Source organism: Ictidomys tridecemlineatus, chromosome 11 (assembly GCF_052094955.1).
Source record: "Ictidomys tridecemlineatus isolate mIctTri1 chromosome 11, mIctTri1.hap1, whole genome shotgun sequence".
Classification (NCBI taxonomy): Eukaryota; Metazoa; Chordata; class Mammalia; order Rodentia; family Sciuridae; genus Ictidomys; species Ictidomys tridecemlineatus.
In genome coordinates this window covers 71,921,752-72,160,863 of record NC_135487.1, presented here as the reverse complement: position 1 = coordinate 72,160,863, position 239,112 = coordinate 71,921,752, and the positions used below count along the sequence as shown (strand labels likewise).

The window sequence follows — 239,112 nt, the reverse complement described above, 5'->3', positions numbered from 1 at the left end:
GATAGGAAAGACATACACAGACTGAAGGTGAAAGGTTGGGAAAAATCATACCACTCAGACTGCAGAAGCAAGCGGGGTTTTCCATACTCATATCAAATAGACATCAAGCCAAGATTAATCAAAAGGGATAAAGATGGACAAACTTTATGAAAACTACACCATTCACAATAGCCTTACATACTGCTCAAGGGAATCATACCCCAACAATACATAACAATCATAAATATATATGTCCCAAACAATGGTGCAGCTATGTTCATCAAACAAAGTCTTCTCAAGTTCAAGAGTCAAATTGACCACAACACAATAATCTTGGGTGACTTTAACATGCCTGTCTCACCACTGGATAGATTTTGCAAATAAAAGTTGAATAAAGAAACTATAGATCTCAATAACACAATCAATAACTTAGAATTAACTGACATATACATAATATTTCAACCTGCATCAAGCAGATGCACTTTCTTCTCAGCAGCACATGGATCCTTCTCTAAATAGACCATATCCTATGTCACAAAGCAACTCTTAGCAAATACAAAAAAAGTAGAGATACTACCATGCATTTTATCAGATTATAATGGAATGGAGTTGGAAATGAATGACAGAATAAAAAATAAAAATTTCTCCATTACCTGAAGACTAAACAATATGCTACTGAATAAACAATAGGTCACAGTAGACATGAAGGAGGAGATTTGAAAATTATTAGAGGTAAATAAGAACACAGACACAACATATCAAACTCTCTGGGACATTATAAAAGCAGTACTAAGAGGAAAATTCATTGCATGGAGTTCATTCCTTAAAAAAAGAAAAAGTCAACAAATAAATGACCTCACACTATGTCTCAAAGCCCTAGAAAAAGAAGAATAAACCAGCAGCAAAAGCAGTAAATGGCAAGAAACAATTAAAATTAGAGCTGAAATCAATAAAATCAACACAAAAGAAACAATTGAAAAACTTGACAAAATGAAAAGTTGGTTCTTTGAAAAAATAAATAAAATTGACAGATCCTTAACCACACTAATGAAGAGAAGGTGAGAGAGAACTCAGATTACCAGCATTCATGATGAAAAAGGTAATATCACAACACACACTACAGAAATACAGAGGATAATTAGAAATTATTTTGAAAACTTATACTCCAATAAAATAGAAGACATTGAAGACATCAACAAATTTCTAACTCATACGATTTGCCCAGATTGAGTCAGGAATATATAGACAATTTAAAAAGACCAATATCAAGTGAGGAAATAGAAGAAGCCATTAAAAGATTACCAACCAAGAAACGCCCAGGACTAGATGGATACACAGCCAAGTTCTACAAGACCTTTAAAGAAGAACTAATACCAATACTCTTCAATTTATCTTAGGAAGTAGAAAAGGAGGCAGTAATTCCAAACTCATTCTGAGGCCAATATCACCCTGATCCCAAAACCAGGCAAAGACACATCAAAGAAAGAAAAACTTCAGACCAATATCTCTAATGAACATAGATGCAAATATTCTCAATGAAATCCTGGCAAATTGAATAAAAAAACATATCAAAAAATTGTGCACCATGATCAAGTGGGATTCATCCCATGGATGCAAGGTTGGTACAACATATAGAAATCAATAAATGTAATGTATCATATCGATAGACTTAAAGGTAAGAAACAAATGATCATCTCAATAGACACAGAAAAAGCATTTGACAAAATAACCCACCCCTTTATGTTCAAAACACTAGAAAAAATAGGGATGACAGGAATATATCTCAACAACATAAAGGCTATCTACGCTAAGCCTCAGGCCAACATCATTCTAAATGGAGAAAAATTGAATACATTCCCTCTAAAAACTGGAACAAGACAGGGATGCCCTCTTTCACCACTTCTATTCAATATAGTTCTTGAAACACTGGCCAGACCAATTAGATAGACAAAAGATATCAAAGGGATGTGTATAGGAAAAGATGAATTTACATTAGCACTATTTGCTGACGATATGATTCTATATCTAGAGGACCAAAAAAACTCCACCACAAAATTTCTAGAACTAGTAAATGAATTCAGCAAAGTAGCAGGATATAAAATCAACACCCATAAATCAAAGGCATTTCTGTACTCGTGACAAAGCCTCTGAGAAAAAAATGAGAATAACTACCCCATTCACAATAACCTCAAAAAACAAATAAGATACTTGGGAATCAACTTAATGGAAAAGGTGAAAGATCTATACAATAAAAAAATATAGAACCCTAAATAAAGAAATTAAAGAAGACTTTAGAGTATGGAACGATCTCCCTTGATCCTGGATAGGCAGAATTAATATTATCATAATGACCATACTACCAAAAGCACTACAAAGATTTAATGCAATTCTGTAAAATCTAAATCCCAATGGCATTCCTAATAGAAACAGAAAAAGCAAACATGAAATTCATCTGGAAAAATAAGAGACCCAGAATAGCTAAAGCAATCCTTAGCAGGAAGAGTGAAGCAGGTGGCATTGCTATACCAAATCTTAAACTATACTACAGAGTAAGAGTAACAAAAACAGCATGATATTGGCACCAAATCAGACTGGTAGACCAATGGTAAAGATTAGAGGACACAGAGACTAACCCACTAAATTACAATTATCTTATATTAGACAGAGGTGCTAGAAACATGCATTGGAGAAAAGATAGCATCTTCAACAAATGGTGCTGGGAAAACTGGAAATCTATATGCAACAAAATGAAATTAAACCCATATCTCTCACCACGTGCAAAACTTAACTGAAAATGGATCAAGGACCTAGGAATTAAACCAGAGACTCTGTGTCTAATAGAAGAAAAAATAGGCCTAATCTTCATCATGTGGGATTAGTTCCCAACTTCCTTAATAAGACTCCTATAGCACAAGAATTAAAACCAAGAATTGATAAATGGGATGGAATCAAACTAAAACGTTTTTTCTAAGCAAAAGAAACAATATATAAGATGAACAGAGAGCCTAGATCCTGCGAGCAAATTTTTACCCCTCACACATCTGATAGAGCTCTATCTCTAGGGTATATAAATAACTCAAAAAGCTAAACACCGAAAAAACAAATAACCCAATAAATAAATGGGCCAAGTACCTGAACAGACACTTCTCAGATGAGGATATACAATTAATCAACAAATACATGAAAAAATGTTCATTATCTCTAGCAATTAGAGAAATGCAAATCAAAATTACTCTAAGATATCACCTCACTCCAGTCAGTATGGCAGCTATTATGAAGACAAACAACAATACGTGTTGGTGAAGATATGGGGGAAAAGATACATTCATACATTGCTGGTGGGACTGCAAATTGGTACAGCCAATATCAAAAGCAGTATGGAGATTACTTAGAAATCTGGGAATGGAACCACTATTTGACCCAGCTATCCAACTCCTCGAACTATACCTAAAGGACTTAAAAACAGCATACTACAGGGACACAGCCACATCATGTTTATAGCAGCACAATTCACAATAGCTAAACTGTAGAGCCAACCTAGATGCCCTTCAGTGGATAAATGGATAAAAAAATGTGGCATATATACACAATGGAATTTTACTCAGTAATAAAAGAGAATAAAATCATGGCATTTGCAGATAAATGGATGACGTTAGAGAAGATAATGCTAAGTAAAGTTAGCCAATCCCCCCAAAACAAATGCAAAATATTTTCTCTGATATAAGGAGGATGACTTATAGTGGTGTAGGGAGGGGAAGCATGGGAGGATAGATGAATTACAGATAGGGAAGAGGGGTGGGAGGGGAAGGGAGGAGGTGGGGAATATGTAAGGATAGTGGAATGTGATGGATATCATTATCCAAAGTACATGTATGAAGACACAACCTATTTTATATACAAACAGAAATATGAAAAATTGTGGTATATATGTGTAATAAGAATTGTAATGCATTCCACTGTTGTGTATTTAAAAAAATAAAATCAATAAATAAATAAATAAGGAAGGTACTTGTATAGTTGAGGTGAAAGAAGAGAGAATGACTAACTTTACACTATATATTCTTTCATGACTTTAGCACTTCATATGGATTTGTTATATTCAAACAAATATAAATACAATTACCAAAATTAAAATGAAATAATATGTGCCTGGGAAAATCCCAGCACAGAATGAAAATGTTTAATACTACTAGAAATAGCAAAAGTCAGCTCAACTAGAAAAGTCTGCTCCTGACAACAGGGGACTAGAGAGCACAAGACATCCTGATATTTTGTTTTTCATTATGACCTTTCAATATGGGACCAGTATACGTTCAGATAAAAGTCTCATGTGATATTGACTTGATATTAATAAATCATATTAATAAAGGAGAGAATTTTTTTCATTAGAGTCAACTCAACATTTATAGGAATTCTTCTTTCTTTTTTTTTCCTGTGTGGCTAGGGATTGAACCCATGGTCTTGCATGCCAGGCAAGTACTGTATCAACTAAGCTAAATCCCCAGGCCAACATTTTAGTAATTATTTCCAGGTGTCTAGTTCTTCAGACTTACAGCCAGAATGAACTGCTAGTAATTCTACAAGCTGGGCATGCTCTCGTGACTCTGGACCTTTACAGATACACAGAGGCTTCCTCATCAGCCCAGCTTCCTCACTTCATCCTTTATTTGCCAACCTATGGGTACTCCTTGATGCTTCCTATCTCTGACTTCCTGAGACAGGATGGGGCATGCCTCTTCTGTGCTGCCACTGTGCCATATTGTCACTCCTACTCTAGAACTTATTTTTATATAATTGTGACATGGAAAATGCCTTTGTGCTTCTGTCCATCACCTCTTGATCTCAGGTATATGGTCTTCTTCATCACCCAATCTTTACTTCCAAATACAAAGGCCATAAGTACCAGGTGTGGACTGTTTAAACACATGAGATGCCCTTCAGTAGGGCCCCAGTTGACCATGTCTCCACCACATTTCTCAATTTCTAGGGCTCTCCAGATAAAGGAAATATTTGAGGAACTTGTGCAGAAGGGACTCACTGCAACAGAGGGGACCTACCTGTACAGTGAAATGAAACTGCTGCCTATTATCTCTGCAGGACTGGACACCCCATGTCCCTGAGATCCTCAAGTTTTTTACTCATAGTAAATACCCAGGAATGAAGTCACTGCTTTAATTCCTAGCAAAAATATGATTTTAATATAATAGTCAAAGTGCCCTAATCACATAAACCTCACTTCTGCCCTATTCTTTCTATCAGTCCAGGTTGGTTCTACTGAAATAAAATCAGGCATTTTATATGAAGATAAAAATCTCACTGAAAATAATACCCACAGGCTGTGGTTTTATTATAATATTATAATTTTATTTATAATATTATTATGTGGAATCTGCATATTGTCCACAGAACCGGGAGACAGCAGCATTGTAAATACTCTGTATTTCATCCTTCCCATTAAGGTCCTTAGAGCACACCTGTGCTATCTTAGGGTCTTAAAGTAATGGTCAGTCACCTTCAGTTTGCCCAACTAAAGCATGTAAACTGAGGCTTCTTCCACTGGCAACAGAATTCCTGCTGCAGAGCTTGCTGATCTCTCTAAGGAATCCCCTGAACACTGCACATTGGGATGGTCTGGTGAAGGACAATGAGGGGGCAGGCAAAAGCTCTAGTGCCCCATCACATCTCTCCAACTCACATGACCAGCAATTCAATATGAAACCCTCAACAAGGAAATGTTGGCATATAATTATAGCTATTTTTATATAAGGATGGGGTCAGAAGTGAGGTTAAAAAAAAATTGTAAAAGAAGAGTAAAAAGACTTCCCCACCCACCCAGTTTAAATCTTAGATATAATTTGTCATCTGTTGGGTTAACGTTTATGGACACCCAAAAGAAGTTTGTAGGCAGAAGACCCCTCGCATACTTGAAAATAAACTATTTCAAGCACTTCTCAACAATTTTGTAGGAAGACAACTGTGCACCACATGTCTACAATGGTATTTGGCCATTTCCAAAATGCCTTGTGCATTTTACCAGATTGTGTCCATATCCCACCCTGCCACCTTCTCACCTGTTGGGCTGAATTTGAGCAATTTCCAATAATTGGTGACTTTAAGAATCTTTTCTCTGTTGGAGTTGAAATTAGGGTTGGGAATGTGTTTGGAATGCAAAGAAAAACTGAGCAGATCTCTGAATACTAGCAGTGGAAGTAACATAAGGAAGCAGGAACGCTGAGACAGTTGCATGGTCTCCTTGTGGCCTCCTCAGGCTCAGATTACATTCTGTCACACAAGCAAATGTCCCTCAGAGGGGGGAAGTAAGACCATGTGACCAAGCTGCCTGCATCCCCCTGAGAGGCCTATGTGAAGCAAGGTCTCTTCTAGGGGGAACTTGGAGAGGTTCTGAGGAAGGTTTTCTAGCCTTTTAATTAGACCAAAAGCAGCATCCTCTGTGGAGTGAGGGGTCCCCTTCAGTCCCTGGAACATGGCACAAGTGCAGTGAGCTTCTAGGACAGCTGTGCCTTCTGTCATGTTCAAGCACCTCCTTACTTCTCTTAAGTAATCACGTCCTGAATCCCACACGAGGAAGCCCACTGACTTCATTATTTCCTTCATTTCCTGTGTGACTGAGAGTCTGAGGGATGATGAAGTCAAGCACACAACAACCAATGGGCTGAGTTGTGAGCAGTCTAGATGGTTGTTACTCACACAAGTGGGCCACTGACTATCTGCTTGGACAGTTGGGACAGATTCAGAGAACTTACTATGTGGCTGTCTCAAAGGCAAAAACAGAGGATGATTAAACTCAGGTCATTGTAGGGAAATCAGTTATGGGAGACATTTGGAGTTATGTGTAAAACAAAGCTGTCACAATGTATCCTGTGACTGCCCAGTGTCCTCTGTCATTTCCAGGCAATGGTGAGCTGATGAACTGGTGAGATAAGATGGCTGGAGGAAGCCCTAGGAGAAGAAATTTCTGCTTGGCTACAGTGTAGCTTAAAGCATGCAGGACAAAAGAGTGTGAGCAGTTGGGACATGCTGGGGACTGCCCATTAAATGTCTGATGTTGGTGAATACCAGAACCCCCTTGCCTGCTCTCAGTGCTACTTTCAATGACTAGATGCCACCAAGGGGCATATCAAACTAAGTGACCCTCTGCAGTGATGTCAGATGGACTACATGGGCCCTCTCTCATTATGGACACTTGAAAGTTTGAGGTCAATCTGCTATCAGTCAAAAGTTAGGAGACTGATCTGGGTGCAATTCTCTGGAAACTTCCCTGGGACCCCCAATAATACTGGAGGGAGGAGACATATGCTGTCCCTCTCCTCTTTAAGAGAACCCACTTTCTTCCTTGGGAGTATCACTCATTTCCTTTTCCTATTCCTTCTAATAAACTCATGTCTGTTACTCTGAGTGATAAATCTGAAATCTTTTTTTACTTGACTGTGTGTTTGAAAGGGGGCCTTCATGCTCTCTCAGTTTCCTAGATATCGCAGCCCTATAACAGAGAGATTTTCGTTTTAATCAGATGGATTTCCAACTCTGAATCTCGTTCAGTGACTTGCTTGGTGTAGTTCAGTGGATTTAGGAAGACATACATCACTTACCTCCTTTCTGATCTGTTTTCTTGCTTGGCAAAAAGGAAAATATACACCTCATTTCATGAAGCAACACAGTGAGGTCTAAATGATATATGTACAGAATGTGGCATTAAAAAGCAGTTGCTGAATAGCAAAGATAATTGTTATTCACTCAACAAACAGAAGCATTTTAGAGAAGTTCATGATAGCGTGGGTTTTGAAACAAGACATCTTGGGTTCAAATTTTGTTTATTAGGTCTACTATTTTAACAAGTTGTTAAATTTCTCTGTAACATTGTGGTAAAAGAATTTATTTCAAGAATAAAATAGGACAATGTCTGTAAAGATTATCATAGTCACATGTGCAGTAAGTGAAAGTGATCCTCATCTTTTTTCATTACATATTAAATATTAAGTGCCAGGATTTGGGTTAGGTGCTTAGAATCAGAGGTGGTTAAGATGTAGACGTATCCCTCAAGGCACTTACAGTCCTCGGTTACTAAACAAGGGTAACTAGATCCATTGTGAATGAATCCCTGGGATTACAGGTATGTGCAACTGTACCTAGTGGGCAAACAGATTTTAGGATCTCTTCCCATTGTGTTTCCAAGTGGCTCTATTACCACCCTGGAGGAAAGAGGCTAGGCTACAAGGTTGCTGCTCCAGAAATATTCAGAGTCAAATTGGTAGTAAAATAGACTTTATCCAAAACCAACTTTAAAGGAACAGAGAGAAAATTTATTTACTTCAAAATGTTCCATTTTTGAAATACCTGAAAGTGAGCAGAGGTTTAAAGGAGGGGAGGCAGGGGAGAAGGGACATGAGACAAAAGGCAGGAGATGTTCATGTGTGGATTTGGTTGGCCTGTGTTAGCCTGAACTGTGGGACAATCTCTGCTCCCAAGCAGCTTCTCTGGAGCCTGGGGGGGTCGGAGGGGGACACACACAGCCTCATCCACAGCCTCCACTCTCAGCCTGAGGAAGCCACTCCCAATTTCAGATGGAAGGCATCCAAATTCAGCCTGTCTCAAATGGAAGGTTGAAACTGAGAAATCCTATAAAATCCTCCCATCCGCATTCTCTGGAATTTCTCTTACGGCTGCTAAGTCATTGTTTTGTATTCAGTTCTTTCACTTGCCTGTTAGATTCTTTTTTTTCCAGAAATAACTTTTTGTATAAATGTCTCCTCATCAGTTCACTGAAGGTAGTCTGCAAAGTCCCAGGAGCAGTAAGGTAATAAAACAAAGTGGCAGAGAAAGAGGAATGAGAAAGCAGTGTGGCCAAACTGAGAAGGGAAGGAGCCCATCAGCACTCTTCACCTCCTGGAGGCTGCCTTCTCCCCAGCTCTAAAGGTTCCTCACTCCAGGTGAGACTAGGGCAGGGGTGGGACATGGTTCATCAGGTGAATTGGTTCTCTCTGAAATGGATGTGTCCCAGAGAGGCTACTCCGGAGCCAGATGTGGGAGAGGAGCTCCCTTACAATCCTGGGGATATCAAGAGGTAGCCTGTCATTCGTTTATATCTCCATTCTACAGATTTTTTATTTCTTTTATCCTATCTCACTTATGGGAGACTTTTACACTCCTTTTAATTTTATGAAATTTACAAATTATTCAATTCTCTAGCTCTGGTTAAAGAGGAAGTATCAGCATTTGTGTATATGACACTCTATACAAAACTGAGTTCACAGGAACACCAAGCCTGATTCATCAGCCCATATTGTAATAATGTCTTCATAACCTGAAATAAACAGCAAATGAGGATAATAAGCAGTAAATAAAAAACAGTAAATCTTCATCCAATGAGAATACAAATTCTGGTAACACAACAGAGCCAAAAGTCAACAGACTAAAGGTCAGACTTGAGACACAGGCTCCAGTGAAAGGCTGGTGAATGCTGAGGCATAGCAAAGAGTTAAGAAGGAGCGAGTGGGCAGCAGAAGGGCCCTGGGAGATTGGCAGGCTCTGCACAGCCAGAGGAGGCAGCCACTGGGGAGCCTGAGTCCCGCAGTCTGACCAGACCCTGCCCAAGAACAGGCCTGCAAGAAACCAGGATCAAGTCTGGGATGCAGTCTATGTTACAGAGAGAGATTTGGCCCTACATTCTCCCAATGAAGGTAGCACTAATGGAGGGAAGTGGGCGTCCCAATGTTCACTGCTCCAGAAATCTTCATCATCTACTTTATATAAAAAAAGAGTTTTTATTAAAAAAAAAAAACAGATTTGAAGGAAAAGAGAAGAAACTTATTGTTTGTAAAGTTCCTTTTCTCTCATAGCAGAAGCAAGAGCAAAATAAGGGGAGAAAAATGGCAGGGGGAGAATCCCCTGAAAACCAAAGGGGAGATCAGCAGAGTAGAGGCAAGGGATTGAGGGGCAGGGAGGACAGAGGGGAAAAAGGAAGGAACAGTCAAAGGATTTGACCAAATTATCTTGTGTAAATATATGAATATACCACAGTGAATTCCACCTTTGTGTCTATCTATAAAGCACCATCAACTAAACAGAAGGAAGACCTGTAGGGTAGAGGAAGAGGAAAGAGGGGAGAAAAAGAGAATGTACTAGAACTGAAATGGAGGAAACTATATTCCATGCATATATGATTATATCAAACCCCACTATAATACATAACTGTAATGCTCTAATAAAAACATTAAGAAAAAAAGAAGAAGAAGATATAGGTCATGTTTCTCCTATAACAACTTGGCTTAGCTTAGATTTTGCAACTACAAGGTAAATGAGACCATATATCACAAATTTCATAAAACCCATGTACTTGAAATAAGCATCTTGGCAAAATTACAGATGTTGTATTTCAAAAGAGCAAAATTGAAAATAAAATGAACAAGTATAAAGTGATACTAAAAAAAAATCCCTCTTGTAAATCTCTGAAGGTGAGCAAAGCTTTTAAAGGAGAAGAGGCAGTGAGGTGGGACAAAAGGCAGGGATACACACATGCAGATTTCACCTGTGCTAGACAGGCCTGGTGAGGGGCAATCTCCATTCTCAGCTTCCTGGGCACCAATTAGGCTGTGGAGTGATTGGTCAACCACTCAGCTTCTATTCTCAGAATAAGGAACTTGTTCTCAATTTTAGGGCAGGGTAAATGTAATCCATTTTAATATTTCCATTTAATGTGTAAATTCAGACAATTCTGCTTTGGTTAGTCCAAAGATGTATGTATGAACAGGAATGGCCTCCAAAAGATTTGGGGAAATTCTGGGCAGCAAGATCAAGTTTTCTGATTTATATTTATACCTATCTTTCTGAGTATTTTTTTTAAAAAAAATGCATTGGGTTCTATTAGGGAAGTAATTATAAGGTAGCTCCTCTTTGTAATTGTTTAGTTTTAATTGGGGACTGATTATGGCAGTGGAAATGGTCAAAGTGGATCACATCTGAACATGTTTTGAATGTCAAATCCAAAATGCTTGATAATGAAGGGAATATGGATGTATGGAGGAAATAAGAAGAATGTTTTCAGCCTATCTCCACAGTTTCAAGCTCAACAACGACTCAGATGGTATACTACTTACTGCCATAGTAATAGCAGGAGGACTAGGTTTTCAGAGTGGATGCAGTCGTTTTTATTTATTTAATCTGGAGTTTCATGTGATGTATATAGTAAGGGATATCATACAGGCATTTAAATATACAAATCCAGAATTTAAAGAAGGAAAGACAAATCACAAGTCATACATAGAGAAATTACTTATTACTATAGAAAGAGCAGGCCCAGAATGGAGTTGCGAAGTGCTGTTTCTTGTAGTATGACAGCTACTCTAACTTACCTGAGGCTAAGTTTTACTGGGGTGAGAGGTTTTCAGGGCTGCAACCAGCAATGCCCTAGTAAAACTGGGTAAACTGGTCACCTATCAGAACTCTCGTAAGAGCATATTTGGGAAGACCCATTTATATAGACCAGACACAGGGCTGGTTACCTATACTACAAGGAAAGAAAAAAAAGCACTGAATTTTCTCCTTGCCCTTTTTTATACATAGCAACAAAAGGAAATTGGAAGTAAAGGGGAGAAAAGAAGTGAAAAAATAACTATGAAGGGTTATAAAAGACATATACCTAATATCTAGGTCCTAAAAATATTTACCCTGATCCATTTGACCCAAATCTTCCTTTTAGGAAAAAAGGGACAAAAAGAAGGTTTAATCTCCTGTGAACCTAGAGATTAACAGATTATTCCATCATTGTTATTCCTAATGAAATTGTTAAAATTATTTTTTGTGACCCTTGCATGAAACTATAATGAGTACTCTGTCCAGTCACTATTTTTAAAAATTATTTTTATAGGTCTACACAGCCTGGTGTTGACCTATATCAATGCCATCAGCAGTGGGGATCTGCCCTGCATGGAAAATGTAGTCCTGGCCCTGGCCCAGATAGAGAATTCTGCTGCTGTGCAGAAGGCCCTTGCCCACTATAACCAGCAGGTGGGCCAGAAGGTGCAGCTGCCCACAGAGACCCTCAAGGGACTGTTGGACATGCACAAGGACTGTGAGAGAGAGGCCATACAAGTCTTCATGAAGAACTCTTTTAAGGATGTTGGCCAAAAGTTCCAGAAGGAATTAGGGGTATGTTTGGTGTTCTGTGTCATGACAGGCAGAAAAATATTGGTCCTTCTTGAGAAAAGTATTCTTCTTGGACCACAGAACAGTAAAACTCATTGATGTATACATATTTGCAATCATTATTGAAAGATTATGCCTAGTCTTCACTCTATAAAAATCCAAGATTCCCACAAAAATTATTTTTGTTTATTTCTCAACAGTGCATTTTATGCTTTTAGCAATTACCTAAATTGTACAATGCATTTATAAAAAGATTCTTAATTTAGTTTTGTTCTTTTACAGTGAAAGAAGACACATTATTGTTGTGTTCCCTGCTAGTTATCTGGGGGAATGAAATTCTTTTTAAAATAATCCTAATAATTTATTGCTTTTTATGTATGCTGACAGAAAAAAAATAGAAAACCAAGAGAGATACACTGATAATAAGATCTTTTTTTTTTTTTTTTTTTTTTTTTTTTTTTTTTTTATTGATTGTTCAAAACATTACAGAGCTCAAGACATATCATCTTTCATACATTCGACTCAATTGAGATTTGAACTCCCCAAATACATAATACAGACTCACTTCTGTTACATACTGACGTTTTTACATAATGGCATATTAGTGACTGTTGTATTCTGCTACCTTTCCTATCCCCTACTATCCCCCCTCCCCTCCCCTCCCCTCCCATCTTCCCTCTCTACCTCCTCTGCTGTTGTTCAGTTCTCTCCCCTTTTTTCCCCCCACCCCCTTTCCCCTCATAACCTCTTATAATTTTGTGTATCACTGAAGGTCTCCTACCATTTCCATATGTTTTCCCTTCTCTCTTCCTTTCTCTCCCCCCATTCGTCTTAGTTTACTGGTAGTCTTTTCCTCATGCTCTTCCTTCCTGTTCTATTCTTAGTGGCTCTCTTTATATCAAAGAAGACATTTGACATTTGTTTTTTAGGGCTTGGCTAGCTTCACTTAGCATAATCTGCTCTAATGCCATCCATTTCCCTGCAAATTCTATGATTTTGTCGTTTCTTAGTGCTGCATAATACTCCATTGTGTATAGCTGCGATAATAAGATCTTTATGTAAAAAAATGTCCATTTTTGTTAATTTTTCCACCATGGAATCCATATCTTTCACAACAAAGTGTATAATTATGATATAATCATCATTACTTCATTAGCCTATTATAAAATATTATAAAATATTCTCATATTAAAGAATGTATTAATTAATTATTTATTTTTACTCAGTACTTCTAGAAAGTCACCCTGGCCTACAGTCTGCATCACCTCATATAATCTACAGGATGGTTATTGCTCCTTCTGGTTCACAGACATGGAATCCTCAGTCCATACACATCAAGGTCACAAAGTCCCAGTGAGGTGGGTTCAGAAAATCCATGTAGGCTTGCCTCACTCCCATGCCTGTGCTCTGAAATAGTCCTGAAATTAGAAACCTGAAAGATAAATGCTTCATATGAAATAATACCTGTGCTTTAGAATGACTCTCTGAAAGCAGGAAATCTAGGGGAAGACAGCTTCAGAAAATCACACATAAAAAATTTTTGCAGCAAGCACTTTTCTTAGGGATGTTATAGGATGTCATGGTGAAGTGAAGAGAATGTTCCCATTTAGATGCCACAGTTTCTACAGGAGAAGCATTTCCCAGTAGCTGTGATTAGCCTTCTGCTCAGGGGTTCACTTTTCTGACTGTGCTGTTTGGTAGCTTTACAGGTCCAACTGGAAGGAAAGCGAGAGGACTCTTGTAAGCAAAACAGGGAAGCATCACCAGATAGTTGCACAACTTTATTTCAGGATATTTTTGGTCCTCTAGGAGAAGAAGTGAAGTGGGGGACATTTTCTAAACCAGGTGGTTACCATCTCTTTATTTAGAAAAAATAAGAGCTGAAGAAAAACTAATATCAGGATCGTGGAAAGGGGATAGATGTAGCTGGTACCATCTCGGGGGAGAGTCTGTAAGGAAAATAATAAGAGACACAGAGACAAGATGCAGAGGCAGGAAAAATGGCTGCTTGTCCAAGTGGCCAGGTTTATGTATATCAATAAGTTACATTAGATCATTAGTACCATAACTACATTATTGTATATTCTATCAGTAAGATTGCTTATTTTGTAGTTACATTTTACAGTTACAATATGTAATGTCAGGAACTTTGTGCTGCTCTCAAGAAAGTCCATTGTTACTGTTAGGCAGGCAGAACCAGGAGCACTGGAGCCTGGTGAAACACTGTAGTTTCCTAACAAGCAAGTTCCTTTATTCCCAGAAACTATGTGCCTGAGATCAAAGTCGAGACTCATAAGACTCTAGCATAAAGCCTTCTCATACAGTCATTGCCACTGCAGCTAAATGTTGCACATTTTTTTAGTTATTTTACCAGTTCGTAGGAGAAACCACAGGGCATTCTAAGGGTGGGAAAGAGAGTTTATATTACCTCCCGGAAGTTTGCTCACCAGAGGAACACCTCTCTGTATATCTGCACAGTCAGAATCCCTTTAAGACTCTTTTAAATCCCCATGGAAACAAGGAAGACACTGGGCTTGGTATGCAGTACCTCTGCCTTTTATTTGCCCACTGACTGATTTATTCAGTAAGAGAGCTTACCATGAGAAACATAGGTTCTTTTTTGGAATCACAGAGTCCCCAAAGATGTTTATGAAATTCATTCATTCATCCAATCATCCAGCCATTCTCCAAGGATTCATTTTGACATGTGTGTAAGGTACTTGTCAAGTTGCTAGGAAAAAATAAATTTAAAGACAGAAATAAAAAGCAAATTCACTAAAGAAAAGTAAGTTCTTTCTAAGTACAAACAAGTAATAAACAAATTATATCTTACAAATAATTTTAATGACAGTAGCAATAAATACTTTTATTGCTCTTACTGTGTTCTAGAGTTTAAACCAATTAATCATCACATCAAATCAAAAAAAACTATTTATTATTAATATACCCATTAATTTAAAAAGAAAATTGAGGCACAGAAAAGTACAAGGACTGTCTCAAGATCACCCAGGTAACAAGTGGTACTGCTTGTATGCAAATCTGAGTGACATGATCTGAGCTGTTAACAATTTTTCTAGACTGGTATTCTCAGATTACATCAGTTAGAATAGGTTTGGCTACATATTATTTGAAGAGAAAAAGCACCAATGGCTTCAAAAGAGCAAAAGTTTCTTTCTTGCATCCAAGAAGTGAGGAGGAAAGCACCCAGTGCTTCTCTGATGATCCCATATTTGTCTTAGTCCCAGCATCTTTGTACAAGGTTTGCCTCAAACTGAGTTCATGTTTTAAGAGGGCTGTTTGTTTCAGCCTTTAGCTCCATTTTGTAGGTGGAAAAAAAGGAGGGGTGTGTTTTAAACAGGAGAAGGGCTATGATTAGACTCCCTTTAGGAACTTTCCAAGATTTACCGTGTAATATTTCTGATTATATTTTTGGCAAGAATTTAATCATTTGTGCACCCTAGCTGTAAGGGATGTTGAACATAAAATACAGTATTTTAACATGATTATATCAGATGAGGTAAAATTTCAGCAGATTATTCAAAGAAGCCAGTGAAACAAAAGGATATGTTGGAGAAGGAAGTTTCAAACAACAAAAAAGGTCCCTGAAGAATTCATTGGCTCATGTTCCAGGAGTAGCAAAAAAAAAATTATGTGCTGTGAGCAGGAAGCAAAGGAGAGTCTTCAGGAGATAAAACCAGAGGCCAGAAAAATGAGTGCTTCGAAGGACACTGAAATCAGCTTGAAATTCATTTGGCTGAACAGAAAGAACGTCAAAAGAAGGTTTTGAGTGTAAGAGTGATTTTTTTCTGAAAGTAATATGGCAAAACTCTTGTTGCTCTGAGGAGGACTGACTGTGGTAAGAGGTGATGATGCCTTGGGCTAGTGTATTTTGGTGCAATGCGTGACAAGTGACAGGTTCTGGTTATATGAGGGTGTGAAGGGAAAACAAGATATCAAGGATATAGTTGGATGAACTGTTACGAGTTGCTAAAACTGAAGTGACTGGGAAGGATCAGTTTGACGGGGAATCCAGGGTTAAGTTTTAGACCTAATCAATTTGAAATGCTACTTGAATTGTAAAGTAAATTGTTACATGGCTGGGAACACTTGAATTAAGAGATGTATTGCAGGTTGGTTTTTCTTTAATCCATAGTCTCTATTTCCTAATTTGAATGCTCCTGTTTAGGCTGAAAAGATGTTGCAAAAATACTTGGATTCAAAGGAGGAAGTGGCAGATTCACTCCTACAAACTGATCACTCATTCACAGAAAAAGAAAAAGAGGTTGCAGGTGAAAACAACCGAAAACACTGAGACTAGTTGGAAAGCCTAGAAGTGTTTGTTGACAGTATTGGTCCACATGAAATTATCATTATAAAGAAACAATAGCAGAAGGCGTGGTGGCCCATGACCCTAATTCAAGTAACTGGGGTGGTTGATGTAGGTGCATCAGGAGTTCAAAGCCAGCCTCAGCAGATAAGTGAGGCACTTAGCAACTCAAGAAGATTCTGTCACTAAATAAAATATTAAAAAGGGCTGGAGATGTGGCTCAGTGGTTAAGCACCCCCTGTTTTCAATCCCCAGTACCAAAAAGGAAAGAAAGAATGGAAGGAAGGAAGGAAGGAAGGAAGGAAGGAAGGAAGGAAGGAAGGAAGGAAGGGAGGGAGGGAGGGAGGGAGGGAGGGAGGGAGGGAGGGAGGGAGGAAGGAGGGAGGGAGAGAGGAAGAAAAGAAGGAAGAGAATAGCAAGTATCATTCTTAGTTATCTGGAAGTTTTACCTTAACTGGCATGTTCAATCATCGATCTTCTGATGCAAAATTTACCACAATTCTCAATGATATAAGAATTTTTTTAAAGGGTAAAAACACAAGAAATATGTACAACTTAACATCTGTATTTCTTTGCTTTTCTTCCTCAGTGGAACATATGAAGGCTGAATATGCAGAAGCTACAAAGAAAATGTTGGAAGAAATACAAAGGAAGAATGAGCAGATCATGGAACAGAAAGAAAAGAGTTACCAGGAACATGTGAATCAGTTGACTGAGAAGATGCAGCAGGACAGGGCCCGGGCAATGGGGGAGCAAGAGAGGACTCCAGCTCTGAAATTTCTGGTATTTGACCACAACATCTCAGTTTTCTCTTCCAGTGCCCCAAGTCAAAAAGAAAGTGTAAGGATGAGAACTTCATGCCTCCAAAAGAAGAATATCCCATCCAGTTACGCTACTACATTTCTCATCTCCCATCTGCTTTTATCTCTGTCCATCTCTGGTTATGAAAGTTTATCCAGTTGCTGAATAAAATACCATGAAATTTTTCCTTATGACATTGTTATTAAACAGTAGTTATTAATTACTAAGCATAGCACAAGTGCTGTAAGGCACTTGTGATCAAATCCTCACCTAATGGCTCAGAGACCATTATTTTCTCATTTGCTAAATAAGGACACTTTGATTCCATGAGCTATAGATAACCTTTTTACATCTGACTGCATAGTGATATACCCATCCTACTAAGCAGGATTTTTGTTTCTCCCAAAACTAGTATAACTTGATATCTGGGAGCATAATAGTGAGTAGAAGACTCTTGACAAACTACCCATTTTTTAAGTAAATTGGCTGAGTGTTCATATGGCCAATACATTCTGACTATCTGAGCACTACTACACTTTTGTACTGAATCTACATATTGGCCCAGGAATATCCTATGGGCTATTTCAGGCTCCGGTGGTTTCAACTTACTTCTGTTGCATCTGCCACCCAAACTTTGGAGACTTGTACTAAATTCTGATTCTGCATCACATAGCTACCTTCCCATTGCATTTTGTCTGTCCTTCTTACCTGGCTATACATGTGTTAATCAGAGATAAGGATATATATATATATATTTGTGATTGTGTGTGTGTATATATACACACACACAACCACAAATTGTGTTGAATATGAGTGAAGGGATTCAAGAATGGAATTATAGGCCATAGATATTTTAGAAATTATAAGACAACATCATTTCTGAAGCTGGAGCAAGCCCAGGGAAAATGTTAGCTGGAATAGGAAACTCAGGAGAAACTAAGACAGAGGGGGCAGGGGAGATGCAAGTTAAGGGAGGAAAGAATGTCAAGAACAAGTGTGAAAAGTTCTTGAGGGATTAATGGAAATACCCAAAGGGGAACTAAGAAGGCAATGTGGGAATCACAGTAAGCTGTACAAGTTTCCTTTAGGAACAGGATTGACTTCTCAAAGAGGGATTCAAGAATGAGAGCATGAAACTTCAGCAACAGATAAATCAAATCAGATGGAAAGCAGCAAACCATTAGCCATACCCACACCCTACCCTTTCCCATACCATGTAACATACTCTAAAGATCCAAGGAAGAAAAGAACTCTGTCCAGTCCCCTCTTCCCAGGGAATAAATCAAGCAGGGAACTTTAGAATGTGAAACAACTGCCACTCAACCAAACTGGCAATCAAGATGCATTTCTGTTGGACCATCAGAGTTAAAGTTTAAATATGAAAGCAATGTTTTCTTAACACCGATAATTGAAGCAATTTTATATTTGAAATCTTGAACCGGAACTCAAAAGAGAGATTAAATTGCATAACTGGGTTGCTTTCTACATTGAGGAGACGTCATGCAGTTCTGTTCAGAATGGATTGTTCCCCCCCACATGTTCCACCCTTTGATACTGTCATGCTGTTTTTCAAGATTTATTTTTGTTCTGGGACAAGATTAGAGTGTTTTCAACATGGGAAAATATCTGACAAAATTGAATAAACCTATTGGGCACATTGGAGTATCACACCTGACAAGTGGTCTTGGGTCTGTTAACACTGTCTGTTAAAACAGGGAAGATCCTGGACACCTCGCTTGGCTCCAGGACACACACAGTGGTCTCAGCTGGGTAGAGGCTGCATGGTCTGTAGGCAGTGATGGGACATCTGAGTACTGACAGAGGAAATTCCCCTGTTGAGAATGCAAGTCTGAGTGCAGGTTCCACTTCTCGGTTTAGTTATGTCCTTTGGGGAATTACTGCCTCATTCCTAGACCCTACATCTCTGTTTTCTAATCCCCAGTTTTTAGGTTTTTTTTTCCTTCCTACAGTTTAGAGAATAACTTCTACAATCACAAAACAAGAAGCTTTAATTCAAACTCAAAATAATTTCCTTTTTGTCCCTTTGAGAATCTTCACTATAATCTTATAAGATCTGAACCTTGCATCCTTTTATTCCTTCTGTCTTCCTACCATGACATCATTTCTTAAAAGTCACTTGGGTACATGTTTGCTATGACCTGATAACAGAATGTAAAATCAAGAATAATTTGTTGTTAAAATGTATTAACCCACCAAATAGTTTTAGAATGTGTATTGCTTAGGCTTCTCAATGGCTAATGACAATTTCCTTAGCAATTTATAAAAAAACTAATTTAATTTTTAAGAACTATAGGTAGCACACAGATATCCCAGAAGGATGAGAGAGTCAGACTCTCCAGCTGTTCCATCAAGAATGGTGCCACCATACAGTGAAGGTGTCTCAAGAGAGGATGCTAGAGCCACTAGGACCTGCCACCATGATCTCCAGATGAAAGGCCAGAAGCTCTCCAGTGGCGGCTTTCACTGCGTAGCTGCCTCCCCTTTCTCACATTTGCAATAACAAACACTACCCGCAAGGAAAAGTTGCATCTTGAGGTTGCTCATATCTCCAGATAAGTCCCACCAAAGTATATTTGCAAGGCAGAACCTCAATCACATGCCTCTCACAGGGAGTCTGGAAGGTAGTTTACTCTGTCTTCTACTTGGGGAAGCACACACACATACTGTGGGAAATGCTTCTCCACATTAAAGCCAACCAGGTCTTTCTCCACAAAGATCTCTGAAGATAAATCCTATGTTTCCTACAGTAGGAAAAATATTAGGCACTTTTCTATTTTCCTACACATCACATGCAACCCTCTTGATTTTTCATCTTTGTCTTGATAGTTTAATATTCTTTTTAATTTTTTCATTGTTTTGTAAGTCATACATTTTGTTAACATCTTTAGGTTATTCTTAACTTTTAAAAATCTGTTTTAATTAGTTTACTTGACAGCAGAATGCATTTTGACACATTATACACAAATGGAGCACAACTTCTCCTTGCTCTGGTTGTACATGGTGGTGAGTCACACGAGTATTGTAATCATACACATATATAGGTCCATCACATTGGATTATCTTTCGCATCCCCACATCCTCCTCACTCCCCTCTGCACAATCAAAAGTTCCTTCATTCTTCCCTACCTTTACCCCCATTATGGATAAGCATCCCTTTATCGGAGAAAACTTTGACCTTTGGTTTGTGGGGATTGGCTTATTTTGCTTAGCATAATATTCTACAGCTCCATCTATTTACCTGCAAATGCCATAATTTTATTGTTCTTTAAGGCTGAGTAATATTCCATTGTGTATATATACCACATTTTCTTGATCTATGTATTGTAACGAACACCTGTGGAGAAAACCTGTGAGGAGACGCACAAAAGAACAGATACAGGGTATAAGCAGGCAGACAGAAGTGGAGTGGAGAGGAGTGAAGTGAAGAAGACAAGTCTTTGCTCCTCCCCCCTGCTGAGTTTATTAAAAAAGGTTACATATTACTCATCACCATGACTACACTGCAATCAGTATTCCTTTAACCCTGAAGACTAGATAATTGAGATAAGGTCCAGGTTAATACAAACACAAAGCCTCTCACATCCAAGGACATAACTATGAAAACCAGGTAGTGCATCCCTATAGTTATCTTAATAGCCTCAGGGGAAAACTGCTGGGCATTCCAGTTGTGGGAATCAAGGCGCCAATTATCCCCTCCCCCCACCAGGAGTTTGCTCACCCGGGAGTGCTTCCCTGTCTGTTTCCACAGTCAGAATACCTACAATGCATCTCTTGGAAGGGCATCTAAGTTGGTTCCATAGTTTAGCTATTGCGAATTGTGCTGCTATAAACATTGATATGGCTGTGTCCCTGTGGTATGCTGTTTTTAAGTCCTTTCAGTATAAACCAAGGAGTGGAATGACTGGGTCAAATGGTGGTTCCACTCCAAGTTTTCTAAAGAATCTCCATATTGCTTTCCAGAGTGGTCAGACTAATTTTCAGTCCTACCAGCAATATATGAGTGGACCTTTTCTCCCACATCCTCACCAACACTTATTATGCTTGTATTCTTGATAATTGCCAATTCTGACTGGAGTGAGATGAAATCTTAGTTTTGATTTGCATTTGTCTAATTGCTAGAAATGTTGAACATTTTTTCATATATTTGTTGACTGTAGTTCTTCTTCAGTGAAGTGTCTGCTTAGTTCCTTAGCCTAATTGTTGATCAGGTTATTTATTTGTTTGTTTGTTGTTTTTAGTTCTTTTGGTGTTAAGTCATTTAGTTCTTTATATATCCTGGAAGTTAGTGCTATATCTGATGTGCGTGTGGTAATGATTTTCTCCCATTCTGTAGGCTCTCTCTTGATGTTCTTAATTGTTTCCTTTGCTGAGAAGAAGCCTTTTTAGTTTGAATCCATCAACATTTATTGATTCTTGATTTTACTTTTCACTCTTTTGGAGTCCTGTTAAGGAAATCAGGTCCTAAGCCAACATGATGAAGATTTGGGGTGACTTTTTCTCCTATTAGGCACAGGATGTCTGTTCTAGTGTCTACATCTTTGATCCTTAACAAAGCCTTTAAGGGAAAATAAAATAAGTTCATCCACTCCCACATTCATGACTTAGTATATTGTTTTCTATTTCAGATTTAGATTATTTTTGCTCCTCAAATTAGTTATTTTTCTTACTTTTAAAACAGTTCATATCTCGTTTTGTGAAAACAGACAGCAACTTTATTCTTTTTCAAAACATCCCTCTGATGTACTTTATCAGATCATTTTTCTTACCACTAGCTCATTAGTTATGCTCACATAGTATTTTACTTTCAAACAAACAAATAAGCAAAAAAGTTCCACTCGACTTAAATTTTAAAATCTCCTCTCAGATCTGCTTCTGAGTTTCCCAGCCCCTTGTTTCTGCTTTCCACTCACACACCACTAATACACACTGCTCAGGCCAGATTTGACCTCACAGGTAAATGGTTAAGAAGTATGGCACTTTCTTTTCATTTCTCAGCTCGGTCTCCCACCAAATAGACTAGTTCATGTTCATGATGCTTCAAGTTGTGGCCATGGAGTGCAGGGGATGCAGGAAAAGAAACCCTTCTTAGGGGAGGCATTACTTGATCTGCTGTTAGTGCCTTCTGGGAGTTAAAGAGGTTTCAGTTCTTTGCAGGGTCACCTGAGGTGATTTCCCACTAGCACTTTCCTATTGTAGTTTTTTTCTGATTCCTACCCTGAAACCCTGTCTTCTGGGGATCCACTCTTCCAATACAGTCTCCGTCTTGAGGTTGGTGCATCTTGCCAGGTAGACATCTTGGGCTGGGTTTCTCTAAAGGTGACCCAAGTCCAGAAACCCCCAGAGAATCCACCCAGGAGAAAAATTCATGTGCACATGCTTAGCTGTACATAGGGAAGGCAAAATGTCCACAACTTTAACCATCTTCTTCCCTATTTTGCCACAATCCACTTACATAGACTGATTTTGATATTTGGGGACATGAGTCATAAACCAATGCTACTGTCCCCTGTTCCAGGAAGCACCTGTCAGCCTTACAGAGGGTCTTTGCGTCCTCCCTTAGTTTATGAAGAGGACAGAAAGTGGCAACCCTCATTTCCCATAGGGAGGGAAGGACAGAAAGGGGAAGGTGGGTATCACTGCACACCAGTAAGTCAAAGGAATTCTCCACTGGTACTCTCTTCCATTACGTCTCTTCAGTTCCTCTTAGCCCATTTAAATTTGGTATAAGAGCAAAAAAATAAGATATAAAAAAATAAATTCACAATTACTTAGGCTATTCTTTTATAAAGTGGACAATCAAACTTTCAAAATTCAAGGGTGAAGATAGAGATAGATAGTATTAGAGTGTTCTAGTCCATTTTTTTCTAATCCAATTTTGAAGAATAATCAGCACTGGTTAAACTGAATTTTGACTTTCCTTTTTTAACACATTTGCTAATCATGTGAACCAAGTACAAGAGCTCTGTGTCATGATAAACTCCTATAGAAAGTATTCAAAATCCCTAAACTATGTTTTCTATAAAATGAGGATAATTACAGCTACAGAATTTGTACTGAGGAATACATTAAATTTAATGAGTAATGTCTGTAAAAAATTTAACATTATTACTACTGATCTAATAGGCTTGAAATGCAACATATATTTTAAGGTGAATATTTTCCTTTTTATGCATTTTGTTTTTTAATTATTGACATATATTAATTGTAGGAATTAATGGGACTTGCTGTGACATATTTATATGTGCATAGATCATGTCCATCCACTCTTATACTATATTCCTACTTCCTCTTTCAGGCCCCTGCTCTTGACCCCTCCCCAGTCCCTTATAGTCCCTCTTCTACTTTCAGGATACTTAAAGGAAATTTTGTTGTTATTGGGTTGTTTCAACAAATGGGAGAGAATATGTGACACTTTTCTTTCTACATCTAGCTTTTTCCATTTAACATGATGTCTTCCTTTGTCATCATTTTCCTACAAATGACAGGATTTCATTCTTCTTTATGACTGAATAATATTTACTGCATATTTATATATCACATTTCCTTTATCCATTCATCTGTTCAGGCACCTAGGCTGGTTCCATATTTTGCTGATTGTGAATAATGCCTCATTAAACATAGGTATGCAGGCATGTCTTTGGTGTGCTGACTTTGTTTTCTTCAGACATATACCCAAGAGTGGGATACTTGGATGATACAGTAGTTCTAGTTTTAGTTTCAGTTTTTGTGGGGGTATTTTTTAGGAACCTCCACTATTTTCCACAGCAGATGTTCTAATTCACATTTCTATAGACCACGAAGAAGTGTTCTTTTTCTCCTCATCCTCACTATCATTTGTTATTTTTATTATTTTTTTATAATAGCCATCCTACCTCAGGGAGATAGAATCACATTGTGCATTTGATATGCATTTTGCTAATGGTTGAAGATATTGAGCATTTTAATATGTCTATAGGCCATCTTAATTTCTCCTTTTAAGACATGTCTATTCAAATTATTGGCCCATTTTTTAAATTGGATTAATTTTTTGTTAAGTTTTTTTCAGTTCTTTATGTACTAAGATATTAATCCTCTGTCAGATGAATAGCTGACAAAGATTTTCTCCCATTCTGAAGGTTGTCTCTTCACTCTATTGATCATTTCCTTTGCTTTGTAGAAGCTTTTTAATTGGATGTAATCCCATCTGTTGATTCTTGCTTCTGTTTCCTATGCTTTCCAAGTCTTATCAAGGAAGTCATCATCATCTGTGCCAAGGTGGTAATGTGTTTCCCCTGTGGTCTCCCTCTGGTGGTTTCCGAGTTGCAGATCTTTCATTAAAGGTCTCTGATCTTGGAGGCTGGAGTTGTAGCTCAGTGGTAGGGCACTTACCTGGCAAGTAAGTGTGAGGCACTGGCTTCGAGCCTAGCACCACATAAAAACAAATAAAGGTATCGAGTCCATATACAACTTAAAAAAAATCTCTGATCTGTTTTCAGTTGATTTGCAGAGGGCAAGATTTGGGAATCTAAATTCAATTTCTACATGTGGATGTTATTTTCCAAACGCCATTTATTGAACAGATTATCCTTTGTCCAATGCATAATTTTGGCACCTTGGTCAAAAATCAGTTGACCTTTGATGCATGGCTTTTTTCTGGGTCCTCCATTGTGTTCCTGTGGTTTAGGTGTCCGTTTTTATGGCAATACCATGCTGTTTTTGTACTCTGGTCTTGCAATGTGCCTAGATATCAGGTATTGTGATGATGCCTCCTGCTCTGTTCTTTTTACTCAAGACTGCTGTGCCTATTCTGGATCTTTTGTGCCTCTGTGTGAATTTGGGGATTGTTTTAATCTAGTTCAGCGAAGGCAGTCATAGGTATTGTGATGAGGATGACATTTAATTTGAGATGTCTTTCAATAGTACAGCTGTTTTACCAATAACTCTCTCAGTCCATGAATATGGGAGGTCTTTTCATATTTTAATGTCTTCTTTATTTTCTTTATTCACTGTTGTATAATTTTCATTATAGAAGTTTTGCACAGTCTTAAGCATCTTTTGCCATTGACACAGACTATATGCTCTGTAGAGATATTCTCTGTCTTTCTCAGAGTAAATATCACCTCTTTTTGTCTTGATACTACAGCAGCAAAAGAAACATTATTTGATTTGTATTTAAAAAAAGGAATATATATATATATATATATATATATATATTTAAGAATATATGTATATACATATAAACACATATTGCATATCTACATATGTGTTTGTTATCACATGCATAAATCAATATTAGAGATATGTAATGAAAGTTTTTTCACATGTCATAATGAAATAATTTGGTTTCCAGCCTTCAGAGATAATCAGCAATATTTTGAACTTCTATTCCTTCCAGCACTCTTTGTATTTTTTCCCTTGGCCCAGCGTCTGTGCACCAGTGGTGAATTAATGAACTGGCATTAGCTAGGCCATTGTGAAGGCAGAATGGTAGACATATGTGTGAGAGCAATTGAAACCTCAAAAATAAATAAATAAATAAATACGACAACAGCTTCCATGACTAGAAATTGAGGCAGGAGAATTGTGAGTTCAAAGCCAGCCTTAGCAAAACCAAAGTGCTAAGCACCTCAGTGAGACTCAGTCTCTACATAAATACACACAAAAGGGGCTGGGGATATGGCTCAGTGATTGAGTGCCCCCGATTTCAATCCTTGGTACCCCTACCAAAAATGGGAGAAAATATCATTCTAAGAAAATTACAAATACTCTGTAAATTTGTCAAACCTCAATATATCTGATATCATCTGACTTTTTTTTCTATTTGGCACATGGGTATTGGTGACATTGTGGTTCATGCTTTTAAGGATTCTTCAAGTAAGCTGTGTGCAGTGGCACACACCTGTAATCCCAGTGGCTCAAGAAGCTGAGGCAGGAGGATCATAAGTGAAAAGACAGCCTCAGCAACTTAGTGAGGCTCTAAGCAACATAGCAAAACTCTATAACAAAATAAAAACTAAAAATGGCTGGAGATGTGGCTTAGTTTTGTTATATGATCCTTTTATTGGGGGTGAGATCTTTATATGTGTGTGTTTGTATATTCTTAATAGCTCCTTAGTGAAAATTCTGTTTTTATTTGTCAATTAAAACAAATTTACACTGTTTTCAATGCTTAAGTTTATATGACCATCTCTAGTTTTTGATAGCATGTTATCTCTAAATCATTTTCCAGTGCTTATTTTAGAGCCAACTTCAGGCAAAGAACTCAGATTCTGTACCTAAGATACTGTATCTTGACACATGAAATATGGTAAAGAATTTAGAGGATTACAAATGTTTTAGTCAGCTAGTTTGTTGCTGTGACCAAGAGACCTGAATAGAACAATTTTAGAGGAGGAAAAGTTTATTCGGGGGCTTATGGTTTCAAAGGTCTCAGTGCACAGACAGCCAACTCCATTGCTCTGAGCCTGAGGTAAGGCAGAACATCATGGCAGAATGGTGTGGTGGAGGAAAGCAGCTCAAGACATGACATTAGGAAGCAGAAAAAGACTAAGCTGGGCTCACAAAATATAAACCTTGAAGAAGACACACCTCCACTGACCAACTTCCTCTAGCCAAAGACTTCATGGCCAGAGATCCCACCCAGATAATCCATTCAAGTTGATTAATGCACTGATTAGATTAAGGATCTCATAACCCAGTCATTTCATCTCGGAACTTTCTTGAATTGTCTCACAAATGAGGTTTTGGAGGATACCTCATATCTATACCATAAAACTGAGACTCTTTGGCATGAGCCCTCATTCTCTTTCCTGTGAACATACATTGAGAGTTCTCTTCCACATACTAAGAATGGGGTACTTCTTCTCCCTGCTGGGACCCCAACTAGAACAAAAGCATTTCTCTAACTCAAACATGACATCTGAACTGTGTGCCCTCCCAACAAGGAGAGCATATCGAGGTATGATTTCCACAAACTTGCTGTGACCTTTGGGTGATTTCAGGGCTGACTGAGACCTTGCTGTCATCACCTGATCCTTACAGTATAACTTTTGCAGTCATGTTGAAGGTGAGTTCCCAGGTTTTACAGCAATCTGAGACAGAGATAGATACAGCACCTCCTGAAACCTCCATCCCCAAATGCAAGACTATCCAACAAACACATAGGAGTGTAGATTTTACAAAGTTGCAAGTTGGGAACATTCCTTTTCCCTATGTTTTTTTTTTTCCATGACAAATTTAGAGGAGAAACATGTCTCTGACTCCACAATAGCCGAGTCCATTTCCACCTTGTGGGTTCCCTCTCTTCTTCCCTATATTCTATTTTTTCCCCTCTATTCTACTTTGCTTCTCAAAACAAACAAAATTTCTCCATTAAAGGAAACTTACTTTTTCCTCATTGCTTAAGTTCTACTGATACTTACATTCTGATAATTACTCCTCTGTTTCAATAAGCATTTCAATCTATTTTTATACACATTCACATGTCTCTCACTATCAAGAATTTTGGAGCCAGGTGCAGCGGTGCATGCCTGTAATTCCAGCAGCTTTGGAGGCTTAAGCATGAGGATCCAACATCAAAGCCAGCCTCCACAACTTAGTGAGAACGTATGCAACTTGTTAAGACCATATCTTAAAATAAAAAATAAAAAGTAAAGGAGGAGCCAAGGATTTGGCTCAGTGGTTAAGCAGTCTCAAAATTTTAAAAAAATGAAAAGTAAAGGCAGGGCTGAGGATATGGCTCAGTAGTTAAGGATCCCTGGGTTCAACCCCCAGTACCCCCTCACAAATGCTGGGACACATGTTAAAATAATAAGCCTTGTTTATGTTTGTATAATTTGTTACTCCAGGAGCTACAAAGAATAAAAAGTCTCTGTAAATACTGTAAAACTGCACGTGGTACACAGACACCATTACTTGGGAAACTGTGAAGCTCTTTGGTGATGCTCTAGCCAAAGAGGAGCTGCATATTCCATGAAATTGTGCTGGCCCGTGAGAGAGACATAGTAGTACCCAGTGGGGAGAATGCCAGGTTCATGGGCACCTTCAGGAGAAGTGGTTTATTTTGTTGTTCTTGGATGCTTTTTTGCAGTTTGCTATAGATTTAAATTTTTAAAATCAAATTCTTATTTTTTTCCAAACAGAAAATAAACATGTTTCCTAGAATTGAGCCTATTATTACAAAGTAGCTCTTCACTGCTTTCAGTTTAAGTAGCATAGATTCAACATGAAATTATTTTCCTGGTAGAAAACATTTAGACAAGGCCATTTTGAAACATAGCAACCCAAAGTGCACATATTCTGGAGGGAACAAAATAACATTGTATTTAAGATCGAATGATAGCACTTTTTCTATGTTGTGGTTTTTCAAGAATGAGTAAAAGGCAGTCAGTACTTTTATTTTATTTTTTTTTTTCTTTAAAGAGAGAGTGAGAGAGGAGAGAGAGAATTTTTAATATTTATTTTTTAGTTCTCGGCGGACACAACATCTTTGTTGGTATGTGGTGCTGAGGATCGAACCCGGGCCGCCTGCATGCCAGGCGAGCGCGCTACCGCTGAGCCACATCCCCAGCCCCAGTACTTTTAAATCTACAAGAATCTGTTCAGTTGAGGAAACTCCACATGACCTGCCTAGGTGAATGGTACAATCGAAATCAATCTTCTGGGGCCTCTCACAATCAATCTACATACTGCAGTCATACTGAGTTTTACAAACATCATTGTGTAATGCACACAACACAGGATTATGCCTTTAACTATCTTCAAAGACACAATTCTTTGGCATGAAGTAAATGCCCTATGTCAAGCAACCTGACCAGTCTCTAGTTCCAGATTTTTTCATCACCTAAATAGAAATCCAAAATCCATTAAGCAATCCCTCTAGGTTCTTTCTCTTCCCCCAACCCCTGGAAAATACTAATATATTTTCTGTGCCTATTCTGTACATTTCATATGAATAAAATTTTATGATATGTGGTCGCCATCTATGTCTTTACTTAGTATAACATTTTGAGGTTCATCAGTGTTTAGGAGGTATCCATTTTTTGTTTTCTTGACAAATAACATTGTGTTTCATGGAGACCACATTTTAATCATTTTTCCATTGATGGACATTTATATTTTTCCATCTTTTAGCTTCTAAGAATATGCTATTATGAACACATATATATTTTTTTTATTTCTCTTGAGTACACACACAGGAGTGAAATCAGTAGATCATGTGGTAACTCTTTTATAATTTTGAGGAAATTCCAGACTTACATTCCCATGGGCAGTATGTAAGTGTTTGAATTTCTTCACATCCTCTCCAACACTCATAATCATGAATATTTTTAGTACAGCTATCCTAGCAGGAGGGAAGCAGCATTACATTGTGATTTTGATTGGCAGTTTCCTAATGGCCAATGACGTTGCACATCTTCAGTGTACTTCTTTGATACCTGTGCCCACTCTTTGAAGAAATGTTTATTCAAGTATTTTGCTCATTTTAATCAGGTTACGTTCTTTTTAAAATGCATTTTGAGTGCTTTATACGTTCTACATGTAATTCTCTTAACAAATATATGATTTTCAAAAAATTTGACAATTTCTTTTTTATATCTTTTTTTATTTGCTCTAATTAGTTATACAAAATAGGCTTCCACTCCCTCTCTTACATGGTGTTCTCTTGCCATCCAATGGTCTGTGAGATGTCAGGATGCAGCAAGAAAACCCTCATCAGCTGCCAGCACCGTGTTCTCAGACTTCCCAGCCTCCAGAACCATGAGCCAGAATAAGTCTCTTTCCTTTTAAATTACTCAGTCTGTGGTAATCTTTTTAGCAACATAAGATGTACTAAGACACCCAGTTTATTTTTTAGATTTTTAAAATTTGTTCTTTTTAGATATGCATGACAGTAGAGTGTATTTTGACATATTATACATACATGAAGTATAACTTCCCATTCTTGTGGTTGTGCATGATGTGGAGTTGCACTGGTGGTGTGTTCATATATGAACATAAGAAAGTTATGTCTAATTCATTCTACTGTCTTTATCATTCCCTTTCCTCCATTCCCCTTTGTCTAATCCAATGACCTTCTATTCTCCCTTACTCCTCATTGTGTATTAGCATTCACATATCAGAGAGAACATTGGGTCTTTGGATTTTGGGGATTTGTTTATTTCACTTAGCATGATAGTCTCCAGTTCCATCCAATTAACAGCAAATGCCATAATTTCATTCTTCTTTAAGGCTGGTATTCCACTGTATAAATATACCACATTTTCTTTATCCATTCATCTGTTGAAGGGCACCTAGATTGGCTACACAGCTTAGCTATTGTGAATTAAGCAGCTATAAACATTGATGTGGCCACGTAAGACACCCAGTTTTTTGTTTTGTTTTGTTTTTTAGTTATTGATGGACCTTTATTTTATTTATTTATATATGGTGCTGAGGATCAAATCCAATACTTCACACATGCTAGGCAAGCACTCTATCACTGAGCTGCAACCCCAGCCCAAGACATCCAATTTTGAGGTTACTTTGGAAACAGTTTGATCCTTTCAGGTTGTTTATGAGAATTGTTAGGCCCTGATCAGTCAGGGTTAATTATTCCCCATCCTGAGAGGAGACCCTTTGGTGTACTTTTCCTAATTGATTACTGCCCAATTCTGAGGAGAGACCTTTGGTGTACTTTCCCTAATTATCTAAGAATCTTGAAGTTGTCTAGGCTAGCTGGTGGGAACATCACTACTTCTAACTTCTATCCCATAAAGTTTTCTCTAATCCTTTTGGTAGGACTTCCTATAGCTGCACTGACCAGCATCCAGCAGATGCCAAGGTGGGCCCTACAGTGCTCCAGACATCTCCCTTGGCAGTTGGCTCCTTCTCTTGGGTACTGTGTACAGCATTCTAGTGCTTTTTCCTCTGTAGAATGTCAACTCCATCCCCTTAAACTGGGGACTCCACAGGACTAAGTTCTCTCCACCTGTGTCACTGTTTGAATCTCTCTTAAATCAGCAAGATGGACCATTCACACTCCCACTTTTGTTTGTTACAACTCTCAGGGATCACTATCACTAAAAATTGTTGTCTGATGTACAGGGTCTTGAAAATTGACGCTTCATCTATGTGGTGCTTTTTTGTGGTTTAGAAATGTGTATGTCTGGTGGTCCTTGCCCCACCGGGACAGAAGCAAACATCTCAACAAATTCTTTCCTAATGTAGAATAACAGTGGAAGATGGAACTCCTAAATAAAATATGTATGAATCACAACATAACTAATGTGTTAGTTATGCCAGAATCAATTCAGGATACAGGGATTGATATAGAGAAGTTAGAAAACCATATAAACAAAGAAACAGTTACAGCACTACTAGCAGAGACCATTACTCATTTCTTTTTTATCTTTTTTTAAAATTTTTATTGTTGGTTGTTCAAAACATTACATAGTTCTTGACATATTTCACACTTTGATTCAAGTGAGTTATGAACTCCCATTTTTAACCCGTATACAGATTGCAGAATCACATCGGTTACTCATCCACTGATATACATATTGCCATACTAGTGTCTGTTGTATTCTGCTGCCTTTCCTATCCTCTACTATCCCATTACTCATTTCTTATGTTTCACAATTTAAAAATTATTTTAAGTTCCATTAAAAAAACAGTGGTACAATTATGTATACTTTTCAAAAAGCATTGTTCAGAGAAAAAAATGTCATGGTTCATCACATTTAAATATGGTATTGGCTTTCTTTTCTGACTATTGCTCTTTATATGTATCTCTTAGGAGGCTCTTTCATAAGTGGGAAGCTGGGAAGTGAGTATAAAACATTACCAGAGCTGGAAATGGTGGTGCACATTGCAATCCCAGTGTCTCAGGATGCTGAGAAAGGATAATCACAAATTTGAGACCAGCCTCAGCAACATAGCAAAAATCTGTCTCAAAAAATAAAAAAAAGCTAAGAATGTAGCTCAATAAAGAAAAGTTTACTAGAGCAGAATTAAAATTTTTATTTTCTTTTTGTCCTCCTTGCTATGACAACTAAACCATTTGAGTTTTCTTGTAAAGTACCTAATGTGATCTGTGTGCTATGATTTCCTTAAATCATTAGACTATGTGTTTATCCAAAGTGACCTTTATCCCTCCCTCTTGTATCCTTACAATGGACAGAAGGAAAGTCCAGTAAGCAGCAGAGAGAAAGAATGACTCACAAGGCTCACTGACTGTGATACCACCAGAGAGATTCTTGGCATTGGAATCACTGATGATGTATGAATAGAACTCTACAACTTGTTCTACAAATTCAGGATTCAGATCTTTCTCCTCTAACTGCTCCAGCTCTTTAAGGTACTTCTTGTGAGCATTCTGGTCAAAGATGAAGCATTTTCTCTTTGGGAAGAACTTTCAAATGCATAACTAAGGCTCATTAAAGTTCTTCCTTTTTTATTAATAGCTGCAAGAGTAAAAATTCGATGCAATGAACTTTAAACTAATTCCTTCAAATATATTACCACTTCAACTTTATAACTTTTATATAAGTAAGGACAAAAATAATCTGATGATGAATGAGGAATACCAAAAGTTAAAGGAACAGGGAAAGAAAAGTCTTTCTCCAAGAAAATGTATATAATACCAATTTAAATTGGATCTAACTGATCGAGTTAAGCAATGTTTTCATTGCCTCTAACAGAACAGTCAGGATAACACAGCTACATAACTATAATCTTTAACATCTGCTTGGAAATTGTCATTAGTGTTTTGTTTTCTCTCTATTTTTAATCCAACCATCCATCAATCCCAGTAACTTTGTTTTAGCTTCAGTGCATGCTCCAGGTACTCATCAGCAGTGAAGGGTTTTCCCATCCGCTTCTACTTGCTGGGAGAAATCTCTCAGAGTCCACACAAAGTTTGGAAAGAAGCTCACAAAGTAGGCTGAGTCATCTACCTCACTATTCCCAGGTAAGGATTTGCCCTGATTCGATTTGTCAGCTCTGTCACTAGCCGAGATGTCACACTAACAAAATTACAGGGGAAAAAATGCCACTTTTTGGGATATCTTTGCTGCCAGTGCTTACCTAAGACAATGTTTTATATTTATTAGCTCACTCATATGTTCACAAACACTCACTCACAGAATTCACTCATTCATAAACACTTTTTGAACATCTACTTAAACTAGGCAATGTCCTAAGGATTAAAATCCTACAATCAATGAGACATCATAGTGATGGGGACTGACAATAAACAAGCCAACAAAATATAATACATCTAAACATTGATAATAATTATCTTGAAGAAAACTTAATGAGGCAAAAAGTTAGAAAATATCTGCATGTGTCAGTATGTGATGCTGATTGTGCAATGGTCCACAGAGATGAATGTGCTTTCAGCAGCAATCTAAATGAACCAAGGAAGCCATAAAATAATCCAGTGGAAGAACATTCCAGACAGAAGTCACATCACCTGCAAACTCTGAGGAAATCACTAGTGCATACAACCTATATCATGAAGTCTACTGTGATAGGGTAGGTGTCTTAAAAGAAATAGGGTTCAGGATGTATAATCTCTAAACCAAAGTAAGGAGTTTTAATTTAATCTAAACTAAACGAGTAGCCACTGTGGGGTTTGAGTAGAGAAAGAATATGATGGTATGGGTTTTTAAAAGGAACATACTGGCTGGGATTGTATCTGTCAAAGTCAAAATTATAAGCAAAAAATAAATAAAACAGGCAGTCAGGAACACAACCAACATGAGAGAGTGGAAGTGAGACTAAAACCCTCTAGGAGATACTGAGAATCAGTCAGTCTAGGGAAACAATTTTGCCAGTGCAGCTGAAAGGATTCATTGACTAATACTTTCAGGGATACAAGGGAAGAAATCATACCAGATGATTCCTAAGTTTATGATCTGAGCCTGTTTGTGAATGATGTGAGAATTTACTGTGTTGGAAATGATTGAGGAAAGAGTAGTTCCTGGACAGGAAATTAAGAGGAGTGTATTTTGAGCCTGAGACATCTCTTTCACATCTAAGTGGGGATTTTACATCAGCAGCTAAATACAAAAGTTGGAATTTGATTATAACTGGAAATACAAACTTGATGGTGACTGATAAATACTTGCAGCAAAAAGCTTTGAGATTGGCTGAGATCACCTAGGGACTAAGAGTAGAGAAAAAAAGAGAAGTATAATAATTAAAGAGTTACTAATTTCAGAGGCCATAATAAGGATGAGGATGCAGCAAAGGAATTAAAAGAAGGACTACCAATGAGGAACGTGGAATATTAGAAAGCTATGACATTCTGAATATAAAAAGAAGCAAGTGTTTTAGAAAAGTGGATGAGATCAATCAACCAGAGAGCAGATAAGATGAGAATTACCTAATAGTTACAGGAAAGTGAAAGTGAAATCAGTACAATGCTTGGAAGTTAAGGTCATGGAAATGCTGAAGTTGTGGATAATGACCTAGACTAAGAAATGAAGAAGGGTGGTGATAAATACATGAGGAGGTGAGGAAGTGAGGGAGTACAGAGACCAGAGTGTTATGAGTGTCTATGGGTTGCTCGTCTCTAAAAAATGCCAATAGCTAAAATCTTTGAGAGTGAAGGGTGTGTTTACTGTGTGGTTGGGAGATGAGGGCAAAAATGAAGGGCAGTGGGGTCTTCAAATGTATGTTGGGTGTGTGCTTCAAATGAGGTTCTCTTTTTAATGGTAGAGGGATAATAAACTGTAAACTAAGGGGCTGGGGATGTGACTCAAGCTCACCTGGCATGCGTGGGGCGCTGGGTTCAATCCTCAGCACCACATAAAGTAAAATAAAGATGTTGTGTCCACCGAAAACTAAAAATAAATATTAAAAAATTCTCTCTCTCTCTCTCTCTCTCTCTCTCTCTCTCTCTCTCTCTCTCTCTCTCTCTCTCTTAAGAAAAAAGAAAGTGTAAACTAATAAAGAGCTAGAAACACAACTAATTCTTTGATGTGCATGTCATTACATGCAAAGCATGGGATAAAAAGTCACCACCTATCAGTAATTGAGAGGTCTCTAGAGGAAGCAATGTCTATGGCATGCAGCTAGGTGTCAGAAGTTATATTTAGAGAAAATGATAAGAATGCAGAGATTTGCTGAAGTGAAGACATGGGTTCCAGAGAATGTAGAATGTTTGGACAAAGCGGGAGATTAAGTCAAACAGTGATGTTCTGAGTGTTATATGGCTGGGTGTTAAAGGATATGTGAGTCCAGCAAGCCTTGAACTTTGGGTGAGTATTGAGATGTTCAGCATAATTGGATTCTTCAGTACTTGTCTGCCTCTGTATTTGTGAAAAAAAAAAAGAAAAGAAAAAGCTGATTTTATATTTTAGTGCTATTCTGAACTGCAAAAACAAAAAAACAAAAAAACGGATACTGGCTTGGTCCCTGGCCTGCTGGTTGACGGTTCCTAGGCTATTGTAAATAAAGGAACTGCTCAGGAGGATTGCCAAGGCAAAGATCCATTCTGGTTGTCTCTCCAGAAGCCAGTGCAGAAGCCACACAGAAGAGTGACTGAAAATGTGCTTAGTTCAGAGGGACAAAGACTGAATTTTAGTTCTGTCTTCATTAGATGTAGAATAATGGGTAAGTCATTTTGACATGCAATAACTTTTTTCACTTGTGTAAATCAGACACCATATAAATGTATGTAAGAGTATGAAGTACAAAAGCACTTGATAATATTTTAGTAGCTATTTTTTATCAGCTACTAAAATTTAAAGTAGTATAATAAGGATATCCTACTTTAGTTCCTGACCCTATTCCATTTCCATGACTTCTCACAAAAAGAATGTTTTAGTAGTAGTTAAAACACATTCATTTAATAAGAGGTTTCCAAGCCTTAGATTTATAAGGGTAGTAATATGTATATATCTTTAATGAATGAAGATGTCATCATTAGATCTCATATTTTGCTTCTGTGAAAAAAGGGTATTCTTATCATCTTTATGGATCCACACAAAAAGTAAGGCATGTTTATGAAAACTATAGCCCAGTTTAGGGATGTCTTCAGTCACCTCACAAATATTTTACTATAATATGAAAAAAATGACTAAAAATAGCTGTCATTATTTTATAGATTGACCCATAATTAATCAATTGAAGTGAGTCTCTACTCTTAATGCATATACCAAGTAAATTCAAAGAATAATACTTTAATAAGATGAGTCAGAAGCATAAGTCAAGGAGTGGGAGTCACAAACTCAGAGCAGGGTATTGTCTGGTATGAGTAGAATCTGAAAGTTTTTCTTTTTACTTTCTCTATATATTGTAGTCTCTCAGTGTCAAGCAGAACTAGTCCCTCTGTGTGGTCTGGTTTCTGGGGAAGAGGTACACACCACATCTAGATTCCCTTGGTGTGTTACTGCACTGTATAGCCCAGAGAGAAACCTGCAGAGGAGAATAAGGATGACAAGGCGAAGAGACTGAGAAAAAGTTAATATACAGTTAAAAGAGATAAAAGAAATTGCAAGTAGTGATTTTAATTACAATCCTAGAAATAAGAAAACTAGAGTATCCAATGCAGTAGGAAGCCTTCATTTACCTTATAGCTCAAAGGAAGCTTGATGTTACTATATAAACATCCTACTAAATGTATCATAATGCATCATGATGTAAGCTTATTTTCTTCAATAATACATTATTTTTCCCATAAATACATACATACTTTTAAATAGGAAAATAATGTCAAAGTGAGATAAGTGAGTTAATTAACTCGAATTCTATACTCAGAATGTAAGGAGCCCACTGGTGGGTGGAAAGTTAGCTTTCACTGTCTCTCCCTGACTCTGTCTCCCCTCCATCCCCATGCTGGATGCCCACCATGCAGTGGACAGAGGGCTCAGCAGAGCTTTGCTGGTGACACCCACCCTTTTTCTTCCCAGCCAGCTGGTTCATCAGGTAGGATTTCCCTGTGCAGCAGGGGCCCATGATGGCCACCACCACTACAGGCTGTGTGATGGCTGACAGGATCTGCAGGGCTTCCTGCTTGACCACTAGATGCCCCTCTGGGTTCTCAATGTGGCACACAGGGCCTGGCATACCCATCTATGAGGCCATGTCTGGGATGTTACTTTGTCTGCAAGGGAAGAGGTGGTATGGGCAGCAATTTCTAGTCAGTAAGCTGAGCTGAATTTAACAGTATGGACTCAAATTTGGTCTTGCTCCCTGTACATTTTTAAAAGATCTGCCAGACTTAAAGGCTGTCCTATAGACTGATCTACTAGTTATCTTTTAAAATAGTTGTTATTTTGAAATAGATTTCCAAAATAGTTACACAATGGTATTAGAGAGTTTTCATATACCATTTCTGTAGCTTCCCCTACTGTTAATATGGTATATAACCATAGAACAATGGCTGAAGCCAGGATGTCAACAGTAGTTCAATTCCATTAACTCACCTACACACTTTATTCACAGTTTACTGGTTTTCCTCTAATGTTCTTTTCTGCTCCATATTCCAATTCAGGACTCCTCACTGCAAGTCTTTAGTCTCCTCTCATCTTAGGAGCTCCTAATTCTTCATCTTTTATGACTTTGACATTTCAGAAGATTACAAGCCTGTCATTTTGTAGGCTGTTTTCAATTTGGGTATTTCTGATGTTTCCTTAATATTAGATTGAAATCACACACTTTGGGTAAGAATATCACGGGACTGGCATTCTACCTTTCTCTGAGGTTCACATAATGAGATTCATGATGTTGACATGATTTATCCTGATGCTATTAATCTTAACTTTGATCAATTGGCTAAGGTGCTATCTGAGAAATTCCTCCACTGTGAAGTACTATTACTATTTTATAATTTAAAAGTACCCTTTGGGGAGATAATCTTTAGACTATGCAAATATAGTCTCATACTCTCCTTTGTTGGCCACTAATTTTAGCATCCATTGATTAGCCCTGCTTGTAAATTAATTAGTATGGGATCTCCCTGAAAGTAATTTTCTTTTTCTTTTTCTTTTCTTTTCTTCTTCTTCTTCTTTTTTTTTTTTTTTTTTACTTTGGGAGTAGAATCCTGGGACACTTAACCACTGACATACATACCAGGCACTTTTTATTTTTTATTTTGAAATGGGGTCTCATGAAGTTGCTTAGGGCCTTGCTAAGTTGCTGAGTCTGGCTTTGAACTTGTAATCCTCCTGCCTCAGCCTCTCAAGTCACTGGAATTACAGGCATTCACTACAATGCTCAGCTAAAGGTGATTTTCTGTTCTCATCATCCCATACATTTATTAATTAGAATGCTACTGTAAGAATTTGTATATTCTCTTCCATTTATTTGTTTACTCATACATTTATTTAGTTGTATCAACGAAGACTTAACAATGTTTACTCTGTAGGTTTTAGGAATTTATGATTAGTATTTATTTTGTTGTTCAACTAGTCCCAGATTTCTTCATTAAGAGCTCCTACATTCTATATTCTCTTGACATACTTCTATTATATTTTCACTCTTTCTTTACTTTATGGTACTACAAGATATTTCAGGACCATATCATGTATTTCCTGCTTCAGTCCCAGAATTTACTCTTATTCCCAAATGCTGTGTTTCCTTTAATTTGATAAAGGAATTTAAGACACTGACATATCACACTAGACATGTTTGTTGTTTTTAGTCCATATCAAGGGGAAAGTTGAAATACAGGTAAGTATGCTAGCAATGTATATATATTCTACACCAGAATTTTGCCTACCCATTTCTCCATATAATTTGAGTTCCTGATAGTATTTCCAATTTAGTCTAACACAACTGAATTCATTCAAACTTCTGACATTCTTCATTTTCTTTCCTTTTACTAAGAGAGGACTGGTTGCCAACATACATAATAGATTTATCTATTTGCATTAATTCTAGGATTTTCCATCTGAAATATAGCATATTTTTAAAGTTTCTGATCCAAAGCTCTGGGAAAAATGAATTTGCTAATGACAGTACATTATGAGTGGACTATGTATTCCAATGTAGTTCTTTCATTCTTCGCCCTTTCATAGTGTGGTTAAATTGTAGAGGTAAATGAGGTTCAGGACACTTAGATCAGAAAGCAACACTTTATTAGTGGCCCCATGAGGGATAATTTACAAAGTCTGAGCCCTGAGCACAGTAGGGTTCATACTTTTATACATAAGCAAGTTTTGGATACATTAAGGCAAGGGAGTTGGTGCAATAATACTAGAAGATGCATTCTACATTTCTTATATGAATATAAGCTTTTCAACCACCTAGGAACTCTTAGCTCATACAGCTTAGGGACTTGTACTGCCTAAGCCTAAAGGGAGGCTGTTCTGTTCCCCATTGTTTCTTTTCTCATCTCTTCCACTGTGATTATCTATTAGGTACAAATTAGCTACTGTAAGCCTCTATACTTAAATGGCAGTAAGCAGAGCTGTTGTATGTCAATGTGTAAATCCACAGCCTGTCAGCTCTTAAACTGCTAACATTCCCATTTTGCTTCACCACAAATTTATTAATTTGTAGTATCATTAGAGTCATTATCATTGTTTCTGTTCCATTTGGACCTTATTTGTATCTTGATATTTTGGTTGATTTTAAGTATGTGTTTAATTTTTGCTTACGTTAAACACCATGATTCTAAAAGTCAGAGCATTCCACTGCTGTCATGTATTTTTAAAAAATAGAATCAATAAAAGATAAAATAAAAGAGGTAGTTAGAAAAATGTCACTTCATCTTACAGTCCATTCCAATTCCAGATGTCTTTCTCTTCTTTCCATCACATTCCTGCCCATCCTGTCAATACAATCTTTTTGTTGCTGGTTTATCCTTGGATTTCCTTTATAAAAAATGTGCATATACAAGTATATTTTCTTATTTACATTTTCTAACAGTAAGATCAAATGGTGTATAGATACATGAAAATCACTCCATATCAGTTCATTGAAAACTTCCTCAATATTTTTGACAGGTATCTGCTCCATTATGTGGATTTACACAAGTGTATATCCTTGCTACCTCACATTAAGGCCTGCTCCATATATAAGTATACTCAGGTGCTCAAGAAAGAGTGTCCTTCTAATCAAAGCAAAATTCTTTTGTTTAGACTTATTATTCGATGGCCATTTCAGTGTTTGAGAAGTTTCAAAACAGTTGCATTTCATTCAAGTCCATTCTGTCTCATTCACAGGTTGGGCTACCCAGTGTGCTATGTCCTGCACACTTCATTGCAGGAAGTTCTCAGAAGATCCAAAGTTAGTTGGCACAATACCTGCACCTCCATTGCCCAATCTAGGAATAGGTTACTTATTGCTAACCCAAGGAAAAGATGACAAATGTTTATTAGGCACCAATAATGGCAAATCAGCTCTCTAAGGCAGAATACAGACTACCATAAGATCCTGAGTTAGTAGTCTGCAACAGTGTTCCCTGGGCAAGTGTACCAGACCGGGTCTATATATTTGCACTTTGAGGGTATAGAAAGAATAAGACACATTTAGAATACATAACTGCCATAAACTGATAGAAAGTGCTCCTTAACACCTGTACTTGCCTAGGTATGGCTCCCAGGTTTACAAGCTTTCCTTGTAAATTTTAAAAATTTCCCTTCTCCAAGGGGTTAGCAAAGGGAACCATCAGGCACTTATTTGTACAGTACATGGCCAGCTAATGCTTCTGGTAATAAATGTGATATCTGGAGGAGCGACAACAATAAATTGTTCCTAGTACCCCTGACCAGTTTGAGAAGATGATCAGTGGATGTGCCCTTTATCTGTAATCTTAAGTGCCATGGGCATGTTAACACAGAATTGTTTGCAGGCTGCACATGCCTGGCACTCATGCAGGCACTAATGTCCTCAGTGCCTCAGGCAGACAATTCAACTCAACCAATAAAATAGAAGTATTTTCAGCCTCCAAGACTTTTTTTCAGCAGGTCATTAGTTCTATTATTTAATCCAGCCCCTGTTGGATTATATTTCAGATGGAAAATCCACAATATGTCCTCAAGTATATATTGTGAGAGTACTATGTGTCATGACTTGCAAAATGAGTTACTTGGTCATTCTCCGTTACTGTGGTGTGCCATTCACAGAACACAGTCAGACCAGCTCCTTAACAATGGCCCTTTCATTGGTTCTATTTGCTGGGGAAGGTTGGAAGTAAGCCTGTAATGTGTCCACACAGGTCAAAGCATATTTGTCCCCTTCTGATAACGGGAGAGGGCCCATGTAGTCCATCTGACATCATTGCAGAGGATCATTTAGTTTGATATGCCCCTTGGAGGCATCTAGTCATTGCAAGTAACACAGAGAGTAGGCAAGGGGGTTCTGGTATTCCACAACATCAGACATTTTATGGGCAATCCCTAAGCATGTCCCAACTGCCCACAATCTTTCATCCTGCGTGCTTTAATCTACAGTGTAACCAAGCAGCAATTTCTTCTGCCAAGGCTTCCTCCAGCCATCTTATTTTCACCAGTTCATCAGCTCACCTGGAAATTGCAGAGAGCACTGGGCAGTCATATGACACATTGTGACAGCTTTGTTATGCACATAACTCCAAATGTCTCCCATAACTGATTTCCCTACAATGACCTGAGTTTAATCATCCTCTGTGCCTTTGAGACAGCCACATAGTAAGTTCTCTGAATATGTCCCAACTGTCCAAGCAGATAGTTAATGGTTCATTTTTGTGAGTAGTAACCTTCTACCCTGCTCACAACTCAGCCCATTGGATGCTGTGTGCTTGTCCTTCATCATTCTCAGAGTCTCAGTCACACAGGAATTGAAAGAAATAATGAAGTCAGTGGGCTTCCTCATGTGGGATTCAGGATGTGATTACTTAAGAGAAGTAAGGAGGTGCTTGAACATGACAGAAGGCCCAGCCGTCCTAAAAGCCCACTGCACTTGTGCCATGTTCCAGGGACTGAAGGGGACCCCTCACTCCACAGAGGATGCTGCTTTTGGTATAATTATAAGGCTAGAAAACCTTCCTCAGAACCTCTCCAAGTTCCCCCTGGAAGAGACCTTGCTTCACAAAGGCCTCTTGGGGGATGCTTGGTCACGTGGTCTTACTTCCTCCCTCTGAGGGACATTTGCTTGTGTGATAGAATGTAATCTCCTATGAGGAGGCCACAAGGAGACCATGCAACTGTCTCAGCTTTCCTGCTTCCTTATGTTATTTCCATTGCTCTTATTCAGAGATCTGCTCAGTTCTTTAATTATTTATTCATTTCTAACACATTCCCACCCTTAATTTCAACTTCAACACAGAAAAGATTCTTGAAGTTACAAATTATTGCAATTTGCTTAAATTTAGTCCAACATGTGAGAAGGTGGCACTAGCAAGGTGGGATGTCGACACAATCTGGTAAAATGCACAAGGGGTTACGAAAATGGCCAAATACTATGTAGGCAAGTGGTGTGCAGTTGTTTTCCTACAAAATTGTTGAGAAGGTGATTGAAAAAATAGATCTGTTATACCATCAAAAATTCAACAAGTACTTATTTATTTTCAAGTATATGAGGGGCCTTCTGCGTACAAACTTCTTTTGGGTGTCTACAGACATTAACTCAACACATGACAACTTATGACAAAGATTTAAACTGGGTGGACAGGGAAGTCTTTTTACTCTTCTTTTATTATTTTTTTTTACCTCACTTCTGACCCTTTCCTTATGTACAAATAGCTATAATTATATGCCAACATTTCCTTATTGAGGGTTTCATATTGCATTGCTGGACAAATGTGTTGGGGAGATGTAATGGGCTACCAGAGCTTTTGCCTGCCCCCTCATTGTCCTTCACCAGACCATCCCAATGTGCAGTGTTCAGGGCATTCCTTAGAGAGACCAGCAAGCCCTTGGGGATTGACTAAGCAACAGGAATTCTGACAGGCTGTGGGTATTATTTTCAGTGAGATTTTTTATCTTTATATAAAATGTCTAGTTTTATTTCAGCAGAACCAGCCCAGACTGATAGAAAGACTATAGCAGAAGTGATATTTGCATGATTATGGCACTTTGTTTATTATATTAAAATCCTATTTTTGCTAGGAAATAAATCAGTGACTTTATTCTTGGGTAGTTACTATGAGTAAGAAGCTTGAAGATCTCAGGGACATGGGGTGTCCAGTCCTGCAGAGATAAAACAGAGTGGACAGGTCTTCTCTGTTTCAGTGAGTCCCTTCTGCACTAGTTCCTCAAATATTATCCTTTATTTTGAGAGCCTTAGAAATTGAGAAATATGGTGAGGACATTGTCAACTAGGGCCCTCCTGAAGGGCATCTCATGTATTTAAACAGTTCATACCTGATACTTATAGGCTCAGTACTTAGAACTAAAGATCAGGTGATGAAGAAGACCATGTCCCTCAGAGCAAGAGGTGGTAAAAAGAAGCAGATAGGCATTTTCAATTTCACAATTATATATATATTTTAAAAAGCTCTATGGTAGAGTGACAACATGGCACAATGAAAGCAGAGAGGAGGGACGCTCCATCCTATCTCAGGATGTTAGATAGGAGACATCATGGAATATCACAGGTTAACAAGTAAAGATAAGAGGTGAGGAAGCTGGGCTAATGATGAAGCCTCTGTGTATCTGTAAAGGTCCACAGTCACGAGAGCATGCCCAGCTTGTAGAATTACTAGGAGTTCATTCTGGCTGTAAGTCTGAAGCACTAGACACCTGGAAAGAATTACTAAAATGTTGGGCTGGGAATTTAGCTCAGTTGATACGGTACTTGCCTGGCATGCATAAGGCCATGGCTTCAATCCCCAGCAGCACAAAATAGTAATAATAATAATAATTATTATTATTATTCTATAAATGTTTATTAATGTGGGGCAGAATTTGTAGACCATTCAAGTCAAAATCCCAGGAGACTTCTATCTGAACATATACTGGGGAATAGATGTTAAAGGCCTTATTGAAAGGTCATAATGAAAAACAAAAATTCAGGATGTCTTGTGCTCTCTAGTTCCTTATTCTCAGGAGCAGACTTTTCTAGTTGAGCTGACTTTTGCTATTTCTAGTAGTATTAAACACTTTCCTCCTGTCCTGGGATTTCCCCAGTCATGTATTATTTCATTTTTAATTTTGCTAATTGAATTCATATTTGTTTGAATATAACAAATCCACAGGAAGTGTTAAGGCATGGAAGAAAATATAGTATAAAGTGAGTCATTCTGTCTTCTTTCACCTCAACTAGACAGGTGCCTTCCTATTGTGACATATATACTAGTTTATTTTGTATTTTCCACATGTAGGTTATACTATATGTACATACTCATTATTTTATAAATTATTCACACTTTCTATATTTTTTCACTTAAGATGACTCTTGGAGATGTTTTCCGACACATACAACTCCCACCCCCATCCTTTTAACAATCATTATAGGGTATTATTCTGAAAGCATGTCCAAAGATTTACCACATCAGTACCTGACAGAGGAACTTTCAGTTGCTTCCAGTCTTTTGTAATCATTATGATCCTGAAATAAGTCAACCACTACAAATATCATTTTCATTTGAGTGAAGAGATACATAAGAGAATGTCCTCTATGTGGAATTGCTAGATCAGAGGTATGTGCATTTTAAATTTTTATGTATATTATTAAACCTGTTCTTCACTACCCAATAAGAAGGCAAAACTATGTGCTTCACAGTTTTATTGTGCACACTTTTTTATTAGTAAATTTAAATTTTTTCTTATGTTTCTTTCCACTTAATGCAGTTGTTAGTCACTTCCCACAGAGCTCCTCGTATATGAATTTCAAATATTTTCTTCATATTGCTATTTAGCTTTTTGTTTTACTTAAAGTCTTCTCTAGAAATCATCTCATATTGTCTTAGTCATTTCTGATTTCTTCAATAAAGATTGTTTCTCTTAGAGTATGCTCTGATAATCTTTGATAATTGCTTTTTATTCTCGAACATCTTTTGAATGAAACTGAGAGGACACAGGTACCTTAAAAAGTAGCTATTCAAATAAAAGATGCCTCTTTTTATAGTTTCCTATCAGGAATCATCAGGTTATTCAAAAAGACTGCCTATGGCAGTCAACAGTGCACCAACTACTTTACCAGCCCCAGGGAGTACTGCAAGGAAAACACTGCCAACTCCAGTAAGGATCTGTGAAAATATCGAGCGACTGTTTCTTTTAGATGCTTCAATCTCTTCATTTAGTCGATTTATCTCTTTACTTAATGCCTCAGATTTTTCTTTAAATCCTTCAGTAAGAAATTCTTCTTGGACCTATAAGAGAGGAAGAGTCCACTTTTGAGAATCCCTGGTTATAAACCGCCAAGAGTTCTATATTTAAAAAATTCAACAGTTAAGCACCTGTGTCTATTTCTCTACCACCTTAGAAAATTCTTTGATATTTCCAGACCTTTGACCTGAAGAGAGGGAGTACCCAGGGCTTACACACTTGTGAGATTTCCTCACACTCACTGGAGGTGGAGAGGGATTTTATTCCAGCACAAAGGATGCTGTGTCGGGGAGAATGAGGTTGAATTCTGATTGATTCTTAGATCCACCAAGGTGGCATGGCTGTGATCCTCTAACAAGTCATGGGAAATCCTGCCCTTGTACAGAACACTGGTCATCAAGCTCCTGGTTGTGACACAGGTTTGTTGTACTCTACTTGTATAGAAGAATCAGGAAGACACAAAAGCAAGAGGAGCAATTTCTGATCTTTCACTGACCTTATCTTATATGAGGCCAAATCTGATGCATGCAGACCATAAGGATCTGTTCCAGGTCTCTTGGATGTTTGTGCCAGAATCCTCCTCAATTGGGGCACATAATTGCAACAAAGAATAATCCACCACCTGGGGGTTATTATCTGTACCCTCCAAAGTCTATCAATACACAGAGTATTGGAGTCTCCTAGATTTATAGGCTTCATTAGGATCCAGGTGCACTTGAGGTGTCTGTGTCAGTGAAACATTTACCTTCTGAGTGTCCCTTTGGAATGCTGTCTGTATCTAACATCTTATCCCATCCCATCCTGAGAAATCAGGCAGTGTCTGTCACATCCTGCCAGGCCCTGTAGAGACTCACCTTCAGCTTGTGCTCCAGCATCTTTTCCTGCTCTCTCAGAATGTTCTCCTTTTCTCTCTCCATCTTCTCCTTAAGCTGTTCCACATTTTCCCGGAAGCTTCTCTCTTGGGCCTCCATCTTTTCCTGCTGTTCCTTCTGCTGCTGTTTTAGCAGCTCCTGCTCCTTCTCGGCTGCCTCCTTCTTGGCCCGCTCAGCTGCTCCACAAAGATTTTAGAAGAGAGAAGAAACAAAAGGCTTGCATTCTAGCCTCCTAGGTTAGCACACCAAGGTGATTTCAGAAAAGGCAAGAGGGAAATCTCTCAATTTGCCCAATATCCATGATGCAAGAGTATATATTTGCAAATTTGTTGGAAAACTCATTTTCTGGACTCTCCTCTTGCTTTCAGATTTAGCAAGAAGGAGCTTCTGGTTTCAGGAAGGTTTTCCTGTCCAGCCAGCCAAGGTCTGTGCAGGAACCTCCCCACCCTCTGAGAGCTATGACCTCCCCTGTACCTGCTATGGCCTTCTCTCCCTTAGTGAGGGCTTCATCTGACTGCAGGATGGATTTTTCTATGACAGACTGTGACTGTAGGAAGCTCTGGAGGACCTCCATTGCCTGGGGAACAAAGAAGAAACCAAAACACTTTAGGGATCAAAGCTCTGTCTTCAGATGAGGAAGGTATGATTCAATAGATCACAAAACTGACTTTGAATTTTGCATCTTTTGCAGTAGGATCCTGTTGTGATTCCTTTCCTTCTGTGGATACAACAGAAGTCCATGCTCTTTGGTGAGACATGAAAACCCCATATCAGCCTTCTCTCCCATGAATGCTACTCATCAGCCACCCCAGGTTTCAGACCCAGTCAGACGTAGCAGCAGTTCTACAAATACACACCTCCTCCATTTTTGTAGTATGTGCATATCATTTTTCTGCATCTGTTCTAGCCTTTCTTATCTAGGGTCATGTCTACAGTTTCCTTGACTTGTATCTCCCCCCTCCTGTACCACAAAGCTTTCCTAGACTGCTTCTGAGTGTTTTTTCAGCTTTGTTGAGATTAACAAAATGGTGTACATTGAAAGTGTATAATATGATGTTTTGATATATGTCTGCATTATTAAATGTTTCCTACATCACATGATTACATTTTCCACTGTCATGAGAATGATGACATCTATTCTCTTAGTAACATTCAGGTACACAAGAGATTAGTTTAACTACAGTAATAGTGGTCCATCAGCTGTGCTGCACTTACTCATCTATAGCTGCATGTTTATATATTGACCAGTATCTCCCCTCCATGTACTCTCAGGTCTGGCTAATCACCATTCTCCTCTAACTCTACTCTATGTTAATATGAGCTGAACAGTGTTTTGCCCTTATTTGGGTGGTTGGTTTTTATGGTGCCAATGACCTTTAACCACACAGCATTTGTCTTTCTATGTCTGGCTCATTTCCTTTAGGGAAATATTCTTAGGGTAATCCATGTTGTCATTGGTAGAGCTTTTTTTTTTAAGACTGAATAATATTTTGTCACATATATGATATATATATAATTGTATTACTTAGTAATCACAACTGCATGCTACTGGCATAAACACAGACACAAAGACCAGTGGAACAGAATAGAGAGCCAGGAAAGAAAGAAATTGGACCATTGTCTTACTCCTTGTATGAAAATGAACTAAAATGCATTAAAGTTTTAAACATAAGACCTAAAACTATAAAACTCCTAGAAGAAAACCTGGTGGTGGGGGGGAACCTTTGACACGTGCCATCTCAGTGATTTCTTGGATTTAAAATTAAAAGACATAGGCAACAAAACCATAAATAAATAAGTAGGAAATATCAAACAAAAGTTTCTTCACCACCCACAAACGATCAACAAAATGAAAAATACAATGTAAAGAATGAGAGAAAATATTTGCAAACCATAAGGAGTCAATTTCAAAGTATATTAAAAATTCTATGACTCAACAGTTTAAAAAAATATATGTACCAGGGATCCAAGATGGTGGGCCAGAGAGAGGCAGTATACTGTGTCAATCCATGACATGGGACTCAAGGAGTGAGAATACTGCTTCTTTGCAAGCAATATTCCTGCCCCTGCACAAGAAGCACCATGCCTATACAGGGCTCCATGCCTCAGCGTCAAAGTCTCCCAACTACTCGCCCATACAAGATTTCCCTCACTCAGTATCCAAGAGAGACCATTGGCAGCAGCAGCACCTGAGAAGAACTGACCCAAGAAGAAATCACGAATGCTGTTCCCATGCAGGACACCTGGCAACTTCCCATCCCACTACCAGCGTGGGGCTCCCCCACCATCATCTTGGAACTCTTCCACCACAGAGATAGTCCCCTACACGCAGTATCCTGCCTGCACCCGAGAACTTCACACAGGCTCTGAAGTCAGCCATACTGCATGCCACAGAGCTCTTCTCTGAACTCATCATCCAGTGCCATCATCCGGTTCCCCTCACCTGATCTGACACCCCATCATTGAAAGCAGGCACCTTCATCTTGGGCCACCTTCATCACCATCTTCAGTGGGAGCAACTCCCAGGTTGGAACTCCAGCTGGCCAGGTACCCCTCTCCCCAGCAGCCGCTAAGCCAGCACAGTGACACCCTGGTTACCTTCACCATCCTGAGGGTAGGGATACCAGCTAATAACAGATGACCCCACCTATTGGATGAGAAGGGAAGCAGGAAAGATACTGATCTCCAACCAAAAAAAAAAATATATGTATTTCTTTCTTCAAGTTTTTTTTTCCCTCTCCCTTTCTTCTCCCTCACATCCCCAACATATGTGAAATGAAATACTTTGCATGAATCAGAATTTTGAGGACTGGAACATCTGAAGAGTATATTATAGTTGTGTTGTATATTCTTTATTTTTTTCATTGTTTTCATTTGTTTCTTTTATCCCACCAAAAAGACCAAATTTAAGAATTATCAGGATAGAGGAAGGCATAGAATTCCAAACCAAAGGAATGAGCAACCTATTAATAAAATAATATCAGAAAATTTTCTAAACATGAAGAATGAATTGGAAAACCAAATTCAGGATGCTTAAAGGACACCAAGTGTACGAAATCACAACAGATCCACACCAACGCACATTACAATGAAAATGCCTAACATACAGAATAAGAAGACAATATTAAAAGCCATGAGAGAAATGATTCAGATTCCATATAGGAGGAAACCAATTAGATTATGTGCAGATTTTTCAACTCAGACCCTGAAAGCTAGAAGATCCTGGAACAACATATATCAAGCTCTGAAAGAAAATGGACGCCAACCAAGAATCTTATATCGACCAAAATTAAGCTTTAGATTTGATGATGAAATAAAAACTTTCCATCATAAGCAAAAGTTAAAAGAATTTACAACTAGAAAGCCTACACTACAGAACATCTTCAGCAAAATCTTCCATCAAAAGGAAACAAAAAACAATAATGAAAATTAGCAAAGGGAGGTATTACACTAAAGGAAATACTAATCAAAGGAGAAACCAAGTCAAGTTAAATACCAAAAATAAACAAAAATAGCTGGACAAATCATGTCTCAGTATTAACTCAGAATGCTAATGGCCTAAACACATCAATCAAAAGACATAGACTGGCAGATTGGATTTAAAAAAAGAAGACCCAACAATATGCTGCCTCCAAGAGACTCATCTCATAAAAAAAGAAAAGACATCAACAGACTGAAGGTGAAAGGTTGGGAAAAATTTTACCACTCACGTGGTCTGCAGAAGCAAGCAGCAGTTTTCAACTTTATATCAAATAAAGAAAACTCCAAGCTAAAATTAATCAAAAAGTATAAAGAAAGATATTTAATACTGCTTAAGGGAACCATTCATCAATAAGACATAGCAATAATAAATTTATATGTCCCCCCAAAATGGAGCATCTACGTTCATCATACAAATTCTTCTCAAGTTCAAGAGACAAATAGACCACAACACAATAATTCTGAGTGACTTTAACACACCTCTTTTACCACTGGATAGATTATCCAAACAAAAGCTGAACAAAAAGAAACTATAGAACTCAATGACACAATCAATAACTTAAACTTAACTGATGTATATAGAAAATTTCATCCTTCAATGAGCGAATACACTTTCTTCTCAGCAGCACATGATCCTTCTCTAAAATAGACTATATATTATGCCACAAAGAAACTCCTAGCAAATATAAAAAAGGAGATACTACCCTGCATTCTATCAGATCACAATGGAATGAAATTAGAAATCAATGACAAAATAAGAAATAAAAGCTGCTCCAACCCTAGAGACTAAATAATATGCTTCCGAATGAACAATGGTTTGTAATAGATATCCAGGAGGAGACTAAAAAATTCTTAGAGGTGAATGAAAACATAGATACAACATATCAAAATCTCTGGGACAATATGAAGACCATACTAAAAGAAAAGCTCATTGCATGAAGTTCATTCCATAAAGGAAGAAAAATTCAACAAATAAATGACTTAACATTACATTTCAAAGCCCTAAAAAAAGAAGAACAAATCAACACCCAAAGCAGTAGAAGACAGGAAATAATTAAGATCAGAATTCAATGAAATTGAAAACAATAGAATCAATTTTAAAAATTGACAAAACAAAAAGTTGGTTCTCTGAAAAAATAAATAAAGTTGACAAACACTTAGCCATGCTAACAAAGGAAAGAGAAAACTCAATGTAATTACTAATATATGTGATGAAAAAGGAAATATCACACAGACACCACAGAAATAAGAAGATAATTAGAAATTATTATGAAAATTTGTATTCCAGTAAAATAGGAAATATCAAAGGCATTGAGAAATTTCTAGAGTCATATGATTTGCCCAAATTGGATCAAGATGATATACACAATATAAATAGGTCTATTTCAAGTGATGGACTAGAAGACACCATCAGAAGCCTATCAACCAAGAAAAGTCCAGGACCAGATGGATACATAGCCGAGTTCTTCAAGACCTTTAAAGAAAAACTAATACCAATACTCTTGAATTTATTTCAGGAAATAGAAAGAGGGAATACCTCCAAACTCATTCTATGAGGCCAATATCACCCTGATTCCAAAATAGGCAAAGACCCATCAAAGAAGGAAAACTTCAGATCAATATTTCTAATGAAAATAGATGCAAAATTTCTCAATAAAATTCTGACAAATCAAATAAAAAACATATCAAAAAGTTAGTGCACCATAATCAAGTGGGATTTATCCCAGGGATGCAAGGTTGATTCAACATAAGGAAATCAATAAATGTAATCCATCACATCAATAGACTTAAAGATAAGAACCATATGATCATCTCAACAGATAAAGAAAAAGCATCCAACAAAATATAGCACCCATTCATGTTCAAAACACTAGAAAAACTAGGGATAACAGGAAATATCTCAACATTGTAAAAGCTATCTATGCTAAGCCCCAAGCAAATATCATTCTAAATGGAGAAAAATTGAAAACATTCCCTCTAAAAACAGGAAAAAGACAGGGATGCTGTCTGATATTTAACAGAGTTCTTAAAAAACTGACCAGAGCAATTAGAAAGACTAAAGAAATTAAAGGGATACATATAGGAAAAGAAGAACTCAAATTAGCACTATTTGCCAATGATATGATTCTATACCTAGAAGATTCAAAAATTCTATCAGAAAACTTCTAAAACTAGTAAATGAATTCAGCAAAGTAGCAGGATAAAAACTCAACACCCATAAATCAAAGGCATTTCTGTACATCAGTGACAAAGACTCTGAAACAGAAACAAGGAAAAGTACCTCATTTACAATAGCCTCCAAAAAAAATACTTGGGAATCAGCCTCACAAAAGAGATGAAAGACCTTTACAACCAAAATTACAGAACATTAAATAAAAAAATTAAAGAAGACCTTAGAAGATAGAAAGATCGCCCTTGTTCTTGGATAGGTAGAATTAATATTGTTGAAATGACCATACTACCAAAAGCATCATACAGATTTAGTGCAATTCCAATCAAAATCCCAATGACATTCCTCATAGAAATAGAAAAAGCCATCATGAAATTCATCTGGAAAAATAAGAGACCCAGAATAGCTAAAGAAATCCTTTGCAAGAAGAGTGAAGCAGGTGACATCACTATACCAGACCTTAAACTATACTACAGAGCAAGACTAACAAAAACAGCATGGTATTGGCACCAAAATAGACTTGTAGACCAATGGTACAAAATAGAGGACACATAGACTAACTCACATAATTACAATTATCTTATATTAGAAAAAGGTGCCAAAAACATACATTGGAGAAAAGATAGCCTCTTCAACAACTGGCGCTGGGAAAACTGGAAATCCATATGTAACAAAATGAAATTAAACCCCTATCTCTCACCATGCACAAAACTCAACTCAAAGTGGATCAAGTACCTAGAAATTAAACCAGAGACCCTGCATCTAATAGAAAAAAAATGTACACCCACATCTCCATCATATTGAATTAGGCCCCTACTCCTTAATAAGAGTCCTATTACAGAAGAATTAAAATCAAGAATTAATAATGGGATGGATTCAAACAAAAAAGCTTCTTTTCAGCAAAAGAAACAATCAGTGAGGTGAATACAGAGCCTACAGCTTGGGAGTAAATTTTTACTGCTTAAACATCAGATAGAGCACTAAACTCTAGGGTATATAAAGAACTGAAAAAGCTAAACACACAAAAAACCCAAATAACCCAATCAATAAAGGGGCAAAGGAACTGAACAGACACTTCTCAGAAGATGATATACAATCAATTAACAAACATGTGAAAAAATGCCATTCTCTGTCTTTGTTTCACAAATAGTGCTGTGAAAAAATGTTCAAGTCTCTAGCAATTAGAGAAATGCAAATCAAAGCTACTTAAGATTTCATCTCACTCCAGTCAGAATGGCAGCTGTCAAGAATACAAACAACAGTAAGTGTTGGCAAGGATGTGGGGAAAAAGGCACACTCATACATTGCCGGTGGGACTGAAAAATGGTGCAGCCAATATGGAAAGCAGTATGGAGATTCCTTGGAAAACAGGGAATGGAACCACCATTTGACCCAGCTATCCCACTTCTCGGTTTATACCCAAAGGACTTAAAAACAGCATACTACAGGGACATAGCCACATCAATGTTTATAGCAGCACAATTCATAATAACTAAACTGTGGAACCAATCTATATGCCTTTCAGTAGATAAATGGATAAAGAAAATGTGGTATATATACATAATGGAATATTACTCAGCAATAAAAGAGAATAAAATCATGACATTTGTATGCAAATGGATGATGTTGAAGAATATAATGCTAAGTGAAGTTAGCCAAACCCAAAAAAACAAATGCCAAATGTTCTCTCTGATATAAGGAGTTTGATTCATAGTGGCGTTGGGAGTGGGAGCAAGGGAGGATTAGATGAACTCTAGATAGGGTAAAGGGGTGGGAGTGGAAAGGAGTGGGCATGGGGGTGGGAAAGATGGTGGAATGAGATGGATATCATTACCCTAAATTCATGTATGAAAACACGAATGGTGTGAATGTACTTTGTATACAACCAGAGATATGGAAAATTGTGCTCTATATGTGTAATATGAACTGTAATGCATTCTGCTATTATATATAACAAATTAAAATAAAAAATTAAATTAAAAAATACATAACCTGATTAAAAAATGGGGAAAGGATCTGAATGGATGTTTTTCAAAAGAAGAAATTAAAACATCATACAGATAATTATAAAACTGCTCAACATCACTAATACCAGTAAAACACAAATGAAAACCACAAAGAGATCCCAGCCCATCTGTGAGGATGGCTATTATCAATAAGACAAAGGAGAACAGAAGTTGCTGAGGATGTGGAGAAAAGGGAGCCTTGTAGAACAGCTGAGGGGATGTGAAGTGCTGCAGCCATCATGGAAAACAGCAGGAGGATTTTCAAAAGAAGAAAAGAATCCTGAGCTTCTAAAGGCTTCCCTATGAGCTCTGTCACTGGCTGGCTGTGTGATCTTCAGCCACTTATTAGATCCTCATGCATTACAATTCTTTACTGCATAAATATAGAAGAAAGTAGTACCTAGTTTCCATGAGTCTCAGAATTAAATTGGTAATGCAAGAAAATAACCTGGAACTGTACCTGGTGTAGGAAGTGAACGTTCAATGTCTGTTAACAACTGCTCCTCATCATCCTCAGTGTTACTATCAGCACACACCAGTTACCATCAACATATAGTATTAATCTACCATATCTAATTAAATATTATCTTACCCATTTGAAGTATGATACACTTCATAAAAACAAGGTTATTTCCTTTACATTATACCTACTTACTTGGCACAAATATATACACACACACACACACACACACACACACACACACACACACACACACATACTTTTGGAAAAATAAAAGAAATGGTTAGTTTTACCTGAATTCCTAGTTGCAAATTCTCTCTTGGAAGAACTATTTTCAGTATATTTAAGAGTGTCTAAAGAATAGTGCATATAAAATGTTATAAATGTCAATATATTGCCATTCTCTGTCTTTGTTTCACAAATAGTGCTGTGAGCATAGAGTTTGAAATGTAGCAACACAGACCCTGTGACCACACTCTGTAGGTCATCCCTATATCCTTACTCCTCACCTTCACTCCTTTCCTGGGCACTAGCTTGTAGTCAAGTTCCACCTTCTTCTTTGCTTCTAAGTAGAGCCTGTGGCCTCCAGGAACAGAGAATACTCCTCTTGAGATGCTTTGCATCAGGGCCTCTGAAAGCTGCTCCAGCAGAACCTGGCAGTATTTGACAGATGCCTCTTCATTCCGCAGCAAGAGAGCTTCCTTCTTTCTCTCTGTGGTTTCCTGGAAGGAAAATGTAGGGAAATAAAATAAGTTGTTAGAAGGAAGGTCCAGTGGGGATCCACTCAGAAGAAGCCTTCTGACAGCCTCAGAATGTCTAAGACCTGGAAACGAGTTGGGAGACATGCTTCAGTCGAAGGTTTGATCAATTCTCTGTGCAACTGAAAATTGCTAAAATGCCCCTGTAGTTAAGTTCTGTCTCTGTAAAACAATGGAGATGGAAGACATGATGTTGGTGGTTTATTTAGCTAAGATATTAACAGTGAGCCCAAACCCTAATAGTCACTAATAACAAGTAAATTTTTAGAAGGAGGGGAAGGAAGAGGATGATGAGGATAGTCACTAATAAAAAGTAAATTTGTGAGGGAATGTGGATTTCTGTGGTTGAAATTATATCCATGGCAAACAATTCTGAAGGAATGAATTGAGTGTATTCTGAACAGAATTTTGAGACCTTCATAAATTCTTTCAGTGAGGGTTTGAATGTGTGAGGATACAGAGATTGATTTATTGATTTATTGACTGTTTGCTGGTTCTTGTAAAGTAAAATCCAGTGGAATTTTCTCTAAGATTTTTTATAATGCTGTGTCAGTTCCAGATCGACTGAAGGACAAACTTCCAGTGAAGGTGCAGAATTAGGCAGTCCCTGACAGTTTTCTCCCTTAGTGTCCACACCCTGCCTTGTCCCTGGGCCTGTGAATGTGATGAATATTAATCCTATGATTATGTTACATAGCACAGGTTAACTTTAAAAAATTGAGAGTACTCCATTGGGCATCACCTAATCACATAAACTTTTAAAAGCAATTTTCTCTGACTGTGGCATAGAGGAAATCAGAGAGACTACAGAAGCATTTCATTGCTTGAAAGTGGAGAGGCCTTCCCCAGAGCACCAACACGAGAACTAAGGTCAAGTCACTCCCTGTTTTCCATGGATGGTGGGTGCACTGAGCAGAGCAGTCATATACCCTGTGCAAAGATCTGACTATGAGCTAAGACATTCTTATTGTGTTAAGCTGCTAATCACTGGATAATTTGTCTTGCAGCAATACTAAATTAAGGGTGAACAGTATCCTGAAGAGCCCTGTTGCCCACAAAAATAAATAAATAAATAAATACATAAATACAAATAAATAAAACAGGTTCTTTCTATGATGAGAATGATGCAAACTCTGGAATCAAAAATATAGAGTCAAGTTTCATTCCAGAAGGAGAGGAATAAGGAAGGATGAATAAAAATTCAATTACAATAAGCTTCTTCTGGAACTCATGATTGTCGTCCTTGAAGGAGTGCTCCATGAAGACTGCGATGGCTTCCTTCTCACAAGCTGTGTGCACCTCCAGCAGCTCCTGGAGTGTGTCTGTGGGGAACTGCACCCGCTGGGCCATCTGCTCACTGTAGTGGTCGGCTGCCATTTGCAGGGCAGCTGAGTTCTCACGCTGGGCCAGAGTGATGACTGCATTCTCCAAGCAAGGAATGGTTCCTTTGTTGATGGCATTCACGTAAGTTTCCACCAGAGTCCCCAACCCTAAGTGACAGGGAATACGTGGGAAGTCTTACCCATCATTTTTACAGACTTTAAGCATTGTCTTTACAATAACAACAAACACTCTATTTGTCTCAATTTTCCTTCTGTACTTCTTTCTTGTTCTTCCTTGGTTATCTCCTCTCTGAATTAATCACAATTTAATAACACTGTTTTTCCTGTACATTCTTTCTTTTATAGTTCTCACATTCTCCTCATTAAGTAATTACTAATTGCAACCAAGAGGTTTTTAGTGTTTCCTAGAAAAATACTTTCTTTTTTAAATAAAGTAAAAGAGTCTATCATAAAGTAAATTACATAATTTGTGAGTCTTGATTTAAGATAAAAATGAAAGTTCCCTTGTAAAAAATATTATCAAAAATTTACAGAAAGCAACATAGAGTTTGGAAACAAACCTAGGCCCACATCGAGACTTCATTATTGCTTGGAACACATGCTCCTGAAACCAGTGCTATTTAAATTTGTTTCTCAAACACAATGAGCTGGCCTGGGACTCACGACCTGCTGATTCTTTTCTGACTAGTTTCAATTCATAAAATATCTTGTATATTCTCACAGGGAAATATTCAATCCTATGGGATTTTCCCTCTACATGCAGATTTCTCTCCTTAGTAGTAGCTTCTGATGAGTACACTTCCTTAAGGTGCTCATTTTGTGAGATGTGTTAGACTTCAACAAGTCCTCAGATATGAAAACTTTTAAGAAAAATGCATTTCTGTGTGTGGCACGAATGTCTGTTTCTCTACATTTCTTACAAAAGCAAACAGAATTACTGACAAACTCACAAAAGAATCACAGTGTTATCGTACATACTGAACCCCCCAGAGACACGTGCTGGGACAACAGAAACTCACGATTTCCAGTGACAATGATTCCCCCTCTCAGGGTCTTGGTCTTTGCATTGGTGAAGACATAGGAACAGAAGTTCTTTGATTGCACCTGAAAATTCTTTTCCAGCTGGTTTTGTGGAACCTTATCAATGTGGGATAACAGACTTCTGTCATTTGTAGGCCGGTCAAAGACAAAGCACTTTCGTTTTGGAAAGAAACATCTAATACTCTCTCTAGAGTTATTGGATTTTTGGATTTTGTCATTATTTCCTATAAAAAAGAACACTTATTCAGGAGACAAGCCTTCAGGCAAAGAGATTGAGATTTTCTCTATGAATCTTTGTCTAAATGTAACTCTCAAGCCTGTTGATCTTTTCTTTTTTAATTTCTTTTTTTTTTTTTTGTAGTTGTAGATGGACAGCATGACTTTATTTTTTATTTTATTTTTATGTGGTGCTGAGGTTTGAACCCAGTGCCTCACACGTGCAAGACAAGCACTATGCCACTGAGCTGTAGCCCCAGCCCAAGCCTGTTTATCTTTATTCAATCATAGAAAGCAGTGTTATGCTAACGTAAACATCCATTTTTTTTTATCAGAGCTCAGAGTCAAGGAAGTATTTTTGGAGAGAAAGAAGAGATACTCATCTCAAATGGAGAAACTTGTAAATGGTCTCCTTAACCCTTGTATAGAGGTAAACCCACTGTAAAGTATTTATTAAAAATTTGAAATGACTGATTAATCACAAAAATTGTCAGAAAGACTTTTCTGATATTGTAGTCCCATGTCATAAAGAAGATGTAGGCTCCTCACTAAAGTAATGCTAGAAATAAGGACAGATGTTGCTGGGAGGACAGATGATACCCAGAACTGTATAGAAAAAATGTTTCTCAATCAAAGCCCCAAGTCCACACATCATAATTTCAGCAGAAAACTGCATTAAAGTGAATTTCAATTTAATTTGTACTTCTTGATGTTGGATTATTTTGGACTTGAGTTTGTCTCACAGAGATTCTGTGGCATAAATCAGCTGTTCAAATAGATGTTAATTTAAAGAATGAATACACATGAGTACTGATAAGTACCAGTACTTATCTACTCTGTTAAACATACTCCATGTGATTACATTTGTAATAGTAGCATGATACCATGTAAGTCTGTGGGATAAATAAGGTGATGTTGTCAAAAAGGTAAAATGAAAGGTTATACAATATTCCTGGAATTATGTGTTGCTTCCCCCTCTACCCATGAATGATTCATTATACAAACATCTTTTCTCTGAAGGATGTAACTATCTATTTTAGTATAATGAGTGAAATATTTTTAAAAGTAATTCCTTATATTTCCTGTGATTCTAGGTTTACTCATATCTAGTGTGATAAACTCTTTTCCTCAAAATACAAAAAGCAGTAACACTTCATAAGTAACAAATATATGAGCCTTAAAAGTGGTAGCATTGACTGTAATCCTCATTATTTTCATTGTACTATTGTTCTAACATACATGGGTGCAACAATGAGGCCTAAATTTCCTTAGTGAATTTAAATTTGGGCCTCTGAAGATTTTTATAAAATAAACATAAAAATCATGGTCATTTGTCAATCGTCAATCATCATTAGCAAGGACCTCAATCCATTTGAAAATAAACAGGTATATCAAGCACTAAAAGACAGGGCTTAGTTAATCCCACTTCTTTATTGAACCTCCCCACACCAAGGCCACCCTCGGATACCTGAAATCAGCTTCAAAGCATTCTCCAGGTACTCATCTTCTGTGATGGGGTGTTCATCCAACTTTAGTTCCAGTGTGAAATCTCGAACAGTCCAAACAAAGTCTGGAAAGAAACTTACAAACTCAGAGGAGTCCTCGACTTCATCTGGTGTGGGGTCAGATTTTGCCCTGATTAGTTTTGTTAGTTCAGTCACATAGCTGGGATCCTAGCTAAGGAATGAGAAGCACCACAATTTCCAGATCTCCCTTAGAAACAAGTTTTATAAATATTCTTTTCTCCTCATGTCCATTCTTTTTTAATATATATATATTTAGTTGTAGATGGACACAATACCTTTAATTTATTTATTTGTTTGTTTTTTTGCTTGTTTATTTATTTATTTATTTTTATGTGGTGCCCAGGATCAAACCCAGTGCCTCACACATGCTAGGCAAGCACTCTACCACTGAGCCACAACCCTGGCACCCCATGTCCATTCTTACTCAATCAAGACAATTAAGTTAGAAGAAAGAAGAAACAGCCCGAGTTGCCATTCTCTTAACCTCAATGAGACATAGTTGTTTGGTTCTTGGAAGGATACTGTAGATGCTCCAGGGCATGTTGGTCGATGGTGCCCATGCTGTTGTAGACAAATGTGCTGCTGAGAAGCACGGCCAGGGCAAAGATCCAGGAGTCATTCTTAGGGTCACCCTAGAAATCACATGGGAACAAAGAATTTAGTAGTCCACTCTTCATTCCATCATTTATGTAGTTTTCATTCCTTCTTTTTTTGTGTGCAGGGGAGGGTACTAGGGATTGAACTCAGGGGCACTCGACCACTGAGCCACATCCCCAGTCCTATTTTGAATTTTATTTAGAGACAGGGTCTTAGCACCTTGCTTTGGCTATGGCTGGCTTTGAACTCATTATCCTCCTGCCTCAGCCTCCCCAGTACTGGGATTACGGCACGCACCACTCCTCTTGGCTTCATTCCTTCTTTTAGCTATATTATTTCTGAATATAGGGGAAATAACAAAATTATAAAATAATGCTAAATTCAAATCTCTTTATTGATATTTATATTGGTCCCTCTCAGAATATTAGTTTGTTTAGCTATGAAGGCAAATGAAGGTCATTCTCAGTGTGCATAAAATAGTTTTAAAAATGCCTAGAACATAGTAGATGTCCCATAATATGTGGGCAATTGTTATTACAAATTTCATCATAATCATGGTTATACTAAGGATGCAAGTAGTATCCAATTAAGTTCAACATCCCTTTTTTCAACATCTGACAAAATGCCAGACCTGCATTTGATTTTTGTAGATACAAAGTTTCCATATGATAGTCCCTTCTCATAGGAATATCACCTTATGAAGGCAAAGATACGTGTAACAACATATAAACACAGCTCAAATGGTAATCTGTGAGGAGAGGGAACCAAAGTTATTTAAAAAGAAAAAGAAAATAGCAGAGTGGAGAGGCCCATGAATGTGAATAATTGCTCTGGGAGTTCAGAGCAAGCAATCATTAGCTGAGGTTTAAAGAGCTGATAGAATAGGGACTTGTAGAGATGCAGGGGTCCAGCAAGTGGAAGGACCAGCAGCAGCAAGTCTCACTGGTTAGAACACAAGTTTCTTTTATTTCCCTGAAGCAGTGAATGTGCAGGCCAGAGTGAAAAGAGGCCTGAAATGAGATAACAGCAAGACTTAAAAGGCTTTGAAATAGATCCAGATCCTGTTACAAGTTCTAACATCAGCCATCGGTTTTGCTGCCTTCGGGTTATGTTTTATTCTCTTGAAAATTGCAATTAGATGTAGAGAAAGTGTTTTATGCAAACTACAACATATTACAAATCAATGAGATTCAAACTAATATAAATTAGGAGAAAAGACTGATTGCAACTAATAATGTAAAGATGAGTTATCTAAAATTTTACCATTTGCTATATTTTTGTTGGATCTAACTCATGCTTTTAGATGGTGAAAATTTCATCCGGAGCTCAGAGACCTGGACCAAAATCTTAATGATAAAACTGAAGATTATTAAAATGGATTCCTTCACCAAAAGGCTATTTTCATGGCCTCTACCTTTAAAGGTACCAACCCATTGACCTCACAGGTGAGAGCTTTCTTCAGGAAGCTTTCCCTAACTCTCATGGCTGGATCAGTTTCCCACATTTTGCATTTCTTTCCTTCTACTGATTTCATTCCATATTTCTTGTCTCTACAACCAGGCTCTAAGTCTTTACCTTATTAAGTGATATATTTATAGTACTTAGCACAGAGCCCTGGACTTCAGCTATTTAATGTATACTTATTAAATTAAATTGCACATCTCAGTATTAAAAATAAAAGATCTGTCCTAATTTACCAAAGTAATGGTTTGGATACGGGGTGTTTCCCAAAAGCTTATGTGTGAAATAATGCAAGAAGGTTCAAAGGAAATATGATTGGGTTATCAAAGGCCTAATATTCTCTCTAATGTGCACATGCTGAGGTGAGGGAGGGCAGAGTGGACAGACATAACTTTTCTATGTTCCTGTATGAATACATGAGCAGTGTATCTCCACATCATGGACAAGCACAAAAATGGGAAGTTACACTCCATGTATATCTGGTATGTCCAAATACATTCTACTATCGTATATAACTAAAAATAGTAAATAACAATTAAAAAAATTAGAAGAACTGGGGCTGTAGCTCAGTGGTAAACACCCCTGGGTTTAGTCCCAGTATTGGAAAAACAACAGTTACAACAACATAAAGCCCGTTTATATTCTCTCATAGAGATAGAAAATATAGAGAGGTTCAGTTTATATTTCATGATACTAGTTTTTGATAATAAGATGTGTTGGAATTAACCTGATTTTTGAATATGAAGTTTTTGTGTTTTTGAAAGAAAATTGTTACTTCTTTAAAGAAAAAAAAAAGAAAGAAATGATTAGGTTATGAGAATCTTAACCAATCAGTGAATTAATCCCCTGATGGATAACTGAGTGGTAACTGAAGATGGGTAGGTTATGGTTGTAGGAGGTGGATCTGTGGGGGTGTGTCTTTGGTGTGCAAATCTGTATTTGAAGAGTGGAGTCTCTTTCTCTGTTTCCTGATCATCCTGTGAGCCACTTCCCTCTGCCGCATCTTGCACATGATGTTCTGCCTCACCTCCAGCTCTGAGGAATGGAGCTGGCTGTTGTGAGTGCTCAGATAAACTTTTCCTCCTAAAATTGTTGTTGTCAGGTATTTTTTTTCACAGCAGTAAAAAAAAAGAAAAAAAGAAAAAAAAACTGACTCCAACAACCAAGGTATTTTAAGTTGCTAGGGAAGTTTGAGGAAATGGAATTCAGCCTCTTTATTCATAATTGGATTGCAAGTATAGGAATATGACCTGGTAGTCAAACTGAGGTGACCAATTGAATGGCACATGAATAAAGAGTACAGCACATTCTCTGCCTCACCTTTTCCACATCCCCCAGACCCTCAGTGTCCAGGAGGACCAGGGTGTGGTTTGGCTTGCTGGGGTGGGGCACACACCACATCCAGATGCCCTTGGTCTCAGCCCTCACTGTGGAGCCCAGGGGGAAGCCTGTGAGGAAAGAGGAGAAAACAACATAGAGTGAAGCTGAGAGGAAAAGCTGCCAGGGGAATGTACAGTGTCGAGCAAGGATACTGTTTGCCAGTATTTCACAAGGATAAATAATCCATGTGTTGTCTATCTTTCTCAAAAAACACTTCATGCTCCAAATTCACATTATGCTTTCAAGTGCTTGAATTATTTCACCTTAAGAATTAGTGTAAAATCTGTCATCCTGTGCTGTCATCCTATGTATTTTTACCTGACCAGGAAGAACTGCAGTGTCCTCTGGCTGCAGGCTGAGTTCAACCAGTTGGAAACCCCAGTGGGAGACCAGAAGGCAGGCATGTGTTCCTCCAGCTTCCATTGTGCTGGGCCACAGTGTCCCAGGGGCTTGTTCCTCTACCTCAGGTCACTATTCCTTTCCTGTAGGTCCATCCAATAGTTCTTCTCTTTGCCACACCATGGCATCCACTCTAAACTCACCTCCTCAGTGTACCAGAGGCCACTGCTACTGCCACTCACCAGGTTCTTTATCACACTTGCTAGATTCCTTTACTCAGAATCTGACCTTGGAAATAGTTCCTCCATTCAATGCTCAATTACCCTGTGAATGGGTGCTATGGGTTGGATCCAGAATGTCTCCAAAGACCCAAGTGTTTAAGTCTTGGCCCCCAGTTTGACACTACTGGGTGGAACCTTTAACAGGTGGGGCCTAGTGGGAGGACTTCACATTATTGGGTATGGGGGAAGGGGTGCCCTTGAAGGGGATTGTGGGGTCCTGATCTCTTCCTTCTTTCTTTTTGTCTTCTCTTTGGTTTGCCATGAGGTGAGCAGACTCTTGCTTTTCCATAAGCTTCTTGCCATGATATGTTCCCTAACCACAGGCCCAAAGCATCAGAGCAAATCAATCATGAAACCTCCACAACTGTGAGTCAACATTTTATCTCCATCAGTTTAATTATCTCAGGTATTTCTTATAGTGATGGAAAGAGAATAATTTGGTCAGCTGTGGCCTGCAAAGACCTGTATTGAAACATAAGCTTTTGCAGGTTTCCTCTCCCCCTTTCTCCCTCCCTATTGAGTTTTTTTTTTTCTTTCTCCTATGAACTGTGCTTCATTGTCCCATCAGGAGGATATAAATGAAAGGAAAGCAGGAAAGACCTGTGACATCTGTTGACTTTCTTTACAAACAGTTAATTCCCACAGGAGAAAGGATTTGAAGACTACTCCTGGTCATATCAGTGGCTGATATGACCTGTCTAGCAGTCCAAGACTTTGACCACCTGCATACAGTAATGCTTCCTTCCTTCAACAGGGAGTAGAAAGGAAGTGACAAAAATTACTAGAGGATTGTTTCAGCATGACCTGGGCCTTCCCATTTCCACAGCCTCTGTGAGTTCCATAAATAGGTAGGAAGTCTACAGTTTCTTATATGATGGTAGCATCTGATTTCTGATTGGTATGGAGTAAGCCTAACTCCCAGCCTAACTTTAGAGAGGACAAAGTGTGGTGAGAAATCATCACTCTCAAGAATCCAAGGTATAATCAAAGGAAAATGAGTCATCCACAAAGAGGGAAATAATGGCCTGGTTTTGCTTTTGAACCTCAACTGGAAGTGAATCAATTTCTTTCTTTCATTATTATGACACTATGATGTGGAAGGTTGGAGAGTCACAGTTGAGATGTTTAAAGTACTTTGGAACCATAAATTCCCTTAGCAGAGCATTGGCAATGATCTCATTGTTGCCTAATGTTGTTGTTATTATAATTATTATTATTATTGTTGTTGTTGTTGTTGTTGTTGTTAGATGGACAGAATGCCTTTATTGTATTTATTTTATTTTTATGTGGTGCTGAGGATTGAACCCAATGCCTCACACATGCTAGGTAAGCGCCCTGTTGCTGAGCCACTGTCCCAATCCACTTGATGTTATCTTGAGTAGAAAATAAGAACAATACTGCTGAAACTTCCTTTCTATTGTCTGTCCCTTAGGGTCTCAACTCTTTCATCTCTCAAAATATGGCTTATTAATTTGTTTCTTACAGGTAAGAAAAAAGTGTCTTTCCTTGATTGATGAAATCAGGACAACAATCCCATTTACAATAACTTAAAAAATAAAAATACTTTGGAGTAAATCTAACCGAGGAAGTAAAAGCCCTCTATAATGAAAACTATAGAATGAAAGAATATAAAAGAATGGGAAGACAAAATGCTTTGTTTAGGCCACAGTGGAAGAATGGCCAAAAGAGAAGAGGGGAGAAAAGCAGAGAGGGAAAATGGAAGGAAGGGAGAGAGGTAGAAAAACAGAACAAGGGAGGGGAGGAAGGAGGAGTGGAGGGAGAGAGAGAAGGTTCAGGAGACCCCAGAGATTAGAAGACTGTCTTTTGTGAACAAGTTCACATAATAGGAAATATAAATTTCCAGGTGCTTGCCTGTATTTATAGTGAGATAGATAATGTATAACTATCCAGGTCATAGATCAGTAAGAGTTAAGAGTTTGTCTTGCGTTACCAATTATTTTCAGGATGTGTGGAAACCTAAGAAAAAGAATGTAAATGGCACAAAAGTATGAAGACATATATGGAAACTGCAATCCAGAAATTCCACTTCTGGATATAAGGCACAGAAGAAGTTTTTGTACATGTGCACACCAGGATAGAAATATAAGAATATTCATAACTACTATATTCATTAAAGATAAAACCTAGAAATAACACCACTGCTCATCAACAACTAATGGATAAATAAACTGGTACAAGCATACTCTAAAGTACTGAAAACAAGTAAATTACAGATATGTGTGACAGAGGATGCTCATAAACTTCTTGTTGAGCAAAAGAAGCAAGACACACAAAGATACATACGCCACAGTCCCTTTTACATAAAAGTCAAAACAAAGTTGAACTAAGATATTTTGTAGACTGAATAATAGACTATAGAAACATTATTTAGAAGCAAGAGTAGAGTGTCCCCTGAAAACCCAAATATTGATGAGCTTTGGTGAGAGTATGAGAGGATATGATTTGGACTTTTGAATGTTGGTTAGGTTTTATTTCCTGATGTGCATAGTGATTATATAATTGTTCACTTTGTATTTATTAACTACATTGTACTCTGTTATAGTTTGCATGATACAAAAAACTAAGCAAAGAGAGCAGCATGTTAATTTGTCAAAGATTTGCTATAAAATAGAGGAAAAAGAATTGACTGGTAGCTCAATTTGGACATTGGATATGAAGAGATCCTATTGTGCCCATTCATTTTTTTAAGGACATACTTAATTATATTTGCATGCTACATAAAATGGCCATGTTGCTTGGACAAAAGGATTCAGATAGGGGAAAGGGAGTGATTGCTACAGCTCAACTCCTGAGAAGGTGAGAGTGGATGGCATCAGGAAGAACAGTGAAGCAGGTATTTTGATAAGATTGAGAAGCTCTTTATTAATGGACAAAAGAATGAGATAATTTTGGATAGGTGAGAGGTTATAAATATGCTGGTAAGAATTAGAAATTTTCCTTAGTGGAAAGGATTAATTAGCCTCTTCCTTAAGATGACCCTAGAAAAAGTGAGATCAACTTGTCCTATTTGTAGTTAGAAGCAACTTCCCTTGCCCCAGGACCACACTCACCATGGTTCTGTCCTGCAAGTTGATTCATGAGGTAGGATTTCCCCGTACGATATGTCCCCACAATGGCCACCACCACCACAGGTTGACATATCTTGTCAAGAATCCTCAAGGCTTCTGAATTCACTGTCAGCTGCTCATTCCAGTTTTCCACTAAACAAATGGGGGACTTCATGGTAGATTCAGATGCCATGGTCACCTGTAACTCAGAAAAGTCACTCAGTGAATCCCAGGATCTTGACATCATCTCTGATAGCTATTGACATGCACTTTCATGTCAATTCTCTGCTTGTGGAATGTTTATATTAACTTTCTAAATTTTGTATGTTTTTAAAAGAAAAATACACTATCTAGCATGTCAAGTTCTGGTATAAATGACTTATATACATTATTTTTTATTTCCAATACAGACTCAAAAAGTGTGGCCTGCCAAGAAAAAGAAATACCAGGGATAAAAATAGGGAGGGAAGAAGTCAAATTATTCCTGCTTGCAGATCATATGATCTTATACCTAGAAGATGCAAAACATTCCACCAAAAGACTGCTAGAGCTAATAAACATATTTGGCAAAGTAGCAGGTTACAAAATTAATATACAGAAATCAATAGATTTCCTATATATAATAATAAATCTGCAGAAGAAGAAATCAGGACAACAATCCCATTTACAATAACCTAAAAAAAATTACTTTGGAGTAAATTTAACCAAGGAAGTAAAATACCTCTATAATGAAAACTATAGAAAACTGAAGAAAGAAATTGAAGAAAACTCAGAAGATAGAGAGAATTCCCATGTTCATGGATCCATAGGCTTAATATTAATTAGAATAATTAGAATTAATTAATTATAAGAATATTGTGAAAATGGCCATACTACCAAAATGATATATGATTCAATGCAAATCCCATTAAAATACCAATGTTATTCCTCATAGAACTAGAAAAAATAGTCCTAAAATTTATTTAGAAGATGAAAAATCCAGAGTAGTCAAAACAATTGTAAGCAAGTGAAAAAATAAAGCAATGCTAGAAGCATCACAATACCTGCTTTAAATTATACTTAGAGATATAATAACAAAAATTGCATGTTAATGGCATAAAAGCAGGTACACAGACCAATGGTACAGAGAAGACACAGAAACAAACACCCACTGATATGGTCATCTTATCCATGACAAATGTCAATACCAAAAACATAAACTAGGGGGGCTGGGGATGTGGCTCAACCAGTAGCGCCTGGCATGTGTGCGGCCCAGGTTTGATCCTCAGCACCACATACAAGAAAAGATATTGTGTCCACCAGAAAGTAAAAATAAATATTAAAAAAAAACATAAACTGGGAAAAAAGACAGCCTTTTTAACAAACGATGCTGAGGTAACTGATTATCCACATGTAGAAGAATGAAACAAGACCCTTTCCTCTCATATTGCACAAACATCAACTGAAAATGCACCAAAGAACTAAGAATTAGACCCAAAACTGTAACTCCTATAAGAAAACATAAGATCAACATTTCAGCATACAGGCACAAGCAATGACTTTCTCAATAGGGCCCCTAAAGCTCAGGAAATAAGGCCAAGAGTTAATTAATGGGATGATATAAATTAAAAGTCTCTGACCACAAAAGGAAACAATTAAGAATGTGAAGAAAGAACCTACAGAGTGGGAAAAAAATCTTTCCTAGCTAATCTTCCAACAGAAGATTAATATCCAAAATATATACACTGAAAAACAAACAAAAAAACCTAACTAATGAATGGGCAAATCATCCAAACAGAGGCTTCTAAAAAGAAGAAATATAAATGGCTAATGAATACATGAAAACGTGGTCAATATAGTTTTTAATTAGGGAAATGCAATTTGAAATCTCAAAGCTACACTGAGATTTCATCTCATACCAGTCAGAATGGGCAGTCATCAAGAACACAAATGCTAATAAATACAGGAGAGGGTGTGAAAAGAAAGGAACACTTTTACACTGTTGGTGGGAAGGTAAATTAGTACAATCACTTTGGAAATCAGTATTGAGGTTCCTCAAAAGACTAGTCATAGAACCACTATATGAGCTAACTATACCACTTCTTGGTATTTACCCTGAAGAATTAAAGTCAACATACTGTAGTGATACACCCATAACCATGTTTATAGCAGCACAGTTCATGATCCCAAACTATGAAACTAGCCTGGGTAACCATAAACAAATGAACGAATAAAGAGAGTGTGATATATATGTACACTGGAGATACATTCAGTCATTTAAAAAAATGAATCATGTCATTTGCAGGAAAATAAATAGAACATGAGACCATTATGTTCAGCAAAATAAGTCTAACTGAGGAGATTAAGAGGAGTGCTAGGGAGTTAAATTGACCAAATTATATTATATATTATGTGTATGTACAAATATTTAATAATAAATATCATCATTATGTACCACTATAATGCACCAATTTAAAAAATGTGGAGTGAGGTCTGGGGTTGTAGCTCAGAGATAGAGCGCTCACCTAGCACGCGTGAGGCACTGGGTTCGATCCTGAGCACCATATAAAAATAAAATAAAGGTATTGTGTCCACCTACAACTTAAAAGATAAATAGTTTTTTAAAATGTGGAGAGAGTACTAGAAGCATTGCCTGAGATTTTTCAGAAGAGATTGAGGAAAGCAAAGCACTGATGTCAGAGCCCTGAGAATATGAATATTTTTAGGTAAGTAGAGGCAGAATGAGAAATGGTAGAGATGAACACTGGTTAGAAATATTGTTAGGCATTACAAAAGAACTTCTTCTCTCACTAAGTCAAGTAATATGTTTTGAGTACTTGCCACATGCTGGATACTGTTCTAGAGATCCATTATCAAGGAACTTACTGAGTGAATGCAAATTGCTGTCTCAAGGATCTCTGTTCCTGTGGGGAAACAGATACTGAACAAAATAATCAACCTTTATCTGATCATGAGAAGTCCTCAGAAGAACATAAGCAGGGAATAAGGTAAGGCCTCCAGGAAAATGAAAGAAAATGCAGGTTCTCATAGACTGTGTTGAGGGCAGGTATAGGAATAAGTCAGGAGACTACTGAGGACAGGAGGAGGGAGCACACTTCCCCTGCCTGCTGCCTCTGCAGAGATAGCAGCTGAGCTGGGGGTGGGAGGGGTACAGAGCCCTTGTCAAATGCCAGAGGACTCTTCCCAGTGGCCTCCCATGGTCTTCCTGCACATTGCAATGCAACCCCAGAATGGAATTTGCTGTTGTTTTTAGTTGAGGGACAAGTTCATGGGTGGCAGGTCTGCAGCAAACTCACCTGGCAGGGGCTCTGCACGTTCTCAGTTGTCTTTATTCACTGCTTATGATTCCTCCTCAGCTGGCTCCTCAGAAAACTAACACTTCTTCTTAGGAGCTGAAAAGCAAACAGCATATTACAACCAGTCAAAAAGCAAGTTAAAATAAATAGAACTGAAATCGAAACTACAAGCATTTCTTCCTGCATTAACCATTGAGGTTTCACACTATTCCTGAAGAAGCAGGAAATGGAGTCTGTGAGATGAGGCGCAGGGTTGTGGGGAAGTTTGCAACCTCAAGGACCAGAATCTGAAGATGCTCTGTTATTTCTCACAGATCAGCACAACTTTCCCTGCCGAAGAGGCTACCATTAAATCAGATGTTGGCACAATACCACATCAGTGATGGGGTCACTGCACTCCCCAGGGTACCACCCCACTCCTGGGCATTCTGAGTCCCCTAGGAAATGGGTTCACTGACTTGCACAGAGCCTGATGGCAAAGCCCCTCATCCTTCTGGGGACAGTAAGATGCACTTGGGGAGAGTCCTGTGTGGGGCCTGATGTGCACTGAGTGGTCTGCATGTGGACAATGTACATGTCTCCAGGCCACCCTCAGAGGCTCCCCTTTACACACTTGCACCACCTGTCAGGGATCCTGCATTTTAAGTGGAAGAACTTTTAAATTTGTGACTCGATGACAGATTTCATTGTTGGAAAATGCTCACTCCAAACCCTCCCCAGTACCACTGAAAAGAGAAATAAATTGTTTTGGAATGACAGAATTTTCTTTTCATTTCTTGAGGCCAAAGATCTCACAAAATCAAAATTAACAGACTTTGATACAGAGGTGGGCACAGAGAATTTGTTCATAGCTCCTATGTCACAGTACAAAACAGGATCCACCCAAGAACTCAGCATCCACATGTCTGTCCCTGGTGCTTGGCAAGGACTAACACCAGATCAGAATCTGGGATTTTCATCCAGTGCTGCTGGATCCCTAAGCCTCTGGGATCTGGACAGCTGCCTACATCAACAGTGTTCACCTCCTGCCTCCTTCCCTCTACTACTTATTAGAGTGAAGTGCTCACCTCCAGCCTCCCTCCCTCCACTACTCACCTGTGGTGAAGCAGTGACCTCCCAGATGGAGCAGCAGAGAGCAGCACTTCCACAGCTGGCACCAGGGTGTGTCCCTGCAACAGCACGTGGCTCCCTGGTCTGCCAGCTGGACCCCACACTCTCCTCTTTTTTCTTGTTTTCAGTAGGCTTTGAGGGAAAGAGAAACTGCACTGGTGGCCTGACATGATCCTGCTCTGATTAGGGAGTGAAGGTGACTCCTCTAGGCCAGTCTATTTTCCCCTTTTTCTCTTTTTTAGTGTCCCATTTCTTCAAAACCCTCACCTGCTGTCAGCTGCCCATTCTGTTCCTGTAGCCTAAGCTGTCGTCATCACAATGGGGAAAATTTGTAGACAAAGTGATAATTTCTAGGGCAGCCAGCTGTTGAAGGACAGCATGGAAATCTTAAGGAATGAGACTTCTTTTCTTCCAAAGGTAATGAGCTGTTCTCAGTTCAGTTCTTGTGCCCCTTCACCAAGTAATTAGTGTCATATACACAATATTGAATGTCATTAGAATGAGAATGTTGTTATTGGGTGCTCTGTTCAAGTACTATGTGTTCTCAATGATCCCATTATCCTCTACCTCGATCGTATTTGATAGGTAACCTGATGGCAAATCAAGCATGGTTAGCCCTCTGACCCTGACCTTAGTCTTTTAATATTTTAGTCACCATCCAAAATAAGGCCTGAAAAACAAGGTGAGTACCTTGGCCTTCAAGATGTTATGTTCCACCCAAATTAATCAGTTAATAGAATTCCTGATGAGCTACAACAGGCAATGATTAGATATTAGCTGCATTCACATATCATTAACCCATTGCTGAGCAGGTCAAATTCTTCACAGAAATGATTTGAATATTCAGCTTTTTCCTTGACCTCATAAAATAATATATTTTGCCACTGGAAAAATGAATTTGATCATATGAGACATTTTGCCAACAAACTGTGCAAGGGACAGCATTTCTAAGACATTTCATATTCATATCAGCCCATTATGTTATGTTCAACTTGCACCCCAGAGGGGGAATATAAACTCACTTTAAGATTGTTCTTTTAAATTGAGGACAAATGAAAAGGACACAAGTTTCCACTTGAATCTAACCCAGAACCTGAAGCTTGCCTTCTGTAGCCATTGAGTCAAAGAGCAGGTAGGAGGTAAGAGTTCTTATAATCTATTCACTTACATTGCGTGTCATCATGCAATACTATTGTAGTAAAATCTGGCTAATAAAGTTTCCTGTCTCTCTTCCAAAGAGTTGCAGCTTCCCCCAACAATTCAGTCTGGGCAGATGACTAGATTCTCATTCCTGCTTTTCTTTGCCTTGGCAATTTCTGGAATGTTGTAGGAAATGTTAATAAAAAACAACTGAAGGAGGATGGAACAATCACTTATTGATTACCAATAAGTATGGCTGTGTCTGTTGACAAGGGAGAAATCCCTACTTGATGGCAATCCAAAGGAAAACTAGAAAACTTCTGAATGTTGACATTGGGGAGTGTATTGACAAATGAAACCTGTTTGTTGTATCTATAATAATGCTTTTCTATACTGTACCTTGATTTGATGATCACACATTGTATACATGTACCTAAAGACCTCAGTGTACACCAAAAATATGTACAATTAAAATAATAATTAACAAAATACATTATAGATATCAATATAAATTACATGTATCAAAAATGAATTTTTAATTAATTATCATTTGGGGCATGTTTGGGTGTACAAATCACATAATTTCTGTTACTTTTCTTCCTTTATTTCCTTTGTTTTTGGAGATACAGTGTTGAATATAACCCAATGTATACCTTCCCCATATTTCAATGTGTATTACAGATAGATTTAACTGCTTTTGTGAAGAATAGAAAAATCACAGGAAATTACTGTATGAAGATAGTTTTTGGGTCTTTTGTTTGTATCTTTTTCTTTTTTTAAGTTTTATGTGTAAGACCAAAGGTAAGAGACAGACTGGTATTGGGTCTCTGCTTGATAAAATCAGTGGAGACATAAAACTCTTCTTGAAAAGTCACTCACACTAGACTTTCAGTCACTGACTCAGTGAACCTGAGTAGGACACTAAAATCAAAAGTCACAGCAATCCTTGTTTTTCAAAATTTATTAGAGCAGACAGGCCAGTACCAGTGGGTTGCAGAAAGTGCATGAAGGAAGGGAGATGGAAAGGACACATTTGCCAGTACTCAGGCTTCAGCAATTCCATGTAGATTTTCTTCCCTAGATCCTCCCAAGTCAGACATATGACCATTTTTTTCTGTACCTTTTACCATTGACTTAAAGACCCTTGGCATATAAGATAACATAGAGACAATAATATTTCAAGTGCTTATTACTTAAAGTCACTGTTTGGGTAATACAATAGTTAGAAAAGATATTTCCATGATTTTCAATTTTTTTGTTTGTTCAGTAATGATTTGATAAGTAATTATTTTTTTAAATAAAATAATTAAGCAAGTGAGCCAAGATGATGAAAAGTTTCTCACTTTAAAATTTTACATGTCTGTTGACTTAGAAAACTTTCCACAGAATAGCTCCGTACATTCAGTGATTTTTTCTCATTTAGTGCATACAGAATTATGTCTATTTCTATATGGTAGGACATATATATAACCTGATATGACTTCCTGCCTCCCTGGGGAAGAGGTTATGAGCAAGGAAGATTGAATAATCAGACAAATTAGCTCTTGGAGGTTACATACAATCTGAGGGCAGATAGAGTTGGTTGTGTAAGTGGGAAGGGGGGAGTAGAAATTATTCTTGGCAGAGTTTACAGAATATCAAGGTCTAGTTGCAAATGTGGGTTTAAACATTAATTTCTCAGCTGGTTGTGCCTCTGTACCTCTGACCCCATTAAAAGATCATCCTTTATTTATTTCACATCAGTGATGGTGACAGACACTACCTGTGAGTATAGTCCTCAAGTCTGGGTCATTCCTCATTCCATGAGTAACATATTCAGTGAGAATAACCGGAAAAAACATCTTCTCTGTTGGTTCCAAGATCCTACTCATAAAGTTTAAAAAGAGATACTTTAGTCTCCCCCTGTAGTCTGTGATATCTGATTTGTGGTAGTGAAATACTTCAGTAGATTATTATTAACCTTTACTGCAAAAAGTGCTCCTCATATATGTTTTCAAAATTTGTCGGAGATGATCAATTGCAGATTATGAAGTTTTTAAATGTTGACTTTAGTAACAGATCAATAAGACTATTTGATAAAATTTACTCATTTACATTTTTCCTATTTATTATTATTCCAAAGCATTCAGACCAGCATTAGTGCAGAGAGAGAGAGAGAGAGAGAGAGAGAGAGAGAGAGAGAGAGAAAACACCCAATAGCTCTCTAAGGGTTAGGCCCAGAATAGCCTGGATTCCAGTTATTAAAAGAACTTTTCTCATATTTTATAGAAGTTTGGCAGAATGTACATTGTTTCTTCCATCCCATTATTCTTTCTCTCTATTCTCTTCATCTTTTCCTCTGTACTCCAGCACCTGCTTCTCTAGATACTTACAGAAACGGTTTAATCACAAATTTTAGTTATAGAAAAGATCATTCCAGTCATTATTTTGCTAGTTTCCATTGCACATCATTTCCAAACTAATAGATTCAATATAAAGAGGTAAAATCATTACAAATACACAAATTATTATCCCTCCTTGAAAGCTATTTCTGTTTTAGAAAGTGTTGTAATTTTGAGTTAAAGTACACATTGGACAACTTAATGTTTTAAATTATATCATAAGTTGAATTAATGGGCCCTTTGAGTGGCCACTTGATACCTTATTATACATCTGACAGATATGTTTTCATGTGCACATATAAAACTCACTGAAAATAATAATAGCAGGAATATTTATAAGAGCTCCAAAGTGAAAGCATTGTAAGTGTTCATCTGCCATTGCAGGGAAACAAATCATTGTATATTGGTTAAATGATTTGTAGTAATGAAAATTTCCAGTCTGTAGTTCAACCAAACAAAAGGTATAAACAGCACAATCAAAATGTTGAGCAGAATAAATGAATTCTAGATCAGGCAGAGGGGTGGGAGGGCAAAGGAGGGAACAGGGGATTAGCAAGGATGGTGGAATGTGATAGACATCATGATCCAAAGTACATGTATGAAGACACAAATTGGTGTCAACATACTCTATATATAACCAGATATATGAAAAATTGTGCTATATATGTGTAATAAGAATTGTGATGCATTCTGCTGTCATTTATTTTTAAAAAAAATAAATTTAAAAATGTTGAGCAGACTAACTAGATACACATATACAGCAGACTAACTAGACACACATATACTAGATACAGTAGAACAGAAACTGTGTGAGTCTACTTATGTAAATACATGAACTGACAAATCTAATGTTTGTTTTGAAGTCAGAACCATTGCTTGTCCTATGTCTCAGTCATCTCATGGTATTTGGAGTCATTTTTGAATCACTGGATGATTTAAAGCCCAAACTCAAAATAAGATTCTTTCATAGACTATCACTAAGAAGGGTTGCCAATTTGTTCTCACCTTCTTTAACTTTTTTAACCTGTCAGCTTCCTGTTTTTGTAAATGATAAACAACAAAGTTATTCCCAGACTTTCCTGAAATAAATTCCAGGGTCCATTTTAGGACATAAATTAAAACTTTAATTTCTCCTTATAAGTGAGATTGAAAGTGAAAGTAGGGCCAGGCTACTTTGAAAAGGGTGTAATACTAGGAAATCAGCTGCATTTCCTTCAGACCAATAAAATTTATGTTTCTCTCAAGCAAATCAAAAAGAGTTCTAGGGAAAATTGAATCTTTTTGTGATATTTACATGTAAAGGAACTGAATTTTTCACCTATCCATTAAAATTGTTTCCAGATAAAGTAAATTTATTGTCTGAAAATAAATTTGGAAATATTGGTTAAGAATGACTTACTTTTAGGTCCATTTAGTGTGCTTTCATCTGGAAAAAAGTACTTATGAATTCATCATGATAAAACCTCAGAAGAATATATACTCTTAAATTTACAAAATCGTCAGCTAATTGAAGGGGTCAGTGAGTTTTGTTTATTTTTTTTCTGAGTTTTCCTGTATTATGAGTTTATTTTCAATGAAGTATTTTTTAATAATAGAAATATGCATAGAAAAGAAGAATTTTCCACTTAAAAAGGAAAAGATTTATTTGAAGACACAATTTCTGGGTAACTTCTGAAATATTAGTATGAATCTTCAACTGGTCACTAACTTGTTAGACCAGTTGTTATTTGCTTAATATGAACTAACTATGTACAAAACTAACATATAAGGATTCAGCTGGGCACAGATCAGTTATTTGCATAACCATGTACATTATGGTGTTTAGATAAACAAGTTTGTTTGGAATAAGGGGTTGTCCCGGGCTTCAGACTGGGAGAGAAACCAGGATTATGGCAGCCACTGGAACTAGAAAAGGGGCTTTATCCTGCTCACAAATTAGACAAAAGTTGATGACAATAGCAGGTTGGAACTTGTGTGAGATGTTATTTATTCCTGCAATTTACTTCAGCTAATTATAATAAACAGCATGCTGTGTGTTTGGACATTGATCCCAGTTTATAACCAGGGGTGATTAACAAGCATGTGAATTTCCCTAATCTGGATGAATCACCTGGACAGGTGGTGATTTCAGAGATTTGTCTGTGAATCAATAAAGAAGCATTTGTTAACTGATACAAGGGTTGGTATAAATGATAAAGTCTGTGGGGTTTAGAGTGTGGGATGGGGCCAGAGAAGAAACAGCACCTGATACCCTTCAATGAAGAAGGCATGAGGAATGGCCGGCTTGGAAGTTCAGACCAGCTGTGTCCTTCTCAGGGCCAGAATCTGCTGCCTCCCCCACCCCACTCTGGAGAGGATTCTGCCCCCATCTCATTTAAGGCCAGAGTCTACTGTACAACTTAGCCATTGCTGTCCCCACTGTTTCACAGAGCAGGATCTCCCAAAGCTGTAGATTGATTCTTCAGAAGATCTTTTTGTAAAGATTTTATCATTACAATGATGTTACATGTAATATACAGAGGGAATGTTCTAGGACTATTTTTCGATGGGATAGCCATGATGCTAGTGACTGCATACATTATTCTCAGAAATGGCTTCAGGAGCCAAGACAGCCTATGTGATTTTTACTTAGTTTAATGGTAACAGTTTTACCCAAATATTTAAACTTTAAAGTGATTTTTTTTGAGTATGTAGTCTCTTGGTCTCTGCTCACCTTTGATCTCCTTTTCCTTTTCTGTGAGAGTCTTATCTGTCAGTGAAGTTGCATCAGTCACTGACTCCTAGGACAGCAAATATTTGTGCTGAATTTCTTCTGTCGTAAGAGTTCAGAGGACAGTGGAAGTGCTGAGTTTGTTCTTGTCCTTTTTCCCATGACCTTTACCACCAGGTACTATTCCACTCGGGTGAAGTAGGGCTGGTGGTCAGAACTCCCTGTCACAGAGGCAGGCACATGCATCAGGATTGGCAGTCATGAGATCTTCTAGCAAGAGAGCTTTTAGGAGGTATGTAGAGATCCTGGGAAAGAGAGAATCTCTGAACTTATAGGTGGAGGGTTCTAATTTTGTAGCTGTTGGTGCTGTGGTTCCAGAGGGGAGGAGTGGTTTGAAGACTAAAGCCATCATGGAGAAAGCAATCCACAGGAAAAGGGATGGAGTAGGTTGGAAGGGGATCAAGGTCAGGGTAACATTTGACAGAAGGATTCAATGGTTGCAACTCTTGGATCCAGTTCTCCTTAAACCTAATTTGAAAAGCATATTCTGGGGCACACATGTTTAAGGCCTTATTGAAAGGTCATAACAAAAACCAAAAAATCAGGATGTCTTGTGTTTTCTAGTTCCTTGTTCTTAGAAGCAGTCTTTTCTAGTGGAGTGGACTTTTGCTATTTCTAGTAGTACCAAACCCACTTTCATCCTGTTCTTGGAATTTCCCAAACACATATTATTTCCTTTTCAGTTTTGCCAATTATACTTGTATTTGTTTGAATGTAAAAAAATCCATACAAAGTGTTAAATACATGGAAGAATATATGATGTAAAGTTAGTCATGCTCTTTTCTTTCACCTCAACTATACTCGTGCCTTCCTATTGAGACTATACACTAGTGTTTTGTATTTTCCACAGGTAGGTTATCACATATATACATATTCAATATTTTATAAATTAAGTATTCATATTTTCTACATTTTTCATTCATTAATGCTAAAGCTTGGAGATGTACCCCTACACATACAACTTCCCAACTTCTTACAATGATTATAGACTATTATTCTGAAAATATGTCCTGTGATTTACCTTATCAGTACCTGACACAGAGACTTTCAATTGCTTCCAGTCTTTTGTAATTATTATGATACTGAAATAAGTAAACCACTATAAAAATCATTTATAATTGGGTAAAAAGACACATAAGCGAATTTCCTGTATATGAAATTGCTAGATCAGAGGTATGTGCATTTTAATTTCTGATGTATATTACTAAAACTCTTCTTCACTGCCCATTCAGAAGGCAAAACTATGTGCTTCACAGTTTTATTTCGCACATTAGTTTTAGTATAAAGGAAATTTTCTTCATTTTTTTTTCTATTTAAACAATGTGGTTGCTGGTCATTTTCCACAAGAGCTCAACATGACTTAAAAAACCTTCATGACTAAATATGAATTGCAAATATTTTCTTCACATTGCTATTTAGCTTTTTGCTTTCCTTAAGCCTTTTTTAGAAATCATTTCATATTGTCTTCATTGTTTCTTATTTCTTCAATTCAATAAAAATCATTTCTCTTAGGGATAAACTCATATTCTTTGATAACTACTTTTTATTTTTAAATTTTTCTAGAATGAAACTGATATGACACAATCTCCTTTAAAAGGAGCCATAGTAAAATGTTATTAAAATAAAAGATGCCTCATTTTATAATTTCCTATCAGGAATCCTCTGGCTACTCTTAATGGAACTAATAATTTTCATCCCTACCCCAACTAGTTTTACCAGTCCCAGGGAGTATTACAAGGAAAACAGTGGGAGCTGTATCAAGAATCTGTGAAAATATCGAGGGTGTCTTCTTTTTACATGTTTCAATCTCTTCTCTTAGATATATCTCTTTAGTTAATGCCTCAGATTTCTCTTTAAATCCCTCAGTAAAAAGTTTCTTCTTGACCTATAAAAGAGGAAGAATCTCAAAAAGATTCTTTTGAGAATCTCTGGTTATTAACCGCCAGAGTTCAGAATTTAAGAAATTCAGCAGTTAAGCACATGTGTCTATTTCTCTACCACCTTAAAATATTCTTTGTTATTTCCAGACCTTTGACCTGAAGAGGGGGAGTACCCAGGGCTTACACACTTGTGAGATTTCCTCACACTCACTGGAGGTGGAGAGGGATTTTATTCTAGCATAAAGGATGCTGTGTCGGGGAGAATGAGGTTGAATTCTGATTGATTCTAGGATCCACCAAGGTGGCATGGCTGTAATCCTCTAAAAAGTCATGGTAAATGCTGCCCTTGTACAGAAAACTGGTCATCAAGCTCCTGGTTGTGATACAGGTTTGTTGTACTCTACTTGTATAGATGAATCAGGAAGACACAGAAGCAAGTGGAGCGATTTCTGATCTTTCACTATCCTAATCTTATATGAGGCCAAGTCTGATGCATACAGACCAGAAGGATTTCTTTGAGGTCTCTTGGATGGTTGTGCCAGAATCCTCCTCAATTGGGGCACATAATCTCAACAAAGAGTACTCCACCACCAGGGGGTTATTGTTTGTACCCTCCAAAGTCTATCAATACACAGAGTGCTAGAGTTGCATAGATTTATAGGCTTCATTAGGATCCAGGTGCACTTGAGGTGTCTGTGTCAGTGAAATATTTACCTTTTAGTGTCCCTTTGGAATGCTGTCTGTATCTAACATTTTGTCCCATCCCATCCTGAGAAATCAGGCAGTGTCTGTCACATCCTGCCAGGCCCTATAGAGACTCACCTTCAGCTTGTGCTCCAGCACCCTTTCCTGCTCTCTCAGAATGTTCTCCCTTTCTCTCTCCATTTTCTCTGTACCATGTTTTCCCAGAAGCTTCTCTCTTGGGCCTCCATCCTTTCCTGCCGCTCCTTCTTTGCTGTCTTAGCATCTCCTGTTCCTTCTCAGTTGCCTCCTTCTTGGCCTGCTCAGCTGCTCCACAAAAATTTTAGAAGAAAGAAGAACAACAAGCTTGCATTCTAGCCTCCTACGTTAGCACACCAAGGTGATTTCAGAAAAGGCAAGAGGGAAATCTCTCAATCTTCCCAATAACCACAACCGCAAAAGTATGTTTGCAAATGTGATGGAAAACTATTTGCTGGACTCCTCTCTTGCTCTCAGATTTAGCAGGTCATGTGCTCCATAGCAGGAAGAAGCTTCTGGTTTCAGGAAGGTTTTCTTGTCCAGTCAGTCAAGGTCTGTGTAGGAACCTCCCCACCCTCTGAAAGCTATGATCTCTCCTATATCTGCTATGGTCTTCTTTTTCTCAGTGAGGGCTTTATTTGACTGCAGGATGGATTTTCTATGGCAGATAGTGGATGTCAGAAGTTCTAGGGGACCTCCTGTGCCTGGGGAAACAAAAGAAACAAAAACTCTTTAGGTATCAAAAATCAGGTCTTTAGATGAGAATGGTAGTATTCAATAAAACTATAAAACTGACTCTAAATTTTGTGTCTTTCTTAATTAGGACTCCATAGTGATTTCTTTCCTTCTGTAGAACAATAGAAGTTCATGTTTTCTGTTGAGACATGAAAACCTTGTATAGCGACCTCCTTCCTAGGTTCCCAGCCTCCTTTCCCATGAATGTTCCCCACCTGCAGGTTGCAACCCCAGGTTAAGCCCTGGTCACATGTAGGAGCAGGTCTACAAAAACATTCCCCCTCCATTATTTGTGGTATGTGCAAATCTGTTTTTTCTGTTCTAGCCTTTCTTAACTAGAATTATAGCAGGAGGAGTCCAAAAGAAGAAAAGAGTTTCTTTGACTGGTATCTCCCAACTATTGTACCACTTAGCTTTTCTAGGCTGCCTTCTGAGTTATTTTTATCTTTGTTGAGATTAACAAATAAAAATTGTATACATTGCAGGTATATAACATGATGTTTGATATATGTCTGCATTGGTATATGGTTCCTGCAGACAAGCCAATTTTCATATTGATTACATCACAGTTACATTTTCTATATTCATGAGAATGATGAGGTCGACTCTCTTAGTAGCATTAAGGTACACAACTGATTATTTTGTCTACAGTCACATTTGTACATCTGCTGTGCAGGACTTACTCATCTACAGATGCATGTTATGGTGCCACTGAATGTGAACTATACAGCATTTGTCTTTCTGTGTCTGACTCACTTCCTTTAGTAAAATGTTTTTAGGTTAATTCACGTTGTCATCATTAGCAGGACTTTTTTAAAATAACTAAATAATATTCTATTGCATATATGATATATATATATATAGTTGTATTACTTACTAATCACAACTGCATGGTACTGGCATAAAAACCTACACAAATACCTGTAGAACAGAATAAAGAGGCAGGAAAGAATGAAATTGGACTGTTGTCTTATACCTTATGTGAAAATAAACTAAAATTCATTCAAGGTTTAAACATAAGACCTGAAACTGTAAAACTCCTAGAAAAAAACTTAGGGTAAAAACCCTTTGACATTTGCCTTCTCAATGATTTCTTGGATTTAAAATCAAGGCATAGGCAACAAAAGCAAAAATAAAATAAGTAAGTGGGACGGCATCAATCTAAAGTTTTTTCAAAGCTCAAAGAGTATAAACAAATGAAAAATAAAATATGTAGAACAGAAGAAATATTTGCAAACTATTCATAAGATAAAGGGTTAATTTCAAAGTATATTAGAAACTCCTACAACATAGGAGTAAAAAATAAAACAGAATACATGATCTGATTAAAAAATGGGGAAATGACCTGAATAGACATTTTTCAAAAGAAGAAATTCGAATGCAAAACAGATGGTTGTAAAAGTGATCAACATCACTAATACCAGTGAAACACAAGTGAAAACCACAATGAGATCACAGCACATCTGTAAGGATGCCTATTATCAATAAGCCAAAGGAGAACAGAAGTTGCTGAGATGTAGAGAAAAGGGAGCCTTGTAGAACAGCTGGGGGGGATGTGAAGTGCTGCAGCCATCATGGAAAAGAGCAAGAGAATTCTAAAAGAAGAAAAGAATTCAGAGTTTCTAAAGGCTGCCCTATCAGCTCTGTCACTGGCTGGCTGTGTGATCTTCAGCCACTTATTAGATCCTCATGCATTACATTTCATTACTGCATAGGAAGAAAGTAGCACCTAGCTTACATGATTCTCAGAATTAAATTGATAATGCAAGAAATGACCTAAAATTGTGCCTGGTATAGGAAGTGAATGTTCAATGTCTGTTAACAACTGCTCCTCAGCATCCTCAATGTTACTATCAATCAGCACACACCCAGTTACCGTTAAAAAATAGTGTTAATACACCATATCCTGTTGAATATTATTTTACCCACTTGAAGTATGATACATTTCATGAGAACAAAGTTATTCCCTTCATATTGTATCTTCTTATTTGGCCTAAAAAACTACCATTCTTGATAGATAAAAGAAATGGTTGCTTTTACCTGAATTCCTGGTTCTAAATCCTCTCTGGGAAGAACTATTTTCAGTTTATCTAAGAGCGTCTAATGAGTAGCGAATATAAAATGCTATAAATGTCAACATATTGCCATTCTTTGCCTTTGTTTCATAAATGGTTCTGTGAGCTTAGAGTTTGCAAAAGAACAGCACAGACCCTCTGACCACACTCTGTTGGCTGTCCCCCCAATCCCCTTATTCCTTACCTTTACTCCTCTCCAGGGCACTACCTTGTAGGTCTGTTCTACCCCCCTACTCTTTGCTACTGAGTAGACTGTGGCCTCCAGGAACAGAGAACGCTCCTCTTGAAATACTTTGCATCAGGGGCGCTAAAAGCCACATTAGCCAATCCCAACAGAATTGGAAAGATGCCTCCTCATTCTGCAGCAAGAGAGCTTCCTTCTTTCTATCTATGGTGTCCTGGAAGGTAAATGTAGAGGAATATGATAAAAAGAAGTTGTTAGAAGGAAGGTCTAACTGAGATCCTCTTGGAAGAAGCAGTCTGACAGCCTCAGAGTGGTCTGGGACATGGAAAGGAGCCAAGAGACGTGCCTCAGTCCCAGGTCTGGTCAATTCTCTGTGCAATGGAAAATTGCCTTAACTCCCTTGGGGTCAACTCCAATCTCTGTAAAATGATGGAGCTGGAAAACATAAACTGTATGGTTTATTCAGCTGTAGTATTAATGGAGACCCAAACACTAAAGTAACTAATAAAAAGTTAAATTTGGACTAGAAGTAACTTTGTCAGGAAATATGAGTTGCTGTGGTTGAAATTATATACATGGCAAATAATTCCCCAAGGAATGAGTTGAGTGCATTCTGAAAAGAATTTTGAACCCTTCATAAATTTTTTCACTGAGAGTTTAAATATTTTGATTGTTTGTCCTTGCAAATTACAATCCACTAGATTTCCTAAGAGATTTTTGTCAGTGTTGTGTCAGTTCTAGATAGACTGAAAGGCAAACTTCCAGTGAAGGTGCCTCTAGTCAGCAGAATTAGGCAGTCCCAGTTTCTCCCTTGGTGTCCACACCGGGCCTTATCCCTGGGCCTGTGAATATGATGGAGATTAATTCTATAATTCTAATGTGTTACACAGCACAGGTTGACTTTAAAAATGGAGAGTACTCCATAGGACATCATCTAATCACGCAAACTTTTAAAAGCAGTTTTCTCCTACTGTGGCATAAGAGGAAATCAGAGAGGCTAGAGAAGGTTTTGATGGGTGCTTGCTTGTTTGAAAGTGGAGAGGGCTTCCCCAGAGCACCAAGGTGAGAACTAAGGCAATTTGAGTCCTTATTTTAAGTGAGTGGGGCGCTGAGCAGAGCACTCACACACCCTGTGCAGACATCTGACTGTGCAGAGCACTCACACACCCTGTGCAGACATCTGACTGTGAGCTAACACATTCATTTTGCTTTAATCTGCTAATTGCTTGATAATTTGTTTTGCAGCAATACAAAATTAAGTGCCATCTTTTATAGAAAGAATGCACAGTATTGTGAAAAGCTCAGATGCACACCCACATACACACACACACAAAGTTCTTTCTATGATGAGAATGATGCAAACTCTGGAATCTAAAGAGTCCAAGTCTCATTGCAGAAGAAGAGGAATCAGGGAGGATGAATAAAAAAGACAATTACCACCCGCTTCTTCTGGAACTCCAGCTTCTCGTCCTTGAAGGATGCTCCATGAAGACTGTGATGGCTTCCCTCTCACAGGCTGTGTGCACCTCCAGCAGCTCCTGGAGTGTGTCTGTGGGGAACTGCACCCGCTGGGCCATCTGCTCACTGTAGTGGTCAGCTGCCTTCTGCACAGCTGCTGAGTTCTCACACTGGGCCAGAGTGGTCACTGCATTCTTCAAGCAAGGAATGGTTTCTTTGTTGATGCATTTATGTAGGTTTCCACCAGAGTCCCCAACCCTGAGTGACATGGAGTATATGAAAAATCTTACTTGTCATTTTTATAAGCTTTAAGTACTGGCATTATAAAAAAAATCACAAAAACACTGTTTATCTCATGTTTTCTTCTTCTTCTAGTGTACTTACTACTTTTTCTTTTTTGTGTCCTCCAAGAATAAATCATTATTTAATAATATTGTTTTTCCTATACACTCCTTTTATAGTTCTCACATTCACCCCATTACACAATTACAGATTGAAACCAAGAGGTTTTTTTAATGAAAAATAATTTATTAGAGGAAGTAAATTACATAATTTGTGAGTCTTGATTTAAAATAAAAATGAAAAAATATCATCAAAAGTTTACAGAAAGCAACATAGAGTTTGGAAACAAGCGTAGGCCCATCTCTACATCGGGACTTCATGATTGCATAGAACACATGCTCCTGAAACCAATGCTGTTTAAATTTGTTTCTCAAACACACAATGAGCTGGCATGGGACTCATGACCTGCTGATTCTTTTATGACTAGTTTCAATTTATAAAATATCTTGTATATTCTCACAGGGAAACATTTAATCCTATGGAACTTTCCCTCAACTTACAGATTTTCTTTCTTTAGTAGTAGCTTCTGATGGTACCCTTAGTGTACTAATTGTATGAAATGTGTTAAGCTTCAACTAGTCCTCAGATATAAAAACTTTAAGAAAGATTCATTTCTGTGTGTGGCATGAATGTCTGCTTCTCCACATGCCTTTACAGAAGCAAACGGAATTACTGACAAACTCACAAAAGAATCACAGTGTTATCATACATACTGAACTCCCCAGAGACATGCTTTGGGACAACAGAAACTCAGGATTTCCAGTCACAATGATTCTCCCTCCCAGGGTCGTGGTCTTTGCATTGGTGAAGACATAGGAACAGAAGTTTTTTAATTGCACCTGAAAATTCCTTTCCAGCTGGTTTTGTGGAACTTTATCAATGTGGGATATAACAGGCGAATCAAAGCCCTTTGTTTTGGAAAGAAACATCTGATACACTCTCTAGCCCTGTTGGAATTTTGGATTTTTTCACTCTTTCCTGTAAAAAGAACACTCATTGAGTAGACAAGCCTATAGGAAAAGGGATTGAGGACTTTTCTAAGAATATTGAATCTTTGTCTAACTGTAGCTCCCAAGCTACTGATCTTCCATTATTCAATTTTAAAAAAGCAGTGTTCAGTTAACTTGAACATCATTTTTTTTATCAGAACTGAGAGTCAAGGAAGTACTTTTGTAGAGACACTCATCTCTAGTGAAGAAACCTATAAATTGTCTCTTTACCCCTTGTATAGTGGCAGATAAATTATTTATTAAAAGTTTGAAATGACTGATTAATCACAAAAATTGTCAGAAAGACTTTTATGATAATTTAATCCCATGTCATAAATAAGATGTGGGCTCTTCAGTAAAATAATACTAGAAATAAGGCCAAGATGTTCCTGGGAAAAGTAACATGAGGAGGAAAGATGATACCCAAAACTGTAGATAAAAATGGTTCACAATCCAAGCCCAAAATCTACACACCATAATTATGTCTAGAATTTCCTTCAGCAGAAAAGTCCAAAGTAAAGTGAATTTCAATGTAATGTGTACTTTTTGATGTCAGATTATATTGGACTTGACTTTGTCTTACAGAGATTTTCTGGTATAAATCTGCTGTTCAAAATAGATGTTAGTTCAAAGAATGAATAAACATGGGTATTGACAAGTACCAGTACTCATGTACTCTGCTAAATATACTCGTGATAAATTTATAATATAATAGTAAGTATAATAATATTAATATATAATAATATAATGTAAGTGTATAATGTGTAAGTATATAATAGTATAATGTAACAGTATAATGTATAATAGTATAATGTTAGTCTGTGGGATAAATAAAGTGATGTTGTCCAAAAGTAAAATGAAGGGGACCCAAACTCCAGTATTCCTGGAATTATGTATCACTGTTTTCCCCCCATGAATGATTCATTATACAAACATCTTTTCTCTGAAGAATGTTACTATATACTTTAGAATAATAAGTGAAATACTTTTTAAAGTAGGTCCTTACATTTCCTGTGATTGTAGGTTTACTCATTTCTAGTTTGATAAACTCTTTTCCTCAAAATACAAGGACCAGTTACACTTCATAAGTAATAAATATATGAGCCTTAGAAGTGGTAGCATTGATTGTAATCCTCATTATTTTTCATGGTATGATTATTCTAAAATTATGGGTACAACACTAAGCCCTAAATTTCCTTAGTAAATATAAAGTTTAGCCTCTGGAGATTTTTTTTTAAATAAATACGAAAATCATGGTCACTTGTCAATCATTAATCACCACTAGCAAGGGCCTCAATCCAGTCTCAAATAAACAGGTATATCGAGCAATGAAAGTCAGGGCTTAGTTGATCCCGCTTCTTCATTGAACCTCCCTGCACCAAGGCCACCCTTGGATACCTGAAATCAGCTTCAAGGTATTTTCCAGGTACTCATCTTCTGTGATGGGGAGTCTATCCATCCTCAGCTCCATCATGAAATCTCAAATAGGCCAAACAAAGTCTGGAAAGAAACTTACAAACTCAATGGAGTCCTCTACTTCATCAGGCATGAAGTCAGATTTTGCCCTGATTAGTTGTGTTAGTTCAGTCACATAGCTGGGATCTTAGCTAAGGAATTAGAAACATCACAATTTCCAGATCACTTAGCAACAAGTTTTATGAACATTCCCTTTTTTTTCCAGGGTCTACTCTTACTCAACCAAGACAATCAAGTTAGAAGAGAGAAGGCACAGTCTTGGTTGCTATTCTCTTAACCTCCCTCAATAAGACATGGTTGTCTGGTTCTTGGAAGGATACTGTAGCTGCTCCAGGGCATGGTGGTCAATAGTGCCCATGCTCTTGTAGACAAAGGTGCTGCTGAGAAGCACTGCCAGGACAAAGATCCAGGAGTCATTCTTAGGGTCACCCCAGGAAGCACACGAGAGAAGAACTTAGAAGTCCACTCTTCATTCATTCATTCATTTAAAGTTATTCAGTCTTTCTTTTATTCTTTCTGAATATAGGTGAAATAACAGAATTTTAAGATAATGCTAAATTTAAATCCCATTATTGATATTTATATTTGTCTCTCTCAGAATATTAGTTTATGTAGCTATGAAGACAAATGAAAGTCATTCTCAATGTGCATAAAATAATTAATGAAATACCTAAAACGTTGTAGGTGTCTCATAATAAGTGGGCAATAACTCATGACAAATTTCATCTTCATCATGGCTGTGGTAAGGATGTAATCACATTTCAATTAAGTTGAACAACACTTTTTTTGACATCTGACAAAATGCCACACCCTGCATTTGGTTTTGTAGATACAAAGTTCTGACAGTCTCTGCTCACAGGAATATCACTTTATAGAGGCGCAGATACACATAACACATATAAACACAGACCAAATGATAATCTGTGAGGAGAGGGAGCCAAAATTATTTTACAGAAAGAAAGAGGGAGGAAGGGAGAGAGGGAGGGAAATGGAGAGGGTGAGGGAGAGGAAGAGAGAGGGAGGGAGGGGAGAGGAGAAGGAGGGAGAGGGAGAAAAAGAAACACAGTGAAGAGTGGGGTGGGGAGGTTCATGAATGTGAATAATTGCTCTGGGGATTCAGAGCAAGAAGTTATTAGCTGTTTTTTAAAGAGCTGTAGAATATTCAGGGGTCCAGCAAGTGGAAGGACCAGCAGCAGCAGCAAGCCTCAGTTGTAGAGCACAGAGTTCTTTTATTTCACTGAAGCAGTGAGCCTGCAGGCCAGAGTGAAAACTAGCAAGACTTAATGAGATCAATGGCAAGACTTAAAAGGCTTTAAAATAGATCCAGAATTTACTCAAATCCGGTTACAAGTTGTTAAGTCAGCCAGTGGTTCTGCTGTTTGGTGTGTATTTATTAAATTAAATTGTACATCCCAGTATTAAAAAGAGAAGACCTGTCCTAATTTACCAAACTAATGGTTTGGATGTGAGGTGTTCCCCAAAAGCTTATGTGTGAGACAATGCAAAAAGGTTCAGAGGAGAAATAATTGAATTATGAGAGCCTTAACCCAGTCGGTGAATCAATGCCCTGAGGGGATTAACTGAGTGGTGACTGAAGGTGGGTAGGTTGTGGCTAGAGGAGGAGGGTTTCTAAGGGCATGCCTTTGGGGAGTACATTTTGTATCTGATAAGTGCAGTCTCTTCCTTTTTTTTTTTTTTTCCTGATCAAACTGTGAGCCACTTTTCTCTGCCTCACTCTTGCACATGATGGTCTGCATTACCTCAAGCTCCCAGGAATGGAGCCAGTTATCTATGGACCAATTTCTCTGAAATCACGAACCCCCATATAAACTGTCCCTCCTAAAATTGTTCTTGTCAGCAAATACTGAGAGCCACAGCTGAGTCGGAATGGCCCCTGGCATTTTGCCAACAGTATTAGTTGACAGGCAGGCATTACTATCCACCTTGGCCCATACTTTGGAGTTCTCATGGGGATTCCCAGGGATTCCCAGAGTGTTCCTATTGTTTGGGGAAGGGCAAGAGGAGGGATTTCCAGAGGAGATAGTTCCAGTTGCTAGTTCCTAGACAAGTGGCATGGAAAAAAAAAATCTTTTCTCACTAATTTTCCAACAGAAGATTAACATCCAGAATATATAAACTAAAAAACAAACAAACAAACAAACAAAAAACAATTGATACATGGGCAAATGAACCAGACAGACACTTCTAAAAAGAAGAAATACAAATGGTCAACAAATACATGAAAACATGGTCAACAAGATTTTCAATTATGGAAATGCAAATCAAAGCTACAATGAGATTTCATCTCATACCAGTCAGAAATCAAGAACACAAATGCTAATAAAGACTGAAGAGAGTATAGAAATCAAGGAACACTTTTAACTGTTGGTGGGATAGTAAATTAGTTCAATCACTTTGTAAATCAGTATTGAGGTTCCTCAAAATACTGGACATGGAACCACTCTATGAGCCAGCTATACCACTTCTCAATATTTACCCTGAAGAATTAAAGTTAACATGCTATAATGATACACCCAGAACCATATTGATAGCCACACAGTTCACAATAGCCAAATTAGGGAACTAGCTTGAGTATCCATCAACAAATGAATGAATAAAGAGAGTGTGATAAATATGCACACTGGAGGTATATTTAGCCATAAAAATGAAACTCATTTGCAGAAAAATGAATAGAACATGAGACCATTATGTTAAGCAAAATAAGTCAAACTGAGTAGGTAAAGAAGAGTGCTGTGGAGTTAAATTGACTCAAATATATTATTATGTACAGATATTTAACAATGAATACCATTATTATGTACATCTATAATGGATCAATTTTTAAAATGTGGAGAGAGTACTAGAAGCATTGCCTGAAATTTTTCAGAAGAGATTGAGGAAAACAAAGCACTGATGTCAGAGCCCTGAGAATATGAACATTTTGGGGTAAGCGGAGGCAGAATGAGAAATGGTAGAGGGGAACTGTGGTTAAAAATATTATTAAGCATTACAAAAGAATTTCTTCTCTCATTAAATCAAGTAATATGTTTTGAGTACTTGCCACATGCTGGATACTGTTCTAGAGATCCATTATCAAGGAACTTACTAAGTGAATGCAAATTGCTGTCTCAAGGATCTCTGTTCCTGTGGGGAAACAGATACTGAACAAAATAATCAACTTTTATCTGATCATGAGAAGTCCTCAGAAGAACATAAGCAGGGAATAAGGTAAGGCCTCCAGGAAAATGAGAGAAAATGCAGGTTCTCATGGACTGTGTTGAGAGCAGGTATAGGGAATTAGTCAGGAGACCACTGAGGACAGGAGGAGGGAGCACACTTCACCTCCCTGCTGCCTCTGCAGAGACAGCTGCTGAGCTGGAGGTACACAGAGCCCTTTAGACAAATGGCTTGGGACATTCCCAGTGGCCCCCAAGGTCTCCTTGTACTCTCCAGTGCAACCCCAGAGTGGACTTTCCCTTGGGGAACCCCAGAGTGGATATCACTGTTGTTTTTAGTTGAGGGACAAGTTCATGGGTGGTCAGTTCTGCAGCAAACTCACCTGGCAGGTTTGTGGCAATCAGCACACAAGTTGTCACTGTATTCACCGCTTGTGTTTCCCCCTCTTCTGGCTCCTCAGAAAACTAACCATTCTTCTTAGAAGCTGAAAACCAAACAGGATATTACAACCAGCCAAAAATCAAGTAAAAATAAATAGCACTGAAATCGAAACTACATTCAGTTCTTCCTGCATTAACCACTGAGGTCTCACACTGTTCCTGATGAGGCAGGGAAGGGAGTTTGAGATGAGGCGCCTGGTTGTGGGGAAGTTCAACCCTGAGGACCAGAATCTGAAGTTGCTCTATCATTTCTGACACATCAGCACAACTTTCCCTGCCAAAGAAGCTACCAGTAGAACAGGTGTTGGCACAATACCACATCAGTGGTGAGTCACCACACTCCCAAGGATACCAAGTCACTCAGGACACTCTGTGTCCCCTTGGAAATGGGTTCACTGACTTGCACAGATCCAAATGGGGAAGCCCCTCATCTTTCTGGGGACATTAAGAAGCACTTGGGGAGAGTCAGTGTGTGGGGCCTGATGCGCACTGAGTGGTCTGCATGTGGACAATGTGCACTGTCTCCAGGCCACCCTCAGAGGCTCCCCTCTACACATTTGCAGGGATTGTTCCTTTTAATTGGAAGAATTTTTAACTCTGTGACTTGGAACCAGATTTCACTGTTGAAAACAACTCACTCCAAGCCCTCCCCAGTACCACTGAAAAGGGAAACAAATTGTTTTGGAATGAAAGCTCCTTCTTTTCATTCCTTGAGGGACAAAAATCTCACAAAATCAAAGTTGACAGACTGTGGTATAGAGGTGGGCAGAGAGGGTTTGTCTACAGCTGCTATGTGAGAGTAGAAAGAAGGATCCACCCAAGACCTCAGCATCTACGTGTCTGTCCCTGGTGCTTTCTAAGGACTAACACCAGAGCAGAATCAGGGATTTTCATCCAGTGCTGCTGGATCCCTAAGCCTCTGGGATCTAGATAGCTGCCTACAACAGGGATGACCCCCTCCTGCCTCCCTCCCTCTACTACCTTTCAGAGGTCTGTGGTGAAGCAGTGACCTCCCACATGGAGCATCAGAGAGAAGCACTTCCACAGCTAGCACCAGGGTGTGTCCCTGCAACAGCAAGTGGTCTGCCAGCTGAACTTCATGCTGTCCTCTCTTTTTTTCCTGTTTACAGTAGGCTTTGGGGGAAATAGAAACTGCACTGGTGGCCTGATATGAACCTCCTCTGATTAGAAAGTGAAGGTGACTCCTCTAGGCCAGTGTATTTTTTCCTCTTTCTAACTTTTTTTTAGTGTTCCCTTTCTTCAAAACACTAATCCCAACATTTCTAGGCATAGTCTCCCACCACAAAGGAGAGACCACAGAGATATACAACACCAAAACAAATTTATAGGAGAAAACAGAAACACAGCAGTTAAACAGAGTTGGAAAGTAACGTGAACAACATGAAAAAACAAGGGAAAAAAGGATTACAAACAATGCAGGACAACTTAAATCTGCAGGAGAACCTAGAGGCATCAGAAAAATGGACAGAGAAAGAACTCAAGGCATACCTGACTCAAATGGAATGGAATCTTAGAGAAGTCATGAGACAGCAAGTCAAAACGATGAAAGAATACTTTGAAAACAAATTGCATAAGCAAATTCAAATTGCAAAGAAGGAACTCTATCAGGAGATAGAGATCCTAAAAAAAATCAAACAGTAATCCTAGAAATGCAGGAAACCATAAAACAAATTAAAACCTCAAACGAGAATATTACAAATAGACTAGATCAAATAGAAGTCAGAACCTCAGATAATGAAGACAAAGTTTATCAACTCGAAAAGAATATAGTCAACACAGAAAAGATGTTAAAAAATCACGAGCAATCCATGCAAGAGATATGGGATGTCAAAAAATAAACAATCTTGAGAGTCATTGGGATAGAAGAAGGTATAGAAGTTCAAACCAAAGGAATGAACAATCTGTTGAATGAAATAATCTTAGAAAACTTCCCAGATATGAAAGATGGAATGGATTGCCAAATCCTGGAAGTCTACAGGACCCCAAACATTCAAAACCATAATAGACCAACTCCAAGACACATAATTATGAAGATATCCAAAATACAGAAGAAGGAGAGAATATTAAAAGCTACGAGAGAAAGGAGGCAGATTACATTCAGGGGTAAACCAATTAGGTTAACAGCTAATTTTTCATCACAGACTTTGAAAGCGAGAAGTTCCTGAAACAACGTATTTCAAATGCTGAATAATAATAGATTCCAACCAAGAATACTGTATCCAGAAAAATAAAGCTTCAGATTTGACAATGAAATCAAAATATTTCATAGTAAACAAAAGTTAAAAGAATTCACAGCCAGAAAACCAGCACTGCAAAGCATTTTGAGCAAAATACTACAAGAAGAGGAATTGAAAAATAGCACCCAAAACTAACAGTGGGAGGTATCTCAGTAAAGGGGGAGAAAAATAACCAAAGAGGAAAAACTAGCCAAACTAAAATAAATAAATAAATAATCATGACTGGAAGTACAAACCATATTTCAATAGTAAACTTAAATGTTAATGGCTTAGGGAGTTCAAAACCAACTTGAATCTAATGTATGAAACATGATATGTCAATAGCTTTGTAATGTTTTGAACAACCAATAAAATAAAATTAAAAAAAAAATGTTAATGGCTTAAATTCACCAATCAAGAGACATAGGCTAGTAACCTGGATTAAAAAAAAAACAGATCCAACAATATGCTGCCTTCAGGAGACTCATATGATAAAAAAAGACATACACAGGCTGAAGATGAAAGGTTGGGAAAAATTATACCACTCACATGGACCTCGGAAGCAAGCAGGAATAGCCATACTCATATCAAATAAAATCAACTTCAAAACTAAGTTAATCAAAAGGGATAAAGAAGGACATTATATACTGTTAAAAAGAACCATTAACCACCAAGACATAACAATTATCAATATGTATGCAACAAACAATGGTGCTGCAACGTTCATAAAACAAACTCTCCTCAAGTTCAAGAGTCAAATAGACCACAACACAATAATTATGGGTGACTTAAACATGCCACTCTCTCCATTAGACAGATCATCCAGACAAAAGCTGAATAAAGAAACTATAGAACTCAATAACAAAATCAATAACCTAGACTTAACCGACATATATAGAATATATCAACCATCATCAAGTGGATACATGTTCTTCTCAGCAGCACATGGATCTTACTCAAAGACAGACCATATATTATGCCATAGGGCAACTCATAGTAAATATAAAGGTGTGGAGATAATACCATGCATTTTATCTGATCATAATGGAATGAAACTGGAAATCAATGATAAAAGAAGGAAGGAAAAATCCTGCATCACCTGGAAAATGAACAATATGTTACTGAATGATCAATGGGTTACAGAAGACATAAAGGAGGAAATCAAAAAATTCTTAGAGATAAACGACAATACAGACACAATATAACGGAATCTATGGGACACAATGAAAGCACTATTAAGAGGGAAATTCATTTCCTAGAATTCATTCCTCAAAAAAAGAAAAAAAACAACAAATAAATGAACTCACACTTCATCTCAAAACCCTAGAAAAGGAAGAGCAAAACAACAGCAAATGTAGTAGAACACAAGAAATAATTAAAATCAGAGTGGAAATCAACGAAATTGAAACAAAAAAAAACATTGAAAAAATTGATAAAACTAAAAGTTGGTTCTTCGAAAAAATAAATAAGATTGACAGATCTTAGCCATGCTAATGAAGAGAAGAAGAGAGAGAACTCAAATTAACATATGGGATGAAAAAGGCAATATCAAAACAGACACTACAGAAATACAGAAGACAATTAGAAACTATTTTGAAACCCTATATTCCAATAAAATAGAAGACAGTGAAGATATCGATAAATTTCTTAAGTCATATGATCTGCCCAGATTGAGTCAGGAAGACACACACAATTTAAACAGACCAATAACAAAGGAAGAAATAGAAGAAGCCATCAAAAGACTACCAACCAAGAAAAGCCCTGGACTGGATGGGTATACAGCAGAGTTCTACAAAACCTTCAAAGAAGAATTAATACCAATACTTTTCAAGCTATTTCAAGAAATAGAAAAAGAAGGAGCTCTTCCAAATTCATTCTATGAGGCCAACATCACCCTGATCCCGAAACCAGACAAAGACACTTCAAAGAAAAAAACTGCAGACCAATATCTCTAACGAACTTAGATGCACAAATCCTCAATAAAATCCTGGAGAATCAAATACAAAAGCATATCAAAAAAATTGTGCACCATGATCAAGTAGGATTCATCCCTGGGATGCAAGGTAGGTTCAATACACGGAAATCAATAAGTGTTATTCACCACATCAATAGACTTAAAGATAAGACTATATGATCATCTCAATAGATGCAGAAAAAGCATTCGACAAAGTACAGTATCCCTTTATGTTCAAAACACTAGAAAAACTAGGGATAACAGGAACTTACCTCAACATTGTAAAAGCTATATATGCTAAGCCTCAGGCTAGCATCATTCTAAATGGAGAAAAACTGAAGGCATTCCCTCTAAAATCTGGAACAAGACAGGGATGCCCTCTCTCACCACTTCTATTCAATTCAGTTCTTGAAATACTAGCCAGAGCAATTAGACAGACAAAAGAAATTAAAGGCATAAAAATAGGAAAAGAAGAACTTAAATTATCACTATTTGCAGATGACATGATCCTATACCTAGAAGACCCAAAAGGGTCTACAAAGAAACTACTAGAACTAATAAATGAATTCAGCAAAGTGGCAGGATATAAAATCAACACACATAAATCAAAGGCATTCTGTATATCAGCAACAAAACTTCTGAAATGGAAATGAGGACAACCACTCCATTCACAATATCCTCAAAAAAAAATAAAATACTTGGGAATCAACCTAACAAAAGAGGTGAAAGATTTATACAATGAAAACTATAGAACCCTAAAGAGAGAAATAGAAGCAGATCTTAGAAGATGGAAAAATATACCCTGTTCATGGATAGGCAGAACTAACATTATCAAAATGGTGATATTACCAAAAGTTCTCTATAGGTTTAATGCAATGCCAATCAAAATCCCAATGGCATTTCTTGTAGAAATAGATAAAGCAATCATGAAATTCATATGGAAAAATAAAAGACCCCCCAGAATAGCAAAAAGTGCTCCTAATATATGTTTTTAAAACTTGTCAGAGATGGTCCTTGTAGATTAAGAAGTTTTAAAATGTTGACTTTAGTAATAGATCAATATGACTATTTGATAAAAGCTATTTATTTACATTTTTACTGCTTATTATTATTCCTCCAAAGCCTTCAGAACCAGCATTACTGCAGAGAGAGAGAGAGAGAGAGAGAGAGAGAGGGAGAGAGAGAATGATGTGGACACCAGGAAGTATCCAAGGTTGTGAATTCCCTGATTTCAGGATCTCCAAGTGCTCTCTAAGTGTTAGGTTCCAAAATGGCCTGGATTCTGGTTATTAAAAGGACATTCTCCATATTATGGAAGTTTGGCAGAATGTAAATACTTTCTTCCATCCCATTTATTTCATTCTCTCTGTTCTGTTCTTCTTGTCCTCTGTACATCAGCTTCTGCTTCTCTAGATACCTACAGAAATGGTTTAATCACAAATTTTAGTTATAGTAAAGATTATTCCAGTCATTATTTTGCTAGTTTCTATTGTACATCATTTCCAACTAATAGATTCCATATAAAGAGGTAAAATTATTAATTATACACAAATCTTTATCCCCCTGAAAACTGTTTCTGTTTTAGAAAGTGTTATAATTTGGGGTTAAAGTACACATTGGACAATTTAATGATTTGAATTATCTCCTAAGGTAAATAAATAGACTCTTTGGATGCCCATTTGAGATGTAACTATACATCTGATGGATATGTTTTTCCTGTACACACATAAAACTTACTGAGAATAATAATAGCAAGAATATGTATACTAGCTCTAAAGTGAAAGCATTTTAAGCATCCATCCACCATTGATAAGTAAACAAATTGTGGTATATTGGTTAAATGGAAAGATTTATAGCAATGGAAATTGCCAAGCTCTAGTTACATCAAACAAAAATGGATAAACAACTCGATCATAATATTGAGTAGACTCACTGAACACAATAGTATAGAGACTGTGTGAGTCTACTTAAGCAACATTTATGAACAGGCAAACCTAATGTTTGTTACAAAGTCAGATCTGGTGCCTGTCCTTTGTCTCAGTCATCTCATGGTATTTGCAGTCATTTTTGAATCATTGGATGATTTAAAGCCCAAACCCAAATAAGATTCTTTCACAGGTTGTCACTAAGAAGGGTTGCCAGTTTGTTCTCACTTGTCTTTAACTTTTTAAACCTTTATTTTCAATGAAGCTTCCTGTTTTTGTAAACAATAAACAACGAAGTTATTCCCAGATTTTCCAAGAAATAATTTCTAGGGTCCATTTAAGACACAAATTGAAATTTTAATTTCTTCTTATACATGAAATTGAAAGTGAAAATAGGGCCAAACTGCTTTGAAAAAGGAATAATACTAACAAAATCAGTGGCATTTCCTTCAAACTAATGAAATTTATGTTCCTCTCAAGCAAACCAAAAATAGCTCCAGGGGAATTTGAATCTTTTTGTGACATTTATATGTAAATTTATATGAAACAGTGGGGACAGCAATGGCTAAGATATACAGCAGACTCTGGCCTTGAAATGAGATCTGGGTAGAATCCTCTCCAGAGTGGGGTCTGGGGAGGCAGCAGGTTCTCGCCCTGAGCAGGACACAGCTGGCCTGAGCTTCCAGGCCTGCCATTCCTCATGCCTTCTTCATAGAAGGGTTTCAGGTCCTGTTCCTTCTCCTGGCCCATCTCACACTCTAGACCCCACAGACCATCATTTATACCAACCCTTGTGTCAGTTAACAAATGCTTCTTTATTGATTCACAGACAAACCTCCCATATCACCACCTGTCCAGGTGATTCCTCTAGATTAGGACAATTCACATGCTTTTTAGTCACCCATGGGCATAAACTGGGATCAACATCCAAACACACAGCATGCTGTTTATTGTAATTAGCTGAGGTAAGTTGCAGGAATAAATAACATCCCACATAAGTTCCAACCTGCTATTGTCATCACCTTTTGTCACTCTAATTGGTGAGCAGGATAGAGCACCTTTTCTAGCTCCATTGGCTGCCATAACCCTGGATTCTCTCTCAGTCTGAGGCCCAGTACAATCCCTCTTTCCAAGCAAACTTTTCTGTCTAAACACCATTATGCACATGGTTATGTAAATAACTGATTTGTGCCCAATTGAATAGTTATTTCATATTAATCAAATAACAACTGGTCTAACAAATTAGTGACCGGTTAAAGAGCCATACCCAATTTTTTTAGAAGTTTTAGAAGTTATCCAGAAATTGTGTCTTCAAATAAATCTTCATTTCTCTTCATATTTCTGTTAGTAAAAAAAACCCACTTCATTGAAAATAAATTCATAATACAGAAAAACACAGCAAAATAAAAAAAGATTCCTTCAATTAGCTGACAATCCTGTAAACTTTGAGTATAGACTCTTCTGAGGTTTTATCATGATACATTTGGAAGAATTTTTTCCAGAAGAAAGAACACTAAATGGACTTCAAAGTAAGTTGTTCTAAACCAATATTTCCAAACTGATCTTCAGACAATAAATCTACTTTATCTGGAAACAATTTTAATTTAAAGCCATCATGGAGAAAGCAATCCACAGGAAAAGGGTTGGAGTAAGGTTGGAAGGGGATCAAGGTCAAGGTAACACTTGACAGAAGGATTCAATGGTTGCAACCCTTGGATCCAGTTCTCCTTAAACCTAATTTCAAGTTTCAGACTTACAAAGCATATTCTGGGGAAAAGATGTTGAAATCTTATTGAAAGGTCATAATGAAAATTAAAAAAAAATCAGGATGTCTTATGCTCTCTAGTTCCTTGTTCTTAGGAGTAGTCTTTTCTAGTCAAGCTGAATTTTGCTATTTCTAGTAGTATTAAATACTTTCATTCTGCCCTGGTAATTTCCCAAACATGTATTATTTCATTTTCAATTTTTCCAATTGTATTCATCTTTTTTTTGAATGTAAAACATCCATTCAAAGTGTTCAAAGTATGGAAGAATATATATATATATATATATATATATATATATATATATATATATATATATAGTGTAAAGTTAGTTGTGCTCTCCTCTTTTACCTCAACTAAACAGGTGCCTTCCTGTTGTGATACTTATACTGGTTTATTTTGTATTTTCCACAGGTAGGTTATAACATATGTATATTTTCATTATTTTATAAATTAAATGGTAGTAAGTATTCACACTTTCTACATTTTTCTTTCATTCAAGATACAAGTTGAAGATGTTCACCTACACATACAACTCCCCCATTTTTAAAAATGATTATAGAGTATTATTCTGAAAATGTGTCCTATGATTCACCTTATGAGTACCTCACAAAGAGACTTTAAGTTGCTTCCAGTCTTTTGTAATTATCATGACCTTGAAATGAGTAAACCACTACAATTATCATTTTCAAATGGGTGAAGAGATACATAAGAGAATTTCCTACTTGTGGAATTGATAGATCAGAGGTATAAGCATTTTAGTTTTTGATGTATATTATTAAAACTGCTCTTCACGGAGTACGGGAGTTTAGACGGGGAAGGAAGTGGTACAGTCCCATCCCCCACAGCGGACACTCCACCAAGGCAATCAGCAGTCAGCATCTTGAACAGCTGAAATATCCACCGCCATTCTCCGACAGATCTCAACAACAAAACAGGTGTGTGGCACTCAGCCCATCCCCCATACATCGGGAACTCGCATAAAATCTCTCCTAGGCTTGCTGGTGGAGGGAGAATCAGAGTGAGCCTGCATAAAGACTAGGGGGGAACTAGAGGCACCTGACCTGCAACCCCCCCTACCCATCTGCAGCCAAAAGGAAACCTGTCTAGCTAGAGCTGGGGGAGGGGCAAGCAGGAAAAATCCAAAGGACAGAGTGCCTGGGATCCCAATTGCCAACTGTGGGACCCCGGAGATCCAGGCTGACTGATTCGTGCGGCCTGCCCTGCGGCTACAGAAGGCTAGCAGGAGAAACCAGGAGGCTAGAGGCAAGGCCCTCGAGACTGGGCAGCTGGAAATTGCAGGCCCGCCAGCGACAGTTCACCCACTGCCCGCATAGCTGGGCGGTAGGAGAACACCCGGCCGCAGGTGACCGATCACCCGCACGCGGCCTGTAATACTGGGCGGCTGGAGACCGCCTGCCTGCCGCAACTGGGAGCTGAAATCAAACAGAGATAGTCCAGTCACACCACCTCATCAGGACACCCCGGCAAGGAACTGGGGCCGGTCATAGCAAAGTAGTGTCGTCACTGGAGCTCGGACGTCGGATCTTCCTTCACAGTGGAATCCACGTCAGCAGGCATAGTTTAACAACACTAAGGAGAGGCATCAGAGTAATACAGAACCAAAACAAATCTATAGAAGAGAGCAGAAACACGACAATCAAATAGAGCTGGAAAGCAACGGGGACAACATGAGAAAACAAGGGAAAAAAGGAGTACAAACAATGCAAGACAACTTAATTCTACAAGAGGACATAGAAACATCAGAAGCAGGGATAGGGAAAGAACTCAAGGCATACCTAACTCAAATGGAAAGGAATATTAGAGAAGACATGAGACAGCAAGTCCAAGCAATAAAAATATATTTTGAAAATAAATTAAACAAACAAATTCAAATGGCAAAGAACGAGCTCTACCAGGAGATAGAGATCTTAAAAAAGAATCAAACTATAATCCTAGAATTGCAGGAAACTATAAACCAAATTAAAAACTCAAACGAGAATATTACAAATAGACTTGATCAAGTAGAAGTCAGAACATCAGATAATGAAGACAAGGTTTATCAACTTGAAAAGAGTATAGTCAACACAGAAAAGATGCTTAAATCCCATGAGCAATCTATTCAAGAGATATGGGATGTCATTAAAAAACCAAATTTGAGAGTCATCGGGATAGAAGAAGGCACAGAGATTCAAACCAAAGGAATGGACAGCATATTAAATGAAATAATTGTAGAAAACTTCCCAGAGATGAAAGATGGAATGGATTGCCAAATCCTGGAAGCCTACAGGACCCCAAACATTCAAAACTATAATAGACCAAATCCAAGACACATAATTATGAAGATAGCCAACATACAGGACAAGGAGAGAATATTAAAAGCTACCAGAGAAAAGAGACAGATTACATTCAGGGGTAAACCAATTAGGTTAACGACTGATTTCTCAGCACAGACTTTGAAAGCGAGAAGATCCTGGAACAATGTATTTCAAACGCTGAAAAATAATGGATTTCAACCAAGAATACTGTATCCAGCAAAATTGAGCTTCAGATTTGACAACGAAATTAAAATCTTTCACGATAAACAAAAGCTAAAAGAATTTGCAGCAAGAAAACCAGCACTGCAAAGCATTCTGAGCAATGTACTACAAGAAGAGGAATTGAAAAATAGTGCCCAAAACTAACAACAAGAGGTATCTCAGTAAAGGAGGAGGAAAATAACCAAAAAAGTAAAACTAGCCAAACTAAAATAAATAAATAAAGAAGCATGACTGGAAGTACAAATCATATCTCAAATGTAACTTTAAATGTTAATGGCCTAAACTCACCAATCAAGAGACATAGGCTAGCAACCTGGATCAAAAAAACAAATCCAACAATATGCTGCCTTCAGGAGACTCATTTGATAGGAAAAGACATACACAGGCTGAAGGTAAAAGGTTGGGAAAAATCATACCACTCACATGGCCCTCGGAAGCAAGCAGGAGTGGCCATACTCATATCAAATAAAATCAACTTCAAACCTAAGTTAATTAAGAAGGATAAAGAAGGACACTATATACTGTTAAAAGGGACCATCCACCAACAAGACATAACAATTATCAATTTGTATGCACCAAACAATGGAGCTGCAATCTACATAAAACAAACGATCCTCAAGTTCAAGAGTCAAATAGACCATAACACAATAATTACGGGTGACTTCAACACACCGCTCTCGCCATTAGACAGATCCTCTAGACAAAAACTGAATAAAGAAACTATAGAACTCAACAGCACAATCAATAACCTAGACCTAACTGACATATATAGAATATACCAACCATCATCAAGTGGATACACGTTCTTCTCAGCAGCACATGGATCCTACTCAAAAATAGACCATATATTATGCCATAAGGCAAATCTTAGTAAATCTAAAAGTGTGGAGATAATACCATGCACCATATCTGACCATAATGGAATGAAATTGGAAATCAATGATAAAAAAAGGAAGGAAAAATCCTACACCACATGGAAAATGAACAATATGTTATTGAAGGATCAATGGGTTACAGAAGACATAAAGGAAGAGATAAAAAAATTCTTAGAGTCAAATGATAATACAGACACAACATACCGGAATCTATGGGACACAATGAAAGCAGTTTTAAGAGGGAAATTCATATCCTGGAGTTCTTTCATCAAAAAAAGAAAAAACCAACAAATAAATGAACTCACACTACACTTCAAAAACCTAGAAAAGGAAGAACAAAACAACAGCAATTGTAGTAGAAGACAAGAAATAATTAAAATTAGAGCAGAAATAAACGAAATTGAAACAAAAAAAACCATTGAAAAAATTGATAAAACTAAAAGTTGGTTCTTTGAAAAAATAAATAAGATAGACAAGCCCTTAGCTATGCTAACAAAAAGAAGAAGAGAGAGAACTCAAATTACTAATATACGGGATGAAAAAGGCAATATCACAACAGACACTACAGAAATACAGAAGATAATTAGAAAGTATTTTGAAACCCTATATTCTAATAAAATAGAAGATAGCGAAGATATCGATAAATTTCTTAAGGCATATGATTTGCCCAGATTGAGACAGGAAGACACACACAATTTAAACAGACCAATAACAAAGGAAGAAATAGAAGAAGCCATCAAAAGACTACCAACCAAGAAAAGTCCTGGACCTGATGGGTATACAGCAGAGTTCTACAAAACCTTCAAAGAAGAACTAATACCAATACTTTTCAAACTATTTCAAGAAATAGAAAAAGAAGGAGCTCTTCCAAATTCATTCTATGAGGCCAACATCACCCTGATCCCAAAACCAGACAAAGACACTTCAAAGAAAGAAAACTACAGACCAATATCTCTAATGAACTTGGATGCAAAAATTCTCAATAAAATTCTGGCGAATCGAATACAAAAACATATCAGAAAACTTGTGCACCATGATCAAGTAGGATTCATCCCTGGGATGCAAGGCTGGTTCAATATACGGAAATCAATACATGCTATTCACCACATCAATAGGCTTAAAGACAAGAACCATATGATCGTCTCAATAGATGCAGAAAAAGCATTTGACAAAATATAACATCCCTTTATGTTCAAAACATTAGAAAAACTAGGGATATCAGGAACTTACCTCAACATTGTAAAAGCTATATATGCTAAACCTCAGGCTAGCATCATCCTAAACGGAGAAAAACTGAAGGCATTCCCTCTAAAATCTGGAACAAGACAGGGATGCCCTCTATCACCACTTCTATTCAATTTAGTTCTCGAAGTACTAGCCAGAGCAATTAGACAGACAAAAGAAATTAAAGGCATAAAAATAGGAAAAGAAGAAATTAAATTATCGCTATTTGCAGATGACATGATAATTTACTTAACAGACCCAAAAGGATCTACAAAGAAGCTGCTAGAGTTAATAAATGAATTCAGCAAAGTGGCAGGATATAAAATCAACACGCACAAATCAAAGGCATTCCTGTATATCAGCAACAAAACCTCTGAAATGGAAATAAGGAAAACCACTCCATTCACAATATCCTCAAAGAAAATAAGATACTTGGGAATCAACCTAACAAAAGAGGTGAAAGATTTATACAATGAAAACTACAGAACCCTAAAGAGAGAGATAGAAGAAGATCTCAGAAGATGGAAAAATGTACCCTGTTCATGGATAGGCAGAACTAACATCATCAAAATGGCGATATTACCCAAAGTTCTCTACAGGTTTAATGCGATGCCAATCAGAATCCCAAAGACATTTCTTGTAGAAATAGATAAAGCAATCATGAAATTCATATGGAAAAACAAAAGACCCAGAATAGCAAAAGCAATTCTAAGCAGGAAGTGTGAATCTGGAGGTATAGCGATACCAGAGCTCAAACTGTACTACAAAGCAATAGTAACAAAAACAGCATGGTACTGGTACCAAAACAGGCAGGTGGACCAATGGTACAGAATAGAGGACACAGAGACTAATCCACAAAGTTACAACTATCTTATATTTGATAAAGGGGCTAAAAACATGCAATGGAGGAAGGATAGCATCTTCAACAAATGGTGTTGGGAAAATTGGAAATCCATATGCAACAAAATGAAATTGAATCCCTTTCTCTCGTCAGTCACAAAAGTTAACTCAAAATGGATCAAGGAGCTAGATATAAAAACAGAGACACTGCGTCTGATAGAAGGAAAAGTTGGCTACGATCTACATATTGTGGGGTCGGGCTCCAAATTCCTTAATAGAACGCCCGTAGCCCAAGAGTTAATAACAAGAATAAACAAATGGGACCTACTTAAACTAAAAAGTTTTTTCTCAGCAAGAGAAACAGTAAAAGAGGTAAATAGAGAGCCTACATCCTGGGAACAAATTTTTACCCCTCACACCTCAGATAGAGCCCTAATATCCAGAATGTACAAAGAACTCAAAAAATTAAACAATAAGATAACAAATAATCCAATCAACAAATGGGCCAAGGACCTGAACAGACACTTCTCAGAGGAGGACATACAATCAATCCACAAGCACATGAGAAAATGCTCACCATCTCTAGCAATCAGAGAAATGCAAATCAAAACCACCCTAAGATACCATTTCACTCCTGTAAGATTGGCAGCCATTATGAAGTCAAACAACAATAAGTGTTGGCGAGGATGTGGGGAAAAGGGCACACTTGTTCACTGCTGGTGGGACTGCAAAATGGTGAGGCCAATTTGGAAAGCAGTATGGAGATTCCTGGGAAAGCTGGGAATGGATCCACCATTTGACCCAGCTATTGCCCTTCTTGGACTATTCCCTGAGGACCTTAAAAGAGCACACTATAGGGATACGGCCACATCAATGATTATAGCAGCACAATTCACAATAGCTAGACTGTGGAACCAACCTAGATGCCCTTCAATAGATGAGTGGATAAAAAAATTGTGGCAGCTATACACAATGGAGTATTATGCAGCACTAAGAAACGACAAAATCATAGAATTTGCAGGGAAATGGATGGCATTAGAGCAGATTATGCTAAGTGAAGCTAGCCAAGCCCTAAAAAACAAATGTCAAATGTCTTCTTTGATATAAAGAGAGCCACTAAGAATAGAACAGGAAGGAAGAGCATGAGGAAAAGACTAACAGTAAACTAAGACGAATGGGGGGAGAGAAAGGAAGAGAGAAGGGAAAACATATGGAAATGGTAGGAGACCTTCAGTGATACACAAAATTATAAGAGGTTATGAGGGGCAAGGGGATGGGGGGAAAAAAAGGGGAGAGAATTGAACAACAGCAGAGGAGGTAGAGAGGGAAGATGGGAGGGGAGGGGAGGGGAGGGGGGATAGTAGGGGATAGGAAAGGTAGCAGAATACAACAGTCACTAATATGCCATTATGTAAAAATGTGAGTATGTAACAGAAGTGAGTCTGCAATTTGTATTTGGGGAGTTCAAAACCCAATTGAGTCGAATGTATGAAAGATGATATGTCTTGAGCTCTGTAATGTTTTGAACAATCAAAAAAAAAAATAAAAAATAAAACTGCTCTTCACTACCCATTAAGAAGAAAAAATTATGTACTTCACAGTTTTATTTTGCATATTAGTTTTAATAGTAAAATAAAATTTTCTCATGTTTCTTTCTATTTGACCAATGTGGTTGTTGGTCACTTTCCACAAGAGCTCATCATGACTTCAATAATTTCCATGACTAAAATATGAATCTCAAATATTTTCTTCACATTGCTATTTAGTTTTGTGCTTTAAGTCTTTTCTAGAAATCATTTAATATTGTCTTAGTTGTTTCTCATTTCTTTAATTAAAATTGTTTCCCTTAGAGATAGACTCTAATATTCTTTGATAACTACTTTTGATTTTTAAAATTTTCTTCAATGAAACTGATAAGACACAAACTCCTTTAAAAGGAACCATAGTAAAATGCTATTAAAATGAAAGTTGCCTCATTTTATAATTTCCTATCCTCACGTTTCTCAATAATATCACTGATTATTTTCATCCCTATACTGACTACTTTTACCAGCCCCAGAGAGTATTGCAAGGAAAACAGTGCCAGCTATATCAAGAATCTGAGAAAACATTGAGGGTGTCTTCTTTTTACATGTTTTAATCTCTTCTCTTAGTTGATTTATCTCTTTATTTATTGCCCCAGATGTCTCTCTAAATCCGTCAGTAAGCAGTTCTTCTTGGACCTGTAAAAGAGAAACAGTACACTTTCAAGAATCCCTGGTTATTAACTGCCAGAGTTCTGGATTCGACAAGTTCAGCAGTTAACACGTGTGTCTATTTCTCTACTCCTTAGAATATTCTTTGGTATTTCCAGACCTTTGACCTGAAGAGGGGTGTATCCAGGGCACACTTGTGACATTTCCTCACACTCACTGGAGGTAGGGAGGGATTTTATTCTAGCACAAAGGATGCTGTGTTGGGGAGAATGAGGTTGAATTCTGATTGATTCTCACATCCACCAAGGTGGCATGGCTGTGATCCTCTAACAAGTCATGGGAAATGCTGACCATGTAGAGGACACTGGTCATCAAGCTCCTGGTTGTGACACAGGTTTGTTTTACTCTACTTGTATCGATGAATCAGGAAGAGACGGAAGCAAGTGGAACAATTTTTTTTCTCAACCAAGAGATTTTACTGGGGAGGCTGCCCAAAGGGGAAGAAAAGAGAGGCAGAGAGCAGAGAGAGGAGAGGAGGGCAGAGAGAAAGAGAGCAGAGCATGAGAAAGAGAAAGAGGGGCAGAGAGAAGAGAGAAGAGGAAGAAGGCAGAGAAAGTAGAGCAATTTCTGATCTTTCCCTGTCCTAATTTTATATGAGGCCAAATCTGATGCATGCAGACCAGAAGGATCTGTTCCAGGTCTCTTGGATGGTTGTGCCAGAATCCTCCTCAATTGGGGCACATAATCTCAACAAAGAGTAATCCACCACCCTGGGGGTTATTATCTATACCCTCTAAAGTCTATCAATATAAAAAGGGCTGGAGTCTCCTAGATTTATAGGCTTCATTAGGATCCAGGTGCACTTGAGGTATCCATATCAGTGAAACATTTACCTTCTGAGTGTCCCTTTGGAATGCTGTCTGTATCTAACATTTTGTCCCATCCCATCCTGAGAAATCAGGCAGTGTCTGTCACATCCTGCCAGGCCCTGTAGAGACTCACCTTCAGCTTGTGCTCCAGCATCCTTTTCTGCTCTCTCAGAATGTTCTCTCTTTCTCTCTCCATCTTCTCGTAAAGCTGTTCCATATTTTTCTGGAAGCTTCTCTCTTGGGCCTCCATCTTTTCCTGCTGCTCCTTCTGCTGCTGTCTTAGCAGCTCCTGTTCCTTCTCATCTGCCTCCTTCTTGGCCTGCTTGGCTACTCCACAAAGGTTTTAGAAGAGAGAAGAAACAAAAGGCTTGCATTCTAGCCTCCTAGGTTAGCACACCAAGGTGATTTCAGAAAAGGCAAGAAGGAAATCTCTCAATTTGCCCAATAGCCACAACAGCAAGAGTATGTTTGCAAATGTGATGGAAAACTATTTGCTGGACTCCCCTCTTGCTCTCAGATTTAGCAGGTCATGTGCTCCATAGCAGGAAGAAGCTTCTGATTTCAGGAAGGTTTTCTTGCCCCTACAATGGACACCACCACCACAGGCTGACATATCTTTTCAAGAATCCTCAAGGCTTCTGAATTCACTGTCAGCTGCTCATTCCTGTTTTCCACTAAACAAATGGGGGACTTCATTAGATTCAGATGCCATGGTCACCTGTAACTCAGAAAAGCCACTCAGTGAGTAGATCTTGAAGTCATCTCTGATGGCTATTCAAGGTATATACATGTTAATTATCTGCTTGTGGAATTTTTACATTAACTTTCTACATTTTGTATGTTTTTAAAAGAAAAAACATTATCTAGCATGTCAAGTCCTGGTACAGATGATTTGTGTATCTTATGTAATATTTCCAATAAGGACTCAAAAATGTTGTCTGCCAAGAGAAGGAAATGCCAGGGATAAAAATAGGGAGGGAAGAAGTCAAATTATTCCTGCTTGCAGACCATATGATCTTATACCTAGAAGATGCAGAACATTCCACCAAAAGACTGCTAGAGCTGATAAATATATTTGGCAAAGTAGCAGGTTACAAAATTAATATACAGAAATCAATAGGTTTCCTATAAAAATCAGTAAATCTGCTGAAGAAGAAATCAGGACAACAATTCCATTCACAATAACCTAAATAAAAATTAATTTAGAGTAGATCTAACCAAGGAGATAAAACACTTCTACAATGAAAACTATAGAACACTGAATAAAGAAATTGAAGAAAACCCAGAAGATGGAGAGAACCCTATGATCATGGATCATCAGGCTTTATATTAATTATAATAATTAGAATTAATTCATTATATTAACATACTACCAAAAGTAATATATATATTCAATGCAATCCCCATCAAAATACCAATAATATTCCTCACAGTACTTGAAAAAAACAGTCCTAAAATTCATTTAGAAGAATAAAAGATCCAGAATAGTCAAAACAATTGTAAGCAAAAAAAAAAAAAAAAAAAAAAAAAAGCAATGCTGGAGGCATCACAATACCTGACTTTAAATTATACTACAGAGCTATAGTAACAACTACATGTTACTGGCATAAAAGCAGGTACGTGGAACAATGGTATAGATTAGAAGACACTGAAACAAACAAACACACAATGATGCACTTGTCTGATCCTTGACAAAGGTGCAAAAACATACATTGGAAAAAAGACAGCCTTTTTAACAAATGGTGCTTGGATAACTGATTATCCATAGGAAGATTGAAGGTAGACCCTTAACTCTTAGCTTTCACAAAAATCAACTGAAAATGCAATGAGATGGACATTGTTACCCTAAGTACATGTATGATTGAACATATGGTGTGATGCTACACCATGTACAACCATAGAAATGTAAAGATGTGCTGCAATTGTATACAGTGAGTCAAAATGCAGTCTGCTGTCATATAGACCTGATTAAAATTAATTAATTAAAATTTTTAAAAAGACCTAAGAATTAGACCAAAACCTATGAAAACATAGGGTCAACACTTCAGCATACAGACACAAGCAATGACTTTCTCAATAGGGCCCCTAAAGCTCAGGAAATAAGGCCAAGAGTTAGTTAATGGGATGACATTAAATTTAAAAGCTTCTGACCACAAAAGGAAACAATTACAAATGTGAAGAAAGAACCTACAGAATGGGGAAAATTCTTTGCTAGCTAAACTTCTGACAGAGGATTAATATCCAGAATATATAAACTAAAAATCAAACAACCCAATTAATAAATGGGCAATTGAACCAAACAGATGCTTCAAGAAGAAGAAATACAAATGACAAACAAATACACAAAAACATGTTCAATATCATTAACAATTATGGAAATGCAAATCAAAGCTACACTGAGATTTCATCTCACACTCGTCAGAATGGCAATCTTCAAGAACACAAATGCTAATAAATACTGGATAGGGTGTGGAAAGGAAGGAACACTTTTACATTGTTGGTGACAGTAAATTAGTACAATCACATTGGAAATCAGTATTGATGTTCCTCAAAACACTGGACATGCAACCACTATATATGACCCAAGTAACCACTTCTCAGTATTTACCCTGAATAATTAAAGTCAATATTATGTAGTTATACACACATAACCATGTTCATAGCAGCACAATTCACAACAGCCAAACTATGGAACCAGCCTAGGTACTCATCAACAAGTGAATGAATAAAGAAAATGGGATATATATGCACACTGGGGCTATATTCAGCCATACAGAAAAATGAATTCTGTCATTTGCAGGAAAATGAATAAAATGTGAGATCATTATGTTAAGTAAAATAAGTCAAAGTCAGAAGGTCAAGGGAAGTGCCGAGGAGTTAAATTGACCAAATTATATTATTACATTGTGTGCATGTACAAATATGTAACAACAAATCCCATCATTATGTACAACTATAATGCACCAATTTTAAAAAAATATGTGGAGAGAGAAATAGAAAGAATTGCCTAAGATTTTTCAGAACAGAATGAGGAAAGCAAAGCACTGGTGTCAGAGCCCTGGGAATATTAACATTTTTGGGATAAATGGAAGCAGAATGAGAAATGGTAGAGATGAACACTGGTTAGAAAAAAATTTAAGCATACAAAAATATTTGTTCTCTCATTAATTCAATGAATATTTTTTGAGTACTTGTTATGTGCTGGACACTGTTCTAGAGATCCATGATCAAACAGTGTAATAAATGAAGGCAAATTCCTGTCTCAAGGATCTCTATTCTAGAGGGGAAACAGATACTAAACACAACTAATCAAGTGTGATCTGATAATGATAGGTTTTCCAACGAACATAAGCAGGGAATAAGGTAAGGACTCCATAAAAAATGAAGCAAAAGGAAGATTGTCATTGACTGTGTTGAGGACAGGTTTAGGAAATTGTGGGAGGCCAACCTTAAGGGTGACTGAGTTACACTCCCCAGCTGAGCGCCGAGGCGCTCAGTCACAGAAATGGATGTGTCTTGCTACAGCCCCATGGGTGAAGCTATGCTCACCTGCTCCTTTGTAATATAACCCCTTGCCCTGTTTAGGATAGAATCTTCCATGGAAGTGCCTTATATGTGTGTCCCCTTCTCTTACTGTGCCCTTGGGTGTGGCCTACCCAGGTGTCAGTCAACCTGCTGACAGTGGACATCATGAAGACAGACTCAGCCCCCTGAAACCTGACCCCTTGCCTCATTTGAATAGCTTCTCCTCAATAAAAGGGGTCAGCACGAGCTCTCTTTCTGCAGACCCTTAAGGTCAGAGGAGCCATCACAGCAACCCCAAAGAAAAAGGTATTTGTGTCTCTTGTGTGGTTATTTTGTGCAGCCCAGTTAGCCCAGTTTAACTAGAGTGACCCCTGAGCCTTTTAGTCTCGAGAAAAGAAACCCGGCAGGAAATAAGTCAGGAGACCACGAGGACAGGAGGAGGGTGCACACCTTCCGCTCCCTGCTGTCTTTGCACCAAAGAGAGCAGCTGAGCTTTGGGGGCAAGGAGCCCCTCTGGATAAATACCATGGGACCACTCCCAATGGCCTTTCACTCTCCTGCGCAAACCCAGAGTGGAATTTGTCTTGGGGAATTCCTTGATGTTTTTAGTTGAGGGACAAGTTCTTGGGTGGCTGGTTCTGCAGCGAACTCACATAGCAGGGGCTCTGCAATCAGCACACAAGTTCTCAGTTGCCTTTGCTCATTCTTCTGCACCTGGCTTCTCTGAAAACCACTGTTGTTAGAAGCCAAAAAACAAACAGATATCACAACTATGCAAGAAGCCAGTTATGACAAATAGAACTGAAATGGAAACTGCACTCAGTTCTTCCTGCGTTAACTATTGAGGTTTCACACTATTTCTGAAGGAAGCAGGAAAAGGAGTCTGTGAGATAAGGCACGGAATCTGAAGTTGCTCTGTCATTTCTCACAGATCAGCCCAACTTTCCCTGCCAAAGAACCTACCATTAAATCAGATGTTGGCACAATACCACATCAGTGATGGGGTCACCACACTCCCCAGGGTACCACCCCACTCCTGGGCATTCTGAGTCCCCTAGGAAATGGGTTCACTGACTTGCACAGAGCTTGATGGGAAAGCCCGTCATCCTTCTGGGGACAGTAAGATGCACTTGGGGAGAGTCATGTGTGGGGCTTGATGTGCACTGAGTGGTCTGCATGTGGACAATGTGCAGTGTCTCCAGGCCACCCTCAGAGGCTCTCCTTTACACAGTTGCACCATCTGTCAGGGATTGTACATTTTAAGTGAAAGAAATTTTAAATTTGTGACTTGATAACAGATTTCACTGTTGGAAATTGCTCACTCCAAGCCCTCCCCAGTACCACTGAAAAGCGAAATAAATTGTCTTGGAATAACAGATCTTTCTTTTCATTTCTTGAGGGCCAAAGATCTCACAAAATCAAAATTGACACTTTGGTATAGAAGTGGACAGAGAGGGTTTGCTCATAGCTACTATATCAAGGAGAAAGCAGGATCCACACAAGACCTCAGCACCCAAAGTCTGTCCCTGGTGCTTACCAAGGACTAACATCAGAGCAAAATCAGGGATTTTCATCCAGTGCAGGTGCATCCCTAAGCCTCTGGGATCCAGACAACTGCCTACCTCCTGTGGTCATCCCTGCAACTGCAAGTGTCTCTCTGGTCTGCCAACTGGACCTCAAGATCTGCTGTCTTTTTTTCCTGTTTTCAGTAGGATTTGAGGGAAAGAGAACCAGAACTGGTAACCCAACCTGCTCTGATTAGGGAGTGAAGGTGACTCCTCCAGGCCAGTCTATATTTGCTTTTTTCTAACTCTATTTTCAGTGTTCCATTTCTTCAAAAGACTATCTGCTGTCAGCTACCCATTCTATTCCTCTAGCCTAAGCCGTCATCATCACATTAGTGACATTTGTAGAGAAAACTATAATTTCTAGGGCAGCCACCTGTTGAGGGAGGGCATGGAAATCTTAATGAGACTTCTCTTCTTCCAAAGGTAATGAGCTGCTCTCAGTTCAGTCTTTGTGCCCCTTCACCAGATAATTAGTGTGATATAAACGATCTTGAATGTCATTAGAATGAGAATGTTGGGGCTGGGGGTGTGGCTCAAGCGGTAGCGCGCTCGCCTGGCATGCGTGCGGCCCGGGTTCGATCCTCAGCACCACATACCAACAAGGATGTTGTGTCCGCCGAGAACTAAAAAATAAATATTAAAAAAATTCTCTCTCTCTATCACCCTCTCTCACTCTCTCTTTAAAAAAAAAAAAAAAAAAAAAAAAGAATGAGAATGTTGTTATTGGGGTACTCTGTTTAAATATTAGGTGTTCTCAAAGATCCCATTATCCTCTCAACTCAATCCTAGTTGGTAGATATTTTGATGATAAACAAGCATAGTTAGTCCTTCATCCCCTGACCCTAGTTGTCCAGTATTTTAGTGTTCATCCTAAATAAGGCCAGAGAAACAAGAGTGAGTATCTTGGCTTTTAAGATGTTATTATGCATCTGACATAAGCAAGGCTTCACCCAGATTAATCAGTTAATAGAATTCCTGATGAGCCACAACAGGTAATGGTTAGTTATCAGCTGCATTCACATATCATTAACCCATTGCTGAGCAGGTCAAATCCTTCATTTAATAGATTTGAATATTCAGCTTTCTCCTTGATCTCGTGAAATGACTGCATTTCCCCATTGTAATAATGAGATTGACCATGTGACTTAGTTTGTCAATGGATTCTTTTGTAAGGGAGGAAGTTTCTAAGACATTTCATATTCATATCAGCCATTATGTTCCATTTGCACCTTGGAGGAGGGATACAAACTCACTTTAAGATTGTTCTTTTAAATTGAGGACAAATGGAAAGGACACAAACTTAGACTTGAACCTAGCCCAGAACCTGGAGCTTACCTTCTATAGTCAATTGAGTTACATGAGTAGGAAATAGGTAAATTCTTATAATCCATTCACTTATATTTTCTGATATCATACAATAATATTGTGGTAAAACATGGCTAAGAAAATTTCCTGCCTCTCTTCCAAAAAAAATGCAGCTTCCCCCAATAATTCAGTCTGCGTAGATTTTCACGCCTGATTTTCTTTGGCTTGGCAATTTCTGGAATATTGTAGGAAATGTTCATAGAAGGCAAACCAAAGGAGGGTGGAGCAATTCCTTGAGTACCATTAGGTATGGTTCTGTCTGTTGACCAGGGAGAAATCCCAACCATATGGCAATCAAAAGGATAAATAGAAAATTTCTGAATGCCAACAATGGGGAGTGTACTGGCAAAAGAAACCTAGATGTTGTATCTCTAATAATGCTTTCCCATGCTAAGAACCTTGATTTGATGACCACACAATGTATACATGTATCTAGCTAAAGACCTCACTGTACACCATAAATATGTACAATTAAAATAATAATTAATAAAATCAATTATAGACATCAAAACAAAATAAATTATACGTATCAAAAATTAATTTCTAATTAACCATCTTTTGGAGCATGTTTGCGCATGGAAATCATGTGATTTCTATTACTTCTCTGCCTTTATGTCTTTTCTTTTTGGAAATATAGTGGTGAATATGACCCAATATCCACCTTCTACATATTTCAGTCTGTATTACAAGTAGATTTAGCTACTTTTGTGAAGAATAAAAATTCCATGAAATTACTGTATGAAGATAGTTTTTTTGTTTGTTTGCATCTTTTTCTTTTTAACTTTTATATGTAAGTTCAAAGGTAAGAGCCAGATGGTATTGGGTCTCTGCTTGATAAAATCAGTGGAGGTATATGGCTCTTCTTGAAATGTTGCTCACACTAGACTTTCAGTCACTGACTCAGTGAACCTGAGTGGGATACCAAAATCAAAAGTCATATTAATCCTTGTTTTTCAAGATTCAAGAGCAGGCAGGCCAGCATCAGTGAGTTGCAGAAGGTGCATAAGTGAAGGGAGATGGCAAAGACACATTTGCCAGTACTCAGGCTTCAGCAATTCCATGCAGATTTTCTTCCCTAGATCCTCCCAAGTCAGATATATGGACATTTCTTTATGTAACTTTTACCATTCGCTTAAATGTCCTTGGCATATAAGTAGAGACTGTAATATTTCAAGTGCTTATTACTTAGAATTATTGGTTGGGTGGCATAATTGTTAGAAAATATGTTGATAATTTTCACCTTTTTACTTCTCATTTTGTTCAGTAATGATTCGATAAGTAATAATTTTTGAAAAACATTAGAGAATAAAAGTGAGCAAAGAAGATGAACAGTTCCTCAATTTAAAATTTTACATGTCTGTTAATTGGGAGAATTTTCCACAGAATACCTTCACACATTCAGTATTTTTTTCCTCCCTCCATTCACCCATGCTTATGTCTGTCCCCATATGGTTGGATATACTTATAACTGATATGACCTCATGCCTCCCTAGAGAAAAGGATGTGAACAAGGAAGATTGGATAATTAGACAATTATCTTGGAGGTTACTTGTAATCTGAGGGCAAACAGAGCTGATTGAGTAGATGGGAAGAGGAGAGTTGAAATTATTCCGTGTAGAATATCAAATTCTAGTTGCAAATGTGGATTTAAACATTAATGTCTCAGATTTTTGTGTCTCTGTCCCTCTGACATCATTAAAAGAGTATCCTTTATGTATTTCACATCAGTAACATACTCACAGACACTACCTGTGAGTATAGCCCTAGAGTGTGGGTGATTCCTCATTCCATGAGTAACAGATTCAGTGAGAATAACTGGAAAGAACATCTTCTCTGTTAGTTCCAGGATCCTACTCATGAAGTTTAAAAAGAGATACTTTGGCCTCCCCCTGTAGTCTGTGATATCTGATTTTTGATAGTGAAACACTTCAGTAGATTGTTGTTAACCTTTACTGCAAAAAGTACTCCTCATATATGCTTTTCAAATTTGCTGGAGATGGTCAGGTGCAGAATAAGAAGTTTTTAAATGTTGACTTTAATAATAAATAAATAAGAGTCTGTGGATAAAAGCTATGCATTTATATTTTTCTACTTATTATTATTCCTCAAAAGCCTTTAGAACTAGCATTAGTGCACAAAAGGAGAGAGAGAGAGAGAGAGAGAGAGAGAGAGAGAGAGATGATATCGATATCAGGAAGTGTCCAAGGCTGTGAATTACCTGATCATAGGTTCACCCAAGAGCTCTCTGAAGGTCTATGGCCAAGAATAGCCTGGATTCTGGTTATTAAATGGAATACAATAAAAATTTACAGGGCATGTAAAGAAGCAGGAAAAAGGGCTGGGGTTGTGGCTCAAGCGGTTGTGGCTCAAGCGGTAGCGCACTCGCCTGGCATTCGTGTGGCCTGGCTTCGATCCTCAGCACCACATACAAACAAAGATGTTGTGTCCGCCAATAACTAAAAAATAAATATTAAAAATTCTAAAAAAAAGAAGCAGGAAAATATAGGAAGTAATAAGGACATAAATCAGTCAATCACAATCAAAGCAGCACTTACAGAGATCTTGGAATGACTAGCAAAGAACATTAGAGGAGTCATGATAACTACATTCTGGTTATTCAAGGAGTTAAGGAGAGTTAAGGAAAGATATAAACAAATATCTGTATACTAAGACATTATTAATGTAAAAGCAAGAAAGAGTAATGATATCAAAAAAGTGAGTATAATTTGTTGGTTAGACCAAGACTCAGTAGCTGTAGTATATCAGCATTTCATTTAGCTGTCTTTAAACTTGTTTTCTAGAAATGGGAAATAATAAAACAGAGTAAGTCATGAGTATCATATTTCTTGGTTAGAAGGAGACATATGGGAGTAGGAAGAAAACAAGGAGAGAAAAACATGGTAGAAGAAAAACCACACAATGTGCAAGAGTTCAAACTAGCAGAAAAAGGTCAAGACAGTTAAACAGGAAGTAGTCTCCATTAAGATTTATATTTTCTGACATACATTTTCAGGTTCTCTCTCCACCACCACCACCCCTCTTATTGCTTTTCGATTTGAATAAGGAGGAAAAGGAAAGGAAAGGGGAGTTGTAGGAGAACAAGGATAGGAGATGGAGGGACAGAGGAGCTCCTGCCTATGGCTGGACCAATGAAGCTGGGGCTCCAGGCAGAGAGGAATTATCAGAAGCAGAATCTAAGTCACCTGCAGGCACACACAGTTCACTGTAAGCAAAAATGTTGCTGCTGTTACTAATGTGCTGCTACAGAGCCTTGAAAAGGGGACAGTTAGTATGTGTTAATGAAAATAATAATAATTTAAAAGCAAAAAGGAAAAAAAAAAACAGGGAGTTCAGGAGTGACGTAATAGTCTGAAATTGTGCTTCAAGAGGCTAAGCAATATGTGGGCCCAAAGAATTTGAATTTGGCAAATCTCCATTATTTCTAGAGAAGATCGATTTGACTAAATCATAAGCATGAGACTAAAGATTATGTTGCTTTCACAACTCCTCCTCTTTCACACAAGGTTTTAGTGTTTTCTCTTACTCTTATCAGTGGGCTGTTTACACTACATCTGACTTCCTGTTTTTACCTTTTTGTTAAAATAGCATATCTGTGGCTCTTTCTTAGCTGTGGTAGAAACTGTGTTGAGCAAGTTCCCTCGATGGCCAAGATAATCTGTGTTCCCAGTCAACAGAGAGTAGCAAGAGAAGGCAATCCCAAGGCATTTAAAACTCTCAGCCCTGCATCAGCAGATGGCATTTAGGGACACTAGAGTTTCCCTAACTCCTATCCCATATCAGGTTTGGCTGCAGGCTGCCGTGGCACAGGTGTTTTTAGTCTGCCACTTGTAAAAGCCTTCCCACCCTTTAGACCACATCTTGTCACAGGCTCTGATTCTTGGGGCAGGGTTTCTCTTGAACAGGGAGAATGCTGCTTTGATGAGAAAGTAGCATTCTTACCTGTTTTTTTGGACTTACTTTCTCTCCAATGTCCTGGGGACTTTCTAGACTTCCTTCAGCAGTCTGAAAATCAGGAGAAAAAAAAAACAATAGGCAATTTTTTTCTCAGTAGTTAGATTATATGAAACTGAAAGCACTGAGAGCAAGGCTTGGACTGAAAAAAAAAGAAACATTGTTTTGTGGAGTGAATATGCCTGATCTCTCAATTAGAGCTTCCTAGTTTGAACTTTGGAAGAGAACTTAGAGAATGAAGACCAGCCACATCATTTGAAATATACATTTATTTCACAACTGGAGGCCAGTTGGAGAAGCCTAGAAGGTGGAAGTAATATATTATTTGGGATTTTAATTTTCTAAAATAATGTGCACACTCACAATTGACCTATTCAGTCTTTTAAAGAGGCAGCAAGTGAGGGAAGGGGGTGTCTTGTGCATTTGTGGATCCTCAGCACCTGACCCAGTCAGTACCTGGCATTTAAGTACACAAGACACTGTCTGGAGGGACTCTGTTTCAGGCCCAAGGCAGACAGCTTTACATGAATTAATATACAACACACATATCCTCATGTTTTTATAGAAACTGAGGCACAAAAAGCCTAATAACTCTCAAGTATCATAGCATCAATTTCATTTAAACACAAGCATCTTTGATCCCAAAACTTTTTCTTAAAGTCCCTCGCTATAGTGCCTCTATTTGCTGAATGAATAATTGTAAAATTAACAGCTTTTTTCTTATAGAATATTTACTCACAGCTTCCATATGTTAGATGTTAATGCAGCCTTGTCTGCAACCAAGCAAAACATGTGGTATTGTCTCCATCTTACAGTGAAAACATGAAGGCTGGGAAGGTCCTTACTAAGGCTGCCCATGTTTCCTAAGCAAGTCACAGAAGTGGGAGGTGAATTTTCAACTCTAAAATGCTATTTCTCCTTCTCCTCATTGCTTCTGTAAGAAAAGAGAGAAGGGAGGAGGAAGGGACAATCTTACAAGGTTCTCTGCTGATCCTACTGTATTTTGTTTTTTCTCCACACCCAGAAGCTAGTGGCTGAAATTTGATTGGAAAAAAGTGATTGGAAAAAAGAGAGATGTTCTCTATTCTTTTCCATTTTTTCCATGATATTTCTAAAAGACTCTAAGTATAACTTTTATGTGCTTTGGGAGTTATAATGTATTTTTTTTCTCAAAACTGTGTCCTTGTCATTGTATTGGCATTAGGGGCAAGGACTGCTTTTCCAGTAACATGTTCACAGATGAAGCCTCAGCATCTAGAACAGAACTTGGCTCAGGAAGGATGCTCACTGCATGTGACCACATATAAAATAAGTCTGAATAAAAGGCTAATCCAACTTTTTTTTCACCAATTGGAACATACACACTTTTGAAAATGTAGATGCAATACAATGTCTATGTAATGCATTTAATTTAGTTATTATACTGTCCTAAAAAAAAAATCGTGTATGTAATGCTGATATATTGCTTTTCTTGCATTTTATAAAGTATTTTATTCAAATACTTTGTATCTTTTTTAAATATTTTCATTAGTATTAAATATATTCATTCCTTTAAAGCAAATTAAAACAATTTAGCTTTTTTTGAGAATACATCTGGCAATTGTTTAATATCCAACAGATATTGAATCTGTGTGGGATATTTACTAGTCCCTTTTTTTGATTCCCTTAATTATATAGCATGAATATAATTCTCTTTAAAAATATTTCTAAAAGTATAAGCTAGTATAAAGCCTTTTTAAAACACCTTCAAAGGCCCTGTTAAGAAGTTTTAACAAAAAATCCATTATTGATGGGGCAAAGTTGGTCAATGGGTATTAAATCATAGTTTGATAAGAGAGATAAGTTCTGGAATTTTATTCCACAGGGTTATAGTTTGGATATGAGGTTTCCCCCCAAAGCTCCTGTGTTAATGCTGGATATTCTGAGGTAAAGTGAGTGGATTGAGAGATCTGTAACCTAATCGGTTCATGCTAGTTTAAATGTACTGGGTGGTAATTGTGGGCATTTGAGGCATAGCTGGAGAAAGAGGGTCACTGAGGGCATGCCCTAGAAGGGTGTATCTCACTCCCCCACCCCACATTCTGGCTGCCATGAGCTGAGATGGTTTCCTCCATCATGCTTTGCCCCCATGATGTTCTCTCTCATCTTGGGCCCAAAGCAATGGAGTCAGCCGACTCTAGACTGAAACCTCTGACACCATGAGCCAAAATAAATTTTCCCCCTCTAATTTGTTTTTGTCAGGCATTTTGGTCATGATTTTTATGAATAGCAAGATTCCAGTTTTGCAAATATGTCACCACTTAGTTAGAGGCTGATTAAATTGTGAAGCTAATGAAACTTAAGTTTCAGAATTTCTGTCTCCCTGGAAGAGACCCTACACATGTGTTTCACCTGTTTTTCATAACATTTGCAAAAATAAGTTAGGTTGATTCATTTTCCAGTGTGGCAGTATAAAGAGTGTTGTAGAACCTCTTCCCAGAAAAAATTACTTGTCCATGTACTGTGCATGAACCAAACTGGCATGGAAGCCTTTGGGAGGAAAAATCTGGTATCTGGGAACTCCCAGCAGCACTCCTGCTGGTGAAACTGCCCAAATACAGAGTTACCTAGCTCTTCCAGGTTCTACACAGCAGTGGAGATGGGGTGACTTGCTGGAGCCACATAGCAACACAGCCTCTCAGAGATGGGTGTGGCTTACCAAGATGCCAATCAACCTGCTCAAGACACCATGAAGCAAGACTCCATCTGCTGAAACTTTATCCCTGCCTTTGATATACTCCCTTAAATAAATAATCAGAGCCATTTTGTAACTGTTCTGCTCCAGCTCCTGTATGCACTGGAAGAAACAATCAGGCACCCCATCACTTTCAAAACTATTTCCTGGCTCTGACTCTTTATTCTTCACTAACTACTTTATATTTTAATTTTCTCCATTGGCTTATCCCCTCTGAGCAGAAAATAGTTACCTGAGTATGGTGATGGCCACCCTGCAATAATTACTGCAATTATCAAAAATTATTTTTAAAAATTAAAAATTCTAGCACTTGTTTCAAAAGCGTACTTCAAACAATGAAATATTTTTTCAAAGGAGATCACCAGAATCTTACTAAGAAAAGCAAGAGCCTATGGTACAGAGATATGATCTGTTCCTTCCCCACCCAGTTCCATTTGACAAAGCTTACCTTGTGGGGTGTGGCCAAAAATCAGGGCCCCCCCTTTCTCTTCAGCAGGTTATTCACTGAAAGGGTCAGGTCATCTACATTCCTCAGCCCCTCTGTGATGTGCTAAATTTTGTCCCCTTCCCCAATAATTCAGATATTGAAGTCCTGACACCAGATCCTTAAAATGTAACCACATTTGGACATAAGGTCTTTAAAGAGGAATTAAGTTAAAAGGAGATCTGTAGGGTGGATTTTAATCCAATATATCTGGTTTCTTTAAATGAAGATGGAGGAATAACAATTTGAAGGCAGACATGTGAAAACAAAGAAGAGTGGTCTCAGAAGAAATGAAAGTATGATACCTTATCTCATGCTTTCTGGTGCCAGAATTGCAAGAAAATAAATCTGTTATTTTAATCCACCCAGCCTGTTATATTTTGTTACAGCAACCCTAGCAAACTAATGCTACCCATCACCAAGGGACAGACTTATTTCTAATGAGTGTGACCAGAAATCAGAGGCTTCCTACCTGCCATCCAGTCACTTCTCATAAATTAAAGGTTCTAGCTCAGGCATGGCAATAAAACAGCTTAAAATTCTAATCACACTTACCCTGATATATTTGTAAGCTGGAAGCTCTATGCTGGGAGAGGCAGAAGAAACCAGACCTGCCACTCATGTCCAGTGTTGAAGAAGTACTTCAGAGATTATGTTCAGGAAGAGAGACATTCCATAAAAACAGAGAGTTTTAAAGCTGTTCCCAATGGAATGGATTTCATTCTAAATGGAATATGGAGAAATTCAATGCTAAGGGAAATTTCAAAAATAATGGAGATTTTGGTGATAGATAAATAGAAGGAAGCTGATAACCCATGATTGCAACAAGTTAAACAATAGTTCAACTAGTTTTCCAATGAGAACCAGAGAAGGAGACCGCCTATAAGAGCTCTCGTAGAGTCAGAACAGGCTCAAAGACTGGCCTCAAAACTAATCTTGAGCAAATTTAACTAGATTAGATTTACAACAATTTATAAAAATTTGTAAAAAATTAGAGTTATAAGCCTGCAATTAATGGATCCTACTAGCTGAGTTTGATACCTATGCACAAAGACAGTTTATTAGAGAGGCAATACATGAACTAAGATCACCCTCCTAAAACCAGCCATCCTTTGGTGATTCTTTACATGCCTAAGGAGCACACTGAGGGGCACCTTGAGACTCTCATGAGCAAAACTTTAGTCAAGATCTTCTGACTGCCTTTTCAATTAGAAACTATACCTGGGCATGTCTTCCCAGTAGGCTCTAAGATTAACATTCTGTCAGGTCAGTGTAGCCAGAATCCCTCAGTCTTAGGATCTGACTACCCTAGACACAAAGCCTTCTATATCCTTTTATCTAAAGGGATAATCTCCTTCTGTATCTTAGTACCAGTTTTCTCTCTTCTCACTGAGGATCGGCTTCCAAGTTCCCTTTTCCTATTCTCTGAATTGTCTACTCACAAATTTAAACTCATGAAAACTTTTTAGCAATAAGAAGTGATTCAACTTGTTTTAAATTACCACCATTTTGAGCTGTGAAACAAGGGATACCTATATAATATAAAGATTTTAAAGGGTATAAAACTCCTAAGGAAAATAAACAATAAACAGAAACCCTAACTAAAAATCTTATTGATATTATTGAAAATGTTTTCCATTGATACATTAAATAACAGCATATTTTACCCTAAAGTGAGATAAATGATTTGTCAACTAATACATCATTTTAAATTTCACCCTAAAAGTTAACACATTAATGAACTGTACATCAAAGAGAACAAACTTTACTCTATGCAAACTTAAAAATAAGTTTTAAATAATTAAGCCAGTTAAAAACAAATCTTTATTACAAAACAATGCTCCTTTAAATAAAAGGCAGGTGTATTATTTCACTAAGGAATGTGTTACCAGTGCAATACTTAATATATTTAGGATATTTTCCATAACAAATTACCTTTAACACAATTTTTTAATGTTTACTTTTTAGTTGTAGTGGGAAACAATACCTTTATTTTCTTTCTTTCTTTCTTTTTATGTGGTGCTGAGGGCCTCGCACATGCTAGGCGAGCACTTTACCACCGAACCACAACCCCAGCCCCACATTTTCCACAATTTAATCATCCATTTATACTTCAAAATCAACCTACTGAAATTAACAGGGTTGTGAGCAAATTCTTTCTAATAATATTTACATACACTGGAGCCAAGTGCAGTGGCATGCCTGTAATCCCCAAGGAGCTCAGGCAAGAGGATCTTCAGTTCAAAGTCAGCCTTAGCAACTGAGTGAGGCCTTAAGCAACTTAATGAGATTCTATCTCAAAATAAATAATAAAAGAAAAAAGTGGGGTTGAGGGGGTTGGGAATGTGGCTCAGTGGTTAAATGATCCTGGATTCAATCTCTGGTACACCCCCCACCAGAAAACTGTATATTTTATATATCTGTGTATGTGTTATATAAATTATAAAATATATATATATATATATATACGTAGTCTCAAATGAATGAAATAAGATTGTTGCTTTAATAAAAGTTCAAACAGTAAAATTTTGAGGCTCTGGGACTGGAGAGGTTGTTCAGTGGTAGAGAACTTGCCTTGCATGCATGAAGCCCTGGGTTCAAGCCTCAATGCCAGAGGGGGAAAAAATCATTTTTTTTTCCTTTTTGGAGTCTTCAATTCTGGATCAGTTATTTCAGGAATTTCAACTTGAACATTATAATTAGGTTAGAAATAGATTCTTGAATTTAGTATAAGCATGATATGTGGTTTTAGATTCTGATTTTCAAAATGCATATCAGAAAATGACCATTTAATATATTAGGACCTATATGCATATAAACAAACAAACAAATAAATAAATAAAAACATATAGATGCATAGACCATTTCCTGGCAAGAGAAGCAGTTTATTGCCTGTCTCCTTGAATTTGCACAAAACATGTATCTAGTTTTGACCAAGAGAATGCAGCAGAAACTATATATATATATATATATATATATATAAAGATTTTTGAAATCTCACAAATTTGTATGAAGGCCCAAGAAGGGTCTTATTGTATAAATACAACAAAGGTGAAGTGTAATCTTTATTTTCTATAACATAACACTATGAACATGAAAATGAACTGCTACTTATTACAAAAGAACAGGAGCTGTCTCTTAACTATTAATTATCACTGACATCAAATTTGGATATTAAGGAAACACTAAAAATTAAAAGACTTAGGTACTAAGATGCAGTCAGGGACATATAATTCTTTACTTCAGGATAATCAAATCCCATTATCTATTTCTGATTAGACAAATTCTGTGATTATCCCTTAATTTGAGAAGAGGTTACAAATCAGCAAAACAGAATTAAGTTTGAATATTAGGGAAGAAAATTCATTTAAATACAGTCATTTTAAATTTGACAATGATATGGAAAGCTGTATTAAGGTCCAAGCATCAACAATCTACATTTTAAATATCAGTTTGCTTATTAAAGACCAAACAATGTGCTGTATTGTCTTTAACAAGAAGGTTTAAATTTCAATGGTCTTAAATTATCCTGGACCAAACTGATAGGAACCAAAGACTTTTTTTTTTTCAGTACTCTTGTTTCTCAGTTCTTACCAAAATTTTTCTTATGTGCTGCACTGTTATTTACTTTTTGATTTTTCTCTTGCTCTTATTCACTTTCCCCATTATTCTTATTGATGCATTACAGTTGTACATAATGGTGGGATTCGCTGTTACATATTCAAACATGCACACAATATACCAATACAGTTTGGCCAATATCATTCCCCAACTGCACAATTCTTTGACTATGACATAGTTTACATTGTAATCATCAAACATTTAGGGAGGAAATTAGTCATAAAATAACTAAAGCAGAATAATACCCTGTTTCTACCACTGTGTACACACTCATCTGTAGGGAGGGTAGCATTTAAAATTTTACAACCTATCCAGTAAAAATGGGAAAAGAAAATAGTGGACAAACCTGAAAGTATAGCTTCTTTGAAATACCGCAGCACACGGGTGAACTTGCTGATATCATTCACCACCTCCTTGATGTGGTCCTGATCAAAGTGGAGCTGGAACTTACGGACTGGAGCCCCACTTCAGAAGTCGTTACTTGAGTAGAGAGTTGGCCTGATGTCCAAACATGTTTTTCTTAGCCTTTTTCTTTTTGTGAGCAATCATACCCTCACTTGATAATCAGAAAAACTGAAATCCTTAAGGGGGCAAGAAATAAACACAAAAAAGAGAAACACAAATACTACATCAGCCAGGGAAACATATTAGGTCTTCACAAATTGCCCACAGTCCACCTTAGTATTCTATTTTTAATTTGTAAAAACGAATGAATAAAACACTGTTCTATGGAAAATACCTTCCATTTACTAAGTGTCTGTAATCCTGACAATGCCCAATATGCAAACTATCATTCTTTTCATTTCACAAGTGAGGAACCTGAGGTTTAAAGGTTAAAAAATATATCTATGCTCTCAACTGCTAAATGATGAAATTCGAGTTAAATCTAGATCTGTCCTAACTTCCTCTTAATTCCTAAGGTATAGAATATTTTTTAATTGTAAAAGTTGTTCAGAAACATCACTTAGTAGGCCGCATCTTCCCTCTATTACATCACCTTCAAAAATAAAGATGAAATATGGACTCTGAGAAAAGAAATGTGTTTTTAAAATCCTCCTCCATTATTTACTATATGACCTAAGAAGCTGTTAATCATCTCTTTAGTTTGGTATGCTCATTTATAAAATCAGAAGAACATCTTGACAACACCTACCTCGGGGGCTTATTTTACAGAATTAAACGAGCTGATAACATGTAAGTATCCATTAAGCACATTAATGTAGTTTAATTACAGTTATTTTCTCTAGTGATGTATATACATGTACACATACACACTGACATTCTGGGTTATTGTTTCATGAAGAACATTTGACAAACTCTAGATAGGGCAGAAAGGTGGGAAGGGAAGAGAGGGGGTAGGGGGTTAGCAAGGATGGTGGAATGTGGGGGACATCATTATCCAAAGTACATGTATGAAGACACAAATTGGTGTGAACATACTTTATATACAACCAGAGATATAAAAAAATGTGCTGTATATGTGTAATAAGAAAAATAAGAATCATGTGATCATCTCAATAGATGCAGAAAAATCATTTGACAAAATACAGCACTCCTTTATGTTCAAAACACTAGAAATAGATAGGAATAACAGGAACATATCTCAACATCATAAAGGCTATCTATGCTAAACCCCAAGCCAACATCATTCTAAATGGAGAAAAATTGAAGACATTCCCTCTAAAAACTGGAACAAGACAGGAATGCTCTCTTTTACCACTTCTGTTTAACATAGTTCTTGAAACACTGGCCAGAGCAGTGAGACAAAAGAAATTAAAGGGATACACATAGGAAAAGAAGAACTCAAATTGGCACTCTTTGCTGATTCTATACCTGAAAGACCCTAAAAGTTTCACCAGAAAACTTCTAGAACTAGTAAATGAAATCAGCAAAGTAGCAGGATATAAAATCAACACCCATAAATCAAAGGCATTTCTGTACATCAGTACTTCATTTTTTAATACTAAACTTTTACCTCAAAGTAAATGATAGTGAAAAAATCTCTGATGCCTTCTACTTATTTTCATCTAATTGACATTGGCTTTATCCCTCTATGTGTATGTGCGTGTGAGAGAGAGAGAGAGATACAATGTTATATGTATTTTAATCCTCATCCATGGAAGTAAATTGCAGAGAACTGCATCCTCCTCAGTCAAGTAGTACAGGCTCTTTCTGAATTCTTAAAATTCCAGACATTCTCCTGGAACCCCACCACTCTGTATGTGTTTATTTGTCTGAGAATGGATCTCACTATGTTCCCCATCCTGGTCTCAGGGGCTGAAGTGTGTTCAAGCCTGTCCGTTCAAGCCTTATTCCCAGGGCTTCCAGCCCCCATTCCCATCACTCCTCTATTCCTGGAAATAAAAGTGCATGTAGGTCAGACTGGTGCATTCAGGAGCATGTTTTGGTAGATGATGGTCATTCAAAAGCTATTGCAAGTTCTTGATCAAAGAACTGATACAATAATCAATGTGTTCAATGTCTTTGAGGAGGATTTGCTGCCCGATGGTTGCTGTACCATCGCACAAAGAAATCGATTTTCATTTTATCCAGAATATTATTTCATCTTCTTTTCCTCCTCTTCTTTCTCCTCTTCTCCTCCTCCTCCTCCCTCCTCTTCATCCTACACCTTCTCCTCTTCCTCCTCCTTCTTTTTCTTCTTCCTCTTCCTTTTTCTGGTGGTAAATGGTACATGACAAAATTTATTGTATTAATTCTTCAGAGTACAGTCTGGGGACATGAGTGTTTCACACTGTTGTGTGACCACTCCTATTAAACATCTCCAGCACTTTTTCAACAATCCAGACCTAAACTCTCTGCCTTTTAAATAGTGATTCCTAATTCCCATTTTGAATTTGCAGTACTTTTAAACTTCAGTGAGGTTGGATACATAGCTTATCTTATTATGTAATAATGCTGACAGGATTTCCTTATTTTTATGGTTATATAGTTTCCTAGTTTGTATACTTACCACATTTTCTTTGTCCTTTCTTCCATCAATGAACACTGAGACTGATTCCATGCCTTGGCTGCTGTGAATGGTAGAGATGTCCCTTAGGTATACTTACTTCATTTCCTTTAGGACATACACACAGTAGTGGGATTGCTGGATCCAATTTCATGTCTTATATGTAAGTCACAAATCTGTTAGATGATTTTATCACTCTTCTGCCTGTGGATATCCAGTCTTTCCCACATCATTTATTGAAGAGACTAGTTTTTTTTCCCTCGTTTTGTGTTCTAAGTATTGTCCAAGATCAGTAGACTGTTAATGCATGGGTTTATATCTGGGCTCTCTTTTCTGTTCCAAGGGCCTATGTATCAGTTCTGACATTATTGTCTGTATTACTGCTTGGATCATTGTAGCTTTGCAACTTATCTCAAATAGAAAGCATGATGCTTCCAGCTTTGTTCTTCTTGCTCAAGTCAGCCTTCAGTGTCTTTGATGATTTTGTGTGAAGATTAGAATTTTTATTTCTTAAGGAATATCATTGGCATATTTTAGGCATTTAAAAACTATTCTCAGACAATGGTATGTACTTATCTAAATGGTATGTACTTATAGTTTGTTACAAAGACCACTTCTAGGAAGCATGATAGCTGGTTTTTTGTTTTTTGGTTTTTTTTTTTTTAATTTAGGGCCTGAGAAAAGGGAAATGGTTAATCTCCCCCACTTAAGATTCTTCTGGACATAAGTCACAGTTATTACATTTGCTCAAGAAACCAGCTTTATACACCTTTTATAGAAGTAATTTCTAGATTAAATTTAGACAAATGCTGTAATTTACAGAAATGAATCAGCCTGAGCTTAGGTGCCCTTCCTCACCTGGTGTCAACACTCACTTGCCAGCCTTCTTTCCTGCTCCCTGCTCCTCAGTCAAAGCAAATAACTCTATTTTCATTGCAAAGACTCCTGAAACCTACAATCTCTAGTTTTGTTTCCATGGGTCTTTCTACCTGCAGGATATTTATTTCCTCTGCCATCATTCTACCAACTCTTTAACAGTCAACTCATGACTTCCAGGAAGCCTTCACATGTGTTTTTCTCCAACTTTCATAGCTCTGTTCTTTCTTGGTAGACTTGTAATTCCTAATTTTTGTAATTTCAAAATCATTGTAATTTTTAATTTTGCTTCTTGGTTCCACAGGCAGGCTATGTCTTCTAAAGGCTCCTTCAGTCACAGACAGCAACAGAGAAATCCATCCTGCAGACAAAATAAAGCCATCACTGATGGGAAGAAAGCCATTGCAGGTACAGGGGCATGACTCCACTCCCAGGCGGTGGTTGGATTCCTGTAATACCCTCTGACAGGTCTGACAGGAAGAACTTCCCAAAACTGTGAGCTTCCCCTTCTGTGGAATGCATGCTCTGTTGAATGTGGGAAGAACAAGGGGGAGTGGAGGTCCAACCTCAGCCTGATGGGCAGGACCTTTACCATTAGTTTCTAAAACATGCCCTTGATGGTGTGGACCTGTGTGAATTCTGTGATTTCCTGCCCTGCCCTGCCTTTCAGATTTGTCTTGGTCTCTGAGCTCAGGATAGTTGCTGTTTCTTTCTTCCTTCTCTAAATCTTTCCTGTGACAGAGGAGTGGGCCAAGAAGGAGCAATCTGAGAGGGAACAGGAGCTTTCAAGTCAGAAACTACAGGAAGAGCAGCAACAGGTAGAGGCTCAAGAGACGTGTCTCAAGAAAAACCTGGAGCAACTGAAAAAGAAGCTGGAGGAGAGAGAGGAGCTCCTGAAAAACCAGGACGTCATGTTGGAGCACCAGCTGAAGGTGGGTGTTGCCCTGCTCAGTACTGCCTGGTGGTTCCAGGGCCCCAGAATGAATAGGGAAGATTATACTCAGCTCACAGAAGGAAAACCATGAGCATTTGTTGCTTGTGATTCATTAGAAGCCCTGAATAATCACCCCCTACCCCAAACCCACATCATATTTTTTTCTTAATATTCCTTTGAATTTTTTCTCCATATTTCGACTCTGGAGACCGAGGTCATATGACTCGTATAAATCCTTGGAGAATACAAATAGGATTTAAGCTGCTTTTTGAGAGATTTAAAATGGTCTCACAAGTATGTGGGTAAACAGATTTCCCATCAAGCTAAGGTCAATCTGAGCAGCAATGGGTTTGCATTCCCAAGTCCCATGTTATCAAGATACCTATTCTTTATCCAAAACCGTAGGTAGATTCACACCAACTTAAAACTCTTAGAAATTTCTGTAGTTAAAAATCACAAGGAAGTGACAGCTTTTAAACTTGCTGCAATCTGCTCCAGGTTTACATAGCTGCCTGAGCATGCATATTGCATGGGAGGAAATCTCTCAGATTTCACCTAGACATTATATGAGGACAGATTTCTAGATTAACTGATGACTTCTCATCATTGCTATGGTATGGAGACTATGCCACCCCACTGGGACTGAATATCTGTTTGGTCAGACTAGTTGGCTTTTCTTTGGGGAAGAATGTGAAATTGCTGTTTTTAACACTTTGGTTAGCTCAGCGGCAAAACTGTAAACATGGGCGAATATTAGTAAAATTGGAAACTTCTTCCTTACAGTGTCTAGGTCTAGCCCAGATGGTATTTTAATCTTACAATATCTTATAATTCATTTTCTTACAATAATGGAGAAAACATTCTAGGGATATGAGATATTTTACAAAGTTCTGACTAGTTGTGATTCTTAAGAATCCAAATTTTAAAATATTTAAGTCCTTTCCAATGTCTATTTATTTATTTTAGATTCAAAAGGATTTGCTTGAGGAAAGATTTAGGAAGAAATCTGAGGATATGAATGCAACAATTACTCATCTGCAAAGTAGAACTAAAGCTACAGAAAATGATAGTATTTCCTCGATTGCAGGAGCTTTGGATGCATTTGGTGATGAGCTGATTACAATATTGTCTGGTTTGCTAAATTAGTTGTTACATTATAAAAGGATCTCCCTGGTTACAGAGATCATTAGTTCTTCTTTAAGAAATCCATAGATTGTGATGTATGCTTTGGCCTGTTTTGATGAGCATAGTGTTCATTTTCATACATAAAAAGTGCTTTCTAGAAGATATCAGTGCCTAACCTATATTAGATAAACATATTGCATGTACACATTGACAGATGATGTCCATTTTAGGAAATGCACATTTGCAATGTTATACGTATGCAAGAGGTCTTTTGATGCATTGATTTTAATGGCATTAATTTAATTACTACTGAAATGTCTTATATATAAAATTGGTACTATAAATTTTAATATGTGCTGATATTGCAATAGCCATAAAACAAAATATCATGGAATTCTATATAGCCTAATATAGAATGATTTTAAAAAATAATGTGAGTTTAAAACAATGTCTGAAACAGTATATATACTCTGATCACTATTAAAAATGCAATTACATGCAAACTATGTATGTACAAATAAAATATCTTGTGAAAGATTAATGAGAAACTAGTATCATTGGCCCCTTTGGGGAAGGACTTAATGGAATCAGGGGTTGAAGGGACAAGTACCTTTCATTATGTACTTGATTTTTTTAACTTTGTAAAGAAAACTTGTATCTAGTTATTTAGAAATAAATTAGAAACTTTAAACTCTTATAGTAGTAATGATAGCAATGAAAGTGAATTTGACCATTGTATGATGAACTAAGCTCATTATTTCAAGAAATGACATCAGTCAGCTCAATGAAGGATGTAAAACTGATATCTGTGTACTAGAAAGCAAAACATTTGCATCCTAATCCTATTTTCGGTGTGACTGGGATTTTTAATCCCTATATTTGTTTCACAATTGAGGTATAAACTTTTCGGTGACTTTAGAAATGTTAATTAAATTTCTTATCTCTATTTCCTAATTCTGAATTCTTTTTAAGTTGTTAAAAGCACAATGAACACGTGTTAAGAATGTGCATGGGCTGGGTGCAGTGATACACACTTGTAATCATAGCAGCTGGGGAGCCTGAGGCAGGAAGATCGTGAGTTCAAAGCCAGCCTCAACAACTTATTGACGCTGTAAGCAACTTGTTGAGACCCTGTTTCAAAGTAAAAAATAAAAACTGGATGGGATGTGACTCAGTGGTAGAGCACCCCCAGATTCATCCCCCAGTACCCACCCACCCACCTCAAAAGAAGGGAAAAAAAGAATGTGCATGAGTGAGGAATCTTGGCATCCTTGCAAATTTCAGTGGAGCTCTCTATGCTGGTAGGGCAGAAGGGACAGTGACTTGTTCACAACTGGACCTCTTGATGGGGAATGATAGGGCCTGACACATGGAGGCCAGGTGTTGGCCTGTAATGAGCAGAATCCAAGCAGACACAGGTATAGTAATGAGCTGCTGGGCCCGCCCAGGGAGAATTCTGAAGATGGGGAATGGGGTCTCTTATGGTTTGGATATAAGGGGTCTCCCCAAAGCTCCTGTGTTAATGCAGGAATATTCAGAGGTGAAATGATTGGATTATGAGATCTAAAACCCAACCAGTGAAGGATTAATACTTTGTAAGGACTACTATACTGGGTAGTACTGTAGGCAGGTGGATAGTAGCTAGAGGAAGTACATTCACTGGGGACAGGCCTTTGGTTTTTATATTTGTTATTTTTGTCCCTGATGAGTGGATAAATATTTTGAAGACCTTGACTTATTTTGGAGGAGAATAAAGGTGAATAACTTTGAAGTTGATGATTCAAGGATGAATATTGCCAATTATAATTAATTCAAGAACAGGGAAAGTTAAAATTTCCATACAGAGAGATGTAAAAGTTATCTTCATATATTTCAGTAATTCAGACAAAGAATAACAGATCAAAAATATCAGTAAAGTTAGAATACTTTGAAAATCATGATAACAAGTGTGGCCTAATGTAGTAATGTAATACATGGCACCCAACAACAGTAAAGTGCTCATTCTTTATAAGCACACTTGGAACCTTCATATAAAGTTTACATGTATAAACCACAAAGCAGGATTGGTAGTGCCTTTTGTCAGATTCTCTAGAGGCAAAGCCTCAGGAGCAGATTCTTGTCCAAGTGATTTGTTGAGGGTGCCTAAGGGAGACAGGAGAGGGCAGGAAAATAAAAACAAAACAAAACAAAACAAAAAAGATTGTGTCTCAGGTGAAATTACCTTATGCCTGAACCCTTGGGACCCTCTGTAGCCCAAATAGCACCTGAATTAGCCCTTCCTTGAGGCAAAGGAGCTGGACATCTGTACCCACATCAGTCAGTCAGAATCTGAGGGCTATCCAGTAGGGAGAGGCTGGATAAGCTCTTGGCAGAGCAGCTCCCATTTAGTCAAGGGAATTTCTCTGGAGAAAGGGGCAGCTCTGAGCCCCCATCAATGAAACTCCCAGAAGTGGAGTTATGGGTTCAGTGGCTTGGAAAGGGGAATTTGGGTGAGATTCTAGTAAGAGACAGCAGCAGTGAAAATATTAGCAACAAATGCATCATGCCAAGTCCACGCAGGCCACACCTAGCACCACTGGGATTCCTGCATCCTGACAGCCAGTGATCTAGACCCAGAATCTCATCTTAGCATCTGAGATTTCAGACCTCTCCTGATAAAATCAACTGCTGATTGGATTCCCCAGGAAGCAGATCATGAGATTCACATTTGCATTTAAGGTTTTTATTAGGGAGCACTTCTGAGACGAACACTCAGGCAAGGGTATAGAAGAGAAGTTGTGATGCAGACTCAGTAATAGCTTCACCAGCCCCATAGGAAGGCTCTGGAGAGCAGAGAGTCTCCTGGCAGTCAGAAAACATGGAAAAAGAAGAGACTAATTCCCTCGAAGCCTGCCACCTTTCTTCAGACAGTCTGAAGGAAAGGCTCAAAATAGAGTTGATTTTGCTTTTGTTTTTATTTTTAGGAGACAATATGTGTCAGGACCATAGAATATAAGATGAATGGGGAAGAAAATAGAAATGTGAGAGTGGTGAAAATACAATGAGCAGAGGATAAAGACTTTTATGAAATTCAAGAGGAATTCACTGAGACATAGGAAAGGGATTTAGATGGGGAGAAAGCTGGATGATTAAAAGCATGATTCACAAGTGATAATTCTATTTGTAATTTTAAAATGGAGCCATGTGTATTAGTCATGGAGAAAATGAAGCAATCAAATGTTTATCTGTGTAAAAAGAGCCCTAATCTATGAAATTAGCCCATGCAATTATTGAGAGTGGCAAGTCCAAAGTCACCAGGTGAGCCAGCATACTAAAGACCTAGGAGAGCCATTTTTCCACTTCTAGTCTGAATGTGGTCCATGATGGAACCAGAAAGAGTCAATGTTGGGCTGAGGATGTGGCTCAGGCGGTAGCACACTTGCCTGGCATGCGTGCGGCCCGGGTTCGATCCTCAGCAAAACATACAAAGATGTTGTGTCCGCCGAAAACTAAAAAATAAATATTAAAAAAATAATTCTCTCTATATATATCTATCTATCTATCTCTTAAAAAAAGAGTCAATGTTGCAGGAGAAATTCAAAGGCAGGTTGATGGAAAATTCTCTGTTTGTTGAAAAAGTTAGTATTCTCCTTCCACTTAAGATTCACATTCACAAATGGGGAATAGTTTGAATTGTTGGTAGTCTCTTAGTGTAAATGTTAATCTCCTACAGAATGCCCTCACTGAAACACACAGGAAAATGTTTCATCAAACATATGGGTGACTGTGACCCTGCCAACTGAAGACATCAAACTAACCAACACAATGTGAATACAGGGTGTTTCACTTTAGTGGAGGAAAATATTTTTGGAAGGGAAGGAATTGAGAAGTCAGCATATTGGGGTGGTCATGTTGAAGTCACTGCGAATGACAACAAGAGTGCAGCTAAAAAAAAGAAGAAGAAGATAGGTATTGGATACAATCACAATTTTGAGAAAAGAAAAGAATGGGTTTTGCTGAGGTTGTCAATGATAAGGCGTAATGCATGTCAAAACTGATATAGATATTTTAAAAGGCAAAGAGGAAAGATAGTTGGGGTGGAAGAAAGCAAGAGAGAGAGAGAGAGAGAAAGAGAGAGAGAGAGAGAGAGAGAGAGAGAGACCTACATCATGTCTGGTTCTGAAATTATGAATGTTTTCAGAATGTATAGTATCTATTTCGCCTGATCATAAGGGAAGCCATTGAGGGGCCAGCAAGTTTCTATTCCAGCCTGAATATGGAAGATACATTCAAAGAAGAATGTGGGATGTAGGGAAGATTGCTGATGACAAAGTGTGTTTCTAGAAGGACAGAAAAGGCATTCGTAAAGATGGAGAAGTGTAGAAGACCAGCACAGGTGCAGGCAATGTGATGAGCTGAGAGGAGCAAAATCTGTGGAATGACGGAGACTTGGATTCTGTGGTGACAGAGTTGAGCACAAATATGAGACGAGCTGGGAATGGGCCTGGAATTGTCAGATTGTACCATTATTCAAGCCCAAGGTTCCCAGTCTCCCCTCTGTTTAGTGCTTTTCTGACAGCCAGAGCCCATGATGATGGAAAGTCCTGGTCTCTTCTGCTGTGGGGTACAGGCTGAGTGAGCAAGCAGTGACGGTCCTAGTGGCCTTCTCTGTCCTTCTCCCTCAGAGCAAGAAGGAAGTCCAGTCACATAGGTATGGAAAACTCTCGTTCTCCACATTTCTTGAGTTGCAAAGTTCTGAAGAGGTATGAACCAATTTGTTTAAGGATCCCAAGTTAGTTGGGTGGAATAGAACAGCATGATTACAGGCTGCTTTTTTAAAGACTTGTTTCTTGAGGACTGGCCCTACTCAAATTCTCTCAGATTTAGATAAAACTAGATGCCCTGATGTAGTAGAGTGGAAAGGAGGAAATAGTATGTGTCTATAATACTGACAAAGTAGAAGACCCTAAGGGCTCATGTGGATTCTGATTACCACCTGCTAAGGTAGCTGAGGGTGGTGGCAAGATGCCATATGTTGGGAAAAATTATCAGACTTATTTCTAAAATCAAAAGGAAGTGAAAAGCGCAGGGGTTGTACCTCAGAAGTAGTGCCCTTTCCTAGCACACGTGAGGCACTGGGTTCAATGCTCAGCATCACATAAAATAAATTAATTAAATAAAGGTATTGTGTTTATCTACAACCTAAAAAAAAGGAAGTGAACATTAAGACTTTCTTCAGAGCTTTATTAAGAGGCAATGAGTCCCTGGGCCAGCATTGTGGCTCAATGATAGAGCGCTTGCTAGCATGCATGAGGCACTGGGTTCGATCCCCAGCACCACATAATAAAATAAACAAATAAAATAAAGGTATTGTGCCCATCTACAACTAAAAAAAAAAATTAAAAAGGATGCAGTGATTCCCAATGAAACCAGCATGGTGATAGCCTAGAGTTGGAAGAACTGTCCATGACAAACTTTTAAAAGCATGTGTCAGTGATCAAAACACTTCTTGGTGTTCAGAAGCAATACTGGCCTTATTTGAACTGAATTTTAGAACCATTATGCATTTTGGAAAATTAGACTTTATGGTAGATAAATAATTTTATAGTAATAGCAATGAATAATCAAGTCATTGGAAAGAAGATGTGAGTTTAATTGAACATGAAACTAGTGAAACCTTTCATAACAATTATACCAAGTTTTACTCAGAAAACATTATCAAGTCAATATAAGCATTGGGGTGAATGTTTATGCCTCTGGCAGGAAAACAATGTACAGTGCCCACAAAGTACATAAAACATCAAAGAATACAACCATAATTAAACATAATAGAAATTAAATTTGTGCTTTGTCTTATCAAAAAACTTGTGGAAGTACTGAACTGCCTGAATTGAAGAGCGTTGTCTGCAGGTTCATACCACATTTCTCACTTCTATTATCTGTTGTCTGCTCATCTTCCATTTGGCCTCTGCTGGTATTGCACACCTTTCAATCTTTGTTTTAGCATATGAACAAAGTTGGACTAATGTATCTCTACAGTTAAATTTCATTTTTAATCAGGCATAATGAATTTCAGTTGTGCTTCTTTTAGGAAGGGGTGTCTATTTTAGTCAAGTCAGAAGAAAGGAATGTTGGTGTTCTCATGGGCCGAAACTTTGCTCTCAGTGCAGGGGTGTGTGTGTGTGTGTGTGTGTGTGTGTGTGTGTGTGTGTGTGTGGTTTGTTTTTTGGTTTTGGGGTTTGGTTTTGTGTGTGTGTGTGTGTGTGTATGTATGTGTATAGGAAAGTAAGTATTTACATGTGTTTGTCCCAAGTTCATAGGAATGTTATCTGTGCATTTACATTTTGTGTTGATGGGAATGATGTTGATTCCTTTGTTCATGTGGTAGAAAACATACCTCTTGGAATGAAGTCTGATCCATCGTCACTAAACATAGCCTTGACCCAAAACAGTTTCCCTGTGAGATATTATTAAACATATTTTTCCTAACTGTATATTTCTGTGGACTACATAGCTTTTTTAAAAGAGAGAGAGAGAGAGAGAGAGAGAGAATTTTTTAATATTTATTTTTTAGTTTTCGGTGGACACAACATTTTTTTATTTTTTATGTGGTACTGAGGATTGAACTCAGCACCCCGTGCATGCCAGGTGAGCGCACTACCGCTTGAGCACATCCCCAGCCCAACTACATAGCTTTTTAAGGAAAACTCATGTCACTGAGACCAAACGTGCATACACAACTGTACTCAGATCTTTGCTGTACAGATGCTTGGGGTTTACAGATGCATCATTAAACATCCACCAAGATCAAAGCATGGAACATTACTAGAATCCCAGAAGCCTCTCGCTCTGAGTTTATTCACTAGTTTAGTCCGTTTCTGAAATTCATAGAGCATAGCTTCCTGTGCTGCTTTCTAATTGCTCGGTACTATATTTCTGGGAATCCTCTGCCCTCCACGTGGCAGGAGTTGCCTCCTTCATTGCCCTGCATTCTTCAGCCTCCCCAGGATGGACATTTTGGGCTACATAGGGCTTTGTCATGGAGGCTTTTCTGTGCACTGTGGGATGTTTAGCAGCATGCTTGCCCACTAACTGCTTGATGCCAGCAGTACCTGTGTGGTAACCAAATCAGCTATGACCTCAAAACATGTCTCCAGACTTCACCAAACACCCCCTGGCATCAAATGTTTTAAATTGCCTCTCTGTGGAGAAGACAAAGCAACATGATCTAATCCTCAGATTTCTGCTGTATTTTTTTTCTTTTTCTTTTTTTTTGGGGGGTGGGGGGTGGGGGAGGTAATCAGGGATTCAATCCAGGTGTATTTAACCAATAAGCCACATCACCAGCCCTCTCTTTTTATTTTGAGACAGGATCTCTCACTACATTTCTTAGAGCCTTGCTAAATTGCTGCGGCTGGCCTCCACCTTGCAACCCTCCCAAGCTGCTGGTAATCCAGGCATGTGCCACCACATCTGGTACCTGCTGTATTTCTCAGGTCTCTCTTTTTTGTAGCTTAATCAGTACATGATAAAATGTACTCTGTTTCATTAATATTTTTTAATATTTTGTTTTGAAAGCATTCACATGTTTTCAGTTCAAAACATTTTCAAAATTAGAAATTACAATTTTTCTCTCATTTTGATTCAGAATATTCAGTAAACAATTGAACTAAGAATAAAATCTAAAACTCTAGTACATATATGAACAAATCTGAGGAAAATTCCTAAAACAAGTTGATTTTGTAATAAACCTGAATATCTTAGAGACATCATCTCTTTGGAATCATAGAAAATACATGAAAAGCTAACAAAATGATGATGATGGAGATGATTCTAGTCAGAAACTCAAGACTAAAACTGGCCTTTTTTTTTCCATATCTAAAACTGGCCTTTATGAGTTCATGTTCTGATTTGATTTATACATTCACAGTGCAGAGAGAAAAACTCACTTGGAATCCGGAGTGAGGTCAAAGTGACTACTTTTCATCATAATTGCATCTGGTCAGTAGGAAAAAAGGCTACTACACTGACCTGGCCATGTCCTATTGGCACAGGGGAAACCTTTGGAAGGTGCTGAAGAAACATGGCTATGCAACAATCATAGTTTTTGTGTTCTTATATGTCTCAATTCAGAAATAAGACATCAAGTGAATTACACCACATTTAGAATTTGAATATCTTATAAGAATTACAAAGGATTAGCACAGTGTGCCAGGAGTCGGTGTTGTAGAAAGAAAGTGTAGAACCAGCTGAGGCTAATCAGTTGGTGATCTTTTCATCAGGAAAAGAATTAAGATGAATTTTCACTAAGCACAAAATTAGAATGGATATGAGGGATGTGAATTCCAGGCAGGAAAGAGTTTGTGTACCAAGTCCTCAGTGAGGAAGAGCTTGATGTGTTTGGCCCTGAAGGAAGGGCCAGGTGGTAAAGCTGAGACAAAGGGAGATAAGAAGAGGGACAGGCAAGAGCCCAGTTGGGTAGGGTCTTTCAGTGCTTGGCAGGGAGACTGGGCTTCATTCCAACTGTAATGGAAGACTTACGAACTCATTTTTTAAAAACTTGTAAGAATGGTGATTTGATTTAATTTGTGTTTCAACAACGCCCCCTGCTGGCAGTAGGTAGAATGAATTGGAGATGGTAAAAAAAAAAGTGCTTACCTAGCACATGTGTGACACTGGGTTCAGGCCCCAGCACTACAAAAAAAAAAAAAAAAACTAAATAAACAAAAATAAAGGTATTGTGTCCATGTACAATTAAATATATTTTTTTTAAAAAAGTAATAGTTCCTGGCCAGGCCATCAGTGCTTGTAAAAACCCCACAAATGTAGCCTATGAAATGACTGGCTATTTGGAGAAACACTTGAAAGAGTAAATATCATATACTTGTTCTGGAATAACAATAATGGGAAATGCTGGAACACTTAAACATGTTTTTCCCTCCAAATTGTTTTTCCCTCCAAACTGCCCACAGTATGACTTCGCAGAACTGTTCCGTGTGAGGACAAGAGTCAAGACTTGACCCCTCCTCACTCCATCAAAACCTCAGGAGGCAGAGTGGCAGGAAAAGGGTTTTTATTCAAGACCAGCTTTGATGGAAGACAGAGAAAACCTTTTCATTTCAAATTGCCATCTTCAAAAACTCAAGGGCAAGGGAAGATTTTATTAGGGAAGTGATGGCAGAGTGGGACAAAAGGCAGTAATGGATTGTAATAGGAATAGAATGCAGATTTAGCTAGGCGACTTTAAAGCATGTGGGGTTGGGGGGCATCGTTTCCGTTCTCAGCCTGAGGAAGTTGGGCAGTTAAAACAACTTGAGCTTTAATTTTCAGTATGATAAAGTTGCCCTTACTTTCAGAGGGACCTTACAAGTTTCAACACATCATTGATTTTGTTTCAAAATCAGTGCAAAGGTTTTTCTGGCCCGACAAACAACCCCCTAGGTCATCCAAGGCTGCCTGAAGTGGCATTACCTGTGAACATAATTCAGACGGAAACTGAAAGCAATGGAGAGTCACTGTACAATAAATAAGCCAACTTCCAGAAATCAGCTGCTCTTCTGTTCTAGCAAAACAATAGCCTGATTTTAAATCTCTAAATCTATATCAGACTGTGCAACTCTTTTTAAGGAATTAAGCTAATGTCCCTGTGATACTTCTGCAGATTATCCAGATAGTAGAGTCTTCCTCTTGGGGCATCTGTATTTCCCAGGCTAGAAATATTTTATGGCATGTAGATTGGTGGCTTGGTCAGGAACATCACCAAGGCCCAAGATCCCTCAAAATGTGTAATTCAAATTCATCTGGTTGTTAGCAGAATACAACAGTTACTAGTATGGCATTATGTAAAAATGTGTATGTGTAACCGATGTGATTCTGCAATCTGTATTTGGGGTAAAAATGGGAGTTCATAACTCACTTGAAACTAATGTTTGAAATATGATATGTCAAGAGCTTTGTAATGTTTTGAACAACCAATAAAAAAAAATTAATCTGGTTGGCCCTTTCCTCCTGAGCTACCTTTTGCATAAGTTTCCAAAACAAGGATGAATGGGTGCTATGTGACCTCTCACCGTTTTCCAGGTAATGCCCCCTTCTCTTTCATAGCTGAGTAGACACTTGGATAATCTGGTATGAGTAGGTGAGACAAAGGTAGAATTTAACACCCAGATCCCCAGCTTCTGATAGAGAGGGAGTGCTGCTTGTTTGTAAATGTTCATTTACATATCTATTAGCAAGGAAGAGAATACTAAGAATGTGTGTATCAGCATAAAACTAAGTAATAAAACATGGGGCTAAATTGCTTTGCTGGAGAAATATCCACAGCTGAAGGATCCCAAAGGTGATGACAACAGTCATGTTGCAGGGATCAGTCAAGACTCAGAATGGTCTAGGCATCCTTTAAAAACACCCCCAAATATCACAGGAAAAGTCACAGAAATCCCACTCCAGTGCGCTTTTCCCTTTGTGAAGCCATGTAATTTGAGATGACTTGTTTTAATTTGACAAATAAGTTTTATTCTGATAAATGATCTTAGAAGAGTGAAGAAGCCCTTCATGAACTAGCACATGAAAGAGAACTCAGAAGGTGAGTTCCCAGAGAAGGGTAGCCAGGTCCAAATTGTGTATTCTAGAAGTGCTCTAAGTTCTTTAATATGTCTCCTGAGTCAAGACAGAGTGTCTTGGAGATCAGGTTTTCTGCAAGAGGTTGGTTCTGAGAAAAGTTTTGGAGAATGAGCTAAAGGTAACAAAAACTGAGAGGTACGAGAATTTTCATAATTGGTTTTTGCCCATAAACCCCAAACAGTAGACACTACTCAAATGGTTATCGGCAATTGCAGGGATAAATATTGTGATATACTCACAGATGGAGTACTTTATGTCGGTGGGAGAAAGTGATCTTCTAGCTATACACAAAAATGTAGACTAATGTCACAAACAGAATATTTTAAAACCCTGAATACTAAAGAGTATTTTATTATTTTATTTAGATAAGGTGCTAAAGCAGGGTAGTGTTGCTTTATTTAGTACCTTATCTAAATAAAATAATAAAATAGTGCACTCCCATCATATCTCTCTAATTTGTATAGGCAGTGATAATGATAATAAATGGTCACATCATAATGTTGACTTGAGATGATTGTGATTTAGAGATAAGGATTAAAGGTGAAAAGATGGAAAATAACAGTTGTGTGAGAAGATTCTTCATGCACTTTGGCTTTTTTTGCTTACAACACTTGTTGTAAGCAAGTTTATTACCTCTCAGGATGCATAAGGATCTTGATAGATCTCCTCAATCATAAAAATCAATTGGTTGAATGATTCAATAATCAAGTTCTATCTTGTGCACATCTTCAATTGTAGTGAGGCAATTTCATGCTCATGGTGTTCTGATACAATATGAAGACCCCTGCTTTGGACACTTCTTCATTTCCTACTTAGTCTACAAGCTGTCCCTTTGGAATCACTTCTCAACTGTCCCTCTGGGCTTCGATAGTCCTCACAGCATTTCCTTCTTACAGAAACTCTTCAGGGCTGGGTGGTGGGTGGATTTGGGCAGAAACCCATTAGAAGTTCAAAGAATAGAGAACAGACCTCTCTCCAAAAATATCTGGAATGTTAAGGGAGCAGGAGAGTTGACAGTGTCACATGGTCCCCTCTGTCCTGCTCAGAGTCCACATGGGCAGCAGAGGGTGGGAAGGTAACCAGCACAGGAGGCTCTGCTACATTTGGGTGATCCTGACACCAGTACAAACAGTACTGACAGCTCCTGACAGGAACCTGGAATTCCTGTAACTCAACTGCTTTGAGGAATTACGGAGGTTTTCAGAAATGATGGATATGCTGAGTTTGCAAATTCCTAACAGTTTTGGAAAATATTGTTTTTTAGTTTCAATTGCTCTCATTCTCTGTCCATAGCTATTGACTGTCTCCCCATATTCACAAGCCAGCCCTGAGGGCCAGCACCAGGTTCTCAGGACGTTCCCCCTCCTGAGTTAGGCTTGAGAAGACACACCTGAGAGATAATCCGTGTCTGAGGTGAGCTCCAGCTGTCCATGGCTTGGCAGAGCTTTCACATCTTGTTTGAGCTTGATCCTTGTTTCAGAATTCTCTTCAGGTAACATGTTTAATATCTGATGCCCTTACAGGCTTGTAACTGTGACTTCTTAAGTCAGCCTTTCTCCTGGCAATGGGGGTGCAAGTTAGAACCCCTTGGGGGCAGGGTGTGAGTCCTGAGTGCACTGACTGGGCTCCAGACTACTCTGGATTCTGTCCCCAGGGTCCCTGACATCTGCCCCTGGGGGCTCTCTAGCTCTTCACCTTAGTCCTTTGCATTCTGCTGTGCTGAGTAACCTCGTGGCCTATTGTGAGATGTTGGGTTCTTGTGGTGATATTAGTAACCCCTGGGGCTTAAAAGTCAGGAACTTGAACTCCCAACCCCACAAATTTGACAACCTGCTTTTCAGTCACAAAAGCTTCAGATTAAATTTTGCCAATGATGTGCTCATAGAATATGATAGGGAGGTGAAAATATTCAAACAGTACGTCTATATCCTAGAGAGGTGCTATTAAACCCCGACGCATAGAAAAAACTACCAACTCCAATTTTAAAACAAATTAAAGCAAGCTTGTATTGGTGTACACCAGCTGGATAGGACTGTCTGTCCTGAAAACCCTGGGCTAGAGATCAGTACCCCAGGTCTCTAGGAACACAGTTTTATAGCACAAAAAGTTGAAAGGGGGAGTGTCTTGAGAACTTACAGATAACAGGATTTTGACAAGCATAATACGAAGGCAGACAGTAGGTTAATGATCTACATGGCTTAACATTTCAAGATAAGGCATAAATTTGGATCCCAACATCAGAATTTATGAGGTGCCACTGAGGTTTCAGAGAGGGTTGTTATATGGTCAGGGAAAGCCAGGCATGGGTAAGTTCAAGGCACAGGCAGGAATTCCAAACAAGTTTAGAAATCACAGTAATTTACAGTAAAACAGAAATTAACTTTTCATGACTTTGTGATGAGATGGCTCCCAAACTTAATATGGAATTAGGCTGGGTTCATCAGTGCTTCCACTGAAGTCCAGGGTGGACACTGTGAGGTCTATGGTGGAATCCTCTGTGGAGTGAGGAGAGATGGGTCAGGATTTGTAGTTCTGGAGGATGCACAGTTGGCATGAGCAGACCTGTGCCTGCTGTGCCTCCTGTCTTTTCACAGAAAGTGAGCCTAGTCCTGTTCATCTCTCCTGACCCATCACACACTTTAACCCCCCGCCCCACTGACTTCATTATTCCTCAGGACTACCCTGTCCTTGTCCATTAACAAACCCTCTTTTGCTGATACAAAGAGGAATGTTTCCTGTGCTAAACTCCCAAGTCTTAAAAGTGATCATTCCAGAACTGGGAATTCACACTCTCCTTGGATATGAATGGGAAAGGCACATTGCAACAGCCACAGGGTACTGCATCCTCTGCAATAATTTAAGGAAGATTGCCACATAGATAAAAGGATCACCCCAGTTGCAACAGTCTGTTTTCAAGGACTTTACCTTCTCATTTCTCAGAATGAAACACCATCTTTTCTTTTTGACCCTGCTACTTTATTAAGTGCTTGGTTTCTGCTCACACCATGAGGGTGAGAACAACCAATGAACTGAGCAGACTTTCCTATCTGACCACTTTAATATCAATAACTCAGAAGTACCTAAGTAAGCCCTATTATGTGTCTGAGTATTGCATGTAATCAGTGCCTACGAAATACTTCTTAGCAGAGAAATAACCAATTGAATTGCCACACCTGATACATAAAACTTACCCAGAAAATATTACTAAAAAAAAAAAAAAAGACTGTTGAATTTTGCTATGAGAAGTCTTAAGTTTATTACTTAAGGCAAAAGTTAAAACGTATGTTTAAGTCTTGTCTCTTCAAGGGATCAAGGGATATTCTTCTTTTTGGAAGTTCACTTGTCTAATGTATTCAGTTCTCTAGGAGATTAACAAAATTAAGATGTTTCAATTGTCTGCTTTGTCCTAATTATTAGTGTAGGAGAAGATTTTCTTGAGTCATTTTATATCCTTGCTAATGAAGATGGCAATTTGTCATTTCTTTGTGTTTTGCCAATTCCATTAATCTTCATCAGACACCAACCTTTTGGATGCTTTGATTCTATTGCATATTTGTTTTCTTGTACATTAAAATTTCCTCTCAGATTTAATCTTTCTCCTACTTTTGGCCTAGTTTTCTCGGTCCTTGATTGATAGTGGCTTTTAGATAGCTTTCAGCTTTAATCCTGTGGAGAGCAGCCTGTGTCTTTCTATGAGTTCCTCCATGAGGAACAGAACACGGTTTTCAGGCTCTGCATCACTCCATTTTGTGAAGCAGTTGTTTGCCATGAGTTGCTCCATTTTGAGCCCAAATGCCAACATAGAGCGACCCTATACCTTGATTGTGCAAGTGAAAAACACCATCTGCCTGTTAACATATATATAAAAACAGATAATGTATAAACATACTAAGTAAACAACCACCATCTACCTGGCACCACCATTAAGTATAACTATATCTTTTGACTTAAAAGCTGGAGTGGAGGTGTGCAGTCCTTTTGGACTGCTGCTTATTAATCACCCATAGAACTGGCTAATAAACAGATATGTATTGCTCACGGCGTTGGAGGCTGGGAAGCTCAAGATCAAGTCATCAGCAGACTCCACTCTTAGCAAAGGCCCAATTTATTACAGACTCTTGACTGGTTTTTCCGATATGGTTTTGACACATCATGAATCCAATGTGCCTCTGATTTAATTTCACTCAGAATTCCGAACTGAAAGTTAGGCTCTCCAGAGGGCTGTGACATCCATGGATTTTTGGTTCCTTGCTAAGCTTTGAATAGCATGATAGTAAACAAGACTCTTCCCACCTGTGAATTTCTGCCAAATTCCAAAGCTAAGGACAGGCACCAAGATAAATGAATGAATAAATAAAATAAAAATTTTTTTTAAAAAATCACAATTTCTAAACAAGTCTGTTGGCTAATCTTTCTTGGAGTTGTTTCAGTTATAAGTCTCATTCCATAGATTTAGGAAATTATTTTAACAATACTTTTCTCCACAACATTATATACTTCCAACAGAGTTACAGAATATTATTTTAAAAGATATTTTGCCTTACAACAATTACCCACCATAAAGCCAGAAGAAAGACTCCAAATATATATGCTTTTTAATAATAAAAAGAAAATAACTAAAGTTTTCCACCCAAAAAAAAAAAAGAAAGAAGGAAGGAAGGAAGAAAGGGAGGGAGGGAGGAATGAATCCAGGACCAATTGACTTCACTCCTGAATCCTACCAAGCTTTTAAATAAGAACTAATATCATGGCTGGGATTGTGGCTCAGTGGTAGAGCACTTGCCTAGCATGTGCGAGGCACTGCGTTTGATTGTCAGCACTGCATATAAATAAGTAAATAAAATAAAGATCCTTCAACAACTAATAAAAATATTTTTTTAAAAAAGAACTAAAATACCAAGCTTCTTTATTTCCTTGCACAAGCTGAAGAGGGACACTTCATAACTCATTCACAAAGACAACAAAATCCTGATATCAAATCTAGGCAAGGGTTCCCCTGAGAGAAGAATTCAGCCCAACATCCCTGTTGCAGAATTCTCAACAAACTATTAACAAATCAATTTCAACAGCTTATGAGAATGAGAAGGGTCCTTCAAAATGATTAAGTGGCCTTTATCCCAAGGATGCAAGGATGGTTGAACATAAGCAATTTGATAGAGCGATACACTACATTAACCATATATTACCTCAATGGATGCAGAAGAAGCATTTGACAAAATGCACATTCTTTTATGATAAAACTTTTTTTTTTTTTTTTAGTACTGAGGATTGAACCCAGGGCCTTAAGCAAGATAGACAAGCCCTCTACCACTGAGCTACATCCCCAGCCCTATAATCAAATTCTTACCAAGTTAGGTATGGAAGGAATGCAACCTAGCACAATAATGATTGCCTGTAACAGACTCATACTTAACATCGTACTCGGTGGTGGAAAGCTCCTTTTTCTCTTAGACAGGAACAAGACATAGGTGCCTATGCTTGCTCTGCATGTGTGTGTAGGCATGCCCATACTCAAGGAATCAAACCCACAGGCTGGCATTGTACCACTGAAATAAACTTTTCACCCTACATTTACTTCTGTTCAACAACTCACTAGAAATTCTAGCCAGAAAATGAGCAAGAAAAAGAAAGAAAAGGCATACAAGCTATAAAGATGAAAGTTAAATTATCCCTGTTTAAGAATGACATGATCTCATATAGGAAAATATAGTGATTCCACTGAAAATTTTTCAAAACTAGTAAATAAATTAGGTATACTTACAGGATATAAAATTAACATATAAAAATCAACAGTGAGAAGCTGGGGTTGTGGCTCAGCGGTAGAGTACTTGTCTAGCAGTGCGAGGACCTGGGTTCAATCCTCAGCATCACATAAAAATAAATAAAATAAAACAAAGATATTGTGTCCATCTACAACTAAAAAATAAATATTTTTTAAAAGTCAATGGTAAGACAAAGACACATAAAAGAAAGAAAACTTCAGACCAATATCCCTCATGAATATAGACAAAAAAATTCTCACTAAAATTTCTCAGTAAAATTTGGGCAACTCATAAACAAAAATATACTTAAAAAGCAGTGCATCATGATCAAGTATGGATGCAAGTTTGGTTCAACATGTGGAAATCAATAAATGCAATTCATCATGTTATAGTTAAAGCATCATCCCTGGGTTTCATAAATTGACTTCCAAACCACTCACGTATAATTGAATCAAGCCTTTATTGACGCACACCAGTGGTGACTGACCAGAACATAAAGCTGTTCCCCAGATTAGCCCCAAACAATTGCAAGGATGCTCCTTATAAGCCTGAAAACTGCAAAAGGGACATTTGGGAGTCCAGCCAATGCAAGCAAGCCAAGTTACAGAAGCAGGAGAATGCAGTCAGGCCAAGGGACACTTAGCCAATCACAATTAGCTTAGTCACCCCAGTAATAGAAACAGAGCCCCCTTACCCAGTTACAGAAATAATGCCCCATCAGGTAGTTCCATGTTCTTAAAGGTTTCTATAACAAAAGGAAAAGAACATCTTGCCCCAGTCACGACCCTTCTACTTGGCATAGTTGTTTTACAAAATGGAGTTACTAAACAAAAGGGAGTTGCTTTGTCTTGACTATCACAATCACATCAATAGACTTAAAAACAAACAAGAATCATATGATCATCTCAATAGATGCAGAAAAATCATTTAAAAATATATACCACCCCTTCACTAGGGATAGTAGGAACATACCTCAACATCATAAAAGCTATACATGCTAAATCCAAGACCAACATCATTCTAAATGGAGAAAAATTTTAAACATTCCCTCTAAAAACTAGAACAATACAGGGATGCTATCTTTGCCACTTCTATTCAACATAGTCCTTGAAACTCTAGCCAGAGCAATCAGACAGATGAAAGAAATTAAAGGGATATGAATAGGAAAAGAAAAACCCAAATTATCACTGTTTGCCAATGACATGATTCTATATTTAGAAGATCAAAAAAATTCCACCAGAAAACTTCTAGAATTAATAAATGAATTCAGCAAAGTATCAGGATATGAAATTAATAAACTAAATCAAATGTAATTCACACAATTTATACATCCAAGTGCATAAGATGCTTCTGTGTTCTGCAGTATTTTTAACAAACATAAGCATGTATCAGTGGCATCCTGTTTTCCATAAAAGAATTTAACAGCTCAAGTTACTGTTATAGCCTGGACTTTGCTACAGCTTTCTTCATATAGTTCCTGCTATAATTACCTGCAAATTGAGGTAGCCACTTCTTTGGTTAATAAGTTTAATAATCCTCTTATCTCCATAAGAAGAAATGACTACAGCTAGGATAAGAACCTGGGCTAAGTTCCAAAGTGACATGGAGACTGGCGCTCTATCCTTCTGGCTCTTTACATTACCAAAAGGATGGAATCCAGACCCTTGGAGACATCTCTGGATAACAAAACAGATAATGGTTTTATTTAGGCCTTGAAGAGTTTTACTTACATTCAGAGGTTTAGAAAATTCTTTTTACTTACTATTTTTCTTTAAAGGCTCATCTTATTTTTTATGTTTTATTTGTTCTTTTTAGATATAAATAGCAGTAAAGTGTATTTTTACATATTATACATACATGGAGTATAACTTTCCATTCTTGTGGTTGTATATGATGTGGAGTTACATGGTGGTGTAATCATATATGAACATAGGAAAGTTATGTCCAATTCATTCTACTGTCTTTCCTATCCCCTCTAGCTTCCCTTCATTCCTCTTTGTCTAAACCAATGAACTTCTATTCTCTCCCCTCCCCCCATTGTGTGTTAGCATCCTCATATCAAAGAGAACATTTGACCTTTGGTTTTTGGGGATTGGCTTATTTCTCTTAGCATGATAGTCTCCAGTTCCATCCATTTACTGGCAAATTCCATAATTTCATTCTTTTTTATGACTGAGTATTATTACATTGTGTATATGTACTGCATTTTCTTTATCCATTTATCTGTTAAAGTATACCTAGGTTGATTTCATAGCTTAACAATGGTGAATTGAGCTGCTAAAAATATTGTTGTGGCTGCATCGCTATAGTATGCTGATTTTAAGTCCTTTAGGTATATACTGAGGAGTGGAATAACTGCATCAAATGGTAGTTCCATTCCAGGTTTACTGAGGAAACTCCATACTATAAAGGCTCATCTTAACAAGAGATTGGAGGGGCTGGGGGGTTGACACTCAGTGATGGAGTACTTGCCTAGCACATTCGAGGTCCTGGATTCAATCCTCAGCACCACATAAAAATAAATAAAGATATCATGTCCAGCTACAACTAAAAACTAAATATTGAAAAAAAAAGAGAGAGAGAGAGATGGTATAACTGGGTGCGTTGGCGTCCGCCTGTAATCCCAGTGGCTCGGGAGGCTGAGGCAGGAGGATCTCAAGTTCAAAGCCAGCCTCAGCAAAAGCCAGGCACTAAGCAACTCAGTGAGACCTTGTCTCTAAATAAAATACAAAATAGGGCTGGGGATGTGGCTCAGTGATTGAGTGTTTCTGAGTTCAATCCCTGGTATCCCACCCCACCCCAAAAAAACAGAGATAGGATAACTTTTGTTAACAGAAGCTGAAAACATTATTGGATTGTTGCCTGTTTTTCAGAATATATTTCATCTTCCCTTAATTATGTCTGTTTTGTTGAACAGATGATCAGGCTTTTGGAATAAACACCTACATGTATGGTAATACTTCTCAATGCAGTTTGTAATCACTATAAAGTGTCAAACCTTCCTTTTCCCGCAGTCTATTTTGCCTGATGTTAATATAGCCACTTCAGATCTCTTATGATTTTTGTTTGCCTATTTTTGTTTTCCATACTTTTTATTTCAAATGGTATATAGTTATGCATTTGTTATTTATTTATTGTAGTACTGGGGATTAAGTCCAGGGACACTCTACCACTGAGCTACATCTCAGCTCTTTTTATTTTTTGAGACAGGATCTCAGTAAATTGCTGAGGCTGGCCTCACACTAGCCATTCTCCTGCCTTAGCTTCCTGAATTACTGGGATTAAAGTTGTACACCATTGTGATAGGCCCAAAGGATTTATATTTAAAATGCATCTCTTGAGCCACCTCACAGCCTGGCTCTAGTGCAGACTCCAGAACCCTCCAGTAGCCAGAGCTGCATCTCTTCTGCCATTGGGAGGACTCGCTCGCGCTATGCTTCAGGGTGTCCGCCTGTAATCCCAGACACTCACAGAGCTCCTGATTCTTCAAGTGCAATGAGTGACCCAGGACCTGAGCCAAATTCAGAGTTCCTGGAGAAGCTTGCCCCCAGGTCTGCCCGTCTTGGGAAACCTGTAGCACAAGGACAGCATCCTGAACTTCCTGAGGTGGTGACTGCTTGCCAAGGTACCAAAGCCATGGAGAAAACTGACCAGGAACTCCTCTGTCATCATGAGCCAAAACAGATCTTTCCCCTTCATAAGTTGTTTTCTCAGGAACTGACATCTCTGGTGAAAGTAAACAAAAACTATATGCCAACTTACCTCAGAGTCCAAAGAACAGGGAGCAAAGAAGCTTCAATGTTATCTGATCTGCCTTATGAGAAAAAACATAAGAATGTTTTGCCATATTTTGTCACTGAATTTTAAGAATTTGGACATGGAAACATTACATTGAAAGCCACCATTCCATCAATTCTATGTAGAGGACACCTGTGTGAGAAGAAGTGGAGATTGCCTGGAGGTTGCCTAGAGGTTGTTGAGAGAATCATAGTCTGACCACAATGAAAACCTGTTCCTAATGGTTTAGAAAATATTTTTATTGAAGATTGTAAATTTAAAATTCTGTGCTGAGGGCTGGGGATGTGGCTCAAGCGGTGGCGCGCTCGCCTGGCATGCGTATGGCCCGGGTTCGATCCTCAGCACCACGTACAAACAAAGATGTTGTGTCCGCCGATAACTAAAAAATAAATATTAAAAAATTCTCTCTCTCTCTCTCTCTCTCTCTCTTTAAAAAAATAAATAAATAAAAATAAATAAAATTCTGTGCTGAAATGATATATTTATTTTCAGCTTTATGGGAAGTTTTCATGCAAGTAAGTTGCCCTTATGTTCTTGGCCACAGTTCTCTTTCGCATTGTTAATAGAGCAACTGCCACCAGCTGCTTCCTTAAACTAGAAGATGTCATAAAAAATTTTTTCAAAGTTAAAATATATAGAAATTGAAAGTTAATATTATTTAGATAAAAGTAAAAGTTATTATATGGGCAAAAACTTTCTTCAGATGTGGGGTTTCTCTTAAAAAAACTTGTGTTAATAACTGTGCAGATAGACAAATAAGTTCACTTTTCTATTTCAATAAGAGGCTGAGCTGGAATGAGATGAACATCACTACCCCATGTTCATGTATGAAAAATACGTGAATGGTGTGAATATGCTTTATATGCAAGCAGAGAGATGAAAAATTGTGCTCTAAATATCTAATATGAATTGTAATGTATTCTGTTGTCATGTATAACAAATTAGAATAAAAAATTTAATTTTTAATAAATAAATAAAATGCATCTCTTGTGGAGAGTTTATAGTTTGGCATTGTTTTCATATTCATTCTGATAATGTCTGCTTTTAATTCCAGAATCTAGCCCATCAATATAGAATGGAATTATTTCATGGTCCAATTTATGTTTACTATTTTATTATTTGTTTTCTTTCTCTTTGCTCCCTATTTTTCCTCCTTTGTTCATTCTTTTGGAGGACTTAGAATTATTTTAGAATTACAGTTGATTTTAATCACTGTATTTTAGCTGAATTATACTTTAGCAGTATTACAGTAATTGTAATATACAGCCTTGATTTTCCATGGTCTACTACAGCTAATATTGGAAATATTAGCTTAAACTTAAACTCTTCTTCCTCTTTGAGAGGAATGGGAGAAATGGCATAAAAATATAGGAAACATGCAATAGCATGTAGTTTTATAATATGATTGTGTGTGTATGTTGTTTTGTGTGTGCAATATTCATATAGTTTCTAATTATGGTACTCTTCATTACTTCCTAGAATTAAGTTACCATCTGGTACTATAGTCCAATGAACTTTCTTTAGCCTTCTTAAATTATAAGTAAAGAAAACTTTCAGGTTTTATCTCGACATATCATTATGTCATCACTAGTTTTAAAGGATATATTATATTTAATACAGAATTAAGTTTTACAGAATTTTTCTTTCAGCACTTTAAAAATGTCATTCCATTTTCTTTTAGCCTGCATTGTTTCTGAGAAATCAGCCATAATCCCTATCTTTGCTTCCAATATGTGCTGTATTACTTTTTCTCCTGTTGCATTGTGAACTGTTTATTTATCATTGGAATGCAGCATAGTCAAAACATATGTTCAGGTGTGACTTTCTTGTTATTTATCTAATGTATTGAGCTTCTAGTATCTGTTAGTTTGAGATGTTCACTTAACTTGAAAAGCTCTGAATCCTGGTTTTCTCAAATATATTTTTCTGTTCCATTTTATCTCTTCTCTTTCTGTGAATACAAGTATGTCTGTGAATACAAGAATGTCACATCACATGCTACTACTGTTCATGTCATTGAGACTCTATTATTCTTTGGTCTTTAATTTCTTCTGGTATCTTTAGATTACTCCAATTAATCTACTGTCAGGTACACTGCCATTTTGCTACATTCTGCAACCTGCCAAAATCATTCAATAAGTTTCTTAGAAATATTTTAAAAGAGAATGTCAAAGAAGGGAAAGAACAAGAAAGTTTAATCTCTATTGTCAACTGCAGACACTGGTGTCCAGGCATGCAGCCATATGAGAATATGGTTGAATCAGCAGAGACCCTTGTAAGTTTCTCCCTTTCTTCTCCCTTTCTTCTCCCTTTTCTCTTTTTACCTTGCAGAAGCAAAGGGGGATGGAAGAAACAGCATAGAGTTGAAGTTTAAACCAGAGTTTAAAGTTTGTGTCTCACTTCTGTGACTTGCTAATGAACTTGGGAAGCCTTAATGGATAAATCCTCTTAGCTTTCTTGTTTTCATAAGAAGCAAGAACATTACCTTATTTTGCATAATTGTGGGCAGTACTGAAACAGACACAAAACATATATAACTCTAAAAAAACAATTTATACATAAAAGTCATGATGTTTACAATTATTTACGCAGCAAACATGCAGCAGAGTAAGGTGGATCGAGTAGGTTTGGAATCCATAATGCTTGGATTTATTATTTATTGTGCTGTGATTGAGATAACAGATGAAGTCTCTGCTTAAGTTAGTGTAAAATCAACAGAAATACTTCTTATGAGATTTAGGATGTATTCTCCAAATACAGCATCAGCATTGGGTCTGGAACACCTGTAGAGTGCAGGGAGCCCTCTCTTGTGTGCTGAGTATAAGTACCAGGTGATGGATGTTCAAAAGTATGAAAGGCATACAGTTTCCCTTGCATACTGCAACTCTAAAATAATAACTTGTCCCACCATGAGTGGGCTTATTATTTTAGGAAATTAGTCTTAAAAATAATATGATGCTTCCTCACTCTAGAATGCTTAAATGTACCCTAATCATGAGAAACATTCCAATACATTCTATTAACTAATGGACAATATGTTAAAAAGCAATTGGTTCTGAGATCTCTTAGCACAAATATTTGAAGATTGCGGTTGACAGTGATATTGAGACAAATATTTGAAGATTCTGTCAATCACACCCATCAGCACAGTCCTGGAAATCCATTTTCTGGTTGTTGATTCACTGCCCTGGACTAAGTACTTTCTGTTTTACATGGCTCTAAATACAGAAGTTGCTTTGCTGTTCATTATTTCATGATAGAAATCCAGAATGGGTCATGACATTGGAGGACGAAATAAAAGCTCAGCCATCCAGCAAGAAGCAGAGAAGTGAGAGAAGCCAGTCCACCCACACTTAGCGGGAAGAGCAGGTAAAAAGGCTTCCTTCCCTTCTCAGCTTCTGTCTCTGCAGCTCTGAGGCAGCTCTGCTCAGGGACAGGAACCTATGAGGCTGGAGCAGGGATGGGAAGGGATTTATAAGAGTCCGTTCATTTTCTTAAACGAAGGCCTGCTGTGGGGACAGAAGATCTGATGAAATGTGGTATTTCAACCTGATTGAGGGCAGCATGTCCCTCAGTGCCACTACTAGGCTTGTGTTGCATTAGGCATCAGTAGACAGGAGATGAACTGAGGATGTGACATGCACTGGGACTGCCTTCTCATGATGGGACACAATTGAATTACCATGGACATTGGCCTGCTCAGCCCTGCCACTGCTGCAACTGGAAAATGAAAGGGCTGCCCATGGGTTCTTTTCTTTTTTCTTTTTTTTTTTTTTTTGCAGAATATTTAGTCATTTATTTTTCCCACTTTTTTGGTGCATTAAGGTTGTACATAATGGTGGGATTTATTTTTTTTTATTTATTTTTTGGTTTTTTTTATTTATTTTTTTATTGGTTGTTCACAACATTACAAAGCTCTTGACATATCATATTTCATACATTAGATTGAAGTGGGTTATGAACTCCCAATTTTACCCTAAATGCAGATTGCATGGGTTCTTTTCATGAGAAGGAAGGAACAGCAGTGAGGGAGGGGCCAGATAAACAGCCACTCACACTGCTAAGAACAAAGAGAGGAAAAACTGGTGCTAGGAGCAAAAAAAGGCCCCCAAAGCAACATACTTTCTTTTTCTTTACCTTTTTGTTTTTAGATTAAAGACCAGAGCACAACTAAAGGCATGAATGTCTTGATCTTCTCATCTTTTCACAATGGGTCCTGACAGGGTCAAACAAAGGGACACTACCTACTTCCCATTTTTGTTTCTTAAGGAGCCAGTGTGAGGATAAAATCATCAGAGTGGTAACAGATTACTGAGGTTCCAGGGGATCAGGGTTTCTTGGGCAAAGCTAGCTGCAATTGCTTTTGGAGGCACTGGGTATGCGACAAGTATACACTCCCTCTTGTCGGTAGTAGGAAGTCATCCAACTTGGAGAAGCTGAATGAGGGTACAACACCTCCCCCTTATTAGGAGGGACTCTAGGTCTCTGCCAGCTCATAGCTAGGCAAACAGAAATGAGCTCCAGTACTACATTTGGGCACTTTTGCTCATTTCCTTCAGACGTTACTTTTTATAATATAGAAAGTCCCTATAGTCATTTAATTCTTAAAGTTAAGCTAACTTTTCATTCCTAAGATTGCCTTAGTTTTTCTCAGCAGATAAATGAATGGTTGAGGGTTTTTTCCCCCACAAAATCGGGATTTCTTATTTGAATTTAACTGAGATTTGCTATTGTGGAGAGAGGATTGTATGTGTATTATTGCATGTACGTGAAGCAGCATGCTGTCTAATCATCCATCTGAACTTGGCTTCAAGGTGGATTTACTTCTTCAGATGCAGTTCAGACTCACTAATTTCCTGGTGCCCATCACTCCTTAGCCCTCATTAGCAGAATCTGGCCTCTCCATTTGGCTGAAAGGTAAATTAGAGAAATAATATTCAGAATATATAAAGAATTAATGGAACCACCATATGACCCAGCTATACCACTCCTTGATCGTTAACCTAGAGAATTAAACTCAGCATACTCCAGTGATAGATGCATACCCATATTTACATAAGCACAATTCACAATAACCAAATTATGGAACCAGCCTAGATGTTCATCAGTGGTTGAGTGGATAAAGAAAATGGCATATATACACAGTGGAGTTTTATTAGTCATTAAAAAGAATGAAATCACATCATTTGTAGGAAAGTGAATGGAACTTAAGTTGGGAGGATCTCATGAAAATCAAAAGGAGATCAGTTAAATATAGGAAAATGATCCAGGAAAGTGAGGAGGGGAGGGAAAGCAGAATATTGGGGAACAATATTGAAAACAGTATATTGTTATATCATATGCATGTATGAACATGTAGCAATGAATCCCTCTATTATGTATAATTTTAGTTCACCAACTAAAAATGGGGGAAAAAAAGAATTTTTACAATTCAACCATACAAATCCTTGAAAAATAGGCAAAGAATTTGAACAGATGATTCTGCAAAGAACATATACAAATGGTTATTTTTTTTTAAAAGAGAGAGAGAGAGAGAGAATTTTTAATATTTATTTTTTAGTTCTCGGCGGACACAACATCTTTGTTGGTATGTGGTGCTGAGGATCGAACCTGGGCCGCACGGATGTGAGGCGAGCGCACTACCGCTTGAGCCACATCCCCAGCCCCTACAAATGGTTATTAAACACATGAAAAGGGCTCAATATTTCTCCTCATTAGAGAAACACTAATAAAAACACCAAGAGATATCACCTAACTCCCATTGGTGTAGGCACCATTAGAAAAAGAAAAAAAAAAAAACTAGTATTGGCAAGGGAGGGGAGAAATTGGAAGTTTTACCACTGTAGGTAGGAATGTAAAATGTTCCAGTTGCTATTAAAAAAAAAAAAGTGTAAAAATTCCTTGAAAAAGAGTATTATCATATGACTCAGTGATCTCACTTCTAGGTATAAGTCCAAAAGAATCAAAAGAAGGATATCAAAGAGATATTTGCAGACCCAGTTCATGATAGACGGGTTGGAGCAAAACAAATGTACATCAACAGATTTTAAAAATATACTATCTGTGTACACAAAATAGAGTATTATTCAGCTTCCAAAAAAATAGGAAATCCTGTGGCATGTTACATCACAGGTGCTATGGTTTGAATGAGAGTCCCCAAAGATCTGTATGTTAAAGACTTTGTCCCAGAGTAACCTGTTGGGAAATGCCGTGGACCTTTTGAAAGTGGGCCCTATGGGATATCCTTAGGTCATTGGAGTGTGCCCTCCAAAAAACTTTGGAGACCCCACGGCCTTCTCTTTCTCTGCTTCATGGTTCCAAAAGTGAACATTCACTGTAAAGTACCTGCCTTAAGTAACTCTTGCCAGAGACCTAGGCAGAAATGTGTCCACAATCTTGACATTGAACCTTCAAAATGTGAGCCAAGTAAACCTTACATTTTACTAAGTTGATTGCCTCAGATATTTTGTTGTAGTAATGCAAAGCTCACTAACACAATGGATGAATCCTAAATACTCTGTGATACGTAACCTAACCACATCTCAGAAAAACAGAGAATGATTAAACTTATATGACTATTAGTCAGGGTTCTCCACTGATGCAAAACCAAGAGGACATATATAGAGATATAAGAGAGGGGATTTGTTAGGAAAAATGGTCCATGTGACCTATGGCAGGCCTTTAGCAAGCTACTGATCTTGGGACTCCAATAGTGTAGCTCAATCCATGTCTGAAGGCCTGAGAACCTAGCTTCCCAGTGCCCCCAGATTAGGAGAATAATATATCTCAACTTCAGGAGAAAGACAGGCAAAATCTTGATTTTTTTTTGTTGTTGTTGTTCTGTTCAGACCCTCAGCTGATATGATGATGCCTATCCACTTTGAGGGCAGATCTTCCTTGCTCAGCTCACTAACTCACATGCCAGTTTCCTCTGAATACAACCACAAACACACCAAGAAGTAATACTTTGCCAGTTTTATAGGTATTTTTAATCTAGTCAACTAGACACCCAAATATAGCCATCAAAAGAGTAACTATAGTCAAACTCTTTGAAGCAAAGTAGAATGAATGGTGGTTACCAGGAACAAAGAAATGGGATGATAATGAATTGTTGCTCATCGTAACAAAAACAGCATGGTACTGGTACCAAAACAGGCGGGTGGACCAATGGTACAGAATAGAGGACACAGAAAAAAATTCACAAAACTACAACTATCTTATATTTGATAAAGGGGCTAAAAGCATGAAATGGAGGAAGGATAGCATCTTCAACAAATGGTGCTGGAAAAACTGGAAATCCATATGCAACAAAATGAAACTGAATCCCTTTCTCTCGCCATGCACAAAAGTTAACTAAAATGGATCAAGGAGCCTGATATCAAATCAGAGACACAGCGTCTGATAGAAGAAAAAGTTGACTACGATCTACATACTGTGGGGTCGGGCTCCAAATTCCTCAATAGGACACCCATAGCACAAGAGTTAATAACAAGAATCAACAAATGGGACTTACTCAAACTAAAAAGTTTTTTCTCAGCAAAAGAAACAATAAGAGAGGTCAATAGGGAGCCTACATCCTGGGAACAAATCTTTACTCCTCACACTTCAGATAGAGCCCTAATATCCAGAGTATACAAAGAACTCAAAAAATTAAACAATAAGAAAAAGAATAACCCAATCAACAAATGGGCCAAGGACCTGAACAGACACTTCTCAGAGGAGGACATACAATCAATCAATAAATACATGAAAAAATGCTCACCATCTCTAGCAGTCAGAGAAATGCAAATCAAAACCACTCTAAGATACCATCTCACTCCAGTAAGATTGGCAGCCATTATGAAGTCAAACAACAACAAGTGCTGGTGAGGATGTGGGGAAAAGGGTACACTTGTACATTGCTGGTGGGGCTACAAATTGGTGCGGCCAATTTGGAAAGCAGTATGGAGATTTCTTGGAAAGCTGGGAATGGAACCACCATTTGACCCAGCTATTCCCCTTCTTGGTCTATTCCCTAAAGACCTAAAAAGAGCATACTAGAGGGACACTGCTACATCGATGTTCATAGCAGCACGATTCACAATAGCAAGACTGTGGAACCAACCTAGATGCCCTTCAATAGACGAATGGATAAAAAAAAAATGTGGCAGTTATACACAATGGAGTATTACTCTCCATTAAAAAATGACAAAATCATAGAATTTGCAGGGAAATGGACGGCATTAGAACAGATTATGCTAAGTGAAGCTAGCCAATCCCTAAAAAACAAATGCCAAATGTTTTCTTTGATATAAGGAGAGTAACTAAGAACAGAGTTGGGAGGAAGAGCATGAGAAGATTAACATTAAACAGGGGTGAGAGGTGGGAGGGAAAAGGAAAGAGAAGAGAAATTGCATGAAAATGGAAGGAGACCCTCATGGTTATACAAAATTACATACAAGAGGAAGTGAGGGGAAAGGGGAAAAAAACAAAGGGGAGAAATGAATTACAGTAGATGGGGTAGAGAGAGAAGATGGGAGGGGAGGGGATGGGGGATAGTAGAGGATAGGAAAGGCAGCAGAATACAACAGACACTAGTATAGCAATATGTAAAATAGTGGATGTGTAACCGATGTGATGCTGCAATCTGTATACGGGGTAAAAATGGGAGTTCATAACCCACTTAAATCAAAGAACTATGTCAAGAACTATGTAATGTTTTGAACAACCAACAATAAAAATTTAAAAAAAAAAAAAAGAATTATTGCTCAACAGTTACAGAGTTTCTGGGACACAGTCTGTTGTACTAAAATGTGAGCATACTTAATACTACTGAATTGCACACATGTTTTCTTATGGTACATTTTATGTGTATGTGCTTTGAAGACAAATTAAAAGGAAAAAATGTATAATATAACTAATATCAAAATCAGTTTCTCATTGTTAAAATTTTCAAAAATTTCCTTCAGCAACCTTGGCTGGGTTTCAGTATCCTGCTTACCCCCCTTCCCTTCCTCTCCAGGCCTTTGCTTTTGTTAGAAGGGAACAAGTCACTGTTATTGATTAGAATTAGTCTTCCTGTCAATTGTTTTCCTAATGTGCAGGTCCGGTTGGGCTTTATGTGGGGCTCAGTGATCCCAGCTGAGTGAGGAACCCCGCTGGGGCACACTCTGTGCTTTGCTGCCCTGAGCTCTCTATGTGCAAAGCACCTTCCTTGCAGACCATTCCACACCTGAAACTCAGTCTACCTGTTCTTGGGACACTAATATTTGGGACTATCTTTAAAACCATTAAACATACACTAAATGATGAATTAATTGGAGCTGTGGCTATTTGAAGGATATAAGGACTTCATAGACTGAGAACTCACTCAACAAGAAAAGGAAGAAGTGTAGCTTGCCCGTACCCAGCAGCTAAAAGGAAAAATCCATAGAAAATTCTTCAAGCAAACTGACACACAAAAAAGGCACAAACCTGCTCTCAGCTCATTGTATTGAGGAAGAATCTGCTTTCTCAGTATCCAATCCATTTCCCAGAAACCAAGAGTTTGCCCTACTTTCACTTTCAATCCTACATGGGTGCAAGATAAAAATTGTTCAATTTGGGCTGAATTGACACCAAATCCTTTACTCATGTAAAAAAAAAAAAAATTGGAGGAAGGCATGGGACGTTTTGTTTATTGGAGGATGGACTGTTAGGAGATTTCAAGCTTAGGGAGAGACATACACTAACATAAAGTTTTAGTTCAATTTGGGAAAAATATGGCCAAAGAGGAACAGAGTTTGAACTTCTTTTTAAAACACTGACTCAGCATTCAAAGAAACTCCAAACTGACCAGCTGTTAGAGATTATGAGCTTTTAATTCAGGTAGTCAGAAAGAAAATGAAAAGCTAAAATTTAAATATGGAGATTGAAATAGAGGTTATCACACACTTCTCCAAGTATAGGCCCATTTGTGGCAGCCTCAAATATAAAGAAAAAAAAAAAAGAAAAAAAACCTTGCCAAGATCAATGTTGAAAAAGCTTCAGATACAAAAATGTGGTGGTTAAACAGACTTCAAGGCCAAGAAGAATGTAGGTGTGTTACAGCAACTGAAAGACCCGGACGAATCTTAATTTCTAAAACAAGTCAAATACAACTTACTCATAGATATTCAAAAAGATCATGGCAAAGAGAGAAAAGAGAAGATAGTTTCTATCTCTTATTTGCCAAATTTCAGGCATGGGTTCTGGGCAGGGAACAATATGGTAAGATCAACAGAGAACCTTATATATAACTCCCTTCTTTTTTCTTGTTTCTCCCTTTCTTATGGAAGCAATGAGGAAGGAATGGAAGTACACAGAGTTTAAAGTTAAACAGAGTTTGCAGGAATTTGGGCAGGACTGTATTTACTCTCTGTCAGTTTTGTATTGCTATAGAAATAAAAAATTACATGAGGCTGAGTATTTTATACTGAAAAGAGATCAATTTAGCTCAGAATTTTATTTTATTTCCATTGCAAAATAGAGACATTATCATTTATTCTGCATGATTGTAGTCAGGATGAATTTGAAACATAACATATGGAGTGCCTAGAAAATAGTCTATAAATTTAAAAACATTATTTTTATCACTACTCAGCAAACAGAGGAACAGTGTAGTGTAGTAGCTCAAGAAGAAAGTTGGAGAACAAAACTGCTTGGATTCAGATTACTTACCAGGCTATATTAGCTGGGACAGCTGATAAAGTCTATGCATGCCTCAGTTTCTATAAAATCATAAGGAAAGATTTATTATGAGGTTTAAGATGTACACTCCATGTGAAGCAGTCAGAATTGGGTCTGAAACACCTGTAGAGCGCAGGGAGCCCCCTTCTGACTGTTAAGAGGACAAATACCAGACCATTAAAACAACTACTGGGTGTTTGAGAGTATATAAACCATGCACCTTCTCTCACATACTGAAGCTCCAGAAGAGTAAACCAGCTCCACTGTGAGTGAGTCTCTTATTTGGGGAAATTAGACTTTAAAAATAAATGATGCTTCTGTTAGACCACAACGCAAGAAAAGACCACTGACTCCAATTAAAATCAAATTAAAGCAAGCTTATTATTTCGACCGGCCGGGCTGCCTTGCCCCTCAAAATTGTGGGAGCCAAGGACAACCCTGAGGCTTCTTTGTGGCCCAGTTTTATAGGCCAAAAAGTTACACAAAAGGGGGGTTACAGATAACAACGCTCTGAGGAGCATAACACAAGTTTACATTTTTGCTGGCCCCGGTATCAGAATTTATGGAGATCTTAGAGACTCAGAGAGGGTCCTTATCCGGCCAGGGAAGGCCAGAATTTATGAGGCGTCACTAAGGTTTAGGAAAGGGTTGTTATATGGTCAGGGAAAACCGGACCTGGGTGAGTTCAGGCACGGGCAGGCATTCCAATCAGCTTTACAACATCAACTAATGGCCAGGCCATACAGACATCCTGAAATTTTTACAGAAAACAGAAATGAATCTTCCATAACTTGTGACAAGCTGGCTTCTGATCTAATGAGATAACTAGGCTAGGTATATCAACTTCCTCATTCTAGGATGCTTAAACAGACTCCCAATCTTGGGAAACATTTTACTATATTCTACATCTAATAGACTTTTTTTTTTTTTAATAGCAAATGGTTTCTGTGATCTCTTCCAACAAAATGTTTGAAAGTTCCAGTTGAGAAATCCTGTCACACCCATCGACCAACAGAACGCTGAAAATCCCTTTTAGGGTTGTTGATTCATTTCCTTAGACTGAGTACTTTCAGTTTCACATTACTGTAAATTCATGATAAAGGTTGTTGTTCTCTTCAGTGTTTGATCACTCAGGGAAATCCAGAAAGGCTCACGACGCTGGAGGACGAAATAAAAGCTCAGCAATCCAGCAAAAAACAGAGAAGTCAGAGAAGCCAGTCCACCCACACTGAGCAGGAAGAGCAGGTAAGAAGGCTTCCTTCCCTTCTCAGCCTGTCTCTGCAGCTCTGAGGCAGCTCTGCTCAGGGACAGGAATCTATGAGGCTGGGGCAGGGATGGGAAGGGATTTATAAAAGTCAGTTTTCTTAAAAGCAGCCTGTGATGGGACTGATGAAACCTGATGCTTCAACCTGACTGAGGGCATTATGCCCCTAAGTGCCACTAGTGGGCTTGTATTGCATTAGGCATCTTCAAATGGGAGCTGAACTGAGGGTTTGAAATGCACGGGGACCGCCTTCTCACTATGGACATTGCCATATTGACCAGAGACACAATTAAATTATCACCATCATTAGGGAGCCTGCTCAGTCCTGCTGCTGCTGCTGCTGCTGCTGCTGCTGCTGCTGCTGCTGCTGCTGCTGCTGCGAAATTGAAAGGGCTGCCTATGGGTTCTTTTCATGAGAAAGAAAGAAAAACAATGAGGGGCTGGTTAGAAGAAAAAAAAAAAAAGCCACAATAACTTACTTTCTTTCTTTTTAAATTTTTAAAAAAATTTTTAGTTAAGGAATAGTTTTATTGGTGAGACTTAAAAGACCAGAGCACAATGCATGAATGTCTTGATCTTCTCATCTTTTCACGATGTGTCGTCTCAGGGTCAAAGAGAGGGACACTGCCTATTTCCCACTTTTGTTTGTTAGAAGCCAATGTGAGAACAAACTCATCGGAGTGGTAACAGAATGTTATGGTCCCAGGGGATCAGGGTTTCTTGGGAAAACCTAGCTGCCTTGCCCTTGGAGGATTTAGAAATATCCTTATATTCATAAAATTCTTAAAATTAAGCTATCCTTTCATTCCCCAGATGACCTTAGTTTTTTCTCAGCAAATGAATGAATGGTTGAGGGGTTTTATTCCCATAAAATCAGATATGCTCATTTGAATTTAATTGAGATTTGCTGTTGTGGAGAGAGGGTTGTATGTAGGTATGTGTATTCTTGCGTGCACATGAAGCAGCATGCTGTCTAATCATCCATCTGAACTTGGCTTCAAGGTGGATTTCCTCCTTCAGATGTACAGCAGACTAATTTCCTGGTGTCCATCACTCCTTAGCCCTCATCAGCAGAATCCAGCCTCTACATTTGGAAGCCTCTTTCCCAGTCCAGCCTTCCCAGGCCTTCAGGCAAATTTTCCTGCTTTCTGGAAACTGTGACCTTTGAAGTCCTGGACAGGCACCAGCCTCAATCACCACCTTATAGCCATCCTCTCCTTTATCAGCTCCTTATCTTCCACCTTCTCCTCCTCCCATTTTTCTTTCCTCTCTCTACCAAATGGAAAAACAGAACAAAATAGAAACACTAAAAGTGTGTGACTGGAAATACAGATTTTTTTTTTCTTTAACAACTTCACGTCCAGCTCTCTTGATCTGCTTCGTAATTTCTTGATCCCTATTTCTGCCGTTTCTTTTTTTTTTTTTAAATCTTTTTGTTTTGTTTTGTTTTGTGTGGAGAGGTGGGAGCGGGTGGTTGCCAGGGATTGAACCCAGGGGCACTCAACCACTGAGCCACATACCCAGCTTTGTACTTCTTTTAGAGCAGGCTCTCACTCAGTTGCTTAGGGCCTTACTAAGTTGCTGAGACTGGCTTTGAACTCGTGATTCTCCTGCCTTAACCTCCCTAACCACTGGGATTATAGGTGTGCTCCACTGCTCCTGGCCAGATAAGTATTTGAGAATATTTGAATATGTGTTAAACTACTTTTAAAAATGTGTTTTCAGGGCTGGGGATATAGCTCAGTTGGTAGAGTGCTTGCCTCACATGCACAGGGCCCTGGGTTCAATACCCAGCAACATACACACACACACACACACACACACACACACACACACACACAAATTGCATTTGCAGATCATGATCAAATATTGGCATGATTTTTTCCAATTTCACATTTTTTGAGTGGGATGGATTTTAGTAGTAATATATGGTAATTGTGTGTAAATTTGTACACAATTGTGTAACTAAGTAAAAACTATGTATAAATTTCATATGCTTTGTCTTTTTAATAGTATTGTAATATATTTCTAGTGTCAGTGTTTATGGAGAAGTAAATAGTATATTGTTGCAAATGCTTTACCATTTGCATGCCATAAATCAGTGTAAAACTTAGTAAGACTCTGTCTCAAAATAATTTTAAAAAGAAGCTGGGGATGTACTCAGCATGTTGAGACCCTGAGTTCAATCCATAGGACTACAATTTTTTTTTTCCTATTTTTCCTAGCAAAATCAAAGTGTTATGGTTTGGATCCGGAATAGTCATCAAAAGTTCATGTGTTAGGCAATGCAGCAATGTTCAGAGGTGAGAAGATTGGCTCATGATGGCTCTGAACTCATCCGAGTATTAATCCACTATGGATTAATAATATGAATGGACTACTGGGAAGTGGTGTAAACTGTGGGCAGATTGGGCATGGCTGGAGGAAGAAGGCCTCTGGGAGTGTGGCCTTGAAGTGTATATCTGTCCCTGGGTGTGCTCTCTCTCTCCTTCCTGAGATGAGCAGCTTACTTCTACCACACCCTTCCATGATGGTGTTCTACCTCATCTCTCAGGATCAGAGCAATAAAGCTGACTGATTATGAACCAAAATAAACCTGTCCTTCTCTAGGCTGTGATTGTTCACTCATATCCTCACTAAGTTTAAGCTAATTTACTGTGAAACTCATAAAACTTAAGCTTCAGAGCACTGCTCTGCAAAAGTAGGTTATGTTGATTTCACTTCTAGAATATGAGTTCAGGATCCTCATTCTAGTAAAATAAACATAAGTGCTTGAGGTGTGAGAAAGAAACGCATTTAAAAACATCTGGGAACCATCTAAGGGCATAAGTCAAACAAAGAACACTTATCCATGAAGGTCTTCATTTGTTTTAAGATTAATGAATGAATAAGTCAATATTTAATTTCTTAAATCTAGTGGGGTTATCTTATTCTTTCATTTAATATCTAATGTAAACTTTTAAATAAGAATCCAAGGAAAATTTTCCGTGATAAATTAAATTGAAGATTTGGGTTGTGTGAGCAGTTAAATGTTGATGAGTCACTGTTACATCAACATTTTTTAAATGAACCGCTTTGATAATTTTTTCATGACTTCTAAAATTATACACTGTACTATACACTGTACTAGTTAATTTGCATTGTCAACTTGATTGGATGGAGAGATGTCAAAGGTTAAAAGGCTTCTGGGTACGTTAACCAAAGTGTGTCAAAGAATTATTGGCATGTGAGATAGCAAACTGAGGTGGAGACCCTCCCTAAGAGCCGGCAGCACCATCCAATAGGATGGTAGCTTGAATGGAATAAAAATTTGAAGAGGAAGCAGCAGCAGATGCAAGCCTATTCTTCTTGAAGGGGTTTTTTGATTGCTTTTGCAATCACCTGAGGATCTTTACTCTTCCGAAGTGGATTTTGACAGCAATTCTCCAGGGAGTTTCCAGAAACCTTTGGTCTCTGACTAGGGCAGCAAAATTGATCCTTCTTGTTCTGAAGCTTCAGCCTCTTGGACTGCACAGCTACTGGTTCTCCCAGGTCTCCAGCCTGCAGATGGCCATTGTTGCCTATCTAGCTTCTGGTTGTAAAAGCCCATTTAATAAATCCCCTATTTATAATCATACTTCCTGTTCATTCTGTTCCTAGAGAACCCTGACTAATACATACAGGTTTTCCCTCATCTACGTTGCTGATGCACATCACACTTTAGCTTATACTGGGGAATTTGTATCTGCCTTCTGAAAGCAAAAGTCCAGAAATCGTAAAATATCCCACCTCTTCTCTTGCAGACACTCCAAAACATGGCCTCAGAGACCTACATGCCAGGTCCCATATGCCTCATTGAGAATGTTAAAGGCCAACTGATGATCAACCAGGAAGCCCTGAAGATCCTGTCAGCTATCACAGACCCTGTGGTGGTGGTGGCCATCGTGGGCCTCTACCGTACAGGCAAATCCTACTTGATGAACAAGCTGGCCGGGAAGCAAAAGGGTGAGTGCCACCAGCAAAGCTCTGCTGAGCCCTGTGTCCATCACACTGTGGGCATCCAGCATGGGGATGGAGAGGAGGAAGTTAGAGTCATAGAGGGACAGTGAAGCTAAACTTCCTCTCACAGTTGGGCTTTTGGTCTTCAAGGTTCATCCATGTGGTAAAATGTCTCAAATTTCCTTCCTGTTTAAGGTGCAGTAATTGTTTAGGCATGTCAATGTGTTTATCCAATCATCTGCAGATGAACACTTGGACTGCTTCCACCTTTTCACCTTTAAAAATAATGCTGGTATGAAGATGGATGCAAAACTATCTGTATAGTCTATGCTTTCATTTCTTCTGGGTATATGCCCAGAAGTAGAATTGCTGACTCATATGGCAATTCTGTCTAATTTCTTTGAGAATCACTGTACCAATTTCCATACTGCCTGCATCATCTTAAGTTCCCATCAGAAATTCATGAATGTTATAATTTTTCTACATCCTTGCCAACATTTATGATATGCTGTTTTGCTGTTGTTATTTGATAGAGGACATTTTAATGGGTATGAAGCAGTATCTTGTGGTTTCAATTTACAGTTCCCTAAATGACTAGGGATGTTGGGCATCTTTTCATTCACTATTGGCCATTTGTATATCCACTTTGTAGAAATATCTGCTGAAATCCTTGTTCATTTTTTAATCTGGTTGTTTGTGTTGCATTGTAAGGATTCTTTCTATATTCTGGATATCAACCCCTGACCAGATATACATCTAACACATCTAACAAGTATTTTCCTCAGTTCCACATGTTGCCTCCTCCGTTGATAGTGTACTTAGATACTCAAAAGTTTTTCATTTTGATTACGTCCCACTCATTTTTTTCTTTTGTGGTCTTTATGCTTGGTGTCATATCCAAGAAATCACTGCCCAATTCAATGAAATGAAGTTTTTCCCCTAGGTTTTCTTTTATGGTTTTATAACTTGAACTCTAATGTTTAGATCTTTCATCTATTTTGAGTTAATTTTTGTGGGGATTGTAGGAACAGCGGAAAAGCTCCGTAAACTCAATAAACAGAAACAACCGTTTACCTGTCCAAGATTTTATTAGCGGGACTGTAACAGCCAGTCGCAGAAGAGAAGGGGGGAGAGAGAGAGAGAGAGAGAGAGAGAGAGAGAGAGAGAGAGAGAGAGAGGAGAGAGAAGAGAGAGGAGAGGGGGAAGAGAGAGAGAAGAGAGGAGAGGGGGGGAGAAAGAGAGAGGAGAGGGGAAAGAGAGAGAGAAGAGAGTTAAGGGGGAAGAGAGAGAGAAGAGAGGAGAGGGGGAAGAGAGAGAGAGAGCACTGTACAGGGTGTTGATATTTTTGGGCTCAACACAGAATGAGGAGCAGGGTGAGTGGGCTGGTACTTCTTCATTGGCCAAGTGTTTGTGCCACTTCAGGGATTAGAGGTGCACCATTCAAAGTTCGCACCATTTACACTGATTGGAGGTGATGTTTCAGTGCGTCATGGACCTGAGCTCCTGGAACAGAAGCGCTCCGTGTGCCAACAGGGATAAGGAAACACCACAACTCCCTTTTTTTTTTTCCTTGCATGTGGATCTGCAGTCTTTCCATGTCATTTCTTGAAGAAACTATTCCTCCTTCATTGAGTGATTTTGGAAGTCTTATGAAAATCATTTGACCATACATGTGAGACTTAATTTCTAGACTCTCTATTCCATTCTGTGACTCTATATATTGGTCTTTAAGCCAGGAACACACTGTTTTGGTGACACAATTCTGTAGCAAGTATCAGATTTCAGATTCTTTGAAGCCTCCAAATTTATACTTCCTTTTTAAAGTTTATTTCTGAGATTTCTTATTAAAATTAGAGTGTGTATTTTTACTTCTAAAAATTCATTGGAATCTTAATAAGAATTCATAGAATGTTTCCCTTTGGATAACAGTAACATCTCAAGGGTAGCAAATGTGGATTTTCACATATTGCTTATCATATGTGGGTAATTTCCTCATATTTTTAGTCTGTTTATTTTTTATTATTATAAATGTTACATTTTTATGTATTAGATATTCTAATTTTTATTTCTCTGACTATACATAAGATCATTCAATATAGGCTGTGGTTTTTTCCCCTCTCTCTTACATTTGGTTATGCTTTTATCACACTTTCCAGAACACACTATTAAAATTCTACCCATCTTATCTCCTCTGTGCTTGACAGGCTTCTCTCTGGGTGCCACAGTGCAGTCTCACACCAAAGGAATCTGGATGTGGTGTGTGCCTCATCCCAAGATGGCAGACCACACTCTAGTTCTGCTTGACACCGAGGGCCTAGGAGATGTAGAGAAGGTAAGGAGGGAGGATTCTACTTTGGATTAAGCCCCTGTCTCTGAAAATTCTTTCTAGTATGTAATTTTTCCTTAAATAAGAACTTGCATTATAATATGTCATTTCATTTTGCTTATATATCATAAGACTAGGTGTAACAACCAGAGATGAGGAAAATATTCATAATACACAATCCTTTCAGAAAAGCAAGATAGTAGACAATATTCCAACTATTAACAACAGACTTTAAGCTCCTCAAGTTACCCCACATGCATAAAGGTAGCAAAAATAAAGTTAATGTCGTAGTCTTATCCTACAGAAAACTTTAGTTAAGAATTTTGGTTTTGAAGCCCCAAGACTTTGTGTTTAAATTAAACTCTGGCAGTATCTTAGTGGCTTTAAGCCAAATATCTTGATTCTTTTAGCCTTAGCTTTCTGATCTGTCAAATGGATGTAATAGTTCTATATTTGCCTCATATTATTGTTTTGAATATTATTGTTTGAATGTTCAGGGGTACGATAATTACTTGATAAAGTACCTAGAAGTATTATATATCTTATTTATGTTAGTTAGCTCTTCACTGCTGTGAGCAAAATATCTGACAAGAACAACCCAGAAACAGGTTTATTTTGGCTCATGGTTGGTGAGCTTCATTGCTCTGACCCTAAGAGATTAGGCAGAACACCATTGTGAAAGGTGTGGTGGAAGCAAGCTGCTCACTTCATAACAGTCAGGAAGGAGAGAGAGAGAAAGAGAGGGCCCAGTGACAGATATACTCTCCAAGGCCACATTCCCAGTGACCTTCTTCCTCCAGCTATACCCCACCTGCCCACAGTTTACACCACTTCCCAGTAGTCCATTCATATTATTAATCCATAGTGGATTAATACACGGATGAGTTCAGAGCCATTATGAGCCAATCTTCTCACCTATGAACATTGCTGCATTGCCTAACACATGAGCTTTTGGTGATGATTCCAGATCCAAACCATAACACTTTGATGAGTCAATTTTGCTATGAAAAATAGGAAAAAAAAATTGCATTCCTAGGGATTGAATCCAGGGTCTCTCTCATGCTAGGCAAGCACTAAGTACATCCCCATCCCCCTTTTTAACAAATTATTTTATTTTGAGACAGAGTCTTGCTAAGTTTTACACAGATTATGGCATGCAAATGGTAAAGCATTTGCAACAATATACTATTTACTTCTCCATAAACACCAACACTAGAAATGTATTACAATACTACTAAAAAGACAAAGCATATGAAATTTATACACAGTTTTTACTCAGTTACATGATTGTGTACAAATTTACCCGCAATTACCATATGCTGCTACTATAACCTATTCCACTCAAAAAATGTGAAATTGGAAAGAAAATCATGCCTAGATTAATCATGATATCCAAACCCAGCACCTTGCACATGCTAGGCAAGTGCTCTACCGCCGAGCCACAACCCCAGCCCTCAGTCTCAACAGATCTTAAGATATGAGATCACCATACTGGATGACACTTAAGAACAATAACTAAATAGAGAGAGATGTCTTTTTTTAACCAATTTATTGAGTTATGATTTACTTTTTATCAAAAAAAACTGTCAAAATTAAAAGTCTCAAAAATTATCACAGTTTACATGAAAACATAACATTTACAGCTCTGAATTGGTAATGCACTCTATGCTAGGTGTGTTAATATTGGTATTTACTTTCTTTTAAGGTTACTGAGATTTAGTGCATTTTTTTTTTTTTTTTTTTTGGCCTTCCTTTCATGCAGGAAGACAGGAGTCTTTCTAAATCAAACACTTTCGGTTTTTACAATCTTTTTGCTGTTCTAGTGCAGCTGTTCATACCCATGCCAAAGGTGTGTTATGATCTCTTTAAAGTCCTACAGGCCTATGCTCAGGATCATTGTCATCATCATCATCCATGGTGACAGGCACTGATTTAGAGAAAGCCTCATTTCCCAAAGATTGGCAAAATGCATTGTGTGAAGACAACACTAATTGTTCAGTCACTGGCTTCATTTTCTGTTCATCACTCACCAACAGAATCCTGACCATCAATTTCTACATCAGAAGATGAGGAAGTAATGTCCTCTTGCTTCCTTTTAGTGCTTGTTCTTAGGGAGTTTCTCCTGAGAAAATTTTTCAACTGAAATTGTCTTTAAGCCCTTTGAATACCCACAACCTTGACTGTTTTGCAGCCATCTGCCAGTCAAAATAGGAGTGCCTAGGAGAATCAGTGTAAAACAGAAATACGAATCAAAAAAGTATTCAAAGTCCAAGTCCTATAGACACTCATTTCAGTTTGGATCTGAGTTCCTCTTTTAGGTCTTTAGTCTAATAAAACTCCAAGTGAGCATACTTTTACCACTGCTGATCTGAAAGCATCATAGAATAAAATATCCTCTTGGCAAAAATGTGCTCTGACCTCCAGGGCGACAACCAGAATGATTCCTGGATCTTTGCCCTGGCAATCCTCCTGAGCAGCACTTTTGTGTACAACAGCATGGGAACCATCAACCAGCAGGCCATGGACCAACTTCAGTATCCTTTTGGTGGTCCAAAACAGCACCAAAGTCAGAGGGGAAACTCTATTAGTAAATCAGCTGCCTGAGCCAGAATCTTGATGAATCTAGCACACACACAAAAAAAAGAAAAACAAAACAAAAATAACAAGGACAGAGGAAAGGCTCATATACCTACTAAATAATTGCCATGTAGGTTAAGAAAAACAAAGTGGAAATGAAAGTTTTGGAATATGTGGAACTAGTGGGGGAGGGGGAGCCCTGTTGTTTTTGTCAGTTTTCCTTAATTAGCTCCTCAGCTATGTGACAGAGCTGACAAATCGAATCAGAGCCAAATCCTCACCTGAGGAGAATGAGATTGAGGATTCAGCTGAATTTGTGAGCTTCTTCCCAGACTTTGTGTGGACTCTGAGAGATTTCTCCCTAGACTTGGAAATAGATGGACAGCCCATCTCAGCAGATGAGTATCTGGATGCTGCCCTGAAGCTAAAGCAAGGTAACAGGAACTTAGAATTGATAAATGGGGATGTCAGAACCCAAGACATTACTATTTTTTACTTTCATTTTTTTAATTTTTTTGTTACCAGGGATTGAACCTAGGGGCACTTAACCACTGAGCCATGTCCCCAGTCCTTTTTATTTTTTATTTTTTGTTTGAGACAGGGTCTCACAAGTTGTTGAGGGCCTTGCTAAGTTGCTGAGGCTGGCTTTGAATTTGTGATCCTCTTGCCTCAGCCTCCCAAATCACTGGGATTACAGGGATTCCTGGGGATTCATGCTTAATATCCAAATTAATAGATTTGACTTTAAGTTATATTCTCCCTGTTTTTTTTTCTTTCACCTTTCCCTTTGCTATGATTCAGTAAATTTGAGAATTTGTGCTTAGATTTTCTGATTCTAAATTTAACCCAAAAATATGGGTACAAAGAATATATATTTGAAGAAAATAGATCAAAGCCTAAGCGTTATGCCAGCTCAAATGTTGGAAAACTATGACCCAATACAATTGATGGCCAATGTAGCTACCAGATGTCTGTAAATGAATTCAAATAATTCTGTGTCCATTCATTTACATATTGTCTGTGGATGCTATCATGATACAGTAACTGAGTTCTTAAGACATCTAACTTATCTGAAAAGGTTGAAATATATACTCTTTTGCTTTTAAAATGATTTTTTTTGCAAATCCTTAGAGTATGCAAATCCTTTTTTTTTTTTTTTCTTATTCCAGGTACCAGTAAAAAAGACAAAAATTTTAATCTGCCCCGGCTCTGTATCCGGAAGTTCTTCCCAAAGAAGAAATGCTTTATTTTTGATAGGCCCACTCATAGAAAGAAGCTTGCCCAGCTAGAGACTCTGCATGATGATCAACTAGACAGTGAATTTGTGCAACAAGTTGCAGAATTCTGTTCTTACATATTCAGCTATTCCAAGGTTAAAACTCTTTCAGGAGGCATCAAGGTCAATGGACCACGTGAGTACCCTTTTCAGTAATCCCACTAATCGTTAGGATCAGAGGAACATGAAATAACATCAACCTATTTCAGTTTTGAAAAATACTTAATTATCACTTTTGTTGTATTAAATTTTAGATGGTACCAAAATTTATAATAGATTTTGTTAACCAGACATCCTTGATAGGAAAAGATAGGAATGGTCAAAATAGATAGGAAAAGATAGCAAAATAAAAATATGTGTGTGTGTGTGTGTGTGTGTGTGTATCTATATCTCTATGTCTATATCCTAAAATTGCCCTAGTAAACTGGAGCTATACTCTCCAATATAGTAGTCACTAGACAAGGATGGCTATTTAAATTTTAATGTAAATTAATTAAATGAAAGAAAATTTAAAAATTTGATCACAGAGCTCCATTTCAAGTGGCAATATCTATATGTGGCTAATGCCTGTTATATTAGCATATCCAAGAAAGTTCTCTTGGACAATACTGTTTATTCTAATACACCAAATGGAGCACTCTTTTTGATTGGGATAGCATCTCTTGTTCCATAATAACAATCGGATACTTACTATGATCAGGGCTAATGATGGACATAAGTGAAAGAGATATGGTTTCTGTTTTAATGGCATTTGGTGTTAAAAATGTATGCGAGCTTTCAATGAGTGCCAGCCCATTTAGTCTAGGACCAGGATTCTCAACACATCACCTTGGGATCTTGCCAGAGGAAGGCCTAATTCAACAGATCTGGGGTAGGACTGAGATGCTTTATTTCAAGGAACTTCCAGGTGATACTGAGGATGTCAAGAATGTGAGGCAAACAGGTGGTAACTGATATGCTCAGAATTACACAGAACAAATGTTTTCTCCATTCCACCAACCCATATCATCATTTGTTCTCTATATGTAGGCTTGGAGAGCCTGGTGCTGACCTATGTCAATGCCATCAGCAGTGGGGATCTGCCCTGCATGGAGAACGCAGTCCTGGCCCTGGCCCAGATAGAGAACTCAGCTGCTGTGCAGAAGGCCCTTGCCCACTATGACCAGCAGATGAAGCAGAAGGTGCAGCTGCCCACAGAGACCCTGATGGAGCTGCTGGACCTGCACAGGGACTGTGAGAGAGAGGCCATTGAGGTCTTCATCAAACATTCCTTCAAAGATGTTGACCAACTATTTCAAAAGGAATTAGGGGTAATTTTTCACTCAAATTTATATGGATTTGGGTTTTAGAAGGCAAATACTATGAGAGAATAAGATGGGTCTTCTTTTGAGAGAGGCGATTGTTACTAGATTTTAAAATGATGACAGCTGTCTGTTGATAAACATAATAAACAGGAGAAATGGTTTTATTACTATGTACTCAAAGCTTTGAGACCTTTTCTCTCTTATGAATAAGCCAATAATCTTCCCCTTAACTTAATTGCATGCAATAAATAATAATCAGGGCTTCTAATCAAATTACATCCCCACGGTTATTGCACTGGTTTGATATTCAAGACAGAAAAGCAAAAGGAATTTGAGTCTTACTTGTCTGCAGTTGGACTATGTTGAGCCACATTTTTTCCCCATGGGCAATCATTCAGACCAGTTTGAAAATGTGGCCTAAAGCCAGCAATCTCTGTTCTGAACCTCGCCTTAAAGGAGAAAGAGCTTCAGTAGAAATTTGGGACTAGGAGGAAGAACCTAGTCCCGCTGAGGAACCTGTAAATTTATCTAGGAGTCTTAATTTTTTTTTTTCAAGAAGTTCCAGAAGTTCTGAGTTTTAGCTAACACCTTTTCCTGTTGTGTTTTTTTTTTTTTTTTAATTTTCCATTTTTACATCAAAGGCCCAGCTAGAAACAAGGCGGGATAAGTTTCATGAACAGAATCTGAAAGCATCTTCAGATCGTTGCTCAGCTTTACTTCAGGACATTTTCAGCCCTCTAGAAGAGAATGTGAAGCAGGGGATTTATTCTAAACCAGGGGGCTATCGTCTCTTTATTCAGAAGATAGAAGAGCTGAAGAAGAAGTACTATTTGGAACCCAGGAAGGGGATACAGGTGACCGAGATATATCTGTGTATTATGGTATACTACCCATGTGCCCTGTCAAACAGCAGTGTCATCAAGACTAACTGCACAGAGAGGTGCCTTTCTCTCTGCATGACGTTCACAGTTTCAATAACATGTACAAGGAGCCCATTATAACTAGACATGTCCAAAATACTCATCAAAGAAGAATGTGCCCAACTAAAAATTGAGGTATAAATTATCAGATTAACCACCAAGTTGTTACTATCATACATATTACAGATGGATATTTTGTGTTGCAAAATGCAATGATAATCCCCTGAGCAAAACCAATAATTTATCAGTTTGTGCTTCAAACTGGCTTTAAAGAACAAGATTTCAAATAATGTCACCATCTGTCTCTCTGTCCCTTACTCTCTGCCATCCCCACACTGCCCTCCTTTTCTTCCTTCATCCCCATTTCTCTGATCAGCTTTCTCCATGAGGTATCATTCTCCAGCAAGTTCACCCCATATAGGACCACAGCACCACTAACGCCAAATGAACAGCCCTCAGTCTAAAAGGACCGAGAGTCTCTTCTGCACAGTAAGGGACTCCTTAAAAGCCATTGTTTAGTGGGTGCTCTGACCAAACAGCCTGGAGCAAGTGCCCATTCCTGTGTCAGGGAATCTTGGCCACCAGTTATGCCAGAGCCAAGAGGATCAATTCCTAAAGGCAAAGGTGCGGGGGAGACAAACAGGAACAAATGTGTCATTTCCTACTGTTGACTCTGTGTTCTCTGGACTCTAAGGCTGAAGAGATTCTGCAGAAGTACTTGAAGTCCAAGGAGGACGTGACTGACACGATTCTACGGACAGACCAGACTCTCACAGAAAAGGAAAAGGAGATAGAGGGTGAGTAGTGAGTCAGGAGATGGGAAGGCTGAAAAGCTCTGAAAGGTTTATATCATTTGACCGAGAGACAAAGGATCTCTAAGCCGGAACAAGAAGAGCAAAGATGTGTCTTATTTTCCAAGTCACACTGGGTAGAGTGTATGCAGTCAGTGGCAACCGTAGCAAGGAAGTATAGAGGAAGGCCAGGCAGCAGTGACCCCGTTTACCTTTTTCTTCTCCCTTTTCCTCTCCAGTGGAGCGTGTGAAAGCTGAATCTGCAGAGGCTACAGCAAAAATGTTGGAAGAAATGCAAAGGAAGAATGAGCAGCTGATGGAACAGAAAGAGAAGAGTTATCAGGAACACGTGAAACAGCTGACTGAGAAGATGGAGAAGGACAGGGCCCAGATGCAGCAAGAGCAAGAGAGGATCATCGCTCTTAAACTTCAGGTATCAACAGTTGCACCACCTCGAGGTTTCTGTTTCTGTTTTTCTCTCCATTCTCCCTGATCATAACTTTAGTTATGAAGTCTAAAAATAGACTTTGCTGGCTCTCTCCTGCTTTTCAATTCCTGTGTGCCTGCCTGACCTGTGCACTGCCTATGTCTGTTTTTTTTTTAAAAGTTTTTTAATCACAGTTAAATATCTTTCAATGAATGGCCATTGTTGTCTGCTAAACATCATAAATGTTTTACCTCTTGCTTAAGACTATAGAAAGCAAGAACTATATCCCTGTTGCTTAGGAGAAAAACAGTCTCAGAAAGCATTAAATAATTGTTATCAAGTTATTACAAAAATTTAAAAAAATATGAGCTGTCTTCATTAATAGAGGAACCCACCATGGTTTTTTTGTTTTGTTTTTCTGTCATACCTGTATGACTTGAGCTGTAGGAGAACCTTCATGAACACCAGAACTCCTTCACCCTCACACTAGTGCAATAGACTGACGCTCCTACCTGGTTTTTGTGCCCTGCTCCCAGTTTTTATTGTGTTGGAAGTTATGGCGGAAATTCAGTACTGTCAGGATTCTTGCCTATCTTTTGCCACCCCTGCTGCCAAGCTGTAGAGGCTTAGATCAAATCTCCTAATCTAAGATTCAGATACTTTATCAGATTCTGAGAATACTTTATTTCTGTGTTATGTATAGACACATAATAATAAGTGGGTAGGTAGATGCATGAGTCTAAAATACATGGAAAATAATTGAAACCAAGCATAACTAAGATTTTCCACAAAGGTTTTATATAATTAATAGGGAGAAATCAAGACTGGTAACTTGATTTCATTGCCACATCAGGAGGTATGGCTGAAAATATTTGTTAGCTAAAAGAACACCCAGGAGAAGCAATTGCAGAGCTCAGATGCCAAGGAAAAAGTACCCACAAAAATTAAGGGTAGAGAAAATGTCACTAGGAAATTAAATACTAAAAAAAAAAAATTGTAAAAATCAATGAATGTGCAAACTAGATAGAATACAGGGACTTACTTAGTGCTACAATTTATTCAGTTTCCTTTTTTTTTTTTTTTTAAATTTTTTTTAGGAACAAGCCCGGTTACTAAAGGAGGGATTCCAAGAAGAGAGCAAACGACTTCATAATGAGATACAGAATCTTCAGAGGAAGATGGAAAGACCAAAAAGAAGATGTGTCATAAGCTAAAGACCTAAAGATTTACAGGCTTCTGTTGTCACCTTTATGCAAGGAATAGCTGAAGCAATTTTAGATTCTGGACCAAGTGTCACTTCTTTGGATAATAATGTATTATGTCATAGTTTTAAAATTTTGTGAAGACAAACAATGATAATTAAAATCATTGTTCTTCTTCCTTAAAAGATTATAAATTATATGAACTCTAGGGCAGAGGGGTTGAAGGGAAGGGAGGGGGCATGGGGTTAGAAATGATGGTGGAATGTGATGATCATTATTATCCAAAGTGCATGTATGAAGACACGAATTGGTGTGAATATACTTTGTATACAACCAGAGATATGAAAAATGGTGCTCTATATGGGTAATAAGAATTGTAATGCATTCCACTGTCATATATAAATAAAAAAAGATTATGAATTATGTAATAAGGATGCATTTTACTTCTGTATCAATACAGAAAATGTCACTGACATTACTCAAGAAAAGTTTGTTCAGTTGTTCAAGTTGCCCACCATTAGACAAATGGACACTGAGAAGAGCCTTAAGTAAAAAAAATCTTGGCACATAGCTGAGCATCAAGTTATTCAAGTGTATAATGGAGCCCATGGCAGGCACAATCATCCTAATTTCTTACTGAAGACAATAAATATTATACCAAGGATGACCAAATTATGATCAATAATGAGATTTCTGGGCACTTGACAATAGATGATCCTCACTGATGGATTCCAAGTTAAAACAAGCCACCTTATATAGAAATCCAGAATCTCTATATCATCTGTACAAGAAAGTGGAAGAAACCATTATTATGAGAAGGAGATGAATTATAAACAAATGCAATAAACAAGAAAACTTTCCTTTCTGTCCCCAGTTCATGCAGATTATAACACTTTAGAACTTTAGACAGTTGACAATGTATTACATTATCAGCAACATTATAACATAACAATGATGTACTGTGTACTTAGAGCAATGTAGAATTTGCAAAGGTGGGTTTTAAATAATGAAAAATAATGTGTTAGAAAACAGAACTAAACTAATGATTTGTTTATAATCCTAAAGCTTAAGCTAATCTTTTCTTAATTCAAGTCATCTTTGAAATTCCACTGATTTTCCCAAAGAGAAAAATGGAATGATTTTTAATCTTTTTAATCAATAAAACATTGCTCTTCTTACTTAGTATATGTAGACTTTTCTCCAATCTTAAATGTAACTACATTTCAGTAGTTACAGAAGTTTCTTATAAGGATCAAGAATTATTATATTATTGTTTTTAAAGAGAGAGAGAATTTGTTTTTAATATTTATTTTTCAGTTTTCGATGGACACAACATCTTTATTTTATGTGGTGCTGAGGATCAAACCCAGCATCCCGCCCCGTGCATACCAGGTGAGCACGTTACCACTTGAGCCACATCCCCAGCCCAAGAATTATTTTTGAACTGGAAATAAGATGTGTTTTACTAGTCTTTTTATTATTTTTTCTCAGTTTTTCACCAACAGTAAGGTTTTAGCCTTACTAACAATGGCTGGGTAACTTTCTGAATAAAAAAAATAGTAACTATTTATGGTTTTGCAAGTCACACATCTGTTTCAGCTTCTCAACTCTGCCATTCTTGCAAATGTGGCAATAGATACTAAATAAATGTATGAGCAGCTGTACTCCAATAAACTTCTTTTCAAAACAGGTGGCACCCACAAGCCATAGTTTCAGACCTCTATTTTACAGAAACATTGGCAAACTTTCTACTTACTTACCTTATGTTATTTAGATTTCTAAGAATCATATAGATTAAGTTGTATATGTTAATATCTAGACAAAATTATGTGGTATTTCAAGATATTACATGTTTAGAAAAAAGCAGGGAAGCGGCTAATACCATTAAATCCACATTAAAAAGGCTGCTTTTTCTAATTTCTTTGAGATCTTTCCCTGCCTTGAGTCCCGCCCTCCATTAGTTGGCAAATTCTTTCTTTCACAGTTGAGCATGGAATGACAGGATTTCTTCACTTCATGGGCATCCAGGTAATATTTATAGCATAATAGGCAGAATGTAGATATTATTTATGTTTTCTTTCCCAAGATGCATTGATATAAAGGAATAAATAAATTTTTTTTAGTTGAAAAAATTTCCTGGCAAAAAAGAGTAATTCTGTCTTCAAAACCTAGTAATGATTGCTTTATTAACCATGGAAGGTAGAAAAGTTGAAAGTTGGCAAGACTAAGTCACTTCCTACTTAACTTGATAGCATCAAAGTCAAGATCAATTCTGAGTCATCTGATTCTTGATGTCATGCTTTTTCCATAGTATCACAAGGCATAAAATGTATGTATGCCTCTCCTTAGGAAACATGTTGTTGTCACCAGTGTGCTGCCATGCATTAAAGTCAACTTACTAAGATTCCCTAGATCCCCTGGTTTCTTAACCTTCCCCTCCAACCTTTTTTTTTTTTTTTTTTTTCTTCCAGTACTGGGGTTTGAACCCAGGGGCACTTTACTCCTGAGCTACATGCCCAGCGTTTTTATTTTTTTATTTTGTGACAGGGTCTCACCAAATTGCTAGGGCTGGCCTCGAATTTGAAATCCTCCTATTTAGCTGGGATTAAAGGCATGGGACACTGTGCCCGGCTCCTTCCCTAACTTTCCTACACAGGTAGCACTCTGAGAGAGTCATCAGTAATCCCAAGAGAAGGACAATGCCAGGTTATATACACTTGAAGTCTGTGAGCACTGCCCCAGACTGAGACCTCCATTTCCTGATCCTATGGTGTTCCTGTGTCAAAATATTTAAAGTTAAGAAAAGTATATCTTTTCTCATTTAAGTAATAGGTTGCTACTTTTCTTTCTGTATATTAGTGAAAGAAAATATGAACTACCCTGATCTAAGAGGATCGATGGGGAGGAAACATTTCAAATTCTGAGATCTTGACAAAGGCACAGAAAATCCCTCATTGGAACCTGTCTCACAACTGTCCAGGCTTGAGAATCAACTAAGCTAAAGGAAGTATATCTACCAAAAAATAAAAACACACATAATGATTTAAGAAACCCTACTGAATGTGTTGCATGCCTGTAATCCTAGCAATTTGGAAGAGTAAGTGTTATGGTATTGATGTAAGGTGTTCCCCAAAAGCTTATCTGTGAGACTATGCAAGAAGGTTCAGAGGAGAAATGATTGGGTTGTGAGAGCTTTAACCCAATCAGTGAATTAATCTCCTGATATTGATTAACTAAGTGGTAACTGAAGTGGTAGGGTGTGGCTGGAGGAGGTGGGAATTGGCAGCATGGCTTTGGTTATCTATTTGTATCTGGCAAGTGGAGACCTCTCTCTCTGCTTTCTGATTGTCATGTGAGCTGCTTCTTTCCACCACACTCTTCCCTGTGATGTTCAGCCTCAGTTGGAGCCCCCAAAGAATGGTACTGGACTTCTATGCACTGACACCTCTGAAACTGTGAGCCCTCAAAAAAATTTTCCTCCTCTACAATTGTGCTGGTCTGGTCTTTTCACTCCCAGCAGTGAAAAAGCTGACTAAAACACTAAGGCAAGAGGATCCAAGTTCAAGGCCAGCCTCAGCATTTAGTAAGACCCATCTCAAAATAAAGCACTCCTGGGTTCAATCCCCAATACCAAAAGGAAAAAAAAAAAATCCTTTTAATCTTGGATGTATCAAATAAGCAGATTAAAAAATTGACATTCTAACAACTCTATGTGCAGCATTTTGACAATTCAAATAAATGAAACAATTCTTCAAAATCATCTAGTACTAAGACCAACTCAAGATAAAGCAGATAACATGAATTACCCTATAACTTCTCAAGAAATTGGATTCATAGTTTTAAAAAATCTGAAAAATAATTTCCCAGATCCTGATGGCTTCTCTTACTGGCAAGATTTACTAAACATTTAAAGAAATAATTTCTATACAACTTTCTTTCAGAAAATACAAGAGGAGGGATTCCCCACTTCTTCTGTGAGGACAGCATTATCCTAGTATCAAAATCAGACAAATAAAAAATCTACAGACCAAAATCCCTCAGGATTATAGATGCAAAACTCCTCAACAAAATTGTTGGCAAATCACGCTGGGCATGGTGGTACATGCCTGTAATCCCAGCTGCTGGGGAGGTTGAGGCAGGAGGATCTTAAGTTCAAGGCCAGCCTCAGCAATTTAGCAAGGCCCTAAGCAATTCAGCGAGATCCTGTCTCCAAATGAAATATAAAAAAGGGCTGGAGATGTGACTCAGTGGTTAAGCATCCCTGGGTTTAATCCCTGGTTAACCCCTCCAGCCCCCCCCAAAATGTTGGCAAATCAAACCCAGCAGCATACAAAAACAATATAGCTCAGTTGAATGGGATCTTGCTGACATCTTGCTGAATATCACTCAATATCTTGCTGAATGAATTCAACAAAACCATACTAATGCATCTATAAATACACCACAGTGAATTCCACCTTTATGTATATGCAGAGAGCACCAATCAAAAACAAATAAATAAATCAGTAAGAGGAAGATTAGTGGAGTACAGAAAGGAGAATGGGGGATGAAGGAGGAAGGAAAGGTGAGGGGAATGGGAATTGAAATAAAGTACATAATTCCATGCATATATGATTTTGTCAAAATGAATCCAAACTACTTTATATAATTATAATGCTCTAATTTTTCTTTTAAAGTGGCATTTATCCCAAATGCAAGGCTGGTTCAAAAATTAATATAATTCATCATACTATAAAAGCCTAAGAAGAAGAAAAAGTATTTAAAAACCACATAGTTATATAAATAACTGTTGGGAGCTGCAGATGCCATTAAGTCCTGATGCACCGGGTTCTGAACAATTATTGCCTTCAGTCTGGCATGGTAGTGCCAGATTCCAGCAACTTCGGTGTCACCCCATCTTGAATAACAAGGCATGGCTCCAGGAATAGGTGTTACCCGCTGGGGTTGAGTTACATTCACCTGTTCTTTTTACTCCTCTTTGCCCTTTTTGGGATAGAATGTTCCATGGAGCTCCCCTCATGTGTCCCCTATAGAAGAATAAATAATTCCAGTGGCCAGCTCTTTTTCCACAGACCCTTAAGGTCGGAGAGCCAACATGGATTTTGAAAAGGTATGTCTGTGTGTTTGCATGCTTTCTTTGTTATTTTCTTAAGTTATTGGAATAGTCAGATTTTGTGAACCCAGCGTTAGATCACCAGCTAGGATAGATGGCGATAAATAACCACATGAAAGCCTGAGAAAATATGACGCCATTTATAATAAGAAATTCAGTATGTAGTAGTCAAAGTAAACTTCTTTAAGCTGAAAAAAAAGGCATCTACAAAAAAAAACCCTACAGCTAATATCATATTTGATGAGCGACTGAATGTTTGCCCCTCAGATCCAGGAACACTAGGAGGTCCTGTGAAGAATCCAGCTCAAGACCCTCTTTCTAGAGTTAGCCCTGATAAAGGCATGTGTCTCGCATTGCTTAAGTTCCAGTGGGCAATTAAATATTAAATAAGCTGGATGTGTGTCTGGCTTTTTTACAAATAGAAAGAGGAAAAAATACATCCCAGAATGAAGAATGTAAAACAAGGTGCCTGTCAAGCCCACACGTATCCCACTTTCTCCAGCCCCTGGGACATCTTTCATAGAAAGGAAGGCACAGAAGACAGGTGTAGGTATTCTGACCGTGGAAATGTACAAGGAAGCGTTCCTCTGGTGAGCAAACTCCCTTGGGGTGAGGGAGTGAGGGAGGCGTGGTAACTGGCACTCTGTTTCCTACACTTGGAATGCTTGGTAGTTTCTCCTTGAAGCTGGTAAGATAACTAATATAGGCGCAGTATCTAGTTGCCATGGTACCGTCTGTCCTTGGAGAAGAAGCTCTGTGTCTTATCAGCCTAGGATTTGATCTCAGATATTCAACACCTGGGTTTAAAGAAATACTAAATAATAATGCAGTCATGGCGCTAATGGCCTAATGTAACTTTTTGATATAAATAAACATGGTTGCTTGGGGGGGGGCATTCTTTTCCTGTCTCTGCATATTGTCTCCGTGTCTCCTTTTATTTTCCTTATAGACAGGCAAACTCTCCTGTTTTTAATTATAGAAATCTTTTTCCTATATTAATTCCAAAATTGTTCCCCTAGGAAGTTTAATAGGATTTTAAAAATTCACACAAAAATACCCCAAACAAACACAAAACCAGTAATTGCTTAGGCTTAGGGATCCATTCATTCAAGGGACTTGGTTGAATATTTACATGGTACTCTGTCAAGGACTGTGAAACAGAGTTGTGGTTCCCCTCTTAAGGAGCTAACAGTCTAGTGGTGAGTACAGATTTTAAACAAATAAATACAGAACATTAAATACCCAAGAAATTGGGGTAAGAGGATAGCTCTGATCTAGGAAGGGCTACATCACACTACATCATTACAACTCCTTAATGTGTCTCAACCATATTTCTGTTTATCAGAAGAAAAGGAATAAAAATCGGGAGGGGAGAGAGAGAATATGAGAGAGAACCTACCAACTCCATCCAAACACAACTTTAATAATATAAAACATCCCTGCCTGGTTGAGTACAGCAAGTACATGAAAGAAATTAAGAAAGCAATGAGTTCCATCTACTGGCTAGCCTTTTTTTTTTTTTTAATCTTTCTTTGCAAAATCTACCACTCCCTTATATTACCCATGAGTTTGTTCAAACTTACTCCAGATCTCCCTCAGCAGACTACAAGTCCCAGTAGGCAGGGAGGGTGTTTTGTTTTGTTTTAATCACAGCATCAACATAGTCTAAAAAGGCACCAGGCACATAGTAAACACTTCATACAAATAAATGCTTTTTAACTTATGAACATCTTATATACATGGTTATATAATCCCAAATCCATTCCTAATGCTTATTCCTGAAAGTTTGCCATTTGATTATAAAACATCATATTGAGTATTTCAGGAAGTTGAAAATAACTTATATTGTCTTTTCCTCTCTCTCCACTCCCCAGAAAACTTTCATCATTATCCCCTCTTTAAGGACCTAAAGAAGCTGGTGTTGACTTTTATACTCCTGACACTGCTTTAGGGATCTACCTGGCATGAAGCATGTAGCAATATTTTGTTCCATCAGTAATGCCGAAAGGTCACTGCTCACTATGACAAACTGAGGGAACAAAAGAGAAGACCCCATAGAAACTCTCCAGGAGTTTCTGTAGTTTGCAAACCTACAGAAGCCTGTGAGAGAGACCTCAGGGAGCTAAGAACTCCATTATGAATGTGGACCAGGAAATCCAGAAGCAGTCATACTGAGAAAGAAACCTGGTACTTTCCTTAGAAGAACAATTGTACCAGGTTTCTAACCCCACAACGCTCACCTATGTGTTGACATTTTCTGACACTATTAGCCAGAAGCTCTACACCTAGAGTTTTTGCCAAGGACATTTTTTACAATTATAGTTTACAAATAGGGCCCATATTTTTTTGAATGTCATTTTCTTACCAAACTATCTTTCCCTTTTAAAAAATTTTTCTAAGACTACAAAGACAAACTAACTGATTGGTTCAAATAACAAATGCTAATCATTAAGTTGCTATAAATCTACCCTAACATATATGTGGATAAACAAACAAATACTAAATAGACCTTACTTACCCTGACCAGAATTTCTTTTTTTTTTAATATTTATTTTTTAGTTGTAGTTGGACACAATACCTTTATTTTGTTATTTTATTTTTATGTAGTGTTGAGAATCAAACCCAGGGCCTCGCACGTACTAGATGAGTGCTCTATCGTTGAGCCACAACCCCAGCCCCCCCTGACCAGAATTACTATGGGGAAATCTACTGAGGTTTTGAAACATTTAAACTAATGTTTATATAGCTATTATTTCCTGGCTATACAAAAGCATTAATTTAATATTCTAATACACACACAAATACTTTCACTTAAATTACTTACATAAGGTGAAAATCAAATATAATTTTTTGGTGGTCTATAACATTTAGATAACAACTTAAACTAAAATTAAAACAATATAAATTTAAACATAATTCCTTAAGGAAAGTTTTACTTAGCTTTTTAGCCACTGGGCCAAAAAAGATCTGAGAGGAACAATTAGAGGAATAAAAGTTTATTGTGGGTCTCCTGGTTTCAGAAGTCTCAGTTTATAGATGGCCTGAGATGAGGCAGAACACCATGGCCCAAGTGTGTGGTGGAGGAAAACAGTTGGGGACATGGCACCAGGAAGTAGAGACTTCACAAAAACACATCTCTCAAAGGCAAGTCACCAATGACCTACCTCCTCCTGCCATTCCCTGATTGCCTATTGCTACTGCCCAGTTAATCCTTATCCAAATCAATTCACCAATTGGGTTAAAGGGCTCACAACCCAAACATTTTACCTCTAAACCTTCTTGCATTGTCTCACCGGTGAACTTTTGGTGGACACCTAATATTTAAACCATACCAGGGATGAAAGGTGGAAACTGCTTTAGTTTGCCTAGGCTGATCTGGAACTTGCCATCCTTCTGCTTCAGCCGCCAAAGTCCCTGGGATTCCAGGCATGTGCCAAAAAAATTGCTAAAAGCAGTTTTAACTGTCTTTAGACAGTTTAACAGACAGCCTGTTTTAACTGTCTTTCTAGAATGGGTCTCTCTTAGCCCTATTCTAGGGTTATGAGGTAAAGGAAAAGGTAGGTTTGCCTGCCTCATTCTTTGAGCCAGAAGTCACAGATACCCCCTGAGAAGCATTTCCAGATAATGAGGCTTGCTAAAATCTTTTATTTTGTTCTCAAGGGAACTGAACAACCTAATGCTGTTGGGCACTTGCCACGGTGTTTCTGGTGAAACAGAGGGATCTCAACAGAATACCAACATCGGATAAAGTCATTCTGTGATCAGGATAAAGTGACAACAAGCAAGATCATTTTTATAATCTTACCTCAACACAGAAAAAAAAAATCATTGTGCCATCTACAGGACATTCCTTCCAACAAAGATTATTGTCGCTCTTTCCTCTAGGCCTAAATAACAATGCTGATGCTACTCCCTCTATCATCTAGACTTCTTACAATTAAAGAGAAAGATAGCCAGGGCTTTGGGGCACATGCCTGGAATCCCAGGGACTTTGGCGGCTGAAGCAGAAGGATGGCAAATTCCAGGTCAGCCCAGGCAACTTCGTGAGACCTTGTTTCAAAATGAAAAATATAAAAGTCTGGGGATGTTGCTCAGTGGTAGAGCACCTCGATCTTCAATCCCCGGTACTGAGAGAAAATTAAATATATGCATATACATGAAAGAAAATCTAAACATGCAACTTGAAACTTGACAGAAACTCACCTTTCGCTAGCATTGCCCACCCCAAAGAAGTGACCTATGACGTCCTTTCCTTTTTTCCTAGTCCATTTTCGTTCTTAATTTTTTCAAGAGTCGTATATCTGCCTCCTTTATTCTCAGTTCTTTGATGAAACTCATTTTATTGTTCAAAAAGGTAAAGTTCCTAGTCCCTCATCCCATCGCAGATGACAAACACCTCTACATCTCCAACCCTTTTTCTCACATTCTTCAGGCTCGTTTTTTTCTCGCTACTTTCCAAACCTAAATCCACTCTGTGACCAAGTTGTGGGGGCAGGAGCCAACCCTCCTTCTAAACCAGCCTTTGTCTTCAGCCCTGCGCAATCCGTCCTGGTCTGCAGCCCTCCCTCATCAGTCACACGTATCCAATCCGAGCACCCGGCCTTTGGCATTCCTTATCCAATCTTCACGCGTACCCCAGTCCACGCCCCCACCCCGCCCCCTAACTCCGGTGCCTTGCCTTGTGGCCCCATTCCGGAGCCGGGCGGATCTCGCAGCCAATCTGTACCTTCGGTCCAGACCCCGGAGCCAATCCCGGGCCACATCCAGGCCCGCCTCCGGCCCGCCCCCGCTCTCCCGGTAGCTCCGCAACCTCCACCCCCCATCTTGAGCGATCTGGCGACTCTAGTCCGGGATCCGCCAACCTTGCAGCCAATCCGGGACCCGAGTTTATCCCTCCTGCCTCCGCCCGGACGTTCAAATCGTTTCCAATATTCCTCACTCCGTTGCGGGATTGGAGCCCCGGGAAGCTAGGTAAGTGTGCTGGATGCGGCCACGCGGTGCGCGGTGGCGTGGCGGTACCGGCTTGCAGAGGGCAGGGTGGGAGCTGGATGTCCATCTGACTCGAACTCGCCCTGCAGAACCGAGGCACCAGCGGGCGACTGGACCCTGGACCCGGATTTGACTGACTGCCAGAGCGGCCTCAGAGGGTCCGCCCTGGGATTAACCCTTTTCTCTAGAGAAGGAATAATGCCAAGATGAGTGACCTCGCAGTGGGGGTACCCTGGACCCAGCCAACGTCTTGAACCTTTTACCCTTGATTTTGCCATTCGGGCATTTGGAAAAGCAATCTGGAAGTACAACACTGACTCCAACTCATTCTTAACCGAATTCTAAAATTTTGAAAAGGGAAACAAAGGCTGTTAACTTGCTACATAAGTGAATCTTAGTGAAATCCGAAGTTTTGAAAGGAGAAAAGCAGACGACCAATCTTGTTGCTTCTGGGGTCCGAACCATTCTAGACTTCTGAACCTCTGACTATTGCAAAACACCTGCCTCCCACCCGCGATCTCCTAGGCGCTGTCTAAGAGAGAATTGGGACATCTTGCTCACTGTTTAGGGAATTTTACCTAATGTCTAAAACCTGATGCTTGCTAACTTTCACCAGTCAGCTATGCTTTTTACCTTTGGAGAACTTCATAATTATACGAATCCCACTTCATATAACAGCATTTCAGCAACTTCTGTATGATGCCCCTTAAATCTGGGCCAATTAGCTTTAAATTAAAGTTCCACTCTTGCTGTAATGACATGGCTTTGAGACTTCTTTCCACTGTATTTTCGCAGCCAGCACCTTGTTCACCCTCTGCAGCACCTTGGTCACCCTCTGTCGCAATCAGTAAGCCTTATAAGCATTTTAGAAGCAGACTAACAGGTAGAGCATGAAGTAAAAACAATCTCTCTTGGCCAGACTTTTGTTAACATTCTGTACTGTGCTTTAACACTAGTCCTTTCTGCGGTTGCCTCTTGTTACTATTCCTTGAAGTTGTAGTTAGCCTGAGCATTCTGGACTTGGTCAAATTAACTAAGTTTCTTCCTTCCTACCCCATATGCAGTTATAATGTCATAATTTGAATTTAAATCCAGAGCATTAACAACTTTTTTCAAATTTATTTTGACTGTTTGCCTATCTTTGAGCCTTTCTCAGCTTTGGATCACCTCTAAATCTATACCTTCTGCCTTTAAACAGTCTATTCCAGTGATAATAAATTGACTGTTTGACTTTTCTATTGACCATGTGTATTCGAAGGTGCAGTTTACCTTATGTACAATACATCATGATAAGGTTGACTAGATTAAAACAATAAATAAATAAAATAAATTTTTTTAAAAAGATTGACTCGATCACTCTGATTCACATTTGCCTTGTTTTCTTCATAGAATATTGTTTTTTGGGAGAAACTAGAAAAATGAACTGAAAATATTACTAAGAATTAGACATCAGATTCCTTTTGATTTTTTTCCGACTTTTGATGACATTCAAATTTGTTTATTTTGCTTATTGGAGACTAGATAGATAGCAAAATAAGCTAATATATTATATGTATATATATATATATATATGTACACATGCACATATGTGTGTATGTATATATACATATTATATATATCACATATATATGTATATATATATATATATCCATATCCTTTTTTAGTATAAAAGTATAGCCTATAAAATATAGTAGAAATGCTGGAAAGTGTCGAGGGCCAATTTGAGACTGATGACCATATGAATTTGTGGTGTAACCAGAAAATCTATCCATGAGGTTTTCTTCAGCAGTCCACAGCTGAATGGATTATGGGAAAACAGACACTGGTTGAGTTCAACCAGAGCTAGGTTTTTTACAAACATGAACGAAAACCAAAAGGACTTAGAGCATTATCAAGAGCCTTGTTAATGTGGAGAAATTGTCATGTAAACTTGGAAATAAAGGAAGGTGAGACTGATTGGAAAAAAGGAGAGGAAACTTCCTGAAGATGTTGGTGATAGTGAAGAATACTGAAAGTTGGAATAATTAGGCAAGTTGAAGGATGAGGAGTTTATGGTTGTTGTGTTTTAGATGTGAGGTGTCCCCCAAAAGCTCACGTGAAACAATGCAAGAAGGTGTAGAGAACAAATGATTGGGTTATGAGAGCCTTAACCCAGTCAGTGAATTAATCCCCTCATAGGGATTAACTGAGTGGTAGCTGAAGGCAGGTAGAGTGTGGCTGGAGGAGGTGAGCATTGGGGGGCATGGCTTTGGGGTATTTATTTTGTATCTGGTGAGTAGAGTCTCTCTCTCTCTCTCTCTGATATCTGATCGTCATGTGAGCTGCTTCCTTCTACCCATACTCTTCTGCCATGATGTTCAGCCTAACCTAGAACCCGGAGGAATGCAGCCAGCTGCTTTGGACTGAGATCTCTGAAATTTTGAGCCACAAAATAAACTTTTCTTCCCCTAAAATTGTCCTAGTCACAGCAGCAAAAAGGCTGACTAAAACAATGGTTGAGGAGAAAAATGCTTCAATTAATTATTTTAAAATTAAATGTATTGGGGTGGCAAGGTACAGAGTATGGCTGTAGGAACGAGTGACCAAAGTGGAACAGAGGACAAGAGCAACAGAGAAGGGGAGTGTCAGTTGTTTAATGGGTCATCTCTGAAGGCATTAGAATTACCTAGAATAATCACAGTTCTTGGGGTTGAGAAGAAAACGGTTGCCTAAAGACATCTCCTTAATGAATGATAGGAAGTTATCTGCAGGTCAGGAGATAACATTAGTGAAGCCATCCAGAGAATAGTATCAATGGCCAAACAGCAGGAAAGAGGTAGTTGACTACGGTTAATATGAATATTTTATAAAATTGAAAATTGCTAAGAGTAGACTTTAGGTATTCTTGTTATAAAGAACTAGTAAGTTCTTGTTTAATGGGTCATCTCTGAAGGCATTAGAATTAATAGTGAGAGAATGAGAAAAAAAAAAGTATATAGAGCCTATAAAAAGGCAATGCTGAGAACATAGACTTGGTGTTTTGGGGAAACAATAAAATTCAAGTTAAAGCAAAGAGGTGGACTACTCTAAGAACAAAAATACAATTGAATATGCTGATCATGGTTCAGCTGTTCCAAATATATAGTGAAAGGTTTGGAAAGTGAAAGAAAATGACAGGTCAGTTAACCAAGGGGTACATCCGATTATGGAGGTGATGTGCTGTAGAAGAGTAAGGGAGAGGGATGCAGGGTTTTGGCTTTGAAATTTCTAGATTAAAACAGATAGATGGAGTGGCAACTTCCTAAGATGGTTACTGAGACCTGGAGGTTCAAGGGCATGGTGCACCCTACCTGAGGGGAAATCTCATCTTCTGAGCAGCAGCCTGAACCCACAGGTGACCAACCAGTGTGACTTAACAGAATCTTCTGAGATTACCTTTGAGCCAGGGATTCATTGATTGATCTGTTTGGGGGGAAAAATAGATAAATAACATCAGTGAGGTAGAAGATTGATTTATTTAGCTAATTTGAAGAGGGGAAAAGAATATGAAAAACAGACATCAGGTTCAGCAAGTCAGCGACTTGTGCAGGGACAGAAACTTTTTTTTTTCTTTTTAGAGAGAGAGAGAATTTTTTAATATTTATTTTTTAGTTTTTGATGGACCCAACATCTTTATGTGGTGTTGAGGATCTAACCCAGCGCTCTGCTCATGCCAGGCGAGCATGTTACCGCTTGAGCCACATCCCCAGCCCAAGACAGAAACCTTTTTTGAATAGAAGTTGTCCCAATAATCTCAGTCCTTTTCTCCCCCTTTGTTTATCTCAAGAAGTTAAAACATTTTTCTCTCATTTTTCTACTTGCAAGAAAATATTTTGTTTATACTTTGTTTAAATACCAAAGACATCAGGCTGAACTCAAATGGGCATTTATTTGCTGAAAAAAATTATTGTCCTAAAATTAATCTTATACTGATGATTGTTCAACATAGTTCCTGTTTTTTGGTAATATCTTTCCTGTACAGTCTAGTCTAATTAATATCTTTTTCCATGCCTGTAATCCCAGATTCTCTGGAGGCTGAGGTAAGAGGATGTAAATTCAAGACCACTCTTGACAATTTAGCAAGAACCTGTCTCAAAATTAGTTTCTTTTTCTGTGGTACCAGAGATTGAAGCCAGGAGCACTTTTCTACTGAGCCACATTCCCAGCCCTTTTTATTATTTAAGACAGAGTCTCACTAAATTGCTGAGGCTAACTTTGAACTTGCAATTCTCCTGTCTCAGCATCCGAAATGGCTTGGCACCATGGTGCCTAGCTCAAAATACAATTTTAAAAGGGCTGGGGATGTAGCTCAGTGGTACAGCACTTGTCTAGCATATACCACACACACACACACATACACACACAAAATATTTTTAACTTTTTTCCAAACAGCTAGTGTCACAAGAATAATCATGTCTAGATTCATGAAACCTTGCCTTAGTCTTGAAAGACATAAAATGTAATGGGCAACTGTTTACAAAAAGGTAATATTTCAAAAAGAATTTTCTCATAAATAGCTACATTAAATCATTGATTTTCAATGTGATTTCACAGGTTAATTTAATCAACCAACAATTATTTAGTTGAATGCAGAGTGTGATACATAATAAAGTAGTGATTTTTTTTTTTTTCTTTTTGTACCTGGGATTGAACCCAAGGGCACTTAGCCACTGAGCCACATCCCCAGCCAGTGTTACTTAAAGACTGGGTCTCGCTAAATTGCTCAGGCTGGCTTTGAACTTGCAATCCTCTTGCCTCAGCCTTCCCCCCTGCTAGATTAGAGGTATGAGCCACCATGTCCTCTCCACAGTGGTGAATTTAACACACCGGGTCCTTCCTGATGGATTTAGTTTACGTTCTAAATTGGTCAATGAGTAAATGAGTAACCAGCCAAACAATAAATGCTCTACAGAGAATTATTAATATGCTTGTGTAACACAAATATCTGAGAGGCTATGACAGGCTACATGGGCAGAGAAGACCTTTTTAGAAGCAATCTTTTAAGTTGAGATTTTATTGATGAGAGCAGGATTTTAGATTCTTTTTTTTTTTTTTTTTTTTTTGATGGTGGTAGGGATTGCACCTAGAGCTTCATGCATGGTAAGCACATACTGTGCCACTGAACTACACCCTCCATTTCTAAGAAACATCTATTGTATTATTTTACACAGCTCAAGCTTCTGTACCCTTAGCTTCAGTGGACCCTTTGAGTCCACAGATTATATCCCTTGTGTAAGGTTTGATTAACTATGAGAAATAGAGGAATGCCATCCACTGGCACAGCAGTCTAATATACTTGAGAGAATAATCTCTGAGTAGAATCTTTTTTCCATCCCCCATATGGGGATTTCAGCCAAGGATGTGCTCTATCACTGAGCTACATCCTCAGCCTAGCCTTTTTTTCTTTTTTCTTTCTTTCTTTTTTTTTGGGGGGGGCGGTGGGTAGAAAGGGTCTTGCTAAATTGCCCAAGCTGGCCTTGAATTTGATCCTTCTGCCTCAGCCTCCCAACTAGCTGGGATTACAGGTGTGTGTCACCACGTCAGCATTTTTTTAAAATATTTTTTTAGATGCTGATGGTTCTTTATTTTGTTCATTTATTTATGTGCAGTGCTAAGAATCGAATGCAGTGCCTCACACATGTTAGGCAAGAACTCTACTATTGAGCCACAAGCCCAGCTTCACACTAGCTTTTTTGATAGTTAATATGAGGTGGTACTGCATAAGACCCTTTTCTTCATAAGCTCCCAGCTTTATTTACTTGGTTTTTTGTTAAGGTTGACACAAACTCCATTTTAACTATGATAACTTGCTCATTTTTTTCGCAATACAGATTTGCATAAGAATAAAGTTTTAGAATGATTCTAGTGATGAAAGGTTACATCACAGAAAGTTCAAAGGGAAACAGTCATGGTAATTCAGTTATTAGAAATGGCTATTTATGGGTTGGGGTTGTGGCTCAGTGGTAGAGCGCTTGCCTAGCATGTATGAGGCACTGGGTTCAATTCTCAGCTACACATATAATAAAAAAGTAAAAGTTCATTAACATCTAAAAGTTTTTTTTAAATGACTATTTATATTTTCCATAAGTTTGTGGTCTATTAGCTAGCAAGGTGTCTAACACTGATGTAACTATCCTGTATTTACTGCCTCTTTCAATTTTCTTTTCTCCTGTAGCATGATTTTGGCCCAGAGGAGACTCTGCTCCCTTGGCAGTAGAACAGAATTTCTAAAGACCATTTATTCTTCAAAGCTCCTTGGATTCTCTACTTCTGCTGTAGGTATCACTTATCACAGACTGACAAACTATTGTACATATTCTGCAATCTCAAAAAAAGATACAATTTCTTGGGTAATTTTTGAAGTGTTATCATGGAAAATGAAACCAATCCAGAATGTGGGTCAGACCACATGATTGATAGCTGAGCCAATTTCTTCTATAAGTCAGTAGGAACAAGCAGGAGGGGGTGTTTAGAGGAACTGCTCTGGATGAGAAGTGATTTATGAACCATAACCACCAAATACAATGTGTGGACCTCATTTAGGAACTTGACACTTTATACCCATGTGTTGTCAAATGAGAATATTTTTTTAAAAAAAATTTGTTTAAAGATCTGAATTGCTTTAATTTTGATTCTAGAATTGGGCAGCATTTCATTTCATGGATTAAGTTTTCCAGTGGGCCTAGGAGAACAAGTTAGTCATAAAGACAGAAAAGGGCTGAAGAAAGCAGGATCAAGAAAGGAAGAAATTAGATTGGTCATTTCAAGGTTACTTTCCTAGCAATGCAGGTTACCAGTGTGTGCGTGTGGGGGTGGGGGGCACAGTTAAGGTAGAGGAACTTCATTATTATGCCAATGGAAACTGGCTTGTTTGGGGAATTTGGCTTTAATCACTAATCCTGATGCTAAACAGCTTAGTTTCAGCTTGGTCTTTAGAGCAACCCACATGTGCCTCCATGCTGATTTTTAGCTTGTTCTCTTGGGAAAGTTAGTCCAAAAAGTTAGTCTCCTGAATTTTTTTTTTTAAGATTTTTTTTCCTGCAATTTTTATGTAACAATTTTAAATTGCCTCTTTATAAAATCTTTTTAAAGAAAATCAGAGGACTGTAAATGTGGTCTGGTTATGAAATGATGCCAAAAAGTTATTGTTAATTAGGTGTTAATTACATTGCAGTGATTTTTTTTTAAATGTCATTATTTTTCAGAGATACATGCCAAGTATATAGGGTTAGGATGAGTTATGGTCCAGGATTTTCTTTAAAATTACTCAGAAATCAAAGAAGAGAAAAGGGGAAAAGATACACAAGTGAGACAAAGTCTTGATAATTATTGAATCCAGGTTATGTGTATAGGAGTATTTTATATTAGATTAAGTTGTATCAAATTGACATTTTGTAAAAAAAAATAATAATAATAACAATAGAATATTAGAAATACTATGTTCCACCTAATTTTTATCTCTACTTTTATATACATTTAAAATAAATTTTCATAAAAAAAATCATTAACTGCTACATGTAAAACTATGAACTGTCTCATAAGCATCTTGCTCCTCCCCTCCTCTTTAGTGATAGCATAGCTACCTTGATTCAGGTCAGTGCTCTCATACATAAAAGCTGGTTAAAACCATGAAAGAGGGTGTGCCCACCCAAGGTGATCATAGGAAGCTAGGGACTAAGAAGGGTGCATGTGTGACAGTGCACTTATAATTCATGGAACTTTGTTAGACTACACATGCCCAGGATCCATCCTGAGATATGTAAGTTTGGAGGGTTTTTGAAAATAAAATCTTTCCAGGTGATTCTGATGTCCATCCTCAGCAAGAATCACTGACAATGCATTATTCCAACTTGCAGATTATTTGAGATACAATTCAACCCTTTCCAAACCCAGCAATAGAATGGTTGGGTTATGCAGCGCCTTTATGTTTAATTTTTAAGTAACTGATAACCCTTTTCTAATATGGTAGTACCTTCTTAAGGATCTCATCAAAAAAAGTCCCTGCATTTTTTCAGAGGATTTGCATCTAAAATAATCACATATATAAAGAGAGAAATAACTATTCTTCCCATTCATCAGCAAATGGTCAGTGTTAGCAAGAGTAAAACTGGGTGTGGTGTCCCACATCTGAAATCCCTACTGCTAAGGAAACTAGGCCCCAGCATTGCAAGTTCAAGGCCACCCTGGGCAATTTACAAGACACCCATCTCAAAATAAAGAGTTTTCAGAACCAGCCAGACAGTTTACTGTAAACTCATCTTCACTAGAAATTTCTTTTTATCCACACCATCCTTAATCATTAAAAATTTACTATGAAGAGGAAATAGAATGTGGAATGGACTATACTTTTGTTTTATTTGCTCTTTACATGAAAACATCTTATTCTGTAATTTTAAGTAAATATTGTTTTTAATACAAAAGAGAAAAATACTGCTATATAGCAAGAACAGAAAACAAGAGGAACCTAAATGAAAAACCACTCTCAATCCCCTATTTTAGCACATAGGTATTAAGGCCTAGAAATTCGAAAATAGAGCTGGATGGTGGGGTGGGGTGGAGGTATTGGAACCTGGCTATGATGCCAGCTACTCAGGAAACTGGCAAGGGGAAAAAGCTTGAGCCCAAGAGTTTGAAGCCAGCTTGGGCAACATGGACCCTGTATCTTTAAAAAAAGAAAGAAAGAAAGAAAGAAATGGTAATATAAAATGTATATTATCCTCTGATACCAGAAGGCCAGAAACATGTATTAATCAGTATATGACAGACAGACAAGAAAGAAAGGAAGCAAGGGAGATTCAGAAAATTAGTTTGATACATATTTGGAGGATGTTTTGAGGAAATATAGTCAGCCAATTACTAATAGAGATTAGAAAACTTAAATGGGCTGAAAATTGCAATCTAAATGACTAAGCCTTACCTGAAGATCATTCCAATGGAGGGTGTGTTGTTGCTGGTGAGCTCTCCAATTATACATGGGATTTTCTGGGAAGTGCTGAAAGGGTGTGTGGGAACTTTGTACTTTGCACTCAATTTTGCTGTGATCCTAAAACTGCTTTAAAAAAAAAAAAAGGCTTGGATTTTTTTTTAAAGGGACTTTAAAATTTTAAATGCCCATCAGAGAAGCACAAAAGTAACAGTTCTTTTGTAGCAACTGAGACACTTTTCTTTCTGCTGCAGTCCATCCTTTCCTAAAGAAATCAACTCTCTTTTTTTGGATATAGAAACAGTATCTGTTGTAGATTCAGCCCATAGGCAGATTGCTTGTACTCTTTTGTTTACAGTTAATCATCTTATTTGTGTCTACAAGGATCTTCACCTCTTAGTGGACACTAGCTTTTAGTATATGTTATATACAAACAGCTGCTTTTCCATTTACAGACTTGCCTCATTTAATCACCACGGTACTTACATGGGGCATTCATTTTCTTTTTTAACAAATGAGGAGGAAATTGGATTTCAGAGAAGACATATATCCTGCCTACTTTGCACACTAGCAGTTTTGATGTCTCATTGGAACCAAGATCTATCTGGCTTCAGAGCTCTGTGCACTAAGTAACCTTGGGGATTTTCGTTTGAACGGAGGCATAAATTATAGGGCACAGAGCATGACGTGTCTGTGAGGAACTGTACACACTTGCCCCAGGTCCAGGTTTACCTGTCTTCCTGGTAGAGTGCCCAGCAAAACTTAACCTCTCCCTCTCTCTCAAATCCGCATTTCCAGGAATTGTCCTGATTGGTTTCACTTGACTCTGCCCAACCCTAATGCAATTAGCTATGTCTGAAGACAGGGAGATTGCAGAGTCTAGACAGACAAAGGGCCCGCCCTGTGGGTATGGGTGAGGGCCATATTCAAACACTCTTTTAAGATCTTTCCTTGGACCTAATTTTTAAAGGGAATCAATCTAATTTATTCTTGGCTTACCTAACCCCACATTTCCTGGTATTCCATTTATATATTTACCCATGCTATCAGCTTGGAAGTTCCAAGAAAGGCTTGTTTCTGGTTAGCCTGTTTCTCTGTACTATTAAAAGATGATTTTCAGAAAAAGTCAAATCATGATTCATGCAAATATAAAAGTGGACATTCTTTAAAGGTATTTGTTTTACTTAAATCCTATGAGGAAACCAGACAGACATTAGGATGTGTTCAAAGGAAAACTCAAAAGCACACAGATATTTTGAGATAAAGGAAATGAATTTCAAACAAAGGCGAACAGGTTTTTCCACAGAGCTGACAGAAAGGTCAATCAAAACAACAAAACCAGAATTTTGCCTATCAGTCACCTTCAATTTTAAAAAGTGCAAAATACTCAAAAGTAAATTCCAGTCCTGCTAGAATTAGCCCTATGAGGGTATATAGTATTGTCACTAGGTATGGTCTGAGAAGGTCTCTTCAAGGGGACAGTGACCTCACCTACATCCAGGTGAGTTCTTGACTTACTCTGCTGAGAGGAATTTCAGAAAGTATAAAAGCTTAGCAAAAGCAAGGATGTACTAAAGGACTGCAAAGCTAAGGTCTACATACCCCTAAGGCAGGTGGAGATGCTCCTGCCTCCCAGAGAAGACCAGTGACCCAACTAGGGTTGAGCTCTCCCACTATATATGGGGTTTTCTGGGAAGTGCACTTTCCCAGGCAAGCTTTTGTGAAAATCAAATCCCTTGTCAATCATTTGATATTTGGGCTTCAGAATGTTTCTTTCTAATTAAACAGTCTAGCCATAAATTAGATGTGATCACATTGTGTAGGTCTTTGAATTTCATGACATTTAAATGGATTATGGTTTTGTTATAGTTGACCTGGTCCAAGAATACTCTGGAGGTTTTATATGTTTGACTAAAGAGACAAGCATGGCTGGTCATGCTCAGAGAAATCTGGGTCTCCATCTACTAAGGGTTTCTTTTCTATCCTCAAGCCCACCTATCTCAGTATGGCCAGTGCATGGTTTTTCACTAAAGTATGCATTTTTTCCTTCAAGGAATGTTGAATACCTACAATATATCATGTACAAAAGAAAGCAACTAAATATGTGTTGCTTAAAAGTTGCAGTTAAATACGCATACCTTTAAGTCCTTTATAATTGGCTTTTTCCTTTTATGTCTTTAAAGTCATCTTGCCCTGAATTGCATTCCAACTTCTGTTAATTTCAGTTCTTTTGACTACTGCAGGAACATTCTGCTATTTTACTATGCCATCTAGTGGCCAAAGAAAGTAATTTGTCTGTTTGGATTTTGTTTTGTTGTTTTATGTGTAGTCATACCTTGGAAAGCAATTTAAATTGGGGAGATGATTTTGCTAGTGCCTGCTTGCTTGAGGAGCATTTGTCCAGAGGAAGAAAGAGGGCATGATTTTGAAACATCATGGCAACTCTTTATCTCAGCTTTATCAAGGTACAATAAACTACATCTGTTTAGAATTTGGATGGATGGATATAACATGGAATTGTTATTGCAATAAACATAGGGAGCATTTCCACTGACCTTAAAAGTTTTCCCATGTTCCTTTGCAGTTCATCTCTCACACTGCTGATTTGCTCTTTTTCACCATAGATTAGTTTGTACTTCTTTTGTCTTTTATACAAATATAAAGTATGTAATATACACTTTTGCTTATGATTTTCATGATTTTGAAATTCACTTCTGATGTACTGTATCAGTAGTTCCTTCCTTTTTATTGTTGGGTGTTATACGAATATAGCATCATTTGCTTTTCTGTTCACCTGTTGATGAGTCTTTGAGTACCTCCAGGTTTTGGCTTTTCTGAATAGAACTATTGTGAACATTTGTGTACAATCCATTATATGGACATAGGTTTTCATTCTCTTCAATAATTATCTAATAATGGAATGGCTGGGGTGTGGTAGATGTATGTTTAATTTTTAAATAACTGCCAAACCATTTCCTAAAGTAGTTGTGGTATTTTCTATTTTTAGCAGGCTATAAGGAGTTCCAACTGCCCTACACCCTGGCCAGCACTTGGTGTCTATGGCCATTCTTCTGGGTATCTTGTGCCATCTCACTGATTTTAATTTGCATTTCCCTGATGACTAACAATATAGAGCATCCTTTAATATGATTTTTGGCCAGTTTTATATCTTCGGTGAAGAGGATGTCAAATTTTCTGCCCATTTTAGATTGGACTGTCTTCTCACTAAGTTATAAAAGTTGTTTGTATATTCTGTATGAAAGTCTCTTGTAAGATATAAGATTATGTGATTGTAAATATTTTCTCCCATTCTGGGACTCAACTGAAAAAATATCTTTGAGCCCATTAAATGATATCTTACTAAGTTTTTTGTTTGTTTGTTTGTTTGTTTGTTTGTTTGTTTTGTTTTGTTTTACCAGGGATTGAACCTGTGTGGGGCAGAGGGTGGAGTTCACCACTAAGCCACATCCCAGCCCTTTTCATTTTTTTTTATTTTGAGACAGGATCTTATTGAGTTGCGTAGGGCCTCAATTATTTGCTGAGGCTGGCTTTGAACTTTCAATCCTCCTGCCTCAGCCTCCAGAGCCACTGGGACTACAGGCATGTACCATTATACCCTGTTTGATAGATTTTTTTTAAGTGAAGCAATAATGGTAACTTTTTAAAAAATTGTTCAACTCTCAGTCCTTCTGGAATAGTAAAGTGGGAATTGCATCTGCTTCATCTATTATGAGGAAAAGTAAACAGAAAGTGTATAAAACAGACATGCAACAAAGCCCCATAGTGCTCAAGCTCCTGGTCATGGTTTCACATTCATCTCTTGAGTCTGACCACATCTCTGCTCTTCCCATGTAACATGAGCTTTCTAATAAAGCCATTTCTTTCTTAAGCTGTTCCAGATTGAGTTTCTGACTCATGCAAAGAGATCTGATTAGTGTAGTGTGAGCTTCAAAGGAATGGATGTGCACTGTTTTTTCCCCTGCCTTCAGGTAGTCACAGTGCTCACCTGAGAAGTCACAGAATCTCATGGAAACATGAGCAGCCAACACAGTTATGCTGCACAAAAGAAACACAAAGTAGGAAAGAGTATACCAAAGTTACTTTTTAAAATCGATATGCTTTTTAAATCAAAAAAGACATTTAGGAAGTGATGTAAATGCTAAGGATGAAGAATACTAAGTGTCACTATGGTTGTTAAAACATGAAAATATTCATACATATCCATTTTGAATACCTTGTTGTTTGATTGTGGCCTTTTCTTGTCCTCCTTATCATTATTAGTTGCTATTGAGGGGGGAAGTGGTGCTGTGGCTTTGATCTCTTTGGATAAATATTTTATTTATAGCTCATATTATATAGATATTAATAACTTTTGATTTCTCCAGTTTCAGTCCAGCATTTGAGAAGCACCTTTACAGAAACCAATTTAAAGCTTTTCCTTACCTTTGCCAATTTTGCCACCTAGTGGAGAATCTCTAAAACTGCATTTTCAGCTTCAAGTTAATAAAAGTCATATTAAGGTCCTAGGATGCACTGGCAGCTTGTGTTAATAATATAGCAGTGTGGTCTATAACTATGCCAGGCCTGTAATCTCTCTGACAGCAAAAGTTACTTCACAGGGTTTTCTGGGTCCAAAAATGATACAAGGCTTACAGATGTCCCTTATGTCTGTAGGATTCACACCTACTTATCCGTTGGGTTCCAGGTTCAATTTAATTTCCTGAAACTGGGTCGACTCTAGCAAATAGTTCTCAGCCAGTGAGCATTTCCCTCTACTGCTGAATCTTGGTGTCTTTGAACTTTGCAAGTTGTCTTGTAGACTTTCACCAGTGAATTAATTTCCCTCGGATGTTTTCAAGGACCACAAACTAAGTGATTTAAACAACAGAAATTTATTCCTTTACAGTTTTGGAGGCTGAAAGCCAAAGATCAAAGGTTAAGCAGAGTTAGTTCTTCCCAAGGGCTGCGTGGAAGAATCTGTTCGACGTCTCTCCTGTCTTCTGGGCATTTCGTAGCAGTCTTTGGTATTCCTTGGTTTGTCTTTGCCTCATCTAAGTTTCTTAGGGTGAGTACCCGAGTCCAGGCTTCCACCATAAAGATACCAGCCACAGTGGCTGAGCACCCACCTCATGACCTCATCTTAACTAACTGCCTCTTCAGTGAGCCTGTTTCTAGACCAGGCCACATTTTGAGGTACTGGGAATTAAAGAAATTGAAGAGGAAACTGTTCAACCTGTGATAGACACCTATCTCTTAGACCTCCAGACTTCATTCTTTTTTTTTTTTTTTTTTTTTTTTTTTTTTTTTTTAGAGAGGGGGACAGAGAGAGAGAGAGAGAATTTTAACATTTATTTATTTTTTCTTAGTTCTTGGCGGACACAACATCTTTGTTGGTATGTGGTGCTGCTGAGGATCGAACTCAGGCCGCACGCATGCTAGGCGAGCGCGCTACCGCTTGAGCCACATCCCCAGCCCCCCAGACTTCATTCTTGTCTTCGGTTTTTAAAATTATTTGCTGCTTTTTCCTCTCTGTAGCTTTGCCATGAAATCTCTTTGGAAAATAAAATAGGAGTTGAAATGATGTGTGTGTATATATATATACACACACACACATCATTATATATATATCTCAAGCAGAAACTTTTAAGAGGTTTTGTCCTCAAAATGGGTTGTATTCCAGATAGAGGCTATTTCACTAGCCGTGTCTCAGAACAACAGTGAAAAGGAATAGCAGCAGCTGAATTTCAGTGGATATCTAGTGTGAACAAGGAAGCAATCTTTGAGATTTTAAGCTACCAAGACTTTGGAGTCATTTGTTACTGCAGCATAAATTAACTTAAGCTGACTGACAAAAGAACTGACTTAACTTGAATGATTCCATATATTCAACTAACTTGAGTGATATTTTTCATACTTATCAAATATATGTTGAATACATGACCTAGGTATAGTAGCACCTGTTGGACACTGTGATGAGATTATAAGGGGATGTATAGATGAGGATGGTGGGAACATGAGGTTAAGAGAATAATCCTATAAAATGATCCCACATGCTGACCACCACATGCTTTCTTAGCCAAAAAGCAATCCGCCTGCAGCCCCACACAGCCTAAGTGGAAAGGGTAGGTCACATTCCTCAGCAAACTAAGGCAGGGACAAAGGTCAGGCAGTCAGTATAGGATCCAGAGAGGCTGATGACTGATTATCAAAGAGAAAACCATGGATTACTAACAGTTAACCTCTATGCTCCTGCTCCTTCCTATCTTCAGACACATACATGGGAAAAAAAGAGAAGACAATAATTAAAAGGAGGTGGGTTCCTAGGATGTGTAAGAGAGACAGGCTACTCCCTCCCACAGACACCCAGCTCTGGCAGCCCTTCTCTTCAGTGAAGTCTGTCTCTGTCCCTTTTTAAAATAAAACTTGCTTTCTACGCTTGCATCCGCATTTCTCAGAATTTTAATCTTCAACACCTGGGAACAAGGACCAGTTCCAGATCTCCGATGCATTGGTATCAATGTCGACCGGTTAAGGTCACAGCCCAGATATCTGTTTAAACACCAGTCTAGGTGTTGTCACAGAGTTATTTTTTAGAAGAGATTAACATTCAAGTGGGGGGAAGGCAGAATACCCATAATGTGAGGCGCCTCATTCAGTCCAAGGCCTTAGGAGAAAAAAGACAACCCCCACCTGCTCTCTGGGAGAGAGAATTCTGCCTTCAGACTCAACTTGAGCTGCATCCTCACCATCCCGAGTCCCCACCTGCGGCCTGCACTGCAGATTTCAGACTTGTCAGCCCATACATTTTACTGGTTCTATTTCTCTAGAGAACCCTGACTGATACTGACACACATCAGTGAACAAGTTGTTCTAACAATCTAAGGGCAGATAGAAATAAGCAGAAAATTAGAATATGTAAAAAAAAAAAAATGCTGGAAATTACTGCATTTAATGGGAACACATGGGAGGGGCATGTGCTCCTGACTTGGGGAATCTGAGAAGGATTTGCAGGAAACAAAGATTAACTTGAGACTGAAGGTGGCAGGAGGAAGTAGGAGTTTGCCAACTGCAGGGGCAGGAAAGTGGGGACAGGGATTGGCTTGAGTAGGAAACCTGCCTTCTCAGCAGAGGCATTATTGCCCTTAAGGAAATGGGTGCTTTGCAGGGAGAATAAATTTTAGTTGTGACAGTGTTTTGTAGCCATCCAAAGCTCGACCCTGTCTGACAAGATTTTATTCCTTAACATTTACTTTCGTGAAGGGCAGATGATTAGGAAATTTATTGCAAAAATGCTGTCAATCATTTTTTTATACTCACTAGCTTGTGAACAGTGAACTCAAAGTTAAAGAGTCTCCTTAGGGGAGCAAGGGTGAAAAAGAGGTTGAGAAACACTGGTAGAGAATGATGTTTGGGGCAGAGGAAAGATCACATGCAGAAGGGAGAAAATATAGACTAGTAGACGAGAAGTTGGGAAGGAGAGATAGACAGCGGCAGCCGACAGAGGAAAGACTTGCCTAGATACAAATGTTAACGAAAATTAAATCTGAAAGTGCCTTTTGAGTTCAATTATCAAAATTGTACTTAGTGTCTAAAATTATCTATTTGAATCTACTTTGTGTTTGCAGTCACATACTGAATGAATCATTAAGCTCTCGACATTGTTACAGAGATAGCAAAGGGCATTTGTTAAAATATCTTTTTCTCTCTATCATGCTGGGACTCTTTAGTTATATAATTAGAGTCTCCAGAGTAGCATCCTGTTCAGCTGGGACTTCATCGTAATCTATTCTAAAAAACCCTGTAACCTCTGGAGAATTTGTGAGTGATTTACTTCACTGGAGGATCAAAGATTAAAAATGGGAGACTGAGCAAGGTATTTTTTAGTCCCATTATTGGGACTAGAATGAGAACAATGGTCTATTTAATAACCATTATCATTATCTCCCTCCCTGATTGAATTAAAATTACTTTAATACTCTATTATAAAGTTCTTTGGAAAGATGCTGTCAATCATTCTTTTATATCTACCAGCTTGTTAACAATGAACTCAAAGCTAATTTGTTACTTTTGAGAGATAGCATAAACTTAATTTTAGAATTTAAAGAACTAAAAAAGGCATGCTGTATGATAATTATAATTCCTAATATTTTTCTACCATCGCTTTAGCTCGTTTGGCATGAGTAGACCTGAACTAAATTACCAATATACTTTTAAGAGGCAACAGCATCCCAATAATATTTTTAGGAGTTCTTATGTAAAAGACAGGTGGAAGTTGACAGTTCTGAGTACAGAACTGGAGTCAGGGCATGGGTTCAAATCCTGGGCTGAACTATTTGAATGTGAATGTTACTGCTTCTGGTTTAGGCAGATGTGAAAAGTTGTGTAAACTTTATCCTCCCTGTGCCTCCTGCTCCTCATATGTAAATGTGCTCATAATGAAAGGGCAGATGTGAATATTAACCAAGATAATTATGTGAAGCATGAGATCTGTGCCTGGTGCACATGCAGTACTTAATGTTAACTGTTATTAAATTGGAAGCCTTTATTGAGTAGTGTGAGACCACTTGTTGAGTGCTTCCTGGATGACAAACAGTTCCTGTCTTGTGGAACTCTTGGTGTATCCTATGAAAAACAATCTGATATGCCTCAAAATACTTTTTAAATGGGTTGGTTTTTGTTTTTGTTTTTTATTGCTGAGGATTTAACCCAGGAACAATTTACCAGTGAGATACATTCCCAGCCATTTTATTTTTTTATTTTGAAACAGGGTCTTGCTAAGTTGCTTAGGGCCTTGGTAAGTTGCTTAGGCTGTCCTTAAACTTGTGATACTCAACTTTCTGAGTCACTGGGATGATAGGTATGTGCCACTGTGCCCAGCTAAACTCTCTTTCTCTCTCTTTTTTTTAAAGAATTATTGTTCTCTTTAATGCATTTCAGGCCTTTAAAGTGATTAACTTTTTAGACTAGGATGGTATTTTCTCTTTAGAGTAGGATGATTGTAGGTACTAAAAGCACTCTAGAATGTAGGTAGGAGATGAAATGTTCAGCATCTTGGGTTGTGTTCTAGAACTCTCTGTGGTGGTACTATTGACACAGAGACAATACAGAAAAGGAAGAGTAACACATGATTCACTGACCTCAAATTTTGATTAAAAAAGTAAAAGATCCTTTCAATGTTTATGCCTTTCAGAAAATGTCTCTGAAATTCAAAAATTCGAAAAGAATTGAAGGACTTGACCGTAATGTATGGTGAGTATCTTAGAATAAACAATAGTAATTTGATGAGATTTTCCAGGGTATTTTTTTAAATTATTTGAAGATTTTTACCTACATCCATAGTTGAAAATTGAAGTCATTCATTTAATTCATTCATCAGATAGAAATGAAAGGAAGTTAGTCATCCATGCCTTAATGTGTTCATCTAGCAAATGAAGCGAGCTCTGCTAGGCACTAGGCACAGGGCACCAAAAAAACCTAATTTAATGGATGTCCTCATCGAACTTTCCTTCTAAACCATGGACTTTTCTTTTTTTTTTTTCATTAACTTTTCTTATTCATTCTCTCTCTCTCCCTCTCCCTCTCCCTCCCTCCCCCTGCCTTTTTTGAAATAGGGTCTCATTCACTAAGTTGCTGAGGCTGGCCTCAAACTTGGATGCTCCTGCCTCAGCCTCCTGAGTTACTGGAATTTCAGGCATGTGACACTGCACCCAGAATTAGTTCTGTTTGCTAACAATTGATAACCTAGCAGCAGTTAGGAATAGTTGAGGGGGAAAAAAAAAAGGAATACACACACACACAAACACACGTATTTGTGTTTATATGTGTGTATTTAAAATATGGGAATCTTGGAGTTGGGGTCTGCAAATGAACATTAAGTTCATTAATCCAGCCATCATTTTATTAGGTAAACTCAGTGATAAAATTGTTGTATGAAACTTGCAATTTGAGTGTCTAAATTTAAGTCTTATTGTTTTTAATCTTAGGATTGAATTTACTAAATTGGCTGCTGATCCCTCTGTCGTGAATCTTGGCCAAGGCCTTCCAGATATCTCCCCTCCTTCATATGTAAAAGAAGAGTTATCAAAGGTCGCTTTGATCGATAGCCTGAATCAGTACACACGGGGCTTTGTAAGTGCATCGGGACCCTAAAGGCATATGTTTTGTATTGTGCCGTAGGTGTGTGGACTTCTGTCATGTATGTGTTGTTGGCTTTCTGGGATCCCCTGTCCCAAACCAGGGCCCACAGATACTTTCCCCCTTGCCTTTATCTCCTAGGAAAGTCCTTTCAGTCTGGGCCTTTATTTTTCTACTTTCCAATTCTGTATATTAGGGCAACAACAGAAGGAAGAATATTATATATATATATTAACAACTAAATATATATATATATATATTTAGTTGTTGATGGACTTTTATTTTATTCATTTATTTATATGTGATGCTGAGAAGTGAACCCAGTGCCTCACACATGTGAGATAAGTGCTCTACCACTGAGCTACAACCTCAGCCTGGGAGAATATTTCCTTGAAATGTGTATGTGTGTGTGTGTGTGTGTGTGTGTGTGTGTGTGTGTGTGTGTGTGTTTTAATGTCATTAACATTCATGCACCCTCACCTTTGACCTTAATTAATATCCTATTTCTAATTGGTTACTTTCTTCCTTTCTATCCTCCCTTTTCTTCATTCTTCTGTGGTAAAATGCCTGGAATTTCCACATTTTCTAGATTAAAATGAACCTCTGAACTATAGCTTCTTATCTGTTGTGCTAAAAGCAGTAGAGTCACACAGCTGGACATTTGTTTTCGCCTTTTATGACAGTGTAGAAATGGGAAAAGACAAGATATGGAGGAAGTCATTCTGTGTCTTGTCTCTACTCGTCTAACTATGTCACAGGGTTGAGAAGGTGGGATCCCTGCTCCCCGTAGATCCTCCTCAGACCTGCTTCACATACCTCCTCCCCAGCCACATTCAACTCCATGATGAACATCTAGAGGTGAGGTGAACAGCCGTAGAGAAAATCAGTTAAACTGGAAGATGGTTCTTTGAAAAGATCAATAAGTGTGACTTTTACCTAGATTCATCAATTTAAAAAGTGCCTTATGAGGAATGAAAAAAGGGATTCAAATATTTAAAAAATGATAAGGAGATGGAAATGCTAATTACCCTTTGATCTTTGTACATTGTATACTTATATCAAATTATCACACTGTTCCCTGTAATTGTGTATAATTACCATGTTAATTAAAAAGAAAATTTTAAACAAAGGAGTTTCTACATGCCTCAGACTTTGTACATTTATAATCCTTTCTTTCTCGCTTATGAAAGTGGTTATTGCCAAGCGAAGTAGCGCATGCCTGTGATCCCAGCAGCTCAGGAGGCTGAGGCAGGGGGGTTGCGAGTTCAAACCCAGCCTTAGCAACTTAGCAAGGCACTAAACAACCCAGTAAGACCCTGTCTCTAAGTAAAATACAAAAAAGGACTGGGATGTGACTCAGTGACTAAGTGCCCCTGAGTTCAATGCCAGGAAGGAAGGAAGGAAGGGAGGGAGGGAGGGAGGGAGGGAGGGAGGGAGGAAAAAGAAAAGAAAGAGGAGGGCTGGGGATATAGCTCAGTTGGTAGAGTGCTTGCCTCACATGCCCTGGGTTCAATCCCCAGCACCATACACACAAAAAGAAAGAAAGTGGTTATTACTGATAACTCCTGCTGTTTTGTTTTTGTTTTGTTTTGGTTTGGTTTTTGGTACTGGGGATTGAGCCCAGGGGCACTTAAACATTGAGCCACATCACCAGCCCTCTTTTGTATTTTATTTAGAGCAGGGTCTCACTGAGTTGCTTAGCACCTTTCTAAGTTGCTGAGTTCTCCTGCCTCAGCCTCTTGAGCTGCTGGGATTATAGGTGTGTGCCACCTCGACTGGCAACTCCTGCTGTCTTGACAATCAATATGAGTAATACTCTGTTTTCCTCCTAACATTTGCTATCACATCAACAGTAGTGTGCATGTCTTTACCACAAGTAATTAGGTTCCTTAATCAAATTCAAGGTTTTTTCTTATTTTGTAATCTCACAGGGTCATCCGCCACTTGTGAAAGCTCTGTCCTCCCTATATGAAAAGTTTTATCAAAAAGAAATCAATCCGAATAAAGAAATCCTTGTGACAGTAGGAGCATATGGGTCTCTTTTTAATGCCATTCAAGGGTTAATTGATGAAGGAGATGAAGTAAGTATATCAACATTGTAATACTGTATTAATCATTATCTTTTGTCCCACCTTTGAATCTTTTACTTACTCTGCCTTCTCTTCTATTTTAAATTACTTTTAAAGTCTAGTGCACACATAGTGAAGTTCACATTATCCTGAATGTGGAGCTGGGTAAATTTCCCCATAACTACAACCTAGAGAAAGACAACCTGCATTCTCAGCATCCCAGAAACTTCTTCCTGCCCTTTCTTAGTCTGTATTCTCCTGGAAAAATCTTCTATCACAACAGGTTCACTCTGGTTCCTCTTTTATTTAGCATAAATAGAATTATACAGCATGTACTTGTTTATAGTTATATCTGAGAGATTCATCCATTTAATTGCATTAGTTTTTTTCTTATTTTTATAACCTACTTAGATAAGAGTGGGTGGAAAAGGCTAGCAATGATGAGGGAAAAGAATCCTTTGTTTTTATTGTTAAAAATGACCTTTAATCTGAACTCATTCAGCAAGTATTTATTTGGTCTTCTTTTTTGTGTTCAGAATCAAAGTCGAAGTGTAGTGTGAAGATAAATAAATCAGGATGTTCTAGTGCTTTCTGCCGTTAGTACCATGATGCAAGATCAACATGGGGGCCCCTGTCATAGCCGTCTCCCACTGCCTCCCTGATGTTCTTCTAATATTCCTTGCTTTCATGTTTCTTGACCTCTTTCACGTATTCAGAAATTACCAAGAATCTCCTATGTGTTAGGCACTGTGAGAAAGAACATTTTAAAAGACAGTTTTTACTTAAAAGGGATTCACTATGTGTAGAGGAGACAGACTTGAAAATGGAATAAGAGGAATGCTGTGTTAGTCAGTGGTGGAGAATGTATAATTTATAGTAGCGACAAAAGGGAGAAGCCATCAACCCGGGTAATAAAGATCTAGAACGCTCCACAGTAGCATTGCGTAAGCTGGTCTGAAGTATGAATATTTATTCTGCTCTATATTGTTAACTTTCTTTGAACTCTTATAGCTCTTCATCATATCACCTTTATACAAGATACCACTCTCTATCTTGAATTGTTATTTTGCAACTGAAATTCTCTCCACTAAGCCAGACAATGTGATATTAAAGAAACAAGTTGAGGACCGCAGTCACACTCTCATATACACAATCTCTTTTAACCTATAATGTAGGGGAAAGTCTCATCTCATGTCTTGATGCTGTTGATCCTTGGTTGCTTTTTCAGACTCTGACTGTGTTGGAGTAGCCACAGGTCAGCTCTGGGACTTCTTTTCTCTCTTTCTTCCTTCATCACTTTATCTAATATTTCGAAACCACATTTATGCCCTTCTCTATTAAACTAACCTATTTTATTTTCTTTATAGTGTATTGCTATCTAAAATTATCTCGTTTATTGACTTGCCTTCTCATTCATTGTAAGTCTGTCTTAGTGGATATAAGTTCTGGGAGAACTTGGCCATTGCTGTGCTGCCAGCACCCATGATAACGAGTGCTCAATGTGCACTTTCCAAAACAGGGAATTAGTCCATCAGAAAGGTAAAGGACGTGAGGTGCACCCTGTCCACTCTACCTCCCTTCTTCCTGGTTTATTTTCTTTCATGGAGCTCTCACCTTGTATTGAGCACTGAGTTTCGCACCAGGGTTGCACAGGTGATCATCTTAGTTCCTGAGAACCTCATGGATGGACAAAGAGTTTATTGTCCGCTTGGAGGAGGATTCATTCCTGCTCGGTTTCTTTTTCCTCCTTTGTTCCTGACACCAAGCTTATCCCACTGTACTTGGCAGGCTGTACTTAGCCTGAGTTGACTAGTGCCAAGGGGCTTTTAGGATATATGACTCCCATGTGAAAGACACACAGCACAAGAAATACAGACAGTAAAATGTGCATATTTAAAACAGCAACTGGGTACCATTACATTTAATCAGCAAAAAGTTAAATGAGATAAGTTATAGATTTATGAAATTATACATTATTGTCAGGGTTTTCAAAAATAATTTGTCTACATTTTTATCCATAAAAAATATTTTTACTCTTTATTCCAAAGATAACAATTATTTGAATTTATGCAACGTATTAAATAGGGAAACTATAATAAGATGAAATTTTCATGAAATATGGCTGGGTTTTAAAAAGGTAAAAAGAAAAATTGAATGTAATGATGGTTATAAATTATGCATTCGGATTCTCCTTATAAAAAGTCAAAAAGTTAGGGGTGCTGGCAGGTGGGCCACTCAACCTGGGAGCCCAGCCAGGAGTGACTGGGAGAAAGCTTGTAGGAGCCGAGGGTAAGGAATATTCTAAAGGACTAGGAGAAGAAGACTCCAGATACTGTGTCCCTGAATGGAAATTGTGGGTATCAGACAGGAACAATAGCATTCTGACTGATCTCCCTGCATCTGCTCTTTGCTACAAGATACTTTTGAGAAGAAAGAATACCTTTACTCTCAAGGTAATGTTTGTGAATCAGCAGTCCAGGCCAGATAGCATTGAGTGTTCTCTTTCCTTATGATCTCATCACTATCTAATATATCAATTATATTCTGGATTGTATTTTTTATCTTGAAATATAAAGAAACTCTTGGCACTGTCTGTAATCCCAGCACTCTGACAGCTGGGCAGAAGGATCCCAAGTTCAAGGACAGTTTTAGCAACTTTGTAAGACCCTCAGTAACTTAGTGAGACCCTGTCTCAAAATAAAAATATAAAAAGGACTGGGTATATAGCTTACTGGGTAAGCACCCTTGGTTCAATCTACAATTACAAAAAATAAAATTAACAAAGAAAGAAACTCTTAACAGTTTTTCTTAGAATAAATATCCCTTTAAAAAATGTAATGAAAGGTATGGTACTTTTCCCCTGATAAATCTACCTATGTACATGTAAATTTTATATACATCTTAATTGTCCCCACTGCAAGCCCATGTATAGGTTTCCCAGAAATACTGAGGACAGCAACTTAGACTCCATGAACGAGTTTATATCAAAGTCTTTTGCCCTCACACATTCGTTTCCTAAAGGCAAATCTCACCCTTTTCACTGCTACATCTTAGAATATAGTATAGTGCCTTGTAAGTACACAATATTTGTACCATGAACTAAGGATTCGCATGTTGTGTTCTTATTTGCTCTTATTTCAGGTCATAATAATGATCCCTTTCTATGACTGCTATGAGCCCATGGTGAGAATGGCTGGAGCAACACCTGTATTTATTCCCCTACGATCTGTAAGTTTGCCATTCAGCTCATATGCTTTAAGAATTCTTGAAAATAGGGCTGGGATGTGGCTCAAGTGGTAGCGCGCTCGCCTGGCACGTGTGCGGACCGGGTTCAATCCTCAGCACCACATACAAATAAAGATGTTGTGTCTGCCAAAAACTAAAAAATAAAATATATATAAAAAAAATTCTTGAAAATACCAATTACTTTGTCAAAAGGAACTATGAAGTTTCTAAGTCTTTTCAAATTAATACACTAAGAGGAATCACAGAATTTCCATTAGCCTTGTAGTATCACACATTAACCATAGTTACGGCTGGTCCCTGGGGAAGAAAACAGGCATGTTAACAGCTGTTAATGTTGACAGGTTCATTTTTCCTTTAACAGGTGTGCACATAAGACTCTGGTCCTCTTGAGCTCTCAAGGCAGAACTAAAGCCCAGTTATTTCTATTTATGTTCTTTGTTAGTCATGTAGTCAGTTATCTTGACCAGGCCTTTCTCTAATTTTTTCCTTATTAGAATATTTATTTGTAAGACAGCAAAATGAATTCATTACATTAAATCACATCTTAATTCTTCATGCTTTAGAAACCTGTTGATGGAAAAAAATGGTCTAGTTCTGACTGGACATTAGATCCTCAAGAATTGGAAAGTAAATTTAATTCTAAAACCAAAGCCATTATACTAAATACTCCACACAACCCCATTGGCAAGGTAAGCGAGTCTCTCAACTCTATACAGTCTTTGACCTGTTGTTTTCCCACATGTGGAATAATAATTGGCTGCGCTCTTTCCTTTAATATGTGTAGGTGTACACCAAAGAGGAACTCCAAGTAATTGCTGACCTTTGCATCAAATATGACACACTCTGCATCAGTGATGAAGTTTATGAATGGCTTGTATATACTGGAAATAAGCATTTAAAAATAGGTACTGATGATTACACAGAGTCACAAATCTAAATGTGTTTGGGCACATGTAGAGCAACTGATGGGAAAGGATCCCATGCCAGCTTTAAAATAGACCTTGTAGTGGACATCTGCCTGAGCCCTTAAAAATAGCTATTTGAATGACTCTTCTCTCCTGAATTAATGAACAGCATGACAGACTAACAGTACAAGCTTAAACTTAGGGAAAGAATCACAATGTAAAGCTGAGAATACAACAGAGTAGTGCTCTTTGGCTTCTTAGCAAGAATCCTGCTGTTCCTCAGTATCAGTACATTAGACAGAAGGAGCACAATTGTTCCTGAATGGTTCTATACTCAGTGCTGTGCAAGATGCCAAATGCCAAGGCAACCAGAAGGAATTATGGGACAGTAAGTCACTGTCTCTCTGTCCTTGCCTGGGATGCTGCCATTGCTACTGGGCCATCTCATAAATGCCCATGTTTTCTGGGGCCTAAACTTGTAAGCTAAGCTGCAACATTTTTGAGTGTTTGCACTTGCCCTTCCTTTGCATGGAAACACTTTCTCCCAATTATTCCCTCCTTTAGATCTTTGCTCTCATGTCACTTTTCATGACCTTCACATTTAAGATAGTGACCCTTCTCTCCTTGGACTTTGCTTTGTCCATTTTCTACCTTATTTTGCTTTTCCCCTCTTTATTGTAAATATCAGAATCTACGTATTTTACTTGAAAACTAAAAGATGGTAGAGATTATTGTTTACATTGGTTTCTCAATCTCCATTTTTCAGAATAGGATCTTGCAGGTGGTAGACATGAGAAAGTAGTTGTTGAATAAATGAATAGGAAATAGAAAAAGAACAAGGAAAGGAAGACTCAAAGATTCTGTGAGAGAAATAAATTAAGTTTAAAAATTAGTGCACGTGTATATAATGAGTCGTGGCACGTGTTGTGACTGTTTCTAACATATATTCCAAACAGATGTAAAGGTGGGAGGAGACCGCAACTGCTGTAGTGAATCAGAAAAGCAGTAGGCAAAAGATGGAATGAAGTAGATGAGAAATGAAAACTAAATTCCTATCAGATAATGAGCACATCCTTAGAAAGGGAGGCATGAAAAATCAATATAGACTTAGAAAGATAAATGATTTGATTTATAAGGGTGTGCTACAGTGGCTGGCACCAATGAGGATAGGGAAGAAGGGCATCCTGAAGGACTTTTATATGAGAATAAAGAGTATAAACTTGGTTGCAGAGATCATGTATTCTAAAACATTCCTCGGATAGCACCTTGAAACCACAGCATTCTGTGCATCATAAAATAGTGACATGATGAAATTAGGAGCAGTTCTGTCTTGAAATTAGAAGCGATTCTTCCTGACAGAAATCTGACAATTAAAAATCAATATGAAAATCACAGTGCTATTCATACTTGTCAGTAACAAAGACCTATTGAAACCGACACATTCGAGTTTTTCTGATTTTGCCATTAAGATCCATTCACCAAGATTCATTTATTCCACAGCACATAGCATTCACTGTCAGATAAATCGCAGCAATTGCCAAAAGCTTCAAAAAATTGTGTGGAAGAAAACAAAATTGATTTTTTTTTAAAGTCCTATACATTGACATGATCACCAGGGTAGCATACTTTGAGAACTATTGCAAAATGTATGACAAGGCAGATGAATTGGTTCTATGGTTGGATTTTTTTAAGTAAAGGTAAGAGTCAGGTGCAGATGAGGACCCCTGTGGGGGTTAATTGCTAATACATATCTGAGGGCTGAACAAATAAATGAATGATTTTTAAAGATTTTATCAACTTAAAAACTTTTGCACAATTGATTCTCATTATAAATTATTTATTTGCAAATTAATCCAGTCCCTAAAATACATTTGCAACCTCGTAATTGAAACAGCACTTCATTCAAAGAAGGACCAGAAATTTGCCTCACCCAACACAGCATTCCCAGTTGAGGCTGAATAAGGTGATACTCTTCTTGCTTTAGCTCATCTATAAGAAGCATCCTACGTGGTGATTTTGCTGTTTAAAATTGCCCAAAAGCATAGTGCAAAAGTGCTGGCTAATGTTCCTAAGCACAAAAAGGCTGTCATGTGCCTTTCAGAGAAAATGTGTGTATTTGATAAACTCAGGTACAGCTTCTGTTGTTGGTGGCATTGGAGTTATCAGAGGGTGAAGCTAAAGAGTACAGAGCTCCCTCTGAGGTGGAAAGATGTTTTAAAATTGATTGTAGTGATGGTTGCACAACTCTGTGGGTATATTGAAAACAACTGAATTGTACACTTTAAGTGAGCAAATTATATGATGTGGGGTTTATCTCTCAATCCATGAGACATAAGCAGAACACATACACATAGATTAATAGGCCCGCCCTCAGAGTGTCTGATTCAGTGGTGTGGAATGAAGCCAAACAAACTGCCTTTCTTACAGTGATGCTGGTATTGCTGGTGTGGGGCCACGTTTTAAGAATCATTGCTCTGAGAAGCTTAGAGAAACAAACTCAGAAAATGAGCAGAATAAAGGGAGGCTGTGCAGTAATCAGGACTCGATCTCAACTAAAACCATGCCAAAGGATCATTGTGTTTGACATACAGCTAGCTACTCCTAGCACTGAGCACTGGTTGCCACAATTCATCTGACAGCTGCCACTTGGCCTGGCCTGGATTGCTGCCTACTGATATCCCTGCCACTCCTGCCCATGGGAATAATTTTGCCACTTAAAATTATTAAATCTATTTACATGTTATTTTGGTACAACATTGTATATTCTAAAGCACTGCAACATTTTCAGCTGAGTTTGGACTATCTGAAAAAAACCTATTGATATAACTATATTAACTTCTCTGTAATTAATATATTTGTTTTCATTGAATTCGTGTACCTTTGTTTTTAGATTCTACTAAATGTAGATTGATTGGAAAGCAGTTTTTTTAACCTTTTTTTTTTTTTTTTCCAGCCACATTTCCAGGTATGTGGGAAAGAACAGTCACAATAGGAAGTGCTGGGAAAACTTTCAGTGTGACCGGCTGGAAGGTAAGAGGAATAAGAATTTAGGGATGTAGCTCATGGTACAGCATGTGCTTAGCATGTGAGAGGCCCTGGGTTTGATGCCAAACATCCCCAGATTTTTTTAAATTTATTAAAAATAGGCATGTATTATATTTTTTGTAGTGGTTTTTGTGTTAAGTGTATATATATTCACATTACATAGGTTTTTATACTTAATCATCTTTTGTTTATTGATTTACTCAACTTTCATGTTGAACTTCATTCTGTTTTGGTACTAGGGATTGAACCTAGGAGTTCTTAGCCACTGAGCACATCCACAGGCCTTTTTATGTTTTATTTTGAGACAGGGTCTCACTAATTAGCCTAGGGCCTCAATAAGTGGCTGAGGCTGGCTTTGAACTTTCCATCCTCCTGCCTTAGATTCCCCAGCCACTGGGATTATAGACTGGCGCCACTGTACCTGACTTTGAGCTTCATTCTTATTGAGATCCAATAACATCTTTAAAAGTAAGAAAAATTAGGTAATTTTTTATTTTATAAGTGATCAACTGATGCTATTTTTTTCTTTGCAAAGGAAGTTCAGCATAAAAGAAGAAAAATAATAATGATGAATATTTTGCCATTTACATGTACCAGACTCTAAAGTGTTTTACATGTACTAATTCTTTTCATTCTTATAACATTATAGGATGGGTACAATTATTATCCCTGTTTTACAGATGATAAAATAAAACACAGAAAAGTTAAATATCTTGCCTGAGATTATACTGCTGATGAATTCAAGCCATGGCAGACTTGAATTCAAAATTCATGTACTTAACCACCATACTGTTTATTAAAAAATAAATGCATCCAATTGAAACTCAGTTCTCTTCCAGCCTCATCCCTACTGAACATGGCCAAGATGCAGAGAGCATCAAAAGGAGGCCTCCAGAATCAAAGGCTTTGATGTTTTGATGATGTGAGAGTTCTCTAGGCCCTCCTTCAGAGTTACATGTATCTATAATTCACACAAGCTTTCCCACTGGAAATACCAGAAGACACAAATTAGTAGAGGGAGGGAAGGTTAATAATGATTACAGGCTTTGTTTACCTTCCAAAGGCAGAGCTCAGTGAAGAAGACATTGCTTAGAGACTCCAGTTGGAAACTCACACCAAAAGGATGGTGTTGAAATTTTAAGTATGAATGCCTGCTTTCATAGTGTGAACATTTCTTTCTTTTCTTTTTTTTTCTTTTTAATTTATTCTGTGTATATGTGTGTATACAGATGCATTTCTAGGGATGGAACTCAGGGGTGCTCTGCTACTGAGCTACATCACCAGCCCGATTTTGGAGCTGGGGGCAGAGGGTCTCAGGAAGTTCTAAGGCTGGCCTTTAACTTGTCATCCTTCTGTCTTAGCCTCCTGAGCTGCTGGGAATTATAGGCATGTTCCACTGTGCCTGGCTTTAACATGAACATTTCTGAATTGCCTGTATTTAACAACTGCATTAACTACTGTCTCCAATTTGGTACATATTATCAGACAAATTTTTGAAACCTGTTTTTATTTTTTTCTTTCCCAGCTTGGCTGGACCATTGGTCCCAATCATTTGATAAAACATTTACAGACGGTTCAACAAAACACTGTTTATACTTGTGCAACTCCTTTACAGGTAGGTGTTGGGACAACAGGGAGTTGAAACATGGGTTGTTGGTGGAGGTGTCACTTTTATTTGCATGTTTGAATTGACTTTATTCTTCCCTCCAGGTCCTCCCTGAGCAGGGCCTTCTAATATAATCTGGGAATTTAGGAGCAGATGCATAGTCACTGTTATGGGGCTGTGTTTTCTTTCTTTTGTTTTGTTTTGTTTCTTTGAACACACGTACATTGCTGTGGGGAATACAAAGTGCTACCAACTCTCTGAAGGATGGTGGTAGCACTCAGCAAATTACAGATTGCTGGGCTGGGGATGTGGCTCAAGCGGTAGCGCGCTCACCTGGCATGTGTGCGGCCTGGGTTCGATCCTCAGCACCACATACCAACAAAGATGTTGTGTCTGCCGAGAACTAAAAAATAAATATTAAAAAAATTCTCTCTCTCTCTCTCTCCTCTCTCACTCTCTCTTTAAAAAAAAATTACAGATTGCTAACTCTATAAACAGCAATCCATCTTCTGAGGATTTACGCTACAGCTATTATCAGCACATGCAAGATAGAGATAGACGTGGCTGTTTATTGCAGATGATTGGGTGTAGTCCATTACACATCTATGGACAGGTAGTTAAATAAACCTTGATCTAGTCAAGTATCAAAATATTATATGACTTTATTAATTTATTCTTGCTACTATAACAAAGTACCACAGATCTAGTGACCTAAAACAACATAAATTTGTTATCTTACATGTCAGAAGCTGGAAATGGATCTTATAGGGCTAAACAATGGGTGTCGGCATTGCTGCGTTCCCCCTGGAGGTGTAGGAAAGAATCACTTCCTTGCCTTTTCCAGCTTCTAAGGTTGCCCGCATTCCTTGGCTCGTGGTCACATCCCTCCAACCTCTGCTTTCTGCCAACACATAACTTTGTGACTCTTAACTCTTCTACCTCCTCTTTCCTTCATAAGGACCTGTGTAATTACATTATCCCTGATGAATATTCTCTCAACCCAAGACTCTTAATTTAAATCACATCTGTAAAGTTCCTTTTACCATATAAGGTGACATTACAGGTTATGAGTTTTATAGATACAAGCATTTTTGGGGAACATTATTTCATCTACTGCAATAGCTATTTAAAAGAACAGAAAAGAGAAAGAGAACAAGAAACTTTGAAAGTACTGATATGGAAAATTTTCCAGAATATATTATGAAGTTAAAAAAAACAAGGTACACATATATTTATGCTACATTTTGTATAAGAATAGGAGGACTTCTTATGTTTTTCTTTTTTTTAATTTTTTTTTCTTTTTTAAGAGAGTGTGAGAGAGGAGAGAGAGAGAGGGAATTTTTTAATATTTATTTTTTAGTTCTCGGCGGACACAACATCTTTTTGGTATGTGGTGCTGAGGATCGACCCCAGGCCGCACGCATGCTAGGCGAGCGCGCTACTGCTTGAGCCACATCCCCAGCCCTCTTATGTTTTTCTTGAAGGAACTCTGGAAGGATCCTAAGAAACTAGTAAAAGTGGCTATTTGGGAGGTTAAGAGAAGTGGATGAAATTAGTAGATAGGGACAGGAGTAGGTATCAGAACTTTTAATGTATATTATTTCTACTTTTGTGTTTATTTACAGAAATAAATCTATTTATCATTCTGTGAATAACCAAAATGTGGAAAAAAATATTCTATTTCTAGAAGGCAGTTAAAGGACAAAAGACTCCAGTGTATTGGCTTCACAGAATTGACTTAATTTTTTTGCTTCCTTTGAACAAATACCTGCTTAATAGGAAAAGGTTTCATTGAAATTCTTTTTTCTTTCTTTCTTTCTTTCTTTTTCTTTCTTTCTCTTTTTAAGTAATACTATGAAAAAGGCCAGATCTAATATTTGGACCCATTTGATACTGATAATTGAACCCAGGAGCTCTTTACCACTGAGCTCCGTCCCCAGTTCTTTTTTATTTTGAGACAGGGTCACACTAAATTGCAGAGGCTAACCTTGAACTTGTGATCTTCCTCCCTCAGCTTCCTGAGTAGCTGGGATTGTAGGAATGTACCACTATGCCCAGTTTTATTATATATCAAAGTCATGTTATCCTTTTAATAAATCCATTCAGTTATTTAACAACTGTTTTCTGAGTACTGAAGTTAGAGCAGACAAAATAATACACAAGTATTTTTAAAATATAAGGTGTCCAAAGCTGATAGAGGCAAAGAAAAAAAAAGTGAAGCAGAGAAGAAAAGGAATATAGAGTGCCAAGGGAGGAATATACAATGTTATATACGGTAATCTTTGTGAGCCTCACTAAGGTGACTTTAGGAGGTTTAGCAATCAGGTGGTTACCTAGAGAAGAACGCTGTGGACTGCCTTCTAGAAATGCAAATGCCCTGACAATCTGACTGGCAGTTTGTATCAGTAACCAGCATAGAGGCAGGGATGGGATAATTAGAGAGAAGAGTTGGAGGACCTAAGACCAGAGGGATAGCTGGGGGTCGGATCAAGCTGAGCTGTGTATGTCACTCTTAAGACTATGTTGCTTAAGACAATGTCACTACACAGGCAGCCACTGGAGAGTTTTGAGCACATCAATGACATATTCTGGCTTGTGTCATCAAGGAGATCTGGTGCGTTAGTGAGTGAGAAAGACTTTCCAAAGATTCAGGAGAGAAGTGCCAGTAAATTGAGCCAATAAGGCGATGGGAGACTTGGCAAAGAGTGATTGCATTCTGAATATGTTTTTGAAGTTAAACTAACAGTTTTTGTTGATGGATTCTTTATGGGCTTTGAGAAAAAGAGAGGAGTCCAGGATAATGCTGCAGTTAGACTGCTTCTGTCTTTGCACTTTGAATTTTCTAGGGCACTATCTTCTACAGTGAATGAATAAGAAAAAGATACAGCTGAGAATCTCAAGCATCTTTTTTCTCTGCATCACCTTATTCTCCATTTCAGCTAGGTGTCCTGTTTTTCCCTCAGCCATGTTTGGAAACTGGTTCCTGGTTTCTTAATACTGTGGAATTATTAATGCTATTTTATTGCTAAATTCTTTTGCCATGAAGCCTGCTCTGTGTTCTCATCTCTTGTCATGTAAGACCTCTTGCTGCTGTTCAGCCGCACTGAACTTCTCTCAGTTCTTCCAACAGAACAAATTATATCTTGCCATTTTCATTTATTTGTTTTCTCCTCTCCACCCTCATCCCTTCCAGACTGTACTAATTGGAAACTCTATAAAACAAGGATTATAGCTTGTTAATTGTTTTATTTCCAACTCTTACCTGAACTCCAAGCTTAACATTTATATAGTTCCTCAATATATATTTACTGAATTTATCCTTTAGTTCTTGACATCTTTTGCTTCTGGTTCATCTCCTTAAAATTTGACTGCTTTGCTTCCTGTTCACAGAGTGACATTTATTTCTTTATGTATTTTCCTCCCTAACTTATCTGTGTATCCTAGGCTCAGAGCCTAACACATAGTGGGCATTTAAATGAAGTTTGTTCATTTAGTATTCAGTACAGAATACTAAAATACAAAAATAAACTTTATGAACTGAGAGAGAGAGAAAAAAAATAACTACTCTGCTCTTTTCTTCTCTCTCTCTCTCTCTCTCTCTCTCTCTCTCTCTCTCTTAGCTATTCCAGTTCTTGGTTCTTTGCCTGGATCTCCTTATTGGCTCCGATACCATCCTTTCTAAGCCATCCCTGTTCATTTTGCCTGCTGAGTTTCTGCTCTCTGCATGTGCAGATCTTTGTTCTTTTTGTGTATCCTGGTTTTGCCCTGTTTAGTTGTTCCTGGCCTGTTGCCTCCTTCAGACATTGCCCGATCCTTTACACCTTGGTCTGTTCAGGCTGCTATAACAAAGGACCACAGACCAGGTGGCTTATCAACAAAAGAAATTTCTTACAGTTTTGGGGCTGGGAAGTGCTAGATCAAGGCACTGGCAGATTCTGCATCAGATGAGGGCCTGTTTCCTCATGAATGTCACTTTTTCACTTTGTCCTCCCAGTGGACACAGTAGTGGGAGGGATGAATTAGCTCCCTTTTATAAGGACACTAATACAATTCCTGGGGGCTCTGTGCTCTTGATTTAATCATTGCCCAGAGGCCCAGCCCCGTCATACCATTACCTCAGGGATTAAGAAGTCCTCAAATGGGGCTGGGGATGTGGCTCAAGCGGTAGCACACTTGCGGCCTGGGTTCGATCCTCAGCACCACATACAAACAAAGATGTTGTGTCCGCTGAAAATTTAAAAATAAATATTAAAAAAAATAAATTTAAAAAAAGAAGTCAACAAATGGATTTAGAGGACATAAACATTAAGTCCATTGCATTTAACATTAACTTGTTTCTTGACCCAGCTTCTCTTCCTGGCTTTTCTGATTTGCTTAGAGAGAGGTAGAAGAGTTTCCCACATGCTCCAGAAACTCATTGCTGATCCTTATTTCATTTAGACTACGTTTCAGGGTTATCAGTGTTTATAGCTAGGATTTCCACACTATGGGGAATGGGGAGTACATGTCCTCCTCAACACAGTGGGTCATTTTTCAGACTTAGAGTTGGCAAATCATTCTGCATCTCACCTCAATCTTAATGATTTTTTTTAACCAAATAAACCATCTTTAGATAATACTTACTCTTTTCAATTTGGACTTTCATGACTCAGAATGAGTCTGTCAAGTTACATTTAATCATTTTCTTATAACTGATTCCTCCATATAGGTTCACCAGAATTTCCTGAATGATCTTTTTGCCAATAATAGTACTCAGATGATCTTTATTTATTATACCAATAAACTGAGCAATGACTAACATTACCATATTTCCTCTCCACATTTTTCAACCTTAATATACAGGAAGCCCTGGCTCAAGCTCTTTGGATTGATATCAAGCGCATGGATGACCCAGAGTGTTACTTTAATTCTTTGCCAAAAGAATTAGAAGTAAAAAGAGATCGGATGGTGCGTTTACTTGAAAGTGTTGGCCTGAAACCCATAGTTCCTGATGGGGGATACTTCATCATAGCCGACGTGTCTTTACTGGGTTTGTAAAGGTTTTTATTACTTCAATTATACAGAAACTTATGTTTTAAATTATAGCACAATTATGCAGAAAAGATTGGGGTCAAAGCCATAGCAGCATTTTATCTATAGAAAAGGATATATTTTCACCATGTGATGTGAACTTTTACGATTATCTTTATTTTTAGAACTTTTACCTGAAATGTGACTGTTGATAAGTGTTGGTGTTTAGTAGAGTCAGTGTTGTTCAAGGTATTCTATTAAACACAGAATTTGTTCTCATCCTGTTCTGCATGTAATTTAAAACACCAGTATATGAACTAACATAGGTACCCTGTGTTCATTTAAACAAAATTTTAATTTCTTTTTTGCTTAACTTTAAAATTCCCAATAGTTCTATGTCTAAAAAACAACAGTTGTTACTTAAAGCTGATAGATGTAATTCTGACATGCCATTCACAATCTAGAAATTAAAAACATGATGTTTTATATATAACTTACTTTCCTTTAAAGAAATCCTATGAGGAGCTAGGGTTGTAGCTCAGCGGTAGAGTGCTCGCCTAGCATGTGCAAGGCCCTGGGTTTGAGTCTCAGCACCACATAAAAATAAATAAATAAAATAAAGGTATTATGTCCAACTTCAACTAAAATCAAAATATTTTTTAAAAATCCTATGAGTAATAATAAACTATACACAACTATTCTAAAGTTAGTTTTGTTTTTAAAATCTAGTCACAAAAAAAGCTATATGCTACTCAACTTGAAAAACTGAAATTTTTTTATTTATTGCAAATTTTAGAAAACTGGAGAAAGTAAAAGAAATCTTCAATTTTATGACAAAACAATGATTATATTTTTGAATTTATATTCCTCACACAGGAATTATTTTCTAGTACACAAATATGTGACAGTACCAATTTCCGTGTCTTGTAATGGTTCACTATCACCTTTGAGGAGCAAGGTGTCATGGTTTTCCCGTGCTTTGGACTTGAGAGAGTGGTTGTAAATCCAGATGGGGCAGTAGGGGAGGTGGACGTGGGTGTCTTTCCCAGAAAGTTCCTTATCCTGGTGAGCAGCCCCATGCCTCAGTGTGTGATCTGGGAAGCGTTGTTTATACTGGCTGACACCCCTGGGGCTCTTTCCTGACCTGTGTCCAGTTTATTCCTACCAAGATAGCCACTTTGTAGGGAAGCTCTTTTTAGGAGGAAAGTCGATTTTGGTTCTTTTGGACAAGTAGGACACACCAGAGGCAGAAAAACAAACCACATGAAATGAAGAATCCATGTATTACTTACACATCCCAGGGAGAAGAGGCCAGCGCTCCTGGTAGTAGAGATCACAGGAAGTGTGGACCCTCTGGGAAATGCACACTCAACCTGTGGGTAGAAAGCAAGAGAGAGAAGGAAGTACTTGTGGGTCAAAGCTGGGGTTTTTTGTTTGTTTTGTTTTTGTTTTTTTGCTTCTTGTGGTATTGAGGATTAAACCCAGGTTTAAAATTATGCCATGTAGGAGGAGGAGGAAGTCAATAGTTGGGTCCCCTGAATTCATATGGTATTGTAATTAGCATTACAATTGTAATTATCACTGAGCTACATCCCCAACCCCCATGTCCCCTTGTCCCCTTCAGTTTACAGCAGTACAGGACTGCACTGTGTGGGCCAAAGTCTTACCCCAGCAGGAGCGTTAACCAGCAAACACAAGCTGGGTAGAGTTACAATTTGACTGAGAGATTGTAGGTGTAGTGGATCTTTACAATCTTTGCGGAGTGGGGGGAGGCAGTTAAGAGGGCAAGTCAAATGGGTTGTACCTGACTGTCCCACAGGGAAGTGGTCACCAGGAGGTGATTATACAAAGAAAATATCTGAGAGGAACAGAGGAAGTAGAGAAGTGGAAACTTTGAGGGTGTTGAAGTCTTGCTTCTGGTATGAGAATGTCCAGCTTAGGTACAGAACAGATACTGAGATAACATGAAAATATAAGAACTTACTACATAAGGTTTGGCTCAAACTGAAACAAGTTTATCTGTCTTCATTTGTTGTGAGAGAACAAGAAGTTATGGCAAGCAGAGGTTCTTGTGGTCCTATTGCCAGAGAGCTGAACTTGGCAGGTTCCCAGGCTCCATATGTACATAAAATCCTTTCAGATGTTCTGTACTCGGAGGTTTGGAAAGCAAACCTATATTGGGTCTAAACCAGCAGCTTGTTTTATGAGATGAGAAAAAGAAATAGCACGGTCTTCATCACTTATATTTTTGCCTTTGAATCAGAAATCCACAAAATTCTCCACATGAATTATTTTAAAGAAAGTGATGTATACTTCATGTTTCCAAAAGGAATTTGAGCCTACTCACATTAAAAGTCTCTTACATAGTAACGTATGAGTAGAAATGACCACATATTATAAATTAAAAAATCATGCCATGTAGGAGGTGGAGGAAGTCAATAGTTCGGCTCCCTGAGTTCATATGGTATTGTAATTAGCATTAACTTGAGACTTTCTCGTGGCAGCAAAGGGAAATTGAAAAATGGAGTTGATTACATAATTCCTGGCTAAAGGAAACTTCATAGTTTCTTAGATAAAAATAGTTCTTGTCTGGATTCAAATTTTTCCAGATAGTAAATTCTAAAAAGGATTTCTCACACTGTGACATTAATTATCAAAAGGGCAATGATGGAACTCCAATTATTGCACTAAAGCTTTTAATTAGTTTCCAGTGCTTTCCTCAGTCAATCCATAAAGCATACAACACCCTCTTAGACCTTGAACTAGTGTAGTTAAAATAAGAATGGAAAGGATTTGGGATAGAGAACCTTTCTTCAGGGGATGTGGGTGGGGGTGGAGCTTGCTTCTTTATGGTCCTCACCTATGGGGGAAATGTTTATGTCTGTAAAATCCTCCTACACGTGAAAAAAACTTTGTTTTATTTTATACTTTTACTTATTTTGATTAATTTGTTAACTGGTTAATATTTATTGAGCATTTATGATATAGTAGGTATTACATTAAGAGTTTTGCAAGGCCAGGCATGGTGGCACACACCTGTAATCCCAGCTGCTCAGGAGGCTGAGGCAGGAGGATCACCAATTCAAACCCAACCTCAGCAACAGCAAGGCACTTAGTAACTCAGTGAGACCCTGTCTCTAAATACAATATAAAATAGGGTTGGGGATATGCCTCAGTAGTTGAGTCCCAAGTTCAATCCCTGGTAAACCGCCCCCACCCCCCAAAAAAGAGTTTTACAAACATCACATTTTCAAGAGAGTTATGAGATTGGTGCTATCAAGTCCCCACTATTAGATGAGAAAGATAGAGGATCAAAGCTGCGTAAGGGGGGATATAGCTCAGTTGGTAGAGTGCTTGCCTTGGATGCACAAAGGCCTGGGTTCATCCCTCAGCACCACACAAAAATAAAAAGCTGGTTATGGTGGCCCACCCTTGTAATATTAGCAATTCTGGAGGCTGAGGAAGAAGGATTATAAGTTTAAGGCCAGCCTCAGCAATTTAGTGAGGCCTTAAGCAACTCAGTGAGACCTAGTCTCAAAATAAAAAGGGCTGGGGATGTGGCTTGGTGGTTAAGTGCCCCAGTGCTCAATCCCTAGTGCTCCCTGCCTCTCCCCAAATAAAGAGACAGAGTATCAAGTTAATTTACTGAAGTTAATCAGCTAATAAGTAATGGAACTGGTTTCTGAACCTAGAGATTTATACCCTGACCGATGAACTTCATCCTAGAACTTAAAAACGGGAATCTCCTGCCATTGCTTCTACTAAGAATCAGAATTACTTAGTAAATAAAAGAAGTCAAATATCTGCTTTTTTTTCTTTTTCTTTCTTTCTTTCTTTTTTTGAGTAATACATGTAAATTTCATTAATAAGAGTACCCATCAACATTAGCTATTTTGGGGTATGCCAGAAAATCTAACAATATAAGTCAATAAATTTAAAGCAATAGGAAATATAATGTCAAACTAATGTCAGAGAAATATCCTGCCCAGACTTTAAAGCAAGGTTGATGAAAGGGATAATAATAGGGATGCATATTTGAAGGTCTTTCCCCAAAATTCAAAATATTCAAAACAGTGTATTATATGGAAGCAAGAGATAAACAATAAGTACAGCATTTGGAAGATCTAAACAGACATTTTCGGTTTGTAAACAATAATATGTACTGATTCAACAAACTTTTTTTTTCAAAATTTATATGCTAGCTATTCACCTAAGTGTTCGGAGAAACAAAAGATTAAAGAAATGGACAATTTGCCCTCATGGAGCTTAAAAATCAATTAGGAGATATAAATATCACTTATGAATATATTTAGTTGTTATTTCATTAGTAGTTGCTATGGAATCTTATTTCTAGATGGAAAGGCAACACTCCTCTTTCCTTCCCCTTTCCTGTGTCCTCCTGTTCTAACAGCTGCGTGTGTGTAGAAGTGTGGTTGGTGCACGTGAGTGCTGCTCTGAACTTCTCACTTTGCACCTCACCATGCAGTTCAAGTACCAGCATATTCTGTGAATATCCTCTAAGAAAGTTCTAAACTAAACCTATTTAAATCAGAAAAAAAAAATTTGAATCTTGATAGACTTAAGTGAAATCCATGTTGTTTTAGATGCTGATCTCTCTGATATGAAGAATGATGAGCCATATGACTATAAATTCGTGAAATGGATGACTAAAAATAAGGTATGTTTATTGGCCTTGGAACATTGTGTGTATTTTATAGATAATTATGAAGGAAACTTGCTAACATGCTTTGGAAATTATTTTGTTACATGTTACTATACTCATGGCTTCTTGAGGGATTTTTTTGGGGGGAGGGGGCAGAGTACCAGGGATTGAACTCAGCGGCACTTAACCACTGAGCCACATCCCCACTTTTATTTTGTGTTTTATTTAGATCCTCCTGACTCAGTCTCCTGAGTTGCTGGGATTATAGGCATGTGCCACCACACCCGGCTTCTTAAGGGATTTTTAAAATATTCTTTTTTGGAAATTATGAATATTCAGAAGTGTGTATTTATTTCTCAAAATTAATATTTGAAATGTAAATAGTTTTCCTACTGGATCATCCCGTTTGTTTTTCAGAAATTATCAGCCATTCCTGTTTCGGCATTCTGTAACTCAGAAAGTAAACCACAGTTTGAGAAGTTTGTGAGGTTTTGCTTCATTAAAGTAAGTTCCCTGTTATACCCCAAAACACATTTATAATATTCTTCCTTGCAATTTATAACACACTTTTACTCTGTTGCTACAAATTATAGGTTCATATGCAGTTTTTACATTTTACATTGATACTGTGTATCAAAACTAGACACAACCTACTTTGAGGGAAGGAACATAATCCAGAAAATTTATCTATAATATAACAACGTCCAGCCTATAATAAAAAAAAAATTACTAGATGTATGAAAACATACATCAAAAAAAGTGACCCATAATTTCTCAAAAAGTATTCAAGAAAAAGGAAAATATCATCATAAGGAGTACACAGAGGAATTTAGGACTATAAAAAAAGAAACACATGAAAATTTAGGACCTTAAAAGTATAATATCTAATCTGAAATATTCATAGGGCTTAATAGAGGATTGAAAATATCAGAGGAATAAAGGTCAGTTTATATACAGACTCATAGAAATAGATTCAGTCTTTAAAAAGAAAAGAAAAAGTTTTGGGTTTTGTTTTTTTTTTTTTTTTTGGTGGGGAGCAGTACCAGGGATTAAACTCAGAGGCACTCGACCACTGAGCTACATCCCCCGCCCTATTTTGTATTTATTTAGAGACAGGGTCTCACTGAGTTGCTTAGCGCCTCACTTTTGCTGAGGCTGGCTTTGAACTTGCAATCCTCCTGCCTCAGCCTCCTAAGCCACTGCGATTACAGGCATATGCCACCACTCCCAGCTGGGAAAAAGTATTTTAAAAAATAAGCAGAACCTCAAATATGTGAGATAACATCAAGTTAGAATACAAACACGATTGGAGTACCCAAAAAAGAGGAAGAAATATGGCAGAAAAAGTATTTTAGGAAGTAATAACCAAGCAAGGCTCAGTGACAATGCCTATAATCCTAGCTACTCAGACACCTAAAGCAAGAGGATCCCAAGTTTGTGGCTAGTCTTTGCAATTTATTTATTAATTTATTTTAAATATTTACTTTTTAATTATAGGTGGACACAATATCTTTATTTTATTTTATGTGGTGCTGAGGATCAAACCCAGTGCCTCACGCATGCTAGGCGAGCGCTCTACCTATGAGCCACAACCCCAGCCCTAGTCTTTGCAATTTAGTAAGACTGTCTCAAAACTTGAAAATAAATAAAGCAGGTTGAGGATATAGCTCAGTGGAAGAGTGCCTCTGTATTCAATCTCTAATATGGAGAAAAAAGAAGTCACAGTTAGATTTTTCCCATTTTGGTAAAAAGCAATTGAAAGATCTCAAAAGTTCACTGAACTTATATAGCAAGATTTATAAAACCAAAACAACAGAAAAAAAAAACCTAGGCATATCATGATTAAACTGCTGAAAATGTCAGCCTTGTAGCCTGTATTATCCAGGAAAATGTCCTTCAAGAATGAAGATGAAGGACATTCCTGAAAATGAAAGCTGAGAGAACTCATCACCATCAGACCTGCACTCAAAAGTTTTCTGAAGGTATCTTTCCAGTTTTTAAGATGTTACTGCTCTGGGCCTTGTGGTGCACGCCTGTAATCTGAGCAGCTAGGAAGGCTGAGGCAGAAGGATTGCAAGATCAAAGCCAGCCTCTACAAGTTAGTGAGGCCGTAAGCAACTTAGAGAGACCTTATTTAAAAAAAAAAAAAAATGAAATGACTAAAGATGTGACTCCGTGGTTAAGTGCCCCTAGGTTCAATACCTGGTACAAAAAAATAAAATAAAATAAAATAGATGTTACTGCTACTGGAAATAGCCTTACTATGATCAAAGCACTCTACATCAACTGACTCTGCCATAGTCCTAGTCAGAATAATGTAAACATTGTTTTCCACCTCTAGAGATAACCTATAAACAAACTGAGGAAGAACTGTTCAGAATAAAAACCTTAGCAATCTTACAATGTAAGTATTCAGTTGATTGTAATGAAAACGAAAAAGTAAGGCAATTAATACTATCTTACAGTGGCTCTAGAAACAGGTACAAGTGCTCCTTCACTTAACAGTGGGGTCACATCTGGATAAACACAGTAGAAAATATGTGTGTCAAAAATGCATTTAGTACACCTAACCTACTGAACCTAATAGCTTAGCAACACAGTACACTGTGGAGCACCAATTGTTTACCCTCATGACCACATGTGGGTTGACTGGGAACTACAGTTCATTGCTACTGCCCGGCATCTATCACTTACCAGGGAAAAGATCAAAATTCAACATCTGATTTCTACTCAATGCCTGTCACTTTTGCACCACCCTAAAGTCAAAATAATCCATCTTAACTCAGGGACCCACTTTATAAGTTTAATATTTGAGTCTATAAACATAACCAACAGGGGGAAAAAAAAAAGAGTAGTACAAAACTTCAGTTTTAAAATGGTAAACACAGACCTTTCCTCTTTTGGAAAATATTCAAAAACAGCCAGGAGAGTAGTAAACTAATTGAGATTCCCCAGTGGGTGAGGGTTAGGGTTACCAAATACAGTGGAAGTGATGGCAGAGAGAGGATACCTATGGATGATCCTGCTTAGGCAGGATAGAAAAGAGATTCTGGTTAGGCTGTAGATTTCCTCTTTAAGCCATGTCATCACTGCCAGAATTATGTTGATTCAATGTGGAGGAAATACATGAAATTAGGGGCAACCATTTAATTAGTTGGGAAGAAATGAAGTCTAAAAGACCTTCCCCTAACAGAATTCTCCCTAGTTGTATTAAACTACGCTGTGAGCCAGGAAGAATTTCTGCTGTCTTCTATTAGTGTCCTTGCTCCTCCCTTACACAAATCTGCAAATATATCTTCAAATCTGACAGAGGCAGGGGGTAGCACCATTGTTATGTACAACCCTGGGAACAGTGTGTGTGCTGGCAGTGAGAGCTTACCTAGGGAATTCAGTAGAAAGTGATTAATAATTAAAAAGGACCAGCTATGAATCTTTTAAAAGGATACCATAAGGAAAAGAGAAAGGCACAAGGAAAAACAAATGTCAGACAGACCATTCACTGGGAAAATGTTGCCATGGAACTAATAAAAATTGTGACATTTGAAACTCTAAACTTTTAAAACAATAGACTAAAGCAGAGGATTTTAAAGTTCAGAGAAGATAGGATAAGATAATATAAGAAGATGAGATGGTACTTGTCAGAGCTCAGGCAGGAAACTGAAGGGAAAATAAAGCTATTGGGAATTATGGGTGGCATTGGTAATATCACAAAGGACAGTAAAACTCTATGTGCATGTTAAGAATTGAGAAAAATAAGGAAAAGGAAATGGAAAGCAATAAAGAATTTTATAATTTTAGAAAAAGTATGGAAGTGGGGACTGGGGATGTGGCTCAACCGGTAGCACCTGGCATGCATGCGGCCCGGGTTCGATCCTCAGCACCACATACAAACAAAGATATTGTATCTGCCGAAAAACTAAAAAATAAATATTATGAAAAAAAAATTCTCTCTCTCACTCTCTCTCTCTCTTAAAAAAAAGGGATGTGTTACATATAAAAAAAAAAGAAAAGAAAAAGTATGGAAGTGGAAGAAAAATGAAGTATGGGGAGTCCATTTGTAGAACAAATGGAACCCGAAAAGAATGTTATAGCTTTATTTTCAGAATGTTTTCCATTTTAAAAAAGTGAAATAAAACACAAATTAAAGATTAAAGAAAGTGCCTGGTCTCAGGAAAATGTGGGACACAATGAATGACATGGAGTATGCCTTGTTTGATATACTGAACTTCAAAGATAAATAATTCTTTGGGCCTCCAGACAAAATCAGCCAGGCCTCCTGGAGGGCCAAAGAGGAAGATCTCTGTAAACTGAGACTCTCTACGCCAGCATCTGATTTTGGAGGAGAGTATAGCAATAGCTGGAAGTCCTTAGAGAAAGATGACAAAAACATGCCAAGAAAATGGAAATCTAAAGAAAACAGGTTGGATTCAGAGTTGATAAAACTAATAAGGTAGAAAACAGCACTTTACAATGTTATGGGTAAAATCCTCAGTAGCTGTCAAACTTCTGAAAGAAAGGACACTCCGCTTTTCTCATAACAAGAGAAATGAAAATTAGAACTGCAGTGAAATTTTATTAATGTATTAGATTGGCAGCAACTAAAACTTCATAAAATACTTGTCACGCCTTAAGAGTAGGAGTACAATTTGTAAAATCTCTGTGGTGGTTATTTCAAATGTTTCCATCCAAATGCAAATTCATATGCCCTTTGGCCCAGAAATTCTACTTTTACGATTGTTTTTCTGTGGATTTTTTTCTTGAACATTTTGACTCATGTTCATGGGTTTTCAGTGAAGCATTGTTTGTAATAGCAAAAGATTACAAATATTCACCAGCGGGAGCTGCTTGAATAAATTGTAGCATATTTACATCAAGAAAAGAATGATAGAGCACAAGCAAGGAACAGAACAATTTGCACAGAACAGTATCATGTATATAAAAGGAAGAAATAGACACTTATAAATACCTGAGATAGCTTTTGAAAGATACATAATAAAATCTCAGCATTGCCTCTGCAGAGGAGAACTGAGAGAGCTGAGTGGCTGGTGGAGGTAGGTGGAGACTGACTGATGGAAAAATATCAAGTTAATTACTTACAGTGTCCCCTCACCCCAAACACTTTATTGCATATTCCCCATAAACAAGAACATTTTCCAAAGCTACAATAAAACCCTCAATGTCATGATGTTAACGTTGATATATTATTATCTCCATCGAAGCCTCACAACTAATCCATGTTTCATTAATTGTCCTAATAAGGTCCTTTTTATAACGAAGAAGTAAATCCACACCAGAATTATGTCAAACTTTTTAGGCCAGTATATTCATTGCATTTAGTTATTATGTTTCCTTCAAACTGGAATGGCTCCTCAGGTTTTTTTTTTTATTTTCATGATCTTAAGATATATATGCATATGTATGTATGTGTGTGTGTGCATGTGTTTATGTATACCCATTATTTTGAAGAAAGTCCCTCAATTAAGTCTGATATTTCTCTGATTAAATTAGGGCTGTTTGTAAGAAAACCACAAAAGTAGTGCCTTTATTGCAACAGATGACACATAATTTCAATTGTTCTTTTTATTGCTGGTGTTAACTTCAATCACTTAAGTGGTGCTCTTCTACCCTGTCTACTGTAAAGTTATACTTTTTCCATTAAAAAAAAATCATAAGTATTTTGTGGCAAGGTACTTTGAAGATCTGAAAATATTCCATATCTCATCCAATAATTTATTCAGTTTACCTGTTCCTTAGTATTAGTAAAAACCCACAGCTTCCAGTTTTATTCAATGGGCTATAATGGCTGTAATTTATTATCATTATTGTTACTACTACTGCTACTGCTACTACTACTATCCTTGGATATTTTAATAGTCATATTTTCCCAGACTTGGCCACTAGGAGCTCCTTTAAGCTGCCTTCTGTTTCCTTTGATGCATCTCCATCATTTTGGGGTATCTTCTTACTTTATGGCCTAAAGAAGATGTACTAGTTCATCTAATCATTATCTACCACAATCTGGAGTCAACTATTTCCAAGGAGGCCTGGTTCTTTTAAGTGCAGAGTAGTGTTTAAAAAACAAGATCTGGACATTAAGAATGTCACTACTGTTGGGGTATTGCTAATTCCAGACCCTTCCTCACAGTGGACAGAGGTAGGGAATATGTGAGTTTATACACATAAATACATACACATTTATACATAATACCCAAAGGGGATTGGTTCTAGAACCCCTACAGATACCAAAATTCACAGATGTTTAAGTCTCTTATATAAATGGCATAGTATTTGCACATAACAAATACACATCTTCCTATATACTTTAATATCACCCCTAGATTATTTGTAATCTAATATAATACAAGTGCTATGAAAATAATTCTTATACTATATTGCTTAGAGAATAATGACAAGAAAAATCTATATATGTTCAGTATAAAAGTAATTTCTTTAAATTATTTTCAATCAGCAATTGGTTGAGTTGCAGAACCAGTGTACGAAGGGCCAATTGCACAAATACCTACATCTAACATGTTAAAAGCCACAACAGGGTTTATTATAATTTTCTCCCTTCTCATATTTGAACCTCCCTCCCTCAATAGTGATTCTCGTTACTTAATTACTTAATTAAGCAATACCTCTGCATGTAATCATTCTTCTGCTGTTGTAACTACTTTCACCCAATCCCCAAATCTCTCAGTGGATGCCCTTTACCCAACTTAGGCTTCTTCTACCAAGCTGCTGTCACCTCCCCCATATGGTCATTGTTCTCACCCTATCTTTGCATCCACACCCCATGTTGACCTGCTCTGTCACCCTACTGGAAGAAGTGCCCTCCATAGGTCTCCAACACCCCGCATCACACTCCCTCTGTCATTCACTACATAGGAACCTCCCTGTCCCTTTCTGGGCTGTGACAGGCATGCTGTGTGCCTGCCTTACCACATCCAGGGCACAGAACCCTGCATGGGGCCCACTACCTCCCGGATGCGTTACTTGCACTACCCTATTTCAGGTCACTGCCACCATTGCTCCTGCCCACCTTTTGCCATCCAAATTGGTCACCCTGCTCATTCCACTCTGGCTGCAGCATCCTACACTAGGCTGCACAGGTCCCTGGCCTCCACACATGGACTTCCCCTGCACCCAGCCCCACCTATTAGCTTTCATACTGAATCATTCTAGAAGAGAGGGAAGAGAAAGAAGAAGCACTGAAGAGGAAACCCCAAAACTGATTTTTTGCTGCTTACTCTTTAGTTTAATTTTATGTCATAGCACATATAACCAATTCAAGAACTAAGTGGATTATTTTTTGATGATCATAGCTGAAATTTTGATAGGAAAAGGCAAAGTCTTGTTTAAAATAAACTAAAAATTTTTTTGACAAAAAGCAATTAAGATAAGTTATGTCAAATCTATAGTTCATATTCTATAAGCAAATTGTATGGTTAATCCATTAAACTACATAAGCTAAAATATTTTAACTGAGAAGTCTATGCATTATATACCATAAAATGGTTATACTGAACAAGTAAAGCACTCTTATAAAATTTTTTAAAAGTAGAAAAAAGTCAAATAAGCTACTCAAACAAAGAAATTCAAATGCCTACTTTACAAGAAAAGGATCAGTTGCACTAATTGCAGTTTTAAGCATCAGTGGCACATTCATTATTTATCTGATCATCAGGTAATAGACACTTGAATTGTTTCCACTTTTTAGCAATTATGAATAATGCCACTATAAACATTTGGACACAGATTTCTGGGTGGGCAAATGCTTTCATGAACTAAAATTTTTGGTCAAAGTGAATTATAATGAAAATATGTTAGATTCACAAAGAAATAGAATCATAAGCATATTATTTAGATTTTGTTGGCAAGCATTAGAACTAAACCCAGATATTGCTGTAAAAGGTTGTTTTTTTAGGGGGGATTAATAAGGACAAATGGAGATGGGAGAAAAGACTGCTATTAATTTTCAATATAAGCTCTTCTCTATGATTTAATTCTATAATTAATTTAACTACTTTCCTTTTTGAGGGTTCTGCATTTACATTTTAACTTTGAAGATTTTTCTTCACCTAAGATCAGTTATTCACTGAAATCTTCATTTTGTGTTATTATGGTTTATATCTTTTCTATTTAAATCTTATTCATCTTGAATTTATGTTGGTATGTAATGATTGTAATCATTTCATTAATTTACAGAAAGACAGCACCCTGGATGCTGCTGAGGAAATCATCAAGGCATGGAGTAAACCGAAGTCTTGATGTATGCAAACCACGCTGAGGGTTCCACTACATGGCCTAGTATGGACTTGTACTCAGTGCTGCCCCCTGCTGTGTGTTAAAAACTAATATTTCAGCACCAATGAATTTAAATAAATATTTCCATTGTTTTCCAAAGTTAACCTCATTGCTAACAATATACAGGAGATCTAACTTTTTTTTAGTTGAAATGTCTTAAAACACCTTTTATCATTTTATGACAGTCAACCCAACATAGTAGATGAGAACTGGGAGATCTTAACCTGCAAAACCTCTGTTTCATTTTCCTCATTATAAAAGGGGAGTAGAAATAGCATCAGCTTCATATGAAGGTCGTCTGATGGCCTAATCTATGTAAAACCTGGTAAACAATTACTCATAATAATAGCCGATTTCATTTCTCCATTGTGGGAAGACTTCTAGCCAGTTACACCCCTCTGTCCTATATCTTTATGCACCTGTCATTCTCTACCCTTCATTTACCAATGCCCTTGAACCTTGTTTATGGTTTGTTCTCTCTATTCCAAGTACTGCATCATTTGGGGTGGCTTCAAGGTCTACATGGACAAGCTAGGTTTTCTTGTACTTTGACCTCTTCACCTCTGATGATATTCACCTCCGCTCCACTTCAGCCACCCACTCCTTTAGGCACACATTGAGGCTTTCACCATTCAGACAGAGATATTTCAACTTTGAGATAATAAATTCATCATCACACTATAACCACCTATCCTTCCAGCTCATGCTTATAGTCTCAGTCTCTCTCTCTCTCTCTCTCTCTCTCTCTCTCTCTCTCTCCCTCTCCCTCTCCCTCTCCTTCTCTCCCTCTCTCCCTTCCTCTCTCTCTCTCTCTGTCTCTCTCCCTCCCTCTCAGACCCTCTCAAGACATAATTTTTTTTAAACATAATATAATTTCAAATCCACCATTTCTCAAAAACTGATCCATGCCCTTATTACATAAGAATCAACAGGGTGTATGTTAGAAATAGATTCTGGTGTTCACCACAGGCTTAGTGAACAAAAATTCCAGGATCTGGTTCTGATTTTTGCACAGGTTAAAGTTGGATAATCACTGCTAATATCCATAAAAATTTCCATTTTATTCCTAGTTGGTCCTCTTTTAATCTCTACTCTCTTCTTCGCCTAGCTTAGATTTCATTGTTCATCACTTCAGCCAAAATATTTTTGCTGCTTTGAATTATTGCCCCATTGTTATGACTTACTTACCTGGTTAAAGAAAAAATAAATAACCCTGAGGCTGAAGTTCCATCCCTGCACCTGGGATGTTGAGCATTACTGAGAAAAATTGCACAATTGGGCAAGTTCTAGCAATCATGAGTTCATGTCATTAACCTAAACTACACATAATTCTGTGCTTTTGCTCTCCCAATGAGTTTTCTCTACCTATTACTACAGCAGCAATTCCTAATATTCTCCCATTCTTCATAATTAAAAAAAAAAACTAAACCTCCCTGTCCTCCTACCTTAAAGCCTACTCCCAGCAGCACAATTAAATCATAGCAGATAACCTCATCTGTGTTGGGGGGAAACAGGAAACAACAAACTACACAGCAGCACTTCATCATGGGATCCAATTAGTAACCCCGATTCACCTGCATCAGCACTCAGCCTTTGATAATTCCCTCCAGTTGTAAAGGTTATCCCTTGGCCTATCTAGGACAGACAGGTTGAGGGTAGTAGCAGAGTGGGGAAGACTTGGTTAAAAATTGCCAGGCCCTGATATCAAGAAGGAGTCAGTCTCAGAATCCCAGAAACCAACTATTGCATAACAATACAAATCCCATGGAAAAATTTTTAGCCTGTCCACCCTTGCTGAAGACTTGAGGAAATTTTTAGCAGGCTTTAAGATTCCATTCTGCAGCCCTGGACTTGTTCAGTGTTAATCCCATCACCTATGTTCTGGATTCCATTTCTTGTCACACTCTCAAAACTGATTCGATTCATTCTCTAATATCCTCATCTTCTGCTGACTCCCACAGAAGAGGGGTATCTTCAGATGGCTCCTATCTTAGAAAATCCTTTTCAGGAGTCTATTGACTGCCCTATTATTTCTTCCTCTTTAGGGATGAATTCCTTCCTTCTTTCTTTCTCTTTTTACTCCTTCCCTCTCTCCCTCTCTTCCTCTTCCACAAGTAGTCATGAACTCCTGTGTGCCAGGCAAATAAACAAAAAATCCCTGCCCTCTAAGCCTTTCCATCTATCCAAGGAAAGACTGACTAAATCATGAGCAAAATGAAATATATTGTATGTGAATTTATATAAAATAAATTATATGAAGAAATGAAATAGAGCAGGATAGGAGAAATGAGAGGATTGAAGAAGGTAATTGCAATTTTACATAGTATGTTCAGGTAGATTTCACGTAGCAGACATGGAGGCAGACTTAAAGGAGAGAGGAAGAATGGAACGTGGTAGAGACCTTAAGATTATTCCAGGGAGAAGAAATAACCTGTTCAATGGCTCTGCAACAGGACAGTACCTGCTATGTGTGAAGACTGCTTAACTTCTGGTTTGACTGGATGGACTAGCAAAGGGGGAGAGGAGTAGATATGAGGTCAGAGAAATAACATAAGACCTCAGGATGATTGTAAGGATGATGGCTTAATCCAGAGAATCAGGGTGCCATTCCATTTTTTCAATATATAATGTTTATTGTGGCATTATTTATGATTATTCCAAACTATATTCCAAACAGTCCTTCAACAATCTAATATCTTGGGATACATTAACAGTAGAATATCATATAGCAATGATATTAACAAACTATAGCTATAATAACAGGAATGAATTCCATCAACACTGTTTTCATGGGTTTTCTTCATGTTGCCTTCAAAGAATCAGCCCGAGTTCTCAGTAGACAGAGTGTTCAATAAAACTAGAATCTAATACTGTAATTATTGAAGCCTCTTATGTCAGCTCCAACCTCAGGGGTTTTAAAATTCCTGTTGGTCCACCAGGATGAGGATTTCCATGGTATGAACTGACGAACTAAGACTGGCCCATCAGGAACTCCATATCTTAGTGATCAAAGTATTTGGCCCTGCAGTGTTTAAGTAACACATGCATTTGCACTCCTCTAGGCTGAAGTTTCCAGCCTCCTCTCTTGATAATTGAGTAACTCTTTTCAAACAGTGATGCCAATCCTTTTCTTTCTTGCTGTTGAAATATAGTACTTGCAGTCTTCTGCAAGGTCTCAAGTTCTTGAGGTTCTTCCTTTTAAAAGGATATCTTTGGCTGCTGTGTTGAGATGTGTGTCTGTGAAAGTGAGTATGTAAATCTGACTTTGCTAAAGTCAGCAAAGGTTTAGGTATGGAGACTCATTGCAATAATTCTAGAAGGAGTGATGTTGGTGGCAAGGTAAGAAATGGTCAGATTCTGGATATATTTCCAAGGTAGAATCAACAGTATTTAGTAATGGAGTTTATAAGGAGCATGAGAGAAAGTGAAGAATTAAGAGTGAGTGCAGATTGTGGCCTCAGCATCTAGAAAACTTGGATGCATCACTGAGGCGAGGGCTCCAGGAGGCACAAGCTTGGGAGAAAAGCAGAAGGTCAGTTTTAAGTTTGAGTTGTTCATTCAACTTTCAGATGGAGATGATGAGTAGGCAGCTGAACAGTCAAGTGTTGAGTTTAGGAAATAGATTCCAACTATGCAGATAGAAATTTGAGAGCCTCTGGCATACTGATGATATTTAAAGACATGGGCCTGGATGAGGTCACCAAATACCTGAGCATAGATAACAAGAGAACTGATAACTTAGTTCTGGATTTTTTTTTTTTGAGAAGTTTTACTGCAAAACAGAATAACTTTTGAAAGAGTTTGTCTAGTTTGATTATTTCACTTTCACATACACACATCTCACTTAATTCCCAACCCTTTGCAATCTGAATTCCGCATCCAATATTGTTCTAAATTCTCTAACTACCTCCTTGTTTTCCTAGATTTAAAAGAGAATTCCCAGTCTTATCTGACTT

General features: G+C 37.8%; 3 protein-coding genes, 2 long non-coding RNA genes and 2 pseudogenes across 12 annotated transcripts; 2 read left to right on the top strand and 5 right to left on the bottom strand.

Moving 5' to 3' along the window:
- Positions 1–20,604: 20,604 nt before the first annotated feature.
- On the bottom strand, positions 20,605–37,342 carry LOC106145493 (guanylate-binding protein 2-like; annotated as a pseudogene).
- Positions 37,343–42,723: 5,381 nt separating this feature from the next.
- On the bottom strand, positions 42,724–71,550 carry LOC101962564 (guanylate-binding protein 3). Of its 2 annotated transcripts, XM_078026658.1 has the most exons (12): positions 70,840–71,550; positions 69,745–69,840; positions 66,452–66,647; positions 62,701–62,828; positions 59,845–59,954; positions 59,265–59,461; positions 57,559–57,804; positions 56,406–56,686; positions 54,948–55,160; positions 46,797–46,899; positions 46,305–46,498; positions 42,724–45,494 (listed from the first exon to the last, which is right to left on the bottom strand). In XM_078026658.1, exons 3-12 carry the CDS (start codon positions 66,639–66,641, stop codon positions 45,273–45,275), a joined length of 1,884 nt encoding a protein of 627 aa, XP_077882784.1. In that variant the 5' UTR covers positions 66,642–66,647; positions 69,745–69,840; positions 70,840–71,550; the 3' UTR covers positions 42,724–45,272. The 2 variants fall into 2 exon arrangements, with proteins under 2 accessions (XP_077882784.1, XP_077882785.1); XM_078026659.1 differs by lacking the exons at positions 69,745–69,840; positions 70,840–71,550 and adding an exon at positions 69,314–69,390.
- Positions 71,551–72,940: 1,390 nt separating this feature from the next.
- LOC101962843 (guanylate-binding protein 7-like) lies at positions 72,941–86,999 on the bottom strand (annotated as a pseudogene). Its single transcript, XR_013428354.1, has 4 exons — positions 86,927–86,999; positions 84,177–84,455; positions 81,358–82,953; positions 72,941–80,449 (listed from the first exon to the last, which is right to left on the bottom strand). The product of XR_013428354.1 is annotated as a guanylate-binding protein 7-like (transcript).
- An 18,566-nt stretch (positions 87,000–105,565) lies between these two features.
- On the bottom strand, positions 105,566–196,266 carry LOC120890825 (uncharacterized). 3 transcript variants are annotated; one of them, XR_013427888.1, is made up of 9 exons: positions 196,166–196,266; positions 190,560–190,671; positions 128,156–128,517; positions 124,659–124,893; positions 121,247–121,414; positions 118,213–118,407; positions 117,480–117,524; positions 107,177–107,761; positions 105,566–106,201 (listed from the first exon to the last, which is right to left on the bottom strand). It is a non-coding gene; the product is annotated as an uncharacterized LOC120890825 (long non-coding RNA). The 3 variants fall into 3 exon arrangements; XR_013427887.1 differs by lacking the exon at positions 118,213–118,407; XR_013427889.1 differs by lacking the exons at positions 117,480–117,524; positions 118,213–118,407.
- LOC101957863 (guanylate-binding protein 1-like) lies at positions 162,096–177,559 on the top strand. Its single transcript, XM_005339115.5, is given in 12 exon segments — positions 162,096–162,308; positions 166,110–166,311; positions 168,510–168,637; positions 171,056–171,165; positions 171,446–171,642; positions 172,378–172,620; positions 173,514–173,794; positions 174,430–174,642; positions 175,403–175,505; positions 175,739–175,932; positions 177,024–177,105; positions 177,108–177,559. Coding segments are annotated over 11 exon segments (1,782 nt in total). The 5' UTR covers positions 162,096–162,308; positions 166,110–166,121; the 3' UTR covers positions 177,149–177,559.
- On the bottom strand, positions 186,212–187,099 carry LOC144368110 (uncharacterized). Its single transcript, XR_013427890.1, has 2 exons — positions 186,445–187,099; positions 186,212–186,291 (listed from the first exon to the last, which is right to left on the bottom strand). It is a non-coding gene; the product is annotated as an uncharacterized LOC144368110 (long non-coding RNA).
- Kyat3 (kynurenine aminotransferase 3) lies at positions 186,927–235,255 on the top strand. 4 transcript variants are annotated; one of them, XM_021735817.3, is made up of 15 exons: positions 186,927–187,212; positions 193,424–193,523; positions 201,078–201,236; positions 205,362–205,420; positions 206,155–206,299; positions 208,237–208,386; positions 211,516–211,602; positions 212,184–212,309; positions 212,405–212,525; positions 215,479–215,555; positions 217,096–217,185; positions 222,019–222,205; positions 226,791–226,864; positions 227,267–227,353; positions 235,058–235,255. In XM_021735817.3, exons 2-15 carry the CDS (start codon positions 193,425–193,427, stop codon positions 235,118–235,120), a joined length of 1,524 nt encoding a protein of 507 aa, XP_021591492.2. In that variant the 5' UTR covers positions 186,927–187,212; position 193,424; the 3' UTR covers positions 235,121–235,255. The 4 variants fall into 4 exon arrangements, with proteins under 4 accessions (XP_021591492.2, XP_077882787.1, XP_005339173.2 ...); XM_078026661.1 differs by lacking the exon at positions 193,424–193,523 and having other exon boundaries at positions 186,929–187,212; XM_005339116.5 differs by lacking the exon at positions 201,078–201,236 and having other exon boundaries at positions 186,929–187,212.
- Positions 235,256–239,112: the final 3,857 nt, after the last annotated feature.

What these genes read in the sequence shown, in the direction of transcription:
- LOC101962564 (XM_078026658.1), bottom strand. Translation starts at nt 66,641, where the DNA reads ATGGCATCTGAATCTACCATGAAGTCCCCCATTTGTTTAGTGGAAAAC. An exon ending in CATGCCCTGGAGCATCTACA is followed by an intron (nt 59,462 to 59,844) that starts GTATCCTTCCAA and finishes CTAGGATCCCAG; the next exon opens with CTATGTGACTGAACTAACAA. An exon ending in GGGAGAGAAGGCCATAGCAG is followed by an intron (nt 46,499 to 46,796) that starts GTACAGGGGAGG and finishes TTTGTGGAGCAG; the next exon opens with CTGAGCGGGCCAAGAAGGAG.
- Kyat3 (XM_021735817.3), top strand. Translation starts at nt 193,425, where the DNA reads ATGATTTTGGCCCAGAGGAGACTCTGCTCCCTTGGCAGTAGAACAGAA. An exon ending in TTGGATTCTCTACTTCTGCT is followed by an intron (nt 193,524 to 201,077) that starts GTAGGTATCACT and finishes ATTCCTTTACAG; the next exon opens with TTTTGGAGGCTGAAAGCCAA. An exon ending in CACACAACCCCATTGGCAAG is followed by an intron (nt 212,310 to 212,404) that starts GTAAGCGAGTCT and finishes TAATATGTGTAG; the next exon opens with GTGTACACCAAAGAGGAACT.